Below are 239,298 nucleotides of genomic sequence, written 5' to 3'. Positions count from 1 at the left end.
TTCCCAACCCCCCCCCCTCCCTCTTCTGCCACCCAGACTCGAGCAGGACGCGTGAACCACTCATCGCAACCCGCGTCGTCCCCCCCCTTGCCGACCGCACAAACGCCAGGTGTTTGCCCATGGCAGTTTGGCCCAAAGGCGTGCCTGTGGGAGCGTGGCATTGGTATGGCGCGTGTTCACTCGGGTGGAGTGTTCAGTGACTACGGATGTGGGAGTTCATTAATCTCTGGTCAGGCCCTGAGCCCGTTGCTGTCGTGCAATGAGGAGCACGCTCACACCTCCCGGCGCAGCAGTTGACAGGGGTGCCGCGGTGGGTAGGGGATGTTAACTAGCTCGCCTGGCACGCAGGAGGTCGTCAGTTCGATCGTGACGCTGACGCCTGTTGTATATTTGGAGTGCGCGTGTTTCTCTCTCTCATCATCATCACGGTAGGTAGGAGATGTTAATTACCTCGCCTGGTACGCAGGAGGTCGTCAGTTCGATCGTGACGCTGACGCCTGTTGTATATTTGGAGTGCGCGTATTTCTCTCTCTCATCATCATCACGGTAGGTAGGAGATGTTAACTAGTTCGCCTGGTACGCAGGAGGTCGTCAGTTCGATCGTGACGCTGACGCCTGTTGTATATTTGGAGTGCGCGTATTTCTCTCTCTCATCATCATCACGGTAGGTAGGAGATGTTAACTAGTTCGCCTGGTACGCAGGAGGTCGTCAGTTCGATCGTGACGCTGACGCCTGTTGTATATTTGGAGTGCGCGTGTTTCTGTCTCTCCCTGTGGATTTTTCTCCGGGTCCTCCGCGTGTTTTCCCCCTCTGCATTTAGAATCAACAGCACCACGCGTTGAGAGGATTCGGCTGCTGCTGCTATACATTTCCACGTGATAAGCCACTTCTTTGGGCTATAATTTGTGATAGCCAGGTCGCTTCTGAACAAGAGCTATACAGTATAGGAGATTGAAAATACAAAAAAGATTACAATTAAATAAAAAAATAATACATTAAAAATAATTATGTGTATTTTTATTTTTTATTGTATTTTTTATTTCCTATGAATATGAACTCCTGCAGTCAGAAAAGTTTTAAGTCAAAATTGTATACAGTAGAGCTCAGTTGGCCTTACCTGGTGAATAAAAAAAAGTTTTATAGTTTATAGAATGAGGAAAATTTCTCCAATCTCCACGCCTGCGTGTCTACCCACCAGTGTGAATGGGTAAATGACAGTTTTAGTCGCTCGGAATTTCACGTGTGGTGGGGTTGGTGGAAGGTTCAGGCACCATCAGCATGGCATTTGGCCACAACCACCATCACCAACACTTAGTGCCGGATTCTCCTAGTAGCACACATATGTAGTAGCTACATGTGTAGTAGCTACACATGTAGCTAATACATATGTAGTAGTAGCTACGGGCCCCGCACTTTCAAGGGCCCCGCGCTAAACGTTTTCAAGCTATCAATTCCGGTTCAGTGATTCTGCACTTGCTCGATTACTATAGTACTATACTGCCTTCAACTTTTATGAACGACTGGGTGTTTAAGGTTAGCGGTTTGTCGTATTATCTGGCTGCATAGCAAATGAAACAAGACAATTAATTTACATCGCAAGTTAATAAAAAAAAGTTTCGTATATATTTACGTGTTTTTTAAAATCTAGGGTCCCTTTATAACATCGTGCTCCAGGCCCTGCACTAGCTTCATCCGGCACCGCCGCCGCAGACGAGAGCAAGTGCAGTGTGGGTAACTGCCTACCTCTTCCGAGGTATACGGCCACCTTGGAAGAGTAGGCCAAATACCATCTCAGAGGGGCCTCTCGAGAGCTTCCGCGAGTGGAGACTTCCGCTTCTGCCGGCAGTGGCGTGAGCAGGAAATTGCAGGGCTGCGCCTGTAGCCGTTACACACACGCACCCCCAACAGCCTGAAAACAAATATAAACCGAGGCTCATTTGTCTTCGTTGTATTTGTGTGTGTTAAACGAAACTCTTTCAACTATTTTGTTTTATTTTACCGGCTAATGCCCACTGAGCTATATACGGTAGCTCTGTTCTTTGGTCCTTTCGGTAAAGTGATGTAGAAAATAAAAAAAATATATTCTTTGATTCCTGCAGTCACGAAAGCTTCGAATCTAGTTTGAAAAAGTAGCCCTTCTTTATCAGAAGCGAGCTGGCCACCACAAATGATAGCTCAACGGAAGCGGCTTATCACGTGGAGATGTATAAGCGGCCAACTACTCTAAACGCGTGGTGATGTTGATTCTAAATGTGGACGGAAAAACCGGAGGACCCGGAGAAAAATCCACACGACCACCGGGAGAGAGAGACACACACACACCGCAAACTCCAAATATACAGCAGCAGGCGTCAGGGTCGGGATCGACCCCACGACCTCCTGTGTACCAGGCAAGGTAGTTAATATCTCACCATGGGTAAGAGAGAGAGAGAGAGACGCAAACTCCAAATATACAGCAGCAGGCGTTATAGTCGGGATCGAATCCACGTCCTCCTGCATAGTTAAAATCTCCTAGCCACTGCGGCGGCCTGTATGTGTGTATGCACCTAGCGTGGTACAAGCGAATGGCGACTATTGTTGTTGTTGTTTGTGGGAGTGCTCACACTTTACCCCATCACGCGCGACGAAACTACTGTGGCAACAGTAGAAACATCGCTGCGTCGAGCGCGCATATCTATAAAAGCATGTTTCATGTTTCACGTTTTTAAAAGTCTTTATGGTCCATAAAATCAAACAATTGAGGTGCACTAAACAAGGCGTAATTCGGGCTTGTACGCGTACACACATCATCATAAAAATACCGATTGCGAGACGCGCTGATTCCCTATATTGTGCAAACCAAACGCTCAGCGTGCGTCTTATAATCCAGTAGTTACGCGCGCGCATGTGTGTGTGCGTCAGTGTGTATGTTGCGTGTTGGCCACCCACCCCCTCGTGTGCCGTGCCAGCCTTCGTAGGTGCTGCTCGCTAACAGCACTTGCCCCAAAAGCCTGTCTGGGCTATACCGTGCAGGGGATATTTGCCTTCATCTTGCGCGTGTGCGTTCAAATTTCTGCGCGCACACAAACGAGAAATAATGATAGCATTGACAAAAATAAGCTCGCGGAAGCGACATGCTGAAACCGAAACGTAATTTGACGTAATAAGCTGGCATGCGTGGAGGTGACCAACTTTCAAAGGTTAGAAGCAAAGCAACGCATTGTAAATGCTGCGGATTTTCTCTCCAGCACACCAGAGTGCTGCACTAGTAAAGAATTGCACGTTCTGTTTACGTGACAAACCCCACTAATTGGCTGTGTCGGGTGGTGGCGGGTTTAACGACACATTTATATTTACTGGATCTAACCCCAAAAAAACTATAGTGTGAAAGCAACGCGTGCCCCCCCACGACTCGTAACGCCAAGCCACATACAGTCTAGGAAGAGAGGTGGACCGGTGGCGCAGTGGTTAGCGAATTAACGTCAACACCATGATGGTGACGGTGGCGTTAGGGGACCGTCCATAAATGACGTCACGCGATTTTGGACGATTTTTGACCCCCCCCCCCTTGTCACGCAAAAAGTCAGAACCCCCCTCAAATATGAAGTCACAAAGTTCTGCCTCCCCCCGCCCCCCCCCCCCAAATAAAACATGCTTCAAACCACTTTAAACTATTGTCATTGTAGTGCGTATTCAATGTGGCGCTGCACTCTGATGTTGTAGGAGAAAACATTTATTAAAAAGTCTATTTAATTAAGTAGAACGCGTTGTCTATATTTATTTAAAGTTGCACATTTTGATGTGACGTCACATTTCTCAAACTCCCCCCCCCCGTCACACATCGTCACAAATGTCTGACCCCCCCCCAGGTGCGTGACGTCATTTATGGACGGCCCCTTAACAAATAATGACTACGCACAGCCCATTGTTAAATTCACTGCTGGATAGAAGTTTCACGGCATAGGGCTTGTTTGATCCAACTTCACCAGAGCGCCGAGTGCGAGTTGGTGAAGTGGTGGTTGGGGGGGGAGGAGGAAGGGGGGGAGGAGGAAGGGGGGGAGGAGGAAGGGGGGGAGGAGGAAGGGGGGGGGGGTCCATGCCGGTTGCGGATGTTGAGCCGTGGTCGGAAATCAAACTCAGGTGGCCGGATTTTGTTGTAGATGGTAAATTATGTGTTTTAGCTGTTTTGTGTGTGTGTGTGTGCTAGGCAGTAGCGCAGGGGTTAGCGAGCGGCGACCCGAGTTCCATTCCCGCTCACGACCAATACCAGTAACGATTGTGAGCTGGTGCTGGAACACCCCTAGGTCGACTCAACCTCAAATGAGTACCTGATGTGGTGTGTAGATCATCGCCACTGGAGAGACAAAGGCGGTCGGGCGTGGTGCTGGCCACCCACCCCCTAGTGCGCCGTGCCGGCCTTCATAGGTGCTGCTCGCTCACAGCACTTGCCCCAACAGTGTGTCTAACGCTACACGGGGGATCTTTGTCTTTGTGCTAGGCACATTGGAGAGACAAAGACGGCGTGCAACGACAGCACAAGACGACGATTGCACTGTGCGATGAAAGGAAAACATCGCGTCGAGTTTAAAGTAAACAAAAATAATTGTTGAACCTGCAGGGCGAGAACTCACGAGCGGACGAATTAAGCCTCATTTGCGGGAGTGACTCACCACGGGTCACCAACGTCACCGACGAGCAACAAGGGCAAAGGAGTCCCGAGCAGGGGAGCAAAGAGAAATCACAGCAGCACCGCAGGGCGACGTCGCGAGATGTCACCACCACCACCATCACCACCAACATCACCACCAACACCACCACCATCGTTGCGCGTTGTCCCGCACAGCGGGCAACCGCGCACGACAAAGCCGGTGCGCGCGCGCGTGCGCGCTCACGGTGGCGGTTGCGTTTGCCGAACTTCTTTTGCGCCGTACGTAGCCAAACTGTGCTCATCGGAGGTGCGGTGAGTGAGTAGTCCGACGCAATCGGCTGACGCTCCACCGTTCAATGCCCCCACCACCCCGCTCACGACAAAAAAAACAGCTGCGAATATTTCGAGCCTCCCCTTGCTTCGGTCAACTTCAACCGTACCACGAGTACCTGCTGCAATGTGTGTGAAGCGTCAGCATCGGAGAGACAAAGGCAGCCGGCACGGGAAGGGTCGGGAAGGGGGGGGGGGGGTGGTGGAGCGTTCCGGCCTTCACGGGCTGCTGCTTGTCCCAGCGGTGTGCTCCTAAAGAAACTCCACGAAAAGATCTTTGCCTTCGTCTCATTTCGTCGGTTCGACCCCTTCCTTGCACGCTTTTTTTTGGTGTCAGACATCAACAACTTCAGCGAGAAGCGCGCTGCCCGGCAGAAGCGTGCGCTCGCTGCACTTGCTGTCGACTGCGGCGGCGGCGGCGACGGTGCCGGATGAAGCTAGTGCAGGGGCCTGGAGCATACGATGTTATCAAGCGGCCCTAAATTTTTAAAAAAAAAGTAAATGTAACAAAAATAAATGTTTAACTTGCAATGTAAAGTAATTGTATTTTTCATTTGCTATACAGCCAGATAGTTCAGTTCAGTTTCAGTTCATTTATTTGGTATAGCCCTGTGAGCCATTCGGCTCTTGAATCGGGTGCAACCGCAACAGACTAAAAATAAGAACAAAAAACATCTTAAAGTGACTACGCGCAACAGGAAAAATCCAGGAAAAAACCCCAGCAAAGTCTTCCAGAAAAAGCACCGCAGATAATACGACAAACCGCTAACCTTAAACACCCAGTCGTTCATAAAAGTTGAAGGCAGTATAGTACTATAGTAATATAAATGTTTAACTTGAAATGTAAAGTAATTGTATTTTTCATTTGCTATACACCCAGATAATACGACAAACCGCTAACCTTAAACACCCAGTCGTTCATAAAAGTTGAAGGCAGTATAGTACTATAGTAATATAAATGTTTAACTTGGAATGTAAAGTAATTGTATTTTTCATTTGCTATACACCCAGATAATACGACAAACCGCTAACCTTAAACACCCAGTCGTTCATAAAAGTTGAAGGCGGTATAGTACTATAGTAATAGAGCAAGTACAGAATCACTGAACCGGAATTGATAGCTTGGAAGCATTTAGCGCGGGGCCCTTGTAGCTACTACACATGTAGCTACTACACATGTAGCTACTACACATGTAGCTACTACACATGTAGCTACTACACATGTAGCTACTACACATGTAGCTACTACACATGTAGCTACTACACATGTAGCTACTACACATGTAGCTACTACACATGTAGCTACTACACATGTAGCTACTACACATGTAGCTACTACACATGTAGCTACTACACATGTAGCTACTACACATGTAGCTACTACACATGTAGCTACTACACATGTAGCTACTACACATGTAGCTACTACACATGTAGCTACTACACATGTAGCTACTACACATGTAGCTACTACACATGTAGCTACTACACGCGTAGCTACTACACGCGTAGCTACTACACGCGTAGCTACTACGCATGTAGCTGCTTGTGCTAGGAGGAGAATCCGGCACTAAGTGTTGGTGGTGGTGGCCAAATGCCACGCTGATGGTGCCTGAACCTTCCACCAACCCCCCTTCCACCAACCCCCCTTCCACCCCCTCCCCCTCTTCGACCCCCCGGTAAAGAAGCGTCGGACTCCCACTGACGGACGGCGCTCCCAGGTGTGAAAAGAGACGCGGCGTGGAATGCAGTCGAGCGAGTTCGCGACTGCTACCCGGCGAAATAACTGAGCGGGGGCGAAATAACTGAGCGTGCGTGTGCGGGGTTTACGTGGTAGTCTTCCAGCGATGAAATAATTATTTTAATAATTTGAATGTTTGCTTTCAAGTAATGAATTAATGGGGTTGTGGCTGACACGTGCGGTGATGGGGGGGCGGCGGGGTAATGACGATGCCTCGCCTACTCGCTCGCTCGCTCGCCGTGTTTGCGAGTGGGGTTTTTGACTTGGGTGTGTACTTCTGCGTCGCGCGCGTTTCAACACCTTGTGTGTCTGATTCTGTGTTTCCTGTGCGAGTGTTGTTATCGCGCGCGCGTGTGTGCGCGCGCGCGCGCGTGTGTGTGTGGGGAGCGGTGGTGTAGCGGTTAGCGCGCTGCGCTATGAACCCGGGTGAACAGGTGTTCGATTCCCGCTCACGGCCAACAACCAGTGACGATTATCTGAACCGTTCGAGGGACTCCCCTAGGTCGACTCAGCCTCAAATAAGTACCAGGTGCGGTGTGTAAACATCGCCACTTGGGAGACAAAGGCGGTCGGGCGTGGTGCTGGCCACCCACCCCGTCGTGTGCCGTGCCGGCCTTGATAGGTGCTCGCTAACAGCACTTGCCCCTACAGTCTGTTACAGGCTACACGGGGGATCTTTGTCTTTGTTTTTTCGCGTGGAACACGATCGCTCGTTTAGCGGTTAGCGCTACGCCTCACTACGAACCCGGGTCGTCCGAGTTCGATTCCCGCTCACGGCCAACACCCAGTGACGATTATCTGAACCGGTTCTGGGCTTCCCCTGGGTCGACTCAGCCTGAAATGAGGACCTGGTAGGATATTGTAAACATGACCACTAGGGAGATAAAGGCGGCCGGGCGTGGTGCTGGCCACCCACCGACTGGTGTGCCGTTCCGGCCTTCATGCAAAGTATTATCTGTATTTTGATTTAGCGTGCTGATCTTAAAGGTGCATTGAAAAATGTGATACTCCGACCGATGCTTCTGTTGTTGTGGAGTAACTCATGCAGCCAGCTATGGCACTAGGGTTTAGTGTTACATGTTATTTATGTAGTTTATTGTAAAAAAAAATCGGTCACAGTCCCTATGATCACTGTTACATTGCAATTGTGGCTTTATTTTTTGGTGATTTCTAAAAGTTTTTTGGTTTGGCCATGTTTTTGTTTATTGTAGTACGGAGTTAGACTGATGGCCTTAATCTAAGTTGTCTTGTGGTTGTTGTTGTTTGACTTTGCATCCCACTGGGATTTTTGCACACAGCGTTGGTGTACGGTGCTTTTCAGGAATATTTTGCTGTTTTTTTCATGGATTTTCTGTTTGCACAGTCAACACAAAGTCACTTTAAGATGTTTTTCTTGTTCGTGTTTTTGTTTGTTGTGGTCACACCCGATTCAAGAGCCGAATGGCTCACAGGGCTATACCAAAATAAATAAATTGAAATAAACTGAAACTGAATAGGTGCTCGCTAACAGCACTTGCCCCTACAGCCTGTTAAGGCTACACGGGGGATCTTTGTCTTTGTGTGATCCTTGGTGTTTGAACATCTTAACACGTGTTTTAATGCCAGAAAGGGTTAAACCTAATTTTAAAAAAATCACAAATCCTTAGAGTTATTGATGGATGTGTTGCATTATTTTGTGATTAAGTAATACGGAGGAATCTGTTTTTGGTGAGATTGTAGGTGCTATTTTCTAACAGCACTTGCCCCCAGAAGGCTATTAAGACTACAAGGGGGATCTTTGTCTTTGTGATTAGCACGGTTGGCTTCGTACGGTGCGAAAGAAGTCCAACGCCGATGTGATTTGGAGATGGACACGGCAAAATACAACTCGATCAAAACGGCGATAAACTCACACGCGCGTATTCACTTTGAAGTCTAGCTGTGGTTGTCGTATGCATGGCCTGGTCCCCGCCATATGAATGTTAAATTGCGTACTACTGGCGCAAGATTGTACCCAGGGTAGGGACACTCCCCTGTCCGCCGTTGTCCATAAACCAAATGCAAGTCGCACGCCTTTGGGGCCGTCCATAAATGACGTCAAGCACCTGGGGGGGGGTGGGGGGTCAGACATTTGTGACGATGTGTGAGGAGGGGGGGGGGAAGGGGTGACGTCACATCAATTTTTTAAATTAATATAGACAACACGTTCTGCTTAATTAAATAGACTTTTTAAATAAATAAATTTCTCCTACAACATCAGAGTGGTGCAGGACCACATTAAATACGCACTACAAAGACAATAGTTTAAAGCGATTTGAAGCATGTTTAATTTTTTTGAGGGGGTCTGACTTTTTGTGACGCCGTGTGACGAAGGGGGTCAATAATCGCGTGACGTCATTTATGGACGGCCCCTTTGTTGCGACGTCACACGAGACAATGGTGGAACAAACACAGCCCACGTGAAACAATGCCCACCGCGATTGCGCAACAACTCGGCAAAAAAACTCCCACCGAGCTGACACACCCGTTTCGCAGTTGGTTTGCTCCACCCCTCGCACCGCGGTGACTAAGACGCTTGGAATGTTCCACTTCCTTAAATGGGGATTGGGGAGGGGGGTTCTTCGAGTTCTGGAGTCGGCAACCAAAGTGACAAGAAGTGCACATTTCTTCGAATTCGCTATAAATAACCCCCACCCCACCCCACACCACCACCTCCCCCGCATAATGTCAAGAGCCGCAATGCTTGCCAAGAACGTCACGAAGCAGTCCCTTAAAGAGCCGCAGGTTACCCCGACCGCTGTACTGGTTCCCTCTAACAAAAAAAAAATCTTCGTCCAAATGTTGGAAGGAACCCGTGGAGCCCGGCGACGTTTTGCAAGCCCATGCACGTGCCAGTCGAGAGAGCGCAGTCCGATAACGTCATCAGCAGGGGAATCATTTCAGCTGCTGCTGCTGCTACTTTCCCGGGGCTAATCTCCGGAAAATGTCAGACACAAGTTCCGGAAAATATTTCACGATCATGGTCGTCGTACTCCTCTTTCTGAAGTCATCAGACGTCTCCATTACACCACAGATAATATTACATCACTGTCATCATCATCATGAATGTGGTGAGAGGTGAACTACCTCGCCTGGTGTACAGGAGGTTGTGGGTTCGGACCCGACCCTGACACCTGCATATTTGGGGTTTTCGTGTTCTTCCCGTGGCCGCGTGGATTTTTCTCCGGGTCCTTCGGTTTTTTTTCCCTCCACATTTAGAATCAAAATCACGCGTTTTAGAGTACTTTTGGTGCTATACATTTCCACTTGATAAGCCGCTTCCGTTGAGCTATCATTTGTGGCCAAGTTGCTTCTAAAAAAAAGGAGCTACACACCTCAGTGGGCCTTAGCTGGTGAACTAAAAACTATTTTTTTAAAATATATTTAAATAACCCTCGGACCCGTTACAGCACCATTCGCGAAAAGTCATCCCGACGGAGCTGAGCCGTCTCACAGTAGCAGGTGGTGACTTTCTTTTTTTAGTTTAAATTGTTTTTTTTTGGCACAGGTGTACCTGGCAACACAGATACACGTTACATCGTGACCACTGCAACACAGACACACCTGACATCGTGATCACTGCAACACAGACACACCTGACATCGTGACCACTGCAACACAGACACACCTGACATCGTGATCACTGCAACACAGACACACCTGACATCGTGACCACTGCAACACAGACACACCTGACATCGTGATCACTGCAACACAGACACACCTTACATCGTGACCACTACAACACAGATACACCTGACATCGTGACCACTACAACACAGACACACCTGATAACGTGACCACTACAACACAGACACACCTGACATCCTGACCACTACAACACAGACACACCTGACATCCTGACCACTACAACACAGACACACCTGATATCGTGACCACTACAACACAGACACACCTGATATCGTGACCACTACAACATAGACACACCTTACATCGTGATCACTACAACACAGACACACCTGACATCGTGACCACTGCAACACAGACACACCTGACATCGTGATCACTGCAACACAGACACACCTGACATCGTGACCACTGCAACACAGACACACCTGACATCGTGATCACTACAACACAGACACACCTGACATCGTGATCACTACAACACAGACACACCTTACATCGTGATCACTACAACACAGACACACCTGATATCGTGATCACTACAACACAGACACACCTGACATCGTCACCACTGCAACACAGACACACCTGACATCGTCACCACCGCAACACAGACACACCTGATATCGTGATCACTGCAACACAGACACACCTGATATCGTGATCACTTCAACACAGACACACCTTACATCGTGACCACTACAACACAGACACACCTGACATTGTGACCACAGGCAACACAGACACACCTGATATCGTGATCACTACAACACAGACACACCTGACATCGTGACCACTGTCACACAGACACACCTGACATCGTGACCACTACAACAGAGACACACCTGACACCGTGATCACTACAACACAGACACACCTTACATTGTGATCACTACAACACAGACACACCTGACATCGTGATCACTACAACACAGACACACCTGACATCGTGACCACTACAACACAGACACACCTGACATCGTGACCACTACAACACAGACACACCTGACATCGTGACCACTACAACACAGACACACCTTACATCGTGATCACTACAACACAGACACACCTTACACTGTGACCACTGCAACACAGACACACCTTACATCGTGACCACTACAACACAGACACACCTGACATCGTGACCACTACAACACAGACACACCTGATATCGTGACCACTGCAACACAGACACATCTTACATCGTGATCACTGCAACACAGACACATCTTACATCGTGATCACTACAACACAGACACACCTTACATCGTGACCACTACAACACAGACACACCTGACATTGTGATCACTACAACACAGACACACCTGACATCGTCACCACCGCAACACAGACACACCTGACATCGTGACCACTACAACACAGACACACCTGACATCGTGATCACTACAACACAGACACACCTGACATCGTGATCACTACAACACAGACACACCTGACATCGTGATCACTACAACACAGACACACCTGACATCGTGACCACTACAACATAGACACACCTGACATCGTCACCACTGCCACACAGACACACGTGACATCGTGACCACTACAACACAGACACACCTGACATCGTGACCACAGGCAACACAGACACACCTGACATCGTGACCACTACAACACAGACACACCTTACATCGTGATCACTACAACACAGACACACCTGATATCGTGATCACTGCAACACAGACACACCTTACATCGTGATCACTGCCACACAGACACACCTTACATCGTCACCACTGCAACACAGACACACCTGATATCGTGACCACTGCAACACAGACACACCTTATATCGTGATCACAGGCAACACAGACACACCTGACATCGTGATCACTGCAACACAGACACACCTTACATCGTGATCACTGCAACACAGACACACCTGATATCGTGATCACAGGCAACACAGACACACCTGACATCGTGATCACTGCAACACAGACACACCTTACATCGTGATCACTGCAACACAGACACACCTTACATCGTGATCACTGCAACACAGACACACCTGATATCGTGATCACTGCAACACAGACACACCTTACATCGTGATCACTACAACACAGACACACCTTACATCGTGATCACTGCAACACAGACACACCTGATATCGTGATCACTGCAACACAGACACACCTTACATCGTGATCACTGCAACACAGACACACACCTGACATCGTGACCAACCACGTCCACCCAAGGCTCCCACACGTTCCCGGCTTGGCAGGGACACGAAGGAGGCACGCGCAACAATAACAAGTGCTAAGAGACACGCTTGAGATGCCTGCCTTTGAATGTCACCGAGAGACCTAAAGAGGGACGGAGTGCACGAGACGGCACAATTCGTGAGGTCACTGGCGTCACTCGAAGTGGAAAACATCTCCAGATGGGCTGGCGGCCGACGGCCAAGCTGTCCTGATAGCAGAGGCATGGCACACCCCCAACAGGACGGAAGCGGCGGCGGCGCTGGGGTGAGGATAATTGTTATACTGGTAGGAACGAAGTTGTAAACTGAGTGTACCAGCCTGCAATAGAAAACTCAGTGTACCAGCCTGCAATAGATTAATGTGTCCGTCCGTCCGTCCCCTTTCAATACTTTAACGAAGTGAAAAATTCCAATGTTCCTACCAGCCCACCCTGCAGGGACCTGTTTAACATCGCAGCATCGTGAGAGCCGGCATGCAGCTTGGGCGGTTGGTTTGGTGGGGGGGGGTCTTGCATCCAGCAGTGGATCGATCACGGACTGTTGGTGCCGATGATGATTCACGGTTTTCCCCGTCTCGCCGTGCAATCGAAGAGGAAACCTTCTCGTCATAACCACCACCGCCACCACCACCGCGTACATCCGTAGCAGAGGCCCGCATCACACCCCTTGCGGATTTCCAAATCCAGCGTGAGTCACCGACGCACGCGCGGTCTGCTCAGGCCCGCCTGGCACGAGTGACGTCGCGCGGTTGGCACGGCCCTTCCCCCCCCTCCCCCCCGGATACAATACATCAATTAAACAATTAAGTAATTAGTCCGTTAATTAGTTTAGTTTCATGTCACCTCCTCCCCCCCACGACTCCACCACTGTCCAATTAGGCCAACACGAGCGACTGTGAAGGCCAACACGGCACACGAAGTGTGGGTGGGTGGTTGGGCGATACTCCTGCCACACCAGGCTGCCTCTGTCTCGCCACTGGGTGATGTTTACACATCGCGCCAGGAACTCTACCCACTTAAGGCTGAGTCGACCTACGGGGAGCCCAGACGCCGGGGCTACGAATTAGGAGGAGGGGTGCGTTGGAAGAGGGCAGCTCCGTTGAATTGATGGCACCAACCCCGGCCACATGCCCAGCCACGCCGGGCCACTCCTGCGTATGAGGACAGCGAATTAAGTTCTAACGATGAGACGCGTTGTGGTGTTTTGCTGCTGCTACTTTTGTTGTTGCTGCTGTTGTTGTTGCTGCTGTTGCTGCTGTTGCTGTTACTGTTCCTGCTGTTACTGTTGTTGCTGTTATTGCTGCTGCTGTTGTTGCTGCTGTTGCTGCTGTTGTTGCTGCTGCTGTTACTGTTGCTGCTGTTACTGTTGTTGCTGTTGTTGCTGCTGTTGTTGCTGCTGTTGCTGTTGCTTTTGTTACTGTTGCTGCTGTTGTTGCTGCTGCTGTTACTGTTGCTGCTGTTGCTGTTGTTACTGCTGCTGTTGTTGTTGCTGCTGTTGCTGTTGTTACTGCTGCTGTTGTTGCTGCTGTTACTGTTGCTGCTGCTGTTGCTGCTGTTGCTGCTGCTACTGTTGTTGCTGTTGCTGCTGTTGTTGCTGCTGCTGTTACTGTTGTTGCTGTTATTGCTGCTGCTGTTACTGTTGCTGCTGTTGTTGCTGCTGTTGCTGTTGTTACTGCTGCTGTTGTTGCTGCTGTTGCTGTTGTTACTGCTGCTGTTGTTGCTCTTGTTGTTGCTGCTGTTGCTGTTGTTACTGCTGCTGTTGTTGCTGCTGTTGTTGCTGCTGTTACTGTTGTTGCTGCTGTTGTTGTTGTTGTAAGATCAGCGAGTGCTAATGGGCAAGGCGCTGTCTACGCGACGAGGCTTACCGCGCAATGTGGCGGCATCTCCGTGCCAATTGTCGCGAACCTCTTGGGGCGGCGGCCACCTCGCATCTCGGCGGCGGGGGAGGGGGGCTGGAGAGGGGGGCTGGAGAGGGGGGCTGACCCCCCCCCCCATAACCACAATTATCAGAATCTGTATTTAGACTGGAGGAATCCGATGAGCTATTAAGCTCTTTTTTCCCCACAGATGTCCGGTATTAAGCGATGGGCCAGGCTACAATTTCCCTCCTTTGGCGAGTTCCCCATAATCACATTCATCCAATAAATAAATAAAAACTAAATCTGAAGATGCCATTTGTAGGGGCGAATTTTTGGAGAATCCGGAAAAAATAACTTATTTTTCATTTATCCCAAAAATGTGACATCGCTGGACGTCAAGGCCTCGTGATGACATCACTGGACGTCAAGGCCTCGTGATGACATCATTGGACGTCAAGGCCTCGTGATGACATCGCTGGACGTCAAGGTCTCGTGATGACATCATTGGACGTCAAGGTCTCGTGATGACATCGCTGGACGTCAAGGCCTCGTGATGACATCGCTGGACGTCAAGGCCTCGTGATGATATCACTGGACGTCAAGGCCTCGTGATGACATCGCTGGACGTCAAGGCCTCGTGATGACATCACTGGACGTCCAGGTCTCGTGATGACATCACTGGACGTGGACTCTTCTACCCTAGAGTGGTGTCCACGACGGCGTTCTGTGATGTCACGGCTCTGCATGTGCATACAGGTGAGTGGGTACGCAGGTCGACAGGTGTGCACCTCTTTCCTACCTCGTTTTATTTCACCAGGTGAGGCCCACTGAGCTATATTGGGTTGTTTTTGTCTTTCAGAAGCGACCCGGCAATCAGAAATTGATAGCTCAACGAAGTGGCTTTGCGTCGCGTGGAAATGTACAGCAGACAAACGCTCTAAACGCGCGTTTCTAAATGTGGAGGGAAAAACCCGGAGAGAGAGAGAAACACGCAAACTCCAAATATACAGCAGCAGGCGTCAGGGTCGGGATCGAACCCACTATCTTCTGCATACCAGGTGAGGTAGTCAACATCTCCTAGCCACCGTGGTGATGATGATGAGAGAGAGAGAGACACGCAGACTCCAAATATACAGGCGTCAGGGTCGGGATCGAACCCACTACCTCCTGCATACCAGGTGAGGTAGTCAACATCTCCTGTCCACCGTGATGATGGTGAGAGAGAGAGAGACACTGCAAACTCCAAATACAGAGCAGCAGGCGTTAGGGTCGTGATCGAACCCACTACCTCCTGTACACCAGGCGAGGTAGTCAACATCTCATAGCCACCGTGATGATGATGAGAGAGAGAGAGAGAGACACGCAAACTCCAAATATACAGGCGTCAGGGTCGGGATCGAACCCACGACCTCCTGCATACAGGGCGAGGGAGATAACATCTCGCCGGGAGGTTTACGCAGCTGTGCATGTGAAGACAGCTGCGTGGGTACACATCATACAAACCCACCACACAGAGGTATACAGGTGTGTAGGTAGGTGCCCACAGCTGTCCGTGTGCAGACAGGTGAGTGGGTACACAGGTACAGACAGGTGAGTACAGGTATGCGAGAGTCACGAGAGTGGAGGGGGGCTGGTGGTGGATTAAGATCTTTGCCAACCGCCTCACCTGTGCCGGGATCCCAGGTAATCCCTCTCTGTAATCCCTCTCTGTAATCCCTACGGGATTTCTGTGACGCTCGTCATCTATGTAACACCCCCTGCCCTACCCCCTCCCCTCTCCTCCCCCAGTCTAGGATTCAGATTTGGCCGGCGACGCCGAGGATTTGATACCCAGAAGCAAGATTCTCAGCCGTTCCGCCCGACCGCCGCGACACGACCGAAGCCACGTTACTATTTTGGAGATAATACCCGCAATAATTCATTATTATTATTATTACGTGTTATTTGGAGTTTCATACATTTCCTGGAACCGGTGTACGAAGCGCTGGAGTGAGTTCCTAGAAGTGGGTGGGGTGGGTGTTTTTTTATTAAAGGAGCGTGATCCCACCGAGAAGATAGGCGCAGTCGCAGCGCAATTAAAGTGGGCGCCACGGTAGTGAGATGTTAACTACCTCGCCTGGTATACAGGAGGTCGTGGGGTCGATCCCGACCCTGACGCCTGCTGCTGTATGTTTGGAGTTTGTGTGTGTGTCTCTCTCTCTTCTCCATGGTGAGATGTTAACTACCTCGCCTGGTATGAAGGAGGTCGTGGGGTTGATCCCGACCCTGACGCCTGCTGCTGTATATTTGGAGTTTGTGTGTCTCTCTCTTCCCCATGGTGAGATGTTAACTACCTCGCCTGGTATACAGGAGGTCGTGGGGTCGATCCCGACCCTGACGCCTGCTGCTGTATATCTGGAGTTTGTGTCTTTCTCTCTCTCTCCCGGTGGTCGTGTGGATTTTTCTCTGGGTCCTCCGGGTTTTCCCTCCACATTTAGAATCAACATCACGCATCATGTCGTTACCATACATTTACCACGTGATAAGCCCTTTCGTTGGGCTATCATTTGTGGCCAGGTCGCTTCTGAAAAAGAGCTACATAGCTGAGTTCGCCTAACCTGATAAGATAAAAACAAATTCTGTTCAGTTTTTATTTTGGTAAAAGAGTTGTAAGTGATTAGGTTAATTCCGAGTGACGCTGCTTGAACATTCGGTAGCTATACAACGCCACAGATGACAATGATACAATACAGTTTACGTTTACTGCAATGCATGTACAGGCGTTTGAATGCGAAACTCATGTCCAGACGTTTCACAGGAAATTTTAAGCATTTAAAACAAGCGAATGCAGCCACGCGTACGTACAGCCAAACGGCCAGTACGTCTTCACTTGAACTAGGGCGGTAGAGTGGCGATTATCTCTCTCGCCTTGCCGCGCAGGAGTGGGACGTGGGTTCGATCCCTGATCCTGACGATGCCTATTGTTGTATATTTGGAGTCCGCGTGTTTCTTCGTGGTGGTCCATCGTTCTCAGGCTCCCTCCGATGTTCTCCTCCTCCACATTCAGAAACAACAGGCGCTCCGATTATTTTGGCAGCTACTATCAATTCCCACGTGTTATAATGATGAGCTATAATTTGTGTGTTGTGCAGGCGTCTGTGTGCGCGTTATCATGTGAATGTGGAGATCGGTGGTGCAGTGATTAGCACAATGCGCTACGAACCCAACGACCTCGATTCCGTTCGGGCTCACGGCCAACAACACCGGTTACGATTATCTGAACCGGTCCTGGACCTTCCCTAGGTAGACTCAGCCTCAAAAGAGTACCTGATGCGGTGTGTAGAAATTGCCACTAGGGAGACAAAGGCGGCCGGGTGTGGCACTGGCAACCCCACCCCCTCGTGTGCCGTTCGGGCATTGTTAGGTGCTCGAGAGCAGCACTTGTCCCAAAAGTCTGTTAAGGCTATACGGGGGATCTTTGTCTATGCCTTGTTCATTTGACTGTACCAATGTGCACATGTGCCCGCCCGATAAGGGGCACGGTTCAGTAGTTGGCACGTGTGACTGGTGCTTTCGGATGTTCACTTACGATCCGTCCACCCGACCACCGAGAGAGGGTTTGGGGAGACAGAGAGAGTGGGGAGAGCCGCAATGGACAGAGATAGTTGGGGAGAGAGAGAGAGAGCGGTAGGAGACTAGAAATCTAAAAAGTAGTCATTTATAGAATCAGAATATGCATTTATGCTGGAGGAATCCGATGAGATATACAGCTCTTTCTCACAGATGTCCACAGCACTTTTGTCAAACCACTGCTGTATGTGGATGCCTCCCCACCCTGCCCCATTCCGTGTCAGCCTTAGTGGTTTGTTTCACCATACTTCACCCCTTTGGTCAGTGCGAAATTTGGTGAAGGTGAGAGGCGCGGGCAGGACTGCTTCAGGACTGGTGCAGGACTGGTGTAGGACTGGTGCAGGACTGGTTCCGGACTGGTTCAGGACTGGTGCAGGACTGGTGCAGGACTGGTTCAGGACTGGTGCAGGACTGGTTCAGGACTGCTTTAGGACTGATTCAGGACTGGTTCAGGACTGGTGCAGGACTGGTTCAGGACTGGTTCAGGACCGCTTTAGGACTGGTTCAGGACTGGTGCAGGGCTGGTTCAGGACTGGTGCAGATCTTCCTTTCAGTCGAGTAGCCGAACGAGAATCGCCCGCTCCGCTCGCTCTGTGCGTCTGCTCCGCCGTGTTCGCTCAGGACGGGTGAGAGTGGTGAAATATCGATGACTGTGAATATCGACGCAACAACAGCAACAAAACCCCTCCCAAAAAAATCCCAATGACGCGCCAGATGCAAAATGTAAGCAAATATACCGCGACACTTTACAGATGCCGAGCATGTTTTGTGATGCTCGTTGCTCGTTCGCGCAGGTATTCGTCACGCGTGTTCAACGAAGATGTAAACTCACAACCCCGGCAAGGTTCACGAAGCGACAGCGTGTTGTGCTTTTTTTTTTTAAATCTCATCTCATCCAGTGAAGCGCATCACTTTTCACCCCAAAAATAAAAATGAAAAAAAAAAAGTTAAAAAAACCATCACGTGAAAAATATAGTTCTGCATTTAATGATCACAGATAGACTCTTCCTCGGAGAATGTAAACTGTCACGTTGGCGGACGTGCAATTACTACTCTCGTATGCAAAGCCGGTGGGAGAGTACTGGCGTCTTGCTGTGCTCTTTCTGGCACAGAGGTGACACAAAGGATCTCAGAGGTAGCTCTGTGTACCCCTCCTCCGCGGGCCGTTCCCTCCGAGAGAGCCGACGGGATGCCCCCGTGTCACGATAAAGCACCAAAAACGCAATCGGAATACAGTTGCGGAAGAAATGTAGTTTTACCAAATGCAATAAATACTTCCTTGTTAAAGTGAACTTTCCTAGCATTACTGTATTTGTGTATAGTTTCACTATTCTGTGTGTATTTTGTGAATTCGTCAGAAAGAAACTAGTTTGGAAGTTTGGCAATATTGTTGCTCGGTCCAAGTCATCATCATCACCGTTGCCTCGACTTTCCTGTATTTTCCATCGCAGTTGCTGAAAACAGTGCCCAAAGGTGAGTGGGCGAGTGATTGGATGAGTGGGTGAGTTGATGAGTGAGTGGATGAGTGAGTGGGTGAGTGAGTGGATGAGTGGATGAGTGGGTGAGTGAGTGGGTGAGTGAGTGAGTGGGTGAGTGAGTGGGTGAGTGAGTGGGTGAGTGGGTGAGTGAGTTGGTGGGTGAATGAGTGAGGGTGAGTGAGTGGGTGGGTGGGTAAGTGAATGAGTGGGTGAGTGAGTGAGTGGGTGAGTGAGTGGGTGAATGGGTGGGTGGGTGAGTGAGTGAGTGGGTGGGTGGGTGAGTTAGTGGATGAGTGAGTGCGTGAGTGGGTGACTGCGTGAGTGAGTGGGTAAGTGAGTGAGTGGGTGAGTGAGTGAGTGAGTGGGTGAGTGAGTGGGTGGGTGAGTGAGGGAGTATGTGGGTGGGTGAGTGAGTGGGTGAGTGAGTGGGTGAGTGAGTGGGTGAGTGAGTGGGTGAGTGAGTGGGTGAGTGAGTGAGTGAGTGGGTGGGTGAGTGAGTGGATGAGTGAGTGCGTGAGTGGGTGACTGCGTGAGTGAGTGGGTGAGTGAGTGAGTGGGTGAGTGGATGAGTGAGTGAGTGGGTGAGTGAGTGGGTGAGTGAGTGGGTGGGTGAGTATGTGGGTGAGTAAGTGGATGAGTGGGTGAGTGGGTGAGTGAGTGAGTGGGTGAGTGAGTGAGTGGGTGAGTGAGTGAGTGGATGAGTGGGTGAGTGAGTGAGTGGATGAGTGGGTGAGTGAGTGAGTGGATGAGTGGGTGAGTGAGTGAGTGGATGAGTGGGTGAGTGAGTGAGTGGATGAGTGGGTGAGTGAGTGAGTGAGTGGATGAGTGGGTGAGTGAGTGAGTGGATGAGTGGGTGAGTGAGTGAGTGGATGAGTGGGTGAGTGAGTGAGTGGATGAGTGGGTGAGTGAGTGAGTGGTGAGTGGGTGAGTGGGTGGGTGAGTGGATGAGTGAGTGAGTGGGTGAGTGAGTGGGTGAGTGAGTGAGTGAGTGTGTGAGTGGGTGGGTGAGTGAGTGGGTGAGTGAGTGAGTGGGTGAGTGAGTGGGTGAGTGAGTGGATGAGTGAGTGAGTGGGTGAGTGCGTGAGTGAACTGTTGTGACCTGCAGTGTGGTGGTTGAAAAGTTTGGATGAGATGAAAGTCAGTGTGGTCAGTCTCAGCATGGGTGGAGTAATCGACGAGTGGCCATGGCAGTCGCGGTAGAAGAGTGACGAGGAGACGATTGACCACCAGGTGAGCGAGTGACTGGGGGCGCCACGGTGGCGAGATGTTAACTACCTCGCCTTGTATGCAGGAGGTCGTGGGGTCGATCCCGACCCTGATGCCTGCTGCTGTATATTTGGAGTTTGCATCTCTCTCTCCCCGTGGTCGTGTGGATTTTTCTCCGGGTCCTCCGGCTTTTCCATCCACACTTAGAATCAACATCACGCGTGAAGAGTATTTGGCTGCTTATAACATTAAATCTTGACTTAAAGCTTTCGTGACTACAGGAAATCATATTCCCCTTTTTTCCTGATGACGACCGCTCGTGTTGCGATCGAAACGTCGTAGTTTTTCTTTGAACCTATCGACGTGACTTTACCGAAAGACCCAAAGAATATTGCTCATAAATTTCCAAACGGTGATGAGCCACTTCGTTGAGCTATATCATTTGCGGTGGCCAGCTCGCTCAGTGGGCCTTACCTGATAACATAAAAAATATATATATAGTTTAGTTTTTAGTTGAGACTGAAGAGTGGCTCAGTGAGTTCTGGATCATCAATCACCCTGCCCGCTGCTTCAACTTTGAACTCTATCGGGCGGTGGGAGCTGCAGTGAGGTAGTAACTGGGGGGGGGGGGGGGGGGGGGGGGGGTGATCTCTCCCTCCACCCCCTCGGTTCCACGACTGAACACGGCAACCGGTGCCATCTCTGCCGCACTTCGCTGCCCTCCGTGTCTCCCTCCCTTTCGCACGGACGCCACTGCTGCATCGTCCGGTGCGCGCGTCTTGGGACTCGTCCGCCAGTCGACGACGATCATCTGAACCGGTGCCGGACCTCGCTCCTCAGGTCGGCTGGGCCTCAAGCGAAGTGCCTGAGTGCAATGCGGTGAGCATCGGCACTGGGCAGGCGAGATGCGGCCGGGCGCGTGGGTGTTGCTGGCCACAACCACCGCGTCGCGCAGCATTTGCGGTTGGCACCTGTCGTGGATTTCCCGGGATGGCCCTGTCCTGGGGAAAGTTCTGAGTCTTCCCAGGAGTTTAAAAGTCCCAGGTTTTTTTGTTTGTTTGTTTTACAGTTGCACAACAATAATAACAACAATAACAACCGACGATTCAATTAACTTGTACGGTAAAACCTTGGATTGCGAGTAACTTGGTCTGCGAGTGTTTTGCAAGACAAGCATTTTTTTAAAACATAAATATTAATTTGATAAACGAGCGAGGGTCTTGCAATACGAGTAGTAGTACGTATATACGCTTTGTCTGCCGAGCGTCACGTGATCACAACTGATATACGAGTGCTTTGATATACGAGTGCTTTGGATTACAAACACGTTTCCCGAACGAACTATGCTCGCAATCCAAGGTTTTACTGTAGTTCTCTTCTGCTGCTGTTCGGTATTCATCTGCTCCTACCCATAAGTGTTTTTTTGTACCTAATGTGTGGGCGTTTTGACCCCAAATTTGGTCAATGTTAGTTTAACACGTAGGCTTTCGCGACCAATATTATCCATAATAGAGGGGCTTTTGTTGGGTTGGATCGCGTCAATAAAAATGTGTCGTTAAACCCGCCACCACCCCACACAGCCAATTACTAAGGTTTGTCACGTAAACAAAAAGGTGCCAATTCGTTACTACTTCAGCCCACCGGCGTGTTGGAGAGTAAACCCACAACATTTACAATTTGAGTAGCGTGACGTTTCGCTGATCTATGTTGCTGTAGCGAGGGAGGGACCCTTTGTCTGTGGCAACTAGATCGGACGAAAAGCCCGGCAGACGAATTTAACCTTTACCATATTCAACCTTTACCAATTGCTATAACGAACCCGTGAAGAATTCAACATAAGAATGCACGCGTGAAGTGGCAAGGCCGGTTCACGACAAGACTCGGCAATGTTAAATGGTTAAGGGTTGTTGCGTAAAAATGCGTTGACTTATTTACTAGGGCTGACATCGACACGAGACTGTTGTACAGTGCACATGAGATCATTGCATAACAATTTCGATTTAAAGCTTTCGTGACTGCAGGGATTCATCTTCCTGGTTCTTTCGGTAAAGTCACCACCACCACCACCACGTAGAATGGGGATAAAATAAACTAAAATAACTTTACCCGAAAGAATCGAGAAGATTCCATAACAAGTTCAGCGACACAACATCGGCAGTGTATTTCTGTACCACAGCTGTTATTCGTTCCAAAATGTATGCCCTGCTCCTAATGAGCATTTAGGAATGCAATGGTGGTGCTCCTCTCTTGAGCCCGCTGGTGGAAATTCCACGTTACCAGGGCGAGTCTGGCCACGAACACGATCTACATCGACTATCCCGCTGGACGTAGTGGGCGGAGTGCGCGTCTTTCAGAGCGTGCGTGTCACCTATCAATCACGGCAAACATTTAAAAAGTCGCAGAGCGGGAGGAATCTGCTGACAAAAGTGAGAAATAAAACGTACTTGTGCGGTATTTGTTGTGTTTTTACTCTTTGTGTGTGTGTGTGCAGTCATTGGTGACCAAGAGTGTGCCACCATCAATCAAATTAACACGTCGGCTGTCGCCACCAAATATGATTCATAATCAAGGTTTTTTGGGGTTAGATCGCGTCAATGTAAATGCGGTAGGGTATAGCTGTTAGCTCGCTGCGACCCGGGTTACATTCCCTCTCACGGACAACACCAGTGACGATTATCTGAACCGGTACTGGGCCTCCCCTAGGTCGACTCAGCCTCCAATGAGTAACTGGTGTGTAAACATCGCCACTGGGGAGACAAAGGCGGCCGGGCGTGGCGTCGGCCACCCAACCCCTCGTGTGCCGTGCCAGCCTTCATACGTGCAGCTCGCTAACAGCACTTGCCCCAACAGTCCGTTAAGGGTACGCGGGGAATCTTTGTCTTTGAGAACCCGCTTTTTGGAGCCACTATCGAACTTGTCTTGCCGGGGATCGTTGGCAGCGCACTAACCACACGGCACGTTGTTGTGCAGGAGACGTAGTGACGACAAAGGTCCCCCGTATAGCATACGCGGGGCTGTTGGGGCAAGTGCTGTGAGCGAGTAGCATGGCCTGTGAAGGCCGTCACCGCGCACGTGGTCGGTGGGTGGCCGGCATCACGCCCGGCCGCCTTTGCCTCCACCAGTTGTGACGCTGAGACGCACCGAAACTCGCTACTCGTTTTAGGCCGAGTCGATCTAGGGGAGCAGCTAGGAGCGGTTTAGATAATGGTCACTGGTGTTGGCCGTGAGAGGGAATCGAACTCGCGTCGCTGGCTTCGCAGCTAACCACACGACTTTACTAAACGCAAAAGCGCTCGCCGCAAATGATGCTCATCGCCCGCTTTCGGATGCGCTTCTGCGGCCGTCTGGAACGCTCTTCCTTCCTATATATTAGGAAACCACTGGAGCTTATGCACTTTTAAATCGCGGAGGATGGAAACTGATGTCGTTAGAGCCGCGTTTGGTGTTGCGTTTGTTGTCCCGCGCCTGCGATTAGCACGGCTGTGAAAGAAGTTCAACACGCACACATACACACACACATACACACACAGACACGCACAGACACACACACAGGCACACACAGACACACACACAGACACACACACACGCACACATACACACCACGGCTCCCCACGGAACCAAAACACACGCGCGCACGTGTCACACACACAGAAACCACGCACACAGAACCTCACACACATAACACACACGCGTACAGAATTTCACACACATAAAACCAAAAAAATCTAAAGATCCCCCGTATAGCCTTAACAGACTGTAGGGGCAAGTGCTGTTAGCGAGCACCTATGAAGGCCGGAACGGTACACGAGGGGGTGGGTGGCCAGCACCACGCCCGACCGCCTTTGTCTCCCTAGTAGCAATGTTTACACACCGCACCAGGTACTCATTTGAGGCTGAGTCGACCTAGGGGAGGCCCGGGACCGGTTCAAATAATCGTCACTGGTGGTGTTGGCCGTGAGCGGGAATCGAACCCGGGTCGCCAGGTTCATAGCGCAGCGCGCTAACCGCTACACTATCGCTCCCCACTACACGTACACACACGCACGCACACGCACACACACAACTCCACGCACGCCACCCAGCACGCTCTAAATGTGCCAGTGTAACATTCTCTCTCTCTCCACCCCACACACCACCTTGCTCTGCCCCCCCACCCACCCCCTCTCTCTGCCACCCGCCATCACTCCACGCCCCGTGTTATTGTTCCGTTCCACGTCGCGTCGCTGGGACAATGATCAGATTGTTTTCCTTTTGCCAATCACAACAGCGAGCGAGCGAGCGGGCTGGGCACGACGTGACCCCGGCGTTCCGTGTCAGGGCTGCGTGGGAGAGGCGAGGACGACGATCTCACTAATTGGAGGGTTCAGCTTTCGGGTTGTACCGTGCGCGTTTGTTTCCACACGAAGTTCGGAGTAGAGTTTTGAGATTCTCATTGTGACCCTCCCCCCCCCCTTCCTCCCCATCCCGTAACGGCTCTGCAACCAAAGTGCCTCGCCAAAAGTCGTCGTCTTCGTCTTCACCTGCTTCTAATTCTTCTTCTTCGTCCACGCGTTTGTCCCTACTCACGTGGGGTGTTCCGCTGTCCTTGAAAACCTCCACCACGCTGCGCTGCCCTGCGCCATCTCTCTCCCGCCGCTCCTCGGCACAACGATTTTAAGTTTTCAGTTTCATTTAGTTGGTATAACCCTGTGAGCCATGCGGATTTTGACTCGGGTGCAACCGCAACAAACAAACAAAAACATGAACAAGAAAACATCTTAAAGTGACTACGCGCAAACAGAAAGATCCAGGGGAAAAAAAACCCAGCAAAGTCTTCCAGAAAAAAACACCGTACGTCAACGCTGTGTGCAACAATCCCAGTGGGATGCAAGTCAAACAATAGCAACCATGAGACAATTTAGATTAAAGATATCAGGCGAACGTGTTCGATCGCACCGCACCGCATCCCCCCCCACGCCACCTCTTCTTCCGCCTTCCTCTTCATCTCTTTCCTTCCACTTGCATCACTCGCCACCTCCTGACCCCACATCGTTGTCAGGTGGCCGTCTCTACACATGACCGGACCACAGCAGCCTCTCCTCTCTCATCCTCTTCTCTCTCATCCTCTCCTCTCTCATCCTCTCCTCTCTCATCCTCTTCTCTCTCATCCTCTTCTCTCTCATCCTCTTCTCTCTCATCCTCTCCTCTCTCATCCTCTCTCTCTCATCCTCTCCTCTCTCATCCTCTCCTCTCTCATCCTCTTCTCTCTCATCCTCTCCTCTCTCATGCTCTTCTCTGTCATCCTCTTCTCTCTCATCCTCTCCTCTCTCATCCTCTTCTCTGTCATCCTCTCCTCTCTCATCCTCTCCTCTCTCATCCTCTTCTCTCTCATCCTCTCTCATCCTCTTCTCTCTCATCCTCTCCTCTCTCTCCTCTCCTCTCTCATCCTCTCCTCTCTCATCCTCTCCTCTCTCATCCTCTTCTCTCTCATCCTCTCCTCTCTCATGCTCTTCTCTGTCATCCTTTCTCTCTCATCCTCTCCTCTCTCATCCTCTTCTCTCTCTCATCTTCTCCTCATCCTCTTCTCTCTCATCCTCTTCTCTCTCATCCTCTTCTCTCTCATCCTCTTCTCTCTCATCCTCTCCTCTCTCATCCTCTCCTCTCTCATCCTCTTCTCTCATCCTCTTCTCTCTCATCCTCTCCTCTCAATCCTCTCCTCTCTCATCCCCTTCTCTCTCATCCTCTCCTCTCTCCTCTTCTTCTCTCTCATCCTCTTCTCTCTCATCCTCTCCTCTCTCATCCTCTTCTCTCTCATCTTCTTCTCTCTCATCCTCTTCTCTCTCATCCTCTCCTCTCATCTTCTTCTCTCTCATCTTCTTCTCTCATCCTCTCCTCTCTCATCCTCTCCTCTCTCATCCTCTCCTCTCTCATCCTCTTCTCTCTCATCCTCTCCTCTCTCATGCTCTTCTCTGTCATCCTCTTCTCTCTCATCCTCTCCTCTCTCATCCTCTTCTCTCTCATCTTCTCCTCATCCTCTTCTCTCTCATCCTCTTCTCTCTCATCCTCTTCTCTCTCATCCTCTTCTCTCTCATCCTCTCCTCTCTCATCCTCTCCTCTCTCATCCTCTTCTCTCATCCTCTTCTCTCTCATCCTCTCCTCTCTCATCCTCTCCTCTCTCATCCCCTTCTCTCTCATCCTCTCCTCTTCTCCTCTTCTTCTCTCTCATCCTCTTCTCTCTCATCCTCTCCTCTCTCATCCTCTTCTCTCTCATCTTCTTCTCTCTCATCCTCTTCTCTCTCATCCTCTCCTCTCATCTTCTTCTCTCTCATCTTCTTCTCTCATCCTCTTCTCTCTCATCCTCTCCTCTCTCATCCCCTCCTCTCTCATCCTCTTCTCTCTCATCCTCTCCTCTCTCATCTTCTTCTCTCTCATCCTCTCCTCTCATCTTCTTCTCTCTCATCTTCTTCTCTCATCCTCTTCTCTCTCATCCTCTCCTCTCTCTCTCCCCTCCTCTCTCATCCTCTTCTCTCTCATCCTCTCCTCTCTCATCTTCTTCTCTCTCATCCTCTCCTCATCCTCTTCTCTCTCATCCTCTCCTCTCTCATCCTCTCCTCTCTCATTGAGTTCCACCGTCTCGAGCCGTCGTCTCGCGTCTTAATTCTCACCTCCCCCCACCACCACCACCACCCCCCCCCCCCGTCCTTGCCAAACCCCACATCCACCGCAACATCCTCATCTCCGCGACGGACGCAGCCTGGCCCTGTCCCTCTTCCTTATGCCCCAGCCTCGCCACGAGTGAACCAGCAGCACACTCCGTCTGCTCACCTCGTCGAGGACGCTCACGAACCATCGTCACGCGGTCGGAGCAGCCGGAGACAGCGGATCCGTTTGGGTGCTCGCCGTCGAGCGAAGGCGGCGCTGACGCCCGCAACAACATCGCGTGGCGCTTTCAGTATGCGCTGGTGCGGCCGTCTGGAACGCTCTTCCCTTCCGATGCTAGGAAGGCGCTTGGAGCCTGCGCAATTTAAAATCGTCCAGATTGAAATCTCGATTCTTTAGAACCGCCTGCTGTGTGTCGTTTGTTATCCTTCACCCGCGCTTTCGATTGGCACGGTTGGCTACGTACGGTGCGAAAGAAGTTCAACATACATGCAATTACCGCAAAACATATGAATTAAAGATCAAACCTACCTCCCCACCTACTCAACTTCTCACCTACCCACCCACTCTGTGGTCCGTCGGCCTAGAACTCACCGACTCACCCACTCACCTCACCTACTCATCCACCCACTCACCTCCTCACCCACTTAGTGGTCCATTAGCCTGGAATTCACCTACACACGCACTCACCTTCTCACCCACCCACTCACTTACCCACTCAGCGGTCCATCTGCCTGAAACTCACATACCCACTCAATCACCTATTCACCCACCCATTCATCCTACTCACCCACTCACCTACTCACCTACTCACCCACCCACCCCACCTACTCACCCACCCACTCACCCACTCACCTACTCACCCACCCACTCACCGACTCACCCACCCACTCACCTACTAACCCACCCACTCACCTACTCACTCACCCACTTACCGACTCACCCACCCACTCACCTACTCACCAACCCACTCACCTACTCACCTACCCACTCACCTACTCACCCACCCACTCACCTACTCACCCACCCACTCACCTACTCACCTACTAACCCAACCACTCACCTACTCACCCACCCACTCACCGACTCACCCACCCACTCACCTACTCACCAATCCACTCACCTACTCACCCACCCACTCACCTACTCATTCACCCACTCACCTACTCATCCACACACTCACCTACTCACCCACCCACTCACCTACTCACCCACCCACTCACCTACTCACCAACCCACTCACCTACTCACCCACCCACTCACCCACTCACCTACCCACTCACCTACTCACCCACCCACTTACCTACTCACCAACCCACTCACCTACTCACCCACCCACTCACCAACCCACTCACCGACTCACCCACCCGCTCAGCCGTCCATGGGTCTGGAACTCACTGCTGCTGCACGATGTTCGAGACTGCGCGTGCATTGAACAAATTCAGAAGACAATACAACACAGAGAGCTCTATAATCGAGCGTGCAATGTACAAGTCGTGAGCTCTCACGATGATTGACTCGGGTGCCTTCTAGAAACGCGCTTCGTAAATAAAGTGCGTCGTCGACGTCGCTAATCAGTGATTGACTGCATCGGTGCAACGCGTGGGCCCCATTCGCACACCTATCGTGGGGCCTCCGACCTTAGCCGCACCCACCAAGCACGACGTTTCAAACGACAGGCTCGAACAGGAGGATGAAAAGCGGTCCCCCCGCGAGAGGAGGTTGTTTTTGGGGTCTCGAAGCCACTTTGCTCTCCTGTACTACAACAGTACTACTATTGCTATAATAATACTACTACTACAGTACTACTGCAGTACTACTACTACACACCACTACGTCCCGGCAACCACCAAACAGTTACGTCAAAGATCGATGTTTCGCTGCACGTGCTGGGAGCTTCTTTCGAGTATCCCTCCGCTTCTCTCCCCCCCCCCCCATCCGAAAACCGTCTAACATCCCCGTCGCCAAAGTTGCGCTGTTGGCTACGTACGGTGCGAAAGAAGTTCAACAGACATAGCTACTTGGCTATTAGTATCACTACTGCTACACCATCCATGTCAACCCCTTTATCAGTGCCCCATACCTTATCACAGACCGATTCGGAACTCATTGGTCACGCCGTGCCCTGATTAATCTCAACGTTCATCCTAAAAAGTTAACATTCACAAGGGAGAAACGCGAACAGATGGACAAGACATTTTTTTTTTGGCCCCGTATTGAAACGGCTCTACGCCGTTGATGGACCTGCAAACTCAATTTCCCTGTGCAAAGAATACGGCGTTAAACCGTACGGGGCTGACAGCTACTGCTACTTTATTATTCACGTGGAGCCGAAAGCTTTGGGCTCTTCGTGCCGCGCGACGTGCGGTGCCAGCCGAAACAAAGTGACCGAGAGAGACAGAGAGACCGAGAGAGATAGAGAGACAGAGACTTTTTGACTTTTAAACAACTTTTATTGCCGCCAGCAGCAAAAGCACTGGAGGCGATTTCGATATGAAATACGCAAAGTCACCAGCAAACACAAATGAAAATAAACGTTACAAATCCACGCGCTGTGGCTCTAAAAAGCACCGTAGCATAACATGAAAGAAAAGTCACGTGGTGGTGGTTGTGGTGGTCATTCGCGCACGCCACGTTGACGAGCGAGCGCTTCAGAAGGTGAACACGAGGGGTGCCGTCCACGCTAGTACAGAGGGCTTTCCCGGCTCCCCAGCGTTCGAAGAAGACGTGCACATCACCGACACGTGTGTGGTACGTGGCGTGCTCCAGCCGGAGCCGCGCCTTAAGCAAGCCTCTGAACACTGGAAGCAGCACAGAGCAGCCGTCAGTGTCACCTTGCAGCATCTTTTTCCTCGTTCTGTACACCGCCATCTTCGCCTGAGCACAGGCGAAGTTGGCGAGGTCATGGCGTTTGTTAGCCAGGTAAGGCACCCCATATACGAAGCTGCTGTTGTAGAAGGGTACCCCCAGTTTCCTGAAGATGTCCCCCAAAAGGCGGAACATTGGTTTGACCCGCTGGCAGTGCAAATACTGGTGGGACAGATCCTCCCTGGCACCGCAGAAAATGCACCAAGTCTGTTACCCCTGGCGAGATTCGGCTGAGCCACACGGCCGATGGCAACGTGCAGTGTGCCAACCTCCACTGGAGGTCACCGCAGCGTTTGGCTACGGGAGACTTGTACATTTGTTTCCACTGAGGGGCGGTCACAATGAGGGGAGAGAAATAGTCTCTCCATTTTGTGTCCGGTAGGTCGGCCAGGTCCCGGGAATGCAGCGCCTTTAGACAGCCACGTGTAGAGCGCCTTGACACAGCCACGTGTAGAGCGCTGTGTTTGGGGCACTCTTGAGGGGCACGTTCCTGCAGCCTCGGAGCTTCAGTAGCTTGCCGGAGTCTCTGTGGCCGGGGGGTGCGCGCAGGAGAAGCACAACTCCGGGAAAGAGGAGGAGGGGGGTGGAGGGCCGCCACCATCCCCCGGTGCCTCCAGCTTCAGGCGCAGCTCCTTCATGGCACGGAGCGACGTCCCGCAGCAGCTTCTCCCCAGCGAGCATGGGGCGGAGCCCTGCGGTGTTGGCGATCTCAGCTGCAGTCTTCCACTTGGGCCAGTTGACCCTGGCGGAGGAGGCCCTCTCATACACTGCAACCGCCTGGCAGAGCACGGAGGCGTCATGCGCGTCGTTGAGGACGACGCATCACGTCGTCGTCTGCGTAAGCCGAGAGCTTGATGACCGCATTCTTAGGTCCCGGGACTTTGAGGCCAGTCAGATTTCATCTCAGGTGGCGTAGCAGTGGCTCAATGGACAGGGTGTACAGCAGCCCCGAGAGGGGGCATCCCTGTCTGACCCTCTCGTCACAGGCAAAGGGGCGCCAAGCCGCTGGTTTATCTTCAAGAGGCTGGATGTGCCAGTGTACAGGAGCGAGAGAGAGACTGAGAGAGATAGAGAGACTGAGAGAGATAGAGAGACTGAGAGACAGGGCGAGGAAGGTGGCCCTGGAGGGGAAACGTCCGGCCAGCAGCCTGGGCATCTTCCGCGCTCTGGTCGGAGCCAGGGTGTGGCTGGAGTTCCGCCGTGCGCGGCTGACCCACGCCGTGCCGGCCTTCAAGGAGCAGTGGGCGCTGGAGGAGGCCGTGTGCTCGGTGGCAGATGACGGAGAGTTCTGCATGCAGATCTGAGCTACCCGTCGGAGGCCGATGGACTGCGAGAAGGGCTGCGTGCAGATGCAGCACTTGTAGTTAAAAAAGAGAGCAAGATGGAGAGCGAGAGAGAAAGCGAGAGAGAGCGAGAGAGCGATATGGAGTAGGAAGAGAGGGGGTAGAGAGAGAGGGGGGCAGAGAGGGGGGTAGAGAGAGAGGGAAGGGGTAAGGAGAGCAGAGCGAAAAATCTTTTGTTAAATCTTTCATTTAAAAAGGCGGGGGGGGGGGGGGTTACATAAAGCAAAGCATAAACAAAAACGAAATGATGAACGGAGCAAAGTGCCGACTACACCGCGCATATTCTTGTTTCCTCTGATCTTAAAAAAAGAGATAGAGAGACTGAGAGAGATAAAGAGCATCGGCAGCACCCTTAATGGTTCATGAGCGACGGCTCTTCTCGGGTTAAAAAAACAAAAAATCGATGTGGCCCTGGTGCATCTCAAGGCTGTCAGGAGACGACCTCTCTTAAGTCTGACGACGCTAAAAGCGGCGCCCCTTCATCATCATCATCGTCGTTCTCATCGCTCGCCCGCCGTAGCTCATGAGATTAATAATTGAGCAGGGTAATGCCATCCCCTTCCCACCCCCCACTTCGCCTGATCCACACTTGGCAGAGACCATATCGCGAAGTTTAGCTATTCCTAGCCTCTCTCTCAAGACTCCTTTTCAAGAGGGTCCTGCTCCCATGTATTGGGATGGCTGACGTGGGGCGCCACGGTGGGAGGTCGTGGGGTCAATCCCGACCCTGACGCCTGCTGTATATTTGGAGTTTGCGGTGTCTCTCTCTCTCTCCTCCCGTCAGGCGAAGATGGCGGTAGTACAGAACGAGTTTGTTTTTCCATTGCGTGCGTCCACGTGCTCTGTCGGATGGCAGCGACAACGGCAGCAGGGGTGTTTGTCCCACCGACTGCAAACCGACACAAATAATAATGGGAATGTACTGTTATTTTGACGTGGATGGTTTTGTGTGCCGATTCGCTGACAGTTCCATCGTCATGATGGGAATGTGCGAGTTGAATTGTGTTTGGTGGTCAACGAAGCTTGTCGTCAATGTTGAAGCGTTAATAAAATGTGCAAAAAAAGAAAACAACGAGAGAAAATATGCTGGACGGTGACACTGACGGCTGCTCTGTGCTGCTTCCAGTGTTCAGAGGCCTGCTCAAGGCGCGGCTCCGGCTGGAGCACGCCACGTACCACACACACGTGTCGGTGATGTGCAGCGCGTCTTCTTCGAACGCTGGGGAGCCGGACAAGCCCTCTGTACCAGCGTAGATGACACCCTCCACGTGTTCATCTTCTGAAGCGCTCGCTCGCTCGTCACCGTGGCGTGCGCGATGACCACCACCACCGCCACCACGTGACTTTTCTTTCGTGTTGTGCTACGGTGTTTTTTAGCGCCACAGCGCGTGGATTTGTTACGTTTATTTTCATTTGTGTTGCTGGTGACTTTTTGTGTATTTCATATCGAAATCGCCTCCAGTGCTTTTGCTGCTGGCGGCAATAAAAGTTGTTTTAAAAGTCTCACCCCCCCCCCCCCTCCGTGGTCGCGTGGATTTTTCTTCGGGTCCTTCGGTTTTCCCTCCACATTTAGAATAAACATCACGCGTTTAGAGTAGTTATAAATTCCCACGTGATTATTACGCTTCGATGGGCTATCATTTTGTGATATCCACGTCGCTTCTGAAAAAGAGGCTATGTAGCTGCTCAGTGGGCCGTTGCCTGCTAAAATAAAATAATATTGTAGTTCATATTTGAATGACTGACGTACCACACACACACACACGCCGTCAGTGGCCGTGCTTACACCACGATCATCATCATTAGCAGCAGCAGCAGCTCTTGCTGATGATGACGACGCCGGGAGATGATGGGCGATGCGGCTCCGTCGCCCAGCTCGTGTTGCCGTGCCTTCTGCTCGAGATGGAAGCGGTGGGGGGGGGTGCCACCACCTGCTGAGACTTTTTTTCTACTCTCCATCCACTCCACGACGCCTACATCGGGGGCGGCTCGTTGGATGTTTCAGGTAGCAGCATCGTCATCATCATCATCATCAATTATTAAGTGCGGTTATTTATTACACTGTTAGCAAGAAGATACTGCTGCTACTGCTGCCATAAAGTGTGTTTACACTTTAATAGTGTGCGATTGTATTCGGTGTGTGTGCAACGTGAACACACAATCGCGCGCACGCGCACTCTGTCTCCAATGTGTTATCGGGGTCATATTATTATTATTATTATGATGATGGTGGTGGTGGTGTGGAATTTCCACCCACACGGCCTCCGGATGTAATTCCAAACAGTCGTCTCTTCACCGTGCTCTATCCACTGCTGTGCGGAGCTCCGAGAGAGAGAGAGGGGAGGGAAAGAGAGAGAGAGAGATATTGTGAAATCTTCCATTTAAAAACCGGGGGGCGGGGGGGGCACGCAAAGCATAAAAAAACGAAATGATGAACGAAGCAAAGTGCCGACTACACCGAGCATCTTCTTGTTTCCTCTGATCGTAAAAATAAATAAAAATAAATAAATAAGAAAGAGTGAGAAATGTGATGCTGCTGTCAATTGTGGTGACAAGAGTTTAGCCATTCGCGACAATGCTGGAACATTCATTGCTGTTGGCTCGTCAAATGCTAACCGAGTTCACTGTGACGCACGTACTAAGGTTAACCCCCCCCCCGTGTAGCCTTCAGAGACTGTTGGGGCATTTCTAGATTTAAAGCTTTCGTGACTGCAAGGATCCATACTATTTGGTTCTATTCGGTAAAGTCACGTAGGTAAAAAATAAAACAACAAAGAATCACGACGTTTCGGCCACAACACAAGCGGCCTTCATCTTGTGTTGTGGCCGAAACGTCGTGATTTTTTTATTGTTTTATTTTTTACCTACGTGACTTTAGCGAATAGAACCAAAGAGTACTGTTGGGGCAAGTGCTGTTAGCGAGCAGCACCTGTGAAGGCCGGCACGGCACACGAGGGGGTGGGTGGCCAGCACTTCCACACCCGGCCGCTTTCGTCTCCCCAGTGCCAATGTTTTACACACCGCAGCAGGTACTTTATTAAAGGCTGAGTCGACCTAGGGGAGGCACAGGAACGGTTAAAATATCCCTCCTCTGTTATTGGTTGCGAGCGGGAAGCTTACTCGGGTCGCCGGGTTTTGTGGTGCAGTGCGTTAACCATTGCGCCACCACTCGCTATTATATACATTCGCAAGCATGCACTCGCACAATTTTGACTTAAAACCTTCGTGACTGCAGGAATTCATATTCTTGATTCTTTCGGTAAAGTCACGTAGATAGAAAATTTTTAATTTTAAAATAAATGTTTTTAAGTTATGTTATAGCAAGTAGCCCCTATGAAGGCTGGCACGGCACACGAGTGGGTGGGTGGCCAGCACCAAAAGACAAACACCCCCCCGTGTAGCCTTCATTGACTAAAATAATTTTTATTTTTTTATTTTCTATCTACGTGACTTTACCGAAATAACCAAGAATAAACACACACACAGACGTATGCGGTCACTGAATATTCTGTCGGCACGCCACTTGCTAATTGTTGTCGGTATGTAATTACACACCTGTGTACATACGTTACAGGACAGTGCAGCCATATTTTTGATCATTGTAAGAAAGCCTCTGTTCTGGCACTCAATGGAATACAGTCGTGCGATCTGCACCAAGCCCAGCCGCCTTTGTCTCCCCAGTGTTATTGTTTACGAACCGCCCCTGGCACTTCCCTTGAGATGCAAACGTTGACATAGCAAGCACGTAACGCCACGCGTACAACGAACAGGTTTAACCTATTACGTATACATTTAAGGCTAAGTAGACCCTAGGAGAGGCACATGACCGAGGGTTCGCATATCGGCCACCGATGTTAGCCGCGGCCCGGAATCGAACTCAAAAAGTGGCTCGGTTCGTTCGCGCGCATTCATCACCTCCCACCAAGTCCAGCTCCCGTCATCCCGGATTTTAACCTCTCAATCCGCCACGCCATCACCCAGCCACCCAGCCACTCGAAACGGACTCCCGACATCCCAGAGCACGGAGGGCCGAGGAGGAGGCGCCGAGACGGGCGAGGGGGGAGCGGAGTCATCTCCGGAGTCATTTCCACTCCCCTTACGACACCGAGCCGAGACGAACGCGCTGTCCAACATCGCACGCCGCTGCGGTTACATCGCTTTATCTTGGTGATTTCGAAAAGGTTCTGGTTTAGCCATATTCGTTTGTTGCAGTACACAAGAGTTAGACTGGTAACTGTAATCTAAATTGTCTTATGGCTGTTATTGTTTGACTTGCATCCCACTGGGATTTTTGCGGCACAGCGGTGATGTGCGGTGCTTTTTTCTGGAAGACTTTGCTGTTGTTTTTTTTCTCCTGGATTTTTCTGTCGCGCGTAGTCACTTTAAAGATGTTTTCCTTGTTCGTGTTTTTGTTTGTTGCGGTTGCACCCGATTGAAGAGCCGAATGGCTCACAGGGCTACACCTAATACATGAACTGAAACTGAACTGAACATAACTCTGAGAATAGGTTTTACCCTTTTAACTGGCACAAAAAAAAAAACTGACACCTTTATTCAAGGGATCATGTTTGCAATAACCACAACACAAGCAGTCAAAATGCAAACAAAAAAGACAACTCTGATAATAATATGCACTGTCCTTGAATTTGATTGGTCCACACCCGAGACAGCTTTTCTTAGAGCCTAGTCTCCATTGGTGTTGGACCAGAAGACGCCAAAAGGCGTACAACTCAAAAACAGCGCACTATCAGAGTATTGAGGGCTCGGGGTGAGCATTAACATTATAAGACCTCCTTTGCCAGAAACAAGAGTTGTCTTTTTTGTTTGCATTTTGACTGCTTGTGTTGTGGTTATTGCAAACATGATGCCTTGAATAAAGGTGTCAGTTTTTTTTTGTGTGCTAGTTAAAAGGGTAAAACCTATTCTCATATCTTGCTTCTGGCAAGGGAGGTCTCATAATGTTAATGCTCACCCCCCGAGCCCTCAATACTCTGATAGTGCGCTGTTTTTTGAGTTGTACGCCTTTTGGCGTCTTCTGGTCCAACACCAATGGAGACTAGGCTCTAAGAAAAGCTGTCTCGGGTGTGGACCAATCAAATTCAAGGACAGTGCATATTATTATCAGAGTTGTCTTTTTTGTTTGCATTTTGACTGCTTGTGTTGTGGTTATTGCAAACATGATGCCTTGAATAAAGGTGTCAGTTTTTTTTGTGCCAGTTAAAAGGGTAAAACCTATTCTCATATCTTGTTTCTGGCAAAGGAGGTCTCATAATGAACATAACTCTCTCTCCGCGCTGCGCGGCGTGTAAGGGGCCGTCCGTAAATGACGTCACGCACCTAGGGGTGGGGGTTGGGGTCAGACATTTGTGAAAATGTGACGAGAGGGGGGGGGGTGAGAAATGTGACGTCACATCAAAATACGCAACTTTAAATAAATATAGAATTAAATTTTGATTTAAAGCTTTCGTGACTGCAGTAATTCATATTCTTAGTTTTTTTTCGGTAAAGTCACGTTGAAGAGAAACAACAAAATAACAAAATATATATAAAACAATAAAAAATTCTCACGACGTTTCGACCATAACTCAAACGGTCATCATCAGGTGTGTCGGTTTGCATAAATTTATTTTGAAAACGGCATATCTATTTATTTATTTATATAAAAATAACGTTTGCGTCACGCGCAACGATGGCAGTTTGCCAGGACTAGTCCATCTATTTTTTGAAAAGAGGAGGGGGGAGACGAAATTTGTTTTTATGTATGCTGTCTGAAGCCACTGTAAGCGTGAACAATCAATCAAGAACTGAAATGATTTATCAAATCTTTCCAATGATTGCTAAGATAGAATCCATCTTCTCGGTTGAAATTGTCTCTGTGTTTGTATATGTGGATAGCCTCATGAACGAATCTCTCATGGAAGCCAGATGGCTTACAAAGAACCTCCGTCTTGGAAAAGTCAATGGCATGTGAGCCTAACAAGATCATTGTTCTAATTCAGTAGGCTCACATGCCATTGACTTTTCCAAGACGGAGGTTCTTTGTAAGCCATCTGGCTTCCATGAGAGATTCGTTCATGAGGCTATCCACATATACAAACACAGAGACAATTTCAACCGAGAAGATGGATTCTATCTTAGCAATCATTGGAAAGATTTGATAAATCATTTCAGTTCTTGATTGATTGTTCACGCTTACAGTGGCTTCAGACAGCATACATAAAAACTAATTTCGTCTCCCCCCTCCTCTTTTCAAAAAATAGATGGACTAGTCCTGGCAAACTGCCATCGTTGCGCGTGACGCAAACGTTATTTTTATATAAATAAATAAATAGATATGCCGTTTTCAAAATAAATTTATGCAAACCGACACACCTGATGATGACCGTTTGAGTTATGGTCGAAACGTCGTGAGAATTTTTTATTGTTTTATATATATTTTGTTATTTTGTTGTTTCTCTTCAACGTGACTTTACCGAAAAAAACTAAGAATATGAAATATAGAATTGTTATAACAACACTCCGACAACATCAGAGTGCAGCGCCACATTAAATACGCACTACAATGACAATAGTTTAGAGCGATTTGAAGCATGGTTTATTTTCAAAATGGAAATATGGTTTTTTGGGGGGGGGGGGCTGGCAGAGCTTTGTGACGTCATATTTGAGAGGGGGGGGGTCTGGATTTTTGTGACGCCGTGTGACGAAGGGGGGGGGGAGGGTTCAAAAATCGTCCAAAATCTCGTGACGTCATTTATGAACGGCCCCTTAAGCTGCGGCGTGACCGATCCGGCCGCAGCTTTCTGGCCTCGGGTTGCCCAACGTCGCCCGCCGGTGCGGTTACATAACGCGCGCGTTAATCTCTGCGCGACGCGGCGTGTATAGGACGCGACTCCTTGTCCGGGCCCACAGCTTGGCCACGACGACACCGACGCCCGCCGAGTTTCATTTCCAGCCGGACAGGGGCCAGGTCGGAACGTCGGCCGTTCCTACTCGGGTGGGACTGCGGAGCAGAACGAACGGTGGAGTTCACGCCCGGAGTCGACAGAGATCCACGGTGGCTAAAAAAATGTTAACTGCCTCGCCAGGTTTACAGGAGGTTGTGGGGTTGATCCCGACCCTGACTCCTGCTGCTGTATATTTTGAGTTTGTGTGTGTCTCTCTCTCTTCCCCATGGTGAGGTGTTAACTACCTCGCCTGATATACAGGAGGTCGTGGGGTTGATCCCGACCCTGACTTCTGCTGCTGTATATTTTGAGTTTGTGTCTCTCTCTCTCTTCCCCATGGTGAGATGTTAACTACCTCGCTAGGTGTACAGGAGGTCGTGGGTTCGATCCCGACCCTGACGCCTGCTGCTGTATATTTGGAGTTTGCGGTGTCTCTCTCTCTCCCCGTGGTCGCGAGGATTTTTCTCTGGGACCTCTGGTTTTTCCCCTCCAAATTTAGAATCAACATCACAGTATTTGGCTGCTGTACATTTCCACACGATGATGAGCCGCTTACCGTTGAGCTATCATTTGTGGTAGCAAGGTCGCTTCTGAAAGAGCTGCTGTATATAGCTCAGTGGGCCCTAGCTGGTAAAATAAAACAAATAGTTTAAATTGTTTAACTTAACACACGCAAATACAACAGACAAATATGCCTCGGTTAATATTTGTTTTCAGACTGTTGGGGGTGCGTGTAACGACTAAAGGCTCAGCCACTTCGTTGAGCTATCATTTGTGAGAGCCAGTTCGCTTCTGAAAATGAGTCATATAGCTCAGTGTGCCTCACCTGCTAAACTAATACAAACAGTCGTATAGTAAACGGATCGGTCGAGAACCACTGATAGGAGGGCACCACAGCAACGATTGTTCACAAGCCGAGAGCCACTTTCGTTGAATGGCTAAAAGAACCTGGAAATCAATTTTGAACAATTTTTTGTTTGTTTAGCGGTTCCAATTAACATTTTTTTAAATCTTCGCAACAACACCGCCGTACGGAAAAAGACGACCCAGGGAATCTCTCTTCTCGCTCATCGCTCTACATCCAGAGGGCTAGTTTGCGCCTGAGCCTACTTCGGTTTACCAACAACCCACACAATTTTGATTTAAAGCTTTCGTGACTGCAGTAATTCATATTCTTAGTTTTTTCGTGACTTTACCGAAAAAACTAAGAATATGAACCCACACAATATTCAGTGGGATATGAAGTTCTGTAAATGGCTGAATCGTGACTCTTACTGCAGCGGACGTGGATTAATCACGAGTAAGAACGTGACCCTGGCGACGCGTAACGAGGGTCACCGTGCCAGGCTAGGTTCACGAGGTGTCGAGAAGGGCCATCGAACAAAGGGGCTGCACAACGATCTCTGAAAATAATGAAAGAGACGCAAGCCTGCAGAATGCTCAAGACGGTTTTTTTATTATTATACAGAATTAAATACAGTTCGGAACAATGCACCTGGTACACGTAGATAAAGTAATACTTCATGTAAAACAATCAACCACGCCAAAACAAAAACGATGAAAAAGAATTCTACATCGATGAATCAAACCCAAAAAATAATAAACGGACACATTATTATAATCGATGTAAACTCACAAAAAGTGAAGGGTCGAGTTAGCGCGTCCTTCCCGCATCAGAATTTCGGCGAAGCGAAACGAGGAAAAGAATTTCACGCCAAAAAAAAAAAACCTCAGAACAACCGTGTCCAGACACGGACACTTCGCCTCCCCCCCACCCCACCCCCGGGGGAGAACTTCAGATCCTTGAACGCTCCCCGTAATTTTAAAACGAATTCCGCGCGCAATTCCTGTAACAACGGAGTAACAACGTCGCATCGTCCACGTATCAGCCCCCAAAGACCCATTAACCCTTCCAACACCCGGCGCGGTGTTTTGCTGAAGCACGGTGGGACTGTCGTTCTCTCTCACGTACGTTCGCTTACTTCGAAACTACAGCAAACGCATTGCCTGTGTTGTAAGCAGTTTGCGTTTTGTGTCAGTGTGTCAGTGTGTGCGCGTGGGGAGCGGTGGTGTAGTGGTTCTTGCGCTGCACTACGAATCCGGCGACCCGAGTTCGATTCCCGATCAGGGCCAACACCGGTGACGATTATCTGAACCGCTCTTGGGCCTCCCCTAGGTCGACTCAGCCTCAAATGAGTACCTGGTGCGGTGTGTAAACATTTCCACTAGGGAGACAAAGGCGGCCGGGCATGGCGTTTGCCACCCACCCCCTCGTGTGCCGTGCCGGCCTTTATAGGTGCTCGCTAACAGCACTTGCCCCAACAGTCCGCTCAGGCTATACGGGGATCTTTGTTTTGTTGTCCAGTAATCTATGGACATGGTGTTGATGTTCACATGTATGTAGTGTTGAACTTCTTTCGCACCGTACGTAGCCAACCGTGCTAATCACCAGTCCACCCACACCCGTCCCCAGCGAGCCGTTACCAACGCGTTGCGGGGAAAACTTCAAAGTCTGCCGCAGCATTGACAGACGTAGCGTTTGATTACTATTGCGGGTCAATTATATTCCTTCATGTTTTTGGACATAACGATACAACCGATGAACGCATTGTTAATATAAACTCAGTCGCGCTCGCTTGTGCCAAGCCATGCTGAACCGGCACGAATTCAATGCTGCTTTCAAACCGATTTCATGAAAAAAAAAACTACAACATTATTGCATCTAAGTTTCAAAACCAAACTACAGTACTTCAATACGCTTCAATATTAAATCGCGTGTTTTTTTTCTTCTACAAACCACCAGCCACTCAAAAGACAACCTCGAAAGACAATCCGTTCAGTCTTGGAGTAAGTAACACAAGCTTGGAATATATTTAATTCAAGTAAACATCTTCTGCTTCTAAACTCCTGCCGTTACTCCAAAAATGAAAGCGTATTCAAGAATCTCAAAACGTTTGTCAAACTCTAAAGAAAATCAATATAGAGACGGGCTCGTACGACCGCAAATCTAACATAATAAAATCCCAACGTTCCCACTTGCACTTCCAAGCCATTGCCAGCAACCACCCGGGCCAACGTGGCCCGGGTGGTTTTTCGATCGGCATTTTACCGAAACGAGCAAGAACCGGGGCGAGCCTTAATATTTTTTTTCGAAGTGATTTGTTTGCCCTGCCCAACAGTTTGCGATCCTATCGTGGTTTTTTTTGTGTCGTTTGTTGCTTGTGGCAACAAGGGGCGGGCTAATTACGTATGCATTTTGACGTCGGCCGCACGGCTCGGCACGGCTCGGCACGGCTCGGCACGGCACGGCACGGATCGCGCAGTGGAAAAGCGCAACCCGTGCTTCCTGACACGCTTCCGGCGTCGGCACGGCAACCAGCCCGGCTCTTGCTGTGCAAGTGGGAAAAGAACGGGCAATGGTAATTTGACCGCTTGTATCAAAGTCAAACTGTTGCTGTTGCAACAATCAGGCACAAGAGTTTGGGGGATAAAAAAAAACACATTAATGATGTTGAAAGGAAAAAATATAGTTACCAGCCCTTCCATATTAACGCTTTGCAACGAAGGTCGAAACCTTTAATGTAATAAGCTGCAGCCGTCTCTAACGAGCCCTCAAAGAGATGATCCGATACAAGTGACACTTTCGCGTAAAGTTGTGTTGTCATTCGGGGCCTTATCCAATTGAACAATGGACAAAGTGATTAAAAGGTTTCCAAAAACTTAGCAGGAGACCGAAAGGGACATTTTGTAAAGTAAAAAATAAAGTTTGCCCTGTCTGCTACCCGTTGGCTTCCATACTTTACGCATTACATCATCCAAACGTGTGTATGATTTCTTTACACTTTTTTTATATCCGTCATTCCGAAACATTTACTAACTCCTCTATTTACCCGCAAATTGCGTGAGGCCGATTGGTCATTTCTATTTTTGCTGTTGACATTTCTAACGTGCAACTGTTATATTTTCCTTTCAACCAGAGAAAACAAAGCCCCGTTTTAATTTCCACACATACAGCCTACCATAGCAAGCACCTATAAAGGCCACCGCCACGCATGAGAGGTTGGTTTTGTCAACGTCACGCCCGTTCACTCTCATCTCCCCCAGTGCTGACGTTTTACGCACTGAGCCAGCTATCCATTTAAGGCCGAATCGACCTAGGAGAGGCAACAAGGCAGAGTTAATATATATTCACTGCTAATATTAACAACACTCGGTTTGTAGTGCAGTGCGCAAACCACTACCCTACCGCTTCCCTAAACAATAACTGCCGCCGCCATTCGTCACTAAGTGGTGGTAACGTCCTCACGGCGCTTGAGCCAGGCTATGTGCACGTTGAGGCCACATACACGTGCACGTTGAGGCCACATACACGCGCACACACACACACGCGTGTGCACGGTCTCGCGGCACGCAATGTTAGTGTGTACACACAACTCCTTCAATCCAACGTTACAAGAATAAATGTCGGGTACTTATAAAAGCCTAACGTTTCACACGGAGCTAATCTACGATACAAATTTATACTCCCGGTACACTTGTAAAAAATATACATTATATCAACGGGCATCCCTTGGTTTGCATAATCGCCACTAAATAGGCCAACGTCTTAAAACTCCCTCCGACGGTGTGAGACGTGGGAATTGATAGAAAAAAAACCCGCACACACAGGAGTGGAAACGGGGAGGAAAGGCAGCAAAAAACCGATGTCACAGCTCAGCGGCATGCTCTGCGCACTGCTTGGGAGTCCGTGCGCAATAGGTGCTCGATAACCGAAAACATCCAAAACGATCATCAATCACGCCGTCACAGTGCTGGTTTAACGGGTCAGCAGCGCTCGCTCGCAGGACTTGCGATGCAGACGTCACGCCGGTTCCATTCCACCTCCCCGGCGCGGCGGTAGAAACAACGGTGCAAAAGTTTCTTCAAATCCCCGCCGACCCCCCCACCCTCCCCCACCATCAACGCCTTTGTCCACCCACAGCGGTATGAACGGAAGCACCGCGGCGAGTCGGTCGGTAGGTCACGGGCTGTGGTGGAGGGGGGGGGGGGGTAAAGTGTGGGCGACCCCGAACTCTTTTCCACGACACCAGGTAGAGGGTGGAAGAGTTGGACGAAAAACCCTCTTGGATCAGCTCTCAAGATCTCACGGGGCTGTGACCACCACCATCAATACGGCCGGCGCCATCCGGTAGGTCCTGTTTAAAATTGCCAGCGCTTGCGTACTTGCCGCTGTAGATAATGAGATGACCTTTGCGACGAGGCAAGGGCCAAATTGAGGCCAGAAACCACTTTTTTTGTTCTGTTAAAAGGGATCTCTCGGCACTCGGTGTTATTGTTGTGTTTTTTTGCTAAGGTCGCGGGTAAGTGTGGCATTGGTTGCACAGACATACAGGAGGGGTGGGGGGGCTCGATGCAAATTATTTCACCTTACGGAGAAGGTGCGGTGCTGTAAAAGCATTGGTTGAATGCTTGGTTAAAAGTACGTAGGTATTTTTGTTTTATATACGTAAAAAAACGCTTCGTGCAGATTTCTCAGAAATATTAACCCATCGTGTTTTATTTCTTCGGACGTTCAAATTCAACGTGGTTGAATTTTGACCGAAAAAAATTGTCAAACAAACAAAAAAACCTTTGAGAAATACATGGTGGGGTAAGAGTAAACTCACGGAAATCCACTTAGCACAGATCTGGCGCCCCCAGTGCCTTGCCCGGCGTATTGCACCGCTGGCGAATACCCCTCTGGCATGGCGTCACGACGTAGTACCGACGTCACACCGACGTAACAACGACGGTGCAACGTGGGCACCGTCGAACGGGCAGGGGTTATGGAGGAAACCCGACATTCACAATGTTCTTCCTAGCTATGCATTTCCACGTGATGATGACATCTGCCACTTCGTCGAGATGCTTGCATTTGTGCTTCTGAAAATGAGCTACGTAGCTCAGTGGGGCTTGCCTGCTAAAATACTAAAAATATATAATATAGTAAAAAAAATTTAGGAAATTTAACACTGCTGGCTCTGCAGTGCTGCTAATAGGTGACGGTGCCCTGATGTTCATTTGAACAGAAAATCACTTTGACTTCGCAAGAGAACCACAGGTCGTTTTAAAGTAGGACACACATGTGTGGATAAACATTTCCACGTGATAAGCTACTTTTCTGAGCTATGATGTGTGGCAAGGTTGCTTCTGGAAAAGCAGTTAATAGCCCAGCAGGCTTCACCTGGTAAAATAAAAAAGTAAAATGTAGTTTTCGTGATTTGATTACCTTTCCTATACTTTGCACTCATATCGTGTTTTTGTGTTGTTGTAACTTTCTGACCTGCCCCTTACTGAACATCTGTGAAAAAAGAGCTTCATTGCTCATCGGATTCCTCCAGTATAAATAAAGATTCTGATTGTATTTTTTGGAAGATCGAGGGCACACCGAGTGCGCCGAGTGCATCGCACTTGAACGCGTGCTCGGGCCTTGAAAGCAAGGTCCGTAAATTGCTTTCGAGGTTAGCCGGAAAAAGTTTTCGATCGCCCTCGTAATTTAACGACACATGGGTGCACATCCACTGCACACCACCCCCCCCCACCCACCCCTCCTTGTCCATCTGTCTCCCCTTCACGTCCAATCCCGGTTGAGTCCACACACCGTGCTCACGCGTAACCCCCGCGGCACGCACGATCGTGCGACTCCCGATTACACAGTGGACCTTCGGGCACGTGACCGTTCGTCGCCCGCACAGAGTCTCGATGATACGTCACGAATCCGGGGTTCCGTAGTTGCTGCTTTGTTCCTTACTAACTCGTAGGGTTCTGCTCGCCCCACAATGTTAGTTGCGCCATCTTGCCAACATTACCCGACAGCGTCTGCGCCGTCTACTTCACCGGTCACACGGAGCCTGCCGAGGCACTTCTCGCGGCTCCATCGTCGGCGCACGAACTCGTCTTGTTTGATTTGAATGCTTCTATTTAAAGCTTTCGTGACTGCAGGGATTCATATTCTTGGTCCTTTAGGTAAAGTCACGTTGAAGGGACTTTACCGAAAGAACCAAGAATTTCTGAGCCTTTCTGTACGGCGACTGGAGATGCCGGTCGCATTTTCAACGACGCGCACACAGACACACACACACCCAAAACCGTCACCGTGCTTCGCTGGCACTTACGGCAAATTCGACATCCACCGAAATGACGGCGTCCCCGAACGCAATCGGTTGTAGAACCGAATCGATCTCGAAATCATCGCGCGACCCGCCGTTACGCGCACGTGTACATGCCGCCGACAGGTCGGGGTTTCACGGGAACCAGTTGAAGCTCCCGATGTCTGCGACGGGGGTTACGATGAATCGTCAAGGCGTGCCGACGGCCGCCCCCCCCCCCACCCTCAAGTCAAACAGCGGGGGGGGGGGGCAGCGGAGGAGGAGGGCCGCGTCGCCCGCCGGTGATGCAAGACGTAAGATTCCGGGCGACCGCATGCCGGCGCCTTTGTTTAATTTAACGCCACGTCTGTCGCCGCTGCCATTGGGAGAGCATTTTTTTTTACTTTGCTCGATTGGTGTCTGCGGGGTTTGGGATTTCAAGTTGTTTATACGACTGTCGGGTCACGCTCGAACGGTCGGTTGAAGAACCGAATCGATCTCGAAATCACCGCGCAACTTAAACCGTCTGGTTACGCGTGGACACATCCATGTATCGGCGATCCGGTTCCTTGCAACAAAGTTGCTTCCATCAAAGGGGACCATGTGACATGGAACTCCCCCCATTAAGTCAAACAGACAAGAGGCTCTCAGACAGGACTCTCAGGCGGATGGGACTTTCAGACATGAGACAAGATGGCGAGAAGGAAGCATTAGACAGGACGAGACTTCAAGACAGATGGGACCTTGTGATCAATGAGCCCTTAAGATGACAACCACTTAAACAGACCACGAGTTAATTGGGACAAACAAGACATTCCAAAGACACACAGACGAGCTGCCTGGACAAGCTTTTTGGACAGACGAGTCCTTCAGATAGACAGGACGGACCCTCACCCAACCAAACAGATGCCAAACCAGATACACCTAATCAGATAGACGCCACCCTCTTCTCAGACAGACCCTCCTGTCCCTGGTCAGGTGGCGTGGTAGTTGATCAGACGGAGGGGTAGCTGATAAGGAGGTGTAGTTGATCAGGTGAAAGGGGTAGCTGAACAGGGAGAGGGGTGGATAATCAGGCATAGAGGGGTAACTCATTGGGCAAAGGAGTATCTGATCAGATAAATGATCAGGCAGGGAGTAGCTGGTCAGGTGGCTGGTTGGGTGGAGGGGTAGCTGGTCAGGTAGCTGGTCAAGTAGCTGGTCAGGTGGAGGAGTAGCTGGTCAGGTAGCTGGTCAGGCAGAGGGGTAGCTGGTCAGGTGGAGGGGTAGCTGGTCAGGCAGAGGGGTAGTTGGTGAGGTGGAGGGGTAGCTGGTCAGGTAGCTGGTCAGGTGGAGGGGTAGCTGGTCAGGCAGAGGGGTAGCTGGTCAGGTGGAGGGGTAGCTGGTCAGGTAGCTGGTCAGGTGGAGGGGTAGCTGGTCAGGCAGAGGGGTAGCTGGTCAGGCAGAGGGGTAGTTGGTCAGGTGGAGGGGTAGCTGGTCAGGTGGAAGGGTAGCTAGTCAGGTAGCTGGTCAGGTGGAGGGGTAGCTGGTCAGGTGGAGGGGTAGCTGGTCAGGCAGAGGGGTAGTTGGTCAGGTGGAGGGGTAGCTGGTCAGGTGGAGGGGTAGCTGGTCAGGTGGAGGGGTAGCTGGTCAGGCAGAGGGGTAGTTGGTCAGGTGGAGGGGTAGCTGGTCAGGTGGAGGGGTAGCTGGTCAGGCAGAGGGGTAGCTGGTCAGGTGGAGGGGTAGCTGGTCAGGTGGAGGGGTAGCTGGTCAGGTGGAGGGGTAGCTGGTCAGGTAGCTGGTCAGGTGGAGGGGTAGTTGGTCAGGTGGAGGGGTAGCTGGTCAGGTAGCTGGTCAGGTGGAGGGGTAGCTGGTCAGGCGGAGGGGTAGCTGGTCAGGTGGAGGGGTAGCTGGTCAGCTGGAGGGGTAGCTGGTCAGGCGGAGGGGTAGCTGGTCAGCTGGAGGGGTAGCTGGTCAGGTGGAGGGGTAGCTGGTCAGGTAGTTGGTCAGGCGGAGGGGTAGCTGGTCAGGCAGAGGGGTAGCTGGTCAGGTGGAGGGGTAGTTGGTCAGGCAGAGGGGTAGTTGGTCAGGTGGAGGGGTAGCTGGTCAGGCAGAGGGGTAGTTGGTCAGGCAGAGGGGTAGTTGGTCAGGCAGAGGGGTAGTTGGTCAGGCAGAGGGGTAGTTGGTCAGGTGGAGGGGTAGCTGGTCAGGCAGAGGGGTAGTTGGCGGGTCGCAGGACGGAGCGCAGGCTGCGGCCCTCGCGCGTGCGCTGCCGCGGGCCGCACATGCAGGGCAGCGGCACGGCGTCGTGGCGCCGCTCCACCGCGTTGTAGCGGCAGCGGCGCAGGTGCTCGGCCATGCTGGGGGCCTCGGCGAACGCCCAGCGTGACACCGGGGAGAAGGCGGTGCTGAAGCACCATGCCTGGTCCACGCAGAGTGAGGAGGCGGGACGGAGGGGACGCGACGCAGAGAGGGGACGGGGCAGCGGTGTGGTGTGCGACGTCGTCGTCGTTGTTGTTGTTGGGAGGGTTGTGATCGTTGGGTGCGAGGTTGCGGGAGTGTGCGTTTGCGTGAGTGTTGCATAACAAGAGTGTGAGAGATTGTGTGATCGTATGATTGCGTGGTTGTGCGAGTGTATAATGAGTGTTGTGTTGCGATGCAGAAGAGTGTGTGTGTGTGTATGAGAATGTAGGTGAGTGTAAAAGATCGTGTTCGTGAGTGTGCAAGATGATAGTATGAATGAGTGGATAATATGTATACGCACGTGTGTGTGTGTCCGAGTAGGTATATGTTGGTAGGTGTTTTGGGGAAGGGCAACAGTAGGGAGAAGACACAAAAACGAAGCATGAGATTAAAGATTTAAAAAAACGCGTTGTATAAACACAAATCGTAACACATTAACATGTGGCTAATTGAAAACATAGAAACATTTGCTCCAAGGCATACAAACCGAAATGTGTTTCTCATTCACTGGAATCCTAATTGCATTCGGGAAAATAAAGACAACGCGTTTGTCAACAACACCGTGGCCTTAAAAGAAAACATGAAAATGTATAAAATCGCCAACGTTTCAGGTAATGGCCCCTTCTTCACAACGCATGATAAAAACGAACGTGTCAATATTCCTCCTGCTGCTCACCTCGATTGGATTTTTTCATGTTTTTAAAATCCAGCATACAATTCCCAACCTTTTTTTTTTACATCCTAATGGTACGCAGTTGAGCCGAGTTATCACAACTGGATGGCATAAGCAAGCGATTATCCTTTCACATTGTGACAGTGACGGGGAGCGACGGTCCATGAAAACGCTCGCTTTGAGAAGCGTACCCACACGTTGTTTGTGTTCGTTCAACCAGGCGAGAAGCCGAGAGTGACTTGGGACACCGCGGCACGACGACACGTAAATTCATCGCCGCCGATCACATTCGTTTCCATTTAAAGCTCACGGCATGCGGAGAACCGCACCGCGCGCGACAATCGGCAACGTTTCCATTGGCGCGCGTTGAACGCAACGTGTTCACGTGACCCTCTCTGACCGCTAGAGGCCGCTATATCCGCAACCGAATTAGTAAAAACTTAACCGATGTGGTGCCCCCGTTCAGTGGTGCTCGACAGATCTATTTACTGTACTACTATTTGTATTATTTTTACCAGCTAAGGCCCACCGAGCTGTATAGCGCTTTTTTCAGATGCGACCTGGCCACAAATGACAGCTCAACGGAGTGGCTTATCACGTGGAAATTGATAGCAGCCAAATACTCTAAAACGCGCGTTTCTAAATGCGGAGAGAACCTGGAGAGAACCAGGAGACCACGGGGATAGAGAGACACGCAAACTCCGAATACACAGGCATCAGGGTCGGGATCGAACGCACGACCTCCTGTATACCAGACGAGGTAGTTAACATCTCGCCACCGTGGTGTCCCATTAACAGCGGCTCCGCGGTAGAGCGAGCAGCTCGCGGTTGGAAGGTTGCGAGTTCATATCCCTGTTGGGGGGGGCGGAGGGGGGGTGTTGACTCAAACCATCATCCCTCTGGGGTCGACTAAAATGAGGACCACTCACTGGGGAAGTGAATGGTGCTTTTCCTATGGATAAACGAACCCCTGCCATAGGAATAAAGAAACATTTCCACCTCTGGCTCTGCAGCACTGCAAACGGGAGATGAGCACTGCCCTAATAATGTTGATTTGAAGACGAAATCACTTTGACTTTGCAAGAGCACCACAAATCGTTTTAAAATAAGACATATATATGCGTGTTGAACTTCTGCCGCACCGTACGTAGCCAACCATGCTAATTGGAGGTGCGGTGGAAGGACAACAAAATAAACACAAAAACCATCTAGATTTAAAAGTGCATCGCTCCAGTGGCTTCGTAATAATGGAAGGAAGAGCGTTCCAGACGGCCGCAGAAGAGCATCTGAAAGCACGCGATGCGGTGACCGTCTTTGTTCGATGGTTAGCCCAAAATCCGGAGTTCGCGTGACAGAGGTGCATTAAACATGGGCACTCCCAAAACACAAAACGCAACTTCACATCACCACCGCTTGGCTGGGCGAGGGACACGGGTGTGTGGGATTAGTCCTCTGTTCGCATCAACGAATGAAGCCTCACATTTCGTGTGGGACAGCTCAGGACGTGTCCTCAGGTGCCACAACGCTGCACTGCCCTACCTTGCCTCTCCCGCCCCACTTCCACGAAGTGCAGCAGAATCTATGGCACCCTGTTTGCGCAAGTTGTAAGCACGACATTTTACGTAAGCAACAAGCGAGTTCTAATTTTGAGATGAAATTAATTTCATTCTCCACCTTTGTTTAAAAAAGAATACCCGACTCAGAACTGTAAATAGAATTTCCAAAAATAACAACCGCTTATTTACCCAGAAGGGTCCCCCCTGCTACACATTGGGAAGTTTGGCTAATTCCGTTAATGGGTGCTTTGGCTTCGTGCGGGAAGAAACCGGAGAACCCGGAGAAAACGCAGAAGGCAAGCGAGCGCTCGTTCAGGGCGACTTGGCCGTGGGTCACATTTTACGCGTTCATCCTTTTTGGCGCTCGTCAATCCACCGCTGGATGAAGGCCTCCCTACACTGTGTCGGTCATGGGGATTTGCTTGACCGTACTTCACCATGCTGGCCAGCGGAGGACGATCAAAAGGGGGAAGAGGCCTCGGCTACCGGCTCAGACATCGCCCGCCACCGACGCTTGCCGCGGACGGGAATCAAACTTGGTTCGCCAGGCTCGCGGCGTAGCGCAGGGTGCGTTTTTGACGCCCCCTCGTTAACGCCGCGCGCCGGCTACCGGGCCGTATACCTCCTGGCCGGCAAGGGCGGCATCTGTTTTTGGGAGCCGTGGAATTCTTGTGGCCAGCGAGATGCGCGCCACTCATTCCCGCTGCTATTCTCGTCACTTCTAGGAACGGCACACAAGCTCCCTCCCCCCCCCACCCCACGCACCACTTTCCCCCCACTCTCTCCCACCCGCAGGCATGGCGAGCTATGGCCTGGCACAGTGACGGCGCGTGGCTGAGTTCGACCGTACAGCAACAGTCCCCCCGCAACCAATCAAAGCGCGGCCCTGCCGAACGCCAATGGGCAACGGCGGGTCAGGAATTGATGACGGGGCTAAAGATCGCCGAACCCGCACAGGAGCGTTGGATCACACGTGTGGACGATGAACCCAACCGGCCGTCGGGATTGGGCGGCAACACATTGTGGCTCGATGGGAAAGGGATGAATAGTCGGCGGTCGAGACCGACGACGGAGTGGCAGGCGAAGGAGGAACCACGCCAGCCCAGAGAGGACGTCTAGCGTGGCGATGGGAGCCAGACGGGTCGCTGTTGCAGCGCGCATGACCGCAAGAGACGGCGGAGTCTCGGGGAGGCCTTCGTTCAGCAGTCGATAAAGCATGGCCAATGATGCTGCATGTTTACTGAACTTCTTCTGCACCCGTACGTAGCTAACCGTGCTAATCGGAGGCGATGATGAATGATGAAACCACATAGAGACGCTGGCCTCACGCAGGAACACTCAAAACCCAAACACCGACCTCCAGTAAGAAATTCCAAACCAAAAGGGAAATGCTGAATCCACATCGGAACAAGTGACACCACATGGACACAATGACGATCTAAGTGGGAATGTTGATCTAAGTGGAAATACCCGACCCGCACAGGAATGCAATCTCACTCGGGAATGCTGAATGCATAACGGGAAAAGTTGTTTTGAAGTAGGAATGCCCACCTCCACTTGGGAATATCGAATCCATGTGGGAACGCTCATGCGGATGGTGGGGGGGGGGGGGTTTCTGAACTCGTGACTGTGCCTTCAACACGATCCCATACCGCTCATAGCTGAGCACGATGGATCACAATGGAAACAAATACAAATAAAAACGGTAATAGCAACGGCATGCGCGTTTCTCCGCGTTCGGGCGATGCCACGCGCGCGCTAAGAATGTGTTGCCCTCTATTCGCGCGGCTAGGCGCGCGCACGCATGCACGCCCGCACCGCGACGTTTCAAAGCAGTTCTCGGTTTGGAAGAGTGCCAACTGCCTAATATGAAAGCAACATCTGATATTGTGATAATTCGTTATCATATAAACACACAGGAGTTTTGTGTAGGTGTGTGTGTGTGTGTGTTTGATTAGCGGGGAGTGGTATTGTAGCGGTTAGCGCGCTGCGCCACGAACCCGGTACACGCGAGTTCGATTCCTGCTCACGGTCAACACCGGTGACTATTATCTGAACTGGTCGTGGGCCTTCCCTAGGTCAACTCAGCCTGAAATGAGTACCTGGTGCGGTGTGTAAATATCGCCACTGGGGAGACAAAGGCAGCCGGGCGTGGTGTTGGCCACCCACCCCCCTCGTGTGCCGTGCCGACCTTCATAGATGCTGCTACTCGCTAACAGCACTTACCCCAACAGTCTGTTAAGGCTATAGGGGGAATCTTTGTTTTAGTTTTTTTTTGTGTTTGCTTAGCCGGGCAGTGGTGGTGTAAATGCAGCACTTCTGGAGCGGAGGCTTGGTGGATCACACCAACGTTGTGATACTCGCTACCTACCTTAGACATTGAGGTCACCAGACCCTGCCTTGCAAGATGGCATCACACCACGTGCAGACGAATCTCCATCCGTTACATCTACATGGGATAAATTGCTGCCGCCTCGTATGCCTGGGGTTTTTTCCAGCTGCTCCAGTTTCTTTCCGCTCATTGATTGGCCGATAACAACTTAATATATAGAGGACTGCAGAGCTTGGGGCGTGGGGGGTTGAATTGGTGCCGGCACACCACCCGGCTGCTGCCGTTCCCGCTCTGCCTGCGGTTCCTCGCGCCTCCGAGCGGAAGCCTCTCTCTCTTTCCAGAGCGAACGAATCCTAAATTTTGATTTAAAGCTTTCGCGACTGCAGTAATTCATATTCTTAGTTCTTTCGGTAAAGTCAGGTGTGTCGGTTTGCAAGCCGACACACCTGATGACGACCGTTTGTGTTATGGTCGAAACGTCGTGAGAATTTTTATTGTTTTATATATATTTTTTATTATTTTATTGTTTCCCTTCAACGTGACTTTACCGAAAGAACTAAGAATACGAACGAATCCTGTGTGGTGGGCGGTGGTGCAGAGACACCTCGCTTCGTGACAAACTACGCTGCCAAACGAGGCGGGTAATCCATCCGACCAGACCCTCGGGGGCAGTCAGACCACACCGCGGCATACACGGGCGTAAAAACCAGCCGCAGCTAGGGCTTAATCCAAGACGAGCTTCTGCCGGGGTTTTATTTGAGACGGCAGTAATCTGACGTGACGCGGGAGGCACTGCAAGCGCTTCCAGGAGCGTCTGGCTGCCCCGGTGTTGGCGTCTGTGCTGTTCCACCAAAAACCAAAAAACCCACGGTAGCGTGTTTGTGGAAGCCACCAAAGGTCAAGGCGCACATCTGCAATTGCTTTGCTCATGCCCACTGCTGTCGGAAGAGCCTCCATCGGAGGGAGCCCTAGAGAGCCCCTCTCGAGGGTGGGGTGTCACGGTGGCGAGTTGTTAACTACCTCGCCTGGTATACAGGAGGTCGTGGGTTCGATCCCGACCCTGACGCCTGCTGTATAATTGGAGTCTGCGTGTCTCTCTCTCTCCCCGTGGTCGCGTGGATGTTTCTCCGGTTCCTCCGATTTCCCCCTCCACATTTAGAAACGTGCGTTGAGAGTATTTGGCAACGATCAATTTCCACACGATGATAAGCCACGTCGTTGGGCTATAATTTGTGGCCAGGTCCCTTCTGAAAAAGAGCTACACAGCAGCTCAGCGGGCCTTACCTGGTAAAATAAAAAGTTTCGTTTTATTTTGGTTTTGGTCGACTCTTCCACGCTGGTCAGATTTACTGGAAGACGTGGGGAGTAACCGACACTCCATCCCACTGCGCGTGACCTGCAATGATCGACTGGCGGTGGGGGGGGATTTAAGAAACTTGCAGCGTTGCTTAAACAACCACGTGGAGAAGATGAAATCGAACCCTGCGAACTCCAGAAGGCCTTCATCCAGCAGTGGATTGGGTATAGCCGATACCGACGATATGACAAATGCATTTTGAGTGCAGCGATGAACTAAACTGTTGCACACAGAATAGAATAAGAACTGGAACATTCATGATTGTGGAACTAAAATAACACAGGCTGCTGGTGTTGTTGTTGTTGTTGCTGTTCGCACGTCATGAACAACACATGGCCGAGCGGTGGTGGTTTCGCGCGTGGCCTGTGATCCAGCACTGTGGGGGCACCCTTCCCCGTGGGCCCCGTGGAGCAGCCTAAGCCCTGGCTCGCCAGGAGATAGGGGTACAGCAAAGTGTGGACTAATCCTTCTCTGTCCCAACTGCATGGAATAGAGTGTTGCTCTCTCGGACGCGCGGGTTGTCCCTGGGTCCTTTCGGTTTCTTCCCCCATTAATTGGCTGACAGATCTGAACGTATACACACGCGCCTCCGTGTTTGCGGACAGCGCTGCCTGATGCGGTTGCATAAATGGGACTACGATTTAAAAACTCGATATTATTTTATGACGGTGGTGATGACGATTATGATGACGATTATGATGAAGGGCAGTCGCGGCGAGATGTGAGCGCCGTAACCGGAGCATGAAAAACCACCGCTAGGACCCGCAGCCATCGCAGCTTTCAGCACGGGGAACGAGCCAGCACATGAGCAGAGGCTGATGAGGGTTCCCAAGTGATCAAAGAGAGGGCAATTTTTCCACACTGCCCACAGCGGTGGACTCTCAGAAACATTGTTTTCGAGAGGAAGCTGGGTACTAGATAAGTTACGAGCGCCGGGGCGGCATGCAACCACTGAGGGCCCGAGTTAAAATCCACGCGCCCGCCCCGATATACTTACGACGTACCACAGACTCACGATAGGGAGGCCCACGGACTCGGTGCTAGCTCCGTGATATCCCATTTGGCGGGTCGTATGCCAAAAAATGTAAGTTGTGCGAGCTCTCCGAAGGGATTCTTTGTCTCAAACCTTGATACCGACAGCGCAATTAGGATAATATTGAGTATGGGGAAAGTAATATATTCATCGGTTTGTCCGGCATGCTATGATATAACATAACATTATCATATCAATATTTTTACCATTTCATAAAAGGTAAAAAAAATCTATGCATGGTTGCTATATCAGGAGCGTAAGACTCAATATCAGCCAGGTCAGCCTAGGTCCGTGATCTGGAAAATATTTCTTCGCCCGGCACACCACATCCAGTATACATGTTGCTACGTGGCTGTGGCTACAACTGGTCACATGCCTCCTAATGGAGGCTTACCAACAACCTGAACGAAAATATTCAGTGAGAAAAGTCAGCCCGGTACATGACTAATCGTGACAATTATCATCCACTAGAGTCCTTACCACCACAGACGAACTGCGGAGGGCAATTAATTAATCACGCGGAGGGAGGCGACGGTGATGAAACGTAACGAGGGGATAATCTGCCGCTCGTTAATTGGTAATGAGCGTCACCTGAGAAATGTGCCGGCCCCACGCCGGAGCAGAATATTCCTGCGAGCGTGGCTCTGTTTAATAAATAAGTTGTTATAAACACGGACGGGAGGGCCAACGCCACCAAGACAACGAAACTTTTGACGCTTCGCAGATTTACAGGGCCGTTAATGAATATGTAAGTCATTAAACAGAGACAAAAGCCTGTTTCTCAATGCAGCGGTAACATTTCTTGTCCATCACCCTATCGATCTTAAGGACCAATCCTTTCCACCGAAATGTGTTTAAGCAGGCAAATTCTGGACCAGATATGACTTCTCTGAGACTTATCAGCAGTCCGGCCTGATACAGAAATTCCGCCGGGGTGCCTGATATCACAGTTCCAACACTGCACAGGAAAACAAACTGCGTGCTCTGTGCAGGAACAAAACAGTTGGCTCTTTGAGCTTCATCTGTCCTGACCACTCTCCTCACACCTCGACTCGCCCCAGTGCCGCCCCCCTTTACAATCTTACTCGAGCGCTGGACCCCGACTGACCCACAAACTGCGTCACACACCTGCAGTCCTCCTTTCACCACGCTCTCTTAGAGCGCGTGAAAAAAAAACGCAGATGTAAACAGCTCGGCAGGAACGCCGGCCAGCACTGCCGACCCTGTCGTTCCCTCCTCCAATTACAGGAACGCCAGCCCACGAGATGTCCCGTCACGGGACACGGCGGGGACCGGTGTTTATCAAGCGGTGCGCTCAGTGACTCCCCGCTGAACCCCATCTCGGCGAGGCAGTCTCGGGTTGTAACACAAATCGTATTCCCGTTCGTTTCAAAAGCAAACACGGCGGTGTTATTTCGTGCTTTATTTTCCGTGTCCAGTTCGGTCTTTGTTTTTTTGTTATCCCAAAAAAATCCGTCACGTCGGAGCCGCACAAACGGATTCATTTCAAAGCCAAGTTGTAATCGAACGCGCCCCGTCGCCGATGACGTTCAGATTCCTTGCAGCCGGAAAGGAAAAACAAAGCTGTGAGAACGAGAATGCTCGCGCATCGGCGGAATTGCGCACGACGTTTTTTTTTATTTAATAAAAAAAACCCCGCTACTTTCCGCCCCCCTCTATCTCCGACCACCGTCAGGCACCGTTTGGCGAGCACCGTGGGACAGCGGGTGAGGATGGCGGTCGAGCCCCCGGGGCCACAAAAGGAACAAGCCGAGCGAGCGAACAACCAACGAACCTTGTGCTTGACCCGCCACGCAGAACTACCGCCGCCGCCGCCGGCGCCGGTGAGCCTGCGCCGGCGCTCCCACACCAGCGTCACCATCCCCTTCTCGGGCAGCACGCCGCTGCAGACGTCCCGCAGAAGGCGCGATACCAGCGACAGCTGGCACAGGCTGTACCCGTCCAGCCGCCGCGCCACCTGCTGCAGCACCTCCAGGGGCAGCCGGCTCAGCCGGTCGCGCTCCCCCGAGTCGCCCAGCGCCGGCGCGGGGCGAGCCCTGTCGTCGTCGTCGTCGGACGACGAAGCGATCGGCGACGGCGCCGCCGACCGTCCGTAGTCGCGGTGCTCGGGCGGCACAAAGGGAAGGACGCCGAACGAGCCGAGCCGCGTGCTGTGCACCACCTTGGCGCCGGGCGCCGACGGGCAGAGCCGTTGCTGCGTGTAGGGGCAGCCGTAGTGCGCCAGCGGGCACCGCTGCTCCAGCCAGCCGTTGAGGCCCGCGTGGATGTCGCCGTGGACGTTCTTGAAGTGGTGCGGGAACTCGTCGCGCCGGAACAGCTGGCCGCACACGAAGGTGAACATGGAGCGCGGCTTGGCCTGGTAGCGCGTCACGCACTCCAGCACCAGGTCCAGGCCCAGCCGCGGGAAGGGGCTCGGGTTGGAGAGCTGTGGGCTGGCGTGGTCGCAGGCCGGCGCCGAGGCCATCTCGCCCACCATGGTACGCGTGGCCAGCACGGCCGACGGGAGGCTGAAGGTCTGCGTGCCAGTGTCGGTGCGGGCCCCGTCGGGCGAGACTCGCCGGTCCGACACGCCGCGCCCGCATGGCGACTCCCCGTCCAGGCAGAAGAGGAGGGCGGCTGTCACTAGGTCGATGCCCGGACCCACCTCCCCGACGCCGCCGTCATCGCCGCCCCGCCGCTCCCTCGCCAGGTCGCCCGTGTCCACCGACTTGTCCTGCATGCGCCGCTTCCAGCGGTACAGGTCGCCCAGGTAGCACCGGCGGAACGAGTCGGGCGGCCGGAACGGCCTCGGCTCTCCGGTGTGAGCCGCGTAAACTCCGGACCCGTCCGTCTCGCTGAAGACGCGTGGCCGCCACTGGGCGAATACGGCACGCTCCCACGTGGGCGGGAACTGCTCCACCACCGCCGCCGCCGCATCTCCTCCACCTGCAACCGGCGCGTTCGGCGGTGCCCCCAGCTGGTGGAGGCCGTCGACGGGCTCGCCGTTAGACGGCGCAGTCCGATTGCCGGGGCCGGCCGCGTGGCCGTTGGCGTAGGCGGCGCCAAGCTCGCCGTCGCGAACTCGCGCGCGCGCCGGCGACTCCCCGTCGCCGCGCCACGCCGGTCTCCTCCCGTGCAGCTGGAGACGCAGCCGCGCCGCCTCGCGCTGCCGCCGGCTCACGCAGGCCCCGAGGGCACCCGGCTCGCCCGAGTCCTCGCCCTCCCAGCGGCGCGACGACACCGGCGCTTCGGCCCGCGGCTCGAGGCTCTCCACTCTCTCGAGCAGCTCGCTGCAGGCGGCGCCCAGCAAGGAAGCCGCGGCCGATGCCGCCGCCGAAGCGGAACTGGCCGCATCGGCGCTCCCGTCCCAGGCGGCGCTTCGCGTCGGCCCGTTCGCGTGCGCGAATCCCACGAGGCCGTTGTGAACCGAACGGCGCGACCCGGATTTCCCGTTCGTGCAGGCTGTGTCGACGTCGGCCCAGGCCCCATTTGCCGGGTCGCACGCCTCCGTTGCGTCCTCCGTGTCCATGAAGTCTATTATGTCCGCCACGTCGGCCACGTCCACCACGTTCACCAAGTCCACCGAATTCGCCACGCCTAAAAACGTGTCGCCCGCCGCGTTCGCCGCGCCCGCCCCGTCCACCGCGTCCACCGCGTCCACGTACGAGTCGCAGCTGCTGAGCGACTCCTCGGAGCGCGCCACGCTGAGGGGCGCTCGCGAACGCGGCACGGCGCAATCCCGCCGGTCGGGCGCCGCCCGTGCAGACGCCGCCGCTGCTGCCGGCGCCTCCTCCGCTCCTTCTCGGCGCGCGGGAACAACGGCCGGCGCCCCCCCACCCTCACCACCGTCGCCGCCACCCACCACGGGAACGCCTCTCCGAGAACGCCGCGATGACGCCCCCTCGCCGTTTATCCCGTCCGAACCGCCGTTGACCGCCGCGCCCACCGCGCCGTTCGATTCGAGCCCCACCAAGTCCCGAGCTGCCGGAATTCCGGACGCCGTCCCCGCCGCCGGCGGAACTTTGCCGGCGAGCGAAAGCGGCGTCAGGCCGCTGGGCCCGGCGATGGCCTGCGCCTCGTCGGCCGCCGGCTGTTCCGCCGCGTGGCCCATGCGCTCCATCTCGCGCGTGGCCCTCTCCAGGATGCTGTAGGCCTTGGCCAGGCTGCGCGTCGTCTCGACGCTGGCGCGGTACAGCTTCTCCAGTGTCCCGCCGGCGGGGCCCGCCTCGCCATCCGACAGAGAGACGGACACGGAGGCCGAGGGGGGCAGGAAGAGCGATGGCGTCGCGGAGGAGGAGCCCGAAGCCACGGACGAGACGTCGTCGTCGCTGCTGTCTCCGACGAGCGCCACCTTAGAGGCCAGCTCCGGGAAGAGCGTCATCACCTACGTGGGCAACAGGGATGCTCGTCGTCAGCTCATCCTGTGGAACGCTGAACCCCGTCACCATCAGCATCATCATTAGTTTATAACTATAATAAAAAAAAAATTTCATCCTAATCAATCAATCCACTGCTGCGTGAAAGCCTCTCCGAGCCATCACCATCCCTCATGGTCCTGCTATGTAACAATTCGTCAAGTTCCTGCACATGAGCCGATTTCAAGTCTCCATCTCTGCGGTGGGTGTCTGTCCCAGTCCCTAAACAATGCACGTATGTACGTTGAACTTCTTTCGCACTGTACGTAGCTAATCGTGCTAATCGGAGGTGTGAAATGGCGTGATTAGCGCAGGGCACCGACGGGCAGAGCCGCTGGTGCGTGACCTGGCACGAATCGGCGAACCTATCTTTTTTACTTGAACCGACTCGAGTTTTTTTCCGACTGTAGCCCGGGGAGACATGATGGCGACTCAAGTTGGCTGTCCCTATGGAAACGTGGGTGCAAATCATCTCATCGGTACGCGATGAATACCACGGGCAGGCTTCTCAAAAACTCCGAAGCTCGCCGCGACACACAGCGCTGCTGCACCTTTCCGCGTGTAACCCTCCACCACCCGACACAGGCCAAATCAATTACGTTGGGTTACACGGCAAAATACTGGCCAGATCACTACGTGGCCCGACGCATGAACCAATGACAAGGCGCGACACCGGCTGAAGAAGAGAAAGTCACGCGTTAAGAAACTGACAATTGATCACAGCACAGGCGACATCGCGGCCGGTGAAGCGTCGGAGCAGGCGCGGCCACGCTCATCAACACGCTCACCTTGAGCGACTCGAGCAGCATGCGCTGGTCCCTCTGCGCCAGCGCCATGTCCAGCTGCTCCGTCGAGTCGCCGGACGTCGTCGCGCCCTGCGTCTCGTGCGGGCGCCGCTGGTTCTCCCCCACCCTGCGCCGCGACAAATACAACGGCGCGTAAACACGCGCGCGCACGCCTCCTGCGTTGCTTCCACGCGCCGCACGGTGGCGAAGGAGAACTGTGACAATTCACGGCATTGCCAAGGAGGCGGATTCTAATCACCCCATGCCTGATCTCCGCTGACAAATCAATCAAAACTGCCCCCTGTTCAGTTCTTGCGAATGATGGCAATATGTTCAGTAGCTAAATGCCAATGTCGGCGTCTGCCAGCTGCGACGAGAGGGCTCCAGGAGAGTGTTCGTGTTCCCAAAACCCTGCCCTTGTAAGAAAGGCACACAAAAATGGAGGGCTACCTGACGGGCCAGCGGTTCCACTCCATGGTGCAGCACACCACGCTGGCGGGGCACGAGCGCAGGTGCGAGCCCACGGAGCGACGCGCCAGGGTCAAGGGACAGCCGTAGGCCGCGTTGAGGCACGGCACACGCTCCTGCCAGGTTCACACACACATACACACATTTAATACACGCTTCAACACACACACACACACACACGCGCGTACACATTTTTTCAAATTTATACACAAAGACAAAGATCACCCCCGTATAGCCTTAACAGACTGTTGGGGCAAGTGTTGTTAGCGAGCAGCGCGGCATGCTATAAATTTGCACATAAGACACTTCGTTGAGCTATCATTTGTGGCCATGTCGCTTCTGAATAAGAAGATAATGGTTCAGTGGGCGTTACCTGGTAGAAAATATTTTATTTTATATGTATATTTTTTCAAGTGATTTGTTTACCTTTCCTATACTTTGCACTCCTATCGTGTTTATGCATTGTTGGTCGTTGTGACTTTCTGACCCGCACCCCTTACTGGTCGGGGGACATTTGCGAAAAAGAGCTTTATAGCTCATCGGATTCCTCACAAGATAAATAAACAGTATGATTGTGATCTCACAATCTGGAGAAATGCGGCACATGTCTCTCACAAGCACTTGGCTTTCACCGTTGCTTAACGTTGCCCGGACTGCCCTCCCTCTTCGAGGAAACGTGATAACACCCGGCAGTCGCGCGTTGCATCACGTTTGCGAAATCATGCGAACCAGGCTCCATGTTACGTAAAGTCATCGCCCGTGATTTGTAGCAGCCAATGGTTGTTTACAAACAGCACGGCGCGTGGTTTATGTAAGAGGCCGTGCGTGTTTTGTTCGGCTCCCGGTCGCTAATTTAAGGGCTTCACTTTAGTGACACTTCCAAGGAAGGTGCCCGAATTATCCACAAGTCTGGATATTCGTATCTGGTTGTTTTTTGCACGTGATCCGGAGGCATGGTGGATCACATTTTGCGTGTGCGAACGCGTAGGCAGCTGGAGACGTAGTGGTTGGCGCAACTGCACTACGAACCCGGTGACCCAAGTTCGATTTCCACTCACGACCATCATTGGTGACGAATATCTTAACCGGTCCTGGGCCTCCCTTAAGTCGACTCAGCCTTCAATGAGTACCAGATGCGGTGTGTGAACATCAGCACTGGGGAGACAAAGGCGGTCGTGCATGGTGCTGGCCACCCACCCCCTGGCGTGTCGTGCCATTTATAATAGGTGCTCGCTAAGAGCCCTTGTTCCGACAATCTGTTAAAGACTATACAGGGGATCTTTGTACGCGTATAACCCTCTTGTCAATCCCTCTGCTGGACAAGAGCATCCACGCGATGTGCGAGTCGTGTTGGTTATTTGACCACACTTCACCATGCTATTCCGTACTGATTGGTGAAGGTGGTGAGCATAGTCGTGGGAGCATCACACGGCGCCACATTGGGAGTTTAAAACGCAGGAGGCTTTCGCAAGCAGTATCATCCATAATAGAGGTTGTTGGGTTAGATTGCGGAAATATGAATGTGTCGGTAAACCAGCCATCACCCGACACGGCCAGTTAGTAAGTTTTGTCACGTAAACAATAAATGGCAATTCTTTACGCATTTATATTTACGCGATCTAACCCAAAAACCTTTTACGGATAACATTGGGAGTGTTCTGCACTGCCCTCTGCTGCCCACAATGTAGCCCCGCCGAAAGCGTATAAGACGTGTGTTATGCATGTGCATCACCCATCCATGCTCCGTCCTGGCAAAATCCTTCTTCGATTCCAAGATCTGATATGTTCTGGTACATTCCGGGTGATTTGGCCATATGTTGATCTGTGAATTCTTTAAACTGGCTCGGCTGACCGCGTGGCCAATAGGTGGCAGCAGTGCGAGTTGGTTCGTGAATGCACGGACAACACCAAACTGAACTATTTTTTTTATTTTACCAGGTAAGGCCTCATTCAGAAACGACCTGGCCACAAATAATAGCTCAACAAAGTGGCTTATCATCACGTGGAAGTTTATAGCAGCTAAATACTCTAAACACATGATTATCCTAAATGTGGAGGAAAAAACCGGAGGACCCGGAGAAAAATCCACGGGACCACAGGGAAAACATGGCAACTTCAAATATACAGCAGGCGTCAGGGTCGGGACCGAACCCACGACCTCATGTATACCGGGCGAGAGAGTTAACATCTCTCGACCGTGGCACCCATTACAGGTTTACCCGCGCTTTATGCGGTAGATGCGTTCCTGCCGTCAAATTTAATTCATTGCTTTACTTTTACTTTAGATTTGTTGTCTGTGTCATTTTGCTGATACAGGTCACTCTTGCAGCTGGGGGGAGGGTGAGGTATAAATAAGGATAGCAAAACAGCAAATGACTCATGTAGAATTACATCGAGACCCCCACTGGCTTACACAGAGACCTTACCTACACTTGCAGACACACAGACTTACATAGATTCCCAATGACCTGATAGACTCACAGGAGATATCGTTAGAATTACACTTGAAAAAAAACTTCTAAGACCTGTAAAGATACCAATTGTGTTAGAAAGACTTCCATACAGACCCACAGACTAACACACACACACACAGTGACCTGTAGACAGAGACCCACAGACTAACACACACACACAGTGACCTGTAGATAGTGACCCACAGACTAACACACTCACACAGTGACCTGTACACATAGTGACCCACAGACTAACACACTCACAGTGACCTGTAGACATAGTGACCCCCAGACTAATACACACACAGTGACCTGTAGACAGTGACCCACAGACTAACACACACACACACAGTGACCTGTAGACAGTGACCCACAGACTAACACACACACACAGTGACCTGTAGACAGTGACCCACAGACTAACACAAACACACAGTGACCTGTAGACAGTGACCCACAGACTAACACACACACACAGTGACTTGTAGACAGTGACCCACAGACTAACACACACACAGAGTGACCTGTACACATAGTGACCCACAGACGAACACACTCAGAGTGACCTGTACACATAGTGACCCACAGACTAACACACTCACAGAGTGACCTGTACACATAGTGACCCACAGACTAACACACACTCAGAGTGACCTGTAGACAGTGACCCACAGACTAACACACACACACAGTGACCTGTAGACAGTGACCCACAGACTAACACACACACACAGTGACCTGTAGACAGTGACCCACAGACTAACACACACACACAGTGACCTGTAGACAGTGACCCACAGACTAACACACACACACAGTGACTTGTAGACAGTGACCCACAGACTAACACACACACAGAGTGACCTGTACACATAGTGACCCACAGACGAACACACTCAGAGTGACCTGTACACATAGTGACCCACAGACTAACACACTCACAGAGTGACCTGTACACATAGTGACCCACAGACTAACACACACTCAGAGTGACCTGTAGACAGTGACCCACAGACTAACACACACACACAGTGACCTGTAGACAGTGACCCACAGACTAACACACACACACAGTGACCTGTAGACAGTGACCCACAGACTAACACACACACAGAGTGACCTGTACACATAGTGACCCACAGACTAACACACTCACAGAGTGACCTGTACACATAGTGACCCCCAGACTAACACACTCACAGTGACCTGTAGACATATTGACCCCCAGACTAACACACAGTGACCTGTAGACATATTGACCCCCAGACTAACACACTCAGAGTGACCTGTAGAAAGTGACCCACAGACTAACACACTCACAGTGACCTGTAGACATAGTGACCCACAGACTAACACACTCACAGAGTGACCTGTAGACAGTGACCCACAGACTAACACACACACAGTGACCTGTAGACAGAGACCCACAGACTAACACACTCACAGAGTGATCCACAGACTAACACACTCAAAGAGTGACCTGTAGACATAGTGACCCACAGACTAACACACTCAGAGTGACTCACAGACTAACACACACTCACAGTGACCTGTAGACAGAGACCCACAGACTAACACACACTCAGAGTGACCTGTGGACATACAAAGACCCACAGACTCACGTTGATAGCCAATGACCCAGAGGCAGATATAGAAACTCCCAAAGGTCGGGAGGGCACTCCTGAATTTTCAAGCTCTTAAACTACATTAATTAAAAAAAAACTATATCAGTCGAATCCATCACTGCACAATGACCTTACTCAGACTTACATCGGGATCCACAGACTTACGTGGAGACCCATGGCCTTAACCTACACACAATTACATGGAGAACCGAATACTCACCGAAAGAGACACAGATGATGCACGACATAGGAGCCTAATAGACTTGCACAGAGACGCACACATCCATACGACCTTAATTTAAGAGCAGGCGCAAGTCCACCGAGACCAAAAATGTATTTTTTCAAGGGACACTTGCGTGCGTGCGTGCGTTGCGGAGCATGTGTGCCGCTTATTTCCGTACGTGACTTTACAGTGCCCGCGAAGGTTGTTCCACTGCGTGGAGGCACATCCCACGCGGAGGCGTTTCTACCGTGTTTGTAAATACTCTGCTGCCAACGCAGTCTCCCCTTGAGTCGCACCTCCGATTCACCTCGCGGCCCCCGTCAGCCTTGGGGCGATGGACGCGTGTATGTATGTTGGACTTCTTTCGCACCGTACGTTAGCCAACCGCGATAATTGGAGGTGCGCGGGAAGCATAGCAAACCACGCTGATTCTAAATGTGGAGGGAAAGACCGGAGGACCCGGAGATAAACACACGCGACCACTGCGAGAGAGAGAGAGAGCGACACGCAAACTCCAAATATCCGGCCGTCAGGGTCGGGATCGAACCCACGAACTCCTGCATACCAGGCAAGGGAGTTAATAGCTCGCCGCCGTGGTGCCCCAATGTTAAAGGCTCCCATGGCGTTCATGTTAAAGGCAAAAATAATTGGCAGTACCCTCCTGATGACGAGTCATGCGACTCGGTGAGGTTTTCTTGGGTAAACAAGTGTAGTGATCATAACAATTAGTCGAAAGAAGTGCATCTCAATCATGTTGGCATCACGCCCCCCTCCCCAATTAAGATCAGTGGTCCCCGTGCCCCCCTCCCAATGGGTCCCCAACGACACTTCAATCTCTATTGCTGTGCAAAACACAGCGACACACACCGTGACATTGCTGTGCAATAGAGATTGTGTCCAAGAGAGATTGGAGGGCTTGAAAGCCTTCCGGTGAGGAGGGTCGCGAGCTACGGCATGGATACCGAGCAGGATACATTTTTGAATGCGCGCGGGGAACGTTGGCGCCACCTTACGGCGACAAACAAATACGAATACACACCGTGAAACAAATGGCTTACGAACATAGCCTGTCAACCCCGTATCAGTGCCTACCTTATTACAGTCTAATTCAGACCTTATTGGTCACCCCGTGCCCTTCTAAATCTCAGCGTTAATCTTACAAAGTCCCAACACAAGGAAGAAACACAAATAGACAACATTTTTTTCCCGTATAGAAACGGTTGTACACTGTATGGACCTGAAAACTCTATTTCGCTGTACAAGAATACAGGTAAACCATGTAGGGTGACAGGAATGAGAACAAAAAACACAGTGATACACCTCAACATGCCATGAATGTCTTGCTAAGAGTGCAATGACTATGGGGCTGAACATGTGATTTGTGGTGCATTGTGACGGTCTTTATTGGGAGCTGCCATACCAGAAAGGTTGGGAATGACACCACTATAACAGGGACAGGCCCCGGTTGTCGAGACTAACTATGGAGTGACAGCCAAAGGACGGAACACACCGAAAAGTGCGCCCAATCGCCGAATCGTGTGCATGTGCGTGCGTGTGTGTACGGGTGGGGGTTGGCCGGGTACCTGCGGGCACAGCAGCCGGTGCTCCTGGCTCTTGCAGGCGTGGAAGACGGCGCCGCAGGAGGCTGGGCACGCCAGCAGCTCGCACGCGATGCCCGGCGCGGCGCGCGTCTTGCACCGGCGGCTGACGCACGCGGAGCAGTGCGCGTGCACGCCGCTCCCTTCCATCTCCGGCGTCCTGCCGACGGCACACAGGGTCTTTTGAGCCACTGAGCCTAAAATAAATGGTTTATCGATACCACCCTGGGTATCAAATACTCGTGATCTTCTTCTTCGACTTGAGTTTAGCTATCAGAGGTCAATATCGTCAACGTCAGTTGGTGAGGCCCATTGAGCTGGGCAGATCTTTTGCAAGGACGACCACAGCCCAAGACCGCCGGCAGTGGCAGCAGTTTCACGACATTTCAGGGAGGGATTGTGCAAATTAACGAGTGCCAAACGTTAACTTAAGTTAATTAAAGCGCAGAGGGATGATGAATGAGAACCACCACCGCCGGCACTCAACCACTTGACTATCGGCCACTTCATCCAGTTCAATCAGATATCTCTCTCCACCGTGTTTCCGTCAGGAAGGCTAGTCCTTGACTATGCAGATGGGACGTTTGTTTGTTAGGCAGCTCCGCAGTCACATGGAGTAGGGGTGGCCAAATGAACCAAGGCGGTGTCAAATCATCGTGCCACCACACCAGTCATTAGGCCTGGCCCAAAGCAATCTGGATGGCTGGTGCCCAATACACACGTCTGGATGACATTCTCAAGACATTCTACCTCCAGATCACAAAATATGTATGATAGAAATGGCACCGTAGTAGTTATCGGAAGAATGTATTTACAGAAGGGTATCGTCGCATGAATAGTATTGTTTTAGGGGAAACATGAAACATCTACAGATTCTGAAAATATATAGGAAGTGTGTGTATGTAAATTGGACAGTATCCAGCGATAGATTGTCAAAGGGCTGTCCAGTATGATTACCATTTAGTATTATTATTATCATCATCATCATCATTTTTTTCAAGTCCCTTCATTGAATAAAAAAGAGAGTAATGAACCCAGGAAGCTGACGATGCTGACCGTAATGGATCGGGTGCGGCGAACATTCCGTACACAGCTGGCAAAGCCTCATCCCTCGCTCATGCATAAGTCGATGTTAATGAGGACGTGTCTGTGGGGGTAACTTGACAAGACCATGGGAAGCTTCCAGGATGCCTTGGCAGTCGCTCTCATCTCTCGCTCAAGCGGTTGCTGCCCCTCGACCCAACTGTAAGTGACCCCATCAGCCCCCCGCTTCTGAAGCATACTTGCTTTTACTGCCAGCTAGGTTTTCATGCTCATGCTCTATAGCTATCCTCTTGTTATCTGGTTGTGCCGCGCGTCGTTCGGCACGCCCTCCGATGTATGTTGAACGTTTTCGCACCGTACGTGGCCAACCGCACTCATCGAAGGTGCGGGAGAGAGTGATCTTTTAACCTTCAGTTCCTGAAGAGGCTTCCCAGCAAGCGGAGTGAAACGACGGACATCATGCAGAACTTCATGTGGCACAACTCGATAACAGTTCCGTATTCCTCAATGTCCCACACGCCAGTCAAAGTGACCCGCCACGCCGACCCCTTCCGTGTACAGATCTTGTTCGTTACTATTAAATCGTTACTCGCTGCACACACCTCGTATGTGGTAAGCCCCACCCACGAGAATAGCAGAGTACCGATTTCAAATTAAGACAGAGGTCTTGTGTGTATCCCCGCGTGACGTTGATTGTGCCACTTCAAATTTAGAGTATCTTAATTAATTTGATTTAAATTAAGCTAGAAGATCTAACTTTGTATCAGACACCCCATGTTGGACATGTTTACCGATGATTAACACCGATCCCGAGTTTGCTGACTTAAACTATTTCTGCTGCATAACATTGGTCTGGAAGTCCCACAAGGTCATGCACTATACGTGTTTTATTTTTACGGGGAGATACTGACACGTGGAGGAAGAACACGGATTTTAGTTTTTATACGTTATCGCACAGGAGTTCCCACTCATTAGACGTGCACAGTATATAATGACAATTTTTATTCTAAGAAGATATATTAACATGGCACTGTGGTCCGTTGAGAGCAATGTAGTTTTGGACACCCTATTTTCTACGGTACAGACTCTCCACAAACACGTTTAACATATATTGTCACGGAATTCGAACGGAACTTTAAACAACAACTGTCAAGAAGAGTGCCACGGTGGAGGAGATTGGCTTTAAACGGCCAATCGCAACAAACAGGACGGACCGAGTGGCATTCGTATCACCCACCTGGCATTGAAGTCGCAACGCAGTTCGATCAACATTTTCTCAACAGCTCTGTAGCGATGCGTACGTGGACTTCAAAACGATTTTAGAGATCAAGTACACAAACGTGTCTGTCCTGGGGTTATCGCTTACAGTGGTGCACTAAAACCCATCTCGTTAAAACAACAAACGTGGAAATGAATACAATATCTGTCAAACTAACAAACTCAAAACTTGACGAGGCCACCGTCCTCCTCTTGCCCAGACATGCCCATTCTGCTGACCGCTCGCTCTCCTTACGCTTGTACCCTTTAACGGAAGGCAGTCCCATCTGCGTGGCACGCCAGCCACATGCCCTATCATGTTACAGTCCCTTCTCCTCCCCCCCTCTTCTCCCTCAACATCGGCCTCTACTTCGAAACAACCCCGTGTCGGCGACCCCCCCTCCCCCAGCCGACGACGGTGGTGGTGGTTGGTGGCAGACGGCTGCACGGGATGGTCAGCTGGGAGGAGGCCACGTGTGCTGTGTCCGATAACACGGCCAAGCGGTTGCGGCAGCGCCGTCACGCGTCGCACCAAGTGTCGCGCGGGTCAGCGGTGTGCGTGCCGGCACAGGAGCGGGGAAAACAGGGCCACGCGGCAACATCTGCTGTTTACCGGCGCCGGTGGCACCACCACCACCACCGCTGGGCTCTTGCACAATCATAAAACACGGGACGTCGTCGGCAATGTCACGTGCAAGGTTGTGTTGAAAAACAAAACGAATGAACGGGGTGACCGGATGACTCGCGAGGTCAAAACCGCAGAGCCGGCGCCGCTGAGAGCCTGAGTTTTAATCCAAGTAGTGGCAGCCTGTGATTAAACTGGGTTCGCAAGTGTAGCAGGTTGATGCTTTTAGCCGAGTCACCAATGACTTCACAATAATCTCTGTCATATTTCCCATAATTTGGCACTAACTCCAGCTCTGAAAATAAACAATCCTAGTTTGGCTGCCATGCGCCAAACATCTCTATAACGGCATGCATGGGAACGTAGGGACGTCTCCGATTGTGGAAAATAGGAAACTCGAAAGTAGTTCTATGAAGTCTTTATGCGAGGACCATTCTCCAACATGGGGTGATGCTTTGCTATCTGCGTGACACAAACGGCACAATTAGGAATAAAAGTGGGGGGGAAAGGAAAAAGTCTATTAAAATGGAGGTTGGGGGTGTGCAGACCGGTTCACTTATCAAACTCAGGTCTCTGGTTAATAGCACGTCCTAACCACTGCTCCCCCATGAGTTAAGACTTGTGTCCCACAATAAATCAGACACCGGGATTGGAAATAAATAAACGCCTGTGCCTCAGAACGGAATGTCTCGCGGTCAAATATCCATGACAACCGAGGAAAACACAGCAGCTCGTACTACCGCGCATGGCCGTTACTGTAACAAAAAAAAAGGTGTATTAATAAACGCACGTGTTGTTATTGTTCCAGTCTGCTTCCGCGAAGCGTAGGAGGAGGTGATTTTTTGAATGCAGCCCAGAACACGACTTGGGGATCAATTTCTTAACAGCCTCCGCATCGTCGAAGCGGCAATGAGACGAAAACCAACACCGTGTGCCGTCTCTCAGCCCACTCGCCCCCTGCCGCGTTGTGTCCTGGCAGCCACCAGATCTTGACCGAAGCCTTGCAGGAGCGAACCCCGTCGAGTAGATTGAGGCTATGCATTGGCCTCGATGTGACTGCACGTATGTCAAAGCGCTGCAGAAATATGTTTCAAAAGCCTATATTGCTTGTGGATCTAATCATGCCCGACTGTTGTGTTAAAACATGTAAAGTATGCTTATTTTTTGTTTTGCATATTTACGCGTGACTTGTTACGTTGTTATTATGTTTTTTTTACTTTATTGCTCGTGCTTAGTCCGGATTTAACCTAAAGAGAGTTTAGTCTCAACGGGCTCTTGTGATTATCATAGTTATTTTCATCAGCCTTTGTCTTTCCATTGCTAGATGAAGGCCTTCCCATGCCATCACCATCCTCAAGGTGTCTTCTTTGGTTCTTTCGGTAAAGTCACGTAGAATGATAATAAAATAATAAATTGATAAAATAAAATAACAATAATATTCTCACGACGTTTCGGCCACAACACAAGCGGCCTTCATCAGGTGAAGGGGGCGAGACTGTCTGGTAGGACAGCGCTGGAGTGAAAGAGCCACGTTCAAATACGGCCTTTAAGCTGTGTGAGGTGGTTACCCTTTCAGGCACATTCATAATGATGGCGATGATGATGATGATGGAGAAGGGGCCATTGGCATGAAGATACATTTTCTCCACATTTCTACAGGATTATTTTAACAAGAAGGAGTGAGTGGACAAGTTCACAGGGCAAAAGTGACAGGAAATTGCTGTCCATCAGGAATAACCTTTTACCGAAAAGCATAGCTGACACAGGGGTTTGTGATCGTGCTGTTTTAACTCTCCCACGTGTTTCAGGGTAGTATTGCGTGTTGCTAGAAAGTGATGTCTTCATAAAATTGACTTTAAATGACATGCGGCACAACCGTGAAGATCACATCAGGGAGCTATGGCATAGCTGAACGTTTTGGAAAGCTGACCATGGAATGAAATAGTTTTTAAGTTTGCTTGAGATAAACACAGACCCTCTCTTCACTAACAGTACAGTAGATAAACAGAGGAAACTTGCGGATAAGGTGGACATTTTAAAAAATTAAGTAAAACTAAGGCACCTCAGCATAACAAAAGCGTTGTCTTCGATTTGACACAACCATATAAACACAATATGCAAGCCCAAGGATATACGTGTCCAGGACAATCACACCTGGCTTTCTGCCAGGTGTTGTTTGCAAGTGCCTTGTTACAAAGTGCTGTATAATGATACAACCAACTGCGGAAATAGGGAAGCAAAAATAATAATTTCAACTTCATATTACTGTATTTCAATGTGTGCAGACGCTAACCTGTATTTCTTTTTTTAAGATGCACTCATGCTTTGTAAATGTACGTTTCACAGGGAGACAATTTATGTTTTTAATCGATTTACCATTGAACGGAGCTAATTCCGTACTGGTTACAGAACACACCGATGCCAAGTGTGCCACGCTGTGATGCAAATTTCACGATTCACGAGCAAATGACACGCTGTCAAGTTAGCTTAGGTGAGTTATTGTAGAATCCTATTGATGTCACTCTGTTAGAGCATTTTTAATTCGTCAAAGCAGAGGTGTTTCGAGAGCGCCGTGGCAGTGCCTGGCCGTGTTTTACGCGACACCGCCAAGGTAACCCGGGGCTCAGTTGCATTAAATCAGTGTCGATTAAAGCAGAGTCCCCCACTTAAGTGTTTTTTTACGCAACTGGCCACACAGGTCTGTAACAAAATTTGACACCATCAAACTTCAATGAATTGTCACGATCCAGGATTGCGATCCGATTCAATTACTTTGCTGTTGTTGTTACACTGCGGTAAATGTAGAGCTTCCCAGTGGTTGCAACGGGTCATAGGTCGAGACCATTGACGTGCGACAGCGTTGAGACGCCTCATAGGGCACATTTCAGCGACTAGCTGTGCGAATTTGGGATCGCGTCGACTGCGCAAAACAGTCGGACAGGCGATGTTGTCTCGTGAGCAATGCCACTCCGGTCATTTAACGTTCACCTCGCTGCGAATGGAAGCGCTGTTAAAGGCTTCCTATGGGAATTTCTTGAGCGGCTGCAGCTGGACTCGAATCCTGAATTAACCGACCTCGAATCCTGAATTAACTGACCTCTATGGCAGGAACAATCAACAACAGTCGAAGTCTATGTATTCCAAGTACGCATTTTTTAAGGTCAATCAGCCGATAAAGCCTTCAGTGCCAATGTCACGCGCACTGCGCTATAAACCCTGTAAACCGAGTTTTGAGAGTGGGTCACGCATAACGTATGTATGTTAAACTTCTTTCGCACCGTATGCAGTAGCCAACCGTGCTAATCGGGGTGGGAAGTGATATTTGACCCGGTCCTGGGCCACTCCTTCAAACCACAATAACAAGCGTCGTGAAGCCGCTGTCTAATAATCCCCATGACCGATAGGACGTGAGGAGAGCTTCATACGCCATTGGAATTATTCATCTTCGTATGGCTGGGCGAAGAAGTTAAAGTTTGACGTCGTGAAGAAACATAACTGTCTTTCCGACAGTTCTGTTTCTTCACCTGAGGACGGCTACTTGTGTTGTGGCCGAAACGTCGTGAGAATTTTATTTTATTTTTATTATTTCCCTTCTACGTGACTTTACCGAAAGAACCAAGAAGAAGATGAATCCCTGCAGTCACGAAAGCTTTAAATCGAAATTTGACGTGGATGTCAGCGATCCGTTCAAGGCCTTCCAGTGAGGCGGAGTGTTGAGTGGTCGCGATGCCCACCGGGGAATGGATCTCTCACGGGCAAGGAGTTCGGTTCATGGGGGCGATCGCCTTTGGTGGTGGCCACGGTCACAATTTCTGTTGCTCCTCTCTCGTGCCACTTGTTAAGTGGTCGCATCTTCCCTGGCCTTGTCCTCAAGCGGTTGAATGACAACCATTGTAATGACAAAGGACTGGCTATACATTGTTATTATTTAGAACAATGGGTGAACTGTGAATTCAACTACTTCTGTCCACATAAATGCCCGTGTATCACCAGACGTCGCCGACCCGCAATGGTGTACAATCACTGCTTGATTTGACAGATTTAGGTTTAACATGGCACGGAGGATGCACATCGCTCAGCACGGCCGTCGTTTGGAGCCCCAAAGGCGGCAAAGAAACTAGGCACCACCGTAGGCTCTGTAAAATAGGCTAGGCCTCGGAATCCTTTTTGCGTTACACGCCATTGAGATGGGGACGCGGGGACGTGACGACGAGGACAGGGGTCCCCAGGGGAGTCGCGCAGTGAATACGCGGGGAAAGCGAAGACAGCAAAGGAGAAACCCACCCGGGTCGTAGCATTCCAGCTTCAGCCGCCGCTTCCCGGCACCGCCATTGAACGATGCGCCCTCCGCTGTTGTATGGGCTACGGTGGCCCCAGACTGACAAACGTGTGGTGAAGGAAGGTGACAAACGCGTTTCGTAAATACAAAGCCGGTCTTTATTTGTTACTAAAACTCGACACAATAAGCCAATAAGTGTGTGGATATATTATTAGCTCTTTCGGTAAAGTCACGTTGAAGGGAAACAATAAAATAACGTGACTTTACCGAAAGAGCTAAGAATATGAATTACTGCAGTCACGAAAGCTTTAAATCAAAATTTAAGTGTGTGGATGTTTCGGGCCATGTGCTATGAAAAAGGGCCATTGCCGGAAACGTCGCCTATTTTGTTTAACTTTTAGAGGACAATGCTATGAACTAGAGAGACTACCTCCTGAATTAGAATAAAGTATAAATAAACAGACAATGCGTCTCCTTTACATCCAAGTTTTTTTACACATTCCATCAGCCACGCGAACCTTTTTGGGAGTGCATCACGTGGGCAGTATTGAGTTAGTACAAGCACATCTCTGGACGGGTTTTGACATGCAGTGTCTCATCAGCCGTCAGGATTGCTTGAATCAATGCCGGGGAAACTGGCAGGTGATTTTTCGGCAAGGGCTCGGTGGCAAACTTTGCACTGTTTGGGGCCGTCCATAAATGACGTCACGCACCTAGGGGGGTGGGGGGGGGGTCAGACATTTGTGACGATGTGTGACGATGGGGGGGGGGGGGGTGAGAAATGTGACGTCACATCAAAATGCGCAACCTTAAATAAATATAGACAACACGTTCTACTTAATTAAATAGACTTTTAATAAAGGTTTTCTCCTACAACATCAGAGTGCAGCGCCACATTAAATACGCACTACAATGACAATAGTTTAACGCGATTTGAAGCATGTTTTATTTTGGGGGGGGGGGTGGGGGGCAGAGCTTTGTGACGTCATATTTGAGGGGGGATCTGACTTTTTGTGACGCCATGTGACGAAGGGGGGGGGGGGGTCAAAAATCGTCCAAAATCGCGTGACGTCATTTATGGACGGTCCCTTAATACATTTGCTAAGTCATATCACAATAGCTGTCAGCTCATTATCAGTGCCCCCTACCTTATTACAGATCAAATCAGACCTTATTGGTCAACCCGCCGTGCCCTTATAAATCTCAACGTTCATCCCACAAAGTCTCATCACAAGGGAGAAACACAAACAAATAATACACTTTTTAAAACAAATTTTGCCCGTATTGAAACGGCTGTACGCCCTTATGGACCTGAAAACTCAATTTCCCTTTACAAGAATACGGTTAAGCCGTATGGGGTTGACAGCTGTGCATCATCTGGATGTTGCTTGTACAGATGAACCTAAACACACACACACACAACTATATTGTAGATTTAAAGTTTTTGTGACTGCAGGGATCCAAACTCTTTGGTTTTTTCGGTAAAGTGACGTAAGTGAAAAATAAAATACATTAAATCACGATGTTTCGATTGCAACACAAGCAATCATCATCAGGTGGGAAAACCAAAACATTTTCTTGCTGTGGTTTTCCCACCTGATGATGATTGCTTGTGTTGCAATCGGAATGTCGTGATTTAATTTATTTTATTTTATACCTACGTGACTTTACCGAAAGAACCAAAGAAGGTATCTATATTGTACAGTACTTTCCATGCACGGTTATAATATTCTGTAATACTCATGAGACCTCCTTTGCCGGTACTAAATTATGATAATAGGGATCTCCCCTTTCTGGCAATAAAACAGATGTGAAGTTGTTTAAACACCAAACTGAAACCTTGCAAAAAGGGGAAAAACCTATTACCATTCTGTAAAACTCTACAGATAATACGGATGAATCGTGATCATCGATTATATCTGTATTATTCACCATCAATTCGATTCTCTACGCAATCTCGTCGTTAGGCTCGGCTAGGAATCGAATACACAAATAATGGAATCTAAGAATCGATCCAAGCAGTGTTCCGCCTTCCCACGTGGTTGGTTGGTTAGGGGTGGCTGGGGATGCGACCCGACCCAGTTTGGTCCGGCTCGGATTTCGGTTCGGTTCGGTTCCGTCTGACCCCCTGAACTCTGTCATTGCTTTCTTGAGTCTTTGTCTCTGTCTCTGTCTTGCCGACGTCGACATGGCGTCTGCAGCTACGCGGACTGCGGCGAACAAGAACGAGAGAGCGCGGAGAGAGACAAAGGCGGACGGGGAAGATAAATTGCGGTGTGTATCATTGTGCGTGTCTCTCTCTCTCGCGTGGTATCTGGTTAATGGATGCTCGCTAGCAGCACTCGTCCCAATAGTTATCGAATACACATTCGTCTACAGTACAGTGTGTTTCATTGTGTGTGTGTAGGGAGCGGTGGCGCAGTGATTAGCGCACTGCACACATTTCTTTCCTGAGTTCGATTCCTGACCAAGGCTAACAATGACGAATATCTAAACTTAGTCCTCCCCCCAGGTCGACTCAACCAGAATTTAGTAGCTGGGGAGACAAAGGCGGCCTGGCGTGGTACTGACCACACCACCCCCTCGTGTGCCGTTCCGGCCTTCATCAGTGCTCGCTAAGAACACTTGCCCCTACAGTCTGTTCAGGTTATAGGGGGGATCTTTGGCTTTATAACCGTACAGTATGTATGTGTTGTGTGTGTATATCGCTTAATGCAATGCGCCTGTCTGTGTTATCTCTGTGTGTCTCTGTGTTTGTATCTGTGTTGGCTTTAGCTTATACTATATCTGTGCAAGTGCATTTCTTGTGCCAAATTCCTGGCTATGCCATGCGCATACTGTAACATTAAACGTAACATACAGTACATTATTATGTAATAGTCATAATTAGCCACACGCGGGCATTTTTACATTGGCTCACTCACACACACACATAGCTCATTCAACTGAGTCTGATCCACACCCGGCACACCACATCCATTGTACCCGTTGCTACGGTTACTAGTCACCTGTTGCTACGGTTACTAGTCGCCTGTTGCTGCGGTTACTAGTCACCTGTCCCTGTTGCTACGGTTACTAGTCACCTGTTGCTACGGCTACTAGTCACTTGTCCCTGTTGCTACGGTTACTAGTCACCTGTTGCTACGGCTACTAGTCACCTGTTGCTACGGTTACTAGTCACCTGTCCCTGTTGCTATGGTTACTAGTCACCTGTAGCTACGGCTACTAGTCACCTGTCCCTGTTGCTAAGGCTACTAGTCACCTGTCCCTGTTGCTACGGTTACTAGTTACCTGTTGCTACGGCTACTAATCACCTGTCCCTGTTGCTACGGTTACTAGTCACCTGTTGCTACGGCTACTAGTCACCTGTCCCTGTTGCTATGGTTACTAGTCACCTGTTGCTACGGCTACTAGTCACCTGTCCCTGTTGCTACGGTTACTAGTCACCTGTTGCTACGGTTGCTAGACACCTGTTGCTACGGCTACTAGTCACCTGTCCCTGTTGCTACGGCTACTAGTCACCTATCCCTGTTGCTATGGTTACCAGTCACCTGTAGCTACGGCTACTAGTCACCTGTCCCTGTTGCTACGGTTACTAGTCACCTGTTGCTACGGCTACTAGTCACCTGTCCCTGTTGCTACGGTTACTAGTCACCTGTTGCTACGGCTACTAGTCACCTGTCCCTGTTGCTACGGTTACTAGTCACCTGTTGCTACGGCTACTAGTCACCTGTCCCTGTTGCTACGGTTACTAGTCACCTGTTGCTACGGTTACTAGGCACCTGTTGCTACGGTTACTAGTCACCTGTTGCTACGGCTACTAGTCATCTGTTGCTACGGTTACTAGTCACCTGTTGCTATGGTTACTAGTCACCTGTTGCTACGGCTACTAGTCACCTGTCCCTGTTGCTACAGTTACTAGTCACCTGTTGCTATGGTTACTAGTCACCTGTCTACTACTACTACGAGTTTACCAGCGGCCCGGTAACTATTCAGTGAGACATCAAGCCCTGGTCACAAAGACGAAGGTCCCCCGTGTAGCCTTAACAGACTGTTGAGGCAAGAGCTGTTTGCGAGCAGCACATATGAAGACCTGCACGGCACACGAGGAGGTGGGTGGCCAGCACCACGGCAGGCCGCCTTTGTCTCTCCAGCGGCGATGTTTACACACCGCACCAGGTACTCACTTGAGGCTCAGTCGACCTGCGGGAAGCCCAGGACCGGTTCAGGAAATCGTCACCGGTGTTGGCCGTGAGCGGGGATCGAACCCGGATCGCCGGGTTTCGTAGCGCAGCCTCGTATGAGTACCGTGGTGCGTTTGTGTCAACATCGCCACTGGGGAGACAAAGGCGGTAGGCCGTGGTGCTGGCCACCCACCCCCTCGTGTGCCCGTAGTGCCGACCTTGAGAGTTGCTGCTTCTCGCTAACAGCACTTGTCCCCAACAATCTGTTAAGGGGGGTGTTTGTCTTGGTGCTCTGGCTTTATTCACCGCTGCAGTGATGGATGCTGAAGGCCAGGGGCGGGGAACCCTTTTTTTCTGCCAAGGGCCATTTGGATATTTATATAACATCATTTGCGGGCCATGCAAAATTATCAACTTAAAAATTAGCCCGTTATATTTGGTTAAACGTTTCATTAACTCGCCCCTAATGCGATGGCTGGAACTGCTTATCTTTGGCGAGGCATGTGATGTTGTTAGCTGGTATTGATGATGTTGCTACTCGCAACTGCTTTTCCAGGTTTGCTCCTAGATTTGTTGAATTTCGAGTCCCGCCTGCGGTTGCCTTAGCAGGGCCAGAGACCCAAATGATTTCGCGGGCCTCATACGGCCCGTGGGCCGGACTTTCCCCACCCCTGCTCTAGGCAGAACCCGGCCTTTTTGCATAGCTTGCCGTATGATAGTTATTATTCTCTCTTATCCGCAACTGTGCTTATCGTGAATGCATAACCACAGTGATCTTGTTCTACTTAAGACCAGAAGCAGGTGGATCTCTTCACAATCCTGGCAAAATCGCCCGATGATGCTGGGCTGTAATTGCCAGAGAAACGGCACGATGCTTAAATTGTAAATGCTGTGGTTTTACTCTAACGCACAGGGGGGCCGAAGTAGTCACTAATTGGCACGTTTTGTCTGCGTGACAAACCTTACTGGTTGGCTGTGTCGGGTGGTGGTGGGTTAACTACACATACTTCCGCGATCTAATCCAAAGAAACCTTTATTCTTTCGTAATATTGGTCACGGAAGCCCGCGCGTCAAAATACGTTTCGTGTGCTGTATTTGGCTGCTATGGATCTCACGGTATTTGTTGGATTGGCTGTCGCTGCTCTAGCCCTTCGAGAGCATGCATTACCACTGACATAGTTCACGTCTTTCTAGCCCCTTGCAGAACATCATTGGGATGTATAGAACTGCGCTACAGTACGCAGTGTGCACTGCAGTCACAGATGCCGCAATCGCCTAGTAACTATCCGCGCATGTCAGGAGTTGGGGCGGCACTTACAGGGCAAGTCGGATCCACTGCTATGCTGGTGTGAACCTGGCAATACCAGGTTTGGTGGCTGGGTGCGGATCGTGTGGCCCTTGGGCGGATTGAGCCAGGCAGGGCTATGGGTTCGACAATCGAATAAGCAACCCGTGTGGTTCATGCTCATCGCACTGATAGAGAGTAGAGGATCACAGCTTTGCAGGGTGAGTGTCGCTGTTAGTTGAAACTTTCACTTTGATTAACCGGGTGAAAATGTCAAGAGACCAGGATGAGCAGCGTTACAAATTGACAAAAGCAAATGCAAAAAAAATTAAATCGAAGCGCATCAAAGACGCAAGTAGAAATTGGAACAGCAAAAAAGCTCTGCACCGCGTGAGAAATTGCAAAAATGTTGCACAGAGCCGGCGTCGGTCGGCTGGAGCAGACCAGATATAGGCAGACTAATATGTAATCCGACAAGGGTATGCAAATTGCAAGTTAAGTTATCGTAGGGAATCGACAGCTTGTTATCAAATTGTCAAAGGGATGGGAGAGGACACTCGTGAAGTGATGGAGTTCCATGTGGTTTGGAGGTAATTAACAGAGAATTATAACCATACAAGCGTTTGTTTTCCTTGGTGCAATGCACTTCAGTATTGTGGCGCGATCTCTGAACCAACCGAGCTACTAAACTAAACAATTTTTCTTTGTTTTACCAGGCAAAGCCCGCTGAGCTATGTAGCTGTTTTTCAGATGCGACCTGGCTATCATAAATGACAGCTCAACGAAGTGGCTTACTATCACGTGGACATTTATAGCAGCCAAATACTCTCAACGCGTGCTTCTTAATGTGGAGGGGAAAAAAACGGAGGGCCCGGACAAAAATCCACGTGACCACGGGGAGAGAGACATGCAAACTTCAAATATACAGCAGGCGTCAGGGTCGTGATCGAACCCACGATCTCCTGTACACCAGGTGAGGTAGTTAACATCTCGCCACCGTGGCGCTCCTAGCTTACCTCCAGAGTGATACTCCAATGGTGAAGCTGTGATCTTCTTGCTTTCTATAAGTGCATTAGCATTGAACACACCTGTGGCTGTGGAACATTGTATACCCCGTCTGGCTCAATCTGGCCACCCACCCTGGGTTTACCAGGTTCAAGCCGGGGAAAGTCCACCTTTCCTGGCACGAGGGCTGTGGTAAAGTCACCATCACTTAGTGGTGAGTGGCTGTTGTTGTGCGTGTGTGTGTGTTCTTCTGCGTGACTGGCAAAATAACCCCCACCTCCGTAGAGGTTGCCAGCCCCGTAACAATGTTGTGTTGTGAACAAGTGCAGCAGGTTGGCACAGTGGGGAGCACAGGTGGCGCGTCGACCAGTCATCTCAGTCAACCCATGGCACCTGGGTCTGTCTCGTGACCTGCTGCCAGCGATCCTTCCACACTTCACGTGTCCTGAAAGTGCGCCTAGCCTGACACATGCGCTGTGCTGACGTCACCGCCACTTAGTGGCATGCATGAAGAGTGCTTTCTCATGTGTGTTTACGCATACATAAATACTATGCACGTGTGCTTTCGGGTTGTACCGCGTGTTGTTCCGCACGTGACAACCCTTACTATTCGGTTGTGTCGGGTGGTTGCGGGTTTTAGCGACACATTTATATTTTGATTTAAAGCTTTCGTGACTGCAGTAATTCATATTCTTAGCTCTTTCGGTAAAGTCACGTTGAAGGGAAACAATAAAATAATAAAATATATATATAAAACAATAAAAATTCTCACGACGTTTCGACCATAACACAAAGGTCATCATCAGGTGTGTCGGTTCGCATTAATTTATTTATTTTTAAACGGTGTATTTATTAAAAAACACGTCAGCGGCACGCGCAGCGATTTGGCAGTTTATTTAGAAGGACTAGTCCATCTATGTTCTGAAAAGAGGAGGGGGGAGAACGAAAAATTGATGTATGCTGTCTGAAAGCCACTGTAAGCGTGAACAATCAATTAAGACCTGAAATGGTTTATCAAATCTTTCCAATGATTGCTAAGCCATAATCCATCTTCTCGGTTGAAATTGTCTCTGTGATTGTATATGTGGATAGCCTCATGAACGAATCTCTCATGGTAGTCAGATGGCTTAAAAAGAACCTCTGTCTTGGAAAAGTCAATGTTATGTGAGCCTACTGAATTATAACAATGATCTGCCACGGCCGAGGTGTTGGTCCTACCGTGTTTAAGGTCTGCTTTGTGTTCACGAATGCGGTCCGAGACATGGCGTTTGGTTTCTCCAATGTAACTACTACCACAGAGGCAACTTAGTTTGTAGACACCAGGGTACTGTATGTCCGGAATCACATCTTTTACAGACGGAACCAGATCACGGATTTTATGTAATGTGTTGAAACGGAGCTGGATCTTGTGTTTATTCAAGATTTTGGAGATCTTTTTTGTGATCCCCGCAATGTAGGGTAAAGTGATGGTTTTGAAAGGCTCCTCAAGAGGGTCCTTCTTCATGGTTTGAGTGATAGCTTTGCGGATTGTATAGTCGGAGTAACCATTAGCCTTAAACCGACACACCTGATGACGACCGTTTGTGTTATGGTCGAAACGTCGTGAGAATTTTTATTGTTTTATATATATTATTTTATTGTTTCCCTTCAACGTGACTTTACCGAAAGAGCTAAGAAGACACATTTATATATTTACGCAATCCAACCCAAAAAAAACCTCTTTATTATGGTTGATATTGCTCGCGAAAGCCTACGTGTCGAATATTACAATGTGGTCACAGTGAGCAATGCTCAAGTTCCGCGCGTGTGCGTCTGTTCTTACACGTGCGTGCGTGCGTGTTCTTCCCCCCCCAGCTCGTCGCTGGAGTCCGAGGTGCGCATGCTCGTGTACGTGCACGTGGCCCTGTGGGCGCTCGTTCTGCTGCAGGTCATCGTGAGCAGCCTGCGCCTCGTGCCCAGTAGCCTGGTGGCACGGCCCTACCTCTGGGAGTACCCTTACCTGCTGAGCGTGGCTCCCGCGCTGCTCACGATTGGCGCCATGCGCAGGTGAGGAGCCGGGAGGAACGGAAGTAGGGTCGTTTTGAGGACTGCAATTTTATCACGGGTACATTTTTCTTCCCGCTCACTTGCCAAAGTTTGCCAGACCGCGGCGTCGGACGCGCACGTGCGGCCTACTCTTTGTCCGTACGTATGTTGAACCTCTTTCGCACCGTCCGTAGCCAACCATGCTAATCGGAGGCGCGGGGAGGTTGAAGGACAACAAACTAAACACGCAAGGCAGTGCTAAAAGAAATGAGCTTTTCAGTCTTTTTCAATTCGCCGCAGCAGGATCGTTAACGTCCCCTGCGATGCAAGCGACGTGCGGGAGTAACGGTGAATACTCGCCGCGGCATTCGCTCCGCGGCAAGCGGCTAGCGACAGCTCGGCCGTTGTCACCGCCCCACCCATCATCGGATGTCGACTGCAACGGCAGTGGTAAAATCTCGCAGAAAGGGGAAAGCGATGGCGGTGGCATCGATGGTATTGGTCGGGATGACTTGTTGACCATGCCCCCCCCCCGGGGTTCACCGTCCTGTGGCCAGCAGCCCTTGCATTCTCCGAGTACGCACAAAGCGTAAGAAGGTTCTTCAACTTCAACTGCAGTTCGATCAACATCGGCCGTAGGCCATGCGTCTTTTAATCGTCGCAACTTTACAACCTGTAATGCGTGCACTGCAGATGCTGCCGTTTACCAAATGCAAAAAAAAAATGAACGATGTGTATATTTGTTTTCCAAACAGATGATTACGATTGTCGTGGACCTGTTGAAACATTCCCCCATCTCCGATGGTTGCCTACGTACAGTGTGAAAGAAGTTGAACATCCTGCATACAGGAAAAAGGAGTATTTTGGACTCAGCGAGGAATTTCCTGGATAAATGCGTGATGTTATAATTACCGTAGCGATACGTAAAGAATTCCACGGGAACAGCTGTAATCATAGATTTCCCCGCCCTAAACATTACACGTGCAAAACCTAACATTAACATCACAGTTTCTAGGAGCCCACGGAAATCCACGTTGGCCACGTGGTGCGTGATCTGTCGCACAACACGCACATTGACAGATTTACGCAATTAGTGAATAATTTGCCACACATCTTGTAAAACCATTTTATTAAAGTTTCGAGCATTTCCAACAACACATCCCTGTCGCTAAGCGCGTGCGTGGTGTACATGCTGTAACCGCATTGTTGTTGACACGACCCTCGTTACCCCTCCCCGTGACCTTGCGACCTCCCGTGACCCGACCAGGAGGAGCACGTACCACATGGTCCTTGCCATGGCGATGACGTCGCTCGTGTCGCTGGGCCCGCTGGTCTACGGTAGCGTCGAGATGTTCCCCATGGCCAGGCAGCTCTACACGCAGGTAATGACGATCATTAAAATTGTTTAAATTATTAATCGTTCGTTTCACAGTCCGCTTGTCCTGGCGAGGGTTGCGGCGGCAGCGTGTTGAGTAGGGCGGTCCAGACCTCCCTCTCCCTGGCGACAGACTCTCACACTACACTACTATACACTACACTCTATACACTACACTATACACTACACTATACACTACACTATACACTACACTATACACTACACTACACACTACTATACTATACACAGACTCTAGCTCTTCCTGGGGAATTCCTAGGCGTTCCCAGGCCAGCCGAGCGACATTGTCCCGTCAGCGTGTCCTGTGCCGGTCCCGGGGTGTTCACCCAGGGGGAAGTGCCCGGCACGGAACGTGGACGATGGGGAGGGAGAGTACAAGCAACCTCCCGAGCGACAAACCCGGGGCCAGCTGACCTCGGTGTAGGTCGTGGGTTTGATCCCGACCCTGACACCTCCTCTATCCCCACCCCGAATCCCTCCTGCGTCCACAACCGAAGCCGTTTGTCGACAGCAGGTCTAGTGTGGGGTGCCTTGTTGGCAAGATGTTAACTCCCTCGCCTGGTGTACACGAGGTCGTGGGTTCGATCTCGACCCTGACGCCTGCTGTATATTTGGAGTTTGCATGTCTCTCTGTCCGTGATCACGTGGAATTTTCCCCGGGTCCTCTGGTTTTTCCCTCCACATTTAGAATCAACATGTGTTTATAGCATTTGGTTGCTGTAATTTTCCACGTGATAAGCCACTTTGTTGAGCTATCATTTGTGATATCCAGGTCGCTCCTGAAAGAGCTATATAGCTCAGTGGGGCCTTACCTGGTAAAATAAAAAAATGGTTTAAATTGTTTAGTTTAGGGACCGGGGAAAGATGACTACACTGCCCTACTCATGTATTTTTATGGGGGGGGGGGAAGGGGAGGTGGCGGGGGTGTAATTTTCATTTGTAAAGTAGCACATGACTTAGATTCCAATGCGCCACCTTGTATGGAAAGCAAGAAATAAACGGAACCTGCAGAGTACACAGCCAGAACTAGCGTGGGTGGGTGGGGGTGCGAAGGCGAATTCAAAGAGGTGAGTTTTCGAGACGGATTGAAATATATCTAACGACTCGGATTGTCTTTGTAGCAAAAGGCAGAGCGTTGTTCCAGAGCTTGGGAGGTGCACTGGCAAAAAGGCCAATCAGCCCCTGCCGGAACAGAGCCTTGACCTCGGAGTACTGAGTAGAAGGCGACCCGAAGATCTAAGAGACGTCCTTGGTCTATAAAGATGGATCAGATGCTGTAAATACTGCGGGGTCTAACCCATTGGGTGCCCTGTAGGTCAGCAGGTGCGTCCAACCCCTCCGGATTTGTTTGCATGATTTTATCCTATTTTCCAATAAACGCAGATGCAGAGCACAGGCCCAAGTGCCGGGACCTGCTCCGGCTTCCGTGGATCTTTTTTCCGTTTCAAATGAATCCCTGTTGAATCTCTCGTCGAGCTGCCACTCGAGCGCTGATGGAGGTGCATTCAACTCCGTCACTTTAAAAGTCTTTTGTTTAAAAGTCTTTTGTTTTGGTCAATAGTTTGTTGTTCTTCCACCGCACCGCCTATTAGCACAGTTGGGTACGTACGGTAGCCGACCGTGCTAATGTACATGCATTCGATAGTAAGGTTTCGAACTCGTGCCAGACAGTGCGGCAGGACACACTGCCTGGGTTTAAAATGGTAAGCTGACATTGAGTGGCGTGCAACCGCCACCTCGTGGAAATTCCTGGCAGTGCCGCCAGGAATTCCTGTTGCGGATGGAACTGCGACCGTGCAATCTGTGCAAATCCGCAGCCCCCGCCGAAGACTTGTGTGTCCACCTCTCTGCGTCGGCCACTCCCTGTGAATTTCGTTCGCGAAACGAGCACCGCTTGCGCGTGCGTTTTTGCGTGCGTGTGCAGGGAAAGGTGTACCGCCACATCCTCGGCTTCTCGGCCGTGTCGGTGCTGTACTTCGCGATGGTGATCGCCGTGCAGGTGCACGCCTGGCAGCTCTACTACTGCAAGCAGCTGCTGCAGGTGTGGTCCTCCGCTCCCACCCAGGAGGCGCCCGCGGGCCAGCGCAAGAGCCAGTGACGTCCCCGAAGAACCCCCCCACCTCCGTCGCCGCCGCCGCCGCCACCGTCCACCCCACCCTCTGCTTTTGCCTCTAAATTCACGGGGGTGTCAGGCAGCACCTTCTCTCCTCCGTGACCTCGCCCCGTCCGGGAAGTGCAGTCGGGAGTCGGGTGGTGATCTGCGTGCAAACCGAGCCGCACCGGTGCCGTGCAGCGATGTGCGTTGTTGAGTCGCACTACGCTCCCTGGCCTTCCAGCGACTCGCGCTGACCGGCATGGTGAAGTACGGTCAGATATCTCCCACGGCCTGGCACAGTGGGGGGGGAGGGCCGGCCTTCATCCAGCAGTGGGTTGACATGGGGTTGTACGTGGGCGGTCTTGTTAAATTATTGTTTTGCTTCAAACTGTTTTAAATTGCTTTTGTTAACGTCGGCATTATGTTTCCGATGTGCATATATATATTCCCATTAAGGTATGAATCGATTGTCGGTGACCCGGGTCACCATCGTGACCTGGGGGTGCCAAAACCTCCATAACTCCGAAACCAGAAGGCCTATGAACAGGGGCGGAGCCAGGGGGGGGTGACAGGGGTGACATTCTGCGTGTAAGTGTACGACACTCGGTCTGGCGGACTCCGTACAACTGCATTGTCAGAGTGTGTCGCCAACCGATGGCGTCTAGTTCAACAGCCTGACTCTCTAATCATTCTTGAAATTAAAATTTGTTGAATGTCACCCCGGCCTGAAATCCTGGCTCCGCCCCTGCCTATGAAGACGGGAGATGTCACTGAGCCCGATACGCACGCCAAATATGGACATAAAAAACACACGCAAAAACACCCATAAAAAAGGGGCGCTGCTGGGGATTTGTGCGTGGCAACGGCTGTTTATCGCTTGTTTTGAAAGTACATCGGGATGCTGGTCTGGTCATTCCCCAGCACGTTCTGCTTCTTACGGGGGCGGCCGCCCTTGTCTTTGGGAGCGAGACCACTTGGAGGCAATGGCGCACCAGGCGCTCTCTTGGTACGGCCGGCGGTCACGGTCGTTGTGGCAGGATAGACATCGTCGTCATCATCGCTCCCAGCGTCGCCCTCCGGCAGGACAGGGTGGTGGTACCAGCGATGCTCCCAGAAAAAAAACCTTAAACTATGCCCGGCCCACCAATATTTTGCGGTGACCCGGGCTACCGCCAATAGATTCATATGCTCGCAGCTAGCAGGAGGCTTTGTACGGTTTATAAACTTTTCCACAATGAACCGTCATTTAAGAGGCCTGTGGTGGGCCATGCACATGGCTGCCTGTAATCCAGCACTGGAGGAGGCGGCAGCGAGGGTTGGTGGCTCACACGCAGATGTCGCGGAAGTCGCTTCCCGCGGACGACGCAGGCGCCCGTACCCTGGCTCGCCGGGAGAAAGGCGGCACAGCAAAAAATGTGGGCTCCACCCGTCTCCTCTGTGTGGCATGGAGTGTTGCCCCCATCTCCGGGCGCTCCGGTTTCTTCCCACACGTAAACACTCGTTGACTGGCCAATAACACCTTTGGATATACAGAGCGACCTCAGAGAGCTCGGGCGATTGTTGGCGCCGGCTCGTCGCGTGGCCACTGCCTTGCCGCGTTGTCTGCGGTGCCTCGCGCCTCCCCAAGTCGTTCTCCGTCGTCGAGGGAGTGAGCGAGCATTGTGCAGCACGTTCCAAGTTGAACTTGTATTATTATTGCGACAAAAGGGCTCTCCGATGCGTTTTTCGGGCTGTATCGCGTGCGGCTCCGCGTGATGCCCGACGTTCTGCCTTCACTCCGTCTCGGTGGCGAGCTCTACGGCAAAACCGCGAACAGCAGCGCAGAGTGATATTTAAAACGATCGTTGGAAAAAAAGTCAAATGTGTCTCAGTACAAGCTGGCGAGCTTTCGCAATTCTTATAACTGTTGAGTTTTATATCGTGATATGCGGTTAATACTTAACGCGGTTCTGGCTCGTGATTTTTTTTGTTTATTTGTGATTTCCGTAGCAACATTCCAGAGAACGTTTTTAAGTCCACGTACTGATTGGAAAAGGTCATTTCGCTGTTGCTGGCTTGTTTCATATTTTGTATTTGTGTTGAATTTAACATTGTGTTGAGTGCAGAATTGTATTTTTTAACCCATGAAGAGAAATAAAAAAATTAATGCCACCAACATATATTTTAAAAGCTCCACATTTATATTCTTGGTTCTTTCGGTAAAGTCACGTAGAAGGGAAACAATAACATAATACAAATATAAAACAATAAAATTATCACGACGTTTCGACTGCAACACAAGCAATCATCATCAGGTGTGAAAAACCACAGCTCCACATTTGTTTATTTCCGTGTAATTGTCCATATGTAGAGATAGATTATGACCATTTCTTTTTCGTTTTAATTTAGACTTACATTGGTGAAACATCCCAAAAAATATAGGACCACAAAGCTTGCGTAAAGTGCTGGCATCGGTTTCTGGCTGCCTTCCCTGCTTGTCGGCGATTTAATTAAGACCGGCATTGTGAGATGCAGTTTGCTATGAACGAAGTGATAAAATAACATCATTTGGAACTTTCCCTGCTCAACAGTCAAATGCAGTGTTAACTGCCCAGCCAATGCACTCAGTGTAACGTGCAGATCCTAATAATGTGCAACAAAATATATAAGTATTGTCTCCTTCACGTGTCCACGGCCATCTGGAACGCTCTTCCTTCCGATATTAGGAAGCCATTGGAGCTATGCACTTTTAAATCTAGATGAAAAACTTTTTTATCGAACTGCTTTTTGTGTTAAGTTTTGTTGTGCTTCCCCCGCAACTCTGATAATTATCACGGTTGGCTACTTAGAGTACGACAAAAGTTCATCATACATAGTTTAATAATGAGTATGAACCTTTCACCCGCATTGATCTTTAGACGAGACTTTGCAGCCTTCATTGTTCAGCGTTTCAATAATTCCCTGCTATTCATTGCCATTCGTTTATACAATGACGATGATGTCATTGGCAAATGTAAGATGGTTAATATCTCAAGTCGTGGTTTTGCATTTAATTCTCCAATATCAGTTTTTATTTATTTTCGTATGTATGTTGAACTTACTTTGCACTGCACGTAGCCAACCATGCTGCCTCTTTTGATTTGTATTTTGTTTATGCGATATCGGTGCAGCTGTTCAAACTACAAGTTTAACTTCTATATTTGATTGAAAAAATAAGGCTTTCGTGAGAGATTTGAATGACTGCATCAATGTTTCTACCGCAGGTGTATATTTTTTAATCGTCAATACAAGCCAGGCATCATGGTATCTGATGTTGATTTGTCTTTTGTGGAATCTGATTAATTTATGGATGATCTTTGGCTTAGGCCTGTAAATGACGTGGCCAAATCTGTGTCATTAAAAACCCTCCACCACCCGACTTAAACAAATGACTTGCCACGTGGTGTACAGGCCGTCTTGCAACGTGTCAATAATTGTCCGCGCAACCAAATTCCATCCACTGGTGCGGTGTTCTGAATAACACCGATTTGGTCATGTCAGCGCATACCGTGGCCGAATCCAAACATGGATGAAGAATCATAATCGTGGCTCCAAAGACGCGTTCGTTAGAACCTCTTTGGCGCAGTGTGTGTTTGTGTGTGTGGACGACGCAAAAAAGAGCAACTAAATACAAGATACAGAGAGTAGGGGGAAAAAAAACCCCGGTCAAAAATGAGACCCACTTGTACTGCAATGTTGAACCCACGTCGCAGCTGTTAGTGGACGGGAGTGTTTTGCCGGCATGTGTGGGGAGCGGTAGCGTAGCGGTGAGCTTTGAACCCGGCGACCCGAGTTGGATTCCCGCTCATGGCCAACACAAGTGACGATTATTTTAAGCGGTCCTGGGCCTCCCCTAGATAGACTCAGCCTCAAATGAGTACCTGGTGTGGTGTGTCAACATCGCCACCAGGGAGACAAAGGCGGCCGGGCGTGGTGCTGGCCACCCATTTTCTTGTGTGCCGTGCCGGCCAACAGTCTGTTAAGGTTATAGGGGGGGATCTTTGTCTTTGTGGGGAGTAAACCGGAGCATTCAGAGACAATCCACCAGGGCCACGCGTGCGATGAGATCACGGACCTCCTACTTGCTGCACTGCAGTTTTCCTCGCCATCCTGCAGCACACAAGGGGGTTTTGGAGTTGCACATTTCGGATCACTATCACTTGTTCTCTTACTGAATCTCACCTCATCCGCCCCCCCCCCCCCTTCGAATTCGTGATAAGCCACTTTGTTGTGTACACGTTGAAGCTGTGTCCACGTTGAAGCTGTGTATGTGCATCAAGCCCGCTTTTTGCTCTCCTCCTGTCTCTTCCCCTCGGTCTTGGCTTTCTTCTCTGACGAGGCCGCGGGGTTGTTGCTCTTGTGGCCCTGCCCACGCGGCTTCTTCTCACCCCCTCCACGCTCTTTAGGCCCCTCAACGCGTGGTAGAATCTGTGGGGAAACCGGGCAGTGAGTGGTGTGGTTAGTAACAACTATTTTTGAAAGAGCCGCCCTCCTAACACGAAACTTTTTTTTATTTGACCAGGCATGGCCCATCGAGCTCTAGCTCTTTTGCAGAAGCGACCTGGCCACAAATGATAGACCCACGAAGTGACCTATCGTGTAGGAATGTCTACTCTGAACCAAGGAGCACCAGCCAGGGTTATTCGGAGCCAGGGTCTGGCCAGACGGTCACTACTGAATTGCTGAGCGCAGGGCGTGCACATCGGAGGTGAACTTTGACACTTTTTTTGCACATTGGCAGGGCGTGAGAGTCTTGCTCACTGCACAGGTATGGGACTCGCACGATCAGATAAGAGACTTTACGGGAGAATCGTCAAACGCCGAGGAACGTAGACGTGATTTGTCACGAGTTCAGAGTTGAGGTTTTAAAAATATGATCCGGCAGAAGCTTGTCAAATGTCAGGCAGGTTTTTTTTTACCGATCTGGCATCTCTCGGTGCTGCGAAGGAGGGCCATTGCCCGAAACGTCACCCATTATACACTTTTAAGGCCACAGTTGTATTGACGAATGCGTTGAGCTTTGGTGACAAATGTGGATTTGTTGGCATATTATTACGTTTTGTCATATATATTTTTTACCTAGAAAAGCCTTCCCGAGTCTCATGACTCCTTTTCAGGAGGGTCCTGCCCGGTTTTGGGAGTACAGTCGTGGGCGGTGTTTGCTTCGTAAGTATATCTACAGCATATATATATAAAATGTTGGTATATAAACAACAGTGATACGCTAAACGTGTAGCATTCAACAACGCGTATAAATCTGATACGGAAAACAAGTATTGCATTGGTCTAAACGTGCGAGTCCACTGCCGAATTAGCGGCCCTCCCCACGCACGCGCGGGGGGTGATGGCTACTTGACCAAACCTTGGCAACATCACCCTCGGTAGAGTACAAAAAAAGTGCAATTCCCCCCCCCCCCCCGTATAGCCTACACCAGCGGTTCTTAACCTTCACTGCAGCCTTGCACCCCTTTGGTCCTCAATCGTGAAAACAAAATCATCGTGTTAATAAAAGCGTCGGGTTTGATGAAACGAAGTAAGTTGTAACTTGCGTGTCCGCGGTTTTATTTGCGTTGTCGATGATTTACCTGCGAGCAGAAATCTGCCCACGTCTCGCCACCCCCAGAGAGGGGGGGCATCTCGCACACCTTGAGGGTGCGTGCAAGCACACACTGAGAGTGCGTGCAAGCACACCTTGAGGGTGCGTGCAAGCACGCCCTGAGGGTGCGTGCAAGCACGCCCGGGGGGTTCGTGTAAGCACGCCCTGGGGGTGCGTGCAAGCACGCCCTGGGGGTTCGTGTAAGCACGCCCTGGGGGTGCGTGCAAGCACGCCCTGGGGGTTCGTGTAAGCACGCCCTGGGGGTGCGTGCAAGCACGCCCGGGGGGTTCGTGTAAGCACGCCCTGGGGGTGCGTGCAAGCACGCCCGGGGGGTTCGTGTAAGCACGCCCTGGGGGTGCGTGCAAGCACGCCCTGGGGGTTCGTGTAAGCACGCCCTGAGAGTGCGTGCAAGCACGCCCTGGGGGTGCGTGCAAGCTGAGTCGACCTCGGGGAGGCCCAGGTACCGATTCAGATAACCGTCGCCGGTGTTGGCCGTAAGGTTTGCAGGACCCCGAGCAAGGCTTCATTTCTCACGCGATATATTCCGGAATGTGTTGCTTAGCTAGCTTGGAGCAAAGGATTCTCGGCATAAGGCACTACCACTAGAATACAAGGTACGCCTATTCCCATGCCAATATATTATTGTCCCCGCACAGCGGCACGCACCTGGTACGAGAGGTAGGCAGTTATCGCGAAGGCCATGAATCCGGTCACCCCTCCGAGTGCCCGGCAGACGACCTGCCCCACCAGGAACACCGTGGCCACGATGGCAGAGGCCCTGCCGTCGAGCCGCAGCTTGTTTTGCCGGGTCCCCCAGGCCACCAGGGCGAAGTAGAGCACGGCCACGGCTGGGTAGAACGCTTCCAGGGTGCCCTCGCCGATGGCCCCCATGGTTTTTCGTGGCTGTAGGCAGGCAAGGGCGCGTTCCGCGTGCGGGCGTGTGTGTGTGGCCCCAGGTCGATCTCGGGTACAAAGGGTGAACGAATGCTGAGTGTGGTATTTCTAAGATGTGTGTGTGTGTGCATCTCTATGTGTGTGTGTCTGTGTGTATGCATGTCCGTGTGTATGTATCGATTCACGCTCAAGCGCAACACCAGTGACGAATATCGGAACGGGTCCTGAGACACGAATCACGTTCCATGTGCCGTGTCGGCCTTCATAGGCGCTCGTGAACAACACTTGCCCCAACAGTCTGTGAAGGCTATGCGGGGGATCTTTGCTTTGCAGACCTTTGAGTGGTGTGTGTGTGTGGTCCCCTCGTGTGCCTCGGTGGGATTTCTCCGGGCACGTGGTACTTGTAACCATTTGATGGGATGCTGCTGTGGTTGTCATGGTTAGCACGCTGGACTTACCATTCACAAGACGGGCCATTGCCCGAAACGTCGCACGTTGTGTATTATTTGTTTTTGTGTTTTTTTCATGCTACATTGTTATTGAAGACTGTGTTGAGTTATAAAAAAAATAATTCACAATTCAAAGGAGGTCCTCGGTTCGTCGATTCTACGTCCCGGCGCGGCATTTGAAAACAACGGGGAAAGTTTCTTTCTGGCTGCTCCCCTGCCGCGAATCCCTCCCGCGTCCGTCCACCACCGAAGCCGTTAACTACCTCGCCTGGTGTACACGAGGTCGTGGGTTCGGTCCCGACCCTGACGCCTGCTGCTGTATATTTGGAGTACGCGTGTCACTCTCCAGGTAGTCGGGTGGATTTTTCTCGGGGTCCTCCGGTTTTCCCCCTCCACGAATAGAATCAACATCACGCGTTTAGAGTATTTGGCCAGTATACATTTCCACGTGATAATCCACTTGATTGAGCTATCATTTGTGGCCAGGTCGCTTCTGAAAAAAAACAGCTGTATAGCTCAGTGGGCCTTAACCTGGTAAACATTTTTAAAGTTTGTAGTTCGGTAGGGTAAAGTGTGGGTACTCCAAAAATCTTACCTAAAACGTCTGTCCAGTTGAGGCCAACTTCCAGCAGCTGTGGCACGAGTAATTGCAGGGGCTGCCCCTTTTTCACCTGGCACGTACAGCCTCCCCTACGCCTTGCGTGGCCGGGCCGTGAGAGATTTGTGGACCATACTTCACCATGCTGGCCAAGGCGGGTTGGTAAAGGTGTAAGCTGTCTTGCGAATGACGTTTGAATACCGCTTGATTAAGCCATAGTAGAGGTTTTCTGGGTTAGATCGCGTACATATATAAATGTGTCGTTAAACTCGCCCCCACCCGACACAGCCAACTAGTAAGGGTTGTCACGTAAACAGAACGTGGCCAATTCGTCGCTAGTACAGCACACCGATGTGTTGGAGAGCCAAGCCACAACATATACAATCTGAGTACGACGTTTCGCCAGCAATTACAACTAGCTTCATCAGGCGACAGCCAAAAAACCTCTACTATGGATGATATTGGAAGCCTATGTGTTAAACACTTGCTTAAGCTTGACTCATTTAATAGGGACAATAATATATTATTAGCATGGCAAAGGCGTATCTTGTTTTCTAGTGGTAGTGCCTTACGCCGATAATCCTTCACTCCAAGCTAGCTTAACAACACATTCCGGAATATATCGCGTGAGAAATTAAGCCCTGCTTGGGGTCCAAACCCACCTCCCCCTCGCCCTCCCGCCTTACAAAACTGGGAACGCAGCACTGACCTCCCCTGCATCATCCTGGGGGGGCACTTGGACCGTTCCATCTCCACGTGCGCCGTCTCCACCACCCCCGCCGCCACGGGAGCGTGCGGCGGCTGCGGCGACGTTCACCGTCGCGGCATCCGGCAAGGCCATCAGCGCGGCGTGGTTGCTCCGGATCAAGCAGCAGGCGTTCGCGGGGTCACCTGGGGCGCGCGGCGGACCCTGGCGATCTAGGGGACACCGAGACGTGGCCGCCCGTCTGTAGGCGTCCTTGGCCCAGCGCTCGGCCTGCCTGCTCCGAACGTGGTCGAAGGTGGCCGCGAAGAGGAGGAACCCGAAGAAGCCACAGAGGACGAGGAGATAGAGGGCCGAGCCAGCTGCCTCGGCCGACGCCAGCTGCTGTTGCTGCTGTTGCAACTGTAGGTGATGGTCGTGGTCGTGGTTTGACTCCGGGTCCTCAGTGCCCGTGGCAGGTTCGTGGTGCGTGGCGTTTGGGGTGCGAGGCGAGGGCAGAAGATTCCCCGTGGCGTTCGACAGAGACGCCTCCTCCGTGAGGTCGAGGAGGGTGATGATGATGATGATGAGGAGGAGGAACGTGGATCCCGTAGCCCGCGCAGGGGGCAACGTCCCCATCACTAGTGCAGCCTCTCGACTCGAGTGGGTTCGGAGTCGCCGATGTTGACGGGGCTTGAAGCGTGACGTGGAGGTGGCCCCGTCAATTTTGCTAAGAGAGTTTAAAAACAACAAAAAAAACGAGGTGATTTTGACTGCGAGTGGGACGGAAATCGTCAAGCGCAATGACGACGATGATTGACAAACCGAGTCCAATGTGCGAGTGACTATGACGAGGTGAACTTAACGAGTCCGATTGAATGAGGAACGTCGTCAGAGACTGCAGTTTTGCGCAGAGGAAGACCAAACGACTGTTAGAACAAATACATGCCGCCATCGCCACCATCAGCATCAGCAGCCACGATCGATCCACTGCTGGATGAAGGCCAAGCTGTCGCCATCCCCATCGCGGTCCCACGATGCAACAATCCAGCCGAGTTGGCGCATGCCCAGGGTCGTCTCATCGCTCCATCTCCCCCGGTGGGACGTCCTCTCTGGGTCGGCTGCCTCCTCCTTTTGGTCGTCATTCAGTCGGTGCGTCTTCGCCCAGCGCACATCATCATCATCATCTCCATCATCATCATCCCCATCATTATCATCATCACTAATAATATATTTGTTTTTGGGGTTTGGTCGCGTAAATATAAATGCGTCGTGAAACCCGCCACCACCCGACAGAGCCAATCAGCAAGGGTTGTCACGTCAACACAACGTGGCCAATTCGTTACTAGTACAGCACATTGGTGTGTTGGAGACTAAACCCACGACATTTATAATTCGAGTACGACGTTTCGCCACCTTTATATTTACACGTTTCTAACCCCAAACAAACCAAAAAAAACCCACTCTCTATTTATTGATAACATTCGTCGTCAAATAATCCTCCGTCCTACGCGTTCAACTGACTAACCCATCATCCCTACCTAGCCGCGTGTCCTGCACAAGCCCTGGACATCTTCGAGCGTACGAGGTGACCTCATAAGAGACTGCCCACTCGTAGCCGTACGCAAGGAGGGGGCGAACTCGCTATTTATTCCCAGGGCTTGTGCACTGATGGAATGTTGTTCATTAACTTGATGTAGTGGGGGTAGTAATTTAATGTTTCATATTTTCCATGCCCTCTCGTTGCCCTTCGAGTGGGCTCGGTGGAGACATTTCTTGTTATCGCCCCCGTTATTAAATGGTGTAATGGGCCCACAGCGACTCGGAGTGAGTGAGAGAGATGTAATGGCGTGTCACATTAATTGAACACACAAAGATAACTTTATATAGTGATGCTGCTGCTGTCACTGCATTGGCAGTGGTTGCGCAAAGTACATCTAACAAAGTAACCTCATCACATTCGTCAATAATAACGCTGTGGCCTTAAAATATACAATAGGAGACGTTTCGGGCAATTAGCCTTCTTCATAGCACATGCATAGAGAGGCCAGGCAGAGGTAGGGAGGGTTGGAGACTGAGCGTAACGCCATGGGGATTCTGATAGACAAGGGTCGGCAACCTGTGGCTACGAAGCCGCAGGTGGCTCTTTGGCTGCCCCCTTGAGGCTCTTTGGCTGCCCCCTTGAGACGCTTTGGCTGCCCCCTTGCGGCTCTTTGGCTGCCCCCTTGCGACTCTTTGGTTGCCCCCTTGAGGCTCTTTGGTTGCCCCCTTGAGGCTCTTTGGCTGCCCCCTCGTGTCTCTTTGGCTGCCCCCTTGCGGCTCTTTGGCTGCCCCCTTGCGGCTCTTTGGCTGCCCCCTCGAGGCTCTTTGGCTGCCCCCTCGAGGCTCTTTTGCTGCCCCCTTGAGGCTCTTTGGCTGCCCCCTCGAGGCTCTTTGGCCGCCCCCTTGAGGCTCTTTGGCTGCCCCCTCGAGGCTCTTTGGCTACCCCCTCGTGTCTCTTTGGCTGCCCCCTTGAGGCTCTTTGGCTGCCCCCTTGCGGCTCTTTGGCTGCCCCCTCGTGTCTCTTTGGCTGCCCCCTTGAGGCTCTTTGGCTGCCCCCTTGAGGCTCTTTGGCTGCCCCCTTGAGGCTCTTTGGCTGCCCCCTCGTGTCTCTTTGGCTGCCCCCTTGAGGCTCTTTGGCTGCCCCCTTGTGGCTCTTTGGCTGCCCCCTTGGGGCTCTTTGGCTGCCCCCTTGAGGCTCTTTGGCTGCCCCCTTGGGGCTCTTTGGCTGCCCCCTCGCGGCTCTTTGGCTGCCCCCTTGAGGCTCTTTGGCTGCCCCCTTGGGGCTCTTTGGCTGCCCCCTCGCGGCTCTTTGGCTGCCCCCTTGGGGCTCTTTGGCTGCCCCCTCGTGGCTCTTTGGCTGCCCCTTGATGTCAGTGCACACTTTGCTGTACCGCCTTCTCCTGGCGAGCCGAGTGCGTGCCACCTCCTCGACACCTCACGGGGTCGTGAGCGGGAATCGAACTCGGTCGAGTTCGTGAGCGGCCTCGTCGCGCCAAGTGCAGCGCGAACCACGTGACGCCACCAAAGACAAAGATCCCCCGTGTAGCCTGTGGCAGGCTGCTGGGGCAAGTGCTGTTAGCGAGCACCTATGAAGACCACACACGGCACACGACGGCGGGTGGGTGGCCAGCACCGCGCCCGGCCGCCTTTGTCTCCCCAATGTTTACACACCGCGCGAGGTACTCATTTGAGGCTGAGTCAACCGAGGGGATGCCCAGAACCCGGTTCTGCTAATCGTCACCGCCACCACCCCCACACACGGGGGGGGGGGGGGGGGGGCTGTGGCACGCACCTGTGACAGGTCCCCTGGGTTAATGTTTAAGCCGCCTGCCGTGTGCGGTCCAATCCAAGTTTGAGTCGCGGTGTCAAAGTCTCAGTCGTCGTGATTTGTGTTGTTGTCGTTGATGTGAAACGTTGAGGCAAGCTTGACATCGCCACCGCCTTCCTCGGCAGAGGCTCACGGCGAGTGTTTTTTTTGGGATGGAGAGTGGAGGAGCCTCTTGTTGGCATGCGGAGCCAGTTTTGTTGTGGCCGCTCTGTTTGTGACTTCTCGTGAAGAGTGATCGGACGGATTAGAAACGGTCTATCGGACGAGTTGTGTGTGTGTGTGCCTTTCTACAAGTTGTTCTTACGACAGCTAAAATAATCTTACGAATAACATTGCCCGCATTCTCTGGATTATCAGCGGCGCAAACTCCTCCTCCAACACTGCTGCCATCGTGAGAAGGAGCGACTCCACTAACACCACCGCAATAAAGAAGACGAATCTCCATCACCACCACCACCACCGCCGCCACCGTCGTCATAGTCATCATGGTGTCCACGGGACTCCAGATCGTGGCCCTGTGCCTGGCCATCGTGGGTCTGCTGGGCACGCTGGCGGCCACCATCCTCCCACACTGGCAGGTGACGGCTCACGTGGGCACCAGCATCATCACGGCCACGGGGCAGATGCGCGGTCTGTGGATGGAGTGCGCCTGGATGAGCACGGGATTCTTCCAGTGCCGCCCCTTCTACTCCATCCTCGCAATGAACCCGGCTCTCAAGGTGAGATGGGGCAGCAGCAACAGCAGCAGCATCTCAGTCGCCTTCATCATCCTTGGCACAATCGTCTCGAGCAGCGGCAGATGATAATCATGAGTCTCTTGTGCGTTGCTCCTGACTGCGTCCCAAAGGCAAAGATAGCGGAGAAACTTGGTTAAACTGCCTTGGAGACCCATCAGGAATGCCACCATTTTGATGTCTCCGATGACCTCCCAGCCGTACTCATTATACTTCAAGGCGTCTACAGCAAGGTCTTGATGCTGTTGTAATCCTCTTTGAGGTGCACCGAGTGAGCCCGGGGAATAGCCGGGTACTTCTTACCATTATGGAGCAGCACGGCTTTGAGGCTCCTGGATGAGCTGCTCTTTCTCCGGAGGAGTGGCTACGGGGAGCTCATGGCAGTGTGGCACCGGGGCGATGGATGAAGGAAGGTCCGGATACGTGGTAGCAGGTGCATTCTTGCCAGTCCGACGTTTGGAAGGGTCTACCATGCAGAAGTAGCAGTTGCTTGAGTGGTCAGTGGGTTCCCGCCAAATTCTTGAGATAGCGAACTTCATGTCTCTTTTCCCGTCTGTACCATCCTACAAAAATACATTGATTTCACCCATGACTAATGTGTAAGAGATTCTCGTAACATTTTTCATATATATTTTTTCAATAACATTGAAAACTGTAAAACATTTACAAGTTAAAAACTTTGACAATTTTTACATTTTTAACAAACTTTATAACAGAAAATTCCGAGCAACAATTGTCCATCTTACCTTCCAGAGTTTTTGTTGCATTGCTCGCAGGTGAAATGAGGTGCCCAGGGTTTGTCTTGATCCCTGACAGGCATGCTGAAATATGCCTTGTAGGCCTCAGACATCTTAGCAGATGCTTCCACAGAGTGACTTTCTCGCTCTTGTCTTGATAAATTGGCCGCAGACATCGCAAAATGCGTCTGCCGGATGCTTTCAGCCTCTTAATGCCACCTCAGAAAAATGCAGATATGTAGCCACTTAGGCAGCTGGAACTAAACTGAACTGGTGGGCTTAAGGCCTCCGTATTTATACTACTATTTATATTACTGAAAAGTTCTAGAATGTTCGAGAAGTTATTCCAAGTTTACTCAGCTCTGATTCTATCTGGAATGTGCTGGAAAATAGGTAAATTATTTAATATCACTATCCTGGTCACAAAAGCAAAGTTTGTGGGGAATAACAGCCATTTTCTGTACTTTTGAGGCATAAGCAATTAGGAAATAACACTTACTACCCAGGAACAAAAAAAATGTGTTACACAGTGTAATGTAATTGCTATTGTTACTACGCCAATGCTAATGTAGCTACTACGCCACTGCTCAATGGGCTTTACGGGAAATGAACTTCCGATTTTGATTATCCCCCCCCCATCCCATCTCTCCACCATCTCCGTCCAACGCGTGCGTCGTTCCGCCACGTGCCAGGCCGCGCAGGCCATGATGGTCATCTCGTGCGTGCTCACGGCGGCGGGCATCGGCGCGGCCACGGTGGGCATGAAGTGCACCCTGCTGCTGGGCCCATCCTCCCGCCGCAGCAAGTCGCTGGTGGCCGTGTCGGGTGGCCTCTGCCTCATCGTCTCCGCCCTCTGCATGCTCGTGCCGGTCGCGTGGAACACCCACAACACCGTGCGCCAGTTCTACGACCCGTGGTACCCGAGTCCCGTCAAGTACGAACTCGGCGCCGCCATCTACCTGGGCTACGCCGCCGCCATCCTCACCATGGCCGCCGGCGTAATGATGGCCCTGTCGTGCCCCGAGAAGCGGCGACGTGCCGGGCCGCCACGCCACCTTCGCCCGCGCCGGGATGGGCCGCCGCGTGGGGTGGAGTCCGCGGGGACCGGGACTCCCGAGGTCCACACGGGCATGAGTTGGGTGGCACCCCCTCCGCTGGCGTTCGTTGACAAATGGGCCGAGGCCACGGGGCCTATCGTGGAAAAGACGGTCAGGGCTCCGCGACAGGAAGACCAGAGCTCGCCCAAAGTTCACGGTGGGGTGAGTTGGGAAGACTCTCCGCCACTGGAGTTTGTTGATAAACGGGCCGAGGCCATGTGGCCAATCGTGGAAAGGAATATCAGGGCTCCGCGAATGGAAGGTCAGAGCTCCCCCAAAGTTCACGGCGGGGTGAGATGGCAAGACTCTCCTCCACTGGAGTTTGTTGACAGAAGAAGAGCTGAGGTCACGGGAGGAGGTGTTGCGGAGGTGGGGAGATGGTCACCCCCTGGAACGGGAGAACATGGAGCCGGTCCCTTGGTGATCCAGAATCACTACGCTCTCACCAACCTGTGAGTGGACACAGGAGATGAGTGAACACTTTGTCTCCTTCACAACGCTGTCTCTCCACGTAAAAAGAACAAATCCCATCAGCCTCACACCCTTTCAACCAGCATTGATTCTGGACAAGCAACACTCTGGGCCGGTTTTCGATATCCAGTGGCTCATCAGCAGTGTCAGGCTCGCTTGAATCAATTGGGGACGTGTGGATCAGAGGCACGGACACTGGCAACAGGAAAGATGGAACAGAAGATGAAAAGTGCGCAAAGAGGGCACGGCGAGACGCATGCTCGGAAGAGACGTGGAAGAGAAACGCGCGGACGCCAGGGACTTAACGTTGTAATTTGATGTTGTTTAACCTGGGGAGAACTTGGGAAACCAGGATGAGCCTTGTGGTTAGAAAAATAACCCTTTATACCAGTGGTCCTTAATCTGGGGTGCACGCATCCACTGGGGGTGCGAGATGCCCTTTCTGGGGGGTGCGAGACACGGCCAGATTTTTTTCGGAGATAAATCATGGAAACAGAAAGTTAGCACGGGGCACGTAAGAACAACACATACTTTGTTTCGTCAAACCCTCTGCGTATTTGTTAACATTATACATTTGTTTAACGATTGAGGACCAAAGGGGTGCAAGGCTGCAAGTCAAGGTTAAGAACCGCTGCTCGATACCTCAGTAAGCTCCGGTAAGGGAGTGAAGCCAACCCAGAGAAGGCGCAATCTCCAGATCTACCAACGCAACCGGCATGCACGCGTGTCCTCTGCTGCGACTGTTAAGATGGGTCAGACGGGACGAATGATCAGCATACGACTAAAAGAACACCAAAGGAGTATTAAATATTCCCGTACACAACTGTCGGCAGTGGCAGAACACGCGTGCCAACAAGGGACACTCAATTGATTTTGATCATGTTGAAGCTGTGTGCGAAACTAGTCACTGCTGGCCAAGACTAATTCGAAAATCTATTGAAATTTAGAGAAGTAAAGATAATTGTAACCGTTCTGATAGCTGCATGCCTATACAGGTCATCATCATACGTTGATGGTGATTTACTATGAGCAGACAAGAACAGGTATTGCGATTTCTTGCACCCATGGTGTGCATGCATAATGTATGAATAACCCAACCGGTAATGGATACCATAATAGTTTTTTTAGGGGTAGATCGCGTAAATAAATATCTAAATGTGTCGTTAAAACCCGCCACTGCCCGACACAGCCAACTAGTAAGGGTTGTCACATAAACAGAACGTGGCCAATTCGTCACTCGTACAGCATACCGGTGTGTTGGAGAGCCAAGCCACAACATTTACAATCCGAGTACGACGTTTCGCCAGTAATTGCAACTGGCTTCGGTAATGGATACCCATTGTAATTTATATGCACACATTAACCTCCTCTCCCTCACCCTCTGGTCTTCGCACCTGATTGGCTCACAAGTGACGACATGACATCTCTCCCTCCTCTATATCTGGCTGTCCGCCTGATGATGCTGGTTGTTGCAATTACCGGCGAAACGTCACGATACTCGAATCGTAAATGTTGTGGGTTTTACTCTCAAACACACAGGTGTGCTGAACGAATAACGAATTGGCATGTTTTGTTTACGTGAGAACCATTAGTAATTGGCTGTGTCGGGTGGTGGCGGGTTTAACGACACATTAATATTTACGCGATCCAACCCCCCAAGAAAACCCCTCTCTATTATGGATGGTCGCGAAAGGCTACGTGTTAAACTTCAATTAACATAATTATAAAAACAAAACCAGGATGAGTCTTATACATGTCCACATAAGCCACTTCATTTGGCTATCATTCGTGGCCAGGCCGCTTCTATAAAAAAAAAAGATACCGTATAACTCAAGTGGGCCTCACCTGGATTATATAACCAAAAATTGTTTCATCGTTTAGTTTCGAGTCTCATTTGCAAGCGTGACCTGGGGTGCACGAATCTGGCAGCAGCAGCGGCGGCGATCGCTGCCGTGCGTGGAATCCTATTACAGCGCTATTCCCTGGGAATTTTCCGAAACTTGCCAAAAATCTCGGGCCCCCGACGCCGCCGGCACCTGATGGCCTGGCCTTGCCAACGACGTCGGGGCCATCTCGAACGGGCCCAACGCGAGCAGCGGAGTGGACGGCGCGTGTTCAGCCGCGGTCGTTACGGCTCCGGCGGCTATAACCGCTGGGTTCGAACGGCGAGCCTCTGTGACGGCGAGGTGCAGCTCGCTACCGATGGGTCTTGCTCGCAGCAGCAGCGGCGGCGGCTTTTTGGCTGGCCATCGAAACAAAGACGGGCCACTGCATCGAGCGCTTTCGGATGCGCTTTTGCAGCCGTCTGGAACGCCCTTCCTTCCGATATTAGGAAGACACTGGCAGTTATACCACTTTTAAATAATCCAAATTGAAAATTCAGTTTTTGTGTGATTAGTTTGTTGTGCTTCCCCCGATTCTACAAAAGACAAATGAACATCAGATACCATGATGCCTGGCTTGTATTGACTATATATAAAAACTTGATTCAGTAGAAATATTGATGCAGTCATTCTAAGCTCTCAAGAAGGCCTTATCCTCAATCATATATAGAAATCAGTAAACTCGTAAGGGTGGAACAGCTACACTGATATTGTATAAAATGCAAATCAGAAGAGACAGCACGGTTGGCTCTGTACGGTGCGAACGAAGTTCAACATACACAAACACGGGCCACCTCGTCATCCTTCATGCAGGAAATAAAAATCTTGGGACTCAACGAGGCGTTTCCTGTATACACGCGTGACGTTATAATTACCGCCGCAACAGCTGTAATCATAGATTTTCCCTGCCCTTAATATTACACGTGCAAAACCCTAACATTAACATCAGTTTCTGAGAGCCTTCGGAAATCAACGCTGGCCACGTGCGCTATAACGGTGGCTGACCTGTCACACAGCGTGCACATTGACATTTACTTATGCAATTAGTGAATCATCTGCCACATACACATCCTGTAAAACCAATTTATTAAACTTTGGAGCAACGTGCATTTACAACAACATAAATGAACCCACCTGTGCCAAACTGTCAAACTGCAACATCGCATACAAATAAAGTATGGGAATTAAGTGTTTTTTTTTAAGTCGTGCTATATATTGCTGCACCTTAAAATATATTTTTTTTATCATTATATTTCTCGGCAGCTTATCCATCGCACAGCATCAGCACTACACACACCGGCGTTTTTATTCAACTGCTTTCACTTTTGCTGAAGACACTCAATTAAGTCAAAACCGTTCCAAAAAGCGGACAAGCTCACTGCGACCGCGTCGCTTGTCGCGGCCGCGTGGCTGCACAGCTCTCCGCGGTGTGCTTTCAGGCTGTACCACGCTCACCTAGCACGTGGTGCGAAACGTCGGACATCGTGCCAAACGACACGCTGATTTCAAACCCCAAATACGCCCATCAGACCTTCGAGTTCGTCGCTGTTTAGGCTTTGTTTTTTGTTTCATAGTACTAAGGAGACGCCTGTTATGTTTTATTTATAGAAAAATTATTAACTCGCAGCACCAAAACTTGCTTCACACAATGCTACTTCAGCGTGCAACCGTTTCGTCATCGGCAATAAAAGTGTACCGAGTTTCACGGCGGTCGCCTTGCTCTACGTGCATGTGCATAACGCCTCTTGTGCATTGCTTTATGAGTCGAAGACTGACGTCAAGAGAGCAAAGGACGCACGTGGTTTATGGTTTACGAAGCCCGCTGACCCAGATGCATCCAGGCGCGCTGTGCAGCCGGCGCGCTGACCCAGCGAACGCGACTTTTCCGTAATTAAAACAAAATTTTTACACAATGACAATCAAGAATCCACCGACACACATTTGCGCGTTTCCGCGAACAGCAAAACATTTACATGTACCACCTGTGCTGAACTCCTACAAACGATAATAAAGTAACGTGTAATTAAAGCCTTTGTAATAACAATTATTTACAGTCGTGGTAGGTCGTGAAGATCGTTTGACCATACTTAACCACTTGGGCCGGCTATGAAATTTAGGTCGGTCGGGTTCAAAGTGCAGTGCGCTAACCGCTGCACAACCACTCCAAAACCCGGTACAGTACCGACTTAAAAGCTATCCGCACCTTAACATAACCAATGTATGAACTCTAATAGGCATTTTGATTTAAAGCTTTCGTGACTGCAGTAATTCATATTCTAAGTTTTTTCGGTAAAGTCACGTTGAAGAGAAACAACAAAATAACAAAATATATAGAATTTTTTATTGTTTTATATATATTTTGTTATTTTGTTGTTTCTCTTCAACGTGACTTTACCGAAAAATCTAATAGGCATGTTAAAGGCCAATTATTTCAAATACGTTGATCAAGTATGTTGCTCGATGAACCCAGTGATTCGAGTGCGATTGCCAGCCACGTCTAACGTCCGTGGCGAGTAATAACTGAACCAGTCCTAGGTTCGCCCCACCTTCACCAACTCGCACCAACCAGCGTGGTGAAGTATGGTCAAACGACTCTCATATCCGACATAGTGTGGGGAGGGCCTTCATCCGACGGTGGATTGACAAAGTTGAATATTAGTTTTTGAATGTGTTTTGGACAAATCACGCCATTGTACATTTTCTAGATTCGCACACCCCTTAAGATCCTACGAGCGCGTAACACTCGTGTCGACTTGTGACCCGATCATGTTCCCGAATCGTGACCGTGCATTGCATCGCACGTCGGGGCAACTCGTTACACCCCTACTGGGTGTCGCTGCAGACGCATGTATAAGAAAGGTGTGTGTGTGTGTGTATCCAGAGTCACAGAGAGCGTTAAAGGTCACGTGACGTTACTCCCAAAAGGGGCAAGTGCCCTCGCGCCAAGTGTGCCAAATTCGAATGAATTCCACTCGCGAATGAATTACGCGCTTGCCAAAGAGCAAACCAACGGCAACATCACCATCCGCGCTCGCGGAGAATTACCACAGTCGCGCCTTGAGCGTGCGCTCCGGTTTGCAAACCCTGGCCAGGTGTTCACTTGCGACTCCGCAACCGCTGACTTTGTGTGCAGCCAGGATCAAAAGTCATCGTCACCCCCGATCCACGGTTCAGCTGCGGCGCTCTGCCTTAACGGGCTCCTCGGCTGCCATCTCCTCCATCGTTCTCCGTCCGCTGCCCTTCTCGCCGTTAACACAAACGTGTCCCCCCTCCGCTTCAGCACCTCCGATATGCCAATCCTGGGCCTTCTTCTCGCTCTGCTGTCTTGAGAATAATACTTTCATTGTATATAGCATCATTCATGCGAACAGCATCCCACAACTCTTCCGTTGGGCCTTCTGTAACGTCCTTCGTCATCAAACCGTGCCCCTCGTAGAACGCGTCCAATCCAGTTCTTCTTGTTCCGGAGCGTTTCGCAATGTCCGCGTATTTTTTTCTTTCAGGGACACTCCCCCACTTGCGTTACCACGGATAAATCACGAGAACAATCGGTGTTCACTCCATTCCTACAGCACAAGGCCTTAGTCAAGTCCAGGGCAATGGTGGCTGCCCGGTTTTACTCAAGCGAACTGTCGGTAACTTGTCACATTTTTGGACCGTGACGCCGACACGCACGCACGGCCTACTCGCTGTTCGAATACCGTCACCGTATTTTTACCGTCAACTGCCAAGCGGACGGCGCGCGGCATCCACCGTCAGGACACCCGCACGGTATTAACCAGGGCGGCCGCTGGCCTCGAACCGCAAACCTTTTGCGACGAGCGGCAAAACGCGCCGCCACTCGGCCGCGTCACCGACAACGGAGAGTTGAAAGTAATAATAAAAAAACATGTTGATTCACGCCGAGCCCCCAGCGGTGAAGTTTCACCGCGAGACGCTCTAATACGGACGCAGCATGCGACTGGGCAGGGGGGGCCCGCGTCCCGCGAGCGTGATGGCAATGTCCAGAAAGTCGCCGATTTGAAACTTCTGCGACTGCAGCGTCATGATGTCGTCCGCACCCTTGCGGCCGGCGATCGTGCTGCCGATCTCCCGTACCCTGTGAGCGACAGGGGGAGGTGGTGGTGGTGGTGGCGAGGGGAAGGGGGCGGTAGTAAGGGGAAGGACAAGATCGGACAGCGTTGTGGCTTCTGCAATGCAGCGGCGGGGTTGAGCGGAAAAGTGCTGCTCGCTACCATTCAAAGGGATCTCAGAGGTAGCTCTGTGATATCTGCTTCTGCGGGCCGTTCTCTAAAACTGTTTTATGGAAAGCGCAAATGTGGATTGTTGATATAAGTCGGGATAGAGAGAGATGCTCCCGCCTATTTGTGCTGACATTGCGAGGGGCTGTTTCACGAATCATATTTTGCACCCATTCACAAAAAATTACTCATTCACCAATTCACGAGCGTTTTGATACTTGGGATGTATACTTATTATACATAACCAATACGGTAATGTTAGACTTAAGACAGACAGAAGGAACGCAATTGTACACATTTTACGTAAGATACCAGAAATAATACAAAAGAGACGGTAAGGATGAGACCACCAGATATATATTTTTTTAAATTCTTGAATCGAGCTGTGACCCAAAAATCGTGACCATCGATCAGCCTACTGACGGGGTCACTCATTACTTGCAATGCGATCGCCACCTGGACTACCCGGCCACCCCGCTGTGTTCGATACATAGGCTGAAGAAGAGAGGCACAATGCTAGATTCATGGACCCATGTTTTTTCCGTCTCTTTCACCAGTTTTATCCCGATTGTGCCATCTCCATCGTGCCATGAAACGCAAGAATCCATTTGGATCTGTCGGAAACCCTTTTCGGGGTTACGGAACGGCCAGTAGAAGTGGATACTGCAGAACTGCCTCTCGATTTTCCTTCAAGTGGCCCTCGGTCGAGACTGTAGGGGTGCAGCACTTTCCCACTCGCCCCGCCGCTGAGACATTGATGTTATTGCCGCAGCTAGGATTTATCCAATTTTAGTGCAAAACCAAATTGAATGTGATGGGGTTTTTGTGTGTGTGTAGTCATTGATGGCTGGGCTGAGACTATCAACTTTATAGCGCTGAGAACTCAGTTTGCTCACAGGTGGCTACCTGGATTCTTACCCAGGCTCTGAGCTACCTGGCCACCTCACGATCCCTTTGGGCGACCGAACGCTTCGCGATAGAGGACATCCCCCGCATTCGTCACAATCGACGGCAAAGAGCTGGGTTCGTCACCTGTACACGGGCCGCTTGGGGTCTGGGTAGACAATGGCAAAGCTAAAGTGAGTTCCCTTCCTGCGCGCCTCTGGGTTCACCTCCTTCACCAGGCTGGTCAGCTCCTTCAGCGTGGCATCCAACCTGCACGCGCACACACACACACACGTGGCATGTGGTGGGCATGGGCGAGTGGCTTGGTGGATGGATGTGTGTATGAAAGTGGGTGCATGGGTAGAGGAGCAGTGGTTATCGAGCTGTGCTATGAAACCCGGCGACCAGAGTTCGATTCCCGCTCTCAGCCAGGAACGGTTATGAATATCTGACCCAGTCCTGGGCCTCTCCTAGGTCGACTCAGTTTCAAACGAGTACCTGGTGCAGTGTGTAAACATCAGCATTTGGGAGACAAGGGCAGCCAGGCGTGGTGTTGGCCACCCACCCCCTCGTGTGCCGTTCCAGGCTTCAGAGGTGCTCGCTAACAGCCCTTGACCCAGCAGTCTGTTTAAGGCTTTCCGAGACATATTTGTCTTAGCATGCGGACATGATCTGTGTGCCCGACTACTTGCGTAAATTCCTTTTACGATGGGAGTGGGGCCTCCCCGGTGCTGCTGTTGTTTGGGAGCACACCATTGCGTGTTCTTAAATACTACCGGCGAGACACAGGCGAGCGAGCGAGCGACCGAGCGTTTCGCGGGCGAGCGGTTGTGAGTGTTTGCTGGCGGACGGGCGGTCGCTCACCACGTGTAAATCTGCAGCTCGGAGGTGGGAGCGCTGCCGCGGGCGAACTCGTCCGTGCGGTGGTGATGCCCGGTTTTACTCGTGAACACGCGCAGCAGAAGGGGGCACGTCTGACGCGGGGGGGAGGGGGGGGTGCAACGTCAAGAGCGACAAATCGGGACTTCACTCGTGAAAATACAAACACGTGCGATGTTTGTGAAAGCGATCGGCATTATTAAGTGTCACATGAGCACTGCGGGATTTGGTTGCTCATCTCCCGTTTTACAGCCCTCAGCCAGCCGTGGAAAGCCCACATTCCGGTGACAGGGGTAAGTCTATCTCCACGTGGCAACAAATGTTGACCTCACCCGCCTATCATACGACGCTGTTTTGTCCACTGCTGGATGAGGGCTTGCCCCACGCCATGGGGTTACCTGAACCCATACTTCACCACGGCTGGCCACTGCGGGTGAGTGAAGGTGGAGGCCATGGATTAGCGCGGTTGGCTACGTGCGGTGCAAAAGAAGTTCAACATGCATGCGCATGTAGACGTGTGGGAGCATAAACGTTGCACTGCCCACAACGTAACCTTCGGGGTGGCCTACAGAACCTGGTTTGCACACGCTGGTCAGCCATCCAATCAAGCACCACTCAGTCCTTGACAAGTTTTTCCTTTTGCATTCTCCTCTATGCCTAGTCCCACGATAACCTGTGGCCGGTGAGTCGAATACTTCACTGATCATTTCAAACCCGAGGCGTTGCTGTGCATTCACAGACGTCAATTGCGTTATAGTAAATCTGGTCACCAACACACAAGACACACACACACGCGCTAAAGATTCCCACGCACGCGCTAAAGATTCCCACGCGAAGTCTTAAAACAGGCTGCTGGGGAAAGTTGCTGATGGTAGCAACATAATGAAAGTCCCGCACGGTAGGGGGCCGTCATATATGACGTCACGCGCTTTTGGACGATTTTTTACCCCCCCCCTCTCTCGTCACACGGCGTCACAAAAAGTCAGACCCCCCCTCAAATATGACGTCACAAAGCTCTGCCCCCCCCCCCCCAAAAAATATATATAAAACATGCTTTAAATCGCTTTCAACTATTGTCATTGTAGTGCGTATTTAATGTGGCGCTGCACTCTGATGTTGTAGGAGAAAACATTTATTAAAACGTCAATTTAATTAAGTAGAACGTGTTGTCTATATTAATTTAAAGTTGCGCATTTTGATGTGACGTCACATTTCTCAAACCCCCCCCCCCTCTCGTCACACATCGTCACAAATGTCTGCCCCCCCCCCAGGTGCGTGACGTCATTTATGGACGGCCCCGTACACGAGAGTGGGTTGCAAGAACCACGCCCGGCCGCCTTTGTCACCCCGATGCTGATGTTCATACACCGCACCAGGTAGTAATTTTAAGGGTAAGTCGACCTAGGGGAGACTCAGGACCGGTTCAGATATTCACTGCCACATCCTCTCTCGTACCGGACATCGTTCCACCTCTTCTCTAGCCCGTGCCAGACACATAGACAACAACAATAACAACAAGCGCCATTCGCCACTAAGTGGCGGTGACGTCACCACGACGCTTGTGCCAGGCTATGTGCACCTTGAGGCCACGTGAAGTGTCGAATGCCCGCTGGCAAGAGGTCACGGGGCAGACCCAGGTGCCACGGGTCGACTCACACACACATTACACACACGTGTGTGTGTAATGTGTGTCACACATTACACACACATGTGTGACACACATTACACACGTGTGTGTGTAATGTGACACACATTACACACACACGTGTGTGACACACATTACACACGTCTGTGTCACACATTACACACGTGTGTGTGTTACACACATTACACACGTCTGTGTCACACATTACACACGTGTGTGTGTGACACATTACACACGTGTGTGTAACACACATTACACACGTGTGTGTCGAACGCCCGCTGGCAGGAGGTCACGGGGCAGACCCAGGTGCCACGGGTCGACACGCACACACACACATTACACACGTGTGTAATGTGTGTGTGACACACATTACACACGTGTGTGACACATTACACACGTGTGTAAGACACATTACACACACGTGTGTAGTGTGTGTCACACGTGTGTAGCGCGCTAACCTTCTCTCTGTCAATGGGTTTATCCGGCTCCCGCTGAGTCGTGTCCTGTGCCAGCCGAGACTCGAGCGCCATTGTCCGCACGCGAATGCTTGGAGGGGGAACGAGAATCACTTTACTTGTGGCAACATTTATCTGAAATATTTTCACCGAAACAGGCTTCTTCCTTACCACCACCACGAACCAACCAACCACCACCAACCACAACCATCAACCACGACCCACGCGCAACACTCCCCCACTCGGAAGCCAGCGTGGCCATGTTGGGTAAGGGGAGTTGATTTCTCATTCTTTTTGGGTTGTACATTAAATAATTTTAAAAAGTCCCCATACATTTCCTAAGAGAGTCTCTAATCGGGACTGGTTTGTGCTAACTGTAATTAATTTACTGAGTGGTCGATGTTGATTATATTTCCACTGACTTAACTTCAACGAGGTTTGACCTTAATGTAACGTGTCAGCAAACTTTTATTATTTTATTTTTCATACCAATGACATTATTTCGTATTTTTGTTTCCGTAAAGGTTGTATCTGTTATTCGTTAGCTACCAATAGGTAACTATTCATATGCTAATACACGACGGTTCTTCCGTGTAAAATAGCTGGCCAAATCGATAAAGGCGATCATCTAATAACAATAAACTGCCATAATTACAAGTTTGTTTGGGTTAGATCGCGTTAATATATAAATGTTAAACACGCCACCACCCGACACAGACAATCAGTAAGCTTTTTCACGTCAACAGAATATGCCAATTCGTTACTAGTACAGCAATAGCCGGTGTGTTGGAGAGTAAATCCACAAACATTTACAATTTGAGGAGTACGACGTTTCGCTGATAATTACGGCAGAACAGTCCGATGCTGGATGTAATTGCCAGCGAAACGTCGTACAACTCAAATTGTAAATCTCGTGACAAATCCCTTATTAATGTTTGCACGTGTCGGGTGCTGGAGGGTTACGACACATTCCTACTTACGCGATCTAACCCAAAAACGTTGATTAACACATTCCTGCGGAGGGAGCTGGTAGGAACGTCGGGTTGCTCGGTCAATGGCCAGGGTCAATGGCGGCACCACGTGGTGTGTTCAGGACAATATGCCCGACTATGAGGGCGGGCACAAGCCGGAGTGAGTAGGTTACACGTTGAGTTGTATAAGGGCACCACGGGGTGACCAGCCCCTCCCCACCCAGCCCCTCCCCACCCAGCCCCTCCCCACCCAGCCCCTCCCCACCCAGCCCCAGCCCACCCAGCCCCTCCCCCACCCAGCCCCACCCTCCCCTCTCCACCCAGCCCCTCCCCACCCTCCCCTCCCCACCCTCCCCACCCAGCCCCTCCCTCCCCACCCAGCCCCTCCCCACCCTCTCCTCCCCACCCAGCCCCTCCCCACCCTCCCCACCCAGCCCCTCCCTCCCCACCCAGCCCCTCCCCACCCAGCCCCTCCCCACCCTCCCCTCCCCACCCAGCCCCACCCCTCCCATTTTTGGATGCACGACGGACGGACGGACACAATAATCCCCTGTGGGCTGGTGGTGTAACCAGGAGGTTCCTACACAGTATTAACCCTTTTTCTTACTTTCTACGGTGGTCACTGTTTGGGTCAAGTTCATGTGCAACAGTAATCCTTCAGCGTTTCAATTTGTGGCCAGGTCGCTTTTGAAAAAATAAAGCAATCTAATGAAGCTCAGTGGGCCTTAACTAGTAAGATAAAACACATATTTTAGTTTTATTTGTAATTTCGATTTTTTGTAACTGATTTGTTTACCGTTCCCATACTTTGGACACCGATCGTGTTGTTGTATTGGACGTTGTTTCTACGTTCTGACTCCGTGCCCCCCTAACCTGGGACACGTGTGACAAAAGAGCTTTACAGCTCATCGGATTCCTCCTCCAGTATAAAGATTCTGCTAACTTACATTTTTTTGTTAATTTAAGAAATTATATATTTTTAAATGCGTTCATATTATATTCATATTCTTGGTTCTTTCGATAAAGTCACGTAGATAGAAAATAAAAATCATAAAATAAAATGAAAATTTTGAATAATAAATTGAAAGTAATACAAGCCGCTATATAAAATTAACTATTACTAATCGTTAGTTATTATTACTAATAATTATTAGTAATAGTTATCCCTACGCAATGTGGCGGCGGTCCCTCAAGTTCGGTGACGTCATCCGGGGGCACGCGGTGGGGGGGGGGCCAAGCGGTTTTGAGAACGACACAAACGAATTCACTAAACGCCCCGAGGGCAGCGTTCCTGCGAGGCGATCGTCGACGGCGTGATGGCGCCCATGCTCTCGGGGCGTTTGGTGATTTGAAAAGTTTGAGGAGGACACCCCCCCCCACCACCCCCGCCGCGTGAGGGCCTACAGCCGTGTGGCTTCGCCTAGCCGATCCCACGGCGTTCTTCCACTCCTCTCTCTCTGCCCTCGCCGTAGCAGCTTCCACGTCTCCCCATCCCCTCTTTCTCTCCTCTTCGTTGTCTGGCACGCTCCCCTCGGCTTGTTGCGACACCGTCCGTTGTTGCCCGCCAACATTTCCCCCCCCCCCCTTCACCAAGTCGGTCAGATCCTCGGCGTTTTCCTTCCACGCGCGCGCTTCTCCACCACCACCACCACCCACCCCACGCCGAACCCGAGCCACCATGGACACGATCCTGGATCAGCAGCGGCGCTACCACGAGGAGCGAGAGCGCCTCATGGAGACTATGGCGAAGGAGCAGCTGCTCAAGAAGGCGTCGGTAAGACGTTTTTGTCACGCTCGACTGCCTCCATGCAAGGCCCTTCCCCGCGCTATGTCTGTCGTGGGGATTTATCGATCATACTTCACCCCCCCTCACCTCACCTCACTTGGTGAACGGTTCAAACGGAACCGGTTCGGACAGTACTCGCGACTGATATAAGCCGGGGCTCGGAATTTTGTTACTCGGGTTCCCAGGTTTCATCGCGCCGTGCGCTAACCACTGCGCCACCGCTCCACCCCGCTCACCCCTCTTTAAGTTGATTTGAAGAAGCAACATTTCGTGCGCTGTTGTTGCTTGACACAATGCCATTCTTTTCCCGGAACGATTCCCGGTTTACTGGTCATCGTTTAACAACCCTTAAACCCACCCACCTCTTTGCTCAACCATGGAAATAAAATAATAAAAATAAAACGTAATAAAACAAAATTCTCACGACGGTCTTGGAATATTTTTCGATTTAAAGCTTTCGTGACTGCAATGATTCATCTTCTTTGGTTCTTTCGGTAAAGTCACGTAGAATGAGAATAAAATAATAAATTGATTATTGTGTTATTTTATTTTATCAATTTATTATTTTATTCTCATTCTACGTGACTTTACCGAAAGAACCAAAGAAGGTCTTGGAATAGTTATGTAATACGACTTATTGTAACGCGTCCCGTTTCCATTCACTCTCGCGAGCGAGCCGCGGACAATTGGATGAGCCGACATCAAAATTCGCCCAAAGCTCCATGGTCCTCGAGCTGTTAAGATATTTTCAGCCAATTAATGAGAGCTTATCGGTGTGGGGCGGAAAGCAGAGGACACTGGGGAAAGCCCACGAATGGCCACAGGAGGGCAACCACACTGTTCTGTACAGATAGGCCAGATGGAGATTAGTCCACACCTGCCGTCTCCTGGCAAGCCAGGGTATAATGGCACCTCGAAAGGAGTGTTTTTTGAGTGATCCACACAAATGTTAAGGTGTAGACGTGCTCCACCATCCCACGTCGTTTTATTGAGATGTTCCGTTCAGACGCTTGATTCGCTCACATTGTTTTTGTATTGCTTGCATGGCCACGAGTCTGTCCAACCCCCCCCCCCGCCCACAGCCTGCAAGACTCCTCGGCCGTGCCTTTGGCTGGGCAGTATATGAAGAAGTAAGGGTTGCTGCTGATGAGTCTGCGTCGTGGATGGATTTTTGAGTGTGTGTCTGTGTCCTCAGACGCGGGAGCAAATCAATTCCGACCACCGACTAAGAGTGCTGCTGGATGTAAGTGTTGTTACCGTGCCTTAAACATTCACGTCATTTGATTCGATATTTGTCATATCGGTGGCGAGATGTTTGCTACAAGTAGGTCTTGGGTTCGATCCCGACCCTGACGCCTGTTCTACATTTAGAGTTGGTGGTGTCTTTCTCCCCGTGGTCGCGTGGATTTTTCTCGGGGTCCTCTGGTTTTCCCGCCACGTTTAGAAACATGCGCTTAGAGTATTTGGCTGCGATAAAGTTTCCGCATGATAAGCCACTCAATTCAGCTATCATTTGTGGCCAGGTCGCCACTGAAAAAGAGCTGTATAGCTTAGTTGGACTTTACTTGATAAAATAAAAAAAGTCATCGTCATCAGCCTTGATCTTTCCACTGCTGGATGAAAACCTTCCCTTGCAGTCATATTTCACAGTTCATTTAGCACAGTCCTAACTCATTCATCCAGCAGTGTATTGACAAAAGGGTTCTTCCACAACATTGCATAATGATGTTTCACATACAGGGCCAGATTGTGATGAAGGGAGTGCTCTTTCCAATAACTTTGGGCAGCCCAGCAGCTGACGAGACCCAGAAAGTGAAAACTTCTTAAGCGTTTGCTGAATAAACAAATTGTGGCGGACGACAATGATGCGGATGGACTAGAACACATTTGACTTTTCTCTGAAGAATCTGAAGGCTATGTATTTTATCATGATTGTTGAAATGATCCTATGGATGGCATGAACGTTTTGTGTTACAGAGGTACATGGAGGTCAGTCGCACCTTGCGAGATCTCTACGAAGATAAAGATGGGTGAGTTAATTCAAGTATTGTATTGACATTACACTGGAATGCCTGAGTCTCAAAACCCTTTTCAGGAGGGTCCTACACTGTAATGTTTGACCAATTTAATTCAGGAGTGTTAGGCATCTGGGAAAAACCAATGTATCTGGGGAAAACCTCACAGGCCTGCAAGTTAATTCCACTCAAATCGCCACACAAATAGGTTCAGTTTTTAGTGGCACTTATCAGGGACTAGAGTGGGGAACATTTTTGACCTGGAAGCACTGTGTTTCTAAAAAGACCTCTGAAGGTTTTTGGAGGTCTTATTTTGGCTCCTGAGTAAGAAAAGGTTCCACAACATTGGACAGAAAGTTGGGAGGGGAAATAAAATAAATATTGACTTTATCATTCTGATGACTGCAATAAACTCATTTGCTGGTCCATGGTTTTTACACCAAATTGAAACAGACCCTTGGATGAGATTTTTTTTTAGCACTTTCCAACTCAGATGGAAACTATTTCTGCATAATTTCTGACTTAACGAGGGGGGTAGGGGCACTATAACTCTCGTAAAGGAGATCCAATACGAATGCGCAAAGGTTGCCAATACTTGGAGATAAAGCAGAACAAACTCGACTTTTTCCCAATGTGATTCCACACCAATAATTAAATACAGTAAGTCCCCGTATAACGCGGTAGATGCGCTCCTTAAAAGTGCTGCGTTGAGCGAAAAATGCGTGAAGCGAAAGCAATTTCTCCACAAATAATGTAACGAAAACATTTGGTGAGATACGATGTACGGGCATGCAATAAGATGGTGGGACAAATTAAATTTCGCTAACTGTAGCCTACTGCTCAGCCGCGCCACTCAAAAAAAGTAGTTCGTCGTCGACCGTTTAGAAATTGTGTTAAGACGGTGCGCGTTCCCGAATAGAAGAACCGCGTTATCGCGAAAACGCGTTATAGTGTAAACACGCGTAAAGTGAGGACACGCCATACTTCCAAAAGGCGAGCGCGTGTTGGACAGCAATACGTAAAAACCACACATGTGCATGATTTAAAAAAAAAAAACACTTGTTACTTGGACCTTAGGCGCCGGCAGCCGACGAGCGGCGGTTTACCGCAGCACGCCACACGGTCTAGCTTGAATGCCGTGCGTTTAACATCGGCAGGCTCCGCAAGGAGGAGGTGAACGCCCTCTCGGGACCCAACGAGTTTGGAGAATTTTACAACCGTCTGCGGCAAATCAAGGAATTCCACAAGAAGCACCCCAACGAGGTACGGTTCCGTCACCCTCGTCGCGTGCGTTGTCGACCGTGATGCCGCATCCACGATAGCCACGTTATGTCCACGCGCAAACGAGGACGCGGTATCGTGTTCGCGCGCACACAGCCAGCCGCTGCTTTGTTCAGCGAGGATTCGCGTACCCCGATTGGTGTTTGACCGTACCCCGTCCACCGTCGCTTGTGCTTCCCTGCTCTTAATGAGACTCAAGTATGACATTCGTGTTTTGTGTGTGGGCGGCGGTAGTGTGGTGTTTAGCGCATTGCGCCATGAACCCGGCAACCTGAGTTCAATTCCCGCTCGCAATCGATGACATTGACGAATATTAAAACTGGTCTTGGGCCTCCTGTAGTTCGAATCAGCCTTAAATGAGTATCTGAGGTGGTGTGCAAACATTAGCAAAGGTGGCCAAGTTTGGTGTTGGCCACCTACCCCCTCATGTGCCGTACCCGGCCTTCATAAGTGCTCGCTAACATCACTTGCCCCACTGGTCTGTTAATGTTATAAGAAGGATCTTTGTCTTGTGTGTGTGTTTTGTTGTGTTCCTCTGCAGATCTACATTCCGATGTCGGTGGAGTTCGACGAGCTGGCCAGGGCTCGCGAGAATCCCGCAGACGAAGCTCAAAGTACGCAGCGCTAAAACACGGACTGTGAACACAGCGCTTAGTCGTGCCGAGCCCGTTGCATCGCGGCAATCGAAACGTGTGGCGTTCGTGTAACGATTCATCGGTTAAATTAGATTATTTCTCTGATTCGCGCGGTTGCTTACGTACGGTGCTCAAGAAGTTCAGTATGCATACAACAAATTAGTTAATCATTCCAGCACTTTTGTAAGCCCTCTGCAGGATGAAGGCCTCCCCGATCTGCGTTGGTCTTGGGGGTTGTTTAGCCACGCATCGCCACGCTGGTCAGTGCGGTTTGGTGAATGTGGTCAAGAATGTCACTGATGTCGGTGATAGCCGGGAATTAAAACTTGGCTTACCCTCTTCTGAGCGCAGTGCGCTAACCACTGACAACAGTGGAAATTAAGTCCTGACGATCTTGACTTTTCTTTTTCAGACATGGCGGAGTTCACCGATGAGGAAGGCTATGGCAAGAATCTGGACCTGCACAACTGCTATCTCAAATTCATCAACCTCAAGGGAGCCGAGGTGAGAGATAGATATCCTTGTTGTCGGTTCATTCGGTCACTCGTTGTGCTCCAGGCTAGCAGCGGAGAGGACGCTCGAGTTGAGCCTGGCACGTGGCGGTGGTGCACGCCTGCGATCCAGCGCTTTGGAGGCAAGGGTTGGTGGATCACACGACGATTTGTAAAACTCTCAAAAGCCGCTGGGCTGTGAGGTGGCTGGCAGCACATGGCAGCACAGCATTTGATTGTATTCACTCTTATCTGTGTGATGCTTTGTGTGTTACTCACCTCTCAAGTGTGTACACTTTCTCCCGGTTTACCGTTTTTCTCCCAAATGAAATGAAATTGGCCAATCATACAAATACTCTGGGTCTTTCGGTAAAGTTATCTACGTGACTTTACCGAAAGACCCAAAGAGGATGAATTCCTTGCGGTGACGAAAGCTTTAAGCCGAGATTTAATCATACGAATGTATTGCGACTTTTTCTGAAAACAGGTCTTGATACTCGGTGAGGCTTCCACGGGTAAATCGTGATCGTACTGTGTATGGCGCGACCGCTGTTGTCAATACCCGTTAATTGTTATTTACTATAAAAATAACAGCTCTTCGATCTGTTTTCAGGGGTGCCATGGTGACGAGATGTTAACTACCTCGCCTAGTATACAGGAGGTCGTGGGTTCGATCCCAACCCTGACGCCTGCTGTATATTTGGAGTCTGCTTGTTCTGTCCGTGGTCACGTGAATTTTTCTCCGAGTCCTCCAGTTTTCCAATCATGCGTTTAACAGCTTAATATATTGAGGAGTGCAGATCTTGGACAATTGGTGGCGCTGGCTCACCGCCTGGCTGCCTTCCAACTTGTGATTGTGAGATGCGTTAACATTATTTATATTATATGGCTGCTATAAATTTCCATAAGCCACTTCGTTTAGCTATCATTTGTGGCCAGGTCGCTTCTGAAAAAGAGTTATGTAGCTCGGTGGGCCTCACCTGGTAAAATAAAAAATAGTTTTCATAGCTTAGGTTATACTGTCTGTTGTTCGGCATGATGTCCGACGTTGCCACTTGCTGGTAGCCTGAGATCCCGAAGAAGCTCCCAGCATGAGCTGTGCAATGACGACATCCTGCGCGCTTCCAAAGTCTATTGTTTCCACCTCTCTCGTGTTGTGTTTTTGACAGAAAATCGACTACATCACGTACCTGTCGACATTTGACCAGCTCTTCGATGTCCCTCGTGAACGGAAAAACACGGAGTACAAGAGGTGAGTTGTCTTCACTCTGGGTTCTACGTGAATAAAAGCAAAAAAATAATTTAAAGCGCTCACTGAACTTGATATTTTTTTTCAACGTACAGTTGTCCCTCACTATAACGCGGTTCACCTTTCGCGGCCTTGCTGTTTGGCGGATTTTTTTGTGTAATTTTGCATGCTTTTTTTTCCTGCGTACAGTATGAACGCGCATTGTGTTCGGCATCCTGATTGGCTAAGGTAGAACCGCACATGTGTTCTGCGTCCTGATTAGCTAAGGGAGTACAGAATGCGTTCGGCTAGCCAGATTTACAAAAATGTTTGGGCTTGAAAACAGGTTTTGATCTTTGGTTTCATTTACTAATATTGTACTTGTTTTTTTAAATCTGCGAAAGTTTGAACTTTGAGAGTGTTTAAATAAGAGAGAAATGTGAGAACATGTTAATGCCTGTCTGAGAAAAGTGTATAAAAGTGTGTGGTTAGGGGTTTTACGGCCTTAAAACATGTATAATAATTGTAAAAAATGAAGCTGATTACTTCGCGGATTTCGTCTATTGCGGGTTATTTTTAGAACGTATCCCCCGCGATAAACGAGGGACCACTGTATTGTAAAAAACAGACGATGGCCCTAATGATTGGTCGTTTCCTGCCAAAAGTGGCTTTGCGTGAGCTTTGCTTGAATTATTCAAATATGTATACAAGTAACAATCTCCTTAAAATTATTACTTTACTGTTTTAAACGTTATGCAAAAGTAACAAATTCAGTGATGAATATTTATAATCATGAAAACAATGACCGTGACTAAAATGTCATCGGTGCAAATCATAGAATACAAAATAAATAACGTCAAATTCGGCCTAAAAATAAAAACTCCCAATACCCTAAATAATGAAATCCAAACTTGATCCGTCGAGTGTCTGCCTGTGTCTCCATTTGCGTGGCTGCAGGTATCTGGACATGGTGCTCGAGTACCTGCAGGACTACACGGACCGTGTGAAGCCACTTCTGGACCAGAATGAACTTTTCGGAAAGATCCAAACGGATCTCGAGAGGAAGTGGGACATCGGAGCGTTCCCTGGCTGGCCTGTACGTCCATCGCGCTCCCCCCTCTCTCCGCCACTCTTCACTACGGGCACCAACTTGGAGTCTTTCTGAATCAAGAATCTTTATTTAGCCTGGAATAATCCGAGCTTTGAAGCTATCTTTTCACAGATGTCCTGTACAATCAGGGGTCAGAAAGCCACCACGACAAACTATAGAAAAAAATGATAGGAGTACAAAGTATAGGAAAGGTAAGCAAGTCACTAAAGATAAATATAAACAAATAAAGTATACAGAATGGAATCCGGCGGGTAGCTGACAATGCAACATCTTTACATATTGGCAAATATATTCCTTTTTTTTTTATTTTGGTTTGTGTTTTTCGAAAGCTTTTGGGCGATCCTTGGATCAATGTGGCAAATTTTCCAATGGGTCAGTCCCTAATGGCAAAACAACCTAAAGTTTGGTAATTGTCGCAGTCTCTTTACACGAGTTATAGTGCGTCCACCCGTTGCGGACAAACGGACGGAACTAATGCATAAACGCTTGCAACGCGTGGACAAAGTTTGACGTGCACGGTGCTTTTTAACCACACCACACCCCCCCCCCCCCCCCTGTTGTGCTATTCCCGGCCTTAAGAGATGCTCGCTAACTGGCACCTGCTATCCCCCACACCCCGTGTGGCTGAACTGGCGACACGTGACTCTGTTGGGTGCAGAAAGAGACGAGCAGCGCCCTCGCTCACTCGGGAGCTCACCTGGACCTCTCCGCCTTCTCCTCCTGGGAGGTGAGGTCGTCCACTGCACCACGTGGGCATCGCAGACCAAAGCTATTGCGAGATGGACGAGGCGGCCGGATAGACTGGTGCAGGATTTTTCTCCTGTTGTTTCCATGCATTTTGGCTGCCTGTTTTGGACGTTGCCACTACATCCTAAACTATCTAAAGTTCAGTAAATTGACGTAACATGCCGTTCACGTAAAACATCACTGATAATTGATGCTCGACATGTTTGTCAATAAAAGGAAAACTGTATATAAGAAAAGATGACAATTCGTAGCGCTTCTGATTTGCGACATTTTGCGCATGTGATCTATTTGCTATGAAGAAGGACAGTTGTCTGAACTTTCACGTATATTTTATACACTTTTCCTATTAGGGCAATTGTGTCGATGAATTTGAGGTTTTTTTTTTAAATAATTGTTCGTGCTTGTCCACCGCCGCTATGAGCAGCAGCTCAACAAAATGTGTTCGTTAAATCGTCGCTAGGCCTGGTGAACAGGGCATTCCGAGTTGTCTCGAGTATTATTGCCTGTGCTGGTAAAGTCATTGCGTAAAGGATTGTTTCCTGTTATGCGTAAAGGAATCGGTGCTCACGTGATTGCTGCGTGTTGTTGTGTCACAGGAGTTGGCCTCCCTGGGTCTGGATCGACTGAAGTCCGCCCTCATGGCACTGGGGTTAAAGTGCGGCGGGTAAGTCCCCAAGTTTACTCAATGAATGCCATGATGCCAAGTGTGGCGATCTCATGAATATAGGTCACCTGGGGTCAGCACCGGGCTGTTTTCTGCATGGTGCCCAGGCTTGGGAATTATTTGAGGGTGCCTTATAAATCTAAATTATTATTATTACTAATCGATTTTAGATTTGTTGGTTCGTTACGGAATCACCTATCGGTCTTTTGAAAAGTCAAGAATTTGATAATCGAATGCGTTTTAATGTCAACGATGTAATCGTTTGACACGTGGCTTGAGTGTTAGCAGGGTGGGCAGACGCACTGTCTACTGACAGCAAATGCTTCACCGGGGAGCGAAAACATCATCATCATCATCGTTGTCGTCATCACCAGGCGGACAATAACCACGGATGATGATGTTGACAAAATGAAAAATAAAGCCGCTTGACTTGTACTTACAAAGCAAAAGTGCTGCTGCGGCACTTTGTTTTAAATTTATGAGTGCTGTCGGGCTGCCTTCCTGTGTGGGGAAAGCGTACATAATTGTATTACCTATCAAACTGGGACTTGTCCTCATGACAGAGATGAAGATCCCCCCTCTAGCCATACAGAGCATTGGGGGCAAGCGCTTTTTAAGAGCACATAAGGCTCGCACGCCACACGAAGTGGGTGGTGTTTGCCGGAATGATGCCACCTTTGTCTCTCCAGGTCATGTTGGTCATGCGGGGGTTGCTAGACCGTGCTTAACCACACTGGTCATTTGTGGGTTGGTGTAGTGGTGAAGAGCAGGACTGGTTCACATCACTTTCAGCCATGGCCCGGGAATCGAACTTACGTTTTGCGGGTTGATAGTGCAGTGCGCCAAATCACGACACCCCTGCAAGGACAGATCCCCTCTATAGCCTTTAACAGACTGTTGGGGCAAGTGCTTTTCGCGAGCACCGATGAAGGCCGGCACGGTTCACGAACTGGGTGCCAGCACCACACCCCGCCTTTGTCTCCCCAACGGCGATGTTTACACCGCGCCAGGTACTCATTGGAGGCCCAGTCGACCTTCGGGGAGGCCCAGGATCGAGTCATATAATTAATATTGCTGGTGTTGGCCGTGAGTGGGAATTGAACTCGGGTCGCCGGGTTCGAAGCACGGCGTGCTAACCGCTACGCTACCGCTCCCCATTCAAGTTAACGCACGTACACACACTCACGCACGCACGTTACGCTCTACCGGGAAACGTTTGGGGGGGGTGGGGGAGGGCGAGGAGAGAGACTCGCGGTCTCACGATGGCTCTGGGGACCCCAATCCTAGCTCGGGGAAAAAAAAACCGAGACGTTCATCTCCGCGGGATTTTTGTTGTTTTCGAGTTAAATGCCGCGCACATGCGTGTGATTTGGCCCGAGCCCCGGGACGTCGATCCGTCTGCCCCTTGCGCGCTCGCACCGAGCTGCGTGCGCGCGTCTGAGAATGTTGTTGGTTTTGCACGTCGCGCTCCTTGTACGCAAACGACTTCTCAATGTTCGTGTAAGGGGAACGACGATGCGGTACGCTAATGAGACCGCCGCCATGATGTAATGGTCAGCACGCTGGCCTTGCCATCCCGGCCCTTGGCTCGGCAGTTGATTCCCCCCGCCCCCACCTCTGTCCACCCACCCGTAACAATGGGGAACACCAGTTAGTCGATGGGCGGGGTGGATGCGCGTGGGTAATCCCGACTCGACTAAGATGTCTTGATTGGTTGTGGAAGAGTAGGCTAACGTACCCCTGCTTGGGGGGGGTTCTATACAGCTAGCAGTGGACGCCCTTCTGGCAGCAGTTGCATGAGTAAACAATTGCAGGGCTGCACCTTTGCCGTTTGATATTTTCTGCCAAGTAAACTCGGCCTTAAATGAGCGCCCGGTGCGGTGTGTAGAAACATCAGTACCGGCGGAGAAGAAAGCGGCCGGCATAGTACTGACCACACCACAATTTCCCCGCCGCCACAGCACTTGCCCCAACAGTCTGCTAAAGGCCACACACGGGGGGGGGGGGGGCGGTGAGCGCGGGGGGGGGGTCTTTATCCTTTCCTTTACATGTGCGTCAGCACTCTAGAGGAGCGAGCTCAGCGCCTCTTCAGCACCAAGGGGAAGTCCCTGGAGTCGTTGGACCCCTCGCTCTTCACCAAATCCAAGGCCAAGAGCTCCAAGGGCAGCAAGAAGTGAGTGCATGGTCCCACCCCCCCCCCCCCCCCCCCCACTTCCCCACCAGGGTCCGATGGCTCGGGGCCAGATGGGACAAATTTAACTTGACGTTCAGCTGTTCCACTCTCTCTCTTTCTCTCTCTCTCTCTCTGTCACCGACTCTGGCTTGACGCGGCTGCCCCCTGCGTCACCTCTGCACAGCGGTCAGCACCGTGGGTGAACGGGTGGACGTCTGGTCTCCTTATTTTTGCTTTATCTGTTTCAACGGAAACCGGTGGGGGGCCGGGGCGGGGAGTACACGGGGCGTGGACTGAACCGGAATAATCGCGTGGGGCGCTCCAGGAGGGGGGGGGGGTGGGGGGGGAGTCCCTTGTTGTTGGCGCTTAGGAAAATATTGGAAAAGCGGAGGGTAGAAAAGGAAAGAGGGGAGAGTGAGAGGGAAGAATGAAGAAAGAGAATAAAAGGATGCGTGGAGGTTTGTACGTATGTATGCTGAGCTTCTTTCGCACCGTACGTAGCCAACTGTGCTCATGGGAGGTGCGGGGGAAGGGCACCAAACTAAACACTAAAGTCAGTCCTAAAGAAATTAGTTTTCAATATAGATTTAAAGGGGGGGGGGGAGGGTGCCTTATTTTAAGGAAAAGAAGGAATGGAAGTTGATGGACGGAAGGCTATTCCTAGCAGTGCAACGGTTACATGCTGACAGAAACATCCACGATAAGATGGCATTCCAGCAGTGGATTTCTTGAATGCATCTGTGCGGAGCTGTTACGCATGGTGGCTTTTTCCCAGTGTTCTGCCGTGAGGAGCTTAGTGCTCATTTACGTAATTTGCCTAAAGTTTCCTGAGACCCATTGATGCTTTCCTGAGTTAAAAGGGTATTGTTTTTATTTAAAAATTATTCTCGTTACTTTTAAACCTGTGATCAAATAGCCCACAATACGCCCGATCTCATCGGAGCTCGGAAGCTAATCAGATTTTTAGCCTGGCCATTGCTTGGGAATGGTGACCACCATGCATACAACAGGTGTCATAGGCTGCTGCCTGAGGACTACGCTGTCAGTAGCGCGCAGTGCAGCAAAATCCGTGGTTGTAATACACTGCTATGCCTCCCGGATTTACCATCCCGCACTGACAGGCTTGGTGAAATATTGTCGCGTAACCCCCACGAACAACACGGCTTGGGGGGGGGTGGTGGAAGGGGGGGTGAGGCCCTCATCCAGCAGTGGATTGAGAAAAAGGGCTGTTCGTGCAAGGCAGGCATGAGTTTGGATCGTCGGGCCTCTGTTCACGGGGCGATGCCTCAGCGGCTGCTGCGTGACTTGTGCTAAACCCTCGCGTGAGAGGACGTTTCGAGTTTCACCATGTACGGTGTCCCGTATCGCAAGGCGTCCAGTATGCTTCACACTTTAACACCCCCTGTGGGTGGTGGCAGCTGACACGTGGGCGCTTGCCACCCACGCCGCCCTCCCCCAAGGTCAAGCCAAGGTCAAATTGTTTCCCTCGCACGAGCAGTGGGGCTGCGCTCGTTTTCCATTGGCTGCCACCTGAGCCGCTGGTGGAAATTCCACATTCCGATGGCGGGGACGAGTTGATCTGTGAAATGGCAACCGCGGTTGACGTGGCAAAGCAAAAAAGTGGAACTTTTTTTTTTTTATCGAACCCATCCCGGGACGGATCGACCGTTGAGTTGGCTGCCAACCGCGAATTGATGTCGCACCTCCGATTAGCACGGTTTGGCTACGTACAGTGCGAAAGGAGTTCAACATACATTCGTACGTTAACGTTGTTTGTTATCCAGTGAAGTCTCGCTGAGGTTCGACACCTTTGCCAGTTCTGCTAATGCGAGTTTGGTTTCATGCAGGAGGAAAATTAAGAACCTGGAAAGAAAGCCTATCGTGCATACGAGCTGAGAACAGTCGAAGATCCATACAGGCAATGTGCAGCTGCACAAATTCGAATCTAATTCCTCTCTTTCCACTCGACAACTGAGCTGTGATGTGACTGTGCAGAGCCAGCTCGGTGCAGGTCAGGGGGTGCCAGTTTGTTTTTCCACTGCAGAAGCCGAGCCGTGCCACTGCCCCTGGCCCTGCTTGGCCCCTAGCCAGAATCAGTTGTCTTGAGTGGCCAGTGTATTGTGGTTTGGTTTGGCACGGCAAATAGCCAGTGGGAAAGCTACCCCATACCGTGTTGGACCCCCGCAATGGCTCGGCTCTGAATGTGGCAATAGTAAATGCTCTGACATATCGCACATACTAAACTAAACTATTTTTTGTTTTACCAGGGAAGGCCCACTAAGCTATATTGGTCTTTTTCAGAAGCGGCCTAGCCACAAATGATAGCTCAATGAAGCGGCTTATCACGTGGAAATTTATGGCAGCCAAATACTCTTAAACGCGTGGTGATGTTGATTTTAAAAGGACCGGGAGAAAAATACGCGCGAGCACAGCGAGAGAGACACGCAAACTCCAAATATACAACAGTGTCAGGGTCGGGATCGAAACCAAGACCTCCTGCATACCAGGCGAGGTAGTTAACATCTCGCAGCCGTGGCGCCCACAAGGTGGACTCCCAAGCAAAAAAACGCACGCATCGCCCATCTCCTGCTCGCGCGACAGGCACCACGGGTGCGCGATCGTCAACTGGCATTGCTCCTCCTGCTGCTCCAAGTTCCTCGTGCCGTGAGAGCCGATAACTTTGCAGCTGTCGCTACGCCGGTGGGCAGAGGAGATTGGTGGTGGCGACGTTGGCGTGCGTGGGAGAGTGTTTGTTCGCCTCCCAGGGAGGGGTAGCCGGAGGGAGATTTTTGGGGTTGGCGGTGTGTTGGGGGGGAGGGGTGGGGGTGGGAGTTTTGGGGGCACGGAGGGTTCGGTTGGTTGTTGATTTTTTTCCGGCTCGCTGCATAGCGAGGATTGAAGCTGGTTTAATGCCGGCGGCGGCAGCGGCGGACGGAGGAGGGCGCCGTCTGTCCCACTCGACGGCGCTCGGCGCTCATCCTAGTGTGTGTGTGTGTGTACTTGCGTGTGTGTGCGTGTTTTTGCCGTGTGCCCGAGCGCAGGGACATGGAGAGAAACAAGGAAATTGCTTTGCTGGAGGCACAGATTTATGAATACGCAGAGATCCTCGGGGTAAGATCCTCCTTCCCTTCACGCGTATCCTCCTTCCTCGGGTCTCCGTAAACCCCTCTGCTGCCAGCCAGCCGGCCAGCCAGCCGGCTTACCTGTGCACGCAGCACAACAGCCGTGAGCGAATCAAACAAAACGCGCAAACCGCGGGGAGCCGGTTTCGCCGCTGTAATTTAATTGCACCGTGACGGAAGGTGGTAGACTGTTGGACGTTTCAACGCAACCGTTGACGGTGGGTCGGTGTGCGGGACTGGGCCGGGATGAAGGGGAGTTGGTACGGCGGTAGTCGGCGGGGGGGCGGGGCGGGGGGGGGGGCGGTGAGGCAGCAGGCGGGCGAGTGAGTGTGTACGGCCATAAAATTTGATCTCATTTTTGCTTTGTCTTTCATGGTTCAGCTGACGTTGGCAAGCTGTCTGTGCCTCTTATTTTCCGCTTGTTAGTGCGGTCAGTCCAGCCAAAACCCGCCGTTTTAGCGGGGAGCACGAAAGAGCACTGTTTCGGGGGGTATCGGACAAACATTTCCGTCGCCCCCTCTGTTATAAATTAGCCCTTAAAAAAAAAATCTGGTTCCATTTTCTCGGTTTAGAATTTATGACGTTATTTTTATTCCCCGCAGGCGGTGGATTATTATGTCGGAACGTTTCTTCTTTTTTTGCTTTTTTCTTTTTTTATGATTCTCCCTCCTCTCGCCCTCTACCCCCGCCGCCTCCGTCCAAACGGGGCAGCTTTTGTGTGGGATATTCTGCCAGTTTAGCCGGCGGCGTTTTTCTTCCCTTGCTCGCTGGGAATTTTTTTTTAACGTTATAATGTTAAAAACATCCGTGCTCGTTATGCCGTGAATGTTTTGCGGAGCATCAAAACCGTCCCTGGGAAGAAAAATAAAATAAAAATCGCCGCAACCGCTCCGTTCGTTCGGAGAGGCCCGGTGTTTTAACGCCGGGCCTTCTCTCCACCGCTTTCGTTTGCCCCCTTGTTTATTTTTTAAATCACTCTTTTATTGGGAAAAAAAACCGCACGGTTGAAATAAATAAAAGGCGTGTGTGTGTTTGTGTGTACGCGCCTACTTGGCGCGTTTCTCAACAAATCCCACAGTTGATGGCGCTTGTGGACTGCGTGGAAATAATCCTTTTGCCCCGGAAAATCCCTAATCTTGATTTCCCACTGCCTGAGCGCGGGAGGGTGCGTGTGGTGGGGGGTGGGCAGGGGGGGGGGCGGTGGCCGGTGGAGGGGGACGGTGGGTTGGCTTAAGGTTGTCTGTTGTTGATGGGGGGGGGGGGTAAGAGAGCCGGGCCCTGGCACTCTTAATACCAGGCAGGAGACAACGATACGCAGGTTTGAAAAACGAATCCAGTTGTTTGCGAAGTCCCTCGCGCTTGCGGAAAAAATCACCGCGAGTCCGTCGGCCGGGCGAGGCATCTGATAACGACACGAAACTTTTTTGGTAGCGTGGTCGCACGCGCGTGTAGATTCGCGATCGTACAATAAACCTTTGCGCACCGTAATATTCCGCAGTGCGCCCCCCCTCCTCTCCCCTGCGGTGGAAGCAGTGCACGTCTGAATTTGTCAAATTTGCCGAGCTCCCCCCCGCCTCTCTCCCTCTCCCCCCTCCCGCGCTGTTGTAACACTGCCGACGGCTCCCTTCATCGAACTTTTCCTTTGTTGCGTCTCTTTATCCCCCTCATCCGCCACCACCCAGATGGGCGGGCAGTCGACGAAGGTCTGGAGGGGCACGAGGAGGGTCGTCGGCTAGAGATTGATTTTTTTTTAAATGTATAACACGGAATGCCGTAAAAAATATATCACGCGCATGTGTTCCTATTAAGGGGATATTTACGCAGCATAAAAAATAACTTGTAAAGTAACACTGTAACAGTTTTGGCCCGCAGCCTTTTCACTGACGTTTATGGCTGTTCTGAGCGTCTTGCAGGACCCGGGTGTTGTTTATCGCCCCGTTTGATGGACAGGACCCCGAGCGGGTTCGGCCGTTACTTCTCCCACTCGGTTGGCTCTTATTTGTAGCGCAGGGCTGATTAACTGGCGGGCCCCCGGCTAGCCACGTGTGGGATAAGCGACATGGGTCACCGAGTGAGTGGCCTGCCGACACGTACGGTTTTCAGAGACGCCAAAATGATGCACGGTAGAGATGAGATGCAAGATATTAAGAGGCGTCAACGACTCAACGGCAGTGATTCATTCAAAGTAACTTCAAATTTAATTCACGCTTGGGGCTTGATTTTGGTTATATTTAAAGTGAAAAGTTTTTGACAAGCTTCGTGTTATAACATGACACTCGTCTTGGGCACTGTCTTTTTTCATCAGTTTTGTTAATCTTATTTAAAAAATATATATATTTTTCTAAATGTAATTTTTTTTAGTTGACTTTCCTTTATTGTTTATTTTCAAAGACCGCATTTAAATTGTTTTTATTTTTTGGGCCCCTTTAAACATGATGGCAACCCCACCCTCACCCACCACTTCCTGCAGATCGAAGGCTGGTAACCCCCTCCACTCCGTGCCGCGGCTGACGACGATGCCGATGACGTCGCCAATAACGTCGTCAAGCCTCCCAAACTATTATTACCTCCCGTCCAGCGGCACACTAAGGGGGATCGTAGTGTATTTCCGTGCTCTTACCATGACACCAATCCCACCACGATGGTTGTTGGATGGAACTGTTGACCCCCACCAGACCTCTAGCATGGGAATCCTGCGGTTTTTAGTGTAAAAAAAAAATTTCATTAAATTTATCCTATTGGCTTTCTGGATAGAATGTCGTCAAGCTGCATGAGTTTTATCAAGAAAACAAAAACACCCCGGACGGGTCTCAACCCTATGGGTCTCATCCCTATGGGTCTCATCAGTGAGTCGGGCTTGTTAAACAAACTCCGATACATTTCCAGATGTTATTGGCAAGAACAAGTTGTCTTTGCGGTGTGGCCCAATCGGCACACCGAGCAACGTTGTATAAATAGCGACCTCATGCCCCTCTGTGGAATTTCGGACTCCCTTTATGTCAATCCGATTGCTCAGTAATGGTTTACTTGACCATACTTCACCACACTGGGCAGTGCTGATTGGAGAAGGTGGGTGGGGTGGTTGTGCCGGATTCTGCTGCACTGCCTTCGGCTGCCGACCACTTCGCCCCACACCGCCTCTGACAAACTTGTTGGTGCGCGGTGGGCGGTGGTCGCCTATCCCTTAGGGCTATACAGAGCTCGAACCGACTTGGCGTCCGTTATCTGGAATCGGTGTGTCCGCCCGTGAGCTCAGCGTCCAACTTGTGTCTCCCATCACTGCACCGGCTTTCTGGGGTGCTCGTTTGCGCCCACGCATGCAAAAATAAAACCCCGCGCTCGTTTGCGCGATCGTCACCTCTGCGCGCCCGCCGTCCCCACCCCCCCCCCCCCCTCCCCGCCGCATCCTCCCCTGCCGCCACCGTGCCGCGGTGGCGCGAGCAGGAGCAGCGGCAGCTGACGCGCGAGAACGTCCAGCGCAAGCAGGCGCGCACGGGCGAGGAGCGCGAGGAGGAGGACGAGGAGAACCTGAGTGACAGCGACAGCGACGACGAGGAGAACGAGATCATCTACAACCCCAAGAACCTGCCACTCGGCTGGGACGGCAAGGTGCTCGTGGCGGGCGGCCGTCAGGCGGGAGAGTGCACGAGTGGGCTTGGTAACGGGGTCAGGGGGGTCAGGAGTATTATTATCTGCCCATTTAATTTCATAAAAGAATGGTGCCAATTTCCAGGGTCAATAGAAATCCACAGATGCAGTACACTTTAGAAAAAAAAAATTGCCAAACATAAAAGCCTGCTCACGAGCAACCTTTGTAATCTCAATACAAAGGTTGAGGATCTTGGCAGTGTTTTCGATTTTATTCATAGCCACAGGTGACACGTACACAACATGTACATATGTATGTTGTACTTCTGCGTAGCCAACTGTGCCCCCCCCCACGCGTGGTGAGGGTGACCGCCCCTACGACAGGGGTGGGGGAATCTTGTTGCCCACGGGCCGAACGCTACCCATTTCTTCGTTCTATGCCACACGATGCCGCCTCTTTCCTCGCGTTTGTTCCACTCATGTGGGGTCCGCTGTCCTTGCCAACCTTTATCCACGTTGCCCTGTCCTGCGCCATCTCTCTTTCGGCTCCTCGGGCCACCGCGTCCGATCGCACTGCATCGCCCCACCTCTTTCTTCGTCTCTTTCTTTCCACTTGCATCACTTGCACCTTCTGACCCACATAATTCTCCTCCTGTCTCTCCACACGGTGTCGTCCACACTCAGAGGTATGCTTTGGGACTCTGTACGAGTCTGTGCGTCGCCCTGTGAGTGTGTTTCTCCGGATGAGTATTTGAGTCTGTGTCTTCCTGTGTGTCAGTGGGTCTTCATCCATGTGAGTCTAGTGGGTCTGTTTTGAGTCCATGGCTGGTGTGGGAAACCCACAAAGGTGTGGGTCGAATTCAGCCCAAGAATTTGTTTCGTACGGCCCACAGGCCATAGGCTCCCACTTAATTTCATCATCACATTTGGAGGGTACATGGCCCTGACCCTTGACCTAACCCAACTCATCCATCATTGAGCTTTCCGTACCCCCACCCACATTGTCAGAGACACCTCACTTCTTCGTCAAACTTCGCCTAACTTCTCTCTCGCGCGCGCTCCTCCTATGCGCACCCCCCGTTGTGTCCTCTGTGTTTAGCCCATCCCTTACTGGCTCTACAAACTGCACGGACTCAACATCAACTACAACTGCGAGATCTGCGGAAACTACACGTACCGCGGGCCCAAGGCCTTCCAGAGACACTTTGCGGTGAGTCGCACGCACAGCCTCCTGTCTGCGACCGTGTGCCCCTGCCTCGGTGCAGCCCCCCGTATTTGCGTGTCCCGCATGTGACTTGGCGGTATGCTTGGGAAGTTAGTTGGTTCGGTGGCCTGTTGCTTGGTTTGTTGGGCGGTTGATAGGGTGGTGTGTGTTGGGCGGTTCAGAATCAAGAATCTTTATTTTAAACTGGAGGAATCCGATGAGCTATAAAGCTGTACAGGCTATAATTGATTGTTTGGTTGGTTGGGGGGGTGGGTGGGTTGGTTGGTTGGATAAGCTGTGCAACAATGTGTTGATTTGTTGATTAAAACCAATTGACAGACTTGCTCGCGAAACACGCGTCGGTGCGTGCGAGTGAGAACCGGACGATGTAAACCCCGACCCCTTCCACGCTTTAAATTTGACCCCTCTCCTGAGCTTGCAGCTTTGCGTCTCGCTTACCCAGGGTCACATTCAACGTTTTGTTTGGTCGAAGGGGTGCCGCTACTTTGACTGACTGTCCTCATCCCACACTCCTCCTCTTGGATGCGCTGCGGTTTTTTTCCCGCCGTCACGGTCATAAAAATGGCCCAGAAATGTCCGGTGATTATCCTCCGCTTCACAACACCATAGTCCATGAGCCAGGAAGGGGCAGGGAGTGGTAGGGGGAGCCACGGGTTGGTCGGTACCACCTGGGGTGGCAAATGTTACTCGTATCCACCATGGGGGTATACAGCTTACCGTATATACTGCTTGTTTAACAGACGTGTGTCATATTTCATTTTGTATTCTGTAGATGTTTCGTATCGCATCACAGTTGACTTCTTTCTCTCGTAAGACAAAAAAAAAGCTAGAGCGGTGAACTTGCTATCCCATACATATTTGTGATCTCGCGATGAAATCCTCCAAGAAAATCATTGTTAGCATTTGCCCCACCCCCCTTGGTACCAAGGTGCAAGTTTCGGGCCAATGGGTCAATGCTGACCAAGTCCCCGTCGTTATGAGAACTGGTAATAGTGGTCGATGATGTCGACTTTAAAAACGGCGGCCACCCCCACATCCTCCCGACCGAAGACAGGAAACCCCCTACAAGACAGGCCCAGTGTGATGCGGCTGATGTGGCGATGCCGATAATATCGCCATGCCTCTATTATTATTATCTCCCGTCCAGCGGCACATGTTGGGGTACGTAGCGTAGTTTTTGCTCTGCACAGTTACAGATGACTTTATCTATTGGTCAAACTATTGGCTATGCCCCCCACTACTACCATGGACTCAATGAATTACCACAATTCATGGTCATGGTTCTATTCCAGAAGCAGCTAGGCAGTGAGCCGGCGCTACCGACGTAAATTAAGATATTGTGCGAGGGGAGCGGCAGCACTATCCCATACAGAAGGGACAGACGTTCATCCGCCTTCTCAGGGTGCGGCACCTCCTCGACACCTAACTGGGGAGGGAGTCTCGCCTCAAATTGTTGCCATTTGTCCTCCGATCCGGCCACTGTTATTTGGTCGTGAGCGGGAACCGGACTCGGTCCAGTTTGTGAGCGGTCTCGTGGCGCAAGTGCAACGCTAACCACGTGGCGCCACCAAAGACAAAGATCCCCCGTGTAGCCTGTGACAGACTGTTGGGGCAAGTGCTGTTAGCAAGCACCTATGAAGACCGACACGGCACACTAAGGGGGTGGGTGGGTGGGTGGCCAGCACCACGCCCTTGCCTCCCTTGTCTCCCAAGTGGTGATGTTTACACACCGCGCTAGCCACTCATTTGAGACTGAGTCGACCTAGGGGATGCCCAGGACCGGTTCAGATAATCGTCACCACAACCACCCACACATACGGGGGACGTGGCACGCACCTGTGTGTGTAGATCCGCTGGGTTAATTTTGTAAGCCACCTGCTGTGTGTGGTTCAATACAAGTTTGAGTTGCAGTGTCAAAGTCTCGACAGAACTCGGCACCAATCGTTGTGATTTGCTTTGTTTACGTGAAACGTCGAGCGACGTGTGTGTGTGTGCGCGCGGTCCACCAACTCTCGCTGTCTCCGCAGTCGGCTGGTTTACAGGCCACGTCCGTAGCCACCGCCGCTCCGCTGCAGTGAATGGTAGCGGCCTCTAGCGGTTACGGAATTTGCAAAACCCCTTGCACACAGCTTGTACGAGTGGACAAACGTCGGCCCTCACCCAAGCAAATGCGTCGGGTCGGTTAGTTAAGATTCGATATCAGGACGTAAGTTTGCAGGTAACGTTACCACGTGTAACTGCTTACGCACGGTGGCAGCAGTAATCAGTGGGCATCACAAATCTCATCGGGGTTGCGGGGGGGGGGATAACGGCATTCGTTAACGCGCCGACAATATTTTTTTGCTTTGGTAATAAGTAAGTCATCACCACACGGCCAATAGCTGTCTTCAGTGGAAACAATGGTAATTAAATAATTTGTTATTATTTTTATTTCCCCCGATTTTTTTTTTCCCTCCCTCATCATCCCCTCGTAGTTTAAGAAAGGGGACCCACAGCTGTGTCGACGCAAGGTATCCCGTAACATTTTAATTTCCTGCGCCGTGTGTTCACATCTGCTGCGTGTGTATTTACTTTTCTCTCTATAGAACCCCCCCCCCCCCAAGGGCGGAAGTGACCCAAGCCCCTTCTCAGTCCCTCCGAGTCCGCCCACCCCTGGCCAGCCGTGTCCCCCCCCCCTCCCCAAACACCCCCATGGCCCCCCAACCCATCCCTTGCCCTCTTCTAAGCCACTACCCCCCCCCCCCATCGCCACTTCCCCCCCAGCTAAACGTACACTCCCAGAACCCCGGCCTCCGTTCCCACACTGCGCAGATTTGATTTTGATGGAGTTCCTTCGGCCGACTTTACTGGGTATTTACTGAGCCTGCAGCACGCTCGCGTGATCTCCCAGGATGTATCGTAAAGCTCCCGCTTCCCTCTCTCTCTCGCTCGCTCGCCCTCTCCATCCCTCCCTGTCTGCGTCTCTCCGCCACCAGCGCCGCCCACCACCTCCCCTGTTCTCTCAGAGGCACCGCCGTCTCTTCTTTCGCGCTTCCCACCCCCCCCCCCCCATCCCCCCCACCATCCCCCCCACCATCGATATCACAGGGATAGGAAACAAATATCGCGCGGCGACGCAAAGTCGGCCGGAGTGCGCGAGCCGATTTTCGTTTGTGGCGCGGCGGTGTCATGCGGCTTCGCTTTGACCGTGGCGGTTATTTTGAAGATCACCTAATATGCCGGTTTGATTCTTGCTCGCTCTGTTTGTTTTTGTGTGTGTGTGTTTTTTTTTTTTTGCCCCGGCGCCCTGCCGCATTGCGATCCGCAATCGCGGGAAAATAAACGGAGCGTCCAAATGTGGATCCATCACCCGCGTAACCTCGTCGTGTTCTCTCCCAACTCCCCACCCCCGCCCTTACACCCCCCCCACCGCCTCTTTTCTTCATCCCCCTCCTCCCTGCCGCCCCCATCCCTTCCCCATCCCTCCCCAAGCTCCCATCGGAGCGGCGTGTTTACATGTTTTTGTCATCAGCAAGAAGCTGCTAAGCCATCGTCGCTCCTTCAAGGAAGATTGATCTCAAAAAGAAAAACGGCTCTTCCCCCAACGGGCTTCATCGTCCCTTCTGGCGATGTGTCCTGTCCAGTAGACGTTCGGGGAATATGGTGATGGAGCGGCAGCCAAGGAATGTAACTCTTGTCTGATAGGACCCACACCGGTTTAGGAGATGGAGTGGCGAAATCAACTCGTGTAGGTGCTAGGTGGAACCGTTGCATCGCTGGTTCGTGAGAGACAGCAGTAGCATGGGGAGACCTCCATCTAGCAGTGGATGACGATAACGGGTGATGATGCCCGCAATCTCTCTTTTGCAAGTTCCTGACTGCACTCCGCTGCTGCGTGTGGGGTCTCGCCCGACGCAACGCGTTATCCGTACGTCGAGATGCGTTTAGAATTGGATCGGACGGGCGGTCAGGGATTTTTTATTTTATTTTGGCGGTAAGCCCGAATTAACGCCAGCGCTGCCTCCGATGCAGAAGACGATGTCTTCCCCCCCCCCCTTGCCCCCCACCCCCCTCCCCAGATCCCCGCGTGGGTTTTGTGTGGCCACGACTGGCGACGAGCACTCACAGAGGGCGTCCCGACAGTCCGATCGCTGCTGTTGTTTTGCCAGGAAATGTTTTAAGAAAGCCTGTGCGTGTGCGTTCCTAATTTGATTATGTAGGTTTGACAGCTTGACATGCTCGGTGGCATGTGTTGCCTGCATCACACGAGGAATGCGTGTTGTGTGTGGTGTTTGTTATATGTAGTGTTATATAATGGGGAGCAGCGGTGCACTGGTTAGCGTACTGCGCTACAAACCTGGCAATCCGAGTTCGACTCCTCGTCACGACCAATAACAACGGCTAATATCTGAACCGGTCCTGGACCTTCGCTTACTCGGCTCGGCCTTAAATGAGTACCTGCTGTGGTGTGTAAACATCAGCACTGCGGAGACAAAGACATGGTGCTGGCCAGTCACCCCCCTCGTGCACTGTGCCGGCCTTCATAGATGCTCGCTAACCACAGCACTTGCCCCAACAGTCTGTTAAAGGCTATACTAGGGGGGATGGGTGTATCTTTGTCTTATATAGTGCGTGGCGAGTGGTGGCGGAATGGTTTTCACGCTGCGATTATAGACATTCATTCATGTGCGTCGGTGTGAAATGGAGAGGGTTTGTGTGATTGAATGTGGGGAAGCGGTGGTGCAATGGTTAGCACACTGCACTATGAACCCGGTGACCCGAGTTTATTTCCCGCTCTTGGCCAACATCGTCATCGAATATATATAAACGTCGGTACTGGGGAGATGAAGGCGGCTGTGCTTGTTGCCGACCTTAATAGGTTTTCGCTAACGGCTATAGGGGAGGGGGTGTTTGACTTTGCTCTGTTTACACTCGTGAATGCAACTGCATTCGGACACAGTTTACGATATCTACATAAATCCTTCCCGCGTGTATTTTGAATGCATTGAAAATGCACGGGGCAGATGAGGTATTGGCTAAATTTAAATCTCTCCACACTCCTACGTGTTTGTTCTTTACTAAGCTGGCAAATTAAGACGAATAAACAGTGCCTAAGATGGATAACAGTGCTTCGAATTGCGCTGCAAGCACATGAAAGGGTCGTTTATTTTTGGTTTAGAATATTGTCGAGCCATTTTTTCAAGTGCAGATCCACGTCTCGTCTGCCATTTAACGAGTATTCATTTCACACACATTTTCCTAAAGATATATATATAAATTTTATGTATTTATGTATTGCGATTGTCCTCTCAATGTAATGTTATGAGACCAAAGGAAATTCCCATTCAGAGCGTGAAGCTAGCATTGCACTAACCTCTACAATGTGTCGCTGATTGTTTGCATCGTTATCCAGGAGAGCCGCACTGAGTCGCAGGATTCTCTTTGCTGCTGGACTGGATTTTTTTATTTATTTAAGATCTTTTCAGGCCCACTTAATGACGACGAGTTTATTTTTCACTTGGGGAGGAAACCGGGAGCACCTGGAGAAAACCCACGCCTTGTGCGAGGGGGCAACGCTCTATTCCCACTGTACAGATCGATTAAACAGGTGGCGATTTAGTCCACACTTGCTGTACTGCCTTCTCCTGGCGAGCCAGGACACGGCACCTCTATGTCTGTGGGTCTGAGGAAGTGACCCTGACGACGCTGATGAGGCTGCTGATGATGACGACGATGACGCGTTTTTATTATGACCCCAACAGGAGTGGCGACACGCGCACGGCATGCGCTGCCTGGGCATCCCCAACACGGCGCACTTCGCCAACGTCACCGCCATCGAGGACGCCGTCGCACGTGAGCCCCCCCCCACCCCCGCACGTTCACGCGGCGAATCGCCGCATGGCAACAGGCGCCTGCCATGTGTGTGTGCCCGTCACGCACCCAACGCTCTTCCCTGCCAAATACAAAGATGCCCCGTGTAGCCCTTTTTTTTTTTACAGACTGTTGGGGCAAGTGCTGTCTGCGACCGAGTGCCTATGAAGGCCAGTGTGGCGCACGAGAGGGTTGGGTGGTGGCCAGCACCACGCCCGGCCGCCTTTGTCTCCCCAAGTGCTGAGGCTTTACACACCGTACCGGGTACTCGTTTAAGGCTCCGTCGACTTCGGGAAGGTCCAGGACCGGGTCAGATATTAGGCGCTGTTATTGGTCATGAGTGGGTGTCGAACTCAGGTCGCGGGGTTCGTAGCGCAGCGCGCTAAGCACTACACTGCCACAATAACAAAGACAAAGATCCCCTGTATAGACTTAACAGACTTGGCAAGTGCTGTTAGCAAGTACCTATGAAGGCCGAAACGGCATACGAAAGGGTGGTGGGTGGCCAGCACCATGCCCGGCCGCCTTTGTATCTCCAGTGGCGATGTTTACACATCGCACCTGGTACTCATTTAAGGCTGAGTCGACCTCGGGGATGCCCAAGACTTGTTCAGATAGTCGTTACTGGTGTTGGCCGTGAGCAGGAATCGAACTCGGGTCGCCAGGTTCGTAGCGCAGCGCTCCAGCCGCTACACTACCGCTCCCACCCTATCGCACACGTTCACTGACTCAACACCATCAACAACAACAGCCACCATGCACCACTAAGTGAGAGTGACGTCACTGCAGTATTTGTGCCAAGCTAGGTGCACTTTAAGTCTGTTACTTGAGGTGTGGAAGGCTTGATGCTGAGAGGAGGTCACAGGACAGACCCAGATATTATGGGTTGACTGACTGGGATGATTGACAGATGCACCACCTGTGGTGCCCACTGTGCCAAGTATCAACACCCTATCACACACGCACACAACACCTATTCATGCACTCAACACCTCTTCGCACACCCTGTCATCGATTCGGATATCCAACACGGCACCTTAATACACAACTGGCATGCGTAGACTACAGGTCACACTCAGCACCTGCTCACACACCAATCCTTACATACACACACACACCCCGCATCTTACATTCACACAAAGAAAAAGACAAAGATCCCCCGTATAGCCTTTAAAATGCTGTTCAGGCAAGTTCTGTTAGTGATGACAAGGCACACGAAGGGAAGGGTTGGGTGGCCAGCACCACGCCCGGCCACTTTTACCTCCGCGGTGATGACGTTTTCCGCAACCCGCCAGGTATTAATTTTTGGCCGAGTCAACCTAGGGGAGGCTCTCGGTGCTGGTGCAGACATTCTTCGTCGATGTTAGCCCGCGAGCGGGAATGGAACTCGGCTCGCTGCGCCACCGCTCCCCCACACACGCACAGACAGACAGACAGACGCACGCGTGCCTCCAACCACTCTCTCGCGCACTCCGACCCCGGACCGCGCGTTCTCTCCGCTCGCTCGCTCGCCCGTTCGCCGCGCAGCGCCGCGACCCCCGCCAGATGAAACGGCGCGCGCCGTTCCCACGCTCCCGGCGCATTTTCACTCCTCGAGCGGTGGAATTAGGGGGGTCTTAGCGCGCGTCTTGGCGTTTTGCGCTCGTGCTTGCGTGTGTCCGTCCGTGCGTGCGCACAGTGTCGTCCGCATATTGTGGCGGGCGTGCGTGTCCAGTGGGAGCGGTGGGGGGAATTGGGGGGGGGGGGGGGGGGGGTTGGCAGCCGCCGCATTCCCAGTGTGGAGGGGGCCGGACTGCAGAGGTGCCATCGCTTTCACACGTGCTTCCTCCGCCCGCGCGTTAGCTAGCTCGCTCGCTCGCTCGCTTGTCCACGCGCGCCAGCGCGCGCGCGCGTGTGTGTGTGTGTGTGTCTTTCCGTCTCATTAACTCCGCGACGTTTAGCTTCGCTCGCGAGTAAGTAATGGAGAAACGAGACCGTCTCGCGGGAGAGAGGTCTTGTCAGCGCCGAGCCGACACAAAGAATTTAGATACAAATTTAAAACTCCACTGTTTGTTTTTTTGTCGGGTAGTAGGGGGGGGGGGGGTGAAGGGAAGGAAGGGAAGAAGAAAAAATGGGCTCTGCCAAGAGCTGCCCGATACTCTGTGCCCCCACGGCCGGGTTTGATCTCGCCAGTAGCAGCGCTAGGAAAATCGGAGGGGGGGGGGAGGCCGGGGGGGGTCGGAGTGATTAAGAAGCGAGTGGGCAAGTGAGCACACCGGACAAGCGGGCGTAGCGCGCCAGCTATCCATGTGATCCGCCCTTGCCACCGGCGGTGACGACGGCGACGGTGGTGGTGGTGGTGGTGGCGGCGGCGGGGCTGGTGGTGGCGGCAACGTTGCGTTCCCACAGCCTTCTCTCCCCGTGCCGACGCGGAGTTTTGCGAGCGGGCGGGCGGGGGCGGTCTGTGACGGAGCCCCGCGGGGCGAGGGGAGAGCGAGCGCGATGGTGGCGGCTCCGGCCTTGTGTTGACTTAAGTCCGTTCCTGTGGGCGCCCGACTTTCATCGGGGGCAGCAGCTGGCCGCCCGCGTCGAGAGCCGGCGAAATGTTTTTCGGTCCTGACGCGGCGAGGACGGCCAGAAACATCAAAAACCCGCGGCGCGAGGAACCCCGTTCGCTTCGACCGGTGCTCCCCTTGCTTTGCCGATAATAATTCCGCCCGTGTTCACGCGTTCGACATCCGCACATGTCCTCCGCGTATTTATATATAAAACATTGGCAACCGAAAATAAAACGGGGGATGAAAAAAAATGTGCGCGCAATATTTTCCGCGATATCAGCACATGCCTCGACTCCCAGTGCGTGCGTGCGTGTGACAGTGCGCGTGTGCGTGCGCGCGCACATGCGAGCGGGTCTTCACGCACACGGCGGGGTGTTGGTGTGTTTGGGTGTCATCGAGTTTCGATGTTGGCGAGAGATGAGGCGTCGTTGCCAGGCTGGTGTGCGCCGATTGCCGGATCTCGCCTGCCCTTGCCAGAAATCTCCCACATCCCCCCCCCTGCCCGCCCAAAACAACCAACGTGCCGCTCGCACCCCGGCTCACTCACCAGCGTGATCGCTCGCCCGCCCGCTCGCTCGCTCGCTCGCTAATTGTCGGTACGCTTACTTTTGTTGGACGCCTTTCGCTCGTCGGATTAAATTTCTCCCGGCAAAAAAAAAAGTTCGGCGCGCAATTTCGATACCCGTATTTTATTTTTCTCTCTCTCTCGCCTCGACTCCTCTCTGTGTTTGAGCGATTGAAGAGGTGCCAGCGTTGTAAAAAAAAAAAAAAACCTGGTTTCTTTTTTCGCGTAAATAAATAAATACCGCCCGGTACGATATAATATATCATATAAAAAAAAAAGTACTATTTTTCGACGAGCCACAGAAAGACCGTTAGAAATGAAAACAGCGCGGCCGTTTCGCGTGAAGAAAAAGAGAAGAAGAAGAAAACAGAGGAGAGGAGAACAAGACGAGAAAAAATTCAAGTGGCGTGGTTGGCAGAGGGCGAGAGGCTGCGAGTCTCACCCCCCCCCACCAGCTCTTGACCAGCGGGGCTAGCGCGCACGGCTAACCATTTCATCTCGGCTTGTTTGAATGCTGCTGGTGCCCGGCGGGTGACCGGGCCGAGTGTGGGACGGCCCTGCGCGCTCTCGCCCGCCGATGAAATTCGGGAGAATGAAAGCAAACGTTCCTCGCCCCGAGGCGCAGGGCTCCAGCGGTGCGCGGGCGTTATCTTTGGAAATTGGAATTACAGCAGGGAGATTCTTGGGTTTCGCAGAAATTTTCTCAGGTGAAAGCGGTCAAGAAGCGGGGGGGTGGGGGGTGGGGGGGGAGGTGGGGAACGCCATGGATATCGCTTGGAACATTAGGAGCGGCTTGCGCGTTGCATAGGGATGCCTTATTATTAACACATGTGGTAAGATGAACTAGTTAAATTTAAGTAGGTAGTTTTTCACCGGGCGCGTGTTTCGTCCTGCAACCCTGCTAGCTTGCGAAACCTCATTTCGCGATCGTCTCGTTAATTTTTTATTATTTTTTGCCCCAATTTCACAACGGCTTTGCCATCTGCGTCGTTGCCCGAGACCAAGTGTCCGCTCAGAACTCTTGCGGGGGACGGTGCATCACCCCCCCCGCCCCCACCCCACACCGTGCGTTAGAGAACGGCCCGCGGAATCGGAGATTGCAGAGCTACCTCTGAAATGCCTTCCGGTGATTGTTTTATTGTTTTATTAATCCACACACGCCCTGCGGCATAGAAATAGGTTGGTCGCGTGGCAGTCAGACTGATATTTATAAAAAAAGATCTTAAAGAGCTAGAATATAACCATATTCAGTGAAACGCAGAAGTTATTTATTCATCTACACCTTCCCATGCAGCGAACACAAACACACACACACGAGCTCACGGGAGGTGGCTGGGTGGACCCAGGTCGAGAGTCTCAGCGGCACCGCTGAGATCCTGGGTTCAAGTCCGGGTTTTTAGCCACCCAACCATAGCGATTAAGCCGACTTATCACGTTTCGTGACGTTGATGGTCTCAGCCCCCCCCGATCATCCCAACGACTGCACACTCGCACGAAGAAAAACCCATGAAGCAAAATTAGCTTTTTTTTGTTTCTACTTAATTCCAGTAGCTCTGAGAATTTTTGCCATTTTACTTTAACTGACGCGCGACACGCTCGGCTCGGTGAGTGGTGCCGTCATCCAGCAGTGGATCGCTGAACGGGCGCCGTGCACGCGACACGCGCGCACAATGGGGGCGATTGTCAGCGTCGATGTTCCCATTCGCGTGCGTCGTGGCGCCGAGCTACCCCTTGCGACGCAATTGTCGAGTTTCTTGGCGTCGATGGCTGGGTGCCACGGGGTCACCCAACGTTTCAGTAGGCATGTAAGGATTAGTCGTGCGACAATTGACAGTCACCGTCCACCCCCCGCCCACCCCCAGCACTGCGCCCACCCCCCCCCCTTCCCCACTGAGCGGTTAGCTGAACCGTCACGTTATTCGGGGGCAGCGATTCCTTCTCGGATTTTGCGCTTGTAATTCCTCCGTGCGGAACCCCGTTCATTCCGTCCTGCAGCAATTGCTCGCTGCCGCCGCGTCCCCTCTGCGGACACATCGTGGCGTAGGAACACATAGGAACAGGAACCGTTCTGCGCAGTGCCGGTATGGCCAACCGTCGGCATACCGCCACATTTACAATACTGTACGGTGCTACAAAAAAAATACATGTAAAGGTCAAAGCGCAGACCTGCAATTGCTTGCTCGTGCCACTGCTGATGGAAGGGGCCTCCAGTTAGTGGGAGCTTAAGAGACGGGGCCTCAAGAGGGTATTTGGCATGTTCTTCCACACTGGCCAATCATCTTGTAAGAGGAAGGAGTTGCCTACACTTTACCACATGCTACCTGCCGATCAGCTTGACTCTCCTAAGCTTCTTTATACCACTGGGTGGACAGAGGCGGTGGGGTAATTTAAAAAAAAAATTACTCCGTTGTTTCAACCGCTGCGCCGGGAGATTGAATACAACCAGTCTGTCGCTAACCATTACACCGCAGCGACAGCATCCCCTGCGTTGCACATAACGCTCTCGCGCCCGCATCAAAATAAGCCTCGAGTGTCGATAGCAATCGGATGTAGTGATGTGACCGTCACGAACACTTTGCATCTTGCCGTTCCAGTGTGGTCCAAGATCAAGCAGAGCAAGCTGTCGGAGCGGTGGCAACCGGACACGGAGGTGAGTGGCTCGCCGAGTCCGCCGATCGCTCGCGGTCGCGCGTGGTCCGTGCGCGGACTTCTGTCCGGGCGGACTTCTGTCCGTGCGTTAAAAACCGTGCGGACTTCTGTCCGTGCGTTAAAAACCGTGCGGACTTCTGTCCGTGCGTTAAAAACCGTGCGGACTTCTGTCCGTGCGTTAAAAACCGTGCGGACTTCTGTCCGTGCGTTAAAAACCGTGCGGACTTCTGTCCGCGCGGACTTCTGTCCGCACACACGTCCGTCCGTCTACGTTGCCGTCTGCGCACGCGCGCCAGCTCGCCACCTCGCTCACTCGCAGCGCAGCAAACTTGACTTTGACGTATCCTGACATCGGGTTCAGCCTCCAGAGCCCCAACATTTCACGCCCACCGCTTGAAACGCGAGCGTTGGAAACTTCCCATGCCGCGATCTGAGATACCCGGCCGTCATCGCCGTGATACTCGGAGCACGGGGAGAAGGGGAGCCTTGGGGGGGGGGGGGGGGAGATGGGATTTTTATTTTTTTTACAAACTGGGTTTGAGGTTTAAAAAAAGAATGGCAAGAAAGCTTTGGGGGAGGGGTGGCAGGAGTGGAGGGTGAGCAGGATAAAAAAAAAACTCAAAACCTTCTTTGAAATGTACCATCCCTGGGGGCATGGGATTTTTTTTTTAGAGGGTGGGTTACGAAAATATGTTGCCCCAAACTGTTAGAGTTTAGGAGCGCTTAACGCGCCTTGATCGGAACACTGGAGGGGTCAGGTTTTGGGAAATGCCTTTTTCTCTGGCGGCGCTCCTTCTTTCAGCTTTGAAAGCGGCGCGCAGATGTGACGTGACGGATAAATTGCACCGCTCCGCGCCACGGCCGCTACGTTCGTCCCGAGTCGGGGAGGCGGGCGGGCGGGCGGGCGGGCGGGCGGGAGGCCGAGACGTTGGGGCAATCGATGTGGGATCGAGCGGGTGGTGGTTGGGGAGGGGGGGGGAGTTGGTGGGGAAACGTACAGCAGGAGGAGGGGAGACCGGGGCTGCGTTTCGTTAGGTTGCACGTCGGCAGATCGATGACGGGATCGGCGAGGGAGAGAGAGAGAGGTGCCACACCCCCCCCCCCCCGGCCCCCCCGGCCCCCCGAGATCGGATCGGCAGAATCTCCCGCGCAGCCATCAGTGCGGTGTTGGGTTACGGCGCTGGGCGGCGAGAGTGAAGGTTGCAGGTTTCTCCTCTTGAAGGAGCCGGGGGGGGGGGAGCGGAGTTGGGGGGGTGGGAAATCCACGCATGCGATAACAATCAGCGCACACGTCGGTAAAGCCGGAGTGGGGGTGGGTGGCGGCGGCGACCCCCCCAGCCCCCCCCCCCGCCCTTGGGTTCCCGCACGGGGGCCCTCGTCCCTCCCTCGCCGTCCCCCGGGCGTTGACCCCTGGGTCCCAGGAGCCGACTAAAACCATTACCCGCGGCCACGAGCATCCTCCGTGCTGCGTCGCGCCCCCCTCCCCCTCGTGCGATCTGGGCCGCCCGGGGCGTACCGTTGCTTCGAGCGCGTTGGGGCTCGTCGGCAAGCTTTTGTAGCCCAGGTGAGCCGTAGGGGGCGGCAGTGGTTGTTATCGGGCCATTAGCAACGTGTCGATTCGTGACGATGCGCTTTTTTAATCGTGTGCGTGTGTGTGAGAATCGATTATGTACCTCATACGCAATCGGCGCCGTTTCGGGGAAATGGCAGTCCTTCGTAGCGCACAAATTGCATTGTCCGCGCGACTCGCATGAATTGGATGTGAGTTTATGCTCGTGTTACACTGAACGGCAAAGGATACAAATGAGTCGGTGGGAGCGAGATCTGTGTGCGAGACGGTGCGCCATGCGCGCACGCACACACGCGTGATACATCGACATGGCCGCCGCACGCTCGTTAACTTGCACCGCTCGTTAGCGCACAACACGGCTTGTGGTAGGCTCATTAACCCTTAACCCTCACCTCCCGTCCACCACCACCACCACCCCCCACCCCCGCTGTCCAGTTGTGATGTTTGTAAACCTCGTGAGCATGCATCGCCACCATTCGTCACGCGCGTCGTACGTTTAAGCTGCTAAAGAAGAGGAAGTGGGCTCGGGCATGGCAGTAAAGTGATGGGCGCCGCAGTGGCGAGATGTTAACTCCCCCTCGCCTGGTTTTACAGGAGGTCGTGGGTGCCATCCAGACCCTGATGCCTGTATATTTGGAGTTTGCATATTCCCTCCGTGTTGGTCGCGTGTATTTTTCACCGAGTCCTCCGGTTTTTCCCACCGCATTTAAAATGAACATGCGTGCAGAGTATTTGGCTGCTATAAGCCACTTAGTTGAGCTATCGTTTGGGGTCAGATCGCTTCTGTCTGCAGCAGGTGCTGGGCGGATCGTTACGTTGCAGGACCTTGAGGGGTGGCGGCAGCTTGCCGAAGACATCACATCCAGCATTGGAGTGATCGTGGATGATGATAATGAGATGTCACACTTTACTCTCCGTCGCTCACGCTGCGTGTCCGTGTGTCTGTGTAGAAGCGTAGGTGTTCGGGATGTGATCCCCGTTTTCAAATTAATTATGAAAATGTTAACAATTGGGCCTAGATGAGAAATGTTAGGAAGTCAGAAAATCCTCCTCTATCATTTGGGACCGACTCCAGAGTGCGTGACATTTTCAGGACGTCACTCTGATGGTGGCACTTCCGCAATTTCCCCCCCCCCCCAAAAGGTGGCGTCACATGGCACTGGGTGACGTAGATTTTGTGAGCGGCCGAGACATTTCAAATAATTCCATCGTGTAAATGATCCCCCCCCTAAAAACAAAAGAAATTCATCCACTGTGTGTGTGTGTGTAACTACTCATAAATGGGGCAGAGCGGTGGCACAGTGGTTTTATGCACTGCGTTATCAAAGCAAAGTTTAAATTCCCGGTCGTGACCATCCTCGGGTGTCCAGCGATATCCTGACGCGGTCCTGCGCCTCCCCCCCCACCCCCCCTCTCCACCTTCACTAACCCGTACTGACCGGCGTGGTGAAGTGTACGGTCAAACAACCCCCGGGACCGACACGGCGATCGGTGGGAGCAGAGGGGTGCCCGTCATCTTAACAGTGGATTGACAAGTGGCTGTAAATGAATACGATTGTGAATTTTACATTTAGAAACTTTGCATGTCCGAAAGCCGCTATGGAAAAGCCGGCGTTCCAGTAGTCGGTCTCCTCTCCACCGGCCTTTCGCTGCGTCCCCGGCCCTTTGAATTCTCCCAGCGCTGGAAACCTTCACCCCCTGGGTTGCGTGGTGTTTTTTTTGGGGAGGGGATTTACTCCCCCCAAATGCCCCCCCCCCCTCCCCCGCGGCCACTCCCGCCCACAACCTCTTGCGCCGCCTTTTCAACAGTGGCATTTTTACATGCTCGTAAACCACAACAAGAAGCACGAGTGGCCAGGAACAGATTAAAAGTTAGCCGCGGAAAGAAGAAGAAGAAAAAAAAGCACCGACAGCGAGCGACAGAGGGGAGCTGGACATTAATTAAAACAAACCGCGGGGACGAAATGCGGAAAAGATGGGGCCTCGGGAGGGCCGGGGGGGCCGAGCCGACAAGGCACAGCAGCTCGCTCCGCGGTGCCCGCGAGCGGCTCGTGAGAACGTGTTTATTAAAATCCGCTAGGGTACCGACGGCCGCAACAGTAAACAGCCGGGCGCGCCTTTTTTATTTAATACATTTTTTGGGGTTACGCGTGAAAGTTTTAACGGTGCGGAACGCGGCCCTTGTGCTAAAATAAAAAAAAAACCTTTTAAAAAATTCGTGCCTTAGAAAACGGTGGAGGGAGGGGGCAGAGGTGGGCATGTTAACGGTTTAAAACCTGAAATCAAATTGAATTTTCTAATAATAATAATAAAAAAAAGTGGTCACGTTTCTGAAAAAAGTTTAATAGAAACGCCGCTCAGACGAGCCGGGCTGTTTTAACAGCGAAATTTGTGCCAAATTTGGACGCATTTTAACCTCATTAATAGAGAGCGGGTGGAGGGGTAAGGAGCCAGTTTAAAATATAAAAAAAACTTTATAAAATTTGGGCGAGCACGCGCGTCTATGCTATGCACGCGCACGTGCGCGCAAAGGCTCGGCTCGGCAGCCAAGTTTTTAGCGCTCGTTAACTCGCTCTCCGGCCCGCTTCCCCCGCCCCCACCACCACCTCCTTAACGCGCAACACGTCTCGCGGAGGCTCATTAACGGCACAGGTCTCATTAAACGAGCCGTGCGCCCTATTTTACACTTCCCTGCTCCGCTGGTAGTATCGGGGGCCCAGCGCCACGGCGCCCCTCGAGCATTTCCTCCGGAGGGCGAGAGGGCGGGCGGGCGGGCGGCTCGGTCGTTCGCTCGGGCGACGTAACGTGAGCGGGAGGAGGGCAGCGTGGTCAGGCGGGGAGTCCCCCCACCACCGCCACTACCAAATACAAAGGTCCTCCCTGTAGCCAGCGCGTACAGGCTGTTGGGTATCGTGCTGTTTGCGAGCTCCTCTGAAGGGCTGCACGGCACGAGGGCGGCCTGGTGTGGTCGGCACCAGATGTTTACACGCCGCACCAGGTGCTGACGATCACCTAGGGGAGGCCCCCGGGACAGGTTAGTTTATTTGCCACTGATGTTGGCCGTGAGCGGGATTTCAACTTGAGTCGCCATGTTTGTAGCGCAGTGCGCTAACCGCTACTGCCCACATCACCAGGACCGCACCACCGCACCCGGCCACCTTTGTCTTCCCAGTGGCGATGTGCGCACATCTCAAAGGTTACTTAATTGAGATTCTGTCGAGCACTTGTACGAGGGAGCGAGAACCCACTTATGCAGACAGTCGTCACCGGTGTGTTGGCCGTGAATGGGAATCGAACTGGGGTCGCCGGGTTCGTCACGCTTGCGCGCTAACCCTCTGCACTATCGCTCCCCGTGACCACCACCACCACCACCACCGGTACCCGCACCAATACCACCACCACCCCCACAAGCACCACCACCACCACCACCATGGTCATAGCCTGCCAACGCAACAGGGCGCCACATTCTTTCTTCCATCTCCCGCCCGCCCTCACCACCGCCTCTCTTTGTGCACCGAACTTGGACATTAAACCATAAAATACACGTATTAAAAAAAAAAATTATATATTTGTAGAAAACCCAACTTAATAATGCCCGCCGGGAGTCAAATACCTGCGCGAGCGCACGCGCGCACAACCCCTTGAGGGGGCACCGCCCACAGACGTGGGTAATGGGAAACAGCATGCCGCGGGCCGTCTGTGCCCGCAGGCCGTCTGCGCCGGAGCGGGGGAACCGGCAAGCGGTAGTCGTTCCGAGCGATTTCCCGCTCCGGGCGAGCGTCGAGGGGGCGGCGCTCGTCTCTCCCGTTCGCACGGCCGCGAGCCGTCGGTAAGAAATTCCACGTTGCTGTGGCGGGTGCGGGGAGCGGGGGCGGGGAGGATGTGGGGAGGGTGGGCGAGCCGGATCACACAGGTGGACCACCGTTGACTCGCCCGCAAAAGTGGCGTCCGATGTTGAAACGATCCCCGGGGGTGGTACGATGGGTCGCGGTTGGCCGGTATCGGCCCGACCTAGGATTTTAACTTTGTCGGCTTCTGATTGCGAGCCGACTAGCTCCACCGCTGAGCCACCGGGGACTTCCGCCATGGGGAGCTCCTGTGCGATTTTTTTTTAGTTTAGTTTTTTTTGTTACATGCAGGTTCAAAGAGCACTAAACCTGCATTGTTGTTTCAACTGCCATACCGGGAGATGGAATCGTACCCCCGCGACCTTGGGATTGCAAGTCCAGTGGGCGTGCTGACTATTATACCACAGCATTATCCACTACGCTCCCTCGTGCAATATAAGGTCTTTTATGCCCTAAAATATAGAAACGTAGTAACAAAGACAACAATGCATGAAGTTCTAAATAAATACTCAATCCCCGGTTGAAATGTTTCACCGGAGCAATTGGCAGCACAAGCGATGATTTGACATAATAGCTTTCCGGGAGGTCATTTAATTACGAAATTACTTTATGTGTAACTGTCAGCATTGTGCGTTACGACCGTTAAATTGACTGCAAACTCGGAATGAGTCGGCAAACAGCTTTATAACAGGCTTGACTTGAAGTGAACCGCACTTGAAGAACTTTCAATCAAAATGTATTCTCGCTGGAAGAAACAACATATAAACGCAACTCAGCACAATAAATACACAAAATACACTTTTACAAAGTCACGCGAGAATGATATTGTTACAAAGCCTTATGCGTCAGAAAAGTATTAACCGCTGGGGCGGGTGCACCGCTCTCCACTCTTCCTTTCTCCATAATTCCGTAATAAATCCTGCACTCACCGATGACACTCCAGCCACTCGTTCGCCGGAAGTCGGTCGCCTCCGTATCACTCTTCTCGAGCTGCTACCACGACCCTAGTTGGTGTTGCCGTGGACTTGCGTCGATTCCTCCTCCCGCCTTGGGGACTCGGACTGTTTCGTCTCATCCACCACAGCGCACCACCACTGTGTTCCACCACCACCACCACTGTGTTCCACCACCACCACCACTGTGTTCCACCACCACTGTGTTCCACCACCACCATCACCACCACTGTGTTCCACCACCACCACCACTGTGTTCCACCACCACCACTGTGTTCCACCACCACCACTGTGTTCCACCACCACCAACCACTGTGTTCCACCACCACCACTGTGTTCCACCACCACTGTGTTCCACCACCACTGTCTTCCACCACCACCATCACCACCACTGTGTTCCACCACCAACCACTGTGTTCCACCACCACCACTGTGTTCCACCACCACCAACCACACAGTTCCACCACCACCACCACTGTTCCACAAACACCACCACTGTTCCACAAACACCACCACTGTTCCACCACCACCACTGTTCCACAAACACCACCACTGTTCCACCACCACCACTGTTCCACAAACACCACCACTGTTCCACCACCACCACTGTTCCACCACCACCAACCACACTGTTCCACTATCACCAACCACACTGTTCCACTATCACCACCACTGTTCCACTCTCACCACCACTGTGTTCCACCACCACTGTGTTCCCACCACCACCAACTACACTGTTCCACTACCACCACTGTGTTCCACTATCACCACCACTGTGTTCCACCACCACCAACCACACTGTTCCACCACCACCAACCACACTGCAATCACACGCTATGCACCTCTTGTGTTCCCGCAGGAGGAATTCGAAGACTCGACCGGGAACGTGGTGACTCGCAAGACCTACGAAGACCTGCAGCGCCAGGGCCTGCTGTGAGCCGTGGCTGCTGGAAACCCGCAACAGAGACGGGGAATAGTTTGTGTTGCATACACAGATGTCTATGTCCACCTTGAAATGCGGTTCATCGACAGAGCCAGGATAGTTTAGTGAACGAACGTACAGATACGCACACATACAAACGCACGGACAACATCCACACAGACGCACTCGCTCGGATCAAAAGAAGTCAATAAGATCCCTTGTACAGCGTTATCGACTGCTGTTGGTGAAGGGCCTGTTTAGGCCAACGTGGTGCACAAGTGGCTGATGTGGCCAGCACCAAGCCTGGTCATCTTTGTCTCCCCTCAATGCTGATGTTTACACACCGATCCAAATGCTTTAGGTTAAGGCTGAGTCAAGCGCTGAGGAAGTCCAGTTATGATACTACTTGCCTCTCTTCTATAGTCATAGCCTGGAATTGAGCTTGGATCCCCAGGTTTATTTTAGCACGGTGCGCTAACCCTCATTGCACCATCGCTCGCCACGCAGCCTTGAACGAGTACCTGGCGCAGTTTGTAAACATCAGCACAGGGAAGACAAAGGTGGCCGGGCATGTTGCTGGTCATACCCTCCCACCTCATGGGGACTGCTTGGCTTAATGGGCGCATCAACTAACAGCACTCGCTCTGGCAGTCTATGTGGCTTTACGAGTGGGGGGGAGATCTTTATTCAGAAGTTAGAACTTTTATTTCCCCAGTAAAGCCCGCTGTTGGTCTATGCAGCTCTTTTTCAAGGGTAGCTCAGCCTGCATGTGTTACACATGCATACAGACACAGACAAAGCCCCCCCGTGTAGCCTTAACAGACTTGGGGCAAGTGCGGTTAGCGAGCAGCACCTATGAAGGCCGGCACGGCACCCGACGGGGGTGGGTGTCCAGCACCACGCCTGGCCGCCTTTGTCTCTCAGTCTTGACGTGTACCCACCGAATCTGTTACTCATTTACACACACACACACACGTACACATGGACAGGACTTGATTAGACTGTTGGGGCCAGTGTTTGTAAGCCTCTTATTACCCTTATAAAAGCCCATTGCTATACAGTAAAAAATTTTTTTTTTTACCAGAACCATCTAGGCAAGAGTAAGTAAATGATTTCGGTTTTTTTGTATCATTAAATCTTTGTGAACGGGTTAGAATTGTCAAGGTTAGGGCCAGCGGACCGGTATGTCTTGTGCGTTGACCACGCCAATTCGCAAAGCGTAACGTCGACGCGTGGAGCTTGCGTTTCTCCGCTGCTGGATGGGGGCAGACCTGATGGGGACCAGCTGATCGCCACACGGTGTGCGCAGAGAGGCTATTTGACCATACTTCACCACGCTTGGTCGGCTGGTAAAATCATTGGGGGGTGGGAACTTTGATACGGGAGCGTAGAAGTACAGTACAACCGTGTTTTTTCTTGGTACACTGCCATATTGCTCTGCAGAATAGGTCCGCATCGGCCTATAACAGCGCCCGCTGCGCATCACGCACAACATCACTCGTACGAAGATGGAGAGACGTATTTCCCCGTGTTGCTGTGCAAAGCGCTAGGTTCCTTCTCACCGGATTTCCATCGGCAGTGTCGTTCGTCGGGGCCATTGTTTATCCACTGCTGGATGAAGGCCTGCAAAACACCATCGCGGTCCTGCTCGGATGTGCGTTTATTTTAATAAAAAGAAACATTCAGAAAATGCTTTTTTCTCATTGATTTAGAAATATATCCAATTCAAGAGCACCCACAACCACCACCAGCACATTTTTTTTTTTAGCTCCAGTTCCGGCTCTGGTTTTTTTGAGTTCCTAAAGAAGCTCCCAGCACGCGGAGCGAACCGCCGGACTTCGTGCCGACCAGCGTGTGCAGCACCACCCGAAAACGCGTCCCGAATTTCGGGTTCCAATCTGGAAATAGATGCAAACTTTTGAATTGTCTTGAGAATAATAAAAAATATAATAACAATCCAGAAACCGCAAGTGATGTCAGTGATATGACGGAGCTTCTGCGAATTTCCACCACGAACACACGGACAAGGATCCCCCGTGTAGCCTTAACAGACGGTTGGGGCAAGTGCCGTTAGCGAGCACCTATGATGGCTGGCACAGGCGCACGAGGGGGTGGGTGACCCGCACCAAAACCCCGGCCGCCTTTGTCTCCCTAGCGGCGATGTTTACACATCGCACCTTGTACTCAATTGAGACTGAGTCGACATAGGGGAGCCCCAGGTCCGGTTCAGATAATCGGCTGGCCTAATTGCACGACTACACTGGGGGAGGAATCATTGTACTCTCGTTGTCGTGTGTATATATGTGTTACACGTATAAAACACACGTGTGTGTGTATGTGCACACGCAAGATACAAGCGCGCGCGACGCGTTTGACGCGCATCATCAGATTCGATCAATCAACTTTGTTTACGAGCAGCTGAGTGACTCCCACTCGTTTACAATGTTTACACACCGCACCAGGTACTCGTTTGAGGCTGAGTCGACCTAGAGGGGTGGAGGGCATGACTGGTTCAGATACATTTTTATCGACGCCGGTGTTGGCAGTGAGGGGCAATCCAACTCGTGGCCTGGCGCGCTCACCGCCAAACTTATCGCTTCCCCCCCCCCACCGCCGCTAACGCCACCGCCACCACAAACCGCCCCCGATCCATTCCCTCGTTCTTACACGTGAATGATTCAGGCAACTGCATCAAGATCTCGATTTAATGACCGGTTTTACTTTTCCACCTTTGAGAAGACGAAAGGGTTGGGGAGTTGAGGAGTTGGTGGGGGGGGGGGTGGTCGAGTGAGTGGATGGGTGGGTGGGGTGGGGGGGGTAACTTCATATACGTTGAGAAAAAAAACAATCGTTTTCTTACAAAGACGTGGGATTTTTTTTTCGTTCGGCTGCGGTTGTGGGGGGGGGGGTTATTAAGACGTGCGCGACCCGTTTAACGGCGGGAGAGCGCAGTTTCACTGGACATCATAATGACATCATAATGACATCATAATGAGTTGTTCGCGGCCGTGTCGTGGGTAATTTGGCCTCGGGGTTTTTTTTTCCCCTGTGCCGACACAGTTTGGATTAAAGCCCCAGAGAGGGGGAGGAAAGGAGAGCGAGAGAGCAAGAGAGAGGGGGGGAGCTGGGGAGAGAAGAGGGGAGGTAGAAGAGAGAAGGGGTGCAGTTTGTGTACGCAGGGCACCCCCTTTGAGTTGAATTGGTAATACTGCGTGGCAGGGCCGAGTATACATTTCATGCGGTTTGTGTCACATACACGTGTGTGTGTGTGCGTGTGCGTTGAGTCTGTTGGGTGTTTGTTGCATGTGCGTTGTGGTGTGAGTGTGTGTAGCGGTGAGCGCGCTGCGATACGAACCCGGAGACCCGAGTTTGATTCCCGCTCACGGCCACCACCGGTGACGATTATTTGAACCGGTCCCGAGCCTCCCCTAGGTCGACTCAGCCTCAAACGAGAACCTGATGGCCGGGCGTGGTGCTGGTAACCCCAACCCCCTCGTGTGCCGCGCCGGGCTTCAATAGGCGCTCGCTTAAAGCACTTGCCCCAACAGTCTGTTAAGGCTACACGCGGGATCTTTATTTTGTGTATATATGTGTGCGCGCGTGTTGGTTATGTTGTTGGGTTGTAGGTGCTCGCTAACAGCACTTGTCCCCAAAAGTCTGTTGAGGCTATTCGGGGGGTCTTTGTGTTGTGTGTGTGGTTGGTGTATGTGTATTCACGTGCGTGTGTGTGCCGTGCCAGCCTGTATAGGTGACCGCTAACAGAACTTGCCCCAACAGTCTGTACACTGGGTCTCTGCCTTTGTTTTCATGTGCGGTACGTGACATTGTGTGTATGAACGAGTGTGAGAGTTGTTGTACGTAGCTGTATCGGGGTTTCGTGAGTGTATTTTCGTATAATTTAGACGGTGTTTGTATCACGCGAGCGATATTGTGTACGCGTGTGTATTCATCAGTGTGTTCGATCGTGTGTGCATTGAGTGTACGTGTTGTGTATTGCATGGCATGGTGAGTGTGTGTGTGCGCCTCGATAGTTTTGGTGTGTGTTACCTTGTGTGTATGCGTGTGTGTGAGGAGCGGTGGCGCAGTGGTTAGCGCTGTACGCTATGCGAACACGAGTTCGATTCCCGCTCACGGCCACGGCACCAGATACTCATTTACGGCCGAGTCTACCTAGGGGTGGTTCACGACCGGTTCAGATTTTCGTCGCCGATGTTTGGCTGTGAGCGGGAATCGAATTCGGCTCGCCTGGCCGGGTTCGTAGCGCAGTGCGCTAACCACTGCGCCACCGCTCCCCACCTACAAAATACAAAGATCCCCGTATAGCCTTAACAGACTGTTGGGGCAAGTGCTGTGAGCGAGCACCTATGAAGGCCGGCACGGCACACGAGGGGGTGGGTAGCCAGCACCACGCCCGACCGCCTTTGTCTCCCCAGTGGCGATGTTTTACGCACCGCACCAGGTTCTCGTTTGAGGCAGAGTCGACCTAGGAGATGCCCAGGACCGGTTCAGATAATCGTCACCGGTGTTGGCCGTGAGCGGGAGTCGAACTCGGCTCGCCGGGTCCATAGGGCAGCGTAGCGCGCTAACCGCTGGCTTTGTGTACACCTTCAAAGACGCGTGCGCGCTAGCAAATAATGCGCGCGATTCATTTAATTAATCCAAAACTATTTTTTACATTATTTGTACCAGTCAATGCCCACTGAGCTACGTGGCTCTTTTTCCGAAGCTGCCTGGCCACAAATGATAGCCCAACGAAGTGGCCTTATCGTAGTGCGATACAAGTATAGCAGCCAAATATTCTAGATTTAAAGCTTTCGTGACTGCTAGGATCCATACTCTTTGGTTCTATTTGGTAAAGTCACGTAGGTGAACTTTACCCAATAGAACCAAAGAGTATGCAGCCAAATATTCTCCACGCACGTTTCTAGATGTGGTGGTGGTGGTGGGTAGGGGAAAAAAATCCCGGAGGACCCCCGGAGAAAAATCCACGCGACCACGGGGAGCGAGATCGAAACAAGCTCCAAATATACAGCAGCAGGCGTCAGGGTCGGGAATCGAACCCGCGACGTCCCATACACCAGGCGAGGCCGTTAACATCCCATCACACACACACACAGGCACAGAGTTGTGCTCACCGCTGTTGAAATTCGAGTCGCAAATAATGGTCGCGAAATTGTTTGGAGGGGGGTCAGGACGGGTGGGGAGCGATGGCGCCTGATGAATGCAGAGGTAGCTGCTGCAGATTTAACAATCCGAACGAGAGCGAAGGAGGGAGAGGGGTCGACAGAGTGAGAGGGAGGGGAGGGAGGGAAGGAGGGGGAGGGAGGGAGAGAGAACAAAAACTATTTTTTTGCCCGAACATTGACGTCTAGGTCCGCTTCGTGGAAAATATTTACCTTAAATGCTCTCCCGGGGACGTAAGGAGCAATCATAATAGCAGTAACGTTGAAAGGAACTAGAAACTGTAATTATATTTACCCTACCTCTGGCATCTCTCTCCATGTCCTGTGAAGGTCCATTGCCTGAAACGTTGCCTATTGATATATTTTCCGCTCGGTGCCTAGCCCTTGCCACTAGGGGCCGCTCAGAGCGCGCGGCTGGAGTTCCAACCGATGTCTTCCGACTGCAGAAGTCTCACAGTCATTCACTTCATCATTCATTCATATATGTTCATTCACTCGTGTAATCATATTATTCCACCCCCCCCCCCCCCCCCGACTGTCATTCGTGCTTACATTAATTTATTCAATTATGCTGTCGTATTTTTCATTCATCCGTTCATTAACACTCTGATGTTATCGTCCATTCGCGCATCCAATCACGAGCATTCACTCCGTGAATCGTTCTTTAACTCATCGACGGGAGATTCCCAGGATCGGTTGAAATATTCGCCACTATTATTGACCGTCAAGCGGGAATTCAACTCGGGGCGCCGGGTTCCTAGCGCAGTTGCAGAGCTCCCCATGGGAACACGGAAAGACAGAAGCGTGGTCGTTTTGAGAAAACATTTCGTAAGCCATGCCATGGTTGTAGCATCTGGGGTGGTAGCTGGGTGGACTAGTCCGCTAGCTCCACCAGGGTACGCGTGGCTATATTTGAGTAGCTGGGTGGACTAGTCCGCTCGCTCCACCAGGGTACGCGTGGTTGTATCGGGGTAGCTGAGTGGAGGAGTCCGCTCGCTCCACCAGAGTACGCGTGGTTGTATCGGGGTAGCTGAGTGGAGGAGTCCGCTCGCCCCACCAGTAATTTCACTGGGAGACACGAGGGAGGAAAACGTGGATTGGAAAACGCGTGCCGAATAGAGACATCGCAGACTTAACGAAGGTGATTAAATAAATAAGCTGACAAATCGGCAATCTTCTGCGGCCGGTTGGAACGCTCTTCCTTCCAATAGTATGAAGTCGCTGGGGCTGTGCATTTTTAAATCACCTCGATTTAAATTTAATTTCTTTAGAACTAAAACGTGATTTGAAGCTTTCGTGACTGCAGGAATTACCCTTTTGGTTATTTAATTAATTTTCTTTCTACGAAAGAACCAAGGCGTAATTTTTTAGAACTGTTTCGTTTTGTGTTTAGTTACTTGTCGTTCTCCCCCCCCGCCCCGCGCACCTCCGATTAGCGCGGTTGGCTACGTACGGTGCGAAAGACGTTCAATGTATACACATACGCGTTGGAACAAATACACGTTTTGTTTACACATACCGTCAGCTGCACGGGCCCTTCAGAGAGTGCACGATTTGAGCAACCGTCGGTTCCGCGCGATCAGCACAGACTGCTTGAACGGGGTTTCGACATTCGCTGCCTCATCAGCAGAGGCTCGGCTCGCTTTGAAGAGCTAGAGCCGCTGAAACGCCAGGCATTTTGTCTGCAGGCGAGGAGGACCACCACCACCACCACCCGCGCCTCTCGACTCGGAGGCGGATTCACGTTTGTTGTAACGATCGGACTTCTTTCGCACCGTACGTAGCCAACCGTGCGAATCGCAAGTGCTACTCCAACGAGTCTAGAGAGGGCACCGTGCCCAACCCACGCGGAACTCTGCACACCAAATCGTGTGCCAAGTTGGTGTACATGTGCGTGTACAATTAGTAACCAAATTGTAAATACACGTGACTTCAAGCTTTCGTGACTGCAGGAATTCATATTCTTTGGGTCTTTCGGTAAAGTCACGTGGATAGGTTCGAAAGAAAAGAACCCAACAAAAATAGCAACAAATTTCGACGTTTCGATCGCAACACAAGCGGTCGTCATCAGGAAAAGGATGACCGCTTGTGTTGCGATCGAAACGTCGAAATTTTTTTGTTATTTTCTTTGAACCTATCTACGTGACTTTACCGAAAGACCCAAAGATTACGTATATATGTGTGTGTGCTAAACATTGTACACACCTTTTTACACTTTGTGTGTGGATATATAATGTACATAAGTATATACCTTGTGTAGATATACTTTCACACAAATTGTATGCATCTTGTATATATTAAACATTGTACACGCATTTTTACACTTTGTGTGAGAATATATAATGTACATAATTGTACCCTTGTGTGTATACATATACATACCTGTACACAAATTGTATACATCGTATGTATATTTATTTAAAAAATATATTTTCAACCCGCTCGTGCTTAGAGTAAGTTCTGCATATGTCAGTTTAACACGTAGGCTTTCGCGACCAATATTATTCATAATAAAGGTTTTTGGGTTAGATCGCGTTTATTTATAAATGTGTCGTAACCCTCCACCACCCGACACGGCCAATCAGCAAAAAAAGTGTCACGTTGACAAAAGACAAATAATTCACTACTTTAGCCCACCGGTGTGTTGAAGAGTGAATCCACATATGTGACTGCATCGCAGGATCGCTGACAGATGGCAACAGCTTGCGGAAAAAAAGTCTTCATCCAGCGGTGGATTGACCACGGTTGACGACGACGATGATGATGACGATGGGCATACTTGTAGACGAACGTCGACGTTCATCGGCTGTAGCGTCACCGTTAGACGGAAGGGCGAAGTACTCGGTTCACTGAGCGTGGTGATGGCACTGCTGTTTATGTCACGGGTAAGTGCTGAGCACGGGGACGAACTCTCGTTTCTCGTTTAATCGCATGCTTTTTTTAAAACGTTTTCACGGTGGATAGTAATTTACAGTGAGGGAAAAAAGTATTTGATCCCCTGCTGATTTTGTACGTTTGCCCACTGACAAAGAAATGATCAGTCTTTAATTTTAATGGTAGGTTTATTTGAACAGTGAGAGACAGAATAACAACAAAAAAAATCCAGAAAACTCATGTCAAAAATGTTATAAATTGATTTGCATTTTAATGAGGGAAATAAGTATTTGACCCCCTCTCAATCAGAAAGATTTCTGGCTCCCAGGTGTCTTCTATACTGGTAACGAGCTGAGATTAGGAGCACACTTTTAAAGGGAGTGCTCCTAATCTCAGCCTGTTATCTGTATAAAAGACACCTGTCCACAGAAGCAATCAATCAATCAGATTCCAAACTCTCCACTATGGCCAAGACCAAAGAGCTCTCCAAGGATGTCAGGGACAAGATTGTAGACCTACACAAGGCTAGAATGGGCTACAAGACCATTGCCAAGCAGCTTGGTGAGAAGGTGACAACAGTTGGTGCGATTATTCGCAAATGGAAGAAATACAAAATAACTGTCAATCTCCCTCGGCCTGGGGCTCCATGCAAGATCTCACCTCGTGGAGTTGCAATGATCATGAGAACGGTGAGGAATCAGCCCAGAACTGCACGGGAGGATCTTGTCAAGGATATCAAGGCAGCTGGGACCACAGTCACCAAGAAAACAATTGGTAACACACTACGCCGTGAAGGACTGAAATCCTGCAGCGCCCGCATGGTCCCCCTGCTCAAGAAAGCACATATACATGCCCGTCTGAAGTTTGCCAATGAACATCTGAATGATTCAGAGGACAACTGGGTGAAAGTGTTGTGGTCAGATGAGATCAAAATGGAGCTCTTTGGCATCATCTCAACTCGCCGTGTGTGGAGGAGGAGGAATGCTGCCTATGACCACAAGAACACCATCCCCACCGTCAAACATGGAGGTGGAAACATTATGCTTTGGGGGTGTTTTTCTGCTAAGGGGACAGGACAACTTCACCGCATCAAAGGGACGATGGACGGGGCTATGTACCGTCAAATCTTGGGTGAGAACCTCCTTCCCTCAGCCAGGGCATTGATAATGGGTCGTGGATGAGTATTCCAGCATGACAATGACCCAAAACACACGGCCAAGGCAACAAAGGAGTGGCTCAAGAAGAAGCACATTAAGGTCCTGGGGTGGCCTAGCCAGTCTCCAGACCTTAATCCGATAGAAAATCTGTGGAGGGAGCTGAAGGTTCGAGTTGCCAAACGTCAGCCTCGAAACCTTAATGACTTGGAGAATATCTGCAAAGAGGAGTGGGACAAAATCCGTCCTGAGATGTGTGCAAACCTGGTGGCCAACTACAAGAAACGTCTGACCTTTGTGATTGCCAACAAGGGTTTTGCCACCAAGTACTAAGTCATGTTTTGCAGAGGGGTCAAATACTTATTTCCCTCATTAAAATGCAAATCAATTTATAACATTTTTGACATGCGTTTTTCTGGATTTTGTTGTTGTTATTCTGTCTCTCACTGTTCAAATAAACCTACCATTTTAATTATAGACTGATCATTTCTTTGTCAGTGGGCAAACGTACAAAATCAGCAGGGGATCAGATACTTTTTTCCCTCACTGTATGTACGGGGGTGGGTGACTCCGGTTTACGAAAGGCGTCCGTCAAGAAATGAAGCTTCGTTGATGGATGTTGCTGCTCTAAATGACAAGCCACTTTGTTGAGCTGTCACGTGTGCGCCTGGTCGCTTTTGACAACGAAGTTAATACCTCAGTGGGCTTTGTCTGGTGGGATGTGGGTGGTTTAGTGTTGCATTGCTATGCGTGTTGGGTGATTTGTTTGCATTTCTTATACCTTTGTACTGTTTGTCGGTGTAACGTCCTTACATCGTGCCCCTACTAGACATCTGTGGAAAGAAAGAGCTTCGGAGCTCATCGGATTCCTCCAGCATGAAGGCTGATCCTAATTCTGGAACTCCAGGCCGAGCCCCCGCACTGAGTTAAACAATCCTCCACGCTCTCAATGTTCGGAGGCTCCCAAATTTGAACAAAGTGATTTCAGATTCCCCTCCGCCTCCGCCCCCCCCCCCCCCCCCCAGTTATAAGCAAGGACTCGCCTTTATATTTGTGAACAAAATATCAGCTTCCAAAACTTCGACTTGTAAACCCTTCGACCAACGCGACTTCGACCGCTATGACGACGCTCATGACGCTCGCAAAGCCGAATGGAGTTCGCGCAAGGAGTCGCAGGCAAAGATCTCATCGCTGCAGAAGGAGATCCCCGGACTGCGATCTCCCGTCCGGAAGCGTCTGGGCCACAGCCCCTGAACCTCATCCACCCGACAAACCATTTCAGCAGCAGCAGCAGCAGCCTGATGCGGACGCTTTGATGATGATGGTGGTGTTGATGATGATGGTGTTGATGATGATGGTGTTGATGGTGTTGATGATGGTGTTGATGGTGTTGATGATGGTGTTGATGGTGTTGATGATGATGGTTCAATCTTGATTTGAAGTTTTCGTGACTGCAGAACCAAAGAGTATGGATTCTTTTTTTCTACCTACGTGACTTTACCGAACGAACCAAAGAGTATGATAATGATGGTGTTGATGATGGTGTTGATGATGTTGATGATGTTGATGATGATGATGATGACGCACAAATGGGAAATAAAATGAAAAATAACTCTCTGCTCAGCGTGTGCGGAGACTGTGGTCACCATCCAGAACGGAATCACGGAACAGATAACGACCAATCGCTATCGGAATATTTATTTGTGCTGCTCTTTTTCCACAGATGTCCAGTCGGGGCGGGTAAGAACGTTGCAATAACAAACAGAACAACAACAGCACGATAGGAGTGCAAAGTACAAGAAAATGGAAACAAATCACACTAACAGATAAAAAAAAATAAAACTAAACCATCCCCATCCTACCAGACAGAGCCCGCTGAGGAGGAGACATCACCATCGTCACCATCATCACCATCGTCACCATCGTCACCATCGTCACCATCATCACCATCGTCACCATCATCATCATCACTATCGTCACTATCGTCACCATCGTCACCATCGTCACTATCGTCACCATCATTACCATCGTCACCATCGTCACTATCGTCACCATCATCACCATCGTCACCATCGTCACCATCGTGGGAGGGGGGGTGTTTGACCATACTTCACCTCGCTAGTCAGTGCGGGTTAAGGATGTTGTCTGGAACTTGTTCAAGTATTTAGTCCCGAGTTGTGGCAATTAAACTGTGCGTCGTGACACGCGTGGTTTGACTTGTTCACGGGCTACCTCGCTCCACGTGTTCCTTTTTTCGTGTTTTTTTAAACAAATGCATTGATTTATGTCACTCACATTCGCATTCATTCATTCACCCACGAAATCGGTTCGCTCATTTGCTCTTTCGCCGACTCACTCTGCCACCAGTGTGTATGTTGAACTTCTTTCGCGCCGTACATAGCCACTCATCGGCAAACACTCATTTATTCACTCACCCATCTACATTCCCACCATTTTCATTCACCCTGTCGCTTACGAGAGCATTAACTCACGAATTAATTCACTCACTCGTCTACATTCCCATTCAGTAAATTACTTACATATTTCGATTTAAAGCTTTCGTGACTGCAATGATTCATCTTCTTTGGTTCTTTCGGTAAAGTCACGTACATATTCCCATTCGTTCATTCACTCTGTCACTTTCTAGTGAATTAACCCACGAATTATTTAATTCACTCACTCATTCATCGACTGACCCACTCACTCATACCCACGCTCGCTCACACACTCATCGACATATCTGCCAATTCATTCACCCTATCACGTACTCTCCCGAATGCATTCACTATTCACTCACTCAATCGCTCTGTCACCGAATCTCAGTCGCTCGCTCACCAATGTGCATGCCGCTCGTTCATTCTCTCACTCGCCCACATGCCCACATGTCTCTGAAGTGAGTGTTGTACATTCTAACCCCGTTCTAGAACGATTACAATCTTGAAAAAAATGGCACAGATAATAGCCGACTCTATTCTTGTGACCCAAAAAACAACATCGGAAAACATGACGCTGAGAATTGGCGCCCCAGAAATGGTGGCGTCGATTCGCTCAGAGGACAGCCTCAGCCCGGAGTTCCACATTGCCGCTCTAAGCCTCACACTCAACAATACCAATTGATAATATAATATAATAATGTGATATAAATCATTACGTAACTATCTAGGAGAGCCACTCTCTTTTTTAAGTAGTGTCCTGCTGCCGCATCGGGGTGTTATTTTAAATACGTTTTCAGGCAATTGATGATGAGTTGGGTTTAATATTCTTATTCGCGTGGGGAGGAGCACACCGGAGCACCTGGAGAAACCCCCGCGCCTTGCGCGAGGGAGCAACGCTCTATCCCCACCGTACAGATTACATAAACATATGGCGATGAGTCCACACTTGCTGTACCGCTTTCTCCTGGCGAGTCGGAGGGTCGGGCACCTACCTCTTCATCCACGCGAAGGTGAGTTTTATAACAACAACAACAACAATGACAACAGCAACAATAACCTCGCGTAATTCAAGAAAAGTTGTTACACTCTCATAAAACAAAAAATAACGTCGACAGTGGCGTGTGCGCTGGCCGCTTAACGTGTTTGGCTAAATGGGGGGGGGCAGGGGGGATAAACTTTTGCTCAGCAATTGAAAGTTTTTTCGTAAGCTCTGCTGACACACGAGGCCTGAGAAACGCAGCGCTCTTCATTGCAAGGCCCGCGTGCCCCTGTGGCCTATAGTGCGGCCACTGGCCGACGTGCAAGACGCCCCGACAATTCACAAAGAGTGAAAACACCCCACACCCCCCCCCCCGCCCCCATCATCATCATTGTGCTGCTGTCACAATGCCCCAATGGCTTCCAATAATGTGCAGCGGCCCTCACTCACAAATCATTGCCCCCCCCCCTCGTCTCCCCCCCCCTTGCCCCCCCCCCCCTTGTCTCCCCCCCCTCGCCCCCTCCCCTCTGAAAATAAGTGAGGAACCACCAATGCCTTGAACTACCCGGCAACCCACGGCACCATCACCAGCCGATGACCGCGTCTCCTCTCGCGGCACCGTCTCGAACTCTTCCCCATCCGCCCCATTCACGTTCCAGCTCAACGGTGGCGAGAAAACTCCTCTGGACGTGAAGCCGAGAGAGAGAGAGAAAACTAAACGACAAAAAGAAAAGAGCTTTACAGCTCATCAGATTGCTCCTCCGGCAGGATGGAGAGCGATTTCTGGTGCGCGTGGATACGGCGTTGCGCTTGGCGCTCGCGACTAGAGAGGCGAGGTGACGCCTTCGATTGGCACGGGACGGCGACGTACGGTGCGAAAGAAGTTCAACGTGAGTCCGTGCCGGCCTGTGTCAACGTCTTCTCCAGAGTCTCAGCTGTTTTGCCCATGCACGTGACCAGCGGACTCTGATTTCCCAACGACTCTGAGCCCTGGATGAGTTGCCACCTCATTGCATGTTCAATTGTCGTTCGTATTAACCGTGTAAATAAAGAAAAGAGACCGTGAATATGCACTGCGAACACAATGATACGCAAACACACACACACAGACAAACAGAGAGACGTGCTCACCACTGATACACACAAAGACAAAGATCCCCCCGAATAACCCAACATCAGTAAGTGCTGTGAGCGAACATCTATGAAGGTTGGCACGGCTGGCACGTCTCAGGAACTCGTTTGAGGCTGAGTCGACCCTGCAGGGGAGGCCCAGGACCGGTTCACATAATCGTCACTGGTGTGGTGATCGTGAGCGAGAATCGAACTCGGGTCGCCGGGTTCGTAGTGCAGCGCGCTAACCGCTAACTCTACCGTTCCCCCAACGCGCACACACACAAACCCAAATACTAAACATCAGCACGCACACGCGTACAAACACTCACGTGCACACCCAAAGACAAAGATCCCCCCTATAGCCTTAACAGACTGTAGGGGCAAGTGCTGTTAGCGACAATCTATGAAGGCCGGCACGGCACACCGGGGGGGTTGCGTGGCCAACAGCACGCCCGGCCGCCTTTGTCTTCCTAGTGGCCATATTTACACACCGCACCAGGTACTCATTTGAGGCTGAGTCAACATAGGGCAGGCCCAGGACCGGTTCATATAATCGTCACTGGCGTTGGCCGTGAGCGAGAATCGAACCCGGATCGCCAAGTTCGTAGCGCAGCGCGCTAACCGCTACACTACCGCTCCCCAGACGTGCGCACACACTCTCACACACTCTCACACAAACTTACACACACACACTGTGTGTGTGTTCGTGAGCGGTAGTGTAGCGGTTAGCGAGTCGCGCTACGAACCCGTGCCTCCCGGGGTCGATTCCCGCTTCAGGGTCAACAGCAAGTGACGATTATCTGAACCGGTCCTGGGACTCCCCTAGGTCGACTCAGCCTCGAATGAGTACCTGGTTCGGTGTGAAGTAAACATCGCCACTGGGGAGACAGAGGTCTGCCGGACGTGGTGCTGGCCACCTACCCCCTCGCGTGCCTTGCCGGCACTTGCCCCAACAGCGCGCGAAGGCTATACGGGGGACCTTTGTCTGTGTACGCGTGCGCGTGTGTGCGTGTCGCTCTAACACTCACTGTGTATCGACTCGCGGTCTCTACCACCACCCGCGCGCCGTGATTGACGTTGACAAAACGACGCCCAAATAGCGTGGCCGGCTCGCGTCTCCCTCGGTCTCCTCCCTCCCTCCATCCCACCTCCCTTATCACCACCACGATCATCTTCCTCCTCCTTCCTCTCCCCCATCTTACCCTCCCTCCCTCATTCCCTCACCACCACGACCATCCTCTCTCCCTCCCTTCTTTCTTCCTTCTCTCCCCCACACTCAACCAACAACTATCACCACGATCATCTCCTCCCAAACTCCCATCGCCTCTATCCCCCCCCCCCCCCCACCACCTCAACCACCCAGCCCTCCCACTCTCCCACACCTCCTTCCCATCATCATCATCATCACCACCACCACGATCATTCTCCTCCCTAACCCCCATCCTCTCCCTCCATCACCCCACTCTCCCTCCCCCTAAAACTCACACCCTCCTCCGCTACCCCGACCCACCCACCCCTAAACCGTCTCGCCCACTGCCTTGCCACCCTCCCCCCCCCTCCTCTACCACCACCACCACCACCATCAGCACGATCATCTCCTCCCCCAATCACCCACCCACCCACTCACCCTCCCTCCCCACCACCACCACCACAGCCGCCAGCACCATCACCACCGGCGCTCCGCCCCACGTCTCTCTCTCACTCTCTCACACGTGCGCCTGCTCGTCACGACTCCCAGCGCCTTCGACGTCTCCTGCGCCGCGTCCCTGCGTTGACAGTTTTAACACCAAAATTAAATTACTCGGCACCCGTCGGCGGAGGCCAGGGGCGGCGTTGCTTTTTGCAAGGGGCTGTGGGGGTGTGGGAGGCGTCAAAGGCAACGTAAGAAAAGTGTCCTTCGCTCCGCTACAGACGTCACACGGGGGGTGGGGGGGGGGGGGTGGTGGGAGCTTCGTCCATCAAGCAGTCGTCCGCGACACTTCGGCAGGGAGTCGAACTTAGATTGCCTGGCCCCGGACGGAGGTGGGTGGGTGGGGAGGGGGCGGTTGCTCTGGTCGGGTCTCCCTCTGTCCCGCTCGCCTCGTCGCGACTCGGGCTGCGCCGGGTTCCTGCGAAAGGGCCCCGCTGCCGACGCGGCTGACGTGGGATTTGTCGTTTAAGCTGTTTTGCTTGTTTGAGTTGAGACTTTCTCGCACTGCGCCCGAAGGATTTCTAATTTCACGTGACGGTAACAGCAACAGCAGCAGCAACAGCAGCAGCAACAACATCAGCGGCATCATCATCATCAGCAGCAGCAGCAAGTTGCAGTCAAAGTTCCAGCAACATCAGCGACATCATCATCAGCAGCAAGCGAAATACAAAAATAAAGTTCAGCTGCAGTAGCAGCAGCAGCAGCAGCGGCGGCGGGAGTAGAAGCGACGATCATCAGCAGCAGGAACAGCGGCGGCGTTTTAATCACCAACAGAAGCGGACACGCATCAGCAGCATCAGCAGCAACATTAATAGAGAGAGAGTTACAACTGCACCAGCATCATCATCATCAGCTGCGGCAAAAAGTGCACTGGAAGTCATACCACCATCATCATCATCATCGGTCAAACAACATCAGCAGTAAACACGCAACAGCCGCGATAGCAGAAGCATCCACAGGAACGATACCAGAGGCAAAACTTCCGCAACAGACGCAGACACACAGCGGGCAGCGATAGCGCCATCGTCAGCAGCAGCATCAGCAGCAGCATCAGCAGCCGCATCAGCAGCAGCAGCATCAGCAGGAAAAGGAGGAACAACCACACTAGAAGCAGCAGCATCATCAGCAACAATAACACTTGAAGCATCATCATCATCAGCAGCAGGAGGAACAACACCAGGAGCATCATCATCATCAGCATCATCAGCAGCAGCAGGAACAACACCAGCAGCAGCATCAGCAGTAGCAGCAGGAGGAACAACACCAGCAGCATCATCATCATCAGCAGCAGCAGCAGGAGGAACAGGAACACCTGAAGCATCATCATCAACAACAGCAGGAACAACACCACCAGCAGCAGCAACATCATCATCAGCAACAGGTGGAGGAACAGCAACAGCAGAATCATCATCACCAGCAGCATCAGCAGCATCAGCAGCAGCGTCATCCGCGATGGCCGAGAAGCGGCGTCTGGGTCCCGCGCTCAGCTCCCGCGCTCACGCCTTCTCAGTGGAGGCGCTCATCGGGGTGAGCTCTCGCAAGCGCAGGAGGGACGGCAGCGGCAGCAACGAGAACGGAGAGGAGGACGACGACGACGAGGAAGAGGAAGAGGGCGAGGAGGAAGAGGAGGAAGGGGGGGACGAGGCGGAGGGGGACGAGGAGGATGAGCGAGGGAAGAGCGCGGCGCTCGAGAAGGCGCGCGGCGCCGCGGAGCGGGCGAGCGGGGGCGAGGAGCGGCAGAGAGCGGGTGGGTGGACGGAGCGCTCAGCTCGCTACACACTCATCTACTCACTCACCTACTCACTCACCTACTCACTCACCTACTCACTCATCTACACACTCACCTACTCACCTCACCTACTCACTCACCCACTCACCTCACCCACTCACCTCCCCTACTCACTCACTCACCTACTCACTCACCTACTCACTCACCTACTCACTCCCCTACTCATTTACCTACTCACTCACTCACCTACTCACTCACCTACTCACTCACCAACTCACTCACCAAGTCACTCACCTACTCACTCCCCTACTCATTTACCTACTCACTCACTCACCTACTCACTCCCCTACTCACTCATCTACTCACTCACCTACTCACTCACCAACTCACTCACCTACTCACCTCCCCTACTCACTCACCTACTCACTCACCTACTCACTCACCTACTCACCTCCCCTACTCACTCACCTACTCACTCTCCTACTCATTTACCTACTCACTCACTCACCTACTCACTCTCCTACTCACTCACCTACTCACCTCCCCTACTCACTCACCTACTCGCCTCCCCTACTCACTCACCTACTCACCTCCCCTACTCACTCCCCTACTCATTTACCTACTCATTTACCTACTCACTCACTCATCTACTCACTCATCTACTCACTCACCTATTCACCTCCCCTACTCACTCACCTACTCACTCACCTACTCACTCCCCTACTCATTTACCTACTAATTTACCTACTCACTTCCCTACTCACTCACCTACTCACTCACCTACTCACTCCCCTACTCACCTCCCCTACTCACTCACCTACTCACTCACCTACTCACTCCCCTACTCACTCACCTACTCACTCCCCTACTCACCTCCCCTACTCATTTACCTACTCACTCACTCACCTACTCACCTCCCCTACTCATTTACCTACTCACTCACCTACCTACACATTCACTCGCCCACCCACTCATATATTTGCCTACCCACTCTAACTCATCCACTCACCCTGCCATGAACGCATGCACTCACTCATCCACTCACCCATCCACTCACCCATGTACCTACATAGCCACTCACCTACCTACCTTCCCACCATCGCATCAGTACGCTCACCAACTCATAAACACATTCACTCACGTATTCACCTACTGACGAATGTACTGACCTACTCACTCACTGGCTCAAACACATATATACTCACACGCTAATTCACCAACTTAGGACTACATTCACTCACCAACAACAATAATAACAACCTTTATTTTAACAAGCGCCTTTCATATTGAAGTTTCTCGAAGCGCCGTACCGCACATACAATAAAACTGCACTCACAAGTACAGATACAGATATGAGCAAAATAGAAATGTGGTAACAATATCAATCAATGGCTACACTCGGAATTCCAATAAAATATAGAACTATCATTAACGTGAATAATAATGATAATTACAGAGTAATCCAATACGACTTACTCACTCATGTTTTCACCTACTGGCTCACGAACTCGCCCCACCAACCTCCTTATTAAAACATTTTCTTAATCACCAACTAATTTTCTTATGCGTGAAACTCGCTCATCAGCCAACTCACCAGCGCGCTTAGCAGCGTGCTTCTAAAGCACACTCACCCAATACAAAGACAAAGACCCCCCGTATAGCCTTGACATGTTGTTGGGGCAAGTGCTGTTAGCGACCACCTATAAAAGGCCGGAGCTGCACACGAAGGTGGTGGTAGTGGGCAGGCTCCACACCCGGCCGCCTTTGTCTCCCCAGTGGCGATGTTTTACACACCGCACCAGGTACTCATTTGGGGCTGTGTCTACCCAGGACGGGTTCAGATATCTGTCAGTGGTGTTGGCCCAGAGCGGGAATCGAACTCCGGGGTCGCAGCACAGCGGCGCTAACCCGCGACACTACCGCTCACCACCACACCCCACTTGCTCATCCAACACCCCCTACTCGCTCACCACCACACCCTCCACTCGCTCACCACCACACCCCACTCGCTCACCACCACACCCTCCACTCGCTCACCACCACACCCCACTCGCTCACCACCACACCCTCCACTCGCTCACTAACACACCCCACTCGCTCACCCACCACACCCTCCACTCGCTCACCAACACCCCCCACTCGCTCACCACCACACCCTCCACTCGCTCACAACACACCCCACTCGCTCACCACCACACCCTCCACTCGCTCACCACCACATCCCACTCGCTCACCCACCACCCCCCACTCGCTCACCACCACACCCCACTCGCTCACCACCACACCCCACTCGCTCACCACCACACCCTCCACTCGCTCACCACCACACCCCACTCGCTCACCACCACACCCTCCACTCGCTCACCACCACATCCCACTCGCTCACCCACCACCCCCCACTCGCTCACCACCACACCCCACTCGCTCACCACCACACCCCACTCGCTCACCCAACACACCCCACTCGCTCACCCACCACCCCCCACTCGCTCACCACCACACCCCACTCGCTCACCAACACACCCTCCACTCGCTCACCACACCCCCCACTCGCTCACCAACACACCCCCCATTCGCTCACCAACGGACCCCACTCGCTCACCGCCACACCCCACTCGTTCACCACCACACCGTCCACTCGCTCACCAACACCCCTCACTCGCTCACCACCACACCCTCCACTCGCTCACCACCACACCCCACTCGCTCACCCAACACCCCCCACTCGCTCACCCACCACCCCCCACTCGCTCACCACCACACCCCACTCGCTCACCAACACACCCCACTCGCTCACCACCCCCCCACTCGCTCACCAACACACCCCCCACTCGCTCATCAACGGCCCCACTCGCTCACCAACACACCCCACTCGCTCACCCAACACCCCCCACTCACTCACCACCACACCCCACTCGCTCACCCAACACACCCCACTCGCTCACCCACCACCCCCCACTCGCTCACCAACACCCCCCACTCGCTCACCAACACACCCCACTCGCTCACCACCACACCCCACTCGCTCCCCACACCCCCCACTCGCTCACCCAACACCCCCCACTCGCTCACCAACACACCTCACTCGCTCACCAACACACCCCACTCGCTCACCACCACCCCCACTCGCTCACCACACCCCCGCTCGCTCACCACACCCCACTCGCTCACCAACACACCCCACTCGCTCACCACCACACCCCACTCGCCCACCAACACACCCCACTCGCTCACCCAACACACCCCACTCACCCACCAACACACCCCACTCGCCCACCACCACACCCCACTCGCTCACCACGCCCCCCACTCGCTCACCACCACACCCCACTCGCTCACCACCACACCCCACTCGCCCACCGTGCCGTTCGTCCCCATCCGTTGCCAGAGGTTCGCGGTTCGAATTCCAGCGTCCGCGCCCGATCATCACCGCGGCGGTGACTTTAACCGGAGGGAGTCGAGCTACTACTACCACTACTGCTACTGCTACTACTCCCACTACTGATACCGCTACCGCTACTACTACCGCTACCGCTACTACCACTACTGCTACCGCTACTACTACCACTACTGATACCGCGACTACTACTGCTACCGCTACTGCCACTACTGCTACCACTACCGCTACTACTACCGCTACTACTACCACTACTGCTACCGCTACTACTACTACTGCTACCGCTACTACTGCTACCACTACCGCTACTACTACCGCTACTACTACCCTACTGATACCGCTACTACTACTGCTACCGCTACTACTACTACTGCTACCGCTACTACCACTACTGCTACCGCTACTACTACCACTACTGCTACCGCTACTACTGCTACCGCTACTACTACCACTACCGCTACTACTGCTACCGCTACTGCTACTACTGCTACCGCTACTACTACCGCTACTACTACCGCTACTACTACCACTACTGCTACCGCTACTACTGCTACCGCTACTACTACTACCGCTACTACTACCGCTACTGCTACTACTGCTACCGCTACTACTACCGCTACCGCTACTACTACCGCTACTACTGCTACCGCTACTACTACTACCGCTACTGCTACCACTACCGCTACTACTGCTACCGCTACCACTACTACTACCGCTACTGCTACTACTACCGCTACCGCTACAACTGCTACCGCTACTACTGCTACTACCGCTACTACTGCTACTACCGCTACTACTACTACCGCTACTACTACTACTACCGCTACTACTACTACTACCGCTACGCGCTGTTCGCTTAGCTCGCGTGGACGTTTAAAAATATCCCCGTGACGTGGGAGTGCGCGTGCGAGCGTTTACATTATTTTTTTTTACAACAACAATAATAACAACAACAACAATAAAAATTGTACGCCGCAAAATGTCTCGCTAGTGGGGACGTACGGAGGGCAACCATCGCCACCCTCCCCCCCTACTGGCGGACTGATGCCCCCCAGGGTCACGGGTTGCACGCGATACTCCATCCCGGTCTCACGCGGGCTAGAACTTGAATCACAAACTCGCTGAAACCGACTCAGCGACTCCTTCGCGCGCTCACCCACGCACTCACTCTGTTTACGCAAACCCCCGTTGTCGCTCGCCACCACCACCACCAACAACAATAAACGCGCTCACCGATGCGCTCGCCAATCCGTTCACGTAACGCACTCAGTGACCGGCTCACCCGCTCACTAAATAACTCACCTCCGGAGTGCGGTCATACACTCCGCCTTTTCACTCACCCACTCACTCACGAATCGCTCGCTCACCGACTTGTACATTAACTCACTCATCCACTCACTGACTAATACACTCACTCATCCACCCACTAATACACTCACTCACCCACTCACTCACCCACGAATCGCTCGCTCACCGACTTGTAAATTCACTCACTCATCCACTCACTTGCTCGCTCACTCACTCACTAATACACTCACCAATTAACTCACTGACTAATACACTCACTCATCCACTCACTCACTAATACACTCATTCACTCACTCACTAATACACTCACTCACCCACTCACTAATACACTCACTCATTCACTCACTCACTAATACACTCACCCACTCACTAATACACTCACCCACTCACTAATACACTCACTCACTAATACACTCACTCATTCACTCACTAATACACTCACTCACCCACTCACTAATACACTGACTCATTCACTCACTTACTAATACACTCACTCACCCACTCACTCACTAATACACTCACTCATTCACTCACTCACTAATAGACTCACTCACCCATTCACTAATACACTCACTCATTCACTCACTAATACACTCATTCACCCACTCACTAATACACTCACTCACTCACTAATACACTAACTCATTCACCGTATACGTACAACCGCAGTTACATTACACCCACAGTCAACTATCGTCCCAATATTGCAAGTGAATACGTTCGGAACACGACAGTAGTCATTAAGAGTGTACAGCCGTTTGTCAATCCACTGCTAGACGAAGGCCTCTCCGCGCCGCGTCAATCGTGAATGTTGTTTGGCCATACTTCACCACTCTGGTCAATGCCGGTTGGTGAAGAGGGTGTTGTGCGGTGGTGGTGGTGGGAGTTCCGATATCTCGCGCCAGTGATGTTAGCCGTCGCCGGGGATGGAACTTACCTCGCCAAGTTCACAATGCAGTGCGAAGCATCAACGCGAAGTGTCCCGGTTAACCACCACCGTCAAAAATCTCACTCTGGCGTTCATGTGATATTGAATAATATCGCTTCCAATGCTACCCGAATTAACTCGATACGATGTATAGCGGTAGTGTTTGCGCGTGTATGTATATATATACACGTACAACATTTTCGATGAAAAAAATATATAATGATTTAAGGCTGGGTCGACAGGGGAAAGTTCCAGAATCGGTTCCGATACCACGAGCCACTGATGCAAGCCGTGAATGGGAATTCGAACTCGGGTCGTTATGATCCGTAGCGCAGTGCGCTAACCACTACGCCACCGCTCCCCACACGCCTAAACACGAGCGCGCACGCAGTAACAACACGCAACTCGCCACCTTCGTCAATAACACTGTGGCCTTAAAAGGAAAAAAAGTACGTACAATTAGGCGACGTTTCGGGCAACGACCCGACTTCATAGCACGTACACAGTGCGCACACCTGTATACACGTGTGTACATTATATACGTGTATACATGTATACGTGTATACAATCCTCTGTGCTGATGGTTAGACATTACCCCACGAATACAGCCACACAGTCATGCATGTACCTATATTCACACAACGCAAAACAGACACCCATTTATAAATGCACAACTCACACACATCTTTACACACCCACACACTTCTGCCCACATCTATACAACATACGCCACCGCATATAGAACAAGGATACATTTCCTCGGTGAATAATATTCCGGATGGCTGATAGGCTGCAGGAGTAGGTGGTAGGGGGGGACGAGGAGTCACAGCAAGAGAGGTTTACTTGATGCTGTGTGCCGGGTATGTAGACATGCGGCTGATGTGCGTTAAGCCGTGATGATAGGATCAGGGTTCGTTCATATATATTTTAAAAAATCCGGGCATGATAACATGCACACGTGATCAGGTGCGCACACGTGTAACGCGCACACACGATACGGCGCACACACATGTTCTAGCATCAACAGTCAATAGATACGTGAGAGCAAAACCGCGAGATGACTTTCTATCGGCCTTAGCGCCACGCTCCGGAGGCGAATTACTCGGTCCACTGATGGTGATGATGGGCACTCCATAATGTGTGATGAGCAATGCGGAACGTCAGGCTGAACCTACCCTGTGAGTGAAACCGATTCAGTCTCAAAGCGCCGACTGATTGTTGTAGTCTGAACCATATATGTGTTACATTCCAGCTCTTTAACCGTTCCAGAACATCAATAAAAATGTGTTTTTACATTAGTCAGTCACTCACGGAGGCCTGTATTCGTTAGACCAATGTGTGTTTAATATTTTCCCGCAAACTCGGTTAAGCACGGTTAGGCTACGTACGGTGCGAAAAAAGTTCAGACCGACGTACAAATATCTGGCTATGCTGCTGGGTTGGCAGATGTGCACAAGTGTAGTCAACAACAACAACAGCGGTGTGCGTGTGTGGCCTAAACAGGAAAACGTGTAATCGTCGACGTTTCGCATAATGGACCTTCTTTGTAGCCACATCAATGCATAATAATGACAACAAAAACTCAACGCATTCGTTAGCTTACGGTACGTTGCGTTGGTCTTTTCGGAATTGCGTTAGCTCGAATCAATGCAGAACTTTAATGAGTGCTGTATGTTGCTGGCCGCTTGTTTTTTTTTGGGGGGGGGGGGGAGCCTTAGGCACGGCAACCGCGATATAAAAAAAATATTTGTAGAATTAAATAATTACTATCAATGAAATGCACACTTAACATGTTATTGTGGTTAATATAAACATTTTGTTTAAAAGATTAGTTTCACTTTTGTTTTATATGCTTAATTAAATTTATAATTCCGAATAAAGTGAAAATTAAACCATTTATCTTTAGTTTAGTTCAGTGTGCCCTGGTGTGTTGTCCTTCCCCCACACGTCCGATTTGCACGGTTGGCTACGTACGGTGCGAAAAAGGTTTAACATACACACAACTAAATTGTATGTGCTGTATATGAATTTACGATAAAAGCCATAACGAATAACACAGACACCCCTCTGAAGACACACACACACACGCGCGCGTGGTATCACACATGCCTCGTGTCAGTTTTCGGTGGGAGTTGTTTGACCATACTTCACCACGCTGGTCAGTGCCGTTTGCTGAAGCGGGAAGGTGGTTTGTGGTGGTGGGCTGGGGGGGTTGGTGCATAAACATTCGCCACTGATGTTAGCCGTGGCCGGGACTCCAACTCCCGTGTTCATTACGCAGTGCGCTAACAACTGCGCCACTACTCCCCACACCTGAGCGGGAACGTGGTTATACGAATCGACAGTTTAAAAACACACACACACAGCGCAGTTTCATTATAGACGCAGTTTAAATGTATTACACGTGTGCAATGCACAGACAGATGACACTTTTTTTATGCATTGTAAACGTACAGCGTTTCATCAATGTCGACAGTCTGCGCTTCAAGTATAGGCAGTTTAATTACACACACAGATTGCATGCAATTGCAGTTTAAATTCGTCGGCAGTTTACGCGTATACACATCGTAACTACGTATAGTGTGATTATGCCGACAGATTAAACGTATGTACGCTATAAATATATAGGCAGTTTAAACACGGACAATCTAAAACACGACCACAGTTTAAATATGCACAGTGTAAAAATATAAGCATATAGACAGCGTAAATATAGATGTATATGTGAGTGTTTGCGCCGTTTTAAAACACGTACCGTGTATGTATTTTGATAAACCTTAAACACATCTTTGCCAAGTTAATTCGGCATTAAAAAAAACTATTTTGGGAGACATTCATCAATCCACTGCTGGATGATGGCCCTTCTCTCCACGCCCGTGTCGGTCTGTGGGGTGTTCGCTTGGCCACACTGCACCGCGCAGGTCAGCGCCGGCTTGATGAAAGCGTCTGGAGGAGCGAAGCCCAGTCCTGGTTGAGCCGTCACTCCGCCTCCGAATGTTACAGCCGGAGCCGGGAATTAAACTCAGGTTGGCCGCTTTTGACGAAATCTCTCTCTCTCGCTCGCTCGCTCGCTAACCACCGCGCCACCGCTCCACCCGCTGAACCTTCGAATGGCTCAATTTTAAACGATTGCCAAAGCAGTCGAGCTGACGCTTTTTGCTAATTACGGCACGAGTTTGTCGTGAGGATTAGGCCAGCCGATTAATCATTTCGCGTTTATCTGCGAGTTGCGCGCACTACATCACGTGACGTGACGCGTTCGGCACTCGTGCCAAGGTACACACAGACACACGCTGACACAATTACTATAGAACACACACACACACGTGAAATTACAACACACCACCACCACCGCGTCTCAGGTTAACGCACGTGCATTTAAATTGGCGCAGACAAAGATCCCCCGTGTAGCTCCGCATGGACTGGTTGGGGCAAGTGCTGCTCGCGCGCGCCTATTAAGGTCGGCACGCCCGGCCGTCTTGGTCTCCCCAATGCCGATGTTTCTTTTTACACACCCTGACCAGTGACCCATTTTAAGGCTGAGTCGACCTTGGGGGAGACCCACGATTGGTTTAAGATACTTGTCACGGATGTTGGTTGTGAGAGGGAATCGAACTCTAACGCTAACCACCGCGACACCGTTCCCCGACACACAGGCACAAAATAAACATACACGTACGAACATGCACACGCACGCAAACACGTACACCAGTACATGCGCAGACATATAAAAGAAAGATCCCCCGTACAGCCTGAGCAGACTGTTGGGGCAAGTGCTGTTAGCAAGGACCTATGAAAACCGGCACGGCACACGAGTGGGTGGGTGACCGGCACCACAACCCGGCCGCCTTTGTCTCCCTAGCGGCGATATTTACACATTGCACCGGGTACTTATTTGAGGCTGAGTCGACCTAGGGGAGGCCCGGGAGCGGTTCAAATAATCGTCACCGGTGGTGGCCGTGAGCGGGAATCGAACCTGGTTCGCCAGATTCGTAGCGCAGCGTGCTGCTACACCACCGCTCCAAACACAAAAACCAAGCTCCCCTGTACACACACACAAAGATCCCCCATATAGCCTTAACAGACTGTAGGGGCAAGTGCTGTTAGCGAGCACCTATGAAGGCCGGAACGGTACACGAGGGGGTGGGGGGCCAGCACCACGTTCGACCGCCTTTGTCTCCCTAGTGGCGATGTTTACACACCGCACCAGGTACTCATTTGAGGCTGAGTCGACCTAGGGGAGGCCCGAGACCGGTTCAGATAATCGTCACTGGTGTTGGTCGTGAGCGGGAATCGAACCCGGGTCGCCAGGTTCATAGCTTAGCGCGCTAACCGCTACACTACCGCTCCCCACGAACACACATACATGTACACACACACATTCTCCATACACATATACACATACAAACGCACAAAAAACACACGTGCATACATACACACATGTACACACACAACTCAAAGATCCCTCCCGTACAGCCTGAACAGACTGTTGGGGCAAGTGCTGTTAGCGAACAACTATGAAGGCCGGAACGGCGCACGAGGGGGTGGGTGACCCGCACCACAACCCCGGCCGCCTTTGTCTCCTTAGCGGCGATGTTTACACATCGCACCGTGTACTCAATTGAGACTGAGTCGACATAGGGGAGCCCCAGGTCCGGTTCAGATAATCGGCTGGCTTAATTGCACGACTACACTGGGGGAGGAATCATTGTACTCTCGTTGTTGTCGTGTGTGTGTATATATGTGTTACACGTATAAAACACACGTGTGTGTGTGTACACGTGCACACGCAAGATACAAGCGCGCGACGCGTTTGACGCGCATCATCAGATTCGATCAATCAACTTTGTTTACGAGCAGCTGAGTGACTCCCACTCGATATTGTTCAGTGTGACAACGGGGCGACATTTAGATCATCCAATCAACTCACGCACAAACAAACTGCCCCCTGCTCCTCCCCCCCCCCATACCTCCGTGAAACCCAGTAGACCACAGGTCCCAAGTGCTGTTTGCGAGCACCTATTAAACTCCCATCAACATGTAAACTAAACTATCTACAATTTTTTTTATTTGTGCCAAGTAAGGCCCACATGAGCCGTGTACCTCTTTTTCAGAAGCGACCTGGCTATCACGAATTATAGCTCAAGGAAGTGGCTCATCATGTGGAATTGTATCGCAGCAGCCAAGTACTTTAAACGCCTGATGTTGATTCTTAATGTGGAGGAAAACCGGAGGACTGGTATTAAAGTCCACGCGACCACGGGGAGAGAGACACGCACACTCCAAATATACAGCAGCAGGCATCAGGGTCGGGATCGACCCCACGACCTCCTGTACACCAGGCGAGGTAGTTAACATCTCACCATGGGGAAGAGAGAGACAACAGAAACTCCAAATATACAGCAGCAGGCGTCAGGGTCTGGATCGAACCTACGACCTTCTGCATACCAGGCGAGGGACTTAACATTTCCTTGCCACCGTGGCGCCAATGCACGTAAGAACACAATCTGAACGCAGAGGAAGATTCAATATCTCCCCGTATAGCCTTTGATAGACTGCTTTGGGGGCAAGTGCTGTTTGCAAGCACCTATTAAGGTCGGCCGACACAGCACACGAGGAATCGACGCCTTTGTTTCCCCAGTGCTGATGTTGATTGCACACCGCACCAGGTACTAGTTTAAGACGGAGTCGATATAATTAAGGGCTGTTGGTTGCCGGCGGGATTCGAACCAAATCACAGCGACTGTGCCCAATCTCATCAGATCGTGCAAAGCTAAACTGGTGCTGCGCCTGGTCAGAGTACTCGGATGGGCGAATGTCTGGGAATACCGGGGTGATGTCGGGTTGGGAGGTGAATGGGTGGTGATAATCGCACAGCAATCGGATTCTCAAATCTATCGACGGGAACGTATTTCTATTAAATCGTTATCCTCCGCTGTTCGCGGAGCTGGGGTTTCATCCGGGTAGCAGGACCCCCCCCCCCCTAAAATACAGTCTCGAGACTCAACGAGGCTTTCCTGGGTAAATAAAGGACATTGGTTCGATAGTAGTAGTAATAATAACAAAATACTTTCCTGAGATTTGGCGCTGTTTTTTGGAAGGCATTTATGCAACAATGGTTTGCCCATTATGATGATGATGATGATGATACCCCTATTGTATTCCACACACGTGCGCTATTAAGATACACATTATTATATTAGTGATACGTAAATTACTGCCAGATTTTGCTTGGGGTCATTGGAAACACGCGCGTTAGACTTCTGGTTGGGATAATCCGAAGTTTACATTTGCGGAACGCTACCGCCAGGCTGCCTCGGGCTGGCTTGGAGTTAAGAGATTTATCGGCGTAAGGCACTGCCACTAGATTACAAGGTAAGCCTATCCATACAACTGCTGCTACTACTGCGAATAATAAACAATCCTATAACATTCCATAATACATAATTAAAAAAACTAATACAGGTGATCTAGTGCAGTCTATGATTTGAGTCGGGTGCTTATATAACGTCGCCTTCAGCAAGGACCCGACATGGTTAGAGAGAGAGGGAGTCCTCGCCTGGTGAGATGGACAGTTCACCCAGCATTGGTTGAAGGAGGGTCGACTCTGCCGATGAGACGCGGGGTGGAGAAACCGGTCCAGACTTCCATACTCTTTGGTTCTTTCGGTAAAGTCACGTAGTTATGAAATAAAATAAATGAAATCACGACGTTTCGATCGCAACACAAGCAATCATCATCAGGTGGGAAAAGCCACATGAATATTTTTTTTTTTTTAGCTGAAGTGGGAGAGAGATACCGTGGTAAGAGGTTATATAGGTAAGAGAGGGGGGAAGGGCAAGGGAGGGGTTAGGGTTGTGTGGACGCTAGGAGAGGGAGACGGTCCAGAGTTCCCGCTCGCCTCGGAATCGACGCTGCCCGTGTGTGCTTGATGGTATGACGACGTCCTCGCAAGCATTGACGTGCGTTGCGGCTAACGATGGGCTGCGCAAAAAAACGAAGCAGCGACTCGCATCGTTTATTACATTTATTTATTTATTTGTCGTCTCTTGCCGTAATCTCAAGCAGGCGATTTGAATGTCGTGAAAGCGACGTCCCCGTAGCGTAACAGAGGAGAGCGCTCAATGTTATTACTGAGTGCAGCGTTGGGAATGAGTGGGCCACTCGGCCAGGCGTCTTTTGCTATGAGCGACGCCAGTTCCTCTACCGTTCTAATGGGGGTATCTATATCTGTATCTTAATCTGACGTTTCGGGTGATGACCCTTTTTAAGTTATAGGTCACGCTCTCTACTTGTTTTGGAAGGTTGACACATTTTTTTATGTTTTACTTGATAAGAATAATCAGTCTTCATGAATGGAGTATTCAACAAAACCATCACTCATTTGAACATTTGTAAAAGGTGATTACAATTATAAATTGAAAGGTACACATTCAAATTTGATTATACATTGCCTTGTTTTGTTACCGTATTCTCCGTATTATAAGACGCACCAGAAAGTAAGACGCACGCTAAACGTGTGTTCGGTATCAATACGGTAATATAATTCTGGTCACACACGCGCACAAGACAAAGATCCCCCGTGTGGCCTTAACAGACTGTCGGAGCAAGTGCTGTTAGCGAGCACCTATGAAGGCCGGCACGGCACACGAGGGGGTGGGTGGCCAGCGTCACGCCCGGTCCGCCTTTGTCTCCCCAGTGCTACGGTTATTTATACACCGCACCAGATCCTCATTTAACTCTGAGTCGACCCAAAGGAGGGCCCGTTACTGCTTCAAATATACGCAACTGTTGTTGCCCGTGAGCGGGACTCGAACTCGGGTTACAGGGTTACGTAGCGCAGTGCACAAACCACGACACGATCGCTCGGCACAGATAGAGATACACACATATGGTATACATGCACATATACTATATGTCATACACACAATGACAAAGATAGAGATACACACATATGGTATACATGCACATATACTATATGTCATACACACAATGACAAAGATAGAGATACACACATATAGTATACATGCACATATACTATATGTCATACACACAATGACAAAGATAGAGATACACACATATAGTATACATGCACATATACTATATGTCATACACATAATGACAAAGACGCCCTACCCAGTATAGCCCGTAACAGACTCTTAAGGCAATGGATTTTAGTGAGAAACCTATGAAAGCCGACAATGCTCATGAATGTGGGTGGAAAAAGATTATTAGTACAGACTATGTGTGTATGCATGTCAACCTTTTTTGCAGCGTACGTAGCCAACCGTGCTAATCGGAGGTGCGGGGGAAGGACAATAAGCCAAACACACAAATAAGTTATCGATAAATAAGTTTTCAAACTTCTCAACGCCATCACGCAAACATCTCAACGTGATCACGAAAACATCTCAACGTCATCACACAAGCATCTCAACGTGATCACGCAAACATCTCAACGTGATCACACAAACATCTCAACGTGATCACGCATCACAACGTCATCACGCAAACATCTCAACGTGATAACGCAAAGATCTCAACGTCATCACACAAGCATCTCAACGTGATCACGCAAACATCTCAATGTGATCACGAAAACATCTCAACGTGATCACGAATCTCAACGTGATCACACATCTCAACGTCATCACGCAAACTTATCAACGTCATCACGCAAACTTCTCAACGTGATAACGCAAACATCTCAACGTGATCACGCAAACATCTCAACGTGATCACACAAACATCTCAACGTGATCACACAAACATCTCAACGTGATCACGCAAACATCTCAACGTCATCATGCAAACATCTCAACGTGATCACGCAAACATCTCAACGTGATCACACAAACATCTCAACGTGATCACGCAAGCATCTCAACGTGATCACGCAAACATCTCAATGTGATCACGAAAACATCTCAACGTGATCACGCATCTCAACGTCATCACGCAAACATCTCAACGTGATCACACAAACATCTCAACGTGATCACGCAAGCATCTCAACGTGATCACGCAAACATCTCAACGTGATAACGCAAACATCTCAACGTGATCACACAAACATCTCAACGTGATCACACAAACATCTCAACGTGATAACGCAAACATCTCAACGTGATCACGCAAACATCTCAACGTGATCACGCAAACATCTCAACGTGATCACGCAAACATCTCAACGTGATCACACAAACATCTCAACGTCATCACGCAAACATCTCAACGTGATCACGCAAACATCTCAACGTGATCACGCAAACATCTCAACGTGATCACTCAAACATCTCAACGTGATCACGCAAACATCTCAACGTGATCACACAAACATCTCAACGTGATCACGCAAACATCTCAACGTCATCACGCAAACATCTCAACGTGATCACGCAAATATCTCAACGTGATAACGCAAAGATCTCAACGTCATCACACAAGCATCTCAACGTGATCACGCAAACATCTCAATGTGATCACGAAAACATCTCAACGTGATCACGCATCTCAACGTGATCACACATCTCAACGTCATCACGCAAACTTATCAACGTCATCACGCACACTTCTCAACGTGATAACGCAAACATCTCAACGTGATCACGCAAACATCTCAACGTGATAACGCAAACATCTCAACGTGATCACGCAAACATCTCAACGTGATAACGCAAACATCTCAACGTGATCACGCAAACATCTCAACGTGATCACACAAACATCTCAACGTGATCACACAAACATCTCAACGTGATCACGCAAACATCTCAACGTCATCACGCAAACATCTCAACGTGATCACGCAAACATCTCAACGTGATCACGCAAACATCTCAACACGTGATCACGCAAACATCTCAACGTGATCACGCAAACATCTCAACGTGATCACACAAACATCTCAACGTGATCACTCAAACTTCTCAACGTGATCACGCAAACATCTCAACGTGATCACACAAACATCTCAACGTGATCACGCAAACATCTCAACGTCATCACGCAAACATCTCAACGTGATCACGCAAACATCTCAACGTCATCACACAAGCATCTCAGCATGATCACGCAAACATCTCAACGTGATCACGCAAACTTCTCAACGTGATCACGCAAACATCTCAACGTCATCACGCAAACATCTCAACGTGATCACGCAAACATCTCAACGTGATCACGCAAACATCTCAACGTGATCACTCAAACATCTCAACGTGATCACGCAAACATCTCAACGTCATCACGCAAACATCTCAACGTGATCACGCAAACATCTCAACGTCATCACACAAGCATCTCAGCATGATCACGCAAACATCTCAACGTCATCACGCAAACATCTCAACGTGATAACGCAAACTTCTCAACGTGATCACGCAAACATCTCAACGTCATCACGCAAACATCTCAACGTGATCACGCATCTCAACGTGATCACGCATTTCAACGTCATCACGCAAACATCTCAACATGATCACGCAAACATCTCAACGTGATCACGCAAACATCTCAACGTGATCACTCAAACTTCTCAACGTCATCACGCAAACATCTCAACGTGATCACGCAAACATCTCAACGTGATAACGCAAACATCTCAACGTGATCACGCAAACTTCTCAACGTGATCACGCAAACATCTCAACGTGATCACGCAAACATCTCAACGTGATCACGCAAACATCTCAACGTGATAACGCAAACATCTCAACGCTTCCACCTCCGCTCTACGTGCGTCACCCCGCCACTCGCCAGCCTTTTGAGATTTGACTGATGTTTTTGTTTTATCACCGCGGTTACTGAACACAGGCCCAATGGGCGAAGACAGAAATGTTTACAATAACGCAAGGCGGTCAGTAACAAACAGCACGATTACGGTCGTAAGAGATAAAGAGTCCACACGTTTATTCTTGAAATTTTGAGCGAGATTATGAGAACTTGGGATAAGAGACGGTGGTGTGAGGAGGGAATTCCAACGCGAATTCCCTCCTCAGTGAGTGTGTGGGTGAGTGTGTGGGTGAGTTGCTTGGTGAGTCAGTGAGTGTGTGGGTGAGTTGCTTGGTGAGTGAGTGAGTGTGTGGGTGACTTGCTTGGTGAGTGAGTGAGTGTGTGGGTGAGTTGCTTGTTGAGTGAATTTGTGGGTGAGTTTCCTGGTGAGTGTGTGGGTGAGTGTGTGAGTGTGTGGGTGAGTTGCTTGGTGAGTGAGTGTGTAGGTGAGTGTGTGAGTGTGTGGGTGAGTTGCTTGTTGAGTGAGTTTGTGGGTGAGTTTCCTGGTGAGTGAGTGTGTGGGTGAGTGTTTGAGTTTGTGTGTGAGTTGCTTGGTGAGTGAGTGAGTGAATGTGTGGGTGAGTGAGTGAGTGTGTGGGTGAGTTGCTTGGTGAGTGTGTGGGTGAGTGTGTGGGTGAGTTGCTTGGTGAGTGAGTGTGTGGGTGAGTTGCTTGGTGAGTGAGTGAGTGTGTGGGTGAGTTGCTTGTTGAGTGAGTTTGTGGGTGAGTTTCCTGGTGAGTGAGTGTGTGGGTGAGTGTGTGAGTGTGTGCGTGAGTTGCTTGGTGAGTGGATGAGTGAGTAGGTGAGTGAGTGATTGAGTCAGGGGCAAGGTGAGTGAGTATGTTATTGTGATGAGCAGTGTGTGGTGGTTGAGTGGATGAGTGGGTGGGTTGGTGAAGGAGTGAGTGGGTGGGTTGGTGAGTGAGTGGATGAGTGAGTGGGTGAGTGATGAGATGGACAAATGATTGAGTGAGTGGGTAGGTGAGTGTGTTGTTGTGATCTTCAGTGTGGTGGTGGTTGAACACAGTGTGGTGGTGGTGGATGAAACGAAACAGTTAGTGCCTGATAGAGACCGAGTCCGCAACATGGGTGGATGGATCAACGAGTGGAGTTCACGGGAAGGGTAACCATGCTAGTAGCGATGTGAGAGTGATAAAGAGGCGAAGCAGTGAGAGGGCAGACGATAAGTGGTGGTGATGGTTGAACACAGCGTGGTGGTGGTGGTGGATTTGAAGGCGGTACAAATGAGACGAAACGGACTGGAAATTCGCATCGTCATCATCGCCATCAATCACCATCGGTCATTGTCTATCCACCGCTGGATGACGCCAACCCTTGGCGGCCGCGCGATGCCACAATCCATCTCACTTCGGGGGAGGGGAGGGCTGCAAAGAAGTCGATCTCAGCGCTCCGTCTCCCTCGCGGCGAGCGCCATCCATCAAAGTCGACTCCTGGCTGCGAGCGAAATTCGCGCGGGAGCTTCCGAACACAAATACGGCTCCGTCGAGTGAGGCCGGGGACACGCGCGGCTGAGTAACCCCCTCAACCCAAAGCCCTTCTCGGGTTCATCAACACATCCGTGACGTCGTCACCATGCCCGTGAACCACGGCTCCTCGTCTTTATTTTTTTGTTCGCCAAAAGCCAGAGGGGAGTGGAATAGTAAAGCCACTGTAGTCCAGCGTTTTCCTTCAACGGAGGAGGAGTAGGAAGAGGAACGGGTACAACGACACGAACTCTCTCTCTCTGCTCAAGCCCTCTCGTCGTGGACAGCGGCAGACCTCCGCATTGGCATCGAGATCCTGAGCGCATTGCTGCCATACGCATGACTACAATAGTCGATGGGCAGTGTAAGTCTATGGGCAATGTAATTATATGGGCAGTGTACGTCTATGGCAATGTAAGTCTATGGTTAATGTAAGTTTATGGGTGATCTTAGTCTGTGGGCAACGTAAGCCTATGGGTGATCTTAGTCTATGGGCAATGTAAGTATATGGGCAATGTATGTCTATGGGCAGTGGAAATCTATGGGTGATCTTAATCTATGGGCAATGTAAGTCTATGGGTGGTCTTAGTCTATGGGCAATGTAAGTATATGGGCAATGTATGTCTATGGGCAATGTAAGCCTATGGGTGACCTTAGTCTATGGGCAATGGAAGTCTATGGGCAATGGAAGTCTATGGGCAATGGAAGTTTATGGGTGATCTTAATCTATGGGCAATGTAAGTCTATGGGCAATGTAAGTCTATGGGCAATGTAAGTCTATGGGTGATCTTAGTCTATGGGCAATGGAAGTCTATGGGAAATGTAAGTCTATGGGCAATGTATGTCTATGGGCAATGTAAGCCTATGGGTGATCTTAGTCTATGGGCAATGTAAGTCTATGGGCAATGTAAGTCTATGGGCAATGTAAGTCTATGGGTGATCTTAGTCTATGGGCAATGGAAGTCTATGGGAAATGTAAGTCTATGGGCAATGTAAGTCTATGGGAAATGTAAGTCGATGGGAAATGTAAGTCGATGGGCAATGTAAGTCGATGGGAAATGTAAGTCGATGTGAAATGTAAGTCGATGGGAAATGTAAGTCGATGGGAAATGTAAGTCGATGGGAAATGTAAGTCGATGGGCAATGTAAGTCGATGGGAAATGTAAGTCGATGGGAAATGTAAGTCGATGGGAAATGTAAGTCTATGGGCCATGTAAGTCGATGTGAAATGTAACTCGATGGGTTTTCTTAGTCTATGGGCTATGCTCGTCTGAATGCATTGCCCTACTCGAGCATATAATGAATGACTTGTTCCCTCAGTCCAATGAAATTTCTCAAACGACTTTACCTCCAGCATGCACACCTATAGCACGCGCGAGCCCAGCCGGTTCTCAGCCAGAGGGTGGGCGCAGGCTGTGGCATGGATACCGTGCAGGAGAAATTTCTAAGACAAAGATTCCCCGTATAGCCGTAACATATTTTTTCGTGGACAAGTGCCGCGAGCGAACACCTTTTGAAGACAATACAGCACAAGGTACTTATTTGAGACATAGTCGACCTAGCGGAGGCTCAGGACCGGTTCAGATAATCGTCACTGGTATGCCCCCCCCCCCACCACACACACACAGAAGACAAAGATCCCCCGTAGAGCCTCAATATACTTTCGGGACAAGTCTCACACTCCCGTCACACGCGCCAACCCCTTGACCCTCGCTCCTCTCCCTCTCCCCTCCCTCGTTGTCGCAGCCACGAGCCTCGACCTCCAGTCCGCGTCGGGGTCCGACCCCGTGAGCCCTCCCGTGGCCCCGGCTGACCGGGACGACCCCGCGGACCCTGCCCGGGCTCCCGCGACCCCCGCCGCTCCCACTGTCAGCGTCCCCGGCCTGGGACATTCACAAGGGGCGCCCCCTCCTTCCGATCTGGCGGGGGTCCGCGTGGAGCTGCAGGGGTCCGAGCTGTGGCAGAGATTTCACTCCATCGGCACCGAGATGATCATCACCAAGGCCGGACGGTGCGTGCGTCGTCATCATCAGCATCATTCTTATCAGCAGCGTAATCAGTATCATAATCAGCATCATCATCACCATCAGCATCATCAGTATCAAGCATCATCAGCATCATCATCAGCATCATTTGCATCATCAGCAGCATCATCATCATCATCACCGGTATCATCATCAGAATCATTTGCGTAATCCGCATCATCATCAGCATATTTATCAGCATCATCAGCACCAGCATCATGAGCTTCATGAGCATCAGCAGCCGCGGTGTAAGAGCGCACCAAATTGACAACCCCCCGATGTCGCCGATTCCATTCGATCTCCGGACGCGGCAATCGAAACAATGTGGGGCACGTTTCTTATGAAATATCATCCGCCTCGGGTCACCCAAGCGGTGTAACTGGGTACCACTGACAGTGAGTCGATGGGCAGGTCGCGTGCGATGCTGCAAGTTGTGGGTGCGCCCCACCGCTGTCACGACGTCTGGCCCAGGGTGGAAGCGTTAGGCCCAAAAGACCCTCTAGAAGCCCCTTCCGCCAGCAGTGACGTGAGCTGGGCAGTTGCCGGGCCTGTGCCTTTATCTGTTGACTGAGAAAAACAAAGGGCTAATGAATAATTTTGTAACCGCGCGGTGACTTGGACCGCCGTGCCGTTTGTACGTTCGCGCGTACCTATCGTTGCAATCAGCGCAACGCTCGAGTGCAATGGGTTGCCGGTTCATGACTTTGTGAATCGATAATTGATTAAATTATACACGGTTATCGGTTATTGTTTAACAAACCTCTTTGTTCGCCAGATTTATTGCGCTAACCACTAGCTATAATTCTCAATTTCACTGTGTGCATGTGTGTCTGTGTATGTATATATGAGTGTGTGTACATGTCTGTGTATATATGCATGCGGGGAGCGGTAGTGTAGCTGTTAGCGCCCTGCGCTACAAACCCGATGTCCCGAGTTTGATTCCCGCTCACGGCCAACATCGGCGACGATTATCTGAACTGGTCCTGGGCCTCCCCTAGCTCGACTCAGCCTCAATGAAGTACCTAGTGCGATGCATAAAATATCGCCACTAGGGAGACAAAGGCGGCCGGGCGTGGTGTTGGCCACACACCCCCTCGTGTGCCGTGCCGGCCTTCGTAGGTGCTGGCTAACAGCACTTGCCCCTACAGTCCGTTAGGGCTACACGGGGGATCTTTGTCTTTGCGTGTGACCAGATTTGCCTGACGGTATTGAGACCGGACACGATTTTTCGGGAATGCGTCTAACTTTACGGAGCTTAAGGTTGATGACACACACGTGCTTACGTATGTACGTACAGGGATGGGGGTGTGTATATATATACATATTCATGCGTGACTGTATGCATACCTTCGTGCATAGTGTGCCTCTCATCCAGCTGTAGAATGACGAGAGGTCTGTACATGTTACATGCATCACTGCACATGATATATGAAATGGTTTTCTCTCTCTATCTCTTTTCAAACGTATTTTTCACTTTCTTTCTTCCTCGGTTGATGTTAAACGATTTCCGCCTTCCCATGCACAGCGCGTCCCCCCGACAACGATTGTTAAAGGGCGCTTTATACATGTCAAGTATTATTCCTATTATTACACACATCGTGTACTCTATCATACCGCGCATGTACACAGAATCCCCAAGCCCGCTCAGCCACGCAGCTCAAGAATGTAGTTCGTCGTCGACAGATCACGACCCGCACTATAGCGGGCGCGTGCCGCGTTATAAGGCTGCGCGTTTCGCGTTCCGTGCGAGAAGTGTCCCCTATTAGAATAACCGCGTTATAGCGAAAACGCGTTATAGCGAAAACGCGTTATAGCGAAAACGCGTTATAGCGAAAACGCGTTATAGCGAAAACCACGTTGTGCACACACGCGTAAAGCGAGGACTTACCGTGTGCCCATATCCTACACGCGCATACTGTATATGGTCATATGTGATTCAGTATACAGGCATGCGTGTAATTCATATCGACGAAATAGATAAGCAGACCGATAACGCCGCCATCCGATATCTGTCTCTCCGCATAAACAAAACAAAATAAATTACGCATCCAATCGGTGACACGGCCTTCTGGGAGTGCATCATGTCAGCAGCGTTGATTCAGTGCAAGCAAAACCCTGCACAAGGTTTCGACACACAGTGTCTCATCAGCAGCCGAGTCAGCCTCGCTTGGGTCGATGGCAGTGAACTGCCAGACGGTTGTGGCCAAGGGCTCCCCGTTGTTCGACGTGGCTCCGAGTTCGACGCAAAAACGACGTAATGACACAAAAACAAACACCAGCATCGTCTTGATTTAAAGCTTTCGTGACTGCAGTAATTCATATTCTTAGCTCTTTCGGTAAAGTTACGTTGAAGGGAAACAATAAAATAATAAAATATATACAAAACAATAAAAATTCTCACGACGTTTCGACCATAACAGAAACGGTCGTCATCAGGTGTTTTATGTATATTTTATTATTTTATTGTTTCCCTTCAACGTGACTTTACCGAAAGAGCTAAGCATATGAATACCAGCATCGTCGTGGAAAATATCACGGAATAAGTTTGATATTTTCCACAGCGACGCGAATGGTTACTTTTGGTTACTTTGAATGGTAGATGTGTTTCGTGTCGATGTGAAGTAATGTTGAACACCGCACGTAATGGCGGGGTGGGGTGGGGGTGGGGAGGAGCGGTGGCGCAGCGCTTAGCGCGCTACTGCGCCATGCACGCGACCACGGCTGACATCTCGACCGATGTGTGTGTCTTTAGTACGAGTCAAGTAAACCTCAGTCGTTACCGACGTGGCTTAAGGAGGCCTTCATCCAGCAGTGGATTGACCAAGGGTTGTAATTTATTACAATGATTAATCACATATCGACGCGTGTATAATACGTCTCTGCGTGCGTGCGTGTGTTAATATCGAATAATCGCGGGGAGCGGTGGCGCCGTGGTTAGCACACTGTGTTACGATACCCGGCGACGCGAGTTCGATTCCCGCTCACGACACAAACAAAAGTGGCGAATATTTGAACCGGTGCTGGGCCTCTGGTGCGGTGCGCGCTGGGGCGGCAGGGCGCGATGTTAACAACCCCCTTTCCTCCCCCCCTCGTGCGCCGTGCCGGCCTTCACTGCAGATGCTTGCTAACAGCACTTGCCCCAACAATCTGTTGAAGGCTATACGGGGGATCTTTGTCTTTGTAATGTTAATCACACGCACTGCGATATTCACACCTTACAGGCGAATGCAGAAACATAATGAATACGCGAAAAATAATACGCAATTTTAAAATTATGGCACGATATATAAACAATTAGTGTCAATAATTAGACGCTCTGGAAAGTAATACGCGCGACAAACGTCCGTTAATATAAAATTGACAATAATCTGATCACACACACGCTCAGCTACTTGATTATAAGACGCACCACCTAATTGATAACGATGATAAATGATCTATAATAATTATAGTCGTGACAATGTTACGTCGCTTCGACGTATCTGAGATGATTCGCGATGGTTCAAACGCTCGAATGTTTTATATTACGGTACCAATAGCGTCGTGTTATATATTTTTTATTTAACTAACTTTCACTGATTTTTATTTGACCAGGTAAGGCCCACTGAGGAGCTTTTTTTCAGAAGCCACCTGACCACAAATGGTAGCTCAACGAAGTGGGTTGTTATCATCACGTGGAAATGTATCGCAGCCAAATGCTCTAAACGACGATCGTTCTCTTGAGTGACTAAAACTCCGAAATCAATTGTATTTTAAAAAAATCTTTCTCTCTCGGTCGGCTGATTCCCCCCCCCCGCTCCGATTCACTCGACATCATTTCCTCTGATGGCTCAACTCACGGCGAACAATCGATGCGCGCCCCACCTACGCAACATCATCTGCTCCCAATTAATTCCGGGCGAGCGACCTGTAATTGTACCAAGGGCCATGAAACTCGCAATAACCTTTGTATAGACACACACAGACACAGAGAGAGAGAGAGACAGAGAGGAGAGTGATCCCGTGATTTGTTTTAATTCCCTTAGCGTAGAATAACCAGCGCGTGCGTGTGTGCGTACGTGCGTGTGTGCGTACGTGCGTGTGTGCGTACGTGCGTGTGTGCGTACGTGCGTGTGTGCGTACGTGCGTGTGTGCGTACGTGCGTGTGTGCGTACGTGCGTGTGTGCGTACGTGCGTGTGTGCGTACGTGCGTGTGTGCGTACGTGCGTGTGTGCGTACGTGCGTGTGTGCGTACGTGCGTGTGTGCGTACGTGCGTGTGTGCGTACGTGCGTGTGTGCGTACGTGCGTGTGTGCGTACGTGCGTGTGTGCGTACGTGCGTGTGTGCGTACGTGCGTGTGTGCGTACGTGCGTGTGTGCGTACGTGCGTGTGTGCGTACGTGCGTGTGTGCGTACGTGCGTGTGGGGGAACGGCAGTGTAGCGGTTAGCGCGTTGTGCTACGAACCTGGCTATCCAGGTTCAATTCCCGCTCACGGCCAACACCGGTGACGATTATCTGAACCGGTCCTGGGCCTCGCCTAGGTCGACTTAGCCTAAAATGAGTACTTGGTACGATGTGTAAACATCGCCACTATGGAGACAAAGGCGGTCGGGGGTGGTGTTGGCCACCCACCCCCTCGTGTGCCGTGCCGGTCTTTATAGGTGCTCGCTAACAACACTTGCCCTTACAGTCTGTTAAGGCTATACGGGGGATATTTGTCTTTGTGTATGTACGTGTGTATGTTCGTGCGTCTGTCGCGACTCGAGTAACAATGATCTGAACCGGTCCCTGGGCCTCCCCTAGGTCGACTCAGTGACAAATGAGTGCCTGGTTTGATGTGTAATCATCGCCACTAGAGAGACAAAGGCGGTCGGGCGTGGTGTTGGCTACCCACCTCCTTCCAACTCGTGTGCCGTGCCGGCTGACAGCACTTGCCCCAACACTCTGTTAAGGTTATACGGGGGGGGTGATCTTTGTCTATGTATGCGTACGAGTATTTTAAATAATTAAAATGATTCAAGAGGAGGGGGGATATTTTTTAGGAGCACTTAAAATTGTAACAGTTAAAACACCTTATTATACATCATATACATAAGATCAAAAGCCGCCCTTGTATCGTTACACACTTACACACATTCGCGTGTGAGACGACATGAAGGCGCAGCCCTGCAATTCCCTGCTCACGCCACTGCTGGCGGAAGGGGCCTCCACTTGAGCGAGCCTTAGGGAGCCCCCTCTAACATGGGAACTCGGTCTACTCTTCCACGCTGATCAGTACGTCTTGGAAGAACTGGGAGCTACCCACACTTTACCCCACCGATCACGGATTTAACTGTGGCATGCACATTTCGCCTGCTGGGTGAGAGACAGAGGCGGGTGGCGACCGCCATGCCCCAGTGAGCTGAGGGTGACGTCGCCACAGCGCTTGTGCCAGGCTAGGTGCACTCGCTGTGAGAGGGATATACAAATATGAATTTAAAACTCCGATTGTGATTATAATTGTACGTGCGTGGCATTGACACGATGACGAAGACCGTTAGCAAGAAACCTACGAAGGCCTACAATGGTCATCAATGTGCGTGAAATATACTGTGAGTATACCGTACGGATGTGTTTGAACTTCTTTCGCACCGTACGTGGCCAACTGTGCGTATTCGAGGTGTGCGAGGGAAGCCAAACAGAACAACAACAACAACGCAGTTCTAAAGAGATTAGTTTTACATCTGGTCAGACCCCGGTGTGAGGGGGGGGGTGTAGGAGGATTTAAGAAACTCGCCCCATTGTTGCAACTCGCAACCATTGTTACAACTCGCACCATTGTTGCAACTCGCCTCATTGTTGCAACTCGCCCCATTGTTGCAACTCGCACCATTGTTGCAACTCGCACCATTGTTGCAACTCGCACCATTGTTGCAACTCGCACCATTGTTGCAACTCGCACCATTGTTGCAACTGGCACCATTGTTACAACTCGCAACCATTGTTGCACCTCGCATCATTGTTGCAACTCGCAACCATTGTTGCACCGCGTACCATTGTTGCAACTCGCAACCATTGTTGCAACTCGCACCATTGTTGCAACTCGCACCATTGTTGCAACTTCCGCACAGGGAGATAGAATCGGACCGGGCGACAGTTGTGTCGTGAGTTACGGCGTGCTGCGAACTCGCGACACAACTTTCTTGTTCATCTTCTTTGGTTCTTTCGGTAAAGTCACGTAGAATGAGAATAAAATAATAAATTGATAAAATAAAATAACATAACACAATGATATTCTCACGACGTTTCGGCCACAACACAAGCGGCCTTCATCAGGTGAAGGGACGAGACTGTCTGGTAGGACAGCGTTATGTTATTTTATTTTATCAATTTATTATTTTATTCTCATTCTATGTGACTTTACCGAAAAAACCAAAGAAGATGAATCATTGCAGTCACGAAAACTTTAAATCGAAATTTCTTGTTCATGTTTTTGTTTGTTGCGGTTGCACCCGATTCAAGAGCCGCATGGCTCACAGGGCTATACCTAATAAATACAAGTGAAAAACTGAAAACTCGACACGCGCCTAGTTTCCACGCTCCAATAAAATATTTTTTTAATAATATATAATATTATACAGCGTATAAATACATAGCGGCGGCTTCTACACAATGTCCCTGTTTGCGCGGCGTTACGGGGAATGTTGGCGGCACGATTTAGCCCCCACGTGTGTCAATAGCCGCTGCCGCTGTTATTATTATTATGTTGATGTTGATGTTGCGTGGCCACGACAGAGCCCCCGTGCAGAGACAATTTACGCGTTCACGTTTCTATTTATTATTATATCCACCCACCCCCCCCCCTCCTCCAAAAATAAAACCCCACTACAGCCCCCAAAAAAACTCTTTCGGCCAAAATCTCATTATGGTCCCCCCGTAATTGCCGTAGCTCTGTGACTCGCTCTACCGTCGACGGTGGGGGGGGGGCGGCTTACGTTGGCGCTGGACCGGTTGAATTGCGTTGGGGGGCGGGGGAAGGGGATATCAGTCACAGGGGGCTCAATTGAAGTGGCAAATTCGCGAATACTGTGTGTGGTGGGAGAGAGTCAGGGTATCTGAGCCGTGGCTTTAATAGGTTTACAGTGCTGGATGACACGCGTGTGTGTGTGGGGGGGGGGAGCGGTGGTGCAGCGGTTAGCGCGCTGCGATAAGAACCCGGTCACACGAGTTTGATTCCCGCTCATGGCTTACAGCAGCGGTTATTGTCTTGAACCGCTCCCGAGCCTCGCCTAAGTCGACTCAGCCTCAAATGAGAAGCCGGTGCAGTGTGTAAACATCGCCGCTAGGGAGACAAAGGCGGCCGGGCATAATGTTGGTCATCCCACCCCCTCGTGCGCCGTGTCGGCCTTCATAGGTGCTCGCCAACAGCACTTGCCCCAACAGTTTGTTCAGGCTATACTGGGGATCTTTGTATTTGTATGTGTGTGCAAAGCGGCAGGGTAGCGTTTAGCGCGTGGCGCTCCGAACCCCGGCGACACGAGTTCGATTCCCGTTCACGGCCAACGCCAGTCATGATTATCTGAACCGAACCTGGTGAGTATCTGAAGGTTAGCCAGTCAAACCGGTTAGCGTGTTTAGAATCGATAACCGGTTTCAAGAGACCAAGACCGTCTCCAGTAGAAGCTTCGTCATGAATGTAATCGTTTCAGGAATGCACCCATTGATTCAACATCCGTGCCAGGAGATGGACTCGAACCGACTTTACCTCTCTGGTGACGTTTTTTTAAAATGTTTTACGAATGTACATTGAGAGACAAAGAGGAACACGTGGATTCGAGAACACACGAAGGCCCTTGGCATGATTGTATCGCCGTCACCACTCCTACTAGCATGGTGACCTGGGCCCATGGACTTCACTCGTTGGTTCCTCCACCGAGAGCCCGTCCATATGGTTCCGTCGAATCGGGGCGAGGGTCCCGGGGCCCGCAACTTTGTGGGGGGCGCGCTTTGACGCCACAGTGTCAGATGTAATAGTTGGGGTTTAGTTTAAAGGCGTGGGGTCCGCACCCCCACCCCCCCCCCCCCCTGAGACGGCCCTGCCTTCTTTCAGTTACTGACTGATTCATCTCATCCACCACCACCACATTGCAGGTCACAACAACACACACACTCACTCACCCACCCACTCACTTTTTCACGCACTCACTCCATCAACTCACTCACTCAGCCATTCACTCGCTCGCTCACTCAATCGGGCATTCACTCAATCACTTATTCACACACCCAGTCGATCACCCACACACGCCCTCACCACGCTGCAGTTCCCAGCGCTTTTATTTCTGTTTTTTTTCTTCCATTCACCGTTCCACGTTGGGAATTGATCTCCTAGTATCGTCGTCTCTTCCACCCCCCACCCCCCACCCTCCCCCCAAGTTTTGACACCGATAACCTCGCCCAAGTCAGGAAACGCGTTATCTCTTACGACTCTTACAACGGTGCTGTTTGTTGCCGGCCGTTGCACGTGCAAGCCCTATGGCAGGACGCGTGGCGAGGAGGGATGATGACGACGACGATGATGACAGTGATGGTCGACGGCTAAGAATAATGACGGAGTGGTTTTTAATCGAGCAGTGGATTCATCACGGCTGACGATGTTGATGGTGATTCTGAGTTTCTCATGGTTTAGTCGTTAAGAAGAATAAACGGAGTGAAATGGCAATCTCGGAGCCGATGTTGATTCCGAGAGAGCTCGCGTGGAAATGATTTCAACATCTCTGAAATGAATGTTGAGTTTGTGCAATGGGTGTTCATTTTGTGCAACACGCTCGCTCACACGCATGCACACGCACGCTCGCAACCATCTACACACATGCGCACACCCATATACACACACACACCCATGTACACACATGCACACACATACCAATGTACACACACACATACATACACTCACACACCCATGCCTATACATTCACATCCATGTCATGTACACGCACACGCGTGCACACACACACTCACACCCATGCACACACACACAAACACTCCAATGTACACACACACACACACACTCCAATGTACACACACACACTCCAATGTACACACACACATGCACACACAGGCGCATGTTCCCCGCGATTCGCGTGAAGGTGTCGGGGCTGCTGCCTCACCATCACTACCACCTCGCCATGGACATCGTTCCCCTAGACAACAAGAGATACAGGTAACACAGCGCCCTGCACCCAGCAGCGCCCTGCACCTTGCACTCTGCACCCAGCATCCTGCACTCAGCATTATTCACCCAGCACCCTGCACTCAGAATTATCCACCCAGCACCCTGCACCAAGCGCTCTGCACCCAGCACCCTGCACTCAGCATTATCCACCCAGCACCCTGCACTCAGAATTATCCACCCAGCACCCTGCACCAAGCGCTCTGCACCCAGCACCCTGCACTCAGCATTATCCACCCAGCACCCTGCACTCAGAATTATCCACCCAGCACCCTGCACCAAGCGCTCTGCACCCAGCACCCTGCACTCAGCATTATGCACCCAGCACCCTGCACTCAGCATTATCCACCCAGCACCAAGCGCTCTGCACCCAGCACCCTGCGCTCAGCATTATTAACCCAGCACCCTGCACCAAGCGCCCTGCACCCGTGGAATTCCCAGGCAGTCTCCTATCCACGTGCTACTATCCGGGCTCAACCCCAGCTCCGCTGCGGAGTTCCGATGAGATCCGGACGCAAATCCGGGGCGGTGTTTTGCCGCGCGGACAGTGATCGACATACAGCACCCCAGCAGACGGACAGCATTGTCTCTCCCGAGGTCTCTCTCGACATGAGACTTGGGGGGGGGCTAGCCACCTTTTTGTGCTCCACCCCAGTCAGCCCCCCGCTTTCTTTGCGTCTGCCCAGCCCGCGCAATCAGCGTGACCCCCACCCCCCTAATTATCCACGTCAATTAGCGGCACAAGTTAATTACCCAGTCGCTCCTTATAGCTCAAGTACATGGAGGGGGGGGGGTATTAAGGCGGCCACAGACTGCTCGATTTGTTTGCTGTACACGAGCAAATGTGAATATCGCGTGTCTGTCCATCCGTGCGTCCGTGTGTCCGTCTGTCAGTGTGTCTGTACCACGTGTCTGGTCGTGAGTGCTCAGATGAGCGTATCTATTTTTCCGGACAAGTTTAGCCAATAAATATGATCAATAAAGCACCGTTATGAACAGTGAAACACCCTGCATCGGGTTTTGATTTGTTCAGTCTCATCAGCAGGGATGTGGCCCATTAAATTGACATTGCCGGAAAACATTCGGGCGGGTCCCATAGCCGTACGATAGTCTAGATAGGTTTATTTTATTTTTTAAACGAACTAAAAAAATACGAAGAGGTAAAGGCGCAGCCCTGCAATTTCTTTACCACGCCACTGCCGGGGGAAAGGGCGAGCCTTAGACTTAGAGAGGCCCCGGGTCGTGGAGGCTTGTTCTTGAACAGTTAGATGCCTTTGTCTATACACTGCTGGACGAATGCCTCCCGACGCCGTGTCGACCATACTTCACCACACGTTCGGTCAGTGTGAGTCGGTAAAAAAGTGGTGGGGGTAGGGGCTAAGGTGGGGGCGCGGGGTGGGGGGGGCATTTGGGGGGGGGGGCGGTGAGCAGAGTCGGGACCGGTTCGAATATATCCCCTCCGTGGTCGAGAGTCGAACTTATGTTCGCTGCACTTCACAGTACAACGATTGCATTGGCGCCACAGCGATGGGAACGCAATGGGACGCTGATAATTCGACATCGGCATTTGGAGAGGAAATGAAACCGCGCAGAGACCTTGCGACTCGGAACCGCAGGCCGCGATGCTCCGTAAATAATGAAAAAAGTAGTTTGACCAGGTAAGGCCCTGCTGAGCTATTTAGCTCTTTATTTTTAGAAGCAACCCAGCTATCATAAATGATATCATAAATGATAGCTCAACGAGAAGCGGCTCATCATCATCATTATAGTCACGTGGACGTTCATAGCAGCCGAATGTTCTAAACGCGCTTTGTTGATTGTTAATGTGGAGGGGGAAAAAAACCCCGGAGGAACCGGATAGAGAATCCACGCGACCACGGGGAGAGAGAGAGAGACACGCAAACGCCAAATATACAGCAGCAGCAGCAGCACGCGTCAGGATCGGGAACGAACCCACGACCTCCTCCATACCGGGCGAGGGAGTTACCATCTCGTGTATGGTTTATATAGAGTTCTGGGGATATATATGTAGAGGCGTGATTAATACACTACAAATACAAAGATCCATCTCCCCCCCGTGTAGTCTGAAGAGACTGTAGGGCAAGTGCGGTTGGCGAGTAGCACCTATGAAGGTCGAAACGGCCGGAACCACGCCCGACCGCCTTCGTCTCCCCAGTGGCGATGTGTACACGCCGCACCAAGTGCTCATTTGAGGCTGAGTCGACCTAGGGGACGCCCGGAACCCGCTTCAGATAATCGTCACTGACGGTGTTGGCCGCGAGCGTGATTCGAACTCGCCACGTAGCCGGGTTTGTAGCGCAGCGCGCTACGCACTAGGCCACCGCTCCCCCTGCACACACACACACATTTGAGATAACAGAATCACAGTTCGTATATCGCCACATATATATAATACACAAAGCTTATTTTTTTCTAGACAGTATTTAGCATGTTACGCCCGTTGAACAGGGTCCCATGATTTTGAAGGGAGTGCTCTAAGTTTAACACGTAGGCTTTCGCGACCAATATTATCCATAATAGAGGATCGCGAACTAACACAAACCACCTTTATTATGGAAGTGCACTCGCTAATAACATCTGCTAGGTCACGTAGCAGCAGCAGCAGCAGCAACATTGTTTAACACGCCTCACTCTGCCGATGAGACCCCAAGTTGTCGAAGCCGGTCCGGAGGTTTTTCTTGGTTGATCAAATCTCCTGCTGCTGGATCATATTTGGTCTGAAAATCCGATTGACTTAAACACATGCTTGATCATTTACGTTTTACATCTGAATATATACAGTATATACAGTATATGCAGAGACATAATTTAATTCTGCTGTAACATGAAACGCAGCATATTCGTCACTAATACTGGGGTCTCAGAATGGGGGAAAAATATATATATAATGGATAGACGAAGTTTCGGGCCGGACATTTTTTTTATAGCAAGAAGCACGTGCTGTGAAGAAGGGCCATTGTCCGAAACGTCGCATAATATATGTGTTTAATTAACGCTTTTTATTATTAAAGCCAAGGTGTTATTGATCAATGTGTCAGGCTGCAATGTGGATTGTGTTTATAAATAGTATACGCGATGTGGTTCAACATGATCACATTCTCTACTCTAGTATTGGTATAGCTAATTCGGTTACGGATCATTTATTTTAATTATTCGAAAAAAAAAATCAGCAAATCTGAGCAGTGTCGACAGACTTTCTTTGAAGATGAAATTGTAAAAATAATATAATCGCGATCGTAAAAAAAATATACAGACACGTACACACAGTCAGCACTGCATAGGCAGTGAGTATGCATGAACAAAGACAAAGATCCCCCCTAGAGCCTTAGCAGACTGTTGGGGCAAGTGGTGTTAGCGAGGAGCGCCGATGAAGGCTAACACAGCACACGACGGGATGGGTGGCCAGCACCACGCTCGACCGCCTTTGTCTCCCCAGTGCAACAACACCAAAGGTCCCCTGTATAGCCTTAACAGACTGTTGGGTCAAGTGCTGTTAGCGAGCACCTATTAAGACCGACACGGAAAACGAGGGGGTAAGTGGCGAGCACCACGACCGGCCGCCTTTGTCTCCCCTGTGGCGATGTTTACGCACCGCACCAGGTACTCATTTGCGGCTGAGTCGACCTAGGGGAGCCCCAGGACCGGTTCAGATAATCGCCACTGATGTTGGGCGTGAGCGGAACTCGAACCCGGGTGGTGGCCGGATTCGTAGCGCAGCCCAGCGCGAACCACTACACCACCGCTTCTCAGTGCACACACACACCACATATATAATCTCACGCACACATACACACGTTCATACACACACATGTGCATGCCAACGCACGCATATGTATTACGGCACACGTGTACATCGCACAAGCTGCTTAATTTAAGAACACGCAGTTGACAATGTAACCAAACCTTGACTTAAAGCTTTCGTGACTGCAGGAATTCATATTCTTTGGGTCTTTCGGTAAAGGCATGTAGATAGGTTGAAATAAAATAATAATAAATCAATATTTGCTTATTTTATATTTATACATTTTTTACTTGAACCTATCTACGTGACTTTACCGAATGACCCAACGAAAATGTAATCTAACTTTGCCGAGAAAATCTTTAACTCCAACGACAAGTCTGCTCCGACGAAGGATCATTGTCTGAAACGTCGGACTGAATGCATTATTGCGTTGTAAAGGTGCGCTAATGACGACGCGCATGATGGGATGCTAGCCAATGCAGCTGGACTTTTTACAATGTACACATTGATGGGATCTACGGATGAAATGCACCACTCTACAAATGTAAATTTATATTATTACGCTACTGGACTGCATATAGAGGTATACGAGACGTAACAACGACAAACACCACCCCCCCCCCCCCCCCCCCCGTGTAGCCTGAACAGACTGTAGGGGCAAGTGCTGTTAGCGAGTAGCACCTATGAAGGCCGGCACGGCACACGATGGGATGGGTGGCCAGCACCACGCCGGGCCGCCTTTGTCTCCCTAGTGGCGACGTTGACACACGGCACTAGGTACTCATTTGCGGCTGATTTGGCCAGGGTCGATTCAAAATAATCGTCACTGGTGTTGGTCGTGAGCGGGAATCGAACCCGGGTGGTCGCCGGGTTCGTAGCGCAGCGCAGCGCTAACCGCTGCGACATCGCTGCTCTCTATCAACACGCGCACGCGCGCACGCGCGCGCACACGCAGGTACGTGTACCACAGCTCCAAGTGGATCGTGGCTGGCAACGCCGACGCGGCGCCCCCTCATCGCCTCTACCTTCACCCGGACTCCCCGGCCTCGGGGGACACGTGGGCGCGCGGAGTGGTCAGCTTCGACCGAGCGAAACTGACCAACAACGAGCTGGACGAGAGTGGACACGTAAGGTCCCGTCGCACGCGCACAGCACGGCCAGAGAGGGCCCACCCACCCTGCCCCCCCCCCTGCTCCCCCCCCTGCCTCCCCCTGCCCCCCCTGCCCCCCCTGCCCCCCCCCCTGCTCCCTCACCCCCCCCCCCCCGCCCCGAAGCGCTCTCGTAGGGGTGGCGTGATGTTAACTACCTCGCCTGGTATACTGGGGGGGGGCGTGGGTTCGATCTCGACCCTGACGCCTGCTGCTGTATATTTGGAGTGTGCGTGTCTCTCTCTCTCTCTCCCCGTGGTCGCGTGGATTTGTATCCGGCTCCTCCGGTTTTTTTCCCTCCACATTTAGAACCAACGTCACGCGTTTAAGAGTATTTATTTGGCTGCTATAAATGTCCACGTGATAAGCCAATTATCGAGCATTCGTTCGTGGCCAGGTCGCTTCAAAAAAAGATCCATATAGCTAAGTGGACCTTACCTGCTGAAATAAATAAAATGTAAAATTTTTTTGTTCATAGATAAGGGGGGGGGGTCACACAAAAGAGCTCCCCCCACCTCCCTCCTCAGCCGCCCGCCCCCCTCCCAAAGAGGGCATCCACCACGTGGCATTGAAGCTTTGGGCCCCTGTGCTTGTGCAGAGCATGGGGCTAGTGCAGCTACGAACTTCTTGTTGTCGGTGTGGTGCAGGGCGCTAAACGGGGGGAGGGGGGGGGTGCAGGGTGCTGAAGGTGGAGCCTCTGCAAGTTTCTAGCTCACGCGATTCGGGGGGCCTTTTCACGATATCGTGGCTACGTCTCCGCAGTGGGCGGTCTCTCGGGCGAGCTCTCTTCCTTGCCTCCCCCGCCTTGAAAACAAACCGACAGTATTACATCGCACACCGTGATGTTAAAGCGCGGGGCCCCCCAAAACGCGGGGCACAGGGCGGTCGCCCCGATTCGCCGTACACCCTAAGGACGGCTGTGCATTCAGCTACCAGTCTCCCCGTTCACCGGTTACTGGGCCTTTCAAGGGACGATGTATCCGGTGCAAGCGTCACTTTACGTTTCTTAACAGTCGATATGATGATGGAGTGTTCCCTGATCCACGTGTTCATCTCGTCTGTCGGCCACCCACCCAGCATGGATCTTGCCCTTCTTTCTTCTTTGCACGTATTTTTTAAAACTATTTTTTTTTTATTCCGCTATCTTTGCCCGTTATCCACGCTTCTTAATCCATACGTTCGTGGCTGACATTACCCTATGCAGTGACTGAAAACTTACCTCACCGGCCATGTGATAGAATTTCTTCACTTTCAAATTATAATTTTTTCCCCAAAAGGCGCGCCGCTATTAACTCACTCAGCCCATCCATCATCCCTCCGGGGTCGATACAACGAGCACCAATTTGTTTGGAAGTCACCACACAGCGGTTCATCCTATTTGTCCAACGAATAAACTTGCCCGCGGCTCCAACGGAGGCCCGCGGAATTTCCACCACGCCTAGCTGAGGGCTATAAGGAGGGGATGACCGCAGCCTCCGCATTTCAGTTGAGCAAGATTTCATGTTGGCTGTGTTTTTTTTTATGTCTTCGGTGACCGGTGCTAATTAGTGCTGTCGACGCCACGGCTTGCCAATATCAGCGCAACAAGTGTAATCATACACACACGTGTGTGTACGTGTGTGTACGTGTGTGTACGTGTGTGTACGCAAGACCGGTGGGGAGCGGTGGCGCAGCGGTTAGCGCGTGCTGCCTTTACGAAACCCCTGGCGATCCGCGTTCGATTCCCGCTCACGGCCAACACTAGTGGCGATTATCTGAACAGAATCCTGGGCCTCCCCTAGGTCTATTCAGCCTCAAATTAATAACCGGCGCGATGTGTAAACATCGCCACTATGGAGACGAGCGCGGGCGGTGATACTCGCTAGCATCACTTGCCCCGACAATTCATTAAGGCTATACGGGGGGTCTTTGTCTTTGTGTACACGGGGTGTATGCAACACCGTGTCACCTTAATTACCTCCCTAATATTAGCTGCAGACGTAAGGCTAGCCCTGGCATTAAACCGTCGCCATGAATCACACGAACGCCCGCTCCTCCCGTCTCTAATCATAGTCCAGCGTCCAACGCTCACAATAACTCAGCCCTCACCCTCGAGTTGACAGTTTATCCTATTTCTAACCACTGGTGCACAAGTGCAATTAACAAACAGATACACACGCACACACAGGGGCTATCATCACATTCGTCAATAACACCACGTGGCCTTAACGTTGTGAATGTAACAAGCGACGCTTCGGGCAATGCCCCATCTTCAAAGCAGATCCATAGCACATACGTCGATTGTTTTAACCATAGCAATGACTCATGTTTAAAAGTAATCCTGGATCCAACTACAGTCCTGTAGCTAAGCTAACCTAACCATAGCAATGCGTTATTGGTTTATTATATTAACAACATCATCATCATCAGCAGCAGCCACGGTCTATCCACTGCTGGATGAAGAGTCTGATTACGTCGCTCCATCTCCACGGTGGTGGTTCCCACCGCCTCCTCCTGGCTACTTTCTCTCTGCTTCCTCTGGCCGCCAATCCGTCAGTCAGTTGTCAATTTATCTCGAGCCACCCACATCATTTCCTCTGCCGTGAATGTCACCTTTACTCTACTTTGCGCTACCACCGTGGTTTTTGTTTGTTTGTGTGCGCGTGTGTGTGTGTGTGCTGTTTGTTGTCGTTACGTTATCACCCGTGGACATCTGTGGGAATACATTAGCTGTATAGGTCATCGGACTCATCCAATATTAATATATATTCTGATTCTGAAGGGGGGGGGCGCGGGGGGGGGATAGTTCGTGCTTGTGTACCGCCCGCTACTGCCTAACGAAATTCTTTACAACTTGTTTCTCTTTCTCTCTACTCTCTCTTAAGGGGCCATTGCACCGAAACGTCGCCTATTTTGTGCGCTTCCCCCCCCCCTCCTTTTTTTTTCAGGGCCACGGTGTTTGTCGACGGAGTTCGTGTGTGTGTGTGCGTGTGTGTGTGTCTGCAGTGTGCGTGTGTGTGTGCGCGCTTGTGCATGTGTCTGTGTGCGTGTGCGTGAGTGTGTGTGTGCGTGAGTGTGTGTGTGTGCGTGTGTGTGTGCGTGAGTGTGTGTGCGGTGTGCGTGTGTGTGTGCGCGCGTGTGCATGTGTCTGTGTGCGTGTGTGTGTGCGTGTGTGTAGCGGTTAGCGCGCTGCGCTACGAACCCGGCTACCCGAGTTCAATTCCAGCTCAGGGCCAACACCGGTGACGATTATCTGAACCGGCCCCGGGCCTCACCTAGGTCGACTCAGCCTCAAATGAGTACCTGGTGAGGTGTGTAAACATCGCCACTGGGAAGACAAAGGCGGCCGGGCGTGGTGCTGGCCACCCACCCTCTCGTGTGCCGTGCCGGCCCTTCAAAGGTGCTCGCTAACAGCACTTGCCCCTTCAGTCTGTGAAGGCTACACGGGGGATCTTTGGAGACTTCTCGCGCGGCGCAAAGGCGTGGGAGAGCCGCGGTCGAGTCACGCGATGGGAAGGGGGCCGCCAGCGTTACTCGAGAGCAACTTTTAAAGCGATTCGTTTAACACGCGGGCTTTCGCGACGTCTATCCCTCCTATTTAAGGAACGAAACGGGAGGATTTATCCACAAACGTGGCTGTCCGCCCGATGATGTTGGCTGCAATTACTGGCGAAACGTCGTGCTCGGATTGTAAATGTTGCTGATGTACTCTCCGACATAGCGGTGTGCTGTATTAGTAACGAATTGGCATGTTCTGTTTACGTGACAAACTTCGCTAATTGGCTGTGTCGGGTTTTTATTTACGCGATCTAACCCAAAAAAAAACCTAAATGATGGATGATATTGTTCGCGAAAGTCTCCGACGTGTGAAACGTTGCCTCTGTGCGTCGTAAATGTGAAACGTTGGCTCTGTGTGTCGTGAATGTGAAACACTGACTCTGTGCGTCGTAAATGCGAGACAGTAACCCTGTGCGTCGTAAATGTGAAACGTAGGCTCTGTGCGTCGTAAATGTGAAACATTGGCTCTGTGCGTCGTAAATGTGAAACATTGGCTCTGTGCGGCGTAAATGTGAAACAGCAGCTCTGTGCGTCGTAAATGTGAAACGTAGGCTCTGTGCGTCGTAAATGTGAAACATTGACTCTGTGCGTCGTAAATGTGAAACGTTGGCTCTGTACGTCGTCAATGTGAAACATTGGCTCTGTGCGTCGTAAGTGCTCACGTGGGGGTCATTTATTCCCCCCCCCCCCACCAAAACTATTTATTTTACCTTTTTGGCGGGCATACATTTCACGTCTGTCAACAGATGTGTATTGTTGTATATGTGTGTGTGTGTTGTATATGCGTGTGTTGTTGTATATGTGTGTGTGTGTTGTTGTATATGTGTGTGTGTTGTATATGTGAGTGTGTGTTGTTGTATATGTGTGTGTGTTGTTGAATATGTGTGTTGTATATGTGTGTGTGTTGTTGCATATGTGTGTGTGTTGTTGTTTACGTGTGTGTGTTGTTGTATATGTGTGTGTGTTGTATATGTGTGTGTGTTGTATATGTGTGTGTTGTTGTATATGTGTGTGTTGTTGTATATGTGTGTGTGTTGTATATGTGTGTTGTATATGTGTGTGTTGTTGTATATGTGTGTGTTGTTGTATATGTGTGTGTTGTTGTATATGTGTGTGTTGTTGTATGTGTGTGTGTTGTTGTATATGTGTGTGTTGTTGTATATGTGTGTGTGTGTTGTATATGTGAGTGTGTGTGTTGTATATGTGTGTGTGTTGTATATGTGTGTGTGTTGTATATGTGTGTGTGTTGTATATGTGAGTGTGTGTGTTGTATATGTGTGTGTTGTTGTATATGTGTGTGTGTTGTTGAATATGTCTGTGTGTTGTACAGTGAGGGTAAAAAGTATTTTATCCCCTTCTGATTTTGTACGCTTGCCCACTGACAAAGAAATGATCAGTCTATAATTTTAATGATAGTTTTATTTGAACAGTGCGAGACAGAATAACAACAAAAAAATCCAGAAAAACGCATGTCAAAAATATTATAAATTGATTTGTGTTTAATGAGGGAAATAAGTATTTGACCCCTCTGCAAAACATGGCTTAGTACTTGGTGGCAAAACCCTTGTTGGCAATCACAGAGGTCAGACGTTTCTTGTAGTTGGCCACCAGGTTTGCACACATCTCATGAGGGATTTTGTCCCACTCCTCTTTGCAGAACTTCTCCAAGTCATTAAGGTTTCGAGGCTGACGTTTGGCAACTCGAACCTTCAGCTCCCTCCACATATTTTCTATGGGATTAAGGTCTGGAGACTGGCTAGGCCACTCCAGGACCTTAATGTGCTTCTTCTTGAGCCACTCCTTTGTTGCCTTTGCCGTGTGTTTTGGATCATTGTCATGCTGGAATACCCATCCACGACCCATTTTCAATGCCCTGGCTGAGGGAAGGAGGTTCTCACACAAGTTTTGGCGGTACATGGCCCCGTCCATCGTCCCTTTAATGCGGTGAAGTTGTCCTGTCCCCTTAGCAGAAAAACACCCCCAAAGCATAATGTTTCCACCTCCATGTTTGACGGTGGGAATGGTGTTCTTGGGGTCATAGGCAGCATTCCTCCTCCAAACACGGCGAGATGAGTTGATGCCAAAGAGCTCCATTTGGTCTCATCTTACCACAACACTTTCACCCAGTTATCCTCTGAATCATTCAGATGTTCATTGGCAAACTTCAGACGGGCATGTATATGTGCTTTCTTGAGCAGGGGGACCTTGCGGGCGCTGCAGGATTTCAGTCCTTCACGGCGTAGTGTGTTATCAATTGTTTTCATGGTGACTATGGTCCCAGCTGCCTTGAGATCATTGACAAGATCCTCCCGTGTAGTTCTGGGCTGATTCCTCACCGTTCTCATGATCATTGCAACTCCACTAGGTGAGATCTTGCATGGAGCCCAAGGCCGAGGGAGATTGACAGTTCTTTTGTGTTTCTTCCATTTGCGAATAATCGCACCAACTGTTGTCACCTTCTCACCAAGCTGCTTGGCAATGGTCTCGTAGCCCATTCCAGCCTTGTGTAGGTCTACAATCTTGTCCCTGACATCCTTGGAGAGCTGTTTGGTCTTGGCCATGGTGGAGAGTTTGGAATCTGATTGATTGATTGCTTCTGTGGACAGGTGTCTTTAATACAGGTAACAAGCTGAGATTAGGAGCACTCCCTTTAAGAGTGTGCTCCTAATCTCAGCTTGTTACCTGTATAAAAGACACTTGGGAGCCAGAAATCTTTCTGATTGAGAGGGGGTCCAATGCTTATTTCCCTCATTAAAATGCAAATCAATTTACAAAATTTTTGACATGCGTTTTCCAGATTTTGTTGTTGTTATTATCTTTCACTGTTCAAATAAACCTACCATTAAAATTATAGACTGATCATTTCTTTGTCAGTGGGCAAACGTACAAAATCAGCAGGGGATCAAATACTTTTTTTCCCTCACTGTATATGTGGGTGTTGTTCTATATGTGTGTGTTGTTGTATATGTGTGTGTTGTTGTATATGTGAGCGTGTGTGTGTTGTATATGTGAGTGTGTGTTGTATATGTGTGTGTGTATTGTTGTATATGTGTGTGTGTGTTGTTGTATTTGTGTGTGTTGTATATGTGAGTGTTTTTGTATATGTCAGTGTGTGTGTTGTATATGTGTGTGTGTGTTGTTGTATATGTGTGTTGTTGTATATGTGTCTGTGTGTTGTTGTATATGTGTGTGTTGTTGTATATGTGTGTGTATTGTATATATGTGTGTGTGTGTGTGTTGTATATAGTGGGGAGCGGTAGTGTAGCGGTTAGCACGCTGCGCTATGAACCTGGCGACCCGGGTTCGATTCCCGCTCACGGCCAACACCAGTGACGATTATCTGAACCGGTCCCGGGCCTCACCTAGGTCGACTCAGCCTCAAATGAGTACCTCGTGTACCGTTCCGGCCTTCATAGGTGCTCGCTAACAGCACTTGCCCATACAGTCTGTTAAGGCTACACGGGGGATCTCTGTCTTTTTGTAAATGTGTGTGTGTTGTTGTATATGTGTGTGTGTTGTATATGTGTGTGTGTTGTATATGTGAGTGTGTTGTTGTATATGTGTGTGTTGTATATGTGAGTGTGTGTGTGTTGTATATGTGTGTTGTTGTATATATGTGTGCGTGTGTTGTATATGTGAGTGTTTTGTTGTATATGTGAGTGTGTGTGTTGTATATGTGAGTGTGTGTTGTATATGTGAGTGTTTTGTTGTATATGTGAGTGTGTGTGTTGTATATGTGTGTTTGTGTGTCTTGTTGTATATGTGTGTGTTGTTGTATATGTGTGTGTTGCATATGTGAGTGTGTGTGTTGTATATGTGTGTTGTTGTATATGTGTGTGTGTTGTATATGTGAGTGTGTTGTTGTATATGTGAGTGTGTGTTGTATATGTGTGTGTTGTTGTATATGTGTGTGTATGTGGTATATGTGTATGTGTGTGTGGTATATGTGTGTGTGTGTTGTCGTATATGTGAGTGTGTGTTGTATATGTGAGTGTGTGTGTTGTATATGTGTGTTGTTGTATATGTGTGTTTGTGTGTGTTGTTGTATATGTGTGTTGTTGTATATGTGTGTGTGTTGTATATGTGTGTGTATGTTGTATATGTGTGTGTGTTGTATATGTGTGTGTGTTGTATATGTGAGTGTGTTGTTGTATATGTGTGTGTGTGTTGTTGTATATGTGTGTGTGTTGTTGTATATGTGTGTGTGTTGTATATGTGTGTGTTGTTGTATATGTGTGTGTGTTGTTGTATTTGTGTGTGTGTTGCTGTATATGTGTGTGTGTTGTTGTATATGTGTGTGTTGTATATGTGTGTGTGTTGTTGTATATGTGTGTGTGTTGTATATGTGTGTTGTTGTATATGTGTGTGTTGTATATGTGTGTGTGTTGTTGTATATGTGTGTGTGTTGTATATGTGTGTGTGTGTTGTTGTATATGTGTGTGTGTGTTGTATATGTGTGTGTGTGTTGTATATGTGTGTGTGTGTTGTTGTATATGTGTGTGTGTGTTGTTGTATATGTGTGTGTTGTTGTATATGTGTGTGTGTGCTGTTGTATATGTGTGTGTGTGTTGTATATGTGTATGTGTGTTGTATATGTGTGTGTGTGTTGTATATGTGTGTTGTTGTATATGTGTGTGTGTTGTCTGTGTGTGCGTTGTTGTATATATGTGTGTGTTGTATATGTGTATGTGTGTGTTTTATATGTGTGTGTTGTTGTTTATGTGAGTGTGTTGTATATGTGTTGTATATGCGAGTGTGTGTGTTGTATATGTGAGTGTGTGTGTTGTATATGTGTGTGCTGTTGTATATGTGTGTTTGTGTGTCTTGTTGTATATGTGAGTGTGTGTGTTGTATATGTGAGTGTGTGTGTGTTGTATATGTGTGTGTTGTTGTATATGTGTGTGTTGGTTATGTGTGTTTGTGTGTGTTGTTGTATATGTGTGTGTTGTTGTATATGTGTGTGTTGTTGTATATGTGTGTGTTGTATATGTGTGTGTGTTGTTGTATATGTGTGTGTGTTGTTGTATATGTGAGTGTGTGTGTTGTATATGTGAGTGTATGTGTTGTATATGTGAGTGTGTGTGTGTTGTATATGTGAGTGTGTGTGTTGTATGTGTGTGTGTTGTTGTATATGTGTGTTTGTGTGTGTTGTTGTATTTGTGTGTGTTGTTGTATATGTGTGTGAGTTGTTGTATATGTGAGTGTGTGTGTTGTATATGTGTGTTTGTGTGTGTTGTTGTATATGTGTGTGTGTTGTTGTATATGTGTGTGTTGTTGTATATGTGTGTGTGTGTTGTTATATATGTGTGTGTGTTGTATATGTTTGTGTGTGTTGTTGTATATGTGTGTGTGTGTTGTATATGTGTGTGTTGTTGTTGTATATGTGTGTATGTGTGTTGTATATGTTTGTGTGTGTTGTTGTATATGTGTGTGTGTTGTAAATGTGTGTGTGTGTTGTTGTATATGTGTGTGTGTTGTTGTATATATGTCTGTGGAGCGGTGGTGTAGCAGTGAGCGCGCTGCGCTACGAATCCGGCGTCCCGAGTTCGAATCCCGCAATTATCTAAACCGGTCCTGGGTCTCCCCTAGGTCGACTCAGCCTCAAATGAGTACCTGGTGCAGTGTGTAAACAGCGCCGCTAGGGAGACAAAGGCGGCCGGCCGTGCCGGCCTTCATAGGTGCTCGGTAACATCACTTGCCCCAACAGTCTGTTATTCGGGGGATCTTTGTCTTTGTATATGCAGTGTGAGGAGCGGTAGTGTAGTGGTTAGCGCGCTGCGCTATAAACTCAGGGTACCTGAGTTCAATTCCCGCTCACAGCCAGCATCACCAGTGACGATTATATCATCTAAACCGGCCTGCAGAAAGGTCGACTCAGCCTCAAATATGTGGGTACCTGGTGCAGTGTGTAAAGCATTGCCACTAGGGAGACAAAGGCAGCCGGGCGTGGTGCTGACCACCGATCCACCCCCTCGTGCCTTCATAGGTGCTTCTCGCTAACAACACTTGACCCACGCCCGGCCGCCTTTGTCTCCCCAGTGGCGATGTTTTTACACACCGTATCAGGTATTCATTTGAGGCTGAGTCGACCTCGGGGATTGCCCAGGATTGGATAAGATAATCGTCACTGGTGTTGGCCGTGAGCATACATACACACATATATAGATATACCATACACAGTGATTCATACACAAAGACACACATATACATAAACATCGCGATATATACAGAGATACAACATTGTGTACTGTGTGTACTGTGCGTGTACTGTGCGTGTACTGTGTGTATTGTGTGTGTACTATGTATTGTGTGTGTACTGTGCTTGTGTGCACTGTGTGTACTGTGTGTACTATATCTACTGTTTGTACTGCGTGTATACTGTGTATACGCTGTGTGTAATGTGTGCACACTCTGCATGTATACTGTGTGTGTACTGTGTGTTTGTACTGCGTCATGCTGTGTGCACTGTGTGTACTATATATACTGTGTGGACTGTGTGTGTACTGTGTGTGTGTACTGTGTGTGTGCACTGTGTGGACTGTGTGTGTACTGTGTGTGTGTACTGTGTGTTTGTACTGCGTCATGCTGTGTGTACTGTGTGTACTGTGTGTGTGCACTGTGTGGACTGTATGTGTACTGTGTGTACTGTGTGTACTATATATACTGTGTGGACTGTGTGTGTACTGTGTGTGTGCACTGTGTGGACTGTATGTGTACTGTGTGTACTGTGTGTTTGTACTGCGTCATGCTGTGTGTACTGTGTGTGTACTGTGTGTACTGTGTGTGTGCACTGTGTGGACTGTATGTGTACTGTGTGTATACTGTGTGTTTGTACTGCGTCATGCTGTGTGTACTGTGTGTGCACTGTGTGTGTATACTGTGTGTGTACTGTGTGTACTATACTCGTCAGGCAGCTGCCTCCAAGCGCGGCTTCGCTTTGTGCGCATTTCATTTTCTTGGAACGCATTCGCTCCTCCCACGAGCCGCCCATCTAGCGCCGCATAGGGCGAGGCGGGGACACCTCCAACCGGTACCACACCGCGGGGTCGAGGCAGCCGCAGCAAATGCAGAGCGGTCGCGTTCGCCAACACTGAAGAATGCTGACTTTTGTTTTGTGTTATACCTTAAACAGGTCCCTGCAGGGTGGGCTGGTAGGACAAGTCTCTGCGCTGTCTATTGCTGATTTTACACCCCAACAGCACGAGATTTCACTTCGTTAAAGTATTGAAAGGGGACGGACGGACACATTAATCTATTGCAGGCTGGTACACTCAGTTTACAACTTCGTTCCTACCAGTAAAAAAGGGTTCTCTTGTGTCGCCTCGCAGAGCGATCAATTCAAGGCTTCAACATCACGGCGTATACCGTGCTCCCACCACCACCGATTTCACGTTGTTATTAATAATAATGTTAATAATAATATTACGCGGACCGAGCGAGAGTGTCGCGTTACAGTGATTGTAGGATATTAATTGTTGCGCAAATAAATTGTGCACGTGGTTTTGGGCCCGTGGCTGAGGCTGTGTTCTCAAAGCACGGCTTGAAATGAAATGTCTCGTTCGGTCTCGGCAGTTGTTTGTTAATTTTATTATTTTAATAGTTCCGGCAAACCATAAATCAACCCGCAGTTTTAAGACGCCTCGCATTTTGCGAGCGATATTACCGCGTGTAATGTTTTAAGTATGTTTAATTGCGGTGTCATTTTTCTCCATCCACTGCTCGACGAAGGTCACGATAAGAATTCAAAACTGTGAACATCAGATGAGATTTTTCAATTGTTATTCTTATTATAATCATATACCGTTAGGGCAACCCTCGGATCGATGAAGCTACATCGATACCCAATATATATTAATCGCACGTTGTAGGTAGGTGTGTGTGTGTTACGAATCTGGCGACCCGAGTTCGATTCCGGCTCACGGCCAACACCAGTGACGATTATCTGAACCGGTGCTGGGACTCCCCTAGGTCGACTCAGCCTCAAATGAGTACCTGGTGCGGTGCGTAAATATCAGCATTGGGAAGACAAAGGCGGCCTGGAGTGTTACCCGCTACCCACGCCCTTGTGTGCCATCGCGGCTTTCATAGGTGCTGCTTCCTAACAGCACTTGCCCCAACATCCTGTTAAAGGCTATACGGGGGGGGGGGGGGATCTTTATCTTTGTGTATCTGTATTCGTGTATGTGTTTGAGAATATGTGTGTGCATACGAGTTGTCTGTGTACATGAACACACACGCACGTAAGATATATTTTTTTGACACTCAATTATCAATTAACTGCTGTGTATTTGTGTGTATCCGTATTAATATATAAACGTGAGCACATTCATATATCAGTAGCGTATACAGTATAGTTGAGTGAGTATGTGTGTGTATGTGTCTGCGTACATTGGGGAGCGGTAGCGTAGTAGCGCTTACGCTGCGCTAGGAAACCGTCCACGCGAGTTCGATTCCCGCTCACGGCCAACACCGGTGGCGATTATCCGCACCGGTCCTGGGCCTCCCCTAGGTCGACTCAGCCTCAAATCAGTACCTGGTGCGGTGTGTAAACGTCGCCACTGGGGAGACAAAGGCGGCCCAAGCGTGGTACTGCCACCCGAGTCTAGTGACGGCTATGACGTGGGATCTTTGTGTTTGCAGAGAGAGTAGAAAGAGAGAGACTTTACTAGTGACGGCTATGACGTGGGATCTTTGTGTTTGCAGAGAGAGAGTCGAAAGAGAGAGACTTTACTAGTGACGGCTATGACGTGGGATCTTTGTGTTTGCAGAGAGAGAGAGTCGAAAGAGAGAGACTTTACTTTTAAAAACAATTTTATTGCTGCCAGCAGCAATATCTCTGGAGCCACTTTTGATGCGGGATCACCGACAGAAACATTGCAAACCTAAGGCACATGCGCCACACCGCCACGTGCAACGCAAGCACCGCGTCGTCACGTCGAGAGAAAGGACAGGGTGTTCAAGAGAAAGTGTTCAAGAGAAAGTGTTAAAGAGAAAGTGTTAAAGAGAAAGTGTTAAATAAAGAGAGCGAGAGTGTAAAGAGAGATAAACGTCACTGTGGGGTCGAATATTCCTTACGCGGCAGGACCTGAACCGTGACATTTCACGGCCGCGCTGTAGTTCCACCACCACCACCACCAACCACCACCACCAAGAACAACAACAATAATACTAATAGCAGCGGCGGCGATGTGAGAGAAACGAATAACTCTCTATTGACTCTCTCTTTAGACGAATAACTCTAACCGCCAGGGCACTCGTGCGTGACCCCTTGGGCGAGAACGTCTCTCATAATGACCGTGTAATTGTTCTCAGAAGGTAGCCGCGTGTACGTGCGTGCGACACGTGTGCGAATGTGTACTATGCACGCGCGTGCCATACACGTATGTGTGTGCTGTGTACGTGCGTGCCACACACGTGTATGTGTGTGTGTGTGCTGTGCACGTGGGTGCGACACACGTGTGTGAGTGTGGGCTGTGCACGTGCGTGCCACACATGTGTGTGAGTGTGTGTTGTGCACGTGCGTGCCACACACGTGTGTGAGTGTGGTGCTGTGTACGTGCGTGCCACACACGTGTGTGAGTGTGGTGCTGTGTACGTGCGTGCGACACACGTGTGTGTGTGTGCGCTGTGCACGTGCGTGCCACACACGTGTGTGAGTGTGCGCTCGCTAACAGCACTTGCCCCAACAGTCCGTTCAGGATATTCGGGGGATCTTTGTCTTTGTATAAGTGTGGGGAGCGGTGGCGTAGCAGTTAGCGCGCTGCGCTACGAACCCGGCGACCCGAGTTCGATGCCCGCTCAAGGCTAACACCGGTGACGAATTATCTGAACCGGTCCTGGAACTCCTCTACATCGACTCAGCCTCAAATGAGTACTCGGTGCGGTGTGTAAAGGCGGCCCGGTGTGGTGCTGGCTACCCACCTCATTCGTGCGCTCGCTAACAGCACTTGCCTCAACAGTAAGTGCGGGCTATACGGGTGATCTTTGTCTTTGTTTCGTGTATGTGTAAGGGAGAGGGTTAGATGGGGGGGGGGGGTTGCTAATGGCCAATGACCCCGTGGCTCAATTAGCGGCGCCGCTTTGCGTGTTTTGCGTGTGAGGTGTGCGCGTGAGAGTTCATAAACGTGGGAATCGGAGGCCCTGGGTCAAACTTCCCCCCCCCGTCATAACCCCCCACTACCCTCCTCTACTCCCTGTACTCCCCCCCCACCAAATACCGAGCCACTTCCTCCCCATCTCCTACTCACCCACCTACCCTGCCATCGTACTGCGGATGATCACCGTGCGTCCGCGTTGCTGTGGAACTCTGTCCGATGTTGTGTTCGCGTCGTTAGCACCCACGCGCCGTTCCCGACACGCTGTCCGACGTTTCGCTCCGCGTTCCGGGGGCGTCTTCAGATCGACCGAATTTTGCTCGGCTCGTCAGATATCGGATGCTAAGCAGGCGTTGAGCCTGGCTAGCGCCTGTTCGGGTGCTCACCGTGTGAAAACGAGCTTGTTTTAGGAATGCTGAGCAACGTGGTGGGCAGTGGAGGACACAATCTAACGTTGTACTGCACTACGCTCCAACGTCCATGCTCCCCCCGCTCCCCCTTCACCGATCCGCACTTAACACCAGCGTAGTGGTGGTATCACGCACGCGACCCCCACCCCGTGCGGTGTTCATGGGTCACCTTCATCCAGCAGTGGATCGAGCACGTCCGATGATGAATGCTGCACGCTAGTCTCTCAAGGGGGTGGAGGACAAAGATTTGCATTTCACAGTGGCCCTTGCTTAAATATCGTCTCGAGAAAAACGTCGAGTTACCCTGTTGCAGTTGTAGCCTAGGGGACCACCTGGTGGCAGCTGTCCCTGGCACGGCAAAAAGTGAAGCAGCAATACAGATATGACGTCATGCACAAAGTGCATCAACTTGCTGCAGAGGAATTACGTTTGCAATATTTATCAGTGCCTCGTCACTTGATAAAGGAGTTCCCTTCGTTTGTGTGCGGTTTTTCATATTTGTTTTGCTTTTGTCATTTTGGTGAGCCAGTCGCTTGAGTTCACACCTGGGTAAATAAAATGAACTTGAAATATGAACTGACTCACCCACCATCTCACCAACCCACTCACTCATTCACTCACCCACCATATCACCCAGCCACTCATTCACTCACTCATTCACTCACCCACTCACTCACTCTTTCAATCACTCTCCCACCATCTCACCCATCACCTCACCCACCCACTCTTTCAATCACTCTCCCACCATCTCACTCACTCACCCATCACCCACCCACCCACTCACTCTTTAAATCACTCTCTGACCATCTCACTCGCTCACCCATCAATTCACCCTCTCTTTCAATAACTCTCCCACCATCTCACTCGCTCACCCATCATCTCACCCTCTCTTTCAATAACTCTCCCACCATCTCACTCACTCAACCATCTTTTCACTCACCCACTCACCCACTCTTTCAATCACTCTCCCACCATCTCACTCACTCACCCATCACCCACCCACTCTTTCAATCATTCTCCCACCATCTCACTCACCCATCATCTCACCCACTCTTTCAGTCACTCTCTCATCATCTCACTCACTCACCCACCCACCGACCCACCCACCCACCCCCCTCTCGCAAACGGCACTCGTCCTCTCCTCTCGAGCTCTCCCACCTCGCCTTGGCGACGCGAAGCTGCCCTTGAACCTGACCCACGGCACCGTCCGCCTGCCCTCCCCTCGCCCCGCTCAGATCATCCTCCACTCCATGCACCGCTACCTCCCGCGCGTCCACGTGGTGCGCAAGGAGGCGGGCGGAGCGCACGCGGTGCCGTGCCCCACGGCGGACAACAGCCGCGCCTTCTCCTTCCCCGAGACGGTGTTCACCACCGTGACGGCCTACCAGAACCAGCAGGTGGGTCAACAGCAGCAGCAGCAGCGGCGGCAATACAAATAACAACAACAACAACACAACCATCCCCCACCAACAACACCAGCAACAACAACCCTGGCAACAACAACACCAATAATACCACCACCAATAACACCACCAACAACACCACCAACAGGAACACTACCAACAACAGCATCATCACCAACAACATTACAAACCAACAGCAAGAAAATCACCAATTCTGCCAACACCACCACCAGCACCAACAACACCAACAACACAAACGCCTCCTTCCACGCCTATTCTCGCACCACCAAATCCACTATCAACAACACAAGCAACCCACCACCAACGCTATCACATCCGCCACCACCGTCTCCACCACCACACCACCACACCACCACGACACCACCACCAACCACACTACCACCACACAGGGACGATGGGCTGAGTCTCCATCGTTCTAACTCGCAAAACCGTGGCATTGCGAGCCGCTCGCAGCTCGAACACTGAGCCACTTGTACACACATATATACACTATATATACACACTATATATACACACTATATATACACTATATATACACACTATATACACCCACTATATATACACACTATATATACACACTATAAATACACACACGATATATACACTATATATAGTGTATAAATATATAGTATATATACACTATATATAATATACATACTATATACATTATATATACACTATATATACAATATATACACTATATATACCGACTATATACTGGACATCTGTGAAAATGAGCTTCATAGCTCATCGTATTCCTCCAGTATAAATACTAATTCTGATTAGCACGGTTGGCTACGTACAGCGCGAAATAAATTCTACGTTCATATAATACAATATATACACACTGCATATATATACACACACACACTACATACACGCACTCTATGTGAACACTAAATATATATACACAGTTACACACACGGCCACATAATGTGTCCGTGTATTGTTAATGAACGCGCTGCGGCGTGGAAGCGCACGGGCGCTAGAAGCGGCGTCCACAATCGGCGCCTCTCACTCGTCCGCTCGCCCCCTCCCTCCCACGACGTCAGATCACGCGACTCAAGATCGACCGGAATCCCTTCGCCAAAGGATTCCGTGAGTCCGGACGGAATCGGTAAGGACTTCTTCAATGGATCGGTTCCATCTCTCTTTCCCCCCCCTCCCCTCGACCCCCCCCCCTACGCAAACACTCCGCACGCCACCACCACCACCCCCCCCCTAAAAAGGGTAAAGGCGCAGCCCTGCAATGTCTTGCTCACTCTACTGCCGGCAGAAGGGGTCTCCACTCGATTGGCCGGACGTATAGTAAAACGTGAACATACCCACATTTTACCCCACCACACGCGCCCTGCACACCGACTAACTCGCAACTTGCATACCCATGCCTCCCGTGACCAGTCGCTCTGCAGTGTACAGTATATATATTTACGGTCATTTTGTTAATCCACTGCTGGATGAAGGACACCCCACGACGTGGCGTCGATCTTGGTAGGGGGAGAAGTTGTTTGACCATACTTCACCACGGCTGGCGCGGTGCGGGTTGGTGAAGGATTTAGGAAGGGATTTCCCAGCACCGATCAAGGAGATGTCAGTCGACGACGATTTCTGCCTCGGGGCCGTGAAATTGAACGTGGGAAAGTCAACGTTCGAAGGGCAGTTGCGCTAATCACTGCGCCACCGCTCCACCATCCCCCCCCCCCCCCCGTTTAACACTCTAGAGTAGTATTATCATAAAGAATTGAAGCTTTCGTGACTGCATAAATTACTCATCGGTTTTATTTTTTTTTCCGGTAAAGTCACGTATGTAGAAATATCATAAAATTATATTAAAATAAATCACGACGTTTCGATCGCTCGCGTTGCGGTCGAAACGTCGTCATTTATTTTAATATAATTTTACGGTATTTCTACATACGTGACTTTACCGAAAAAAAAAACAATGAGTAGTATTATCATAATAATGATGATTATTATTATCATTCTGGCCATCATTAAGGGAGGGTGAAGAGTGCAATGGGCATGACGTCACCATCCAGCTGTTGTTATCAGCTCTCGTGAGCTCTGCCCCTGATTCCTGCTTTGACAACAGATCGCAAGCGCCCTGATCGCGTCGACAGCGGAGCGGGCCCCTTGCCATTCAAAACGGCCGGCGGCTCTCTGCGAGTGTTGCGCTTGAAGCGGGGCCGCTGATGAGACACCGGATGTTGAAACTGCTCTAAACGTTTGCTCGTGTTGAACGCGTGCCGCTTTGGCGGTGTCGCGCCCGGGTGGGGGGGGGGGGAGAACTGGCCACGAATTCGAGGCAGGATAAGAAATGCTGGCATTCGCGAAATGTCATCGCTGCAGACGGAGTGCTGCTGTAACTGAACTGATCTCAAAGCGTTACCACCGTAGGAGTAAGAAAGAGGTTGCATGTAGAAGAAGACGATCTGATTATGATGATGATGATGCGGGCAGTGACGAGAAGGGAACTTGGCACTATTTGGACACCTGTGTGTAGGATGTACAGCAACAGGAAGATGTCAAGTTTGTTGTTCGGAAAAAAATGGAAGGAAGAGGAATGAGAGGAAGACCTTGCAGAGATTGGTGCCGCAAAGTCGTGGCCACGACTTGAGCATTAAGGCCACAAGGCGGAGAGAAAAGTGGAAACAAATGACGAAATATGCCGGAGATACCTATGGGATATCTGCCCATGGATCGTGGTGGCTGATGGAATGTAGGGAAAATAAGTAATATTTTTTTAAAAACTTTTTTTAAAAACACGCTTTAATGAAATGTACCGTACGAGTAATGGCAGAACTCCACGACTCCAGGAACGGACCCTGAAGCTGGCCACAACGTAAGGGGGGCCGTGGTGATTTACAGCCAACGTCAGTTGAGCGTGGACAATTAGACCCAAGCCGAAACATAACGTATAAAAAATAACGTTTAAAAATAAACATTTTTAGTTTTTTGTTGATGATAGAATATAGTATTGTCATCAGTATGACATGAGTATACCAAGTTTGCAGTCGATACCACATTGGGAAGTGGGTTAAAATTGAGTTACAAGATTTGAGGATACAACAACAACGACAACAACAGACAGGCGAATTACTTTTGGTGTGACCTACACATCACAGACACAAATCCAGACTGTTGGGGCAGGTGTGCTGTTAGCGAGTGCCAGGGCACACAAGGTGATGGGTGGCGAGTACCACACCCGGCCGCCTTTGTATCTCCAGTGCCGATGCTGTATACACACCGCACCAGGTACTAAATTAAGGCAGAGTTAACGTCTACGAAACGCTGGACCGGCTAAGATGTTGGCCGTGAACGGGAATCGAACTCGGGTCGGCGGCGATTCGTAGCGCCGTGCGCTAAACACTGCACGACCACTCCGCACATATACACATAGTCACACATATACTCGTACACAAACAGTGTACTTAGTATATATGTATACACCAGTGTATATACGAGACAGTTATCACTTATGCTCACGTATACTTATAAATATAATCGTATATACATATATACACAAAAGTGGATTGACAAATTACTGTAAGTATATATGGGTATTCATATATCCACTCATATACACACGTGCCCGCACATTGTCGTACATATATACATACATATATACACACACACACAAATACACAAAGACAAGACAAAGATCCCCAGAATGCCCTTAACAGACTATTGGGGCAAGTGCTGTTTGCGAGCACCTATGAAGGCCGAAAGGGCACACGAAGGGATGGTGTTGCCAGGACCACGCCCGGCCACTTTTTGAATCCCTAGCGAAGATGTATCCACATCGCAGCGAGGTACTCATTCGAGGCTGAGTCGACATAGGGGAGGCCCGGAACTGGTTCGGATAATCGTCACCGATGCTGGTGGCCATGAGCGGGAATCGAACTTGGGTGGCCGGGATCGTGATCGTGGCTAAGCGAGCGCGAACCGCTGAGCCACCACGCCATAGCTATCGTATGAAATAATAATATTGTTATAAAATAGTAAATAATTATTTAATGTGCGATTATACATTCTCACACAGGGTGTGGGGGTGGGCGGGGGGAGACGAAACACGCTTCCTTGAGCCCAATTAAGGGCTAATTCACATTGTTTTAATCTCCCCGAGTTACTGTATGAGTTCACAAGTGCATATTGTTACACTCAGACTACGGGGCCGCCTTTCAACCGAAGTGCCCAGACACTTAGGCAATACTCGGGCCTTTAGGAATTTCATATCGGCATCGCAATAATAATAATAATCATCATCCATCACCAGCCACGGGATATTCACATATCCGACCGTGACCAATTAACGAATTTTGTACGCGTTTTAAATCGTTATTATTCTTTTTAAATTATGGTGCAAACTGAGATTATCTCAAGTCTAATTTGCTATAGAAGGTTCACAAATGCAGTTGATAATGATGGCAATGCAGTTGAAGTTGTTGATTATATTGATTCATGTAGGAGTTGATGATTCATCGGATGATGGTGATGATGACGGTGGTGATGATGATGGTGCTGACGACGACGATGAAATGTATTATGTTGATGATAGTGTTAATGATGACGGTCATAATATTGAAGATGATACTGACGATGACGCAATTGTTGATGAAAATCAACAGCCGATCATGATGATGATGTTGGTGATAATTCAAGAGTCGATAATGATTACATCGTTCATAATCAGAAGTTTATTTCACCAGCAATGCCCATTGAGCTAAGAAGCTCCTTTTCAATGGCGACTCGGCCGACCGATGATGACAATCACATTAGAGGTCGCTGCCAATTCAACAATTCATGTATGCTGCTGCTGACAAAGACGATAGACGGATATCCGATTTGAACAATGAGACCACGGCGATCCGTTCGCGAGAGACGTCGAGAGCCCAGTCGCTTCGCATCGCCCCCCCCCTATCCAGCCAGTCAACACCGTAACCCCGACAGAGCCACAGCCGCTCGGACTCTCTGCAACTCGACTCCACCGCTCCGCATTCCACCTCCACGCAGACTCCGTCTCGTGTTTTCGCAGCGCGCGCGCCACCATGAGCCCGGGTTTATCGATCTGTGCGGCCCACTGCTCGGATTTGGTGTAACTCGCCGCGGCATTCCATCAACTTTAAAGAAGCTCGCTTAGGCGAGGAGGCAACTGCCGAGTGTTTTGCCGCCGCCGCTAACTAATTGGGTATAAGTATGACTTGTAAAGGGGCTGAAAACTAACCCCGCATTGCCCCCGAGTTGCACACTCCTACTCACTCCACTCCACACACACACATATACACACACATACCCCCCCACCCACTCACCACCCCCCCATTACCCCACCACTACCCCACAACACGCACCCGCATAGCTGCTCCACATAGCCCCACAGCCACCCACCCATCCACCAGGACCTAGAGACAAATATCCCCTGTATAGCCTTTAACCGACTTTCAGGGCAAGTGCTGTGTGTGCTCCGTCATGGACGTACGTTGGGGCTAGGGGTGGACAGCGCCACTTGCCGGCCGCCTTTGTCTCCCCAGTGGTGATGTTTTATGCATCGCACCGGGTACAAATTTGACGCTGGGGCCGCACGACCGGTTCAGACAATCGTCGATGGTTGATGGTGGCCGCGAGCTGGGATCGATCTCGAGCGGCTGATTTCGTAGCCTGCCACTGGACTACCACTGCTACCCATTCATCACATCGCCAAACTGTTCGTTAAGTACAGTTAATTGATTATCACGTGCATGTCCACGATTTGTGATCGACTCGTGTACATTCTCAAGTCGAAAAATCAGAGGGCTAGGATGTTTCGTGAGCGCGAATAACGCAGCAGTTGACGCGTTCGTCAGTATGTGCGTGAACAAGAGCACCGTGACCCGAAACGTCGCCTATTACACAGTGGCATCTTTCTAAGGCCGCAGTGGTGTTATTGACGAGTGTGTTGTTGAGGTTGTTGTTGTTGTTTGTTCTTAATTGTGGTTGTGCGCCACTCTGCCAACGCAGCAGCAGCGTTGGCAGAGGTCCACGCAGCTGCTGGGAGTCTCGCACGCACAAAGACAAATACAAAGAGTCCCCGTATAGCCTCAAGCGACGGTTGGGGCAAGTGCTGTTAGCGAGCACCTATTAAGGCCGAAACGGTACACGAGGGGGTGGGTGGCCAGCACCACGCCCGACCGCCTTTGTCTCCCTAGTGGCGATGTTTACACACCGCACCAGGTACTCAATTGAGGCTGAGTCGACCTAGGGGAGGCTCAGGACCGGTTCAGATAATCGTCACTGGTGTTGGCCGTGAGCGGGAATCGAACCCGGGTCGCCAGGTTCGTAGCGCAGCGCGCAAACCGCTACACTACCGCACACACACTGACACACACTGACACACACACTGACACACACACACTGACACACACACTGACACACACACTAACACACACTGACACACACGCACGCACATCGTCAGTTGACCGGGTAAATCCGCCTCCCGTGAGTGTGACGCTGAAGCCAATAAAAAGTGGGACCAAGCTCTCTCCCGGTTGGCGCGATAATTAATACAATACACTACAGACGCAGAGAGTTTTCCTAGCCGAAACTCTTTCGTCGGGGTGTGTTAGGAGCACTCGGTAGGTTAATTTTACGCGTAAAACCCAAAAATAAATGTCGTGGAAACCCTCCACCACCCGACTAGGCTGTCACGTCCACTACAGCGATATGATCGTGAAAATGTACAAGTGCCAATGTATGGAGTCAAACTTCTGATCGATAAAGTTCAAATCTGCGCACCGATGGCCCATACGACAAGGGGTCGGCCAACCGAACATATGAAGAGGAGACACATTTATTTTTCGAATTCGGCCGTAAACCAAAATTAAAAACAACTCAAACTCAATATTTTCAAGAGCAGCAAATGCAGCTGTGGTGAATACGAGACGGTGGTGGGTCCCCTAATAACGCAACTGTCACAACTGTCACGACTGTCACGACTGTCACAACTGTCACGACTGTCACGATTGTCACAACTGTCACAACTGTCACAACTGTCACGACTGTCACGACTGTCACAGCTGTCACGACTGTCACGACTGTCACAACTGTCACGACTGTCACGACTGTCACAGCTGTCACAACTGTCACGACTGTCACAGCTGTCACAACTGTCACAACTGTCACGACTGTCACAACTGTCACGACTGTCACGACTGTCACAACTGCCACGACTGTCACGACTGTCACGACTGTCACAACTGTCACAACTGTCACGACTGTCACGATTGTCACAACTGTCACAACTGTCACAACTGTCACGACTGTCACGACTGTCACAGCTGTCACGACTGTCACGACTGTCACGACTGTCACAACTGTCACGACTGTCACGACTGTCACAGCTGTCACAACTGTCACGACTGTCACAACTGTCACGACTGTCACGACTGTCACAACTGTCACGACTGTCACGACTGTCACAACTGTCACAACTGTCACGACTGTCACGACTCTCACAGCTGTCACGACTGTCACGGCTGTCACGGCTGTCACGACTGTCACAACTGTCACGACTGTCACGACTGTCACGAACTGTCACGACTGTCACGACTGTCACGAACTGTCACGACTGTCACGACTGTCATAACTGTCACGACTGTCACGACTGTCACGACTGTCACGACTGTCACAGCTGTCACGATTGTTACAACTGTCACGACTGTCACGACTGTCACGACTGTCACAACTGTCACGACTGTCACAACTGTCACAACTGTCACGACTGTCACGACTGTCACAGCTGTCACGACTGTCACGACTGTGACGAGTGTCACGACTGTCACGACTGCCACGACTGTCACGACTGTCACGACTGTCACAACTGTCACGACTGTCACAGCTGTCACGACTGTCACGATTGTTACAACTGTCACGACTGTCACGACTGTCACGACTGTCACAGCTGTCACGACTGTCACAACTGTCACGACTGTCACGACTGTCACAACTGTCACGACTGTCACAGCTGTCACGACTGTCACGACTGTCACAACTGTCACGACTGTCACAGCTGTCACGACTGTCACAACTGTCACGACTGTCACGACTGTCACGACTGTCACAGCTGTCACAACTGTGACGACTGTGACGACTGTGACGACTGTCACGACTGTCACAACTGTCACGACTGTCACAGCTGTCACGACTGTCACAACTGTCACGACTGTCACGACTGTCACGACTGTCACAACTGTCACGACTGTCACGACTGTCACAACTGTCACGACTGTCACGACTGTCACAACTGTCACGACTTTCACGACTGTCACAACTGTCACGACTGTCACAGCTGTCACGACTGTCACAACTGTCACGACTGTCACGACTGTCACGACTGTCACAACTGTGACGACTGTGACGACTGTCACAACTGTCACAACTGTCACAACTGTCACGACTGTCACGACTGTCACAACTGTGACGACTGTGACAACTGTCACAACTGTCACAACTGTCACGACTGTCACGACTTTCACGACTGTCACAACTGTCACGACTGTCACAGCTGTCACGACTGTCACAACTGTCACGACTGTCACGACTGTCACGACTGTCACAACTGTCACGACTGTCAAAACTGTCACAACTGTGACGACTGTCACGACTGTCACGACTGTCACAACTGTCACGACTGTCACGACTGTCACAACTGTCACAACTGTCACGACTGTCACGAATGTCACAACTGTCACAGCTGTCACGACTGTCACGACTGTCACGACTGTCACGACTGTCAAAACTGTCACGACTGTCAAAACTGTCACGACTGTCACGACTGTCACAACTGTCACAACTGTCACAAGTGTCACAACTGTCACGAATGTCACGACTGTCACAACTGTCACGACTGTCACGACTGTCACAACTGTCACAAGTGTCACAACTGTCACGACTGTCACGACTGTCACGACTGTCACAACTGTCACGACTGTCACGACTGTCACAACTGTCACGACTGTCACGACTGTCACAACTGTCACGACTTTCACGACTGTCACAACTGTCACGACTGTCACAGCTGTCACGACTGTCACAACTGTCACGACTGTCACGACTGTCACGACTGTCACAACTGTGACGACTGTGACGACTGTCACAACTGTCACAACTGTCACAACTGTCACGACTGTCACGACTGTCACAACTGTGACGACTGTGACAACTGTCACAACTGTCACAACTGTCACGACTGTCACGACTTTCACGACTGTCACAACTGTCACGACTGTCACAGCTGTCACGACTGTCACAACTGTCACGACTGTCACGACTGTCACGACTGTCACAACTGTCACGACTGTCAAAACTGTCACAACTGTGACGACTGTCACGACTGTCACGACTGTCACAACTGTCACGACTGTCACGACTGTCACAACTGTCACAACTGTCACGACTGTCACGAATGTCACAACTGTCACAGCTGTCACGACTGTCACGACTGTCACGACTGTCACGACTGTCAAAACTGTCACGACTGTCAAAACTGTCACGACTGTCACGACTGTCACAACTGTCACAACTGTCACAAGTGTCACAACTGTCACGAATGTCACGACTGTCACAACTGTCACAAGTGTCACAACTGTCACGAATGTCACGACTGTCACGACTGTCACGAGGCAGTCACTTTAAAGAGCCGCATGCAGTGCCGGAGCTGAAGGTTCGCTAACCCCCCCCCCCCCCGTCCTAAGACTTTTCATCAATGCATTGAACGCCGATTAAGCGTCAACATACGACGTCGGTGTGAATTAATTTGGTGCCCAAATCTGGCCCGCTATAATATATGATGTACATTAATATACACGTGTGTGTGTGTATTATGTAAATATGGGTAGCGGTTACCGCGATTGGGCTACGGACCCGGCCACACGAGCTCGAGCCCAGCTCACGGCCAACGGCAGTGACGATTATCTGAACCGGTCCTGGGCCTCGCTTAGGTTGACTCAGCCCAAAGTCAGTGCCTGGTGCGGTGCGGTCAACATCGCCACTGGGGAGACAAAGGCGGCCGGGCGCGGTGCTGGGCACCCACCCCCCTTCGTGTTACCCTGCCGGCCTTCATAAGTGCTCGCTCGCCAACTGCATTCGCCCCCCCCCCCCCCCCGCCAACAGTCTGTTGAGGCTACACGGGTGATCTTTGTCTTTGTGTGTGCAGCACGGGTCTCGAGGCGCTGATGGACAGCTACACGCTGTGGCGACCTCCTGGGCGCGCGCTCTCCCTGGAGGAAGCGGCGGCGGGTGGGCGCCTCCACGCCACTCAAGGTGGGTGGGAGCAGCCCCTCCCCTCCTACCCCTCCCCTACTACCCCCCCCCCCCCCTTCACTACCCCGTTACCCTTCCCCTCGGCAAGGCCAACTCATCCGCAACAATCCAAAGCGACCACGATCACCACCACCCGGCACCGCTAACTCACACCACAAGCTGCCCTAACATGCACCCCCCCCCCCTCTCTCCCCCATGCCCCATCCCCCTTTGCCCCCCACCACCACCATAGCCTTTCACGCCTCCCCCACTCCCCTTTACTCCCCCCCCCCCATCCCCCATAGCCACCACCAACCACAACCAATTCTCACCAATACCACCACCACCACCACTCTTCCCCATCTTCGAGCCAAATCACCGGACCCCATGTCGAACTTGCTGCCGGTTAACCAGCAGTGGTTCTTGACCTTTACTGAAGCCTTGCCCACCCCCCTTTGGTTCGCAATCGTTAAACAATGTACAATGTTCATAAGTGCATACACAGAGGGGTTTGATGGAACAAAGTAAGTTGTAACTTAAGCGCCCGTGCTTAATTTGCGTTTTTCGATTATTTACCTGATAAAATAATCTGGCCGTGGTCCTGCACCCCCAGAAAGGGAATCTCGCACCCCCAGCGGGTGCGTGCACCCCGGGTTAAGAACCACTGGTTTCGCACTCGCAGAAGGTCGCGTGGCTGATGGGATGAGTAAAACAAGGGGTCTGTGTTGTTTACGCGGAGAGAGACACACATGGGGAGGAGGAGAATCGCCTGCGTATGTGTTCTGTCACTTGTATTCTCTCCAACGATGCTCAACGTTCATCGTGTTACACAGAACGCCAATGCCACCGCCACCCACCCACTCTCACCACCTCCCCACCCACTCTCATCACCTCCCCACCCACTCTCACCACCTCCCCACCCACTCTCATCACCTCCCCACCCACCAACTCTCCACTCATCCACCTACTTTCACCACCTCCCCATCCACTCTCACCACCTCCCCAGCCACTTTAACCACCTCCTCACCCACCCAGTCTCACCACCTCTCCACCCACCCAGTCTCACCACCTCTCCACCCACCCATACACCAACTCTCACCACCTCCCCACCCACCCACCCACCCACCAACTCTCACCACCTCACCACCCACCAACTCTCACCACCTCCCCACCCACCCACCCACCAACTCTCACCACCTCCCAACCCACCAACTCTCACCACCTCCCCACCCACTCTCACCACCTCCCCACCCACCAACTCTCACCACCTCCATACCCACCCACCCACCAACTCTCACCACCTCCCCAGCCACACTCACGACCTCCCCACCCACCCACCAACTCTCACCACCTCCACACCCACTCTCACCACCTCCCCACCCACCCACCAACTCTCACCACCCACCCACCAACTCTCACCACCTCCCCACCCACCCACCCACCCACCAACTCTCACCACCTCCCCACCCACCCACCAACTCTCAACACCTCCCCACCAACTCTCACCATCTCCCCACCCACCCACCAACTCTAACCACCTCCCCACCCACCAACTCTCACCACCTCCCCACCCACCAACTCCCACCACTTCCACACCCACCCACCCACCAACTCTCACCACCTCCCCACCCACTCTCACCACCTCCCCACCCACCCACCCACCAACTCTCACCACCTCCATACCCACCCACCCACCAACTCTCACCACCTCCCCAGCCACTCTCACCACCTCCCCACCCACCCACCAACTCTCACCACCTCCCCACCCACCCACCAACTCTCACCACCTCCCCACCCACCAACTCTCACCACCTCCCCACCCACCCACCAACTCTCACCACCTCCCCACCCACGAACTCTCACCACCTCCCCACCCACCCACCCACCAACTCTCACCACCTCCCCACCCACTCTCACCACCTCCCCACCCACCCACCCACCAACTCTCACCACCTCCCCACCCACCCACCAACTCTCACCACCTCCCCACCCACCCACCAACTCTCACCACCTCCCCACCCACCCACCAACTCTCACCACCTCCCCACCCACCCACCCACCCACCCACCAACTCTCACCACCTCCCCACCCACTCTCACTACCTCCCCACCCACCCACCAACTCTCACCACCTCCCCACCCACCAACTCTCACCACCCACCCACCAACTCTCACCACCTCCCCACCCACCCACCAACTCTCACCACCTCCCCACCCACCCACCAACTCTCACCACCTCCCCACCCACTCTCACCACCTCCACACCCACCCACCCACCAACTCTCACCACCTCCCCACCCACTCTCACCACCTCCCCACCCACCCACCAACTCTCACCACCTCCCCACCCACCCACCAACTCTCACCACCTCCCCACCCACCCACCCACCCACCAACTCTCACCACCTCCCCACCCACTCTCACCACCTCCCCACCCACCCACCAACTCTCACCACCTCCCCACCCACCCACCAACTCTCACCAACTCCCCACCCACCCACCAACTCTCACCACCTCCCCACCCACCAACTCTCACCACCTCCCCACCCACCCACCAACTCTCACCACCTCCCCACCCACTCTCACCACCTCCCCACCCACCCACCAACTCTCACCACCTCCCCACCCACCAACTCTCACCACCTCCCCACCCACTCTCACCACCTCCCCACCCACCCACCCACCAACTCTCACCACCTCCCCACCCACCCACCAACTCTCACCACCTCCCCACCCACCCACCAACTCTCACCAACTCCCCACCCACCAACTCTCACCACCTCCCCACCCACCAACTCTCACCACCTCCCCACCCACTCTCACCACCTCCCCACCCACCCACCCACCAACTCTCACCACCTCCCCACCCACTCTCACCACCTCCCCACCCACCCACCAACTCTCACCACCTCCCCACCCACCCACCAACTCTCACCACCTCCCCACCCACCCACCAACTCTCACCACCTCCCCACCCACTCTCACCACCTCCCCACCCACCCACCAACTCTCACCACCTCCCCACCCACCCACCAACTTTCACCACCTCCCCACCCACCCACCAACTCTCACCACCTCCCCACCCACCCACCAACTCTGACCACCTCCCCACCCACCCACCAACTCTCACCACCTCCCCACCCACCCACCAACTCTCACCACCTCCCCACCCACCCACCAACTCTCACCACCTCCCCACCCACCCACCAACTCTCATCACCTCCCCACCCACCAACTCTCACCACCTCCCCACCCACCCACCCACCAACTCTCACCACCTCCCCACCCACCCACCAACTCTCACCACCTCCCCACCCACTCTCACCACCTCCCCACCCACCCACCAACTCTCACCACCTCCGCACCCACCCACCAACTTTCACCACCTCCCCACCCACCCACCAACTCTCACCACCTCCCCACCCACCCACCAACTCTCACCACCTCCCCACCCACCAACTCTCACCACCTCCCCACCCACCAACTCTCACCACCTCCCCACCCACTCTCACCACCTCCCCACCCACCCACCCACCAACTCTCACCACCTCCCCACCCACTCTCACCACCTCCACACCCACCCACCCACCAATTCTCACCACCTCCCCACCCACTCTCACCACCTCCCCACTCACCCACCAACTCTCACCACCTCCCCACCCACCCACCCACCCACCAACACTCACCACCTCCCCACCCACCCACCCACCAACTCTCACCACCTCCCCACCCACTCTCACCACCTCCCCACCCACCCACCAACTCTCACCACCTCCCCACCCACTCACCAACTTTCACCACCTCCCCACGCACCCACCAACTCTCACCACCTCCCCACCCACCAACTCTGACCACCTCCCCACCCACCCACCAACTCTCACCACCTCCCCACCCACCCACCAACTCTCACCACCTCCCCACCCACCCACCAACTCTCACCACCTCCCCACCCACCAACTCTCACCACCTCCCCTAGCAAGCACCACTCTCCTCCCAAAATCCTCAGGCAGCCAAAACAACTCTAGTCCCACGGCCACTCTTATCTGGGGGCCTTTGAAGAGGGAATCATAAACAATGGAGTCCTCGCGTGTGTGAGTGTGTGAGTCTGTGCGCGCGTGTGCCTCTGTGCGCGTGTCTGAGTGAGTTGTCCGCCCTAGCGCCACCCCGAGACTTCAGTTGTCGCAAAGTGACGACTTCATTTCGGTGGAGCGGTGGTGGAGTGGTCGGCGCCCCGCGCTCAGACAGCCCTAGCGACCGCAGGGTTCGATGTCCCCTCCGCGGGCAACGTCAGTGGCGATTATCCTGAGCCGCTCAACCGGGCCTCCGTGCCTCCATCGGAACCTGCGAAGGTCGGCTTCGGCTGAAATTAGTACCGCTGCGTAACCATCAGCACTGGGAAGACAAAGGCGGCCGGGCGTAGTGCTCGACGGCCCATATCACAGGCGCTCCCTAAAAGAACTTGTCCCAACGGGCCGTCGAAGGCTATACGGGGGATCTTTGTCTTTGTGTGTACGTGAATCGCAATGCATTGCGCGGGGTGGTGGCGCCGTGGTTTGCACGTCACGCAACGAACCCAGCGATTTGTAAGTTCGATTCACGGTCATAGCTAACATTCAGTAGCGGGTGATATCCTCATCGTCATGATGTTCCTGTTAATGATGCTGATTATACACTATGTAACACCATTTTTGTTCTGGGTACTAAGTGTTAATTTTTTTTTTATTGATCATGCCTCAAAAGTACAGAAAATGGATATTATTATTCCCCACACGCTTTGCTTTTGTGACCAGGACTTTAGTTAAAGGAATGACACAAATGCACACCGCGTTTTCTCATTGAAAATATGTACATTTCAAAATATCACTGTCCTGGTCACAAAAGCAAATTTTGTGGGGAATAATAGCCATTTTATATACCTTTGAGGCAAAATAAATTACGAAATAACACTTACTACCCAGGAACACATTTTATTTGTTATACAGTGATTAATCGTAGTTACAATAGAAATGTTGACAATAATATTGCTGCTGCTGTTACAGTTGTTGCTGATAACGAGAATGGTGCTGTTCGAGGTTATGATGATGATGATTCTTGATAAAGTATTGATTTTGTGGATCAGGATAATGATTTTGGCCCATCACAAATGTATTGCTGCTGCTGATGGTGGTGGTGGTAATTATGATGATTATACTATGAATGATGATGGATAATATTATATTGAAAGTGTTGTTGTTGATGATGATTCTATAGATCATTGATGCTGGCTGCAACTGCCAGCGAAACGTCGGACTACCCAATTGTTAAACGCGTGTGGATCGCTCTCCAACACCGCACGGGTGCTGCTGCTAATTATACTGCAGCGGCAATAAATTGGCCACGTTTGTTCATCACGTGGCCACTTTATTAATTGGCTGCTCCGGGTGGATGAGGGTGGACGACACGCATCCACACTTGATAAAAATCCGGAAAGGCTCAATGGGTTAATTACTCGGATAATACATTTCTGATTCTAAGCATTTTACTCACGCAGCGATATGACCCAAAATCAATCAGTAGATTGTTTACGATGCTGCTGCTGATGAAGATTCTGTCAATGATGGAAATAATGACACTGATGACGATGATGACCAAGATACTGCTGCAACTGATGATGTTGTTGTTGATGATGATGATGTTGTTGTTGTTGTGCCGGCGTGAGCAGCCAGCCTCCTGGACGCCTCCCTCATGGCGTCCGGCTTTGGAGCAGCACCACCACCGGGCCACCACCACCACCACCACATGTTCTTGCCCACGATGGGACCTGTCCACATGGCTGGCTCACCACACCCGCACGCCCACCACCACCACCATCACCACGCCGCCGCCGCCGCGGCCGCCGCCGCCCAACATCACCACCACCAGCAACAACAGCAGCAACAGCAGCAGCATCAGCAGCAGCAGCAACAGCAGCAGCAGCAGCACCAAGCTCTGCTCGCCGCCCACCACCATCACCACCACCACGCGCACCAGCACGGTCCATCTCACGGCGAACAGCAACCTCGTTTTTCCAGCCTGGCTTCTTGCTGCGCAGGAGGGGCAGGAGTAGGAGGAGGTGGTTCTGTCGGAGGGCAGACAGCAGCAGCAGCAGCAGGAGGGTGCACGGACAGTTTTGCGAGCGCGCTAGCCCTGCACGGGTCTCGTGCCGGACTGCAGCACCTGGGGCTGCCCCGCTTGGGTCTCGCCTGCAGCATCAGCCGCAAGGACGTGGCACCGGCGGACGACGGCGCCTCCATGGCATCGTTCCAGCCGGCGCTGCCCTGTCTCATGGCCCAGCACGCAGCGCACGGTGCCGCCCTCAAAGACTTCTGCTCCTTCTTCCCGTGAACTCGTCCGTGGTGCCAAAGAGCGCGAGCAGAATTAGCACACCGCCTCCTTCTCTGCACCACCCCCCACCACCAACCGGCTACCATCGCCCTATGTCTCCTCCAGCCCCACACCCACCCCGCGCGTGAGGCCCACGCATGGCCTTCTGTGGGGGTGCGGGGTGCAACTCATCACAGCGTCGATACGCGCAGAACTCTGAATCCCGGCGTCGACACTCAGTTGTCTCATCAGCAGGATGATTATTTCGTGTCGCGTGAAGCGGTTTTGGTTTATTTTATTTCTGTTGAAAACAATTTTGGGGTCGGAGAGTGGCTGCGAGCGAAATGAAATTGTAATGAGTGTAAAAATAATTGCGATTGTGTCACGTTTTGTGGACGCTGTTAGCTTTCATTTTTTCCTCCCACTGCCACAACCAAGCCCGGCACGGCTCGGGAGGGGCTAGGTTGTTTTTTTTTCCACTGCAAGAAGCCAAGCCACGCTGCTAATGACGTCACGCGCAATGAGCGAGTAGAAGATGCACGTGGACGACGTAAGAGTGACGCCATGCCCTCACGACGTATTAACAATGAAAAGTATTAACCCCGCCCCCTGGCCCTGCTCGGCCCCGAGCTGGATTCAGATGTCTTCTTGTGAGGCCAGCGTAGCACGGGTTTGGTTCCGGTTTGCAATCACCAACCGCCACCACCAACCATGAGTCCCGCCCCCCGTGCTGGCTTGGCTCAGATTTGCCAGTGGAAAAACCACCACCTGTACCGTGCTGGCCACGTACTGGCTCGGCTCAGATGTGCCAGTGGAAAAGGAGTATCTGTCATACTTGCCAACGCCACCAATGTACGCAGTAGGCTGCCGATTAAAAAAAAATATATACATATTTTTTAAACCGTATACTGATTTTCAACGCTAATCAGACCATTCATACATTGAAAAACGAACGTCTACTCAATTTTTGCTTTGAAAATCGATATGCGGTATAAGGGATGAGTTTCAGGATTTTAACATTTCGGATTTAAATAAAATAATATTGTAGGATCAAAACATTTTTTGTTATTTTTTTTTAGAACATTTCCCCAATGTGCGAAAAGTAAAAAAATATACGCGTCTGCGCTCACGATAGTGACTTCACCCCATCCATTGTGACAGCACCTTGAGGCAAGAAAGCACGTGAGTGTTTGCCAAGCTAGTGACGTCACTTCCGTTTTTTTGACAAATCAGAAACAAGCAAAAAAATAAAACAGTTATAATGGCTCTAAATTGCACTTATGGACCCGATTTTTTTTATATATATTTCGAACCGATACGAAAATGTGGAGCACGTCTCTAGTAAGCGGTGAAATGGGCCTCAAATGTTTGGCATCGGACCACTTGCGTCATCGGAGGAGTTGAGTCGGGGACTCTTCGCCACAAAGACTCGCTCAGAATTGACGAGCGACACGCGGCGCTGTCAAGTTACCAAACATATGGGGGGAGGGGAGGTGGGGGAGAAGGGGGGGGGGTTGACTGGTATGGTTACGGTTAGAGGGTTAGAGGTAAGGATAGTTTCTAGTTGGCTAGTGTGTGTAGGGGTAGGGCTAGTGTGGTTAGGGCTAGGGCTAGTGACTAATGGGCTAGTCTGGTTAGGGGTAGGGCTAGTGACTGATGGCCTAGTGTGGTTAGGGGTAGGGCTAGTGACTAATGGGCTTAGTGTGGTTAGGGGTAGGGCTAGTGACTGATGGGCTTAGTGTGGTTAGAGGTAGTGCTTGTGACTGATTGGGTAGTGTGGTTAGGGGTAGGGCTAGTGACTGATGGGCTTAGTGTGGTTAGGGGTAGGGCTTGTGACTAATGGGCTAGTGTGGTTAGGGGTAGGGCGAGTGACTGATGGCCTAGTATGGTTAGGGGTAGGGCTAGTGACTGATGGGCTAGTCTGGTTAGGGGTAGGGCTAGTAACTGATGGCCTAGTGTGGTTAGGGGTAGGGCTAGTGACTGATGGGCTTAGTGTGGCTAGGGGTAGGGCTAGTGACTAATGGGCTAGTGTGGTTAGGGGTAGGGCTAGTGACTGATGGCCTAGTGTGGTTACGGGTAGGGCTAGTGACTAATGGGCTTAGTGTGGTTAGGGGTAGGGCTAGTGACTGATGGGCTAGTGTGGTTAGGGGTAGGGCTAGTGACTGATGGGCTTAGTGTGGTTAGGGGTAGGGCTAGTGACTAATGGGCTAGTGTGGTTAGGGGTAGGGCGAGTGACTGATGGCCTAGTGTGGTTAGGGGTAGGGCTAGTGACTGATGGGCTAGTCTGGTTATGGGTAGGGCTAGTAACTGATGGCCTAGTGTGGTTAGGGGTAGGGCTAGTGACTGATGGCCTAGTGTGGTTAGGGGTAGGGCTAGTGACTGATGGGCTTAGTGTGGTTAGGGGTAGGGCTAGTGACTGATGGGCTTAGTGTGGTTAGAGGTAGGGCCAGTGTCTGATTGGATAGTGTGGTTAGGGGTAGGGCCAGTGTCTGATTGGATAGTGTGGTTAGGGGTAGGGCTAGTGTCTGATTGGATAGTTTGCTCTGCCTCCTGTTCGCAAAGTGCCCCTCCCCCAATACCAACGATGCAGATTTGAATTTTCATTCTCTCCACTTTGTGAGTAGCCAATCACGGTGGCGCGAATTCCACTCGCCCGCAACAAACACGTGTAATTTGAAAAACAAAACAGATCTTGAAAAATAATGAAGAAAGACACTTGTACAAGAAAGTAAAACCCACAACAACAATAGCGTCATCGTCACCAATGATTGCCAGCGCATGTGTAAAAACATGCTTTTGGAACTTTGTCTTTTTAAAACGAACTTATGCCACAAGGGGCGTGGGGAGAGATCCGATGCGATCGGGCAGAGAATATTTTGCATGAACCCGACCTGGATCTCCCCCCAGAAGGTCACTGCTAGCATCCTCACAGAGACCCCGAGTGGTCGCGAACATGGTTAGGCCACGACCACAACACGACCAACAACGACACCAACAACAACGACACCAACAACAACGACACCAACAACAACAACGACACCAACGACAACAACGACACCAACCGTCATCTTCTCACGCTGCGTTGATCACGAGGGTGGGGCTCAAAGTTTGTAAGGAGTTGTGTTTTTGTTGGTTTAGCCAGGTGTGTGACCAGGTGCTTAGCCAGGTGCTTAGCCAGATCACTGCGGGTCGGTGGAGGTGAGGGCCTCAGTTGTCGGTACTTTGGACCCATACACAGCGAGTATGGCTAGCGTCTAGTGTGCTAGTGTTGATACGTCAACAGAGTACACAAACTGGGCATGACTAGGGCTAGTGTCTAGTGTGCTAGTGTTGATACGTCAACAGAGTACACAAACTGAGTATGAGTAGGGCTAGTGTCTAGTGTGCTAGTGTTGATACGTCAACAGAGTACACAAACTGGGCATGACGAGGGCTAGTGTCTGGTGTGCTAGTGTTGATACGTCAACAGAGTACACAAACTGAGTATGACTAGGGCTAGTGTCTGGTGTGCTAGTATTGATACGTCAACAGAGTACACAAACTGGGCATGACTAGGGCTAGCGTCTAGTGTGCTAGTGTTGATACGTCAACAGAGTACACAAACTGGGCATGACTAGGGCTAGTGTCTGGTGTGCTAGTATTGATACGTCAACAGAGTACACAAACTGAGTATGAGTAGGGCTAGTGTCTAGTGTGCTAGTGTTGATACGTCAACAGAGTACACAAACTGAGTATGACTAGGGCTAGTGTCTAGTGTGCTAGTGTTGATACGTCAACAGAGTACATCAACTGAGTATGAGTATGGCTAGTATCTGGTGTGCTAGTGTTGATACGTCAACAGAGTACACAAACTATGAATAGGGCTAGTATCTGGTGTGCTAGTGTTGATACGTCAACAGAGTACATCAACTGAGTATGACTAGGGCTAGTATCTAGTGTGCTAGTGTTGATACGTCAACAGAGTACACAAACTGAGTATGAATAGGGCTAGTATCTGGTGTGCTAGTGTTGATACGTCAACAGAGTACATGAACTGAGTATGAGTAGGGCTAGTATCTAGTGTGCTAGTGTTGATACGTCAACAGAGTATACAAACTGAGTATGAATAGGGCTAGTATCTAGTGTGCTAGTGTTGATACGTCAACAGAGTACATCAACTGAGTATGACTAGGGCTAGTATCTAGTGTGCTCGTGTTGATACGTCAACAGAGTACATCAACTGAGTATGACTAGGGCTAGTATCTAGTGTGCTAGTGTTGATACGTCAACAGAGTACATCAACTGAGTATGAGTAGGGCTAGTATCTAGTGTGCTAGTGTTGATACGTCAACAGAGTACACAAACTGAGTATGAGTAGGGCTAGTATCTGGTGTGTTAGTGTTGATACGTCAACAGAGTACATCAACTGAGTAAGAGTAGGGTTAGTATCTGGTGTGCTAGTGTTGATACGTCAACTAAGTACGTAAACTGAGTACAGTAACTGATACATTAACTGGGAGGAAGACTTAAAGCCAGACGGATGATGATGATGATGGAGACCTTGAAGTGTTATGTGCTTGTCCACGCAACATTTTCACTGTCTGGCATAGGGAAGGAAGCGATGGCGAATAGATGATGATGTTATGAATCAAAGCAATATATTGACAACAACAACAATGGCTTCAACAACATAAACAACAAGAACGATAAATAACAATGGCAATCAACAACAATAACGATGAACAAACAATGACAATCAACAACAATAACGACGAACAAACAATGACGATGAACAACAACAACAGTGAACAAGAGCAATGACATCACCAGCATCAACAACGCACACTGAACTCACTTGGAGCCGTACGAGAGTGGAGCGCCGTGTAATTGTAACGAGTTTATCGATGTTAATTAATGTTTAGTTTTGCAATTTCTGCGCCCCCCCCCCCACAGCCACGTCCCCGTCTTCCCCTCCACCTCCTGTTTCGTTTTCTTTTTGTATATTTAATGATTTAATCACAATAAATAACTGAACGTGGTTTTTCAGGGGCCCGTCTGATGGGTAATTGATCCCCGCTTAAACATCTTGGAGGCGAAGCAGGAAATGAGCCTGCTTAAGAGTACTGCACCTGCCTGGATGCGACTACTGGCTGTGCGTACCAAGTGCCGTAGGCGTTTACTGCGATGGGGGGGGGGGGGGGGGGCACTGCAAGAGATGGAAGTACAGCAGATGATTCTTGAAGCTATCTGTGTGGATCTTTGAGTGTCACTTCACCTCGTGTGGCACCGGACTGTGCTGGGGTTTCCCCCCGGATCGTCCGGTTTTCTGCTCCCTCGCAAAGCCTCATGGGATTCGTGGCTCAACACATCCCAGTGGTAGCAGGGCCCTCCTTGAAAGGGAGTGCTGAGACTCAGCGAGGCATCTTCATCGCTCTGTCATCTCACTGGTCTGTATTTTAGCAGCTATCTCGCTCTCATGTAAATGGATTTTTCATCTAAATTATCTGTATATCTTGTCTCCAGCCCTCCCAGCTTTATCTCTCGTGTATCTCTATTCCATATAAGGTCGCACACAGAGACCCACAGAGTAGAGACCCACAGACTCCAGAGCAAAGACCCACAGACTCACACAGAGATCCAGACTCACACAGAGACCCGCATACTCACGCAGCAGAGATCCACAGACT

At 50.9% G+C, this 239,298-nt stretch overlaps 7 protein-coding genes and 1 long non-coding RNA gene across 12 annotated transcripts; 5 read left to right on the top strand and 3 right to left on the bottom strand.

Annotated features, from left to right (window-relative positions):
* Window positions 1-39,972: 39,972 nt before the first annotated feature.
* On the bottom strand, window positions 39,973-73,937 carry LOC116953057 (F-box only protein 30-like). Of its 3 annotated transcripts, XM_076074666.1 has the most exons (6): window positions 68,909-69,548; window positions 66,613-66,787; window positions 60,711-60,844; window positions 60,264-60,387; window positions 56,856-59,444; window positions 39,973-48,068 (listed from the first exon to the last, which is right to left on the bottom strand). In XM_076074666.1, the coding sequence occupies exons 1-6, from the start codon at window positions 68,941-68,943 to the stop codon at window positions 47,853-47,855; spliced, it is 3,273 nt and encodes a 1,090-aa protein (XP_075930781.1). In that variant the 5' UTR covers window positions 68,944-69,548; the 3' UTR covers window positions 39,973-47,852. The 3 variants fall into 3 exon arrangements, with proteins under 3 accessions (XP_075930781.1, XP_032828801.2, XP_075930780.1); XM_032972910.2 differs by lacking the exons at window positions 39,973-48,068; window positions 68,909-69,548 and adding an exon at window positions 73,838-73,937 and having other exon boundaries at window positions 53,130-59,444; XM_076074665.1 differs by lacking the exon at window positions 39,973-48,068 and having other exon boundaries at window positions 53,130-59,444.
* A 1,902-nt stretch (window positions 73,938-75,839) lies between these two features.
* JAGN1 (jagunal vesicle mediated transporter 1) lies at window positions 75,840-89,104 on the top strand. Of its 2 annotated transcripts, none has more exons than XM_032972768.2 (4): window positions 75,840-76,118; window positions 82,161-82,352; window positions 83,599-83,713; window positions 85,649-89,104. In XM_032972768.2, the coding sequence occupies exons 1-4, from the start codon at window positions 76,021-76,023 to the stop codon at window positions 85,820-85,822; spliced, it is 579 nt and encodes a 192-aa protein (XP_032828659.1). In that variant the 5' UTR covers window positions 75,840-76,020; the 3' UTR covers window positions 85,823-89,104. The 2 variants fall into 2 exon arrangements, with proteins under 2 accessions (XP_032828659.1, XP_032828660.1); XM_032972769.2 differs by having other exon boundaries at window positions 75,841-76,106.
* LOC142931123 (uncharacterized) lies at window positions 87,979-95,870 on the bottom strand. Of its 2 annotated transcripts, none has more exons than XR_012947143.1 (2): window positions 92,100-95,870; window positions 87,979-90,265 (listed from the first exon to the last, which is right to left on the bottom strand). XR_012947143.1 is itself a non-coding variant. In XM_076074667.1 (2 exons), exons 1-2 carry the CDS (start codon window positions 92,322-92,324, stop codon window positions 90,113-90,115), a joined length of 378 nt encoding a protein of 125 aa, XP_075930782.1. In that variant the 5' UTR covers window positions 92,325-95,860; the 3' UTR covers window positions 87,979-90,112. The 2 variants fall into 2 exon arrangements, 1 of the variants encoding a protein (XP_075930782.1); XM_076074667.1 differs by having other exon boundaries at window positions 92,100-95,860.
* Window positions 95,871-97,458: 1,588 nt separating this feature from the next.
* On the top strand, window positions 97,459-101,608 carry LOC116952885 (claudin-7-A-like). Its single transcript, XM_032972539.2, has 2 exons — window positions 97,459-98,145; window positions 99,590-101,608. Exons 1-2 carry the CDS (start codon window positions 97,912-97,914, stop codon window positions 100,448-100,450), a joined length of 1,095 nt encoding a protein of 364 aa, XP_032828430.2. The 5' UTR covers window positions 97,459-97,911; the 3' UTR covers window positions 100,451-101,608.
* A 2,838-nt stretch (window positions 101,609-104,446) lies between these two features.
* LOC142931124 (uncharacterized) lies at window positions 104,447-105,382 on the top strand. The gene is made up of 2 exons (XR_012947144.1): window positions 104,447-104,582; window positions 104,759-105,382. It is a non-coding gene; the product is annotated as an uncharacterized LOC142931124 (long non-coding RNA).
* A 551-nt stretch (window positions 105,383-105,933) lies between these two features.
* SAP18 (Sin3A associated protein 18) lies at window positions 105,934-111,570 on the bottom strand. The gene is made up of 5 exons (XM_032972773.2): window positions 111,434-111,570; window positions 110,457-110,544; window positions 108,339-108,448; window positions 107,622-107,744; window positions 105,934-106,447 (listed from the first exon to the last, which is right to left on the bottom strand). Exons 2-5 carry the CDS (start codon window positions 110,526-110,528, stop codon window positions 106,288-106,290), a joined length of 465 nt encoding a protein of 154 aa, XP_032828664.1. The 5' UTR covers window positions 110,529-110,544; window positions 111,434-111,570; the 3' UTR covers window positions 105,934-106,287.
* A 1,219-nt stretch (window positions 111,571-112,789) lies between these two features.
* SF3A3 (splicing factor 3a subunit 3) lies at window positions 112,790-152,074 on the top strand. Its single transcript, XM_032972884.2, has 17 exons — window positions 112,790-113,198; window positions 114,406-114,453; window positions 115,188-115,240; window positions 116,383-116,488; window positions 117,048-117,120; window positions 117,554-117,645; window positions 118,802-118,884; window positions 119,818-119,956; window positions 120,630-120,698; window positions 121,315-121,382; window positions 123,442-123,555; window positions 126,597-126,666; window positions 130,122-130,286; window positions 131,365-131,475; window positions 137,232-137,322; window positions 143,037-143,092; window positions 150,322-152,074. Exons 1-17 carry the CDS (start codon window positions 113,103-113,105, stop codon window positions 150,397-150,399), a joined length of 1,512 nt encoding a protein of 503 aa, XP_032828775.1. The 5' UTR covers window positions 112,790-113,102; the 3' UTR covers window positions 150,400-152,074.
* A 13,697-nt stretch (window positions 152,075-165,771) lies between these two features.
* Window positions 165,772-238,660, top strand: LOC116952936 (uncharacterized). The gene is made up of 8 exons (XM_032972678.2): window positions 165,772-167,559; window positions 187,178-187,442; window positions 196,533-196,634; window positions 201,362-201,533; window positions 216,831-216,992; window positions 218,072-218,136; window positions 227,206-227,312; window positions 232,992-238,660. Exons 1-8 carry the CDS (start codon window positions 167,265-167,267, stop codon window positions 233,651-233,653), a joined length of 1,830 nt encoding a protein of 609 aa, XP_032828569.2. The 5' UTR covers window positions 165,772-167,264; the 3' UTR covers window positions 233,654-238,660.
* Window positions 238,661-239,298: the final 638 nt, after the last annotated feature.

The sequence above is a fragment of the Petromyzon marinus genome, chromosome 49 (genome assembly GCF_048934315.1).
Source record: "Petromyzon marinus isolate PM22_M1 ecotype Great Lakes invasive population chromosome 49, UKy_Petmar_22M1.pri1.0, whole genome shotgun sequence".
In the NCBI taxonomy this organism is placed as follows: domain Eukaryota; kingdom Metazoa; phylum Chordata; class Hyperoartia; order Petromyzontiformes; family Petromyzontidae; genus Petromyzon; species Petromyzon marinus.
The sequence above is the reverse complement of the archived record's forward strand: the minus strand, read 5'-3'. Positions and strand labels throughout refer to the sequence as shown.

What these genes read in the sequence shown, in the direction of transcription:
- LOC116953057 (XM_076074665.1), bottom strand. Translation starts at nt 68,943, where the DNA reads ATGTTGATCGAACTGCGTTGCGACTTCAATGCCAG. An exon ending in TGGAACCGCTGGCCCGTCAG is followed by an intron (nt 60,388 to 60,710) that starts GTAGCCCTCCAT and finishes GTCGCGGCGCAG; the next exon opens with GGTGGGGGAGAACCAGCGGC. An exon ending in TGCTGCTCGAGTCGCTCAAG is followed by an intron (nt 59,445 to 60,263) that starts GTGAGCGTGTTG and finishes TTGCCCACGTAG; the next exon opens with GTGATGACGCTCTTCCCGGA.
- JAGN1 (XM_032972768.2), top strand. Translation starts at nt 76,021, where the DNA reads ATGGCGTCTGCAGCTACGCGGACTGCGGCGAACAAGAACGAGAGAGCG. An exon ending in AAATTGCGGTGTGTATCATT is followed by an intron (nt 76,119 to 82,160) that starts GTGCGTGTCTCT and finishes TTCCCCCCCCAG; the next exon opens with CTCGTCGCTGGAGTCCGAGG. An exon ending in ACGATTGGCGCCATGCGCAG is followed by an intron (nt 82,353 to 83,598) that starts GTGAGGAGCCGG and finishes TGACCCGACCAG; the next exon opens with GAGGAGCACGTACCACATGG.
- LOC142931123 (XM_076074667.1), bottom strand. Translation starts at nt 92,324, where the DNA reads ATGGGGGCCATCGGCGAGGGCACCCTGGAAGCGTTCTACCCAGCCGTG. An exon ending in CTGCCTACCTCTCGTACCAG is followed by an intron (nt 90,266 to 92,099) that starts GTGCGTGCCGCT and finishes GTTTCCCCACAG; the next exon opens with ATTCTACCACGCGTTGAGGG.
- LOC116952885 (XM_032972539.2), top strand. Translation starts at nt 97,912, where the DNA reads ATGGTGTCCACGGGACTCCAGATCGTGGCCCTGTGCCTGGCCATCGTG. An exon ending in CAATGAACCCGGCTCTCAAG is followed by an intron (nt 98,146 to 99,589) that starts GTGAGATGGGGC and finishes GCCACGTGCCAG; the next exon opens with GCCGCGCAGGCCATGATGGT.
- SAP18 (XM_032972773.2), bottom strand. Translation starts at nt 110,528, where the DNA reads ATGGCGCTCGAGTCTCGGCTGGCACAGGACACGACTCAGCGGGAGCCG. An exon ending in AACCCATTGACAGAGAGAAG is followed by an intron (nt 108,449 to 110,456) that starts GTTAGCGCGCTA and finishes CCCCCGCGTCAG; the next exon opens with ACGTGCCCCCTTCTGCTGCG. An exon ending in GAGCTGCAGATTTACACGTG is followed by an intron (nt 107,745 to 108,338) that starts GTGAGCGACCGC and finishes GTGCGCGTGCAG; the next exon opens with GTTGGATGCCACGCTGAAGG.
- SF3A3 (XM_032972884.2), top strand. Translation starts at nt 113,103, where the DNA reads ATGGACACGATCCTGGATCAGCAGCGGCGCTACCACGAGGAGCGAGAG. An exon ending in AGCTGCTCAAGAAGGCGTCG is followed by an intron (nt 113,199 to 114,405) that starts GTAAGACGTTTT and finishes CTGTGTCCTCAG; the next exon opens with ACGCGGGAGCAAATCAATTC. An exon ending in TCCCGCAGACGAAGCTCAAA is followed by an intron (nt 117,121 to 117,553) that starts GTACGCAGCGCT and finishes TTTCTTTTTCAG; the next exon opens with ACATGGCGGAGTTCACCGAT.
- LOC116952936 (XM_032972678.2), top strand. Translation starts at nt 167,265, where the DNA reads ATGGCCGAGAAGCGGCGTCTGGGTCCCGCGCTCAGCTCCCGCGCTCAC. An exon ending in ATCATCACCAAGGCCGGACG is followed by an intron (nt 187,443 to 196,532) that starts GTGCGTGCGTCG and finishes ATGCACACACAG; the next exon opens with GCGCATGTTCCCCGCGATTC. An exon ending in GCGCCTCCACGCCACTCAAG is followed by an intron (nt 227,313 to 232,991) that starts GTGGGTGGGAGC and finishes CGGCGTGAGCAG; the next exon opens with CCAGCCTCCTGGACGCCTCC.